The following is a 288358-nucleotide window of genomic DNA, read 5'->3' on the forward strand; positions in this document are numbered from 1 at the left end:
AAGCAATATTTAGGCTGTGGCTGTGCAGTTTGAATAAAGAATGTGTGCCCTGGTTGCCTTATTGGCCTTGTGTTGTATTCAGTGTGTCATTCAAAATGAAACTGAGGGGAGTGCTCTAGTGCTGCTCTGTGCTTGAACATTTTAAGCCCCTTTTAGACATAAAATAAAAAAATTAAAAATTCTCTGCGAATTATACTTTGTTTGAAAAGAGCTTTAATTGTTTATAAAGCAACAATTCTGTAACATTTTCTTCTACATGGCTCAAGTTTGAATTGAAGTTGAAGTTACATTTACAGGGAAGCCAAAGTGAAGATTACAAACGAGAATTTAAAGAGTTTAGTGTGCAAACCAATCATGAGAGTGGGAGCGAAGGATGGAGTCCTACACTTTTATCACGGAGGACATTTGAAGCAACAGATTGGACTCTGCAGAGAGACTTCTGAAAGCTACATGAGCTACTTTTGTAAAAATGGCTGACATTGGCCCAAAGCTGATATGCTGAGATCTCTCTCCCCACACTGATGCCAGCACAACACGACTGTTCAGCGTCATGTTGCAGTACACTGCATTTCGCCACTGTAGAGCTGCCACGATTAATGAAAATGAATTGATCTATCTATCTAAAAACGCCAAAATTTCACTTCACTTCACTCCACTTTTTAAATATGAATATTTGCTGTATCTTTATTCTTAAATGATAGTCAACTCAATATATTTGCATTTTTCGTTAGACTAAACAAGCAATTGAAATATGCAGACCTTGAGCACTTTTACATTTTCACTATTTGTACATTTTATTGGCAATTAATAAATTAACTATCAATTGAGAAAATAATAAATGATCATAATAAATATAATATTATTACAGCCCAACTACGTTGCTTAGTCTTGCATCCCAGATGCCAAACGTGAGGCGAGCATTGCTCTATCCTTATAGGCCACCTTCTGTCATGTGTGACAGTCAACATGAAACTTCTCCATAAGAGAGGCCCACTGTATGTTTGACAGTCAGAAAGCCAGAACTTAAACAGATGGATGAACCCAACAATGCAACAGATTTGCTGTCTGACAGGAGCTTTACTTGACAGGCTCAAGGGACGTGGTTGTCATTCCAAAACACAGATTTCATTTGAGGCAGCGAGACGACATTTGGACTAGAAAATAAAATAATACAAAACATATTTGTCAGCCCAAATATGAAACCTGGCCTTAGCGTCTGGCCTCTTGTGTTAACATTTTGTCGAGGGCCAAAAAGTGTATCCAGAAAGACAATCATTGCACAGATAAAGCCACATTATCAGAACGGAGATTATTGCATCTTGGCCATAAACTCAACAATGACAATAAACAAGTACATCCAAACATTTTGTTGACCATCAGGGATAAAAGTAGGTTAATCATACATTCGTCATGATACAGCTGTTCATCATACCGCCTTTACAATGAGAAAATCCCACCACTGTTGTGACAGCTCTAATGACCGTGGCAGTTTCCTACAGTATGATTGCTGCTTATGGACAGATGCGATGGTAACATAATCCTCTCTTTGTGCTTTGAGCCATTTGTCTACAGCTAGCTCTGTGCACCCGAGGTCAAAAGAGAGGGCACCTAGTGGTGTGGTGTAACAAACTACACTCATAAAGAAGGCACCCACAGTAGTAAAAAAAAAGTAGTTGGGGAGATAATCAATCAATAGCACATACACAAACAATTGTTTGCCAGGAATGTAACCTCAGCGCTGTGCTTCCTGTAATCTGTAGGAAGAGGACAGACTAAATGGGCTGTATGACTGTCGTGTAGGTCAATCTATGACTGACAGATGATATGTGTGGCACAAACACAAGAACGGAGGGCTATGATATGAAGCCATTGGAACCTGTAACTACTCAGTGGTCCCATAAAGCTAATGTACAGGCTCTGAGGCTGCATTCACACCAACAATAGCACTGCGTCAAAGATATGCAGCCTCATTCATTTGGGTGAGACTGATGCAATGGACCAGTAGTCCCACTGTTAGTGGAATACAGCACAAGTACCGTCCAGCTCTACTATTTAACTCACACTTGTCGAAATGCAGAATAAAATAACTGCCACCGTGATGACTTTCCACAGTAAAATGCTGCCACATTTACAATGTGACATTTTTGGGGCTAATAAGCCTTTAAACTGACAAATGTGTTATTCCAACTGAACCTCCTGGTTTATTCTTCATCTTCTCCTCAAGCAACATACTTGCAATTTTTTTTAACCCAGTGGTATTTTTGGTTGAATTTGGCCTAAGTTTAGAGAACTTAGGCCAAGTTTGACCATTCTTGGTCTGCAGCCAACTAGACGAGCAATTCAACCAACTCAAAACAGAAAACAGAGCCAGGAAGTCCTTTTAGAAAAAAACCCCACAAGATTTATACACCGTGCAGTTCAGCAGATAGCTCACCATCAGAGTAGATGAAAAAAAAAGCATCCTCAATCACATACAGAACAGTAAATGCAATATATGTAGTACTACACTTACAGTACATCACATTAAATGTGCTGCACACACAAAGCATTATTAGATATTTAGGAAGCGTTTGCTGTGTGGTGTATTTTCATTCTAAATTAGTGCATGTGAATCAGGTGGAGTAAATGACTTTTTGCTCATGCACTGTAGCTCTTATTTTCTTCAGGGTTTACATTTCATCTTTGAATCAATCATGGACACTCAGATCAAATGACCAAAAATCCAGCAACAACATTCAGTGTGTCTGGAAACAGTTTGGAGTACCCTGTAGCACTCGCACAAGTTTGTTTACAATCCCAGTGCAGCTACCAACAGTTAAACCTACAAATAAATTGCATTTGTCACAGCATGTGACAAATATTAACTAAATAGAATTTAACTCTTGAATTAAACAAACACAACTTAAACTGTAAAATAACCGAAAGGTCCACTCGTCCTAACAGTTGAAACACTTGCACGATGCCCTTCTTTGTGCCCTACATTACCATGACTCTTATTGGTTATCTGGGCTTTTACATGTAGACTATCTTCTCCTTTTCTTACCCTGAAGCTTCATGCATCATTAAAGACAATCTGAGTCAATGCCGGACGTTAATTTAATTTGTGCACAGTTTTGAGCAACGGAGTTGCATGTTGAGGGTCATTTTTGATGAATTTGTTGAATTTGAATGATTAGAATTTAACCGATCTACTACAGGTTAAAGCTACAATCTGGAAGATCTCAGTTTCGCTGTCTTTGGCGGGACCTATGGCGTTAAGAATACAAACGCTGCTTCAAGTGAGTTGAAGACACGGGTGTATTATGGGTGCTAGTCTGTTGCATTAGCTCCACCTACCCCGTCTGTTCAAAACAGCCACTGCTGTGTGATGGGAAACGAATCACTAACTGTGTGCTGCTTGTGATTTTACCCGGGAATGTCCCCACCAACACCCAGCACTAATCCAGTAATACTGCAAATGCGAGGGCTTTCATCAGTGGGCCACAGGCTCAGTCACCTTTGTGTTACCTCATTTGGTGATAGACAGTGACTTTAAAGACATTTATCAAAATTAAAATCTTTCATATTATCACCTTAACTTATCAACTATTTGTTGATTACTTGCAAGCTTCAAATGCCCGGTGGAGAGATAATGGATGTCTTGACAGACACAACTCGACACTCAGCTGTTCCAAATGTGCCTTAAAACTTTTGTTTAAAGTCTTCAGTTTTCACTATTGTGATGTAGAAGGTGACTTTTGTGTCTCTCACGCTGAACTTATAGTATGACCTGGTTATAAAAATATATATATATATATATATAAAATGTGACGATATAACAATTATAAAACATCTTAAAAATTTAGTTTTCTGTTATTTTAAAGAAATAAAATAAAAGTTTTCATTAAGATTCCTTTTTATATGTTTGCAGGCTTTCACAATTTAAATTGCATGTTCACCACACTCCCTGCTTCTGTGCTGATTTGCAATGCCCATCAGTTTGGACCACACTCATTTCACACGCTCTAAACCCTGTAACACGGTTTTACATGATTTCACTGCTAATAAAGTGCACTTAATAATAAAGTGCTCTTAAATATAGCAAAACTACAAGAAACACAAGAAAAATCAAGAAAGAAAGGAACACATCTACAGTGGTGTGAAAAAGTATTTGCCCCCTTACAGATTTCTTCTGTTTTTGCTTTTTTGTCACACTTACATGTTTCAGATCATCAAACAAATTTCAATATCAGACATAGATAACCTAAGTAAACACAAAAAGCAGTTTTTAAATGATGATTTCATTTATTAAGGGAAAAAAGCTATCCAAACCAACCTGGTCCTATGTGAAAAAGTAATTGCAGAGATCTTTCAGCCTACCTCATGTTGTCTATTTAAGTGATTTCTTGATTCTACAGCTCTGGCAGTAATCAGGCCTGGGTGTGGCAAGTGAAATTGAACTCAGCTTTCAAAAATGTGGTTAATCACAGTTAATTCATGATTTAACAAGGACGGGGCAATTACTTTTTCACATAGGGCCAGGTTGGTTTGGATAGCTTTTTTCCCTTAATAAATGAAATCATCATTTAAAAACTGCTTTTTATGTTTACTCAGGTTATCTATGTCTGATATTAAAATTTGTTTGATGATCTGAAACATGTAAGTGTGACAATAAAGCAAAAACAGAAGAAATCTGTAAGGGAGCAAATACTTTTTCACAGCACTGTATGTAGTAGCACCCTGTAAACACTGGAGGGTGCTGCCATACAGACTGAATATCCCCAGATGATAATATAAGTGGAATGTTTTATAGCCATAGTGTTCAAAACTACACATATCAGAGCTACAGCCTGGTGATGGCATGAATTCAAATGTTCTCATTTTCATCAGAATGTGCCCCTTGTTGACTGCTTCCTCCGTCAGCTGCAGTGGATCCCGGCAGTATATCTTAAATAATAACTTCAGCTGTATGAAAGGAGCTCCTGCATGAGGAGTACCATGAATGTGAGTTTGATAGCAAGTGAGTAGAGTAGCAACGCCATCGTTTGCATTTGGAATCGGCGTTAACTGTGTTGTGTTTCCTCAATACAATAGAAAGAAAGAAAGAAAGAAAGAAAGACTCTATGTTAACTGTACTTAGATGCATTATTGAATTGCATCTAACAAGATAATTAATATAAATTTGTATTAGACTTTCCCATACTTAAAATAAACTTGCTCCAACAAATCTTGTTCTTATAAACTATGATAAACATGGTTATTGACCCTCTCTGTCTAAGGCCTCTGTTCATCTGAAGGGGGCTTCATGCCCTAAAAATAGCCCAGCCCACTCATCCCCCTGTGTCAGGAGGGATCTGTCTCTCTCTCTCTCTCTCTCTCTCTCTCTCTCTCTCTCTCTCTCTGTCGGCTGGCCATTTTCACTCTCCTTCTTTTTCTCTCCATACATGTGTCACAACCGTCTGAACGCCATGCTTCATCTTCTCGCCCCTTTCATCCCGTCATCCAATCTCTTTCTCTCCTTAACCGCTTTTTCTCTGTCATATATCCTCTTCACACACACACACACACACACTTGTCACGTCTCCATGTTATCTGCGGGTGCTTCTCGTGCTCCTGACTCTCGTGGCCCTTGCTCGCTCCTTGACGATCACCGAGGGCAGGGCTTGCAAGGTGGTGACGGCCGTCTTGATCCAGTAGTCCACCTCTTTGAGGATCCGGTACACCCAAAGCTTCAGCTCAAACAGAACAGTCGGACTGTCCAACTGCAAATGAGAAGGGGAGAGATCACCTGGCTCTGGCTTCATTTCCACCCAGAATTTTCACCATCATCACGACACCTCTGACGACATCAGCACCTACCTCCAGTCCCTCCGTGCTGGGAGTCAGGACCGCCGTGCCGTCGACAGCTTTTAGGAGTTCTCCAGTGTTGATTAAGAGGAGCGACAGTCTGTCCCTCACCATCTTCCTCTGGGTCTCATAGTCGCCCTTCTTCCCGTCACCCAGCTCCTCTTCTTCTTTGGCGATGGCGCTCTCCAGCAAGCTGCGGCACTGTAGCAGGGCAGAGTGTAGACGCCACAGCTTGTCTCTGGTGTCCAGCTGGGAGGAAGGAGGAGGGACGGACACCAGGCGACCGTCAGCCACCATGACATCTGCTGTGAAACTCTCCCTCTTTCTCTTGAGGAAGAAAGAGAGAAAACAATGACGGTGAAAATTAAGAGCAGAAGCAATTTGGCTCTATATTGAAGATCATTGTCTATGAGGCAACAGGGATTTTGTCCTAATGTGAGAGGAATTCGTTCAGGCTCATTCACACTTCCTCTAAGAATGAAATATATCCAACAGAGGAAACAGTCTTCTTTTGAAAGGGTTTTTGTGTTCAGCCTGAGTCCAGCAGGGATTTAAGAAGGCCACAAGTAAAAGGTTAAAATGAGCTAATTAAAATAACACAAAAGCACCATAGAAGCAAGGAAGAAAGTACTTTTGTTGGTGCAATACGTGCAACACCATGCAATGAATGAATATAGCGAGATGTAACACGGCTTTCATTTCAAAGTCAACATGTCATTACAAAATCATTAACACATATATAGACATTAAAGGCAATAAAGGTAAAGGTAAACCTGACATCTCTCTCTTGAGTCTGTAAGATTATATGAAGCTAGCCTGGCTAACCACAAATTGTAGTTTTGACACTTAACAAAACATAAAATTTTGACGGGTGGGATTTTGCTAAACTAAAATAAGATAAGCTACGTGTCTACTGGCTGTAGATTTATATTCATCTTCTTGTCTAACTCACAGCAACAAAGCGAAAATGACTATTTCCCAAAATGTCTAATCCTTTAACATTCATATAAATAAATACTGTATCTGCCTTTGATAAACAATACATAAGATAGCATCTTTGTAATCTCAGAGCTCCTTTATTATGATGATGATGATGATGATAATGATGACAGGTCACTTCACAGGCATCATGGTAGCTGGTATCAGCTTTGAGTTGGCTGTGAATCCCAGAGGCCTCCTTGTGACATTATAGTGAGGCGCTAATGCTGAACCCTGCACGCCAGTTAGTGCCTGTGTGACAGAGTGGCCTAATGTGACCTGTGCTCTCTGAGAAGTTAGAGTTTACTGCTCAGACTGCAGAGGAAATGAGATTCAGGCAGTTATGGATACCTGGGAGACGATACTGAAGCCAGAGACAATATTCTCATAGACCATCTTGAATTATGATAACATGTTAAGCTCTGAGCATGATTTAATAGGCACCAAATGGATGGTGTAAATTAATGTTTTCCCACTTGATGAATCGTCAAGGGACAGCTGGCCTGGAAAAAATAATACTCTGCCTGCAAAATATTCAGTCTGCATTGGATTCATTTGAGACCTCTGTGCCAAAGACTAAACTAAATCATATTTCCTCCAGGCAGGGAGGCAAACAAACACAAGATACACACATGTACAAAAATGCCTGTATGACAAGCTAAGACATATCTAATCAGTTCATCGTGAGCTTGCTGGAATGAGGCCTTTCGGTTTGCTGCAGCAATACTTCCAGAGGAAACTATGCCCTCAGTGTCAGCGATAAGTTTGCACACTAAATGGCGTCAGACAGACCAATTTCGAAGAAGACTTGAGGGGTAGAGGAAGGAAGGGTCACATCCTGAGAGTGAAGTTGATAAAGTGATATACAAGGCAGCTCGCTCGCTCCAGGCAAAGCACATGAAAGCAAGGACAAGGCAGCCAACTGACAGGAAACCAAGATGCTTTAATAACCGGTAGCTCTCACACCTATAGGCAAAGAGACACGGGCGTGTGGGAAAGAGATGAAGGCTTCTAGCCCGAGTGATGATGAGTTTGTGCCAAAAAAACGCCCACCTCTGTCATTCCAACTGTGTCTACCCCCTCCGCTCTGCATTCTTACCCCCTGCTGTCCTAGGCATAATTTCTCTCTCTGTTTCTCGCACAAACACACACACACACACATATACCACATACCCCCTTCATCTTATCTTGCTTTTGCATGCATCAAATTCATCTTTCTTGATCTCTTTCTCTCTCTCTCTCTCACACACACACATATACACACACATATTAGGTACACATACTTCTTTCAAACACATTCACGTACACACAAAGTTAGAGTCATGCCTGCACAGAGGACACTCATAACACACACACAGACACACACAGAGAAAATCTATTAATTTTCCATTTAACCTTGGCCTATTTCTCACTCTCCTTTACCCACACACACACACACACACACTTTTCTTTCCTCTCAGTCTTCAGCTCTGGCCTCACACTGTGATCTGCTGGCAGGTTGTGGCCAGTGGAAACATTAAGCTCCTCTACTCACATACAGCTCCAGTAAGATGGAGCACTCATGGTGCAGCTGCTCGGCTATGGCAGTAGCCCGGGCCGCGGTGGTCCTGCTCAGATCCGGGCCGGTCATGCCTCTGGTCCGCCTGTCTGCCATTGGACCTCCGGGTGCCTCTGCCGCGAACACAGGCGCGCACTTGGAGCAGGAGAGCAACAGGCCGACCCCTAATATAGGTCCGTGTGCGCCTGCCTCATCCCGACAACACCTCACTTCACGGATCTCTCCAGCTCCCCTCGTACCTCTCTTAGGTTTCGGTAAAACGAGTTTCCCAGTTTGTCCGACCCTGCCTGCTCGCTGTTACTTATTTATATGACAGAGTTTGCGGGCCAAATCTCCGCCCTTTTTCCCCCCGGGGAACCTGATGCCGGGCAGGAGGAATTTAACGGGACGAGCGGGGGCGGAGAGTCCCAGGGAGTGGAGGAGGGAGAGCTCATCAACTTATTCATGAGGAGCTTATCTGATTTACTGGTCATGGCAAAAGGAAAGATGGTCTGCATCTGAGTTGGATGTTGGCTGGACTATGTCGAATCTGCTTCCGCATGTGTGTGTGTCCTAAACTATTCATGTAGGCCCACTGAAGTACTGAATTAAAGTACAGTACTTGCACTAAGGCACTCCTAGTTTACTTGAGTAGGCCCACAGTTCCTTTTATGCTACTTTATGTGATCAGTTTGTAAAATATACTTATTGTTAATTAAACAAAGATATGTATGCTTGTTCAAATTGCATCTTGACCAACTACAGCACTAAAGTAGGCTCCACTCAAGCTCTACATGTTAATGCATGCATCAGTAATGATGATCCAGTAATAGCTGACAATATAACACTTACAGGGGCCTCTCCAAAAGACTGGCTTTGATAGTAAGTAATATTGAACTAACTTTCATTTGTAATGGAGGTTTTTTTGTGGTACTGCTATTTTGTAAAACCACACAAGAACCAATAAAGTAGCTATTATGGTGATTTTACCTATATACTCTAGTGTTAATGTCGAGACAATACATGCACTGGCCTTTAATTTGGAATAAATGTATAAATAGCTGGATATTATGGACCCTCTCACAATAAATGCTTTTATGTGTCACAGCAGAAAAGCAGCAGGTCTAACCACTAACATTAATGATGGGTTTATTCCATTTAGACTACCAGGGAGCCATGACAGTAAACCCACACATGCACAATGCCAGAGGCACACATAAATGGAACTCAGCCGCTGTAAATGTTGGCTAGTACATTTATACCCGTGTTTGATAAGTCAGCATACCTCTCTGGACAAATGTCCTTTTGGATTTTGTCATTAAACTTATTTTAAACAATGTGCATGTGGTATGTGTGCTTACTTATGAATTCCACAAGGTGATACTAGAGATTAACAGCAGGAAAAAAAAACACACACACACAAAGACAAATACCAAATAAAAATGAAAAACTCAGTCTTTTCTGGAGGATTGATGTGGTGTCTATTACAATAAAGGCAGTTAACAGGTAGAACACCATAAAGTGACTAATGAATAATTAAAAAAACGTCATATTAACTTTAGGCTTTATTTTATTAACTTCAGTGGTTACGTGATGTCTGGATATTGGAAGACATGTTATTAAAAACACCTTGAAATTGAGGTTCTAAGGATTGAGGGTGTGATTTATGAATGTAATTTGGGGGCTATAGATTTTCAAATTAGCTTCACTACTCCACATACAGTATCTTGAAATGGATGCCTTTTTTTCCAGAATATTTTATTAGATTTATATTAATATTTATATTATGACCATATTTCAAAATCTGTTCACGACTTAATGCTGCTTTTCTAAAATAAGAAATGAAGCAAAACATTATTCAAAAACATTTACACACCGATGCAAAATCATATTCCACAATGCATCACAAAGATATCACATTTATAGATCATACTGCCATACAAACAAACAAATTCTGCAAACAATTTGTAAATGTGTGATGTGTTAAAAGAACATCCGCCAATGACGAAAACCCTCTTGTGACATTTAATCACCCCCCATACATGGGTGATTTACTGAAGTTTGTCTGCAGAGGCCTCAGGTTGGTGGATCAGTGTTAGTAGCTGCAGAGTTCAGGGTGTAATACCTCCCCCCTGCTGCAGGTGTCACTGTGGCGCCCCCGGGATGTAAACACCGAGCAGCGGCTACACGACGACAGCTAACCGAACTGAAACCTGGATGTGTCTTTTAAAGAGCAAGTGGGAATTGATTAAATATTTTCCCACTGTAACATTCTAGTAAACGTCCAATCGTTTACTATAAAACTATCCAGGAACACTGTTAGAGGTTTTAATTTTGAGACCAATCTAACCACCTAGCTAGCTTAGCTTCGGTTGATGCTAAAAGCATGAACTCCCTGGTTGTCTACGGAGTGTCCTCTGAGTCTGACAGCGACGGAGATGTGGAGGGTGCAGACAGCGGTGGAGCTGAGTAAGTATTCACTAAGAAGTAAACATCTATCACAAACCACAGACTGTCAGATAACTAAATAATGCAGCGCCAGCTAACATTAGCTGTCATGTCTCTCTGCATCTTTTTCTTCTAGCTCTGTAAAGGAGAAAGGTGATGAGGCTCCAGCTGTCAAAAAGACCCGCAACTTCCTGCTGGAGCCTGATTCAGCCTCCAGTGAATCAGACAGTGAATCAGAACCAGAGGAAGACCACCCAGAACCGTCTTCATCACCACCACATCCCCAGACACCAGCATCTTCCACAGCCTACCAGTCCCCCTCAGGCTCCCTCGCCCCCAACAGACTACCTCCTCCCTCTCTGTACAGCACCTGCTCTGACAGCAGTGTGTTTGCCAACCCTTTCAAGGCTCAGGCTGACCAGAAGCTCAGCGCCCTGCAGAAACACGTCCCCCTCACAATGCAGGCCAAACCCTCACAGATAGGCGGCAAAAAGATGTGCGTGTCATACAGAAAAGATGGAAGGTGCAGGTTTGGGATCAAATGCAAGTTTGCTCATGACAGCGACCTCCAGACTGATTGTCATCCACCTGTGATTGACGGGGCACCAGAGGCAGATCGAGTTGAGTCCCATGCAGGTGGCTTGCACGGTGGCGGATCCCAGAGCCTCCAGCAGGAGACGAAGGAGGAAGAGTCCGGAGGGCAGCAAGTGAAGAAGAGGAGGGTTGGACTGAGCAATACATTGATTCCTCCAAAACGAGCCATGAAGCAGTACGCCATGCACAGGGACAGAGAGCGGATCAACATGCAGTGATGGATGTTTTAAGAGCTATTACACTGTTCTGTCGTAAAGCAATAGTAGTGGGACGGACTATGTTCTCCCAGTGTGTGTTGTAGACATTGTTTGTTGTCTAATGTAGGATTAATGAACAACTCAGGCATACAGTTTAATCACATCTGGCAGACACTTCCGTCACATTTTTATTCCTACAATTTCTTCTTGCTCAAGAACATTTTGTCATGTGGACAGAAGGAGCAGAGGGTCCATCCACTAACCTTCCTATTAATGGTTGACTCCTCCACCGACTAAACCATACCCGCCCCAATTGAAGAGACGTTCACCGGTATCCCCCCCCCCAAAATGATGGTCTCAGACTGTCAGTGAATACACTTTGGATAAATGTTAAGACATTTATTTACATCATATAAATGAACAGTTATTTGTGTTTGCTCTACCACACATCGTAATTCACAAATCAAGAGGTGCAGATTTAGTATCGACATGTGCTCCAAGGTTTCTACATAGCTTTGCTTTTAAATTACATTACACTGTAAAAGATCATTTTTGAGTTTGACTAATTCCGTGACTGTGCTTGCTGTTATTTTAGGGGTTCATATGTGATTTACAATGTCCAAGGTCACCGTTTGGCTGCCTATAATGACCGAGGACTTTAGTGAGTAGTACATATATCATACGGGTTATTATTCAACAGCCAAACCTAACATCTGCACAGTTGTCTTTGAAACTAGTTTAATGACACTGCCAAAAATCACTAAAATATGCGTATTTTGTGACTTTTTCCAGGCTTGTGAAATATCTTTTTTTGTCTATATCTGTCCAGGTTTTGAAATGTTTTGTTTTGTCATATTTTAACTTTGTCAAATAAAGATTTTACAGTAGATCTGGACAATAAATGAAAAAAAAAAATAGCTGCCTATTCATTTAAACAGACTTTACTCACCCCAAACAAACTGGGGTCTGTTTTATAGCTCTCTAATCTGTGTTTTGTGTTAATTCATAATATAAATAGAGTTGATTTATTCCAGTGGGAACTTTGATGCCACACACTGGGCATTTAATGTGCTGTATATTACTAAGAGGTATGCTATATTATTGCATAACAGCAACAGCTTTGCAACAAAACCTCAGCATCAATAAACACTCACATGAAAGGCTAGTTATGTTTACAGGACTTATGTACAAAGGCAACAACTTACACATACAGACACATACATATCTTTCCCTGATACAGATATTCTAAAAAGCTACGAAGTATGACTATGTGTGAACAGTACGTAATATATCGGTGATCCTACATTTACCTCAAACATTGCAATACAGTATATCAGCTCACTGATGACTGGATCTGCCTCTATGTTCTGTTTTGAGTGCACTAGACTTGTTTTACATGAGGGCCTGCTGCACTTGTCTCTCAGTGCTGTCCGACAGATCTTCCCCTTGTCCTGTCTGCTCCCAGACCACGCCGTCCTCCCCAACAGCTTCTGACTGCTGAAGGCAGCCCACTGATGGAGAGGAAGATGATAGCACTGCATTGTCCAGAATAAAGCTGTCCCCATTGGTGGAGGCTGGATCCTGGGAGTTGGGCTGGGATGGGGACAGAAGAGGGGGGCTTGGGGCAGCTGTATGCAAGGTCTGGAGCTGCTGAGAAGTTGTTAAAATGGGGATCTGCTGAGACTGGCTGACTGGCTGGAAGGTCATTTGAAGGATTTGTGTCTGCCCCTGGCTCTGCTGCTGGGAGGAATATGACTGAAGAGACTGGAGCTGGGGTTGATGCTGGGTCACCACTGAGCTGGACTGGAGGGTCAGTTGTTGGATTTGGGGCTGCTGTGGCTGCTGAGCAGCCTGAACAAACTGGACGGGCATCTGGAGATGGAGGTGAGTCTGCTGCTCAGCCGGCGAAGGGGGGTCAATGGGAGACAAGGCGATTGTCACTGGCACCTGCATGGTATGGAGGCTCTGGTCTTGTCCCAGTAAAACCACCTGGTGACTCACTTGTTGGGCCACGTGACCGATCTGGGACACCTGAGCCACTTGCTGCCCGACGTGCCCTTCCTGGCTCAGCTGGTCCACCTGCCCATCCTGTCCTACTTGGCTCACCTCCAGGCTGGTGACCTCCATTTGCATGGGGTTTCCTGGCAGCTCCAGCAGGGAGGCAGGGGTCGTGATGAGGGCGCCAGCATTGGCTGCCAGCGCCTCAGCGATTAGCACCTCAGGGTGACTCTTGGCTTTATGGGCCACCACACAGTCCTTCTTTTCAAACTTCTTGCCGCAAATGGAGCACGAGAACTGATAGGTGGCATCAGCGTCGTGCTTCTTCATGTGCCAGTTGAGAGACGCCTTCTGACGACAAGTGAAGCCGCAGATTTCACACCTATTCAAGAGAAGATTTAAGAGAATGAATCCAAACAAAGAAAGCATGTGGGCCAAAACTGTAAACAGAGAAGTACTCACTGTAGTGGCTTCTCTCCGGTGTGAATCATGCGGTGTACGGCCAGGTTGTGGGAGCTCTTGAAGGCACGGGCACAGAACTCACAGATGTAGTCTCTCTGGTCTACGATCACAAAACAAATACAGTGTGTTCTCTCTATACTTTGATTATCAATCACAAGGGGAAAGATCTAGCACAATGCGTGTTTTACGTATGCGCTATACATGTACCTGTGTGGTGCTTTGCATGACGAAGGAGCTGCTTCTGTAGACGGAAAAGCCTTCCGCAAGACGGGTGGGGACAAACATACTTCTTCTTGAGCAAGTGCTGATATTTTATATGGTGCTGGTGTGCAAAACAAAGAAAATGCAGAACAGTATGTCAGCACTATTTCTATTTTTTTTCATTCTATTGAGGTTTTGCAGGAACCTACGTGAAGATCAACAATCCAATATTCCAACTATCAAAAATAATTGGCGGTTCGATCCCAGCCTGCATGCTGAAGTGTCTTTGGCCAAGACAGGAAACCACAAACTGCTCCCAAAGCAGAGCTCTGGAGTGTGAATGAACAGTCTCCTCCTATATAATTAGATTCCTCCTGTAAGAATGTGAATGTAGCTTTAAAGTGCTTCGAGAGGTCAAAAACACTGAGAAAGCGATATACAACTACAGCCCGTTTACCGTGTAATGCAGGACCCATCATTCTCTCCAGAACACGTCAGTTAACATTGATTATTCACTCCATGAAAAAACAAACAAAAAATGGCAGCTTAATGGATAGCAAAAAAATTATCAGTAGCTGTCCTAACCCTTTAGAATATATATGGGTGAAAAAAGGGTCTATATCAACATTTTAAATAGATTCCCCATTGACTGTATTTGAAAGTAACACACATAAACAATCAGAAGGATTGTGTGGTTGCTGAGACAAACCTGTAGGTAACGAGGATGAGCCAGGACTGTCCCACATCCTTCCATCTCACAGCGCACATACTGCACTGGGGGCTTCTTCCTGTGGGGGTGAGACACATGGGATTGAAATATCACAACACTGAAGCCAAATATTAAACAGGTCTCCATGTCTTCACTGAAGACAAACATTAATATATGTATATATGTGTGTATACAGACGCTTATTACACGGCTTTGTTGAATATTGGATTTGGATTGGCCAGTTTCGGGAAGCAATAAAATCATTTTAAAATCAATTGCATCATATTTCAATCAGTATTTTGTGCCAAATTGTTGATTTCTTCAGTATGAAGCTGTATAATGAGCAGGTTAATGTGCAGCGAGCCGGTCATTTTTGCAAAACAAACCTTTTCAGGATGATTCAAGACCTGCGAGTCCTGCATCACCCTGTTGGGGTTGGTTTCGCAACAAAAGCCGGCTCACCGCACATTACTCCTTACACACTGTTCACTGTGTCAATAGTGAATCACTATCATATCCCTAATTTCTGGATAACAAGGTCACACGATGATCTATAAAATGTATGTATCAACAATTACAATGCTGCCAGTGCAGACATCAAGTTCACCTTCTCTTTGGCAGCCGTGGGGTTTTGTCATCTTTTTTCCGCCGGCCTCTCCTAACACAGTAAAACAAAGAAAATGACATAATTGTGTAGGATTTGGAAATCATAGCCATATCCTATTATGTGGTGAATAACAAGCCATTCTGGACATGAGTTTGCTTTGTAACAACACACATTACCTTCAAAATGACGCTGTAATAATACACAGGTGAACAATTATTACACATGCAGAATTTAACTTTAGTAAGACAAGTGGAGCTCATTCGTTTAAAGTGAACCTGTCAGATAACTTACTTCCTGGGTCCATCCGGGTCCTCCACTATTTCTTCTTCTAGCTTTACTTCCTCTTCCACGCTCTCCAAGTTGTCTGAACCTTCTATCTTTATCTCAGCTACCTCTTTGTCTTTTTTAGGTGTCTTCTCTTTCTCTTTCTTCTCCTTCTGTCTCGGAGGAGCTCTGCGCTTTGGTTTGGGGACGTCCCTGAGAAAAAAAAAAAAAAAAGAGAGAGAAATATCCAGTTATTAAACAAGTAATATGGTGCCTATGTCTAATCATGTCAGACACAGACACACACACACACACACACCTTTCAGCCTTCGGGTCGTAGCTCTGGTCATTTAAGTCATCTCTAAAAGGAACATCTTCATCACTGCTGAGGCCCTCTTCCTCCTCAGCACCACTGAAAGCGAAACAACAAATCACTTGAAACAAAATGCCCCACTTTCTGCACAGGGTCAAGTGAATGCGCATGAGGTAAGTGTACCTCTGACTCTGTGGCTGGTAGCTGAGGTCGTTTGGGTCGTCCTGAAATGCAGCGTCTTCATCATCCAAGACTGGCTCTGCTACATCCTCACTTTCTTTCTCCTTCTTTTTACTGAGATAGAAGACACGTGAAACCCAGGCAGTCATCAAACTCACAGAAAAGGCTCTCACTTCATCACACACTTTTACATTGCACAGAAAAGCCATGGGCTCAGTGGGCCAATACATATCAAATGAAGATTATTGTTGTTATGCAGCCTACTGTTAAAGTTAAGACATGATTCTAAATGATGCTATATACCTGTCTCTGAGTTACTCTTTGTAACCCTTGAATGTGTCAAAGATAAAAAATCATCCATCTTTAAAAGATCAGTTCAAATCAGAAACTCATTTACTTCTGAGAGAGATCTGAGAATGTGTCTATTAAATTTATACTTAACCACATTTTATTACACTTTGTAACAGAATATATCTCTAGCACTTCATATCATGCTTTACCCAAAGCACCACTTACATTTCATACTTGTCTTTATTGTTCACCTCTCCTTCCACTGCTGCATGACAGACAAAGAAAGAGATCGTGAGTGAATCTTCAATTTTGAATAAATTACGTAAAATGGGAAAAAGGTCGTGCCTCTTTTATTGGAGTCTACTACGTTTTCTCTAAGCGAGTTACTGGAAGTAGAAGGGAAGGACTCAAAAGCAGCACTGATTCCATTAGTTCCATTTTAAATCCACCCTGCATCAACTAAATAACTGCACTAATGTCACTGGAGGTTTACTATAGAGTAAATAATATCCTGGACAACAGCAGCAAGCATGATGCTTTGGTGCCTCTGCCTGCAGTATGATTTGATTAGTGAATAACAGGCCCACATGCTGATCCATTGTAGCTCTCTGTCAACAGGTTGCTCACCAGCTGGATTCTCCATTCCAGGTTCGGTCTTACACACAGGCTTGGCAGAGCCGCGGACAGCCCTGCCAGACGGGGGCTTGGCACGAGTCTGGGCTGGGGGGCGTCTGGAGGGAAGAGCTGGAGTGGAGACACAACCACACACAAGCCAGCTCGGTTTGAAACACACACGTAATCCCTTTTGCTCACACACAGAATGAGATTTAACGCAAATGTAGATTTAGTGAAACATAACGTGACAAGCTCGCCTTACCTTGAGCATCTGTGGCAGGTTTGTTGGGGTCCTCTGAGCTGCAGAAAGAAGGAGAAAAAACACTTGGATTTGACATTTCCTCTATCTGCACAGTGACATGTCATCAGATCTCTAACACAACAAAGCATTTAGAGTTTTTTTTTTTTTTTTTAAATATTACTATTTTTTAAGGCCAGGTAAGTTTTACTCCACCCTCCCCATGCAGAGCTGCAGAAAGGGGACGAGCTATGCTGAAGGCGTGCTTTTGACAGGAATTGACCCCACCGACATAAACACACAAGTAAAAAGTCTAGACAGACTCTATGTGAACAAATGCCTGTGCATTTAGGGACGTACTCTGTGCCTTGAAGGCTGTCACCTGCGACCCCCCCTCCAGCCTCAGCCGAGCCCGCTGATTCAGAGTTTTTCTTCCGCCTCGAGTTGGAAACTTTCCTCCGCTTGGTCGCACCGGTGTCCGGGCTCGGTTCGTCTTCGTCGTCGTCGTCGCTCTTGGTGTCCTTCAGCCAGGCCGGTACAGCCCTCGTTGACCTGTCTCTTAAAACCCGTCCTGAGCTCTGCGGGCTCGACGCTGCTCCGTTAACGTCTGATAATGAAGCGGAGACGCCGGACCTCGGGCGGCCCGCTCCCCGCTCCCTGAGCCCCCTCCGCGGTGTAACGGCCGTACTGGGGGCCGGGGTCTGCTGTGCGGCCTTGTCCTCCTCCGGTTCCTCACCTTTATTTACACTCCCGGTTCGGTCTCCGGCCGGTTCCATCACCGTGAGGACGCTTCAGCCTACCTCAGATTCCGCTTTAAGTCAAGCAGGTTTACCGGGAATTTGAGAAAAAAGGACCACATGTGGTTAAAAGACGTTTTGACTCCAAGCGGCCTTTATCCAACAGAGGGGCATTTTCTGTGATTGCGATGGGTTCGCCGCAAATTAAATGCATATATTTATTGATTAGAAATTGAAAACTTTTCTTAATTATCTATTCAGCAATAAACCGATATAATTTTAAAGAAGCAGACACTATTTTCGCGTTCTTAAAGCTATAGTAAACCTACTTATTCGTCCGTGCCTGGAGCTCAACCATTTTGTGCGCTTTGTTGCGTCTCCTTTAAGCCAAATATAAACTGGGGTTACGTTCAGGAGCGGCTACGCATTTTAGCAGCTGTACAAATCATCCGGATTTTCTCTCTGCGCCTTTCCCTGATCGAGTCGGGCTAGCTGCATTGTTTATAAATCTGCAAAGACGGCAGCAGCCTTGCAAAATCAACGCGCTCACGGATGGCTGCAGCAGCATCATGGGAACTGTAGTTCAAGTTAGCTAAACAGAGCTTACACTTTGTTTTAAGGATATTTCTATCTATTTTATTGTGCTTTTATTGCTTTAGGATGAAAAATAGGACTATGAGATCATGTGTAGAATTTGCAGTTACATTCAATATGTATAGCCTACGATAATAATGTAATTTATTACATTATTTTACTTATGTGAAAATGTTCCATGCAGAATACTTTCACTGTCACACACATTAACACACAAAACCTGGCCAAATCGCTATTTTCTGTGCATTTTATTCCCTAGGCTGCAGTATTTTGTGTAAAAGACGATATTTTACTTAACACTCATACTGTATGTTAGTATCTTCATGCTTGTGTTGAATCCTTACTTTAACCTCTGGAAAGACTAGATGTGGTTTGTTTCCTGTAATATTCTGCATTGATGACTGTGAAGCTAACATGGCTGCCAGTAAAAACCTGCACTGTCTGGTCTGAGCTGTACAATTTCGCTGCAGGTTGTTCTAATGAGGTACATCCACCACCAGATGGCAATATTGTCCACATGTTTGGCGCCTTTCCGACTGCACAAAGTCTCTTAAAGTTGCTTTGAAATCGCTTTCCTGTCAGCCTGAATATAGGCTGATCATGAACACACTGCTGTGTGGACACATTAAGCACACAGGGGAATTAGCAGGATGGTCATAACCATAAAATGAGGTCTTAAACCATTGAATACCAGGGCCCAGCATACTGATCCCAATACCTAAATCTTTTATTATCAAAAGCAGATAGTGCGCTATCACATGCTATGATTAATGAGGTGAATGCAACTTTAGTATGTAAGAAACGTTAGTGATTCGCCAATCATTAAGCATTTTACTCCTCTGTGATGATTACTTAATCATGTGCATGTCAAAACAAGACAGACGCGAATGCTAAAACTAAACGTGTGGTCACTGCACGCATTCACACAACACCAGCAGAAAGGCAGAAGGCATACACTAAGAACAGGGTTCATGTGCTCAAAGCATGATCTGATTTGAGACAGATGAGTTTCTTGGTATGTATCCTACTGATGCTGCTATAAAAAAGATAATATTTAGTATTCATAGTATTGATGCTATAGGGATTAATAGTCAAGCAGGAACCTGTCACCACATCTTAATGCTAAATCAGTTGGCAGAAGGTGGTGTTACTGTATAAGAACTCAATGTACCTGTGAGCGCCCTCCTGCATGTATTGTACTGCTTAGGCGTCTGATGTTCTCAAAAGCCTCCCTGAACTCCTCGCCGGGGTACAACATGTTTCTAGAGTAAAGTTGACCCAGCACAGTTTATGAAACATTCTCCAAACCCTGTGCTCTCTCTCCTCTCTCCACCATGACACGTTGCCTAATAGTAGCTGATGCATGAGGTCGGGAATGGCTTTCCATTCACAGGGATCAAAGTCCCCTGACCTTTCAAGAAACTTCTGATCTGGTGAGCACTTTCTCCAGTTATGCGGTTTAATCTAAAACTAAAGCTAGCTGCTGTGGCTCAGACAATTTCAGTGTGTTCAAACAAAAAGAATCTGTAGACAGACAATGAATGACAGCATTGTGTGCTTTTGAAAATGCTTTATTTATCTACTTTGTCACTATAAATATAACAATACCGAACAAGCTCTTTTTTTTTTTTAAACAAACCTTCAGATAGAAAAATGTCTGCATAGGTCTACAAAGATATAGCAAAGGGCACATCTTGGCAATAAGGCACACACTATGAAGAGTTTAAATGGTAACACCTATGTTAAACTAGGCATGTGTAGCTCCACACCACGGACACGAGGAGCAGCAGGAGATTGTCCTCCTGCCGTAGTGTGGGTGAAATGCAGGCAATAGAAAGTAAAGCAGGTGCTCTGAGTGGGACGCAGAGCCAAAGGGTTTTCTGCTGTCTAACACATGAAGTTTGGATGGCTGTTAAAACGTGATTAGACCTTTAACTGTTTCACCAAAACTGACATGCGGAGTTGCAACATCAGCAGCTCAAAGTGCCGGTGGGTTGTTATACTGCAACGGACCAGCTTTAGTCTTTGCTGCTGAAACTGACAAAATGTATCTGAATCTGTATCTGCCTTTATGTTCCCACTCATAACACCAGTTCATCCAGTTCAAACAACAAACAAAATATTACACATAACAAAAACACAATAACCTTGAATTTTTTTTAAACTATTGGACACTTTGGCAAAAAAAAAAAAAAGAAGTTTTTTCTACTTTTTATCCCTAAACAAGGTGTAAATAAAGAAAAGAAATATGTTTTAGAATATATTATACCTTTTCTTCTCACTTCATACACAATACACGTAATGCATATATTAAATATATCCTGACGTATTGTCATCATACAAGAACATAATAAAAGCAGTTATCAGCAGTTTCTACGTCAAATCCAGTTTCAGAAGGAAGAGAAGTAGCAAAACGTAGATAATGGAGTGAGATTCAATTAAATATGTCTTGTTTGCAATCATTTTTTAAACCTCTTGGACCAAAACCTAAAATCCAGACTGTCCTTAAAGTCAGATTCATCATGTTGTTTCATGGGTAAAACGTGTCAAAAAAAAAAAAAATCTCTGGTGGATCTATGATATATGATGGAAAATGAGCAAATAAAAACCCCTTTAAACACAGAGAATAAAAACTACTACAAACTGGTCCACAAATACAAGCTAGCACACAAAAGTTGCGCATGCTCTCATATAAAGATGGCTGTTGTGGAGTTCATGATAAGCAGCTGCTTGCGTCTGTTATGTTTGTGTGTTGTGGTGTATAAAAATGCACGGCTACTTGCAGCCTTTATTTCAGCGTGAGGTATTGCTCCAGTTATTCCCAGTCCAACATTACACTTGTTTTCAACACACTACAGAGTTTAAAAAGTGCCTACGAAACATTCATCAGGGTTATTTTATGCTTCTGCTTTATCTGCGTGGAATAACTCTGTCACACATACAGACATCGAAAACCCACCCAGTTCAACACATGAATTCATAATATCTCTTCATCTGAAAGTTGCAATCTCTTGCCTTTTATAAATACGTTTAAGTGCACCTCGGTCAATTTGGAGGACGAGAAATAAAGAGGAGACGGACTTATGGAGTGTTACTGCAGGAGTGTTCAGGGAAGAGACTACAGGAGAGAGGTAGCCTTGTCACATCTGACTGCACAGACTGAAACCTTCGTGTGTCACCACAATACAATAACACCCAAATCTGCTTCATTGCAAATATGAATGTAGAAAACTGCAGTGCTCTGCACAGATGTGAGTCTTTGCTCCTTGTGCCAGCCACAGGGGCTTCACTTTGTTATGAAAGGCACAGTGGAAAGCATTGGGTAGCACATACAGTATGTAGATGTAAGGCACTGTAGTCAGGCACAGAGGGACTTTCTAATATCATGAGATTGGAGTGTATGTTGCCTTAAGCTTTTTGGTTAGCACTGGCATATATGCAGGAGCACTTCAAGAGACAGAGTGCTCCAGTCCATATAGAAAAAATGTCTCTCATTTCTGTCCATATTTGTTCACCTTTAAAGAGTCAAACACTTAAAAAACAATAATAAAAGTATACATAACTGAGAAAAAAATAACTAACATCTGTTCAGTCTTAGTCCCCTGTCAGCGCAGTTTCTGAGAATAGGAAACATCTCAATGTACATGATATCACTGTCTTTCAGGCTTTTATATAAATCATGTTGCCCATCATTGAAAAAAGCTTTCCAGTTTTTTTCTAGTATTTCTTCCCCGAGGAATCTGTCACAATAGTATTGTTTAGCTGGCAACTTTTCTTCAGACAAACCAAGATGTATGTTTCCAAAACTTAAAGAGGAGACAAATTTTAAAAAAAAAAGGTAATTATAGGCAAATGAACACAACACTTAGAACCTTCATTTAAAACAACCAAAACACAAAAAGAACTAAATAAACCAAAAAGTACCAAACAGGCATGTTTTAAGCATACACATTCGACCAGCATGGACGGACAGCATCACCTACAGCATGTAGAATTGGCTAAAATACTATATATTAATGGAAAAAAAATACTAAAAAACAACATTAGTTTATCCAAAAAACAGTTGTCTTCAGTGGCATCATCTCTTATCAGTAGTTCCTGTTGTACTTTTACTTTATTTCAATTAACTTTCTGTCTTTTTACCCCAAAGCTTTTACACTTTAGAAACAACTTTTAGACATAATGTAAAGATCTACCTTTTATGCCTCAGAGATAATATACCACCCGATAAAAAGAGAAACCTACAGAGAATAAAACCTTAAATATGAATCTTCTCTTCATAAATACTTGAATGTACCTTCAGTGTCTGTATTGCCGTGGCAACAAGGTGGCGTGGGTCAGCGAGAGCAAGACAGAGAAGAGATGGGACTGGTGTTATTGGGAGTGATGCTTGTTGTTGGGGGACATTTGTCACCACATACGGATGGGTTCCCTCAGTAAGTGGACTGTCCTCTGTGTGTGTTATAATTTTTTCATTCGAAAACGGTCATGCTGCTTGATTAAGCCTGTCAGGCGGCTGCCTCGAGTCCAGGATACACTGAGGCAAGTAGGTGGGAGAGATATGAGATTTCAGGTTGTCAGTGTTTCACTGTCTGTTTTCTAAATATTTGCTTAAAATCACATTCCTTTAGAGCTTTTGGATGTTCACAAGTTCAAGTGATATTTCTGTATGATGGGACTGACTGCACGCTGTTGAGATGTTGCTCTGGTCGTTCAGTCTCAGGCAGGGTAACGTTGTTGCTGTTTCTCGTGGTCTGATCCTCACAATCAATATGTCTGGTAGACATCGTGGATGGGCAGCTGGAAGGCCGTGGCAGGGAAGGCCTGTGGCACTGCGTAGCCTGTGTACCCCCCATATGCTGCAGCTGCCACCGCTGCATTCTTCTGCAGAGCTGCCAGAGCTGCTGTGTTGGCAGCGTAGTTTGTGATGGGGACGTATCCTGCTCCATAAAGGCCGCCGGCTGCTGGGATACGCTGTACGTTGTGGGCCATGGCATAGACAGGAGTGATTGGACGGCCCTGGAAAATGCAAATATAGATATGGATGTGACAACAAAACTGAACACAACTTCAGTAGCCATCAGACGAGTTTAAATGTTTTAAAGTTCAGAGTTTAACAATATTATTCTGACAGCTCATTTAGAGGGAAAGAGTGACAGAGTGAATGCTTCCAAAATATCTTTTATGACTGCCTAATGCAGTGTGTTCATGTACACAATAACTCGTTTAATCATCATAAACGTCTTTTACTCTGTATTATCACTGTGTTCTGCTGTTCTGTTGTCCTCTGATCTAAATTAAAATAAAGTGTTATATCAACAGACATTAAAAATATAACCCGATTTCTATGAAACTGACACGGAAGAAGAATTTGTAAGAAAAAAGACAATATCACTGGGTTGGATGCTTTTTATCTATTCAATTGTCCATTATGAGGACAATTAAGTTATTGGAGTGCAATGCTAACTTAATGGAGAAATTCGCTGTAAGATCCATACATACTGTATGATGACCATCAAACAAAAAGCCATAAGATTGATCATGTGTCTTGAAACAGCATCACTATGCACACCTGAAAAGGTGGAGGGGTAGAGACCGCAGGTAGGACAGTGGCAGCAGCAGTAGCAGTGGTGTGTTCAGGGTGTTGTATGGCCAGAGGGTTGATAAGGTGCTCCACCGTGTGCACCTTCCCCTCCTCCATCAGCTTGGCGGCAGGAGCCGCGCTGAACACTGGGTACTGCCCACCCAGAGTCGGCAATGCCACTGCACATAAAGAGACACCAAAATGAGAGCTGGGATAGCGGACTGGACTGTAGCAAGAGATGGTTAATATGTTTGCACTGAATAGGAAATAATAGCCGGAGAAAAGCACATACATGCATCCACACTCAAACAGCATCAGGCATATTTAGATCTGAAGGTAATCTATGGGAGGAGTTTTATATGCCAAAGCAGTGGAGGATAAAAAAAGACAAAGAAAGGTTGAAGAAAACAATTTAGGCAAAAAGGGAAAAAATAAAAAGTTACACAAGTTGGTGTTGGGGAGTGATTCGGATTATGATGGCGCTCAACTGTGGATTAACCTCAATGCTCCAACACATACACACACGCAATCACACGCACACACACACACACACACACACACACACACACACACACACACACACACACACACACATACATACACACACATACACACAGAGCGAACACAACGTCTGTCATTGTTTCAGATGGACAAAAGTCTTTTCAATCTGGTGGTGATCCTGTGATTCCACACAGACCGGGACTAAGACCGAGTTCCAGATTGGGGTCAAATCGCTACAGAAGGGGCATCAAGAAAGTCCACTTACAAAATGTCCAACTGATCACCAAATACATGACACCAATAGTAACGACAAATAGGTCCGTATTAGATTTATGGAAAAAAAAAAAAGAATAGGTTGGTTTGGTAAGTTTTGTCTTTAGTAATAAAGTTGAAAACTGAAGAATAATACCAGTGCATTTTTATTTTGCATTTCTATCACTGAAGTTTCTACTTCTCATTTCTGTACAGTATAAAAATATGAAAGTTATCGCTTAGATCCACCCACATAAACATGAAAGCTTTTTTTTACTGTTTTATGTCCTTGTGTGAGTTGGGTTTTGTCCCCACATTTGTATCACTGCTATTGCATTTCCTCCTGCTTACTATCTGCAAAGAAGGAAGAAAGACAAAAATGGAATTTTCCACCAGGAAGTAATCCTTTAAAAACAAACCATCTTGTAACTTTACTGTCACATTCTTCTTTGTTGGGACAGCAGCAAACTCCAGCCAACTTTTTAAACTGTAGATTTCATGCTTACAAAACAAATGAAGAGTAAATGTCAAAACTTGACAATGATTGATAATGAGAGTAGGGGCTGCGACCCTTCGTAACACTGGCATTATTCTTCGAGTGATCAGAGCAGAGTAGACACGATAGAAAATAGAAAATGATTTTTAGTTTGTTAATTTAGTTTTGCTTTTCAACTCTGTCCTTGACTGAAACTGTCATAACACTAACAAAACAGAAGCAGCTTACTTAGTGACTTCTTGAATCTTATTGAATTTTTCAAAAAATAACCTTATACTGGTAGTAGAAAGAGCAAAGAGACTGTGCGACGCATTTGCTTTCATTCATTTTTTTTCAGCCCTTACTTAAAGAAAATGATAACTGTTAACCTTTCAGTAAAGATTCAGAGTTGAGTGCATGTGTAAAAGAAGATTGTGGAAGCACGGGTCTCCACATAACTTTAACCTTGTTCAGATAAACGGCACTGTGTGAGAAAACATGGCTTCCTCATTCTGTTCAATGAAGTTACTGAACTGGCAAAAAAAAAAACTGGCAAAAAAAGTGTACTTGTGCCTCAACACAGTGCAATGTCCTCTGGCAAGACATGACATTGTGTTGACCTGTTCCAGGTAGATTAGCTCCTGGTGTTCTTCTAACACTGTGCTGTTTCATCTGAACACCCAGATTTTGAGAAAAAAATGATTTGGAGGAAAAAGGAAAGAATGAGGAACAAAAGATAGCAGTTACTTTCTGGTCATGCTACAAAGGACAGAGATCCAGTTTCATCATTCTTTACTGTAAAGCAAAAGGAAGTCCTTTGGCACCTGACCATCCAGCAACAACTATAATCTTGATTTACAACTGTTCCTCAAACCATGTCGAAGAGAGAGACAGAAAATGAGGAGCTGGAAGGTTTAATAAAGGTGTTTGAGATGGGCAAGGATATGGACGGATATATCTATCTCACTGACTTGTGCCAGGTTTGATGCCAACGGGGTTGACGGAGGCAGCGAGCTCCAGACTGGGCATCAGCTCATAGGGCTTTTCGGGCTGCTTGGTCTTGCCCTCATGGTAGCGGCTGTAGATGCCACGACCGGCAGAGTAACCCCCCAGGTATGACCCCCGTGGTCCAGGGGTACGGTTACCTGCAGCAGCGCGACCACGACCTCGCACAGTACCTGCTTAAAATACAATTAAAGTAATATGATGACAGGGGTTTTGGTTTGGGATTTGGTCAGCAGGGGCAACTTGTACTGAAAGTTGTGCAGGGCAAAGTGTAAAGGCAAAATTTGATAATGGGTTGAGAACTTATTTGAAAGTTCCTCTCATTATATCAGGACAGCAGTCATTTGGCTCTATTCTAAGGCAAAAATCCGCTCATGAAATTTCTTAACAATATCTGTTTGAGTTCAGAGTGGAGTGCTTTGGAGTGCTTTGGGTCAGGTTGGACTTTTTCCTGAGCACTGTTTTTAAATTAGATGCAGCCACGCAAGTTCATGGCACTTTGAAATGGTAGTCCTAGACGCTCTTGGCTTTGATGTGGTCTCTGCAGTAACTCAGCATGAAATGGGAGGTGACAGTATAGCGGGAAAAGAATGGTGTTAGAAAATGTATAGTTTGTCACATGGCAAGAAAGCTCATTTGTCATTGAAGGAATAAGTAGGAATAAGGATGTGAGAGATTACCATTGTTCTGTATCATTGGGGATCCTTTGGAGAGAAAACCAAAACACAATGATTGTTGAAAGACAAATAGATTTTCCTGCTACCACCCAAAGACCATATATAATCAATCATCAAAGGTAATGGGATTAGCAGTCATTGGTCTATCACCTTGTTTTGTCTTTGCCTTCGAACAACAAGTCTGTGATTTTAAGACTCAAACCCTCATCAAGTTAAAGATTTTAAAGCTTTTATCAAATGAAATTACAGTCATCAAAGATTAAATCATTATTATCTTAGTCATCATGACTGTTTTAAAAATCATAGCTCCCTACCAATGATGTGTGTTTGTTCCTACAATATCATCTATTGGATGTCATTGTGAGATCTTTAGCTGTGCATTGGCCCAAAGAGTTTCTGCTGCCATCAACATTTACAAAAATGGATGGCCTTCAGAAGAACACTGTGGCTTTTGCAGCTGATCATCACTGGTAGAAAAACAAAAAGAATGAATTCTAACCTTTGACAAAGTAGTCCCTGTTGGGTCCAATGAGAGTGTTGTAGGGATAACCATAGTAGGCCAATGTGTAGGGATCACACTGGTAAACGTAGTTCTGTTGAGTAGCCTCTGGAGTGGCAGAAGCCCCTTTGGAGGCCTTCTGGCGTGAGTACTGCTCTTTGTCAACTGGCTTGGCGAGTGTCACCTCGATGCAAGACCCTTCGACCTCTGTGCCGTTGAGGTGGTCCATGGCCAGGACAGCATCATCCCGGGAGGTAAAGTGAACAAAGGCATAGTCACGGATTTTCTTCACACGTTCAACGCATCCAGGATTCCACTGGCTGAACACCTGGTTGACAGAAAAATTGTTATGAATGGAAGGCAGTGGTGAATTTTTCAGTCAGGTAAGTTTTATACCCAACAAAAGCATGAGCAATAGTGAGACCTCAAAACTGAACCAGTCAGCCAGTCCCACCTGTCTGATCATCTCTTCACTGGTCTCCATCATAAGATTCCTGACGTAGAGGATCTTCACTGTCTCCATAACGTCTTCATCCACATCAATCTCAGGCTCAGCCCAGTCAACAGCAATCTGGTGGCCCCAAAGTTGAATGCGTCCAGGCATCAACTTCCTGCGAGCCATGGCAGCTGCACGGTGTGATTCATATTCTACAAAGGCAAAGCCTCGGTTCTTCATCTTGTCTGCAGCGCTGGCATAAACTATCACGTCTAGCACCCCTTCTGTCACCTTGGAGACCTCCTCTAGGATCTCCTCACGCTTTTTGGTCTTGGGGATCCCACCAATGAAAAGACGGCAGTTGTCCACGGAGGAACAAACCCCCAGAAGCCGCCCGGGCCGCACCTCATAGTTGTTGAGCTCACGCACAGCCCGCTTGGCCTCATGTTTCTCTGTGTACATCACAAATGCGTACCCTCGGTTCTTGCCATCAAAGTCCATCATCAGCCGCATCTCGTAGATTCGGCCAACAGACTCAAACACTGGGACCAGCTCATCCTCATAAACGTCCCGTGGGATCTTGCCCACAAAGATTTCACACCCCCGTGGTGGAGATGCACCATTCCAACCAGGAGGAGGGCCATATTTACGCTGACCATTTTCCTGGACCATACTATAGCCAGTGCGCTCCATCAGGGCCACCAGTGCAGCCTCATTGGGAGCACCGGCAACACCCTCAGGGATGTTGATCTGTCCATGAAGAGACTGGTGGGAGGAACCAGAGGATTTGGAGGGGGCAGTGTTATTGCTCATGGTCGAGGAGGAAGCAGGATCTTCGGCTGTCATTCTGACAAAACCATCCAATCAGATCTGGGGCCTGAGGAGAGCAAAGAGAGACAAAGTGTGTCAAAGTACAATTACAATTGTGTCAATCGAAACTGCTATCCAAGAGAGAACAGGAAACACAAGATGGGAGAAAAATAAGAAAAACAAGGTAAAACTCAAGAGAGTCGCCATTTAAAATGTGTCTGTACCAATAAAAACCCATAAGGTTGATCATCAATTTGCAGGCACAATCACACGCAAGATTACCTTCCCAACAAACTAACCGAGGCACATTTGTGACCTGGACAGAATAGTGTCAATTCAGAATCTATAAATCCCCTGGGCACCTCTCCCTATCAGTGGTTTTACAACCTTGTTTTGTTGACTTCTTCAGATCCCTTGCTGCCCTCTGACCCCTATCAGAGAGAATGAAGGGCTGTAAACCCTGAAACCTCCAGCTCAAGGTTCACTGAGTACGACTAGGTCACATGCTCGTTCTGTGTGTGTGTGTGTGTGTGTGTGTGTGTGTGTGTGTGTCAGAAATAAATTAGACAAGTTGGAGTTAAGCTATATGAGGAATTTTGTGTAAGATATGACCCCATTGACTCCATACTGTGACAAAAAAACTGTGCACACTAATCTGTCTTATATATAAACCTTTTGCACACACACACTCACCAAAAGAAGGTGTTGAACCTTGAACCTTTTTATCATGAGTGATATACAGTGTGTGGGTGCAGCTTTTCTTGTGTGTGTGTGTTTCTGTGGGTGCACCGCTTCATTAGGGGCTGCAGCCCTATAAAAGGAACAGAGAACAATCAGAAATCGGCTTCCAAGCATAAACCTCTTACTCTGTTATTTTCCAACACTGCCAGCATTCAGAACGGAAAAATCCACAGCATTTTAAATCCTCAAATCTCCATGCTCCATACAACACAGAGGCAACCAATCACAGATGACTACAAGGAAAACTACTTTTTGTCAGACTAAATGTCATGTAAGCAAATAGGCCAAATAAAAAACAGCATCTTGCTGAATAGGCAGACGGTGTGTGTGTGTGTGTGTGTGTGTGTGTGTTCACACACGCTTTTGTGCGTCACAAGCTTGCCTGGACTTTGATGGAGATAGGTGAGGCAGTCAACAAAGGTAAAACACTACTAAGCCAAGCAACCATGGTAACGCACACACTCATTTGACTTGACCCAATATCCCACTCTCCCACAGCCACACACACACACACACACACACACACACACACACACACACCTGTTCACTTTTTAGTTCGCCCAAGGCTGGAGGGCTTAGAATCACCTGAAAACTAGCTCACACCTCGTCCACAGAGAAACGAAAAAGACACAAATGCCAGCTTGATAGAATTAAAACAGGGATGCTATAATTATCAAAAAATACCATACAAACTGTATTTATGTTTAAACTAAAATTCAATTCAGTCTTTTATTAATGTGCATAGAAAACAATAAGGTCAAAGCTGGGGCAAAGACGAAACCTCAAAACTAAGAGTGAGGAACGACAGGATGTTTCCTCGTTCTATCTTTAGCCAGTTGTTGGTTGCTGCATGTTGACATAAGGTCAAGATGACATTAGATTCTATAAAAACGTTAATTTTGACAGAGTTATAGGAACATTAGTTATCAGTGACATATTCTGACTCTACTCAGCAAGGCCGCAGTTCCCTTTTCTATCACAAAAAATATAAAATAAAAAAACATCACTCCAGATTTTCCTAATAGTCTGCTACATCAAAGCAGCCTCGTTGTTGCTTATTTCTGTTGCTTTGCCTCTGCTTCCACAGCTCAACGTGCCCTCCCTCTGTTCCTTCTATTGTGTGAAGTGCTAACATGACTCCATCTCTTATCAGCCTTATCTTGCCAGACTGATGACAAAGGGAGGACAATATTCACTTTGGGAGTTCTGCTCACTGATAAAAAGCTGCTATGTGACACTGTGAGGTCGAACTCTGTATAACACATTGCAGTCAGTGTAAGACACTTTTTTTAAAAAAAAGAACAAAAAAACTCCTTTAACTACATGTTTTGTGTGTGTCAAAAATAAAATAAAATACCCCATGCTGAGTTTGGTCTCAGCATGGGGTAACTTACTTCCTGCTTTTCACCGCTTGGAGATATTCCTAACTTCCTCAGTGCTGACCACTGTTGTGCTGAGGTTTTCCTTTCGTAGGGGAGACTCAGGAAATCACAGCACTCAGTGTGTCAGGAGTGAAGCAAAACTCAGATGGTCTCTTATGAACTCTCTCTCTTTGCATAAATTAAGGAAATTAGTTGCAGCTAAAAAGCTGTGTTACTTAATATGTAGTTTTTTTGCCTTTGATTAATATACAGAGACAAAAAACATTAATTTGCTTAAAAATCTGCAATCGTGTGCAAAGCTTTGACCTTAGGTGTATGCAATCATGAGTAAATGTGTGTATGCAAGTGTGTGTGTGGGTGTAAGGGTGGGGTGGGGGGGCTGAGGCAGCAACAGGTAGATGATTAACCGTGACAAACACAAATCACAGCCTTTACTCACAGAGGGCATATGGATTTACAGATGACGTGTAAGTCATTAAGACAGTAGGACTGTAGAGACAAACCAGTTATGACAACCTGTGTGTGATTCAGGAACAGCTAGCAGCTATTAGGTAAATCTACACCGACTTTTGTAGCTCAGACACAGATTTCACCTGGTCAAAGGTTATGAACTCAGAGTATCACAGGAGGAAGAGCTGGCTGGCCTGCACACTGCAAAGGAAGCAAGGATTTTATTGGGTAACAGTGCCAACCTTAGGTTAGGTTAAAGTGTTCCAGTTATTGCAGTGCAGATTACCCATTATACTGCGTTTATGATTGATGGAAGCACCTGATTCTCTACTTATTAACAGCATGTTATTGGAGACTGAATTGTTTTATGAGCAGAGAAAAAAGCTTTTTTATAGGCTTCCTCTGGATTATACCATAAACACAGATTGACCACTGCTGGCAAATTCCATCTTTTCCCTCAAATAAGCAAATGAGGCATGTCATTATGAAAGAATGGTTCCTCACAATTAGAAAGAGGAAGAACATTTGATTCTTTATGTCTATGTCCTGACATCAACTCAACACTGCTGTCATGTGTTGTTCTCAGGCTGATTTTATTCAGAGGTCTGTAAACCAACAAATCTCACCATGACTCCCGATTTATTGCAGATTAGGGAGCAAAGAAAACCCAAGTGTGTGTTCAACAGTAAGGAACAATGTGTCTCTTAGTTTGCTGTTCGATCCTGAGTGACACTGATCCAGCGTACTGAAGAAAACAGGACTAAGGATGCCGCCATCTTAGCTGTATGCACACACACATGGACACGTGGAGGTGATTGACTCGCTGCATCTACCCAGCAGCCCCCAACAACAGGGTCACAAGGCAGCAGAAGAGGATCATTGAAACACCAACATTTACCAAAACACCAATCATGCTGTTTCAACACATAACATTTGAACAGCAAATACTATCAAAGCTTGCATTTAACTTTCAGACATAGTTATAGACGAAACCGCTGAATAATAAGCTTTACACAGTCACAAAAACGTGCTAATGAAGGATAAATTCTTCCTATAAAATCAAAAACAGCCAGAGAGAGAGAAGGAAGTGAAACTGAAACAAAGCAGAGTTCTTGAGAAGGCTATCACAGCAGAGGGATGTTGGTGGGAAAGGGAAGAGGAAGGAGAAGCGGAGAGTGGTCAGATGGGAGGATAGCTACCCCTGTTGCTTCACAGCGCTCCCCTGCTTGGCCGCCTGCTCTGGGAGTGTTAGTCCACCTCCATGAGAGACAGGTACAGCAGGGCACTGAGCACAGAGGCCAGCCTCCTCTGCACACACACACACACACACGCACACACACACACATCCACACACACACACACACACCCACACACACACACACACTGAGCCAAAGCTGCAAGCATGAGAGCTGATGAGGGTGGAGCTAAAACAGGTACTCTGTGTGAGTGTGTGTGTGTCTGTGGGTGAGTCCCACAGACAGACAGTTTTTTTTTGCTCCTGAAATACACAAACACTCATATAAATAGTGGTAGTGGAAAGTAATTAATTAGATTTACTCAAGTAGTGTATTAAGTACTTTAAAAAGTACTTATCAAATCTTTCTTTTCAGATCTTACATTTTAGAAATATAATAAGCTATTTGTTAAAGATTACACCAGAGTTTCCCAGCCTTTTTGGAAATTTCACACATTTCACACACATTAAATTCAGCACAATGGGTACTTCTGCTTTTGACTCTGTAAGTATATTTTGTTGATAACACTTTTAAATGAATGTGTTGGTACTTCAAGGATCTGAAACTTCTTCAGCCACTGATTAACACACACACCAGAGCCACTTTTGCACAAATCTTCACTCTGTAACTAAAAACACACTTGGCGATGTAGTGTGAGGAGAGGGGGCTGATGGGAAATGTAGCTTTTATGCGTATTATTGAGTTTTTTTTTTGCTTAGGAGGTGCAGAAATTGAAGGTGAATATTTAATTTCACCGTTGGCGGAAAAAATTCTCAAGAGAGATTCCTGAAGGTGACACCAACAGTGCTATAACTATTACCATTATAATAGTAGTAAAAAAAACACTTAATGAAGTTTTGCTGCTACCTTCACCCATTCACAAGAGAAATGTTGGGTTCAGAGACAACAGGATGTGGAGATTGAACCAACCCTGTAATCAGGAGATGAACCCCTCTACCCCCTGATCCACAGCTTCCCCTTTAAAACTTTAAAACGCATTGTCTTGCGTATAATTAGCACATTTTTCAAATAATTAAAATGATATTTTTATGTTTATAATGATATATTGAGGGGCACAATTCATGTCTTTCTCTGGGAGGGGAAAGCCCCCCCCCTTTCAGGGAATTATGGCAGGAGGGGGCTCGAACACTTCCTCGTGTTGTTGTCTTACTCTGAAAGGACATTTGGAAATTCTGACTGGGAGTTACCACTAAACTGATTAATGTCATGTCAGCACAAGACTACAACTGTGTGTAAGTGTGTGTAAGTGTGTGTAAGTGTGCGTGTGTCTGTGTGTAGTCGGGCATGTGTGCGTGTTTTTTGTACATAACAACGGTGAACGTGTTCCTAGCACAGCTTAACTAAAGCAAACAACACACACCTTCCTGGGCAGTCAAGAGAGCAGATAGAGGGACGACTGAGAGGAAAAACAGCCAGATGAGAGAACGTCACTCGCTTAGAGAGTTTCTGTCTAAAAACTCCTCTCAGTGCTTTAAAAGGACCAGGAAAAGAGGGAGTGAGGGGTAGAGAGAGCTGATGGGGTTAAAGGGAGAGAGAGATGAAAGTCACAGTGTGTGGTCAACAGTGTGCTGAGTTTCAGCTGCTATTGAAACCAGCCCCACTCCTTAACGACTGAGTAAACAGCAGAGAAGAAAGTCTGTTTAGCATAAAGACCGGAGAATGATGGAAACACAAAAAAGAAGAGATTAAATGATAGAGGGCATTATGTGAACTATGGCACCCTTCATTTATCTGCATAACCAGCTAATAATTATGAAACTGTCAAATCAGTTACCTTGACATTAGAAAGAGTGAAATGAATACAAATCATAGCAAAAAAAAAAAAGGTGTGTCTGTAAAGGTGTGTGTGTGTTAAAATATGCATGTGAGGGTGTGAGTGTGTGTATTTCCAGGGCATTTTGCGTAATCATTTGGCACGTGGGCAAAAGCTAAAAAAAAGTGCAGGTTGTTGGGGAGCAGGATCACAGATCGGTAAGCCAAGGGGGTCAATCTGAATCAAAGATTAACTGTCAGTCATTAGTGAGAGCCAATCAGGACTCAGACAGGCCTCAGAGGGGTCAGGTGTTCTGGTGACCGCACAGCTGGACCACCAGTCCGTCAGGTCAGCGGTTAACCGTTGAACCCCACAGGACGAGCCGTGAGATGGAGGAAAAACATTTATAGTCTGTCGCCTCTTAATCATTGTGCATGTTCACTAAATCATTTGTCAGGCAAACAAACATATAAACCTTCACACCACATACACCCACCACCTTAGGTTTAAGATTGATTTATGGATGACAGTGTAGTTATGGTTTTAAGTATAAATTTAACAGAATCACACTAACAAACAATGTGTTAATCCATAACTTCATTTCCCTTCACTGTCTGTGGCCCTCATTCTTTGATCTCATATAAATCTTTGAAAATGAGTCACAAATATATATTTCCATGTTCTAAAATCAGTAAATTTCTAAAACAGCTGGGCTCTCTGGTTTCTAGCAAACCTAACTAAAACAGGTGTTAATTGTGCATCAGTAAGGGACTGTTTTCAGCCTCAGTGCTGTGAGTATTTCTGGCAGCAGGACGGTTTCTGTACGACTTAAAATGAACAACAATGACCATGTTCATCATGTTCAAAGGGAAATGCTGCTTAGTGCAACAATGTGGCTCACTGATGTGTTTTTAATAGTTTTGGGACAACAATGGCACAGAGGAATGTATATTATACTAGGTTGAATCGATTCATTGGTATTTTTTGGTCTTTTTGGTCTCTGCCAGTGACACTGGATTTAAGCTGAAACACACTTGTTTAGAACTACATCATCAGTAATCAGTTTAGGGAGTGCCTATTAGACTGTGTTGGTTATCTCTTATAAGCTGGTTCTCTATTAAGGCCAGGGTCAGACACACACACACACACACACACACACACACACACACACACACACACTCACACACAGACATACATATACACTGGAATCTGCCACATGTACAAAAAACATGGATAAGCAGGATTGAAGTCAGCAACAAAGCGGTGGTGGTAATCAGTATCTTGGCCTGTATGACTGCCATCTACTATTACAAGTCATCCATATAAGTAAATGAGTAGCGTGTCACAAGACAAGAGGCCCTGTTGTTTATTTCTGCAGAGTGATACAACCTGCAGTAGGAGTAGTTAATCCCACACAAAGCAAAGTGCTTTTAGGAGTGTTAAAAAAAAGCTTACAGTTTAAGCTAGTTTACACAACTTACATGATTCATATCCTTGAAAATGTGAAGAAGGGATCATTATAAATTGGATCATGTTTGCTGATTATAACCTCAGTATATTCAGTATAAAGCAACACAAAGGAAATTTATTTCCAGCGTCGCTCTCATACGACAAGGTCCGCTGCAGTAAATGACCAGAACAAGTGAAACAATGACAGACAGAAGAGAAGTGAGAACTGCGGCTGACCCTTTAAGACACATGATGTCCTCACATCGTGGTGCATCCAGCGCAACTGTCAGCATGCTGACTGAAACAGGATGAAGCCTGAAGTCACACTGAGGGAAGCTGCGTTATCATGGTGTCCTAACATGTCTGTCTTCTGTCCCCTCGCATTGTTTTTGAGCAGTGGTTGTCTTTAAATGATGTGTCAGCCGACAGCTCTTCTGCTTCCATCTTTGCCATAGTAGTGGGGTAAAAAGGGGAGGGGGTTGCTTATTTTATAGAGCTTTTAGGGATTGTTTAGTCATTTGGCCAACAATTTTAGTGTTTAGGTTGCAGGTTGGAATTCCCACTAGAAAACTGCAAGTTTTCAGCTGCAACACGTGTAGCCTTTTCCATGTAATTCTCAAAATTGTTGCAGATTGATTTTCTGTTTTCCACTTATCCACTCCTTCAGTTTTGTCCCTGCCTCACTCTCTTTACTTTTCTTCCCTTTTTTCTCTCCTCCCATCCTTGTACCTGTCACCCTCATTCCTCTGGTTCACTCAAGCTCAAAGAAGAGCAGCAGGGAGGGGGAAGGAGAAACTAGGGAGGTGTAGAGAGAGGAGGGCAAGCTGAGAGGGATGAGAGGGAGAAAGGCGAGGAGGGGGAAGAAATGTAGGGAGAGACTGTGTGTGTGTGTGTGTGTGTGTGTGTGTGTGAGGAGTGAGCGATGCTAACGAATAGAGAGGAGGGGACCAAATCTTCAGGCCTCCCTCGGTGCTAGAAAGCCCTTTAAAGTGAAACTGGCCTGAAGAATTTCAGGTCAGACGGAGTGCGCAAGTGACCGCCCTCAGCCCACCCCAGCTTCACCACAGAGAGATGATTCCAGTTCATTTACTCTGAGAGCTCCCCTGCCTTCAGGACATTCATATTTGTCCACTCCAAACATCACGATTTTAATCAAATTCTATGATTTTAAGCAATATAACAAAGCAATATAACAATACAAACATTTTCTTTTCAGTTAAAATCAAGCATCAGCATTTATAATGATTATAAATTTATAACCAGGCACAGTCTCTGCACTAATTATGAACAGAAGGGCTTTGAATCAGTCTTACTATAACGCATGACAGGATAGAAAGGTCAACTGGAGCCAAATGTTGCCACATATGTCCCCTCACACAGCAACATAGTCATTACTAATCATCTGCTTTAGCTTTAGCGCTAGCTGAAAAGGGCTTTGCCTCCTTAGGCAAACACATTCCTCAGGCTAATCAGCTAGCCTGTTCAAGGCCATAGCAGACATTGTTTCAGACAATTACTACAGACGTTGACAGTGTCACACACTCGTGATAAAGGCTTTAGCCCCCTGTGTGTGTGTGTGTGTGTGTGTGTGTGTGTGTGTGTCCATGGGAGCATATGTCTGTGTGTGTATAAGGGGAAAACAGTCAGATTTAAGGCTCAACAAACAAAAGACCTGAATATTTGCATATGATTTTGTTTTCTCAACATCACACTTGTTCTTACTACACAGGCATACAAAAGAGCTAACCTTCATACACACTTTTATAATCAAACAACGGCCCTCCCTGTCGACAAACAGTTAGGAGAACGTGTGTCAGACTCCTACAATGACAAAAACGTGCAACTGAAACAACATTTGTACCAATACAATAATTTAGTATTAACTGGAACTCACAAAAAAAATCTCTTATAAAAAGAGTTAACTGAATCAGCAATATTTTTTTACTGCATGTTTTGGCCTGCATTCACCTTAAATGAATTAAATTTAGAACCAACTCTCTGGCCTCTCTGTCTCTTTCACACACACACACACACATACACACACACACACACACACACAATAAACAGCTCACCCACCCAGGGTAAAAGTCCACATATTATATGATGAAGAACCCGGAAGCCTATGGTTATTACCTCTGCGCCTCTCCGTTTAGTCACTGAAGCATTTTTATCCCCCACCCTTAACACACACACACACATGCATACACACATACAGTGACATGCCACTCCACTGGTTTCACTGGTTTCATTGTAAGGACATCTTAATCTCCCTGATTGGTTCAAGTGTCTTTGTTGTCTGTTCATTATCACTTTGACTCTGACGAAGCGGCAAAACAGGAAATCTTAAAAACTGCCATTCTAAGAAGAAGATAGATGACCTTAACATTTCTTAGTCTGCACTGCATCATAAACAATTCCAAGTTTTTGCTCACAAGCTGGAAAATCAGATTTTTCACAATGTTGAGGGGTCAATAATGACTCATAGCAGTGACAAAACAAAACAACAAGAGGTGAAGACAAGGTTTTAAAGAGCGTATAAATAAAGGCACAAAGACAGAGAGAAACACACTTGAGAGTCAATATTAACACTGTACCTGTTTCCCAAACTGAGGAGCGCAGATATCAAAGAGCAGGCCAAGAAGGTGCTGCCGGCGTGTTTCGGTGTTGGGAGTCACTTTGTACTATCACACTACTCAGAAACTCACTCTATTCACTGTCCTCTGATGCTGACAGGCAGCGGCAGTCAGAGAGTCTCCTTGGCTGCCTGTGTCTGGGTGCTTTAGTGTGGAGGTAGGCAAAGGTGGTTTAGTGTTTACTCTTTCTAAATGGCCAGAAGAGAGAGGTGGGGCCATTCAGTACAGGTAACCCCCCACCTTTTCTCTTCTCCTTCAATCTCTCTCTCTCTCTCTCTCAGCTGATAAGGAATAAGACAAAAGGGCAGGGATAAAATGGCAGAAGGTTTGACGAAAGGTGATGATTAACAATAAGAGAAAAGTAATGAGTGTGCAGATGCATTTACAAATACACTCTATACATGTGCTAACTTCTCAGTATTAAAGGTCCCATATTATGCAAAATGTACCTTTTAATGTCTTATCCACATAAATATGTGTCTACAGACTGCCAAACTGTGAGAAAAGACCATCCTCTCCCCTTTTGTCCTGCTCCATCTTTCAGTAAACTTGTATGAAAACGTCCTGTCCAGATTTGGCTCCCTTTGTGATGTTATAAGGGGATCTGTTGGCCACGTGACCTTTAGCAGGACATGTTACAGCCATGTTGATCTCTCATCTCTCTGTCGTAATCTCTCTAATAAAGACATAAAAATGGTGCTTTGAGCTGAATTCCAACATCAGTAATCTAACACATTCAAGATGTTGGTGCGAACATGCTGATGTCCAGCAAGGAATGTTTATCATGCTTACATTTTAGTTTAACATGTTAGCATGCTAGCACATGCTAATTAGCACTAAAATCAAATTATATCTGATATCGATGGGAACATCATTACTTTTGCAGGTATTTGGTCACCCAAGGGGTTGACAGATTTTTGATTTGATGTTGACACACTGTTGAAAAGTTGGAGGATCACCATCACCGAGACTTCAAGATGTTTCTACTAAATTTCATGGTAATCCATCCAGTAGCTGTTGAGATATTTCAGTCTGGTGGTTACACTGACCAACATTTGCTTATCTTGAACCCCAAATGGCATTTCATCCCAGATCAAATCATGACGATATCAGACCACCACTCAGCCTTGCTACCAATTTTTCCCAGCAGCCACTTGCAGTATTGCAACAAAAAATTCTACCTAAGGCCGAAAACTCATTTTCTCCACCGTAAAAGAGATGTCTGTCAAACTGCTATAAAGACACCTCCAGCTATAAACATGGTCAATTATTGCTCTCTGTGTTGTATATTTTTAAATCTTTGTAAAACTTTTCCAAAGTCACCAGTCATTCATTCACCGCAATGTGTTTTTGGTATATGCACCAGGCGAGCAATTCTCATTGGACTAAATAGGCACAATCTTTGCTTTCAGTGTCCAGTTCTTATGACACATCCATGGATCCAGGGCCGGCTCTAGGCATAGGCCATATAGGCGGTCGCCTAGAGCGCCAGCTGCTGGAGGGGCGCTGCCAGTAATAATTTGCATCCCCGAGTGGCGCCCCCCATCCGTCCGCCGCTGTTGAGACGTGCGGGCACCATTATGGCTAGAGCCGGCTCTGCATGGATCAAATCACAGTGAAGCTAATCATGAAAAAAGTTAACAAAAGGTTTGAGTTCATCAGAGTTAGCAACATGATCTGTCACTTCAGCTGTCTGCATTTACCTACTTGGACCACTTTCAGTCAGAGAATGACCATGTTTCATCAAAAGCAATATTAACTTTTATGTACAATTTCAGGCATATAAGAAAAAAAGAACTTGTAATAAAAATAACTCAAACAATGCCAAGAAAGAAGAAGGGATTACTGTAAAACCTGAGTCTTTTTAGGAAAAACCTGCTGAAGTTTTTCTGTGGTCTCTTTGGATCTCTCAGCTGGTTTAAAAGCCACACTGTCCTGGTAATTGTAGTATTTGGCTATCAACATGATAACCAAAGTTTTTCTTTTATTTAAATCTCATATTCAAACAGGCTCCAGAATTCCATTACACATTTCTGGTTTCGCCACAGCGTGCAAATGAACTTCTTGGGACCAAACCAGGTGTCTCACCTGACAAGCGCCAAAGGGGCTTAATTTTTTATGTATGAATTGAAAGTCACTTTGCCGGCGGCACACTGATAAACACATTGGAGATATTAAGAGAATGCAAACTGGACTAAAACTGTCACATTCCCGTCAGATTTGACAGAAACACAGACAGGGTCAGAGAGGATACAAAGGAGACCACGGTAAATGTGTGGAAGTGTACATAACCTTAAACAACCCTTAAAGAGAACGGGGCCTATACTCTTATCAGACGGGGTGCCGTTCAGCTCAAACACAAGTGTGTATTTGTGTGTGTGTTTGTATGTGTGCTATTGCCATTGTACAAGTGACACATTAACCAATGACTCTGTTAATGAAGGACATGTAATCACTGATTTTTACCTTTCAGGCCACACACACACACACACACAGAGTATATGTAGATAGGCAGTTCAAAGTTTACAGATGGAGAAATCTATTCTCTCTCCAACAGGGTGTAATAAGGTTGGAGTGAAGGCCGAAAGCAGCCATAAACCTATTTTAAAGGAGGCGCAGAGCATGACTCAGAGACTAAGATGACTTTATTACCAGCACACTGTATCTCACAAACACAATCTCTCACGCACCAATATATCAAGTGAAGACAAGTTTATTTGTATAGGCCAATATCACATACAATGTCTCTCTAGGTTCTCGACCCAGTTCAAAAAAACCATAGGACCAAGGACATAAAAATGAAAAACACTTGGTTTGTAATGCACTATAATATCATTGTAAGCAGCTATGAGGAGATTTTAAAAATCTACTTCTCCTATGAAGACTTATTTTGTCTTTCATAATGTCATTTATTTATACGCCAGCCTAAGCAGATAGACGCCCAAAGGAGGAGTTACTGTTATTGACAAAAACATCATTAAATACTTAAAATCAATGCAAAAATGCTAGATGGAGAATTAATAATTAATTAAAAGCACAATCCAACAATGGGATAATAATAATAACAGCAATACCTCTGTGGTAATGTCACAAGCCGTTCACTGAAAATAGCAGAACGCGATGTGGATGGCCGTCAGCTCAGAGTTCATAGAGACAGAGAGCGAGAGAGACATGCGGGAACTGGCCTGACAGGTCTGATATGAAGCCGTACACAAACAGCTTTACAACGGTCACTGAGACATATGGGGGGAAGTTAAAGTCTGCTGTCTCATTATAAACTAACCTGAGAGGAAGAGTTCACAGGTGAGTCAAACTCAGTAAAATAATTAATAACATAATAAATAAATTAAGCATGTTTTATTTGTTATATTATATTATATTATACACTGTTGCTCATAAAGTTGGAATAATTGTTCAATACCCCCAATTTTGTTAAAGCCTGAATCCACAGTTTGCAAAGGTTAATTGTGGTTTAAGTTTCACTGTGATATGCTTGGAAGAGTTTGATCAATAAAGTTGAGAAGATATACACTTTATTTATCAAGAATAAATCACATTGTCACAATCATTTCATGAGAAGAGGTAAAAAACATTTTATTCCAACTTTATGGGCAACAGTGTATTATATTATATTATATTATATACACTGTTCAAAATTTACCATTATCTAATATATTCTATTCGTCATCTTTAAAGACGGAACACATATATTTTTTCACACATAATTATGGGTTTATGTGAGGAAAATAGAAAAACTAGCCAAAATAGTGCTATAAAATGTTGATCCTTCAAAGGCTCTGGCATACACACACATATGCACACACACACACACACACACACACACACACACACACACACAAGCACATAAACACACACATTTACATGCTATATTGTGTCAGTTTCCACTGTTGTTACTGTTTAGTGGTACCGTGTTATATCGTTCGTCTTTACTGATTTTTAATGGAAACATAAACATTTCAGAAATCTGAATGTACTGAGTGTGTGTGACCCCCACAGGGCATGTGAGACAGCTGAAGAACAATCTGTTTGTTTGTCAAGAAAAAAATCACCCAGCAAACAGCAGAAAAACATTTTCATCCCAGTCAGAAACACTTCACATAGGAGCATTTGTGTTTTCTTTGTCTCTGTCTGTCTCCACCAACCTTTTAATATCCCCATTTACTCCTGTATCTTGGTCTTGGTCTATCTATATACAGTAAATTAACAAACTGAAATACTAATACTGTTAATACTTTCATTTTCTTTTTGTTAATGCTGCAAAGCTAGTAGCAAGAGGAAAATACTATAAATTATACTACATGAAATTTCAGAAACAATATCAACATTTTGAAAAAAATTGTCTTTTAATGCAAGTAATTGCAGGTTGTTGTTGCTCAAGGTTTTTGTCTTACAAGGTTTATAATGTTGCCAATTAAACTATAATACAAGCTGAAATAAAAAAACAGACGACCTCATTCATTTCCCCAAAATAAAAAAAGTTAAACTAAACAATAAAACTAGATTGGTTGGAATTTAAATCTATAAAAGTAAAAATGTTACATAAAAATGAAATAAGACTAAACTCAACTATTAATGCACTGCTCCACTCTGCCTGACACAACATACAGCATGTTTTGACTGACATCAAACAACCACTTGATGTATTTTATGTATTTTAGGGTCAGTATCATTTCCTGTGTCATTCAAACAACGCAAACATTCAAAGTTGAAGTGTAAAGACTCAAAAACTGATCTAAACAGTTTCTCCTAGTCAACCTCAGCTGACCCAACAGAGGGAGCAAACACCCACAGGGTGTCTCACGCACACACTTAAATGTACCTGAATACACACAATTCACAGGTCACAGAGCAAGTGTGTGTGTGTGCGTGTGCGAAGGTACAGACGAATTTAAAAGTGTCGTCCTGCTCAGACAGTAAGACTACACTTGTGCCACGAGGGAAAAGTTGAGCTCTGTTCTGTTGTAACACTTCCTCATTCAAAGGGTCACCTCATGTCCTGTAACCACAGTCAGCCAATCCCAGCGTCCCACTTATGATTAACAAAAATGACTAAGCACAAAAAGAGAGCCTATCTGCCTTCCCACACACACACACACACACACACAGGATCTGACATTAAAGTCGCACATTTTTTCTTCTTCCATCCTGATGAAAGAAGTTTCCCCTTTTGCCTAGAATTTGGTCAGCTGACACTCCAGTCATGTGGCCTGTCACCAGCCAATGACAGAGCAGGGGCATTGTGTGTTTAGGTGCTACAATCACTGCCAAGGTCAAGGAGAGGAGGATGGCGAGAGAGAGAGAGAGAGAGAGAGAGAAAACTAATCCACACTAGAAGGAGAAACAGAGTCACTCTTGTGACTTCTAACCACAATGAAGATGCTTATTATCTGACCAGTAACCATTGTAACATCAACATGGGTGACTGTTCTCGCTCCCAACACTGGGAAATAACACTAACTATCATGTGATAACATGTCATGTCGTTACAATAATAGAATAGAATAGAAGTGTGCACAGATCTGAGATGAGATATGTAAAGGAAAAGTCCAGAGTTTCCAGATTCGGGTCTTGTTTTGGTATTAGTAGACATTAACTTGTGGGAGTCTGTGTTTAGGGTAAGTGTCAGTGTTAGGGGGTTTGGTTTTTGTTCAAACAAACTAAATAGTCCAGAAAGTCTGACAGCTTTCAGAAAAATCCACTGTTAATTTCACACTTCAGCCACAATATGTAAATCACTTATTTGGTAAGTGAAAACAAAGGTGAACACTGAAGTTATGTATTGAAGTGTCCATTCACATTCAACTTCAAACCGCAGTAGATTTTAACTACTGTACTTACCTGAAGACATGAACACATGCAGTTTTACAAAGCAATGAGGTTTTGAAATGGTCATTTCAGGTGTGTTCAGCTTTGTTTTGCTTCTGAATGATCTGGTGAATTATTTGGTCTATCTGCCTACATAGGAGAATGTCAGATATGAACGTCTCTCTCAAGCTCCCGTTTGCATCCATTCAGAGCATCTATGAACACTTTTGTCTTGGTAGAGACGTGGTAGGACGAACACATTTCTAACAAACTCGTTCATTTTGAGCACACCCAGGCCTTAATCCACATTGTGCCACAACCTACAACAAGCCTAAATGCTCATATTATGTCCTTCCACTCTTACACAAAGTAATTACATGCAATGACGGTTATCTTATAAATGACTGTTGCCTAATAAAAGATTCTGACTAAATGGCAGAATGATAACTCAGAAGTACTAATTTAGGATTGGACTGTCAACTTCTTCATCAACGCCCATATACGTATGTACAGACATTTTATTATTTTATCTATTTCTCTTTTTCTGGAAGCATGAATTGTTTTGTGGCACACACGCACACACACACACACGCACAAACACACACACACACACACACACACACGCACACACAGATCAGAAAAGTGAGAAGGGAAAGTAAAACAGGCAGATAAGAGCTGAATGAAATTCTACATCAGCCAAATCCAGCTAACGCCCCTCTAAATACAGATCTGTAATCACACAATAGCTAAACTGCTAAACAGTTTCACTCACACCGAACAAAACACGGGTTTTATGACGAGAGAAAGAAAAACATCCTGAGAAACTAAAACGCTGTGTAATCAACCTGTTCACCTGTCTGTGCACCGAATGACGGAAGGGAGGAGAAGGGACTGTGAGAACAAGAGAGAGTGGAGATGTGTGAAGGATGAGAGAAAGGGGGATGATTCTGATTGTCCACACATGCATGCGTGTGTGTGTGTGTGTGTGTGTGTGTGTGTGTGTGTGTGTGTGTGTGTGTGTGTGTGGCCTGAGTGTGGCTACTTTGTGTCAGTTTTGTGAATGGGTTCACAGAGTCAGTCTCGGCCCATGGAACATTCCATTCTGGTGGGGCGGGTGTGTGTGTGTGTGTGTGCATGTGTGTGTGTGTGTGTGTTCACGTGTGTGAGGTTGTTGGATCTTATCATGAGATGCAGTGTAGTACCAGTGAGTTTCTTTCCACCAAGCCTTCTCACTACCACACACAAACACACACAACCCTCAACAACACTTACATTTGCTTAACTTCCCTGCCAGATCACCCACAAATCACACACACACACACACACACACACACACACACACACACACACACACACCTTGCCTCTTGGCCTGCTGTCCAGACAACTAGCCCATTGTGTGTAGCGACAGGTATGCAGAGAAGAGCCTGTTAGAGAAAAAAAACAGGCAATTGGATGCTCTGAGCTAAAGGATAGGGTCACATTTTTTCAAGGCTAATTTAAAACAATACCTGCATACCCATATAGTGGATAATTGCACATGCCATTGGCCTGGGGAACCCGGGTTCGACTCCCTCCCAGTCCCGGCTACCAAAAATGGGCGAGGGTTGCGTCAGGAAGGGCATCCGGTGTAAAAAACTAACGCCAAAATCTACAAGCGGTTCATCCGCTGTGGCGACCCCGGAAGGGAGCAGCCAGAAAAAGGACAACAACAACCTGCGTACCCATATGTACATTAAAACAGTTTTTAGTGACCGTTATTGCTTTTCTCCCCTTAAAGTAATTTCTCATCCATGTTCTGTTTAAAAATGCAAACACTGTGGATTTTGTCCCCCATCACTTACATTGGGATTACATTCAAGGCCCGTGTAGACATGAGGAGCAGTTACAGCAATCAGTAATGCTTTTAATGAGCATATGGGCAGGTAAGTATTGTTTAAAGACCGACTTGAAAAAGTGCAAACTCCATTTAGCTGAAGAAGGCAAGAGGAGGAGGAAGAAACTAGCAGTGAACTGAAGCATAATAACAGCATTAGCGTACGAGCAGGTTGAAGGACAGAGGAGGGACGGAGGGAGGCGGGCAGCATAGGAGGAGAGGATGGAGGGTTCAGCAGTGTCACCACACAGGAGGGGGGTGGAGGGGTTGCGCTGGGGTCAAAGGTTGAACGGGGGAAAGTGGGGGTGGAGAGGAGGAGGAGGGAGGAGGAGGAGGAGGAGGAGGAGGAGGAGGAGGAGGAGTGTTGATCCAGCCTTCACAGTGAGTGGATGTCACCTGTTTACACACTCAACAGCGTGCATCGTTCCTGCCACGTTCTCAAAGGAGAGACAGCTGCACAATGTCTCATCTCATCGGCTCACTCGTTAGTACAAAAATCACAGAAAACCTGGAAAACACGCGCTTGCATTTACCAAACGAGGACCTCTTGTGGTCTTATGCCGAATAATGACTGTTGTCTCTCAGGAGCAAAGGTTTGTTTGCAAAAAGCTGTGTGACGTTGCTTTTACCGATGCAAAATCTGTCAGGGTTGGTGGTTTAGCCAACGAATGACTTTGACACGAGAGATTGTATAATTTTAGACTTTGACAGTGGGGACTGTTGTTCGCGTCCCATTTCCTATCAGCAGCCAGTGTTGCATCTTTTTAACCATGGTCACGATCATTCTCTATCCGTAACAGCAAGTCATTGCTGGGCCTATGTTGCAGGCAACATAAAGGTGGCAGGTCGGACAACAATAATATGAATACTTAACTACATATGGATCATTTTTAACAGTTGTGAAGGACTTGATAACAAATTAAGAGCTGAGACTGTCCTCCGTGGAAAAACTGGCGCATCGGTCATGTTAGCAAATGACAAAAAAACACACATATTCAAGTGACAAAGCCCTCTAGTGGCCGTAGCAAATATGAAATCTTGTCTGCTGAGAGAAAAGGAGGAAATAATGTGATGTTGTAATAGAGCCACAAAGCCTGCAGAGGAAAGCAGTCAGGGTGGTTGGGCAGGTGATGGAAAGACTGGTTCCATCAACATTAACAAAGTAGAAATTTTAACCCAAACCATTACGTTTCTCTAAATGTAACCAAGCCACTTTGTGCCAAAACCTAACCAAACCATAAACTTCTAGAGCATAACTTGGATCTATTTCCAAATAAATCAATTACAGAGGGTGCTGACAGATAATGCTGATACGGGTGTCACATCAAAAACCGCTTATATGAGTCATTAAGTCAGCATGTCAAAATTAAAGAATTTGTTGATACAGAGTTTTCATAATCATTCAACCAAACCTGCCACGTCAGGAGTGAAAGGCAGGCTGACGGTTGTTACTTGACTTCATGAATAGGAGGTTTTTCCTCATTATCTTTTCTTGTGCAATACACTGATACAATTTCCTGCCATCTTACAGCTCATCTCTGTGCCTTATGTGTTTTTATCTGTGCTGTGCCTGTGGAAGAGCACCAACCCTAAAATGCCTTACAATCCAGACTATCTGCTGGTCCTCTTTGTGCTTTCTTTTCAGAACAAATTGAACATATTAAAACTATTTTTTACATCTCTACATTGAATGGGTCCCCTCTTTTTTTCTACCTGTGTGCGCTGCCCTAATTTTTACCTGCTTTAACGTCGCCCTCGCTTCGCAGCCGTTCAGTATTTGGGCCGATCAGAGGGGAGCTAAAGAGGGAGGCGGAGGAGGAGGGGAGATAGAGAGGAAGAATGTGGCCATTGTGCTTTCCAGGTATGTGTGTTTGTGACAAACAGAAAGAGAGAGGGAGAGAGGCGAGAGAGGGTGATCAGATCTTGTTACAGGTGTTTCATAAACAACACAATAGTGCTAACAGGTCCCTCTCTCTCTGTTTCTCTCTCTCTCTCTCTCTCTCTAGCGGCAGCATTAGTCTCTTTACTCTGCAGCTTTAGATTTCTGCCTCACTTTTGGCTTATGGCGTTGACACACTAGACTGAGCCCGAGCTTCCCCATCGTGCGCATGAGATGATCATGTGACAGTCATGTGACACGAGCGTATACTACCTGTGTATATAATTGATGCTGTTGAAGCTGTTTCTCTTCCTTATGCTTGAGGTTTGCTGAATAATACTTTTCCCCTTCAGCTTCCTGCTTTTAGAAATCAGTTTAATCTTCATTGGGTTCAAAAACAAAAGTGATCTTTTCTTTTTCTTCATGTTGCCTTCAGTTTCTCTGCTGTTGTCTGTCTTCCTGAAACTAGAGCGGGCCCAAACACAATACCACTAAGGTCACGCTAGAAAAAAAGTCTATGAATAAATTCCTGTCTTGGATAACTGTTTGTCACTTTTTGTTTGTGAAATGCAATACAGTGGTTTGAAAGATAAGTATCATTCTGAAAAAAGGTTTACCTCTTGAACCCTATTACACAATCAGATGAACGTACAGCCACTGTCTGACAGAAAGAGACAGACAGGACCATTTGAATAATACTTCTCATTTACAACCTAGTCTATTTTAGGTTTTGCTTTTGCATGCATGAGGCAGTTTGAAGAAACCATGTATCATCACTTCATCAGGTCTGACCAGCACTTCAACACACACACACACACACACACACACACCCTTCACACACCTTACACTTGTGGAAGTATTTACAGTATTCACAAGGAAGTCTGCCATTTGACGAGACAGAGAACACACACACACACACATATTCACAGAGGAGTGTGTCACAGGTGTCTCTCTGTACCTCGCTCTCCTCCATCTTTACAGGTGATTATCAGGTAGCAGAAAGTGAAAATATAACTTATGTCTTCACTGAACTACTCTACTCTCCCCTAAAATTAGGCCCTCTGCACATTAGATAGTCTACTAATTATTATCCGCTCATCTTTGTATGTTCATATTCTATTTCCTGTCTGGCTTGCCTTAGTTTTGACTAAATTTGACTTCTCTTGTGGAAAATCACAAATTCAGTTTTTAACAAAAATCACATCTCTAGGAGTGAACTAGATCTTCTCTATAGAAAACCCTTATCACTATATTATACATCTGTAGAGACACACATGAATATCTTTAAAACATTGGAGTTGGGGGACTTTCTGTAAACTACAGAAATTAGCCTTTTTCCACAGTTCACAATTTAATAATCTAATAATCAAACTAGAGTCTGAGTGTCAGAGACACAGACACAGAAATCACCTTGGCATGAACTTTTATACACACACATATAAAAACTATACTATATGAACTCACAGAATTAAATCTTTTTGTGCAACAGCAGGACACCCAAGGCTAACTGGCACCCTGCTCAACCAGTTTCTGAAACACACACACACACACACACACACACACACACACACACACACAAAACAACTCGACAAGACAGCAACTGATCACACACACACATCCCCACACAAATAAACATCGAGTCCCTGTCCCGTAACCTTGTAGTGAAGGTTATAGCAGTCAGCTGGGTCAGTGTGAACACTGGACCAGCTGAAGAAATGTCCTTCCAGATACCCACTGTGTGTGTGTGTGTGTGTGTGTGTGTGTGTGTGTGTGTGTGTGTGTGCGTGTGTGTGTGTGTGCGTGCGTGTGTGTGCGTGTGTGTGTGGATGAATGTGTGTTTTATTAGTCCTCCAGGTGAGAAAACACACCATGTTCCTTAATTAATAAGTTAATAATGCCTTACAGCTGAACTGTTAAGAAAGTTAAGATTACAATGAGTAACACACATAAAGGAAAGAGAGAGAGAGAGAGAGGAACATGATGAGTTTCTAGCCAACCTGTAGGATGATGGGACGTGTAGTCTCTGTGTCGCTTTAGGTTCTTCTGCCACTGTTCAAAAGCACCGATCCAGCTTGTCACTTTCTCATCTTCCCTTCCCTTCCTCTCCTCCTTTGCGCTGCCTGTCAGGTTCTCTCCGGCCTCTCGTTCACTGTCAAGGCGCCTCCTGTCTTCAATGACAGGTCCCCCAAAGCACAATCAGAAGAGATCTTAGGCACATCTAACAAAATGCACTGCACACAACGAGAGAGGACAAGTCAGAGTTTCTGTTCTCCTTTTGGTGTTTTTTTGGATTCTGACTCAGATCCTCTCTGTTTGTCCTCTCCTCTGCTCCAGTCACGACAGCGCTTGTAGACGCAACAGCAGGAGACAAGAGAAGGGGAGGGAGAGGGGGCTGCACAAGGTCTCGAAGTGGAGGAGAGAGGAGAGAGAGACAGGGAGCGCTGAAGGTGGCGGAGTTGAAGGAAAGAGCTAGAGAGAGAGAAAGAGGGAGGGAGGGAGAGATGGAGGGAGGAATGGCAGTGGTAATTAGTGAGTCTGTACCTGACTCTCACTGACATAAGCCCCACATTCCTCAGAAGCGAGGAGGGGGAGAGGCAAAGGAGGGAGGGAGAAGAAAAGAAAGGAAAAAGTTCTGAGCACACACACCAACACGCTAATGATCCCAGGAAACATATCAGAGAGTACCCTCACCACCCAGAAACAAACAAAAACCTGTCTTCCTTACAACACACCATAGCTGATGCGGAGCTCAAGTCAAGATTGCATGATGTTGAGTGAAGGTGCTGCTGCTGGAGCCCCTGCCGTTCGCCACCTAGACTCTCCAAACGCTTCCTCGCAAGTGTTCAGTCTTCTCTTTTCATTACAGGAAATCTCTCCCTGTCTTTCTCTTCGTCCGTCCCCCTCTCTCTGTCTTTCGATATGTGTATGGTGTACACACTGCCTGCTCCTGAAACTCACCAAACCAGAATCTGACTGCCCAAATCCCCAACACACCTCCCTCCCTCCCTCCCTCCCTCCCTCCTATCATTCCGGATGGGAAATGCTATCCTCCTGTGGCCCTGGCCAATCTGTGTGTGCGTGTGTGTGTGTGTGTTATGTGTGTATGTGTGTGTGTGTGTGTGTGTGTGTGTGTGTGTGCAAACAGCCAGACCTGAATCATGTCAGCCACAGCAACATTCTTACTCCACACCTCGTTCAAAAAAACCCTCACACCACATGATCGTTGACATCCACCACATGCTTATTACTGATGATCACACACAGGCCTTTGGCCAGCGTTTGCTCATTCATACAAATCTATGCACCGCTGATGTCACGATGACACGCTGTCTTTAAGTTACACTGTTCGCTCCGCTGACGTCCATAGACCCCACAGTAATGACAACTCTCAGTAATAACAACTCACTCACACAGATCTGATCTGAACAGAAATCTGAACTGAAAGTAAAATAATGTACACTGGTTTGACTGGTGTCTCTTATTCTCCTCCATATTTCTTTGTCTCCCCACCCACTCTTTATTCTTTTCAGACCCTACTTGTTTGATCATGTAGAGAAGTTTCAACACTCCAGACCTCCAGCATTCACCTCTCATTCAGCATACTGTGTGTGTGTGCGTGTGTGTGTGTGTGTGTGTGTGTGTGTTTGCCTACCTGAATTCCTTGCACTTCCTTCTTCCTGATCTCAGGTGCGTGGTGAGTGCGACGTCTTCGTGACAGCTAGTTGTCAAAGCGACAGAGAGCAAGAGAGAGAGAGAGGTGAACAGTAACATCCGTGGTCAGCCAACTAACAGAGCGAGGACAGAAGAGAGAAGTGAGGAAGCTGGATTTCTGTTTAGAGTAACAACACACACACTAACACACACACACATGCATACATTCAGATAAAGTCCCTGCACACACACTGTACACACAGTAGGGAACTTTCGAGTGTGTGTGTGTATGTGTGTGTGTAGGAAACTGAGATTGAGTCAGACGTGCTCACACAGAGAAATAACGTTTCAACACAGCGGCTGAACTCTGGCTGGGAGGAGGCCAGGGCCGTTGGACGTGTTGCTCAATACATTTCACTTTAATGCTTACTTAACAGAACTCGCAGGCCTTTTATAAAGTCTGCAAATACAGAAGCTCATATAATACTGAGTTAAGTTTGAATATCTGTGCTGTAACAGAGGGAGGCAGAGTCCACAGTTAACCTTTGACAATCCAAACATATCATGGAAAATATTTTTACAGGTAACTTTTCTCACTTTATTATCACATGTGGAAGCAGTAAAGTGGTTTACTGGTGTTCAGTCATTGAGATTTGACTGTTTGAAGGCAGATAGATAGGCAGATGTCTATTTACATTTTCAGGACAACAATACCCAGTGTTTTTCATTTTTTTTATCCCAATGAATATATACATATATGAATGATAATGAATATAAGTTACTCACTCTTACTGCTGAAGTATAAAAATCCACTTGAGGAGACTTGCTTAAATGAATCCAGGTTATCCATCCATCCTTTACAGAGAGATTCTTTAAAGTTGCAAGCTTATACAGTGCACCCTGTTGAAAGTCATCTGCACAAACTGCTAAACTACTACTAACAGTATAACTACTGACCAGAGATGAATGAAAGCATCTCTGACTCTGGCGCCCTTTGATAAACAGTTACCAGCAGGGTAAACGCTACAGGACTTACATGAACCCTGGCATGGTGCAGTGGTTTGATAAAACCACTGAACAGTAATGTAAGATGTACAGTAACTGTGTGGGCACATTTCAGAGTTTGTTTGGACAGAAAATCTTGGATATTTTATATCAGATTACATCGCACAGGTGTCAGAAGCACGCTGTCCACGGATTGCACGTAGTTTTAGTTGGTTTTGATCAATAAAAGTTGGAGCAAGACGAAATTTCATGTAGAAGTTGGCGAATGTGGAGATGATCTTTCCTCTTTTATAATACTGTCTCCACTTGAAACAACTTGCCGGGTTGTGGAAAAATGCCAGCAGGGATCATTCACAAACCAGTGAACTGAGATATCAGTTGCAGAGATAAAAGTAATTCTATTTGATAGGTGGGGCGTGATTGTTCAAAATGTTATGCTTGTTTTATTGGTTGGCGTTTCAATGCAAACCTCAGGACACAGTATGAGGTCGCCAGTAAAGATATACAGTTCTTAGGGAGGTACAATTGTTGATATTAGGACCCAGTTAAAGGATACTTCTAGTTTATTACAACTCAACGCCTTAATTATGTCTGTTGTTAAGGTCAGTGTTTCTATTGATTGTGACGACAAAGTAACTGCAGAAATTCCCATAGCCAGATTATCTAAACTGCTTTATTTCTTGGTAAACCAGAAAAACGAGTGTTCCTGCCGACTGCAGAGGAAAACTATGAGTGTGCACAACATTAAGTACGGTCGGTCAAAGTTTAGCCACAATGTCCCTCTGTAACCTGTGACGGATGGTTTCAACGGGCAGTTTTGGTAATAATTTTTCGGTTAGCCTTCGTTTTCACTCAGCTCATGTTTATTGCCCCGTCAGATTTCTTTTTAGCAATGTTGCCACTTTCCAAGATCCCACCAATTACTTATGTGAACACAAAGCCATTATATATCAATGATGAATGTTAAGAAATACACATATTCTCGTTCAATCAATGCTGCTCCTAATGCTGCAGCCAGCGGGTTGTTAGCTTAGTTTAGCATAAAGAGTGGAAACAGACAGAAACACGTAGGCAGTGACTTCATGCACTTTTCAGTTATTTTTGTGTCATATTCATATTTATCATATAGATAAAAGAGTGGTATGAATGTTCTCACCCATATCTCAGTAGAAAAAGCCAATGATGGATTTACCATAATATTAGACTATTCCTTTGATAGTTGCAGAAATGATGGTCAAAACTAATAAGGCTCCACCCGAATCATCCTTTAATGATAGCTTTCAGAAACTTTACACACACAAACCCTCACACACACACACACAGACTTGCAGACGTGCACATGCAGCCTTTTCACAGGGTGTAAACAAAAGCAAACTCTTCCCACAATAAGCAGCTCAGACCCTGCCCTGGTTGCTACACAATAGACAGAGAGACCTGAGACACAGCGAGCAGAGATTCCCAGGAAAAAAAACCCTCCGCTGGTACTCTGAACGGCCGACAATGACACACAAAGAGACGGGGCAGCGTATCTATTCACCTGCAACAAGTGGGCCCAATCAAGCCATCACACACACTGCAAGGAAAACTGAGAAAGGAGGAAAACTTGGATCATATTACTATTGTATCTGCTGGTGAACTGGATTTATGATGATGAAATTATATCAAGTGGCCTTGCTGTGGACCTTGTTGATTTTAATTTGCTCGACTGTGTCACCCCCCCCCTCTCTCTCTGTCTCTCTCCCTCTCTCTCTCTTTCTCTCTCCCTCTGTCTCTCTCCCTCTCTCTCTTTCTCCCCGTGCCTCTCTCTCTCTTGTTACACAAATAGATCACTTACAAATTTGGCTGTGATGTAGCGACAGCGTTTCTTGTCAAGTTCTGACCTTGTACTTTACACAAAAGCAGCATTCTCTACAAAGCCTCAATAGTTAAAGTGTGTGTGTGTGTGTGTGTGTGTGTGTGTGTGAGAGAGAGAGAGAGAGAGAGAGAGATGTGGGTCTCTTAGATTCTAATTGGGTCTTGGTGAGTGACAGTGATCAAATCCCACGATGATGAGCTCCACTAAAATGCTTATAAATTTATAAATATAAATTTCCATACTCAGTGTAGGAAAGTTCTCATTTTCATTCTGCACATCCAGAACAAATTATTCTTCATCAGTATCAGTCCGTGGAGTCCTAATAGATGATTGATTTCATAAGGTTATAGTTGCAAAAAGAGTGTTTCCAACTTTGTGACAAGCGATCGGGGAAGATGCTTTTCCTGTGTCAACGTGAGGCCCATAGAGCAATGACTGTTTGGTGTGGAAGAGCTCGACTGGCCTGCACAGAACCTCGACCTCAACCCCATCGGACACCTCTGGGATGAACTAGAACACTGACTGTGAGCCAGCCGTTATTTCCCAACCTCAGTTACTCTGTTGTGGCCTAGTGGGAGCACTTTTGGAAAGCTTTCCCAGCAGAGTAAAGGCTGTTAATGTCCGTGGTGTTGGAATGAGATGTTCAACAATTACAAATGGGTGTAATGTTTGGGTGTCTGCACACTTTTGGCCACAGAATGCAGGATACTTGACCCTTTTTTGCACAAGGTCAACTCAAGGTCACACACACACACATGTAAAAGAAAAGTGTAAATAGTGAGTGTGGTTGAAAAGCGTTGCTGTGAGTGTGTCTGTAAATTGATTAAAGAGAGAGAGGAGAAACTCCTTCCAGCACTGTACAGCTTCCCGTAAAGATTAGACCTTTATTGAGAAAATTCCAGGTCGGCTTAAGGCTGCACGACCCGCCGTCTCCAACCGGGCCGATTATTGAATATGCCGTTACACACACAAACACACCCACACACATGCACACAAACACAACACATACAGAGCGAGTGGAGCCCTGTTGTGAGGCGACATTGATGACGCGTGTTGGATGGGATAATCTCTCCAGCTGTACTCTCACCCGTGGAGAAGTGAGGCTCATTTGGCCCCAAAAAGCTCACTGAGGTTTTTCCACACACTGATGAACCCCCTCCTGCTTTTTCGAGCAAAGTCTGAAGCTTAACAAGAGCCAGTAAACTACAGAAAATAAATCATCTTTGTGCTATTCTTCACTGTGCATTCCTACTAATTTAGATACTCGGCTCATCTCTGCATGTGTGGGAGCCGAGCTTAGTCTGCTCCCTGTTCATGCCGCAGAAAGACCGATATGAAGAGTCAGGTTCATACATTCTTAATGGCCAAGCACTCAGATCAAATAGAGGCCAGAAAGTGGCTTTGAAACGTGTTACAAATTGAAGCAATACGTCTGTATCTCCGACATAAGCCAGTAAAATGTCTCCCTCTGTTGGTGTGATACCGACATTACAAACCTTTGATTTATGGTGTCACTTTAAAGTAGGATCCCCACTGAGTTTAAGAGTTTTTCTATCAGCCGGGCAAGTCCAACACTATTCATGTTTATTAGCCACTCTTTTTTCCTAAAGCTAGAAACAGCTTGACGTCTGAACATTGGCTAACCGGGTCCTTTAATGAATGGAAGAGCTGTGTTGGAGGAATGGATGTTTTCATGAGAAAGACATTCAGTGGCAAATACCTATCAGTGTCTGAAAAGAAGAGAAGAAAAAAGAAGATGGAAAGTAAAACACAGTCAGTGAATTCAATTGTTTCATATAAAATCTTAATTGTGGAGTATAGTGCACTACGTAAACAACAACAGAACATTATAGTGAAATAAAAACGGAAAAGAGGATCGAGATACTGCAGGTCCACGTGTCCCACTCCTGCATACTGTACTGGTAATTGCCAGACATGTTTAAACAAGACGGTGTTTTGTGGTAGATTTAGAGTTATAATGATTATGGATTAAAGGCTTTTGTCCAAGTGAAATGAGAAAGTTTTTAGCTGATTTATCCTTTTTGGTTGCGAAAAGCAGTCATCGTGACGAAGAGGAGGACGGACAACTAAGTTTAGACTTTGTTTTTAGACCTACATAAATTAGTTCAGTACATTTTAAAAACCAGTACCAACCATTAACATTGTTGTGGCATGCCAGATGACACTACCCTCATTACGTTTGGCAAGAGTTAAAGGTTAACTTAGTCAGAGCAAGTTTTCATGTGAAATTCTTGGCTACTATAATAAATTCTGTGTGAAGGCACTGTGGGAACCAATATTGTACTTTCAACATCACTTTTACGCATATTCCAAGAGGCGGTGTTGCACTTTGATCACCTGGTGAGCCGCACACTGGTGGAAGAAATATTCAGATGCTTCACTTAAGTAAAAATACCACAAAAATCCTGCATTCTATCCCTTATTTCAACTAAAAGTGTGTATTATCGGCATAATACCTAAACTATCAGAAGTAAAACTGCTTATCCTGCAGAAAGTGTTTTACTATTGTATTACTATTACTATATATGATGTTTGTGGGGTTTTTTTTACAGCTGCATTGATGTGTATGTAACATTTTAATGCTGTAGATGTTTAAGGTTGTATTCATTTCAACTACTGTATACACTGTTTAATCTACAGCAACGCATCATGGTCTGCAAGATCAATATATGTTTGTAGCGTTGCTGCCCTGTGAGAACCACTTATCGCTAAAAAGTCAGCTTTTCATGCCTGTTTTCAGCTCTGTCACGTCCTGCTGATCCAGAGTTTGCCCTAAATAAACATTTAATACTTCAGTTTATCTGAAAAATTCAAAAAATCATCAAATACGTGGTTTTTACTGAACAGGAATGGTGGGAAAAAATATAGTTAGAACATGTCTAGTAACCACAGATGTGGTGGAGTAAAATGCACTTCTACACAATTTCTACACAAGTACAAAACCTAATTTACTTAGTTAAATCCCAACACAGCTCTGCGCACAAGCATGTGTCTCTCAGGCATCATCACCTCTGGTGGGACACTTGGCTGCGATGTGAAACACTGTGGTGGCCAGTAGGGGACAGCCTCAGTCTGATCTGCCTGTCTGATGCCTCGCTCCTGAGGAGGCAGTGCAATCTGAATAAAGATCTCACCTGGTCCCACCTCGTCTGACACTGTACTGAACACACAATCCACCAACATATTCAAATAAACACGCACATAATGCAGCTTTTCTTTATAGTGATCAGTTTGGTTATTTCTACTTCTTTCCTCATAAATGGAACGTGAAAGAGGATCAAGAAAGGTACCGGTCTATTACAGCTAAGGTTTTAAAAGGAGGTCTTCCACTGACAATACCTGATGATAACCACTAAATGTTAAAAGTTGTCTTATATAGAGTGCATAATGTATTTTTACTGTATATCTGTCACAGGGAAGAAAGGCTCTTCATTATCATATTGTTGCCATGGTGTTTCAAACTCAGGGCCGGCCGGCATGCCACAGGACGCAACCACAGATGACAAAGAGGTGATGAGTGTGTGAAGTACTCTAATTCATTGGGGCACTTTATGATACCGAATGCAGAGCAGGAGGAGAGTTTTAGAGCAGAAAAAAGCAGTTTGTGGTTAATAGTTAGGCTTTGCTCAGGCGGCATTTCTTTGAGAAGATGAGCTGTTTCGCTCCTGAGAGGAGGATTCTGAATGACAAAGGTAAGACCAGCTATGCAATTTTAAACAGCCCATCATCGTCTATGCAGATTACACTAAGCTGCTGTAGCCTTTTCTCCCAGTCCTGCTCCTCTGAGGAGGACTTTCTCCTGCGGAGGGCAGGAAACTGCTTCACACTCATTAAATCACTGCTGTTTGATATTCATTAATTTATTCCATTTGCTCTGACATGGCATTATTGGACACGATGCACATTTCTGGTCAATTCCAACTTTGTGCTTAAACATTGATGAGTGCTGTAAAAGCCGATTACTCTCTCTCTCTGTGTTTCTCTCAATTAATCCAGTTTAATTAGAGGCTAGTGGTCCCTGCACTTCTGGATGTTAATCCTCATGTGCCAATTCTTATTTGTCAAGTCAAGTGATGTCACCCCAACACCCACATTGCTGGTTCAGACCACATCCTGCAGACATGTCTACTGTTACTGCATATTTCTGTGTGTGTGTGAGATGCAGCTGCACATAGATGAGTGAAGCAGGTCAGTGAGAGGTGGACCTTTGTCCAGGGTCGGACAGTGGCTCATTATTTATTCATGCTGATGTATCTGACCAACAGGCCTAATTGCACCAGGAGGAGCCCAATTACCCACCGCGGCCTACAGCTGCACTGTCTCACATTCACAGAAACTGGAGGGTGGATCACATGTCAGCCATGACTAACGCTATGTGTCTTATTTACATTTGCCCAGCTCAGGTTAAACTTCGTACTCTAACACTGTTTGTGTCTGTTTAGATGCTCGTTGGTCGAACAGAAGCTGGCAGGAGCATGAAAGAGAGAAAAGACACGAGACAGACTGAAGTGTTTACGGGAGCTCGACAAGTGTTTGGTTTGTTGCTGAGAGCATGGCAGACAAAGGTAAGATCTTTATGCTGCTGTTTTCTTGTTTGTATGTGTGTGTGTGTGTGTGTGTGTGAGTAACATGAGTAATGTGCGAACATACAGTACACACTCATTCACACACACTCTGTCCCCTTCACCTGCAGTGGGCTCCAGCGAGGTTGCGAATATGAGCTCTGTGACAGAGGAGATCCTCATCTCACATCAAGACCACGACCAAGAGACCAACAAGGAGCCCCGCTCGTTTCTACCTCCTCTTCCTCCTCTTCATTCATCTTCACCTTCACCGGGTGAGATACAGATCTGAATCTTATCTCATATTGAGGATATCTAATTAAATTCAAGTGTTCAGCCCCCATTCACCAGTACATTGTAAGGATTCATAAGTGGTTGTATACTAATCTAACATGCTGTGTGATGGTGAAAGCCAAGAGCTTTTACTGTGAAAGGAAAGACCAGGTTCTCAGATATACCTGTGTGGCCTCAGGTTTCAGTCGCCTATAGATGAGCTGTACGCACCAGGTGACGCCAGAAGAAAATACAAAGCAACACACCAATATCTAAACCTCCTACTGTTTTGGACGGAGCACCTACAGTATCAACAGACTGAGGGCATTCCCTGTAAATTATACATTTTCCTCCCTGATGTTTTTTCCGTGTTCATCTCACGTTGCTTTGATGTTCTGATGTCTCTTCCCTCGTCTCATGACATTTCCTTGTATCCTTTCCAGCTTGCAACAACAATCTACTTTAACATTTCCACAAATCTCAATTATCTCTCCTCCCTCCCTTATCCATCTCAATACATCATCACCCCCCCCACCCATCCCTCCCCGTCCTCTCCTCAGACACTCTTCCTGCAGTCTCAGATCAGGCCTACCTGCAAGCAGCAGCCATTTTCCAGCAGCTGCGAGCAGAGAAGCCAGTCACACAACAACACCTGCATTACCAGAAGAAGACAGACACACCACTACCAGAGAGCGGAGACAAAACCACACAGAGACAGGCCTACAAACTCGCCTTCAGCACACTCAAATGTATGATTACTGAAGTCACTCGTGTTGTTTTTTAGTAATCATTGTAATTTAGCTTAGATTTTAGTAAAGCAACACGCTCTGCCTAGAGAGGACGGACTGTTGTTAAACATAAAGTCAGGGGAAAATGAATTTGATCTACCCCACTGCAACCTCTGCAGCCCCTGCCCACCTCCTGTAAGGGAGCCTTATCTCTGTAATGAATAGCAGGGGAGCTGCAGCATGTGTCAACTCCAATATTCACTTTTGAATTGCAGCTTCAACTGCACACAGTAGATTAAATAGTATATAGTCATACATTTAATTTCTCTGTGTGACTGCAAATTACTTGAGCTAGAGGTACAGCAGATGTCTGCACGGGAGGTGATTAGACGGTGCATGCCATGAACACACACACACACACACACACATACTCGCACATGGCACATGTGCACACAGTTTTACACACAGTATTTGACTGCACATGTAGGGGGTGGCTGGTATCTAGCCATGCAGATAGTTTTGATTTTATTTGGCCATATTTGAAGATATTGCTCTCTGAGATGTCTGCCACCACCTCAGTGCACTGGGTTTGAATAGACTTGTGGTTCAGAGGAAAATGAGATTTAAAGCTGCAAGTAAGTATTTTCATATAAATGATGGGTCAAATATGGTTTATGTGAAAGGAGTCACATGCTTTGGTAATAATAATGATAATAATAATAATAATGAATAAAGCCACAGAAAACTTTAACTTCTTTTGGTTTTAGGTTTTCGGTTCCCTCTCACCACTCTATCAATATCATTTCCAGCAGCAGCAGGCAGCTGTTTTCAGCAAATAAATAAATAAATAAAGCTGTGATAAAGATAAAGCTGGTGCACACTACCAGCCCAGCAGCAAATGGTTTATAACCAGACAGTGACTACCTGATGAACACAGTGAAGCATTTGGCAGCTAAAGAGATTTATTTTTCTCAGCAATAAAAGCAAAGCAAATAGGGAGAGCAACTTTAGGAGATGATGAATTATCAGTGTTGTGTGTTGTGGCCAAAAAAGTCAAACAGTAGTGTTTTAAAAAAATCAGACGCAATGTTAATTCTGATTAATAAAGTGAATTGTAACAGTTTTTCATTCTGCTTTCTACTCAAAAAATAGTCCCAATGAAAATTGAGGGCAAAGTCTATGAATTATGTAGATTACCAAAAACACTTTTTTTAAAGACCAAAAATGTAAATGCAGCTTTTCCTTGATGCAATAACTAAAATATTCTGCTGTAGGCAGAAATCTCTCTAACGGATATCTTCAAATTAAGGCAAAAACTATGAGTAGGCATATGTTTTTGGAATCTAAGTGAACCAAGCCAAGATTTCTCTTCATTAGTTTGAATGTGTCTTATATGAAATACAACTAATATTTACATATGTCTTTTCTTTCCATTAACAACATGGTTTTTCTCCTAGACCAAGATTTACTAGAGGACATCATCCTGGACAGCTGCTTCCACACTTCTCAGCATATCGTGAGTCCTACCAGGTTTAACACGAGTGCTCTCCAACCCAAAACTGATTAAAAACACTTCAGCACTTACTCACTGACTGTTAAACTGTCTGGGAGTTATCTGTCTTCTAATAAAGCAGCTGCAGTCTCTCTGTCCATATGAATGTGCTCCATCAGAATATGGTAAAATGGTGTTGAGGGAGACGGGGATGCAGTTAAAGGCCATTTGTATTCAGATCCGTATGTAGTCTGGCTGGTTATAGGTGGCAAATGATGCATACAGGAGAAAGGCAGACGTACCCTCCAACTGAGAGACCGTAAACGACACTATAAAACACCGTGCGGTGACACATACATGCACAAAGGGACACGCCTGTGTGCGTGATTGCATGCGTGTGTGTGTGTGAAGGATGACTTTATTGAGGGATGGGTGAAACAGAGAATAGGCTGACAGGTCATTAGTAAGACTGCAACAGACATACTACACACACACACACACACACACACACTGAAACATAAGGCTAGGCTAGGAGTTGAGGGACAGTTTGTACATGGCCATAAAGGAGAGAAAGGGGAGTGTGAGAAAAGATGTGCTTTTCATTCTTAATTTTCTTTGAGCCATTCATAATCAATATTTTGATGTTATCATGGGATCACATGTACCGTGAAAGAGGTTGCTTGTAGTAAGCTCTAAAAAAAAACACAGCAACGCGAAACAGCAGGCAGACACTATTAGTTATTAGCTGGTGAATGCAGCGGAGCGTTGAGCAACAAAAGAGTCAGATATTCCCCTCTTCAGCTGGTAGAGACCAAAAATGGAGCAAATATCGGGCTTACATTCAGCAAGTGGATGGAAATACAGCTTCATATAAATGATAACATTGCTCCAGAACTGCTGGAGGTGTAAATGTTTGCTAATGAGTTCAACATATCAACTCAAAAGGTGATATGTGTTTACAGTTTGTTTCCACTGCCCTCAAGTGACAGGATATATGAATGCAGGTTTAAGATTAAAGGGGCAGTTACGATATAACTGAAGATATGTTAATGATCTATACAACAGTGATGATGATGAGGATGAGGATGAGGATGAGGATGATGGTGAAGAAGAATGTGGTCATGTTTTGCAGTCCAGCGACTTGTTGCCATTGGCGATAGTGATGCTGTTCGACTTCCAGGACCGAAGGTTTTTGTCGCGTGAACGTTCAACAAAGGAGCAGGAAGGGGAGGAGCCTCTCCAGGAAGTCAGGGCCCTGGAGAACAGTCTGCAGAGGTGTGCGTGTGTGTGTGTGAATGTCTTTATTATCTTTATTTATGTCCTCATTTAAGAGTTGTCAGATGTCAGATGTCAGATGCAACTTTGAAATTGTTTTATCTGCTGTATGTTAACAATTTCATTGAATGAAAGGAAGTTTAATCTGGAAATCAGAGAAATGAAAATGTGTGTTTTACGATGACTCCAGTTGTCGTATTGTGCGTGTGTGTGTGTTTCTTTATTACAGGTGTAAAACCAAGCTGGCAGCATCTCTAGCTCGCTGCAGAGTGAAACAGAGTCTGCAGAGCGTCTCTTGTTTTCTGTCTGATCCTGTCAGGACCAAACAGCACAGAGCAAAACGCCTGCCACTTTACGCATGGGTCAATACTCTCAAGACCAGGCACGCTCACACACACACACACACACTCAAACACACTCAGAGAAAGAGCCAGTCCAAGTCTTTTTGTGCTCTCTGTGTCTGCATTTAAGAACATATTGAGCTTATTAAATGACTGACTATTCTGTGGTCAATAACTCCCCTCTGTTCATCTTTGTGGCACACTCCAGACTCCACTTTCAGTCTATTTGTGTATAAGCCAGCAGGCTCTAAGACAGGGGTGTCCAAACTTTTTTCACTGAGGGCCACATATAGAAAAACATACAAAGGGTTGAGCTACTCACTAGAAGTGAGCTATATTGCTAACTTTAATCCACTAGAGGTGATGTATATCGCCTCACCTCTAGTGGATTAAAATTGGCAAAATCAATCAAATGTAGGTAAATTCTGCTTGATGACTGAATATGATTCAAGAAAAAAAACAGCCTTGTAGGCTCTTGTTCAGTGTGTTAAGGTGATCAGTGAGATCCACTAAAATGCCAACCAGAGAGGGTCACTGAGCTTATGAAGAGGTCCTTCTCTATTCAAAACTGGTCCATTTCTGATCTCAGGGAATAAAACCACTGCAGCACAGAGCCACGACTTGGCCAGCGCACATGAGAATGGTAGAGCCCCCCAGCACCAGCACCAGCTTCAGCATCAGAGAGGGAAGCTTGAAATAGTCTGTGCTTGAGCCCTGGTGCTCGAATTAACAGCCTTACCTCCACTTTCTTGCCCCTCGGCGGACACCGTAGAGGCCATTCCTTTGCGCTCGCCTGTCCCAGCTGGAGCCCCATCCGTCATACCTCCTCACAGCTCGTCCCATTTAAGTCCCATCATGCCAACTGCATCTGGCACAGCTTCAAAAACATCCTCACCCATCATGGTGCTCTTTAGACTGCTAACATCAAGCAGCTCCTCCGTAAAGCAAAAGTGATCGTCATTAGTTATTAGCTGTGCTCTCATCGCACACCACATCTGAAACTTTCTACACTCACTTGCTCTCTTACGTTTCCTTAATTCTGCCATTTTGGGTCACCTGCAGCTAATTTCTTCTTTGATTACTCATTTTGTACGGAAACTGCCTTGTTCAAGACAGTTACTTCCTCTAGTGGTGAGACTAAGAAGTGCAATACAGTCCAGCGCAAGTTCCATGTGTGGGCCGTATTACAATACATTTTTAGAATTTCCTGCGGGCCAATGAAAATTGGACCACGGGCCGCAGTTGGCCCGCGGGCCGTAGTTTGGACACCCCTGCTCTAAGACATACACCAAAGAGCACATGATGTCAGGATGAAGAGCAGTCTTGAACTTAACAGATTGTTAAACAATGAAAACGACTGGTACACTGTGAGCTTAAAGTGACTGGTTCTGATAGTGCCGGGGGGGTTGCAGCATGAAATTAATGGTCAGTGAAGTTCACAGGGGCATATCTGAGACAGGAAAGCTCAGCAATCTCGCAGCTTGAGGGTAAGAAGTGCTCCTGTGGCTGTCAATGTAAAGCTGAATCCTGCAGCAGTGTTCATCAAACAGTGGTGGAAGAAACACTTAATTTGGTCACTGATGCGTTTGAGTCACAATATTTGTTGTCAGTACTGCATGTGGGACCCCACAATGAACTATGAATCTAACAGAAAACATGTTATCTCCCCGCTCCTCTGTAGTGTTGAGGAAGTGTGTGAAGCCCTGCAAAGTGCTGGCTTGTGTGAAGTGGAGAACATGTCCGACCTCGGGGAGTCGACGTTCTGCAGAGACCCCTTCTGTCCAGACACGCTCGTCTTCTCCCAACAGCTTCATGCTCTGCTCCGACACAGCAGCCTCACAGCTACACATGTACTTAACACACAGGCACGTATGAATGTGTGTGTATAGTAAGGTGTTAGAGTTCAGGTGGATAGAGTCCAACTGAAGTAGACGTGAAGTTAAAACTACTTTAGAAAGACATGGTTTGCACATGATATCAGTGACTCTAAGAGACTGAGACTGAGCTCACCCCAGAGTGTTTTCAGTGGGTAAAAATAGATTTTAAACAATGAAGTGCACCAACAAAGTAAATCCAGATACTCATCATTCATCACAAAGAACCCCAGTCTCCTGGTTCATCTACTTATGGGGCATCAAGAACAATCTGTTTTCTGTATGTCCACTTTATTAGATTACTCTTCTTCATTAGGATAAGTGAGAGCAAAATTACCTTAAAGAGCACAACAAAGGCCCCAATACTCTCAGAGGAAGTTGCCAAATTAAATAAACAGGATTACTTCCATTGTTGATGAACAGTCCTTCGTAGACACATAATTAAAGCTTCACTTTACCGCTGTGAGATAGATTCAAAGTTTTGCTCTTTACTAAAGGGTCTTTGTAGTTGGATTTACTGTCGTGATGTGAAGTTCAAAGCTGAGTTAAAGAATTGAGTTCTCCGTCATTTTGAGTAGAAACAGTCTGCTGCTAATGCTGGAGGGTCCAGTTTTGTTACCAAAAAGTCCTCCACGCATGTGTAACTAACATTTGCGCTTGTGTGTGCACTCTCGTTGCAGGACAGGAGTGTGTGCGTAGCGGTGAGCGTGTTACGCCCCCTCCTGTTTGAAAGCGGTGACGTGATGACGGTGGGGTCTTTCTCAGCTCTGACTGTGGCTCACATAGCTGTCGTGACTGCTGCCCGCTCTGGCCGAGTGCTGGTGTGTGGTGCTGATCACACACCTTCACACTTAGAGGAGATACAAGAACTACTCACAGAAATGGACATCAAAAGTGAGTGATTGAAGGACTGAAGAGAGAAAAAGAAAAGCCAAAAAGATAAAAAAAAAAAAGTCTGTTGATTGACAAAGGATAAATGGATGTTATGCATGTTGGACATTTATCTCCACTTCAGTCTATATGAACACCTGCTGGACATGTGCATGAATTTCCTGATCTGAATTCATGTCCAATGTAGACGTGCGAGTCCTGTCAGAAGCGTTCTGTGGTCTGGATGAGTGGGACGCCGCCGTCCAGCGTTTAAAGGTCGTCATAGTGCTGCCTCAGTGTTCATCCTCCGCCCTCAACGACCCCGTGCCCACCATCCACAGTGAACACGGAGGTACGTCACATCAGGGACGAAGGAAAGGCGCAAATTACATGTTAGCTGAACAGAGGTTTTCTGTTGCTGACAAAGTGTGAGGCCCCCATTTCAAATAAAACTGAGTAGGCCTCCATCTCATGTGTGTCTTGTAGGTAATAACCTCCAGAGTTTATGACTTATATTTATGGAAACTTTGGACAAGTTTGGTGCCATTTTTTTTTACTGTGGCCACATCTGGGGGATTTAAAATGCCTAAATTAAATTAAATCAAATTAAGAAATGAAGTAAAATACAATAGAAATTGTATTTCTTCATTATGTGTACATTTATCGAGTCATAATTACAGTTTTGATTGGCTGTCTGCAGTCTTAGGGGATGGATTGTGCTGCAGGAATCTGTGCAAACAGACACAATTCTCTGCAGCTATCATCCTGTCCTTCTTTCAGTAAACCTGTTAGTGTCTGCTGTAAGCTAACGCAAGCTAACTAATGCCAATCAGCTGTCAACACTTACTGTGGATGGAGGTAGGAGATGGGAAAGTAACAGCTACTAAAGGAAACTGAGAGTGAGTGCAAAAAATAATACTAATAGAAGATCAAATATTTTAGAAATACTGATGGTAATATGAAGAGGTGGTGCCTTTTTATTCAATTTCCCAAATATGATAAAATAATAATTCATTCTGTTGCCAGACTGGGATCTGCTGCCAGACTTGTCTCACGGTTCTGTATCCCAGAGCAAAATACACATAATGGCCACTCAGCAGGCACGACTACTAGCACACGCTCTCTCCTGTGAGTACACACACACACACACACACACACACACACACATAGAGATACATAGGTTCTTCAGGCAATGAAAGACACTGAACATTTCAATAAATTGTTTTGATCACACACATAAACACACACCTGAGAAGTTGTCTGTGTTGTATTCTTATTGCGTTGTGTTTCTTCTGTGTACACTGTTGATAAGATGTCGGCACTCCGAGACCAGAATAGAGGATTATTGTTTGTACACTGTATTCTCTCTTCTGCTCCATCTGTCAGTCCCAAGGGTTCAGACGGTGGTCTACTGCACACGCTCAGTGTATCCTGAGGAAAATGAACAGCTGGTGAAAAGAGTGTTAGAGAAAGCACACACTCACCCCAAACTGCTGCCCTTCAGGTAAACGCACACACACACACACACACACACACACACACTCCTCTCTTTGTGCAAGTGATAGTTCTCTGTCTATTGAGTATTTAATTATGCAATCACACTTTTCATTACTTGTCCACAGGCTCAAACCTCAAATGTAAAGTGAAAACAGGAATTAGCCCTGTACTGTTTCTACCACAGGCCATACATGAAACAATAAGACGTTTTCAGTCGAGGAGCATTTAAAGGAGCCTAAAGGCATTTAGACCCTGTTTTCCCTCCGCTACCCAACCACCCTGTGACGGAGAGTGACAGGTGATTGGCAGCTCACAGCTAAGCTCGCCTGCTTTAAAGTTTACATCAATTGGATATTTACTTTGAAGCTGAGTAACTGTACACTCACTGTCACTGAGACGGTCAGATTATTGTATTCATGCTCATCCAACAAGGTGATAACTTAAACATAACACTGAAACCAACAGGATATCATTTTATAAAACCAACCTGCAACCTCTAATCTAAACCAGACTAAGAGAGCACAGCCACGGTAAGCAATCAGTCCAGTAGTTACTGAGATATTACAGCCTACTGTTGGTGCTAAAAGTCAGAGGATCACTAAAGCTTTTGAGGATTCATCGTCTGGGGGCCATGAATGTCTGTGCAAAAAATGTCATGGCAATCCAACAATGCTAGCTGCACTACTAACAGGGCTAAACATTTAATCTGTAAAGTATGTGGTTGTACAAATTGTAGTGAAAGCAGCTGTAGTTGTTTAGTAAGTCACATTTGCAGTCACGCTGAACATCAGCCATAGTGCACCATGCAGTAACTAAAACGTAAAATCAGAATGAAACCCTCCCTTTTTGTGTGTTGGCCTCAAATTAAGATTTGAGGGAGAAACTACAGAGGAGAAACGACTACTACAGTGGGCTAAATTCACAGGCTCATAGACAAACAGCTCAGCTCAGCAGCTGGTCATTCAACATCTGCATGCGTATCTAACTGGAGAGCCCAAACGTAGTGAGGGGTGAGCTTCATCACTGAGTGAGTGAGTAAATACGGTGTGTCTGGTGTAAATATGACAGGGTGTCTCATATCTGCATGCATACTGTATGTACAGATGTGAGTGAGTGAGTGAGTGAGTGAGTGGTTACAGTCAGCGGGCTGATGACAGTATAAAGGATCAGTGGTGGTTGCTGTGGGGACAGTAGTTAATCCTGCAGTCATGGTGAATGGGGTGGAGAAGATTTCAGAGTCTGTTTCACGCCTGCTGCTCCACACAGCTCTTTTTCTACCATCCATCCCCTCAAAGAAATCCAAATGTTATTCTATTTGGTCGCATAAGCTCTTTTATCAACTTACCAATGTGCAATGAGACGATCGGCAGCTGCTTCTCCTCTGTTTGCAGTAGTTGTTCAGTGAAAACACAGATCTACCGTGGCACCGTGCTGCCTGTGTTGTTTTCAGAAGAGTTGGCACTAGTTCGCTCCAAAGAACTGCACAATAGCAGCTAACACCCCACACATGCTTATCTTCCAAACTGCCACCAAGCTGCTCTGCCTGAAAGGCTGCTCTCCATCAAAAAAAAGTAGGAAGGAGAAGTGATTTCCTCCTTTCTTGAATTGAATATTAGGAGGAAGAATGGGATAGCGAGGAAGTAGCAGTGAAACAAACACAGTGAACTGCTCAGTTGTTTTTATGTGTGATTATATGTGTGTCATTGCCTCTTCATTTCCTGACATCTTTGGCTCCTGCAAGAGCATTTGACCTGGAGCCCCAAAAGGCCCCAAAAGCATTAATTCTGTGTATAAATACAGCTCATATTTGTAAGTTTAAAGAGGAAATTAACAGGAACCAAAAATATTGTTTTTGCCAATTTCTGGACTTTCACCTTCTCATCTTGCAGCAGTGAGGTAGAAGTGCACTGCAGGGTTTGTCAGTCCACCCTGACTGGTGGTAAAGTTGCTCTTTAACACCTCAGAACTTCACTGCACCTGAATGAAAATTATACACTAATAACTAATGAGCTTAAGCTCATTAAAATAGCCCCACAAGTACAAATTCTGGACTCGCCCCAGAAAGGAAAATGCACCGGACCTCAATTTTCACACACTTATTTAGTTTCCATCCAGCTGTGGAGGAATGGTCTCCCTGCTTCAAATGACAGCGAGCGTGCACAGTATCTTGTTTAAACAAAGAGCTTTTCATCGAGAATTTTAATGTGAATAATGTTTATATCAGCACATCATCTCCATATTTTAACAGTGTTTGGTCCGCTGAGATTTGTTAACCAACGTTTGCTAACATATCCAATGTTGTGGGAAGTCACACCAGATGTACAATATACAGGAACCAGCAGTGACAGCTGGCCGTGCAGGGGCCTGTAAACACGCTTGTCCCGGGGCTCTGAGCTGAGCTGTCTGTCTAGAGATACGCTGAGTACCTGCAGGACCGAGGTGTGCAGGTGTACTGTTGCACTGATGTTGACCTTGAGCTGCTGTATGTCCAAGCGCTGATTGTTGTGCTTCATGTAAAACCTGCTGGTTTGTAGATCAGTTTCAAAAACTTTTCAAAAAGTTACCTGAAAACGCTCAAAACAGTTTAAAAAAAACATTTTCTGCGGGCCTACGTGGCTGTCAAAATAATTTATGGTATATTTGTATAATTTCCTGAAAGTGCCAATCATTACTGTAACACTTTTCTGAATTAATGGGACGCTGATGAATTTGTGTTTAAATGCTATATGGCACCCTGTAATAACATTTCCATGCTCTCTCAGGGTGAATGGTCCAATTTTCCCAGATGAAACCCAGTCAGGAGACACAACAGAGTCCAAGTTCTTCAGGCTTGAAACAACTCAGTTCACCAACGGCTGCTTCGTAGCGCGGCTGTCCCGACAGGTGAGGGAGGACAAAGGGGAAAATGTGTGACACATGGAGATTGGAGAGTGACAGAAATGTAGAGAGCAAGGTTGTGCTTAGAGATGGAGGGGGAACAGAGATTTTGTGTGTGTGTGTGTGTGTGTGTGTGCACGTGTGTGTGTGCATTTGGGTGCTGTGTTTGTGTGAGCGCTTTGTGATTGCTTTGCAATGAGACCTTCCAGTAGTGCTGAGGCTGCACTCTTTTACTGTCTGTCTGCTGGGAGGTCAGTCAGCTCTGCTTGTCTGCGCGCGCACACACACACACACACACACCCACACACACACACACACACACACACACACACACACACACAGAGAATATCGCTCCCTGAAACACTGCAGCATTATTCCAATACTACATAAAAAAAAGAGACAAGTTAAAGATGAAATACGCCCCAAGCCGCTGAAACATTTCAGTACTTTACACCAAAGATGGATGAATAATTCCCAGTATCGTTCTTCCAGACCTCCCTCCACCCCTCCAGTCTCGTTGCATCACCCCGGTGCTCCATCTATTTGCCCCCACCTCTTTCTTCCCTCTTGCTCCACTCATAAAAAGAAGAAAAATACAACAGAAGGAAATGAGATGCTGCTCCTTTGATCCCCTGCAGCTCGAAAAAATGGTGCAGGGAGGGGACTGTGCCAGTGTGTGTATATGTGTGTGTGTGTGTCTGTTTTTATCAATGCACACACACACACACACACACACACACACACACACACACACACACACACACACAGACACTGTTTTTGCTCACCTGTCCAGTGGCAGTGCAGTAATTAGATAGTCACTCAGAGTGAGTCAGATTTCATCAGAGCTGCAGATTTAGCTACACAGACGACTCTGGGGTTGTAACCTGCTGCTCAGATGAACGACGCCACAGCAGTCAAAGTGTACTTGAGGACGGATTAAAGGGATCTGAAACAGACACATGACACCACAGAGAGACAGAAGGAGACAGAAGGAGAGAGGCAACAAGAAGTCTCCCTGAAATCTGTCTCTTAAAAACCAAAAGGGAGAAACAAGAATACAGACGTCTTCACGGGGAACAGATAGGAGCTTGAGTCCAGAAATCTGAAAGCCAGAACTTGTACATGTTATTTGGTCACAAACCAAAGTACTGGACAAATAAACATTTTCACCAGGTGATAGCGCTACAGGGGAGGTTCAGGCTTCACCGCTGTTAAATGTCTGCAACAAATTTAACAGCTATCTATGCGATAGATGTTGTGTCATTTCATTAAAACCACAAATGTCACCACCTAATGGTGGCGCTAGAGGAAAAGTCAGCAGATCACCAAAGTCAGCAGGATTCATCATCTAAATTTTCATGGCAATCCACCCAGCGAAGAAAAAAGTCACTGCAGTGAAATATTTAATCCGTTAAATTCATGTGACAGGCTGCCATCACTCATGCTTCTCTCCACTATACTGTAGTCTTCTCCATCTTATTACAAACTCTCATTTTAGCGGAATAATTAAAGTTTTGAGGCTTATAAATGACTCAAAGTGTATAACGCTGTCATAGCAAGAAAAATGACAAACAATGTAAAGGCAGATTAAACCCCTTCAGAGTGAATAAAAGATTGCCAGTGTTTCGCATGCTGAATGTCGTTCAACTTTCATTAGAAAGACAGTATATGAAGACAGAGACAGAGGGAGGAGGACGGGGGAGAGAAAGGCTTACAGGAGATTTAAAGGGATTTCTACTCTATTTAAATTTAACTGCAGATGAAGACAGTGTTTTATATCAGTATACATAGAGCAGAATGTGTGTGTGTGTGTGTTTTAGTGTTAATGGACCTGCTGGCTATATCTTGTCCTGAAGCGGTTCATCCTAATGCTCACACACCCTGTAAGACACATATAAAAACATACAGTAAAACATATAACGACTACTCTCCTCACTCCTTTTCTATTATTTTAGCGCCACTTTCATCCAGACTGAATTATTAATATAAGATAAATGTGGCCATGCGTCACTGTATTAGCCACAGCACACAACAGCATTTTTAGTCAGAGCAGCTAATGTTAGTCAGATGTATTAACTTCTATTTGATGGATTGGCATGATGTTTGGGTCAGACATTTATGGTCCCCAGAGGATGAAGCCCACTGCACTTGAATAAGTGTTGTTGTGTAGTTGAATAAAAGTTGAAATGTATTGATTTTAGTGAAATATCTTGACAACTATCGGATGGACTGCCGTGAACTTTGGTACAGACGTTCATGTTCCCCTCAGGTTGTAATCATTTATGACCAAATCATTCAAAGTTAGTGGCATTCCCATCAGCCCCAGCTGTACTCATGTATGAATAAAAGTGGTTGAAGTGTCCTCTGGATCTGAAAAGTGAAGCCAAGTCAAAGAGCACTAAACTTGCATTCTTTCTAATGGCCAGTAGGGGGTGAATCCACTGGCTCCAAAAAAAATGCATGGAAGTCTATGGGAAAATGAGCCTACCTCTTGAATTATTAGCTCAGTAAACATTTTCCCGATGTGTTTATGGTCTCAATTGCTAATTTAAAGTCTTCCTCTACACAGCATGATGTCCATTTAGTACATTTTGGTCCCAGGAAAATTGACAATGAAGCACAGTATGCTTTAGGGTGGGGACTATGTGACTAACCAATCAGAGACAAGGGAAAAAAATCCCGCATCACTTCTGGCTCCAAAATAAAGATGGTGACTTTGAAAATGCAAAATTTGTGGCATCAAAACGGCAGTCCACAAACCAGTGGGTGACGTTATGGTGCCTATGTCCACGTATTACATGGACTGTATTTGAATTTGGTGCTAATTAGCGAATATTAGCATAGTAACACGCTAACCTAAGATTGTGAACCTGGTGAACATGACACTTGCTAAACATCTTTAAAGGCATGTTTTCTCACACAGGGAGACTTATAGGTGCTAAGTGTCTTGTGACAATAACTGCCATGTTGCCTTTCAAATGATTTCCCACACTTTGCTCCACTGGGAAGTAAAAGCCATGAAACCCCCCGCGATCTCACCTCCACCTCACCTTCCTCTTCCTAATCTGCTGGTTCACTTTAAAGCTGTGACTCATTTCTACAGCGTCCTGTTTTGTTGTATAGATCTCCTTGATGCTATGATACCCCAGAGGCCTGTAGTTTTAATGTGTGGTATCACCACATCAAATCTTTAACTGCCCTTGCTTTTTCAGGCGGATCCCACTAAGGTAGAATCAGTCCAGGATGTGCTGGCAAGGGCAGCAGCAAAGGGTCTCCTGGGTGGAATAATTCCTGAACAATCAAAAACTGGTAAAAAGGGGAAAAGCAAGAAGAATCGCGTAGCTTCAGCCGGCAGCAAACCTTCATCCCCCTCAAGCCGAGAGAGGCAGACAGGAGGGGAGCTTGTGAACGGACGAGACTCAGTCGCACCTTCAGAAGACGAGGCGAAGAAAGGTGAATGCAGTGAGGAGGAGAAGGAGGATGAAGAGGAGGAAGATAAAGGGCAAAACAGAGGAAAGAAGAGGAAAGGGCACAAAGGAAAGGCCAAACGAAGATCAAAACACACCAAGCGGACAAACACGGTCTCAAATCATCACCCTAAAAGCCACAAGAAGAAACCAACAAAGAGAAAAGTCAACCAATCCCAACGCAAGAGGCGTAAACCGAGAAGAATACCTCGCCTGACGCTGACATTAATGTCCTCTGCAAAACCCTCCAGCCACTTGTCTCCAATCACAGCCCTTGCACACAAGCTGAGTGACAATGCAACGATTAAATCGCAGCAGACTGTCTTTAGCGCTCCCTCCCCTGTGCGTCCTGCTCCACCCATCACCCATGCCGCCTCCAAGCAGGTGCAGCGACACAACACAGAGGCTGAGAGAGCAGAGAAAAAACTGAAGGATGCAGCAGGAGCAGAAAGCCCCCTAAAGGCGAGGGGAAAGGTGGTCACACCTAAGAAAGATGTGGAGCCCCAGGACAAGTCCAAGCCTGCAGATTTGGTCTTGCCACCCATTTCCTCCCCGTCCTCCAGCTCTCTGAGCAGCAGGAGTCGTGGTTCTCTCTCTCAGCATCCATCCGGGGCCTCCCACTCTCAGCTCGCCCAAATATCTGCATCCTCCTCCTGCGTCTCTCTGCCGCGATTATAGAAACGTGCCGTGACACCAGAGTCAAGTGTGATCACAAAGGAGAAGACTTCCAAGTAAATGACAGTCAGCTGAATAATGTGAACCAGAATGTACTTAACTGTGATATTTATGTCATAAGATGGCAGCTTATTAAAGGAATTATGTTAGAGCATAGAAATAAAAATACCTGAAAATGAAACTAGCAGTTTCACTCATTTCTTGATTTCTGGTGCCAAAACACACACACACACACACACACACACTTCTGCTGCAGTGACTGGTCAATTAATTGATCAGCTAATCATAACGAACTATTTGTTGCCGAGTTATTGTGTCAAGTCAAACATGCTACATATGAACTTAAATGTAAAAATGAGAAAAATTGAGACCACTTTACATGTTTAACATTTGGGGACTGTGTGTAAATTATGAGGGTGAGCTGAAAAAAAGAGGGAAATGTTTTCTGAATTCATTGAGAGGGCAGTGGAGGGTTTTTAACGATGCTTTTTCACACCAGCTCCAAGTTTTATTTCATACTTCCCTTGTGAAACACGTGGAGACTTTTATTAATGGTTAAAAGGGAGTGCATTACCTTAAAATGTTTGCATTTTGAGCTACCATTGGAAGGAATGATGCTGTCAACTCACTTGTACTTTTATATTATTTTGAGATATTGGGAGGAACTTCAGAATTAAAATCCAAAGAATCCAAAGAAAATATTAATAACGCCTGGCAGGGTCTTTAAATGCCCCCTCACCACCCCAGTAACTGTAGTACAGTCCCCTATTCAGAAAGACTTCATCAACTGAAGATTTCATCTTAGTCTTTGGAGACTTTTGATGGACTTTTGACATTTTATAGACTAACAGAGGAAAGAAATAGAAAAATTCTGTCAAACATTTTTTTCCTGAACTTGTGCACACTGACTCTACAAAATGTAACTGATTAAAACCATCTGAAAAACACTGGTGGTATAAGAGGTGAGCTGCTACATCTCCGAACAATCAAATCGCACACTAAATCAATGAATAAAAAAAAAGGATAATCAATAATCAAACAAAGCTGCGGCCTTAATGCACATGCAGACACACAGAGCCCGGTGTTTTATTTTATAATGCTGTTTATTCTCACAATTGGTTACATTGATAAAGTGTACAAATCAGTGAGCAGCAAACGGAAGCCAACACATCCATCTGTGGGAAATGTGTGTGTTTGTTGTTGTTTATGTGTGTGAGCTTGACAGAGACGCTGAGAGTCCACTAACCTCCTCCTCCTCCTCCTCCTCCTCCTCCTCCTCCTCCTCCTCCTCCTCCTCCTCCTCCTCCTCCTCCTCCTCCTCCTCCTCCTCCTCCTCCTGACTCCCAGCTCTCAGTGCACTGTACAAGGTGAACATATATTTCCTTAATCTGCCTGTTTCTGCAAAGCGGAGCTTGTTGTAGCGTTGTGAGTTAACCAGGGACAGAGACAATGACACCGAGTCCAGAGACTTTACTCGCCCCAACTAATAAAATCAGTATATACCTTTATAAAATAGAATAAATAAAATAAAAAATATTTCTGTTCAGTACATACAGTCGCTCTTTCAACCATCCAAGGGCATGCAAGGCTTTTTACGACTTTCCATTTCTCAAGATCAAAAGAATGCATAGATAATTGCTCAGTTAAATTCAGTATCAACTTAATTGACAACTCTGAAAATTTCCAATCACCTCTCCTTTTTTCATTATTTGCTCTCGTATTTTTCTTATCTACAACAATGTATATCAGTATTTTACACTTTGGCCATTTGGTGAGTTCTCAAAAAAGGCATTTCATTACAAGAAAATAATAGAAAAACTACAGACATTCACAATGAAAAGATAGCTTATAACAATGATTAATGCCAAATGTTACGTTAAATTGATATTATGTACACACACGCTTTGTCATCTCATTCACATTTCAACATCCTTGTGACAAAAGAAGGTGATGTGGCTGAATCTGCTCATCAGAATCTCAATCACACTCCAGCTCCTTAACCTTTGACCTTTGGCTAAACCCCGACCCCCCTTTAATGTTACTGTTGCTACACCTGTTGAGCTTTAGTTTCTCACACGGCATATGGGCAGTTTGGGAACAACTCATAGTAATTTCTAAAAAATTACGGTTCTTTGACTTCACACAGAGGTAAAAACAAGCAGCTTCTCATTCTGCGACCAATGATTTTAGCGGCTGACTGTCACAAGCAGATTTTATCAGCTTGCAAAAAGATGCAACCCCCCAAACTATTGGCGTATCGCATATCGGTTTTCACACTCACTGTCTTAACTTAACATTCATCATTCATTAGACATTCGATGTCCGGTAGAGGGGATTAGCTAACGATCACTTATTGAGGTTCAGTATTGATCTGGTGCCCCACGTCCAAGAGAACCGCCAGCTGGAAAATGTTTTTATTTAAGTTGCATTAAAGGACTTCATGAGTTATTATCATACATCCAAGCTTGTCAGATATGTGATAATAAGGAGCTAACAGTGTTGAATTGAGATTTGTGTGAGGAGAGACTACAGAAAACAGACCAAAAGCAAATGATCTTGTGGCACTGATGAAAACAGTCGTACAGTAACGTGGGCGATGGAAAAACAGAGAAGGCGCATTCAAGTGAACAGAACCCTGGAGACAGATAGATAGCAGCCCAGGAAAGGCCCGTTAGTTTGAGTCAGCACGTCTCTCTGTCGGCTTTCCTCTGGAAAAACAGCCGAGGCTGCAGGTGACGCGTGTCTCTTTCTCTCCTGGACAAAATCATCACCCCCAATTCCCAGGTACAAAACACATTCCTCCAGTCTTGTTCTGTACATGATTCCTCTCGCCGTTCTTTTTGTTTCCAATCCCCTTTTATTAGTGGACATCAAGTCTCTGAGGACTGATTTTGAGGTGGGATTTAAAAGGAATAATCTGTCAAATTTCCTCCAGCATGTGTATCAAAGAGCAGCAGCAGCAGCAGCAGCAGCAGCAGCATGCTGATGTCTCCTGTGTTTGGAGCAGCAGTCGAGTACTGGAGAGAAGAGGAGGGAGGGGTAACAATCCGTCCGTATCCGCTTCTCCACCTCCTCCTCCATTATGGCTATCATCTGCCTTTTTCCGAGGGATGGCAAAAGAAAAAAGACATAGAAGTAAACAGGAAGTATATGAAGGATGTTTCGGGTGAAAGATCACCGCTCGTTTAAACCCTCCTGGCTGATTCTTGCACAGAAACAAAGAAATAAGAAGACGAAAAAAACAATGTGGCTTCGGATTTCTCACCCCTTCAGTCTCTTTGAGCAGCAGCAGTGTAGTGATATTGTCTAGAATGGTTCATTTTTATATAAAAAGTTCATGCAGGATCAGTTGAACAGGGAGGAGTGTGAGAGTGTGAGAGCGAGTAGACTGACGGCCAAGTCTCTTTAGTCTGTAGCCGCGTCCTTCTTTCATTCATTTCAAACTGATGGCTTTCATGATTCCTTCCTTCCTTTTACTTCATGTTTAAGTCTACTGAGGACAATGAGGCAGAGGAACCGGGGGGGGGGGGGGGGGGAGCCACTACAGACTACAGACTAAAAAGGACATCCAGGTGAATGACGGGGGTGTGGCCAGGTGTGCACGGTCATGCTGGCAGCACAGGCACAGACACAAATACATTTAGAGCATGGAGAGATCAGCGGATTGGGCAGCAACGAGCTCGCTCATCACACGTGCTGTGCTTGAAGGAGCACTTCCTACTTTCGTCAGTTTTTGCTCTTCTTCTCACTCCTTCTCTGTGCTGAGGGGGATGAGAGTTACTTCTATGTACATGTTCACCTTTAGGATCATCACTGTGGGCGTTCCTTCTTGTCTTTATTCATCTCAGTTATTTATTTATTCACTTTTTGAAGAAAACAATTTTGAGTTGCTGCTCAGGAGCTGACAAACTCTTGAGGTGAAATTCCAATTTTAGTCCTGAAGAGCGAAGGAATTTTGACAGGGTTTCCCGAACCCTGAGGCTTTGCTTTGTTTCCATGGTTACTGGGGTCTGTGGTGGCGACAGGTTTTGGCAGCGATGAAACTAGTTACCATGGTGATAGGGGGTTGTGGCAGGGAGTTGTCAGTGCTTGACCGTGGCTACTGTGGCAACTCAGTGACGGGTCTCTTCTGTTTGAGGGTATCGATTAGAGACAGGACGCCTCTCTTCACGCTGGTCGAGACCCGACGGGACACCGAGTCGCTCTGGGGTGACGAGCCGCAGGCCTTCTGGGAGGGGGGTCGAGCCACCAAACACTTCTGGTACCGCAGCTGAAGGAGAGAGAGGGAGAAAGACGGAAAGAGAGAGACATACTGTAAATAACGTAGAGTTACAGCTGCTGAGTATACAACTGTGGAGGTGTGTGTGTGCATGTGTGTGTGAGAGCTGGACTGCAGGCTGCTAGCTGTGATCAATAATAATGACTGATGGTTCTTGTCACTGTGAATCAGTTTTGGTGTGTGTGTGTGTGTGTGTGTGTGTGTGTGTGTGTGTCCATATATCCAAAGTTCTGTTGTGTGATCAATAGCTCAGCCAGCAGTCGACTAATCTTGTGACTCACACACAGCAGAGAGGTCAGAAGATGAGTAAAATCCACTAATAGGCTGCATTATAACAGAACCTCACAGAGGGCATTCTGGGTTGTACATTCTGGACATTATAATGGTATTATGGTTTTATTGCAGTGGTTACTAATTCAAGCAGTAAACAACAGGTAACGCAATCTAAAACACTTAACTTTAAACAGAAAATCTATGCTAGATAAAGTTGCTAGGACATCCAGAGACAACTGATGCTGAAAACCCACTTAATTTTAACTTCAGGCATCTCTTGGTTTGAATGCATGTTTTACACCAACAGTGCTTTGACAGAGGGCCCCGTTACAAACTGAATACAGCATATGGGTTGGACAGTAAAACACCCATCTGTCAAGACTGAAAGATCCCAACTAAACTGCAGACAAGGACATTCACTTTCAGGAGGAGAAGCTCTAAGTGTCTACGCCTGCCTGTCCTTTAAGTGTCGATAACCTTTGTTTAAAAATATCGCATTTGCATTTGATACATAGAGTTCAACATATTCATAAGGTTTTAAATGTTCTGAGGATTTTAAATAAAGGGTTTCGTAAGTTTTGCTAAGGAAAAGGATGTTGATTCTTCTTACCTGGATACAAAAAATTTTTTTTCTTCACACCATTAATAAACACAACATACCCATTTCTAATCCTCCTACAGTCTAGAGAACAAGGTGATCACTTGAATTAGTTTTCATGGTGATGTAGTAATTACATACACTTCATTTACTGCAATCTAAGTAACTCCAGACCACATTATTGTAATAAATGTTAACAGTATTATACCTGTGGGACAATCCTTTATTTCTAATGTAAGCTCATCAGAGTCGGCTCGGTGTGTCTGAGTCGTGTCGTCAGCTCTGTGTTCTTGCTCGGTGACTCACCATACACGCTGCCTGGACAGCCTCCGACACGTTCCCAGCGTTGGGCTCGCACCAGAAGACGTGACAGTCAAAACGATGGCCGCCAGCGTCCATGACGAAGGCAAACGTGTGCACGTCGCGCCCAACGCCCATGAAAGACAGGAAACGAACACGACACTCTACCAGCACTTCCTCTTCGTCCTGGAGTCAGAAACGTGCGAGTATGAGATTAGTCAAGACTAGTAGGGTACAAACATGTACAATTCTAATTGTAAACCACGTTATTGAACTTTACTTGCAGCACTTGTAGGCATTCATATAGTTACATAAGTTTATACAGGGGAGGTGCCGCGTAAAACTGCAGCCTCCTAATAAACTGGAGGAACTGGGCTTTAAGTGTCTTTATGTTACAGCTGAAATCCTTCACTTACTTCACTTAAATAAAAAAAGGAAATTTTCTGTCATCTGCATGGTTGAATGTTGTAAAGATTTAACGGGGGGTGAAGTTTTTGCGACGGTTAGCGGCAATTTTGTGTCATTGCTCCGTGGAGGCACCTACCTTTCTGGTTGACAGTGTCAAAAAAAGTATTTTCAGTCCAGCGCACAAGTGATGCGTTTTCTACCATTTTTGTAAAACTTTAAACTGTGGTGACTGAAGGAAATAAAGTTTCGACCTAAAGTTCAGTAAATCCCATAACGCCAAAACTATTTAGCCTGTTACCACCACTTTTTGTCTTGTGTGTGGACGTTTTTTTTCATATCCTATCAGATCTTAGAACCATGGGGAGTTGCAGGTAATAGCAGGTGTGTGTGTCTTTGCTTTTTTCACCTCCTCTTTGCTGATGGTGACAGTAGCATCTGCCACATTGAGGGCTACCGGAGTCCAATCCTCTTTGCTGGAGGAACCAATTAAACTTTCTATAGCTCCGTTCAGTATGTCCATGCCTGGAGCAGAGGATGTTAAAAACAAACATTCAAAATTAAAATCATACCTGAAGTTAGACTATCAACATCAACAACTTCCTTTGTGTTTGAGTGTCAGACTGACCTATTGGTCTGGCCACAGGCAGCATCCCAAGATAGAGCACCTGAAACTTCTGAACAAGCTCCGTCTTTGGTGTGGGGAACTCTGCTGGGGAGAATCCACACACACATTTAACAGCTGCTCATTAGAATGAATATTTAATTACATGTAAACAACCAACGGTGCACATTTATATTTCTGATATATCTAAATGTCACAATGTTTTAGATGCACTGTGACAGACTTGGCTATTGACTGAGCAATGTGAGGAATGTGATGTTAAGTAATTCTGGTTCTCGAGTTTGTTTAATTTAACAGAACGTGACAGCAGTATAATTCACAAACACACATTCTTCTTCTCCGTGCTGCTCTAGGCTTCGGTTCATGCACTGTAAACTCTACTAGCGGGAGAGTTAGTCTTCAGTTCTGCTTTTAAAAGATGACCTCAATATAAAGTTCTTTAATATACTATTTGTTTACTAGATGTTGTCATTTCATAACAGCAAGCTGCTCTGGACAGGCACAGTGGAGTATAATTGCACATCCTCCCACTGAATCTCCTGGTCCTCCTGTGAAGAGCTGATGTCAGTTTCTCGTATTTTAAGGAGAGAGAGACACTGCAGCTGTTTGATTTGATGAGCTGTCAGCAGCAGACTGAGCTGTTGCTGCGTCTTGTCTAATCACGTGTTTATATAAGTGACAGTGCAGCACTGGCGATCATTTTCCTCTCTGACGGTGTAACAGAGAGCTGACAGGAGAGAGAACAGTGACTGATGATGACAGAAATATCTGTGACAGTGACAGAAAATATCTTGCTGTTATCATGTTTATGACTGCATGAGAGAAGCCATTTAAGTCAAAAATACACACCAATTCCTTTTTTATTTTTAAAAAGAAACAATATCTTGTAAAAAAAAAAAAAAAAAAAAAACTTTTTAGCTGTTTACATTCACTATCTGTCAGACTATTCAAAAATGAGGAACTCCCTCCACGTCTCCTCTGTATATTTGACAACGTGAAGGTGAGGTGATCATGGAACATGGGCACATTTTGCTCGTGGACCATCAACCCCTAAATCTACAAATTGGAAAAAAAAAAAAAAAACTGTAAAAGGTACCCTGTCATGGTTTTAATGACTATCAGAGCTGAGGAGCAATGTTGTCACAAGTGAATCCCTGTTTTGATTGTATTGTGCTTTGTGTTGTGCAATGAGCACAAGGAACAAGAGAACTGCAAGCTTGTAAAAACAGCTATAAACAATGCAGGATTCAAAATGTAAAAAAAAAAACAACATCACCTATGTAAATATTTTATGAGGAAGGAGATGCATTCAACACATTTATCAAGGACACAAAATGTGTTAACACCACACAAAACATGGCTTTGTTTATAGGAAAACTCCAGTGACAGTGTGGATCTTTTGAAATACACAAAATTATTTATTAATCAAACTGCATTGATGCTTCACGTCGTACTTGTCAGACGATGCTGTGATGACAATTTCTTTTTTAAGACTTTCTGCTCTTACAAATGACCAGCTTGAAAGCAAGTAATTTCTAAAAGCAGAAATCTGCATATGAATGCAGATTCTGTAGGAAAGTGATACGATTTTAGCATTTTAATTGTTCTGGTTACTTTTTGTAGTTCGAGTTGTATTGACTAATCATGTTTGAGTGAGCTCTGATTGCATCCAGGTAAACAGTCCGTGTGGGGAGCAAAACAGGCCGGACACATTGGCTGTAATGCAATCTCAGAACCCATCGACTATCATCTGACAACGATTAATCTTTTTCTTTGTTTGTTTTTATCTGCATTGATATGGGTTTAACAATGACCCACACATGGAAGATGAAGTCTTGGCCTGGATATCCATTATCCATTATATGTATATCTACTGGCAACATTGGAAGCCCCAAACATTGGCCCTAGCCCCCAGAGGCTAAACTGTCATCAGACAAATGGGTCTGAGATTAAAAAGCATGCAGTGTGTGCAACAGAAGTGATAACTGCCATGCGTCTATTCATGCACGTCACTTATTACATTCGCTATCTCACACTCTGGGTGAGGCCCTCTGTGTATGAAGCCTACCTTGTAAAGGGAGATCTAGTCCTGCCTGCATCCTGTCATGGAGAGAGCCTCCTGCCATCGCTTTGGCATTCTTTCTCTCTGTCATTATCTGGAGGAGAGAGAGGGGAGCGAGAGCAGATACAGAAGTATGAGGAAATAGTGTGTAAAAACAGAGCAGAATCCATATACCGTGGCAGAGACACTGGGGAGGAGGGAGAAGAGACAAAGACAAAAATGTGTGAAAGTGAAAGAGGATGAGGAGGGGGGGAGATGAAAGAGTCGACACGAAAGAGCTCGGGAAAACCTGGAGCAGGTTCACCCCTGATGCTGTCACGCTGTCTACCCATTTCACCTGGGGAGCACACACACACAAACATACGCATACACACACATTAACCAGGTCAAAATCCTCTTTCCAAAGCAGGGTAAAAGCTTTTACCTGCAGTGCAACTCACAGAGAGAAACATATATTGTATGTGCAAACGCAGAACCAGGTGGAAGAAAACAAAAATCATTCACACACGCCTGGAACACCGCACATAAATTATACATGTCCTCAATCAGAGTTTGTCACAGTGATTCTGCATCTCAGCATCCCCTGCTGTGACCAACTCTCTGCCTTTCCTTATTCATCCTATTTTGTGTGAAAAGTCTGTATTGAACAGACTCGATGTTGCATAATTTAGGTTGACGGTAAGATGTGGGACACTTAGTATGAGCATAAAGGATGAGAAGAAGGACAAATAGCTCCCTCTCCACCTTTGTCTTCTAACAAATGACTTGTCAGGAACACACTTTGTTCTAGTCAATGGTCATAACAAGGTATCTGTGGATGACAGGGGCTATTAAAAAAACCCCTTTCAAAGCAGTACATTGAATTCAACCCCAAATTATGAGTTTGCATAAAGAAAGATCTTTTCTAAAATTGAGTTAAAGTTCTACAGCTATAAAGGTGTTCTTATTGGGACAAGGACAAAGGGAAGCCCATTAATTCCAAATGAATGAGAATAAAGTAAAGGCGATAAAAGACACGGTTTGAATGCAGTTCTTCCAACCTTGTTTGAATCTGTATTCATCTAAAAGTGGACATGCAGTGCAGAGAAAACTCTGATTACTGAATTTTGGGAGAAGAAAACTTTGCTTGGCCTGCAATTCAGATGAGTTTAATCTTGTTTTTGGACTTTTTGAGGACTGCAGAGATTAAAACATATGCCTGGATTGTGGAATAGTAAATACGATATAGGCACTCTTGAGGCTGGGCATTTTAATATGTTGAATGAATATATTCTTTCTTGGGTACCACAACTAGAGGTGCTTGTAAATGTTATGCATAAATGTCTTGTTTTTGCTTTGGAAGTGTTCTCTTTCCTATTATTCAAGGTGTTTCAGTTTAGTGTTTTTTGTAAAATTGAAATGTGATGATGACCATCAGCACTACGTTTTCTTGTCTCCCAGAGTTCCCTGTTGAGTGTTCGAGGGAACATTCGTCCAATAAGCGGGAGCTTCATCTATCTGTCTATCTGCCAAATCCAAACTTGGCCTTGTGTCTCTGGACCCTTCTCCAGCCCGTGCCACTTACCCGGGAGCAGATCTCATGCAGGCTGGTGGCGATGGCTTTGGCTGGCGTGTCACAGCGAAACACATGACATTTCAGGATCCTGGTGTTTTTATCTCGCGCCACATATGCAAAATCCCTGGGAGAAAGGAAAACACTGGGTCAATGAAGACACACAAACAGAAGAAAAATGGCAGGTGAAGATGAGAGGAGAGGTGTGTGTGTGTGTGTGTGTGTGTGATGCTTTGAGACTGACAGCTCTTGGAGAGATCAACTGCCCTTTATCAGTCGGATGAATTAAGGACACATACACACATTTTCACACACACACATGTACTGCGAGTCGATGAACCCCAGAGATCAATAGAGTAGGGTGATGCAAGAGGGAGTTGAATGAGTGACAGCAGGGAAAAACGTTCCCCCTGGGGCCCACTGGAGCCAAAAACAATTACAGTCCGATGAATAGACGGGATGAAAAGAAGAAGGAAAGGAGACGCAGGGAAAGAGAGAGAGAAAGAGAGGAATGAAGACGTAGAAGAACTGGAAATATAGATGCACCAAATTAAAACCAGTGCAGTGCACACATACACACACACACATGTTGATTTACGTCATGCAGAAAAAAACTAATCTAAATAACTTCCTTCAAACTGTGTTTCAATATGTCATGCAATAGGAAACACAGGCCTGAGGGTTAACAAGATTTCAGAGTCCAGCCCCCATGAGAGACTCTCCATGAAAGATTTGTGTGTGTGAGTGTGTGTGTGTGTGTGTGTGTGTGTGTCTGTGTGTGTGTGTGCACTTTAAAAAATGCTTGTAGACAGAGAAAGACAGAGGAGGTCACCTTCACTTCCTACATCTGTGAGTGTCTGCGCACAATGCTCCAGTACATCAAGAGCCACTTTGAACACGAGAAAAATGAGGCGCAGAGGAAATTAAACAATAAGGAATGACAGAGATGATGGAGAGATACTGTAGGAGGGTGGAGGGATTAAAGGAAGGAATGTGTTTACCTCTCTCTGTGTCCAAGGAAGCAAGGGAGGAAAGGAAGGACTGTTAGTAGAAGAAAAGAGGGGAAAAAAATCCACCAGCTGCCTACTGGGGGACATACTGATGGTAAACAGGCAATAATACACACACACTAATACACAGTTATATACTGTGTCATTTTCTTAGCTCTGACAGAACAACGTCCCAAAAACATGGCTTCAGGAGCAGTGTAGAAAGTGCATGTGTGTGTGCATGTGCGTTGAAGGGGTCTAAGCAGCAATGCAGACAATGTTTTTTGATAGAAACTGAAAATGTATGAAGGAAAAGGGAGAAATAGCAGAACAGAAGGATGTTCAGAATGGGCACAATTAGCTTTAATTGACTGCTGATGGTTTGTGTTTCCTAAAAGAAATAAAGGGGAATGAGATGGGAGTTTCTAAACGCCACATTAAAAAGAGAAGTTACTAAGAGGGAGAGTCAGAACAGTGCGGGGTATGATGAGAGAAATGTGAAATACTGGGAGAGGAAATTGGAAGTGAACTGCAACAATGTACATGATAAAGATAAAAGTGCAAAGATGAGGGCAGAATAAAACAGCGAGATGAGAAGAGAAGATAAAAGTAAGAGGGGGGGAGAGAGAAAGAGTGAGAGAGAAAGAAAGAGAAGGGGAGGCGGGGGGTGATATCTCATTTCGAATATAATCTTATCATCATGCCGACGCCCCTGAAAATGTCAAGGTTGCTTTGGGAATCTGTAATCTCTATGGCGATAATGAGTTTCATGGCACATGGTAAGGAGAGGGGGAGGCACTGGGGCACTGTTCCCATACTGACACAACCACTACAGTCTATCGCAGGGTTATAAGGGTGTGTGAGTGTGTGTGACAGAGAGGGAGAGCCACAGAGGGAAAACCCCTGCTCCAACTCGCCCATGAATAAATAAAAACAAAATGTAAAATGTGCAAAGATGTGCAACAAATCTCTGGATTCCTACAAACACATCTTTAGTATTTAGTATTCAAAGCTGTGGAATGAATTTAGGATGCACATTTCAAACGATGAAGAGAAATGTCTGATGCTTATTTCTGTCCTGAACTACTGCACATTTCTTTGTTTGGAGCTTCTCAGCATTGCAAACTAACTCTTTTCCTTTAGAACATCCTCTAGCCACCCACAAGCCAGCCACCACGCATGCACCCACGCTTGATTTTTTACACTCAGCCTGAGTCTCTGTATATCTGTGACAGGCACACCTCACACTGGCTGTAAAAATCAACCCACAAACTACCTGCTGAGCAGCATCCCCTACAGACAGAGGCCTGATCATTCGTGTCCGTGTCTGATCCTCTTTTTTTCCACTACTTAATAATAAAAGAAAGGAGCAGAAGTGATGGTTCCAAAAGTAAGCTAAAAGGTATACAAGTATACTCACAGTGGTTTGCTTTCCTATATTGGCTGGTAATCCTGGGTACGGGAGCGTCTTTAGACACTCATACCATCTATTCCTGGTGATACTGCAGGCGTGCACACTCTCCTCAACCTGTCCGCTCCACACCCAGTGAGCACTAACCATACCTCCCCCCCAGCAGCTTTATCCTCCTCTCTCCCTCTCTCCTGCCAAAACCCCCATCTCCTCCTCCTCCTCCTGCTCCCTCTAACCATCTCCTCTCCTCCCCCCTCCCTCTGCTGCAGCTGAGGTATTCCCACTGCTCTGACTTTCCTGCTATATATGTAGATGTCGATGGTAGAAATAAAAGCAAAGCACACATTATTTTATCTGACCTGGTCATCTTACTGTTTAAATATATTGTTACATACCACAGCATGCATGTGTGTGAATGTTTGTGTGAATTAAAGAAGAACAAGATGCCTGAGGCAACTGAATTCTGCAGTTCTGCATATGCCAAGAGCTTTTAGCCTCGTCTCTTTTCCTGAGTGCACTCATGCTTGTGTGTGTGTGTGTGTGCGCGTGCATACATGTGTGAGCACGTGCCAGCTCGAATTATACAGTAGCTACCGACCTCCCCAGTCCACATCACCCGGCTGTGCCTGATAACCTACATTCTGTTTCTTCTGGTGGAATCAGCAGCAGAGCAGAGCGCCCTTCACTGGTCGCCCCGCAGCATTACCACACTGTGTTTGTCAAAAGTTTCATTTTAACCTTCATGTATGCAGCAAACGGTTGTGAGGCACATTTGCTTTTACTCAAACGTACAAATTCAGGAATATCAAACCTCGGAGGCGCCCGGCACTGAGACAGCCCGCTGCTGTGTGCGAATTTGTGTTCCGTGAAGCCGACTGTGCTGAGCTCAGCTGAGGTGAAAACGAGGGACAGAGACTCAGGTGGAGATTTGTGGTGAAAGAGAATAAAGGCCATCCTCCCTCTCATCCTCTCCTTTGTACTGATGAATTAATCTTTCATTAGCATCCCTTCATCATCAATCATTAACTCATCTCTCCGGCCTGTCACCACACCACCCTTCTGATGCCCTCAATTGTTACCCTGACCTTTTACTGAGTGTGTGTGATGCACCATTGACTTCATTTACACTGGTGACTAATCAATCAATTAAAGGTCTTTAAACGTTTAAACCTAAACAACAAAAGCCTCAATGAGTCATGATCCAGATGACTGGTAAATAACACTGGAATCTCTCAGGATATTTTCACTGCAGAAATGCTAAAGATGATTTAAATTGCAGTATGCATTCTGATTAAAAACAAAAAAGGAAACCTACACACACAAAATGACATTCTTACACACTTATGATTAATCATGAAGACAAGTAAAAATAAGGATAAAAAAAATGGATGTGGTTGGCACGATGACTGACCTGCCATTGTCCCGGCCAACGCCCCAGACCCGGATACTTGCGATTGGCTGAGAGTGAAGCACACTGCGGTCCATGGGGTCGACTAGGTTCAGCATATTATTCTCCAGCACCAGGTACATGTCCTTCCCCTGAGCAAACACACACGCGCACACACACATACACACACAAATTCTTCAGATCCCCTCACAAAAACATGGCATCTTTATTTCCTGAAGCTCAAGGCATTGCAAAAAAGAGGTCCTTTATAAGGTCAAATGTTTTCTTTTACTTAGTTATTAAAGTGTATTTGCCTGTGTGTGCCTGTACGGTGTGGTGTGCATGTGTGTGTGCGCCTCTAAATAAATTATCAAACCTTAAAAAGAGGGCTTGGGAGATGAAAGGTTATTGAGAGAGGGATGAAGCTCTCTCTCTCTCTCTGTTCTGTCACTTCACATTAAACATAACCACCGCAGAGAGAGAGAAAGACTTCATAACAATGCTCCACTTTCCGCTCTTCATCCTCCCCTCCTCCCTCCATCTTTTGACATACATTTCAGAAGACTGTTGCCCCGGCTAACTTCTGTTGCTCTTTTCTTTGCTCCGCCCTTACCTTTTAAGTCTCCTTCCTGGCTTTCTACAAAATCTCCTCCTCTCCAAATCCTTTATTTCCAACTACTGTGAACTTGTCATCCTATTTCTTTTTACATCCAAACCAAAACACAGAAACATGCATACTGTATGACTACAGTTTCTTCTTCACCTCTCCCCAGATGCCAACTGTGTCTCGGATGTCATTCTTGCAGTAGGACAGCTGTCGGATGCAGTTGTTAACAGCAACGCTGCTCTTTCCAGGAGCCAAGTCCTCCTCAGCCATTTCCACCCATCCCAGGGAGCGCACGGCAAAACACTGGAAGACACACCAAGTGATGATGCTATCGCAGCACAATACTTAGAGTCATATCACGACTTTCTGTACACTGACCAGCTCCAATAAGGCTTAAAGGTCATTTTTTACACGACTTTAAATGGCAACTCCTTCGTGTTTGAAATGACAAACTTGGGGATTATGCGTGTACAGCCATTACAACAATTTGAACTCCTCCAAAATGAAAACAGAGATAAAAAGATGAGGACGCATGTTGGTAGACAAGAAGAGACCAAGAGAGAGGACAGGAGAGAGACCCATCTGTCTGTCCTCAGCAAGTATTCACTTGATTTCAGCGGTCCATTCAGAAAGAACTGCAGACCACTGAGAGCAATGATGAAAGAGGTCAGAGAGAAACAGAGGTGAGAGCCAGAAAATAAAGTGAGTCACTATCACACTAACCAGTGGCATCATAGTTTGTTGTGGCAGACTTGCTCACATGTGAATCAAATGTTCAAATCGAACACATTTAAGTATGCATGCATGAAAAGTGTCTTGTGTGAGAACAGTGCCATGGCAAACACAAAGTATAAGTACTTCACAGCAGGACAGACAGCAGCATGATGTCTTCAGTGTGGGGGTGTTTATAGCTGTTGACTTGCAGCTGAGTGGCGCTGATGAGTGTCTGGCTCACTCACTCACTCACTCACTCACTCACACACATGTGCAGACATGAATACACAGGGTAAGGGTTCCCACAATGGTGCTCTCCATGTTGACAGCAGTCTTATTAAAGTTGTGTTACAGATTCAGACCAGCAGGTGGTAGCAACAACAGGACACAAATAGTCTGTTGTGTCTTAAAAGTATGTTTCTTTGTAAGGATTAGTTGTTTTTTTAACAAATGCTTTATCGTCTGCTTTAGCAGTTATCTGGTCAGTGTTCTACACTTTGGCATAATAGAAACTGTTGCTGTATGGGATGTTTTTTGTATTTTACTTTCTTGGTAGGTATCCAATCTTGATACTGCCGTGGGCTATTTGCTTGAAGAGTGTGTGTGTGTGTGTGTGTGTGTGTGTGTTTGTGTGTGTGTGCTACCGGACCAGATGCACTGACTATGGGTCTGTGTTTGTGTCTGGTATTCATCACAGTGTCACTGTTGCTAAGGATTGTGAATTTCTGCCAGACAAACACACACAGAGGGGGAAACAGGCACCAGACAGCCAAATCAGCACCACGTCATCAAGCTGAATGTTGGCTTTCAACTCTAATCTGCAATGGTTTAGCCACACACACCTTGGTGTGTATTTTAGCCTTCCTGCAATCTGCTGCAGTTAGTGACAGGATGCAATCACACTGTACCAGATCAAACGAACAGTGAATCTTCTTTCTGTTGAATAAGTTGGATTCTAAATTCAAGATTCTAAATTAATTATTATACCTTGAGCTGACAATTACCGGTAAAGGTATCAGCAGAATGTTGGCTTTGAATGTTTAAGAGGTTATTAATGCACCAAAGTGCAGCAATGAACTGCACTTCCCTGTTTCACCACTTGGTGGCAGTATTGATTAAATCTCTCTTTACTCAGATGAGAGCACAGGAGGCCACAGGAACATAAACACCACCATGAATAAACAGGCTTTAAACATCAACAGACTCAAACATACACACAGCATCATTTCATGTCAAGAAGCCATGTGTGGTGGAAACCTTTGCTATATTCTACAGATTTTAAAAGTAACGTATCAGAATTTAACATTGTGCATGAGATTACTGATTCTGCCTGCCCCAATTACAGATAGATTAAAGATAGACATGCACCATGTAGACTTTGAGCTGAAGTCTAGTTTGGAAAAAGGCTCCTCACCTTTGCTTCTGGATCACTGTTGACACTGCTGGACTCCTCTTCTTCGACTGTTGGACGGTTCCTGGAAATAAAAGTTAAAAAAGGTAAAAAAAAAAATGCAGGATGTAGTTATATGTTTACCAGTGCAACCATTAGCTGCTTTACTAACAAGATTCCTGTCCTGCGTGTGAAGGCCACAGGCAGTCATTACACTAATAGAGAACATGGAGGCATTTCCTGTGTATAAGAACCAACTTCCTGCTTTGTCTGACCTCATTTAGCTCTAACACTGATTAAGCACAAGATTAGAGAAACTAACCAAACAAGCTTGCAGAGATTCATGCACAGAGGTAGATTTTGTGTCTGGTTGTGTGTGTCTGTACAGGTACTTTACCTTAGCTTGAGTGATGCATAGCGAAGTGTAGCACCCTCAAACTCCTTCAGACTGGGATCAGGGTTCACCGTTGCTGCCTGCAAGTCCTGGTACACAGAGGAGACATCAGAGTGTGCAAAATGACACCAAATTAAACCCCACATCTTTGGCGCAAAAGGCAACAAACTTAAAGCCCATTTTACCCATGTGACCTGCAATCCTGTCTGGTAAAATTGTCTGGGTTCAGACGTAGCTTTTGTTGTTCACAGGTCTCTTATATGAAGAAAACCTTTGATCCCACAGGACACAACAGCTCCAGACAGACAAAAGCCTTGTCGTCTCCAGTACTAAGTTTTATTTTTAGGCACTTTGTAGTTGCTATGTGAAAGTGATCTAGATGTATTTTGATCATTTAAGCAAGAGGATATCAAATTCACATTGCTCTTACAGCAGCATCAGTGTATTTTAAGTGTATTGTGTAGAAAATACTTTTAAGTATATTTTCTGACAGCATAGCTTACGACTACAGTCCTGTCTGGCGTCAATTTTCAGATTTTGGAGCTTCCTATTGTTAGATAAAGCTTCATAATCTATGAAGACCAACATACACGTGTAAAGACCACCATGCAGTACACATGGAGCTCTTGAAAGAATTACATGCTTGTCTGAGGAAAGCTGGTACTTTTGGTCTAATGGGCCGCTGAGCATCTAAAACAAAAGTCACATTGGCTCCTGTTCCAGTACAACACCAATATCTTTAACTGCTATAACATTCATGGGTTACAGGGCACATGGGAGAGGGGCTTAAGACACAAACCTTGCAGAAACTGTAAATATTTTGACCCCACACAGCTTATGCCAGCATGCATCCAAGTGTGGGCGGAATGGCCTTGCTGGATGGAGAAATGGCGAAGGTGTGTTATGTGTAATGGGGCATGCCGCGTCAAGGGAAGAAAGTTAACATGTAGTATGTACATACACTTGTGCGCGCAAACACTTTCAGATATGTGTCAGCAGGAAAGAAAGACAACAATATTTTCTGGACACAAGTAGAAAAAGGAACAACCTCTTGAGTGTGTTGCTGCAGCCAAATAAGTTTCACATTTCAGGCATGAGCAAATGCTGTGGTTGGTGCAGTTACATTTATGCTGAAGCATCAGCCACACATGCGTCCATTTAGGCAGTGAATTTCTCGCACATAATGCATAAATGCACACACTCAGCGAGTGGGTGAGGATAGTCCGAGAACAAGCTTCATTGGCGTTGGGTGCATTATACTTGCCTTCCACACTTCACTATCAATCTTTCCGCCAAAATCACTCCAGGGCTGTTTCTACACACAGCGTTAAAACATGTACACACATAGTGGTGGGACAAAGATTGGGGTTCAAAGGTGGGAGGAGAGCAAGGGAAGAAAGACAGAACAAGGCTGTTAGCTAACTAGCTCACTCCACACCAAGTGCCTGTTGCAATAAGGAGCGACCCAACAAAACATTTCTTAAATTAAAGGCCGTCAATCAAGACTTTAAAATGTTTTCTCAAATGTTTCTTGCTCCCATTGAACATTCACCTCCTTACTGAGAATCTACTGATTCTTGATTAGTAGAATATAACACACAGAGCACACTCAGATTTGGACAGTGACACTTGTTTCCAGTTCTACCACAGCCACCAACAACAGTCAAGACAAATCAAAAATCAAAAAACACTACAATAAAGTAAATAAGTAAAGTAAATATTAAGCTCTGAAAATAAATACCTAAGAGGACTTGGTGTGAAGGTATTAACATATTGCACTCTGACTGAACCATCTTTCCTTTAATCTCAGTCTTAGTTTTATTTCAAATGCACTGGAGACAAATCAAATGAAAACAAGCCACAGTCCAAATACCTGCAAACTGCACTGTATGTGATACAAGTAGACATACATATACAGCAGTATACACACACATACAGACATTATAGGTGTGTTTTTTCTGTCTGTGCCACACACACAAACACACACACATAATTTACGTTTAAGACTATTGAGCCAAAAGAGAAGAAGAAAGGTGTGTGTGAGGAAGGGAAGGGAATGTGGAAAAATGCTAAAGAGCTCTACCTTGTCCTCATCTTCATGATGTTGAGAGTGACACTCTTGATCAGGCATCCCCTGTAGAGATGTGGAGCGAGGCTGGTGGGAGACAGAGAGGGAGACAGAGGGAGACCAAGCATTAAAACAATGACTAAAATCTGCATAGTGAGGATTCAGCAGACATGATACTTCACCATGTTTGTCTGTCTGCCATTTTAGCTCGTGTGTCACAGGCGACCACTCGAGCAGTCTGCAGATCAGTCTCTGCCAGATAGATGTGCTAGATTGAGATTCTGGCACATCTATCTGTCAACATCAGTCCATTCTCACTGGATCAATATTTTATCTACACTGTGGCCCTCTCTATCAATCTCCTTTCCTCTCTCCGTTTCCCTCCATCATTCTGCATGATTGACTGATTGACTGACTGGAGTCCTTTCTCTGTCTCTTTACCCAGCTGTCTAGTTGCATATTTCTGCCAATCCTCCACTAATCTCAGTCTACAGAAACAGAAAAACAGGCATGCAATCAGATAAAAACACTGCCCGGTCTAAAATTACCATATGGAGGCATAGCATTAATGCTTACAACAGCATTCACAAACAGTAAGTACATTGAAACAAACAAAAAACCCTTTTTGTTGGATACATACAAAGTAGCAGCTGTTGACAAATCCACATGTGGTGAGAGTGGGCTCATGAGTGGAGAGAGGCTCCACTGAGCTGTCAGAGGTGGTGCTGCCTGAGCGAGTTGACGCCCTGAAGAAAATCTCTGCCTGGCACGACTACACGCACGAATGCAAGCACACACACACACACACACACACACACAGAAGCACAGTTATTAGAAACTGCTATTATCAATTCATCTTTATAGTTGTGTTCTGTTATTTACTCCTCACAGAGCCGAGTGGCTATTCAGGGATTAATTCGCTTGTTAAGACCAAAACTGAGCTTGAGCGTGATTTAGTGCAACACATAGGGTGCTGATATTTATTTTTTAATTTCTCTTATGCCCGTGTTCTGCTTTGTGCAACTTAATTTAAGGTCAAGATCACGGTCAAGGTCAACATTTTCATTTTTACAAGCATGGCATTTCTAATTGGTATAATGTTGATAATAATGAACAGCTATACAAACTCACTCTAAACTGACAATGAGGATTTTATTTTTGACTAAATTGTATTATAATATTAGTTATTATTTTTTTCACATTTGGCTATTGTTCAGCATATGTTTGTATTTTAATCTAGGTTTGAGTTCATTATTTTTATGTTAACTTATAATTGAGACTTCGTTATTTTTCCCATTGTTCCTCATTATCTCTTTACACTATGGATGGATGGTCTTCGGACTGTTTTCAAACCACAATTTAAGCCTGATCACTGCCATGAAGGCTAACAAACCATTTTCCATCACAGTTAAACAGAACAATTGGACATGTGACCGAAGTTAATTTGTAATTATTAAAAAACTAAAATGCACATGTGTAGGTTAGCTGTTTTGTCACTCACCTCATGGTCAGGAGTGGGTGAGGGGCTGAGTGAGCCCAGGGAGTGTTTACGTGGTGTGGAGGCTGTGTGGTCGCCCAGGGCCTGGGACTCTGTCTGTCCAGGGGGTGCTGGGCCGGTGGAAGGCCTCTCCCACTGAGTGGTGCCTGTAGGAATGTGCCAATAGTAGATACCGGCCATGTCTGTGATCTTCTTCCATCCTGGAGGCAGGTCAGGGTCTGTCTGGAACGACTGCTCACTCCAGATATCTGCCACAAAGATGGAAAAACACACATTTGGATGGTTTATTGATGTCAACAGGCAAAAAGTATAAATTCATTAAACTGACGGACCTCTTACATACTTAACTTACAAATGCAACACACCTGTCTGACTGCCCGCAAACAACAGAATACTGATTTTTCTTCCACATGATCAAATCGGCCTCTGTTAAGTCGAAGTTAACCTTCCCACGCTCGCATACTAAACGATATCAACAGCTGACTGGGATTACCAGCATCTGCTGCAGCTGTCATGTAACAGCCGTGCTTTCCACAGACAGCAAGTGAGTGAAACTTATTAAGCATTTGTGGCATTTGTGCAACACACCCATGCACAGACCTTAAACATTTCTAAATGATAAAGCAAATAATACATTCCAAATAAACATAAGAAAAACACACAAGCAGAAATAATCCTTTCACATTTAGAACAGTTAAACAGATGCTAGATACAGTCCATATTAACTTGCCTAAAGTAGAGTTTAAATATATTAGGACTTGTTTGACATGACACAAATTAGGATATAGTATTATTTTCTGGCCCCTAGTACTTGTATTAGCGTCTTCTCTGAAGTATCATACAAATCTGCTCGCCCATTTCCATGGGTGTAGGATCCATTACGGGGTTCTTTAATTTACTGAGTTTTTTTTAATTGGTCCAAACCCCTAAATACAAGATTTATAAGATAGATCTGGGTGGATTACCAGCTGTCCAGAATTATGCCACAAGCCAGATTGCCTCAAATATTCATGTAACAAAACAAAATTTAAAAAAAATCCGTCCACTACTAACGCGAGAAAGGCTGAGCACTCAGCTTAGATAGAGGCTTCTCTGGAGGACCACCAACACTGAAATCAAAACATCTGTGACAGAAATTGCAGGAGGCAACAAAACCAGAGCCAGGCAAAAATGAGGGACCACGTCATTTGTGTCATTTATGTTTCAAGATCAATATTTATCAGCCCGGTCATTGTCATCTCATCTGAAGGTACACACACACACACACAAACCCTCGGAGGAAAATACATCTTTACCTTAGACTACAGTTACAACTGACGTCTGTTTTTTGTCCCCTTTCCTCTGCTCATGCGCTCATGCGCACACGCACACACACACACACACACACACACACACACACACACACACACACACACACACACACACACACACACACACACACACACACACACACACACACACACACACACACACACACACACACACACACACACACACACACACACAGCTATTGATGGCATTTTTGTGTGTGTGAAGCTGATATATTGGCAGTGGTGGTAAAGATGAACCACAACTGCATTAGGTGGTGTAGCAACTCATAAAGGTGATATAAGCTGTGAGGGCCTGGTCAGCTGGTGCTGCTGTGTGTCTTTGTGTCTATATGTGTGTGTGTGTGACTGCACAAAGAGTTCTCAAATTGCTGACCATGCTGATGAAACACAGCCCATGGGCCTGTCGCCATGACGGCAGGCCATATGTCATCATGACAACTGGGTCGGTCCAGATTGAGAAGGAATTCAGATGCACACACACACACACACACACACACACACACACACACACACACACACACACACACAAGTTATTAAGACTTTGGTTTATTTAATGGAACAGAAATCAGCCACAAAGCTTCGCAAAATGTGCACATATGTTCTTGGCATAAGCAAACATCCACTGAGGTTTAAGATTGTGCTTTAAAGCAAGGAGCTGGGAAGAACTGCCTTCTGGGAGTTGCAGTCTTTCATGTGCAAAAAAAAAAAAATAGGTCAGAGCCAGTAAAACTACATCACAGAGAACCTGAGTGTCTCTTCTGTGAGCAAGAGGGAAGATGGTGACTCAGAGAACGGATGCCAGGATGAGATGAACAGACTATTGGATGTGGATTAAAGCATGCACGTATACAGAGAGGAAGGGTGAGAAAGAGAGAGGGAACGAGAGAGAGAGAGAGAGAGAGAGAGAGAGAGAGAGAGTGAGCACTGTTTTAGTGCTCAGGCTGGCTTGGCTCGAGTGGTATATCATGCCTCACAGTTAGCAGTGTCACCGTCTGCAAGCACTGTGGCAAGTGTGGAAGTGGAAGGAAAAGATTAAGCATACCAACACTGAGGCTAGCAACTGGCATGCACCTATGCAGCTCATGGAAATGTGCCACAGAGAAGCTACAAAGCAGTTAGCCTATGATAGCCTCGGTTAGCATGCAGCTCCATGCCAGAGCAGAGTTAGGCAGAGGGGGAGGGGAGAGCAGTGAGCTTGTGGAGCAAAACACACACATACACATGTTCTCTCTGGTAAGCACCACCATACATACACACTATCATGACCAGAGCGATGCACACATTCAGTCAGGACACACACACACACACACACACACACGCATTAATAGAGCATGCACAGACCACAGAGTCTTATGGCAGATATTCAGAGAACGATACCATCACAGGGAAAAACTTCATCCCTGTGTTGGAAGAGACAGGCACATATACCCATGCTTGCACTCTCACTCTCACACACACACACACACACACACACACACACACACACACACACACACACTTTGACAGCGTTCAAACTCTAACCCCGCACTGTAGTTTCCAGGCGAGTCCGACAGATGCACCTACCCTCGTAATTGACAATCACAATGGCCAGCATGTAGTCTTTCCCCAGCATCATAGTTAGCTAGCTGCCTCATACAGCAAAGCCCAGTGCTGTGACCAAAGAGAGAACCCCAGGCAGAGACAGAAAGAGACAGAGAGAGGAGAGAGAGGGGGAGACACTGCGATAGAGGGGGTGAGGTAAAAAAAGAGGAGAGAGAGAGAGGGACATGGAGACACGTTGAGGCGGAGAGGCAGGGAAAGCATGATGTGAAAAGAGAGGCAGAGAGAGAAAAGAGTGAATGAAGGGGGGTGCAAGCGAGAACAGGGAGAGATGGAGGTAGAGAGGCAGAGCGAAATAGAGGGAATGATAGATAGAACAACAGGGAGAGATGGAGGTTGTGTACCCCTTGCAGCTGAGCTATGTTTACTGTTGTTTTCTTTCCTTTCTCTATCAGAGCATCAGCAACATCAACAGCTGAAATGAGCCTCCCCTTTCTTCCCTGTCCTATTGCAAACATACACACAGGCACATGGAAGGAAAGTGGAAATCTTGCACACTTGTCCTTGTTTATCACTTTGTCGATCCTTTCCACCTTCCCTTTCGCCTATCTCGGTTGTCCTGGCAACCCCCAGATCATCTTTCATTCAGTATCATATCCAGAGGAGGTGCAAGGAGGAGGAGGAGGAGGAGGAGGAGGAGGAGGAGGAGGAAGAGGAGGAGGAGGATCGGAGAGGGAGGGAGACATACAGTAGGGCTGATAAAGAAGCAAAGAGGAGGACCCAGTTTGACTGATGGGTGGTAAGATTATGGATAAAGATGGAGAAAAAGAGAGAAAAAGTAGCGTGACTGACAAAAAAACGTATGTTGCTGTACTGCACTCATCCACATTCAACCCATGTTTCCTTGCAAGTGTTATAATGCGTGTTGCTGTGTGAGAATGTGAGGAACTTCTTTAAATGACCTTCCTCGACTCAGTGCGCGCACGCATGTGTGCGCACGCGTGCATGTGTGTGTGTGTGCGTGTGTGTTTTGGCTCCTCTGTGTGAAAGCAGTGTCATATTGGCTCTCTAACCCGCAACATCCACAGAGGAATTTGACACACACCTGGGAAAACAACACGGCTTTGTCAATATAAGAGAGAGAGGCCGACAACACTATAGATGACTATGTGTTAGATATCGATGAATTCAACATGAAAGACGCCCGCATGATGATTATCGACTCTTCAGCAAACCCTCGGAGGACAATACATCTTTACCTTAGACTACAGTTACAACTGACGTCTGTTTTTTGTCCCCTTTCCTCTGCTCACACACACACACACACAGATCTACTCTGAACATAAGGCCCTCCTGTGAGAGAATTATCACTTTGGAATGACATTTAAGATGATGACGAGCAAGAGGAAATCAAAACAACGCACAACAAACATCCAGGAGGACAGGCTGCTGGTATTTGCAGAGACATGAAACACACAGATGCTCAGAGCATTCAATTGAAAAAGGACAGTGAGTCATCAGAGACCTAAAAGAGAAGCATCCCGGGAGGGGAAAAAAAAATGCAGAAACGAGGCTCAACAGCTCAGAGCACTGCATCTTTCTCAGACTGACAGGATGGTTTACAGCTGAGCTCGTGTCAGAGGTCAGGGCTGCTGCTCTAGAAGGGATGTGTTTCATGCGTCTTACAACAAAGCACAGGGCAGAGGGTTTTCAGGGCCCAATTAAATTGAACGTCCAGGTTTTTACATAACGCTGACGAGGAAATACAAAGACTTTAACAGGCTTTCTGCAGAGATAGGCAGCAAGCGAGTTTAACAAAGTAGAGGCCCACGACAGAGGTGATGACTCGAAGGGATTTCTTCACTATGGTCACAAAATTCACCCCCAAGTTCTGCTACGTAAAACAGTATCAATCAAAACAACTTTGTTTAGATCCATCCTCCATGTCAGGAAATTAAACTAATCTCAATCTATCTGCGTGCGTGTGTGTTCTTTACTTCTCTTAATAACCCTTTACTTCACCCTTGGCGAGGGTACGGCTGAGGATGTGAGTGCAACTGTGAAGTTGTTTGGATGTGAAATGTTAACGACATCATTGTGAGAAAACATTTAGGGGATCTTGACCTGTTCGGGTTGGTGGCCTCTCTGCCTCAGATGTGTGTGGATAGTTGAAGACCCATTCATTCGATCAACACCATACTTGGTGCATCATACAAGCAGTACTTCAAGGGCAGCGCACTAGCTTATTCAAACTAGAAATCCAGACACTTGATTTACTTAAAACATATTTGGCTTATCGGAATAGATAGAACAGATTCCTAATTATTGGACCCTAACCAACAATACAGCTGAAACAATTAGGTGATTAAACAATGCAGCAGCTATTCTGAGGATTGCTTAACTGTTTCCAAGCAAACATGAAAAAACATTCTCTCTTTCCAGCAACTAATTGAAGATCTGCTTCTTTTCTTTGTTTTATGTCATTGTAAACTGAATGTACTTAGGCAGGCAAATTGAAGACATCTGGAAGATGTGATTTTATAAATCAAGAATTTAGGAAATTTGATAGAATAATGAAAGGAACCAATAGTCTTTACATTTATACAAATATAGGTATAGTTTTTTTCTTACTCTAATTACAGGAAGAATACCATACAAACTGACTTCAAACCCCGATCCTGAACAGCTAAGACTCTCAGTCAGTCTGCATGTTGCACCAGTACACCTGTTGGTCAAAGTGGGATAAAAACTAAAGCTTCTCTGATGGCACACACAGCTACAGGCCCTTATGGAAAGGCTCAGCTGTAATACTGGAGGTACACCATTCTCCATGTGTCTGTATATGTGTGTCCAAACTGCATGTCAGCTACAGATTTTGTATTAACTCATGACTAGTTTGCAAGCCCCGTTCTCTCACACACACACACACACACACACACACGCACACAAACACACGATCTAGCTTGCTAACCACCCAAGAGGTTGCAAGGGTACTTCCTGTCCCAGAGGGATTCTGGGAGATTTACTGGAGGTTGGAGTGTTTATTATTCTGTTCCAGCAATGTCTGAGTTCTGAAAACGCCCACACATACACATGTATATATATACACACACACACACACACACACACACACACACACACACACACACACACACACACACACACACACACACACACACACACACACACACACACACACACACACACACACACACACACACACACACACACACACACACACTCTTGGTCACCATAAATGGAAACATGTCATCAGCAGTGTGGTGAAACCACTACATAGCACGCAGGAGGAAAAAAAACAGACAAAACACCAGAGTATCTGACACACACTCACATGCCAAACATCAGCGAATGACATGGGTGGTAAAGTTTACTGTAATAAACTTTTTGCAGCATGTTTTGTGTTTGTTAACATGCGTACCTGTCTCCTCTGGAGAGTTGCTCTCCTGGGACAAAGTGGTCCAACTCAACTCCTCATCACTGGGGTTCAGATTCTGGATGCGGTTCAAAGCACAGTCTGTCTTTGCCCCAGTCCTTCTGTCCTTCTTCGTCTCTGGAGAGGAGGAGGAAGAGGAGGAGCACGAGGCAACAGAGAGAAGGGGTGTGTCCTCTGGGCTGGCTTGCTTGGGTGGAGAGGGAGGAGGCGGCACCGGGGAGTCCTTGCCTGATTTGAGGAGATTGAGGCTGGAGTGGAGGTTAGAGATGAGCTCCAGGCCTGAAGAAACTTTGTGATTCTTCACAGGAGACTCACTTTGTATCACCAGTAAAGGCTTCTTCTCCTCATCCTCCTGCTCCTCCACGACCACCTCATTTCCATCTTCCTCAGTCTTCATCTTTGACATAATTTCCTTCTCAGACAGAATGCTGATGTCATCGTTCTCCTCTGCCTCAATGTTCAAGTCAAAGCCCAAATCTGTTGTGTTACCGTTCAGTTTGAGCTCCACAGTCGTGTTAATGTTGCAGTCTATGTCTGATTCGGTTTTCTGCTCTGGCTCTGCCTCACCGTTAGTGTCTGGGTGCAGTTCAACATCTAGCTCAATGGCACCATCCTCCCGGTCATTATTGGTGAGAGTGTGACTGTCATGCTCCTCAGCTGTATTGACATTGAGGTCATCTGCTCGAATTTCTGAATTACACTCAGGGTCCATCAGTTCAGGGCAGGTTGTGTTTTTGTTGTGATCCTGACCGGCTTTACGAAGCTGGTTGACCCCATTCTTGGCTAGTTTGGGATTGTTGGGGGTTGAAGACTGTGATGGGGATGATGACGGTGATGATGAAGATGGCACAGCCTCTCCGAGGCCCATGGCAGCCTGGATACTGGTAAGTGCATACTTCTTGCGACACTTCGGAGGCGTGGCGGAGCCCTGTTTGATGACATCACTGCTGAGCAGCTGATTGTGGGAGGAGCGAAGGCTGAGTGAGGTGGGAGGCGTGGCGGCAGGGCCATTGTGATTGGTCACATCTACTGACATCATCATGGCACAAGACAGTTCACCTAGAAAAGGAAGAGAGGGGGAACACAAAGTGAATACATAAGTGCCAGCATTAGCTTTGAAGGAGGCCCAAAGCTCACTTTCTACAGCTAATTTGCATTGTAACAGATATTATTGCTATGTAATGCAAAAGAAGGCACTGTTAAAAGGAAAAAAATGTGCAAAATATACAGTGTGTATTATATTTAAATTCAATTGAAAAGAAACACTATAATAAAGGATAAACAATTATGAAACTTATAATAAGTTTGGTTTGCACCGTCATAGAAATCTTTAATCAGCAAACATCAATTCAAGTGTCATGAATGCATCAAAACATCCTTAAAGGTCTTATTATCTTCTGTAGTTTTCTTATTGTTAACAAACTCCCATGAACAGACCAAAATCGAGGATGAATTCATTAACATAGAAGTTTCCTCTGTGTCAGAGATCACGACTGTGGAGCCAGACAGCTCCACTACCTGAAATGTTTCTTCATAATGGTGAAAATGGGGTTTATTTTGAGTAGTGCTCCCACACAGTGCCATAAATACTTGTAGCACACCAAATCCACAGCAGAAAATAGTCCCCTATAAATGCCCTATTTACTCTGTTTGAGTACCTCTTTTAGGAAAATCACAGACAAGGTAGGGAAGCCAGAATATATTGAGAAGGAAAATGCAGGGTTGGTTTTGGCCTTTTCATGGAATGTGTTGACAAAAACACAAATATTGAGTATTGCCAGCTTTATCGGTTACATTCTTGAGAGATATTACTGTGGACTGCAGACATAAAACACTACTAGCTACTGCAGAGCAGGGATGGGGAACCGCTCAGCATGAACAGAGTATGGAGGTTTTCACTGCAACTGAAGGCGGAACACAAACACAGCATGTGTGTGAGTGTGTGTGTGTGTGTGTGTGTGTGTGTGTGTGTGTATGTTGTACCTGACAGAGGGTCAGTCATAGACTGGTGCTGGTCACGGTCCAGGGTTCAGTAGACTCAGCTGCAGATCTGAACACCAGCGAGGGGGAAAAAAAGTAAAATAATGATCAGGAGAAGAATGCAAAGAATCCTGAGTACTTCTTGGGTTACCCTCGGGGACCACATTCATCCATGAAGAACCAAACCACAGCTGGTTTCTATGGAGATATCTTAACACTGTAAAGCAGTGAGGGGACTAAAAAAAAAAAAATCAAAATTATAAAATGGAATCATATACACATCGACTGTACCTCATGATCAGACACAGAGTGTACAGGGCTACTTTTTCCAACCCCTTAGAGACCACGTTGAACATTGTTAGTAAATGGAAGTTATTCTTCTGATGTTTATCTGCTGTTAATGCAAACCCAGCACTTCCTTTACAGGGTCTTCCCTGTTTCACAATGAAGCTAGGGTGGTACCTCACAGGTGGAGGAAACATGGCACACAGAGAGGTGTTGCCTTCCTGGATATGATTTTATGTGTTTAGCAAGTTTGTGCACTTTTGCTTTTGATATGCAGGAAGAAAAACCCTACTTTCTATATCCGTGATGGCTTTTTCTGCGTTTTTACAGAAAGCTAATGATATTCACTGAGGTTAGCTAAGTGTATCCTAACATCATAACAAAGCTTAGTCTGTTTTTAGCCGAAGTAAAAGATACTCTAAATTTATCTTAATACCATACCACGTCTGAATACCATCCCATATTTGGAGACAACACCAACAGCAATGCTTGTAAATAATGAAAGCAGAATCAGGCCTGTATTTTCAGTTATGAAAGGAAGAGAAACAACTTCTAAAAGCTTGGAGGGTTTACAAGAGTCTATTTTAATGTTAAAAACATACCGCCTTAGAAAAAAAAAAAAAAAGTCCTTTTACAGTTGCTGCTTACCAGAGAACTAAGGATAGTGGGAAACTCCAGGATAGAGCGCGTCCATACTGGAAGTCAGTGGTTCTCTCTTCATGCAATCACGAGGGCTTCACTGAAGCAGCAGCGTCCTGAGGGAGAGACAAACATAAAACAGGATTAATGAGAGAGAGAAAGAGGGAAGGGTGAGTAGAGAGAGACAGAGGACTACAGGACACAAGCGGGACAAATAATAAAGACACATAAATTATTCACAACCTTGATCAAACATTAATACACAAGGTGTGTGTGTGTGTGTGAACATAAGGCTCATTTTCTATAGAGCTCATATTTCTTTCTTTGGTGCAGTCTTGCCAACCCTTCGCTGACTGGAACCATCATAAACTTGATGCCACAGGAGACTTGTAAACTCTCCCTATACTGCTTTCCATCAACCAACCAACCAACACACACACACACACACACACACACACACACACACACACACACACATTACAGCATAATGCAGTCAACTGTGGACAGTTCTCACCAACACACAACCTCTACGAGCAGTGGAGAGAAACATAATTAGCATAGTTAAAATGGACTATAAAACTCCACTTATCCCTGGCTAAGGGGCTGGAAAAACACCTGGAATCATTTGGGGGAATAAAGTTGTGACAAATGAAAGAAATGTTATTCCATCACATAGATGTTCGCTCAACTAACTAACTAGCTGACACTGAGCAATTCCAAATTATTACTAATTAACCAACCTCATTTAAAGATTTAATCAATTACATCCTTAGTTATAACCCTTTAAAAAAAAAAAATCACACAATACCCTGCCCCAGATATCAGCTGCAGGGGTAAACATTTTCAAGTTCATGATGATCAATAACAAACTGTCATCACGGTTCAGCAATCAGGTGAATCCTCAAATTACAATAGCAGCCTGTTATTGGCCCAGACACTGAAACTAGCTAATCAATGTGCTCCTTTAAATGCAGCTGTTTGGGGATTTTGTTTTTTATGGTTCAATTTACCCTCTCATTTGTCTGTGCAATGACCTCAACTAACTAATAAGTCTTCTTCCAACATTAGGACTTCACCACAAGTGTGGCTTCCTTTTGCCTCCCATCTCTGCTTCTCCTTTCATAACCCGATCTTCAACCTTGGACATATTTCATTCTTCTTTGAGTCTTAAACTGTTCCATGAACAGGCTGATCAGCACACACACATAACTAACATTTACAGACGTGTTTTCCACATTATTCTAAGAGCCTAATACACATGAAGGCCATAGAGCTTGCATCGGTTGTGGTGTGATTTGGAAAAAAGAGGTTAAAAGCTGCCATGGATTGAGAAAGGAGTTCTAATCACTGGATAGTATTGTCTGCGCAGAGAAAACCATGAAAACCCTTTTAGTTCTTAATCTGTCTTCCTGACTTTCTGGGGGAGAGTTAGTGATTTGCTGCCTGTCACCCTCGATAAGTAAAGCATGCTGTCATTAGCTTAGCTCAACAGTTTTGCATTTCCCAACAAGTTTATCAGTTTCCCAAATTATTTCATAACTAAACTGAGCACCTTCAATCCAAGCCTTGAAAGTCAATATTATCAGGTCAGAAATTCTAAGATATTTCCGAGCCCAAAGTAATATCAGGTCACGAGTCACTTGCAAAAACGTGCACTTCAGATACAAGAAAGAACAATGAATCTCCCCAGGCTTACATAACGTTTATATTTTTACAGGTTTATGTAACTACTAAAAGCCATGAATAGTGCATACTTCCATGAAATGCTGAATCACTTGACTGGTGCTGTTAAATCTATCAAACATACTGAATAACAGTTGATCTGCCACAACACCGGGCTTACACTGAGCCAATACTGTTTTCTGACATAACAGGCAAACAACATCTGGATTGCCTGGTAACACTAGGTGTGACACTGACTGTGATAAAAAAAAAAAAAAAAAGTAAAGCATCTGAAGAGCAGCTGAATATTTCTGACCTCAAACCAGCTGTGTGTGTTCTAATGACTTTTCTCTGATGTCGTTACAAAGGCACAGATTGGTATGACGGAGTCACTGAATGTATGCACAAATTACATCTAAATCTAAAAGAAAATATGACATAAAAATCGTATGAAAAGCATATAAAAACACAGCATATGAAAACTGACAGAGACAAGGAAATAAAGATAATTTGATGGAATTATAAAATAGCAATAAAAAAATTACAAGGCATGCTTGGTCCCATGACTCCTGCTGTAACAAGTCTGCATACCTGGGAACGTGTGTGTGTGTGTGAGAGAGATAAAGTATTTGTATGAAGGGGTGAATCACTTCCCAGGAAATGTTGCTGCAGTATACGTTGGATGAGATATCTGTAATAGAAGTGTACTACCCTGCAACTGTCTAAATCTTCCCCAGCATCAGCACAAGAGTCAGCGCAAACTTAACAGTATACTGCACACAGACCTCATTGGCCCAAAACATACAGATAAAGCTAATAAGGAGTGTTTGGGGGGGGCAGACATTAACAGCAGGCGACCGGTGAAGACAGTCACCTGACCTCACTTCAGCTGAGCATGAGCTTCACTTGCCTGGTAGATAATTACTAAAAAAGTCTGCTGATGTCTGTGGGTAGGACCCTGCACCCTGAGGTGCCATAAGGACGGGTCACGAGTGCTGCAAGATTTATCAAATCAATGTTCATTTACATTTAATATAAAATTTCAAACATAAAAACAGAAGAAAAAAAGAAATGAATACCAAAATCACTGTATTAAATACTAAATATAAATAATGCTGATGTGCTGCTGATAATGTCATGACAACTCAGTTGCCGGTTGCCATGGTAACACAACATGCTTTCTTTTGGGGTATTTTAGTTAAAAAAAAACACTGGCCATCAGATAAAGCGATATTATCTATTATTACTATCATTTAACTAAATAAAATAATATTAAATCTAAAATTAGTTAAAATTGTATAGGTACATATATACATGTTCTACTGGGCGCTGTCATGACAACTAATGTCCTTTGAATAGTTTCCGTGGTCTAAAAAAAGTTTGGGACTGTGTGGGGGTACATTTCCTATTATGTCAGTCTAGTGTAGATACTGATGTGGAAGATGCTCAAGTTAAAGCTTAAAAAACAGAGTTCTCTGCTAATTTAGCATTGCATTGTTAAAACACTCATACTCACGATGGACAGTTAATCAAAGTCTCTAAAGAACAACCATTGCCTTTAATGTTTTATTTTCTAACTTGAAGTCTTCAGCACCAAGGGATGCTGACTTGAGACAATTCAGACGGCTCTCAGCTCCATCTGGAGTCACGAATATCTTGTCAAGTTTTTTTTTTTTTTACATAGGCAGAAGTACTCCCCAAGACCTGTACATAGACTTTGATGTGTAAAAATCAGTGGAGAACCCCTTCAAAGTTACCACTTTAACCTCATGGTGATTCTCTCATTGCAGGCCCAGTGTGCTGGAGTCAAGCCAAAACAACGAAAATGTGTCACTGTCCAAACACTAACTACAGACTGCACCGAGCCAGCCATATCATTTCCTTTGCCTACATACAGATGTGAAATGCAAAATGTTAAGTTTTCACACTTGGGTGGAGCTGCAGTTCAGCAGCAAGTGTGCATTGAAACTGAAACTTTCAATCCCAACTACATCTGGATACGGCCTCAAATTGGATGTGATGACAGTGATTGTGCTGCCTGTTTGGGGCCTCAGCAGCCATGAAGGGCTCCCTGCAGTCCTCTGCTGAGCACGAGAGGGGGGTCTAGGCATAATTACAGGGCCCCTCTGTGGGCAGGGCACTGGCACTGACAACAAACACACAAACACTCATTCACAAAAACACATGAATAGTAAATATGAGGGTGAAGGCTCCACAAGGACTCTTGTAAACAGTTAAACACACAAGCAAAAGCTGGGACACAGACAGTCCGGCAGACACCATGTTAGAGACACACACTAAGAGAAACACACACACAGACAGACAAAAACACACCTTCGTCTGGGAGGTAATAAGATCTAGGATGTGTCACAACATGGCAGCGACCTTTGACTTCTGACCCGTTGGCCAACCCACCGAGTGTGTGCTGTTGTATGTGTGTGTGTGCAGTGTCACAGATATGATGGGGGGTCTGGCTCCAGCAAGAAAGAAGGGAGCAGCTGCACACGCTCCACCTCTCTCTCTCCGTTTCTTCTTTTTACGTGTGCGCTGTGTGTAACCACCGAAGTTTACCAGACTGTGGACTCAGCGAGGCAGAGGGAGAGATTGCTTTTAAATTCTTATGCCAAGTGGAGGCCTGCCAACAGTTCGATAGGCCTCTCATCCCTCCTTCCTGCCCTTCCCTCTACAAGGTTTTCTCGCCATTCCAGTTCCCCTGCTAATCCCACTTGACTTTTACCTCTTTCCTTTATCCCATTTTCTCGCCCATTTCCTCTACTCTTTCTCTCTTAGCCTCCACTACATTCATCTTCTACCTCTCACTCTCCCTTGCTTGCTCTTTTCTTTGTCTAGAGGAGAATTGCTGTCTTTTCTCATTAAAAGCAAAGAAGGTCTGTAAACTCTCATAAAACCACCCATTTCTCTCTACAACCCTGATTTACAGCCGCTCTTCTCCTCCTGTGTTCGTCTCCCCCTCTGCTTGTGAGAAACCCCATCTGTTACCAAAAAAGACTCACAAGAAAGCACAACAGTTAGAGGCCAGGCATTGGAAAAAACAAAATGGATGGATTCGTGTCAACAAGGCAAGGCCAGAGTAGAAAATGCAACTGGGTGTTTTTCTAGCTTTTGGAATCAGGACGTGAACATGTAAGCCAGCTGTACAATAGCAGGCAATCTTCCCAGACCTTTCTTGGCTTTATTTTCATTGGCTGCGGAGAAGGCCGGATCCAGCTGCAAACTACGTCCACTACAAGGCTGGGACGTTAGCAACACTGCTAACCAAATATATTACCATAACTGGATAGCTCTTCAAATTTCAGCAATCATGTCAAATGTAATCTTCTCTTCTGCATCGCCTACTAAATAATCTATATCAATGCACTTTTTTTCAGTATTCTCCTGCCAGAGTCCTGACCAAACTAAAAACAGGGCATAATCACAATTGATTTCTAAGCCCTTGTGATCGTGTACAAAACTCTAAATGGCTTAGGACCAGCCTGCACTGCAGACTTCCTGTTGTTTTATGTGCCTATTTGTTCACTCAGCTCCCCAACTGCAGGTTTGTTAGATGATTAGAACACCAGCTCCGATGAGTGGCACTGCAGCATTTTCAATTATGCTTTCAAACTGTGGATTTAAGTTCTAAAAATATATTAGAATGGAAATCTCAGCAACCATTTTTACTTTACTTTCTCTTTATGTTAGCTTTCAATTAGTTGTTCAACTGTTTCTGTATACCTCTATTTACCTCTGTTTCCTTACTATTTAAGAGAAATTACTGATGTAATTTGGTGCCTGTTTTTTACTCATCTGATATCTTATTTCTGTTTTCTTTCTCTTCTTTTTGTGAGGCACTCAAGCTACTTCCATTCAAAAGGTTCTTATACAGAGTTTATCGTGGTTTTTCTTAATCTGAACCACAGCTAAATGTTTTGCAGCTAATAGCAAAGTCCTGATGAATAAAAGTGGCTAAACACAGTGGAATAACGGAAAAACAGACACATTAATCAGCCTTACACAAAGCTAACAGACGGCTGCTGACTGGTTCAGTCTGGTGCACCACAGATTGGAGGATATATTTCTCCAAGCTCAGTGTGTAAGTGTGTGTGCGTGTGTGTGTGTGTGTGTCCACTATAACAAGGAAGAAGCAAGGAAGAAAACAATAGCCATCTACAGAATCTGCTTCCACAATAATAGCAGAAGGAGGCCCAGTGTGTGTGTGTGTGTGTGTGTGCGTGTGTGTGCGCGTGTGTGTGCGTGTGTATCCTTGTATTGTCAATAACGGGAAATAACAGAGACAAAGTAACACTTTGACTTAGACTACAGCCTAAACAAACAATCTTGTGTACAGACAAACACACAAACACACACACACACACACACACACACACGCTTGCTCGCAGAGAGAGAGCTCTGTGGTTTGAGGGTGCTCCCATGGCCATACATTGTCCTTGCAGCAGCAGTGTATAGCAAGTGTGAAGGACAGATAGAAATAGCTCCACTATAATTCCACTTGTATAGTATAGTACAGTATAGAGTTTTAAACTCCGACACCTACAGTCTCCCCATTTGTCTGTGTGAATTTATGAAACTCTCAATATTCTGTACACATGCAGCTGAAGGTATCATTTTCCACTGGCGTGGTTTCCCATGGATAGGAGAGCGAAGCGAAGATGACCACAGAAGAAAGAAAAGCAGTGAGGAATTTTCAGGGTGTGCCAAAGAATCTCTGGCATGTCTCTTTTTTAGGTGGGTGGGTCAGGGAGACTGGGGGCAAAAAAACCTCTAATTGGCCAACAAAAGGAATAGACAAAACACACACAAACACCTCCAGAATTAAGGTGAGTGATGACCTTTTTGTGAGAGCGTGTGTGCACACGTTCTATCCACTAAGGTCCGCAACAATAAGAGGATACATGAAATTCAAACAAAAAGGTGAGTGAGTGGCCTATACATATATAGTGCACATACTTGACAGAGAACACATATAAAGTTACTTATTTACATGCTCTGACAGAGGACGTCACAGAGTTAAAGGTAGAGCAGTTATGGCATGCACTGTTGAATTAACTCCAGCTAACAAAGCCAAAACACTACAGGGGGTGACAGGGGTTCAAAGGTTTTGTAACAGACCAGAAGTCCCACCCCGCACACATTCGCAGATTTTGAAACCCCCGTGACGTGAAAGAGAAACAACAGAGGCCAAGAGACGATTTCCTGGATTTGGGAAACTTGGGAATGAGTGTGCTGAAACCCCTCCCCCGTTCCCAGATATCCCCCCTCTTCCTCCCCACGTCACCCAGCCCCTCTTTCCTGTGGGTGAGGGGAGGTCGAGGGAGGGGAGAAAGAGTACACTGCGAACACACTGACACCAAGCAAAAACACACCAAGAGGAGTGAAGTCCCATTTCAGCCCTTAAAGCCTGCTCCCTTTGTGGGACACACATGAGCCAGCCGTGCAGCCAGTGCGACTTCGCCGTAATGAGACCACAGCTCTTTCCTGGATGATGTTGAAGGCAACGAGCAGAGCCAGGAGTAAAGTCAGAGAACAACAAGTAGAGCCACGTCTGTATTTTAACTAGTCACATGTCCTGCTTAAATAAATACTACTAAAAATCAGTATTATTATTAGCGTTTTTCTTCACTACACTTCATCTACAATCATCAAATGTATTGTTTACAGCCTCCTTTCAGTTACAGCACAGTTCAGCGAACCCTGCAGAGCAAACTCCTATTAAAGCCGATATGAGTTTTTCCTTTAAGCTCAGGTTCAAAATAATTTCGTCTGGTAAGATGGTCACTGCGTCAGATTAAGTGATAATAGAGTCCATTGACTTGGCCGGGAGACATGACATTACAGCTCTCTTTTGTCTTTTTCAGCAACAACAGAGGGCAGCCATGTATATCCAAAATCTTTTTCCCTTTCTCAGAGAGAACACACAGACAGACAAGCACGAGCACAAAAGGCCTGACGGATCCAAGGCAAGCAGAGGAAGCAGCGGAGAGACTGTGCATCCTATATATAGCTGAGATGTGACAGGACATCCGAGAGGACAGGGAAGTCTAGACACAAACGACACAGCTCTTACTCAGTGTGTGCGTGTGTGTCTGTCTGTGAGTTCAACATGGTCTTGTTATCTCACATTTCATTAGAAAGCCTCTGACAAGCTGCTCCACGATATTATAACAAGATTGTACTAATATCACAGCCAGGTCTGATCTGATTGGCCGTTTTAAAGTTGAGGCTACTTCAATGTCTCCCATAGTAGAAAACTGCCGTGGATTGAAGGAATTACTGCAACAACACCAGAAATCACAACTAAGAACATGTGCAGACGTTAGCCTTGGGAAAAAAACAACCAAACAAATTACTCACAAAGCCATTCACTCTGTTAAACATCCCAAAGATTCAAAAACATTCGTCTCAAAGCATTCACAGGTCAGTGCATAAATTAAAAGCAACAAACACGTCTCACTGTACATGCTTAGAAGCAAACACACCTGCAGTTATCTGTGCCTCCCTACCCTGGTGTCTATCCTCCAGGAGCCATTAGCCATGTCACAGAGGGGAGGGCAAGACAGTGAGAAGAAGAGACAGCCAGAAAATGAGAGGAGGGGAAACGGGTACCAGCGTAAGAACGAGAGATGTCAGGAAAGAAAAGGGATCAGAGAGAGAGCGTGACTCATCAGAAAAAGAATGTCCCATCTCTGCCAAAGGAACCACAGACACCACTGCAACGATCGCTCACTCTCCAATACTTTAAATCCCCTCCCTCGCTTGTCGTCTCTTGCTCTCACACAATGGCCGTCTCTTTCTTTCCCTTCCTACCAATTGGAAGTTATTGTTGTTGTTTCCCCCAACATTAGCAGAGCATTCTTCTCTGACAGGACATTGGTTTTGGACGGGGATGATACAGCAAGCTGGTGGACCAGCACTGCACCGCCACTGTTAGGAGCAAACACGCACAGGGCCAAGACTGCCTCTCTGCCCGTTTTGCCAAGTCAGTGCAAAGCCAAGAGGCAAATTCCAGCACTGTGTGGTTTATCAAAGTTACACTGTTCAATTACACAAAACCCTAATAAAACTTTTTTTTTATGCTACTGCAGTTTTATGAATCACGATAAAAGAATTAAGACAGGGTTGGCACTGCATCACGTCCTCACCACAGCTTATTATTATTAGTCCCACCACAGGATATGATGCAAATGCGAGGAACTCTTCTGGTCAGGAACCCGAATCACCACAATGACTGCGATCATGATTCAACAGTCCTATCACCTGTCATCCTGTGCGTTCATCAGACAGGAATGAGTTTCATATAGTTTGCAGACTCTGGCCCATGAAGGTTCATTGTTACAACAGAACTGAGAGTTGGAAAGTTGTTAGCCTGTAAACGCTTTAGCCAGGCTTGCTGCACTGTTTTATAGAGAAGGTGGGCCACCTCAGCGGGAAAAAAGACCACCTCCGCTAACACAAACACATCATCTACTAACTACAATGATCGCAAGACAAGATGTGTCGCAATCTGGGTGGTTTACCAACTCTGGTAACCATTTTCCTCGGGGAAAACTCTGGTTTACAGCAGGAGAAGTTGTCTTAGTGCTAATACATAACTATGCACTAACATTATTTCCATTATCCATTAATCAGTTTTTATAGTTAAATGTACATAATGCCAAATTTTTGGGGAAAATGTCAATTAGTCTACACTTTAGAGCTCAAGATAACATTGTTCAATCACTTGTATTGTCTGTCCATCAGTCTAAAACCTAAAGATCAGTTCACAATCATGGAAAATGGGAATGTAGAAAAACATCATGATGAAAGATCAGGAATTAGTGAATGTTTGGCATTTTTACTTGAAAATCAAATGAAATGATTAATCACTTACCAAAATAGTTACATATTTTCAGTCATTGATTAAAGGACTAATAGTTTAAGCTCTAAATATGCTGCATGAGCAGGACTCAAAGGTTAACTCACTCTGGTACAAACCTATCGCGACACATTGCCTACAATAACAGTGGTGCCACAATACAGCCCATTTAGCGTTTAGATGTATTGCAAATAGTCACCTAGAATACATCACATTACCTGTGGAAAAAATGAAATCAAAAAATGCATGAATCCATTGTGTACCGACTTCAAATAAACAAACATGTAGAAAACGCCTTTAGTCGGAGCCTCTCTCACAGAGGTAAACATGTGCAGCCATTTAAATGTTAAACAGCCATAAAGTGACAGAAAGGCACAACAGCTGAGTTTAAATGGACACAGTAAAGCAACCTGCATTCTGCATTAGTGCCAGAGTATTAATAATGACCATATTGCAGTGTATCGTTGCATTAATTATTTGTCTCACCTTGACTGGACTGTGGAGTAAGCACTAATATTTCCCTTTTTTATTGAGCTTTTTTCTTTCATTTATAAAAAAAAAAAAGGCTTCAATAGCTCTTTTAATGTCAGTCATATATCAGGAGCTTTAACAACCGCATGTTCGATTTGCTGATGATTGCAATTTTTGATTGAAATCAACGTCACCAGTGAGCAGCTAAATGCATCACTGTCAAACACCTCTTACGATACCTTTGAGAGAAGTGAACCAGAGGCAGTCACAAAATCTCAGCAGTAACAAAGGAAAGCCAACGGAAGAAGTAGGAAGCATGAACGTTGAGGCCTTTTTTAGACAACAAAAGAACACCAAAAGTAGCAACACACGTCACCCAAATATAAACAGCGTGTCATACATGGGTTCATACAAACCTAGTCCAACTTTTTCAGTGGCATAAGCAAAACAGTATATTGACTAGTCAGTAACAGCATTACAGCACTTACATCTGGGATGTCTTGAATAATATACAATTAATACTGATCATTACTGATTAATCTGGTGATAATTTATTTAATTAATCGTTAAAAGCAGATTAATCAATAATTAAAAGCAGAGAAAAGCACCAAAACCTCACATTTAAGGAGATAGAACCAGGATTTTTTAAAAGACATTTCTGCTTGAAAAGTAAATCAAACGATTATTGGATTTTCAAAATAGTTTGTCTGTTGATCGACTAATCGTTTGAGCTCTACTTGGCATGCCCTTGTAGTCCACGGCCTCTCGCTCCAACATATCCCTCATACATTAGGGTGCCCTGTTAAGAGCTGTGCATCTGCTTATCTACTAAAGTATTCCTGGTGAATGCAGCAAGGATGGAAGATAAGAGATGTGAAGTGCAAACTACCAAATCGGAGTCAATCCTTGTTTTGAGACAGCGCAGCAGAAGCCCTTGAACTCGCTGCAGTGGGCCAATTTACAGAGGCACCTGGGGTTCTGGCCTTTACAGCCCCTTTCATCACATTCTGGCTTTCATAGTGTGTTTGAAAGTCAGAGAGAGTAAGGGAGGAAGGTCAGAGAGAGAGGCAGAAAACCCTTATGCAGCTGAACTGGGAGTGATGGGGGTAAACGTGTGAAAGTGCAGCGATGTGGAAAAGACAACATCAGAAACAGAAACATATCAACAAAAGAGTGGGGAACGCGCGCGTGCGTGTGTGTTTGTTTGTGTGTGTGTGTGTGTGTGTGTGTGTGTGTGTGTGTGTGTGTGTGTGTGTGTGTGTGTGTGTGTGTGTGTGTGTGTGTGTGTGTGTGTGTGTGTGTGTGTGTGTGTGTGTGTGTGTGTGTGTGTGTGTGTGTGTGCACCTAGTGTGTGACTGTGAGCGTGAATGTAAAAAACGTGTGTGTCCTCGCCTGCTTCCACAGGTAATTTGTAGGCAGAATAACATGCATACTGACGATCCAATCAAAAGGAAGACTTGACAGCAAGAAGACAGCCAATCAGTGAAGGCTGCCAAGAGCTGACACATTACATGGCAGCGAGCACACACACACACAAGAAAGAAAGAAAACAAAAGGCGGACAGTAAAACTGAGTGAACATGTGGGTGAAAAACTGTCAAAAGGGGAGAGAAAGAGTGGGGCAGACAGATAGACAGAGGGACAGATGGAAAGACAGAAAGGGGGCCCTATCATTCAGTTTCACACCCTACAGGATGAACAGGGCCTCTGTGCTCCTTCTCTGTTCAAACACACCTCACGGCTGTCTGCTCCCTGCAACAACAATGCATACACACACACACACACACTCACACACACACACACACACAGCAGCCTGCCTGACAGTGGGCACAATAACCCTATTGAGAGGCATCGATAGGGGGCTGAAAGAGAAAGTGAAGAGAATGAGATTGAGAAAAAGATTGACAACACACACACACACACACATTCTCACACACATACACACACACATACACACACACACACACAGCCTCCCGACCACCACCACACATTAATACACAAAAACAAACTGCAGTCTGGTTATCTTGCCAACATGACAGGCTGGGATGAATCTACTTTCTGCTGTCCTTAATTCATCATTCATCTGTCCAATCTGGTCCAAAGCTACACACACACACAGATATGCACATGCCTGCGCGCACACACACACACACACACCAGTTTGGTCAAGGGCGGACCAGTGGTATTGTTTCAAAGGGGAAGCAGGATGGTGATAACAGATCTCCGTACTCTTTATCTGATTACTCACACACACAGTCAGTTTCACACAAGCATGTACATTCATGCACACTTTCACCATCCTTTTCCATCAGCTGTTGTGCATGACCTCGACCACACACAGACTAACAGGTTGGTGCTGCAAGGCAAGTCCCAACACCACACACACACACACACACACACACACACACACATTTATAGTCTGACCAAGATAATTACATCCAATCTGCAAAGCACTTTGGGGTTAGCTGAGATATCGTGGGGTATTTGTGGGTGTCTGACAAGCTCAAAGCTTCACAAGGTGACAGCTTACATTACTGAATTGCTATTTCTGTCCCTATGCATGTGCACTATGTTCACGGTGGTTAAATGCATGCGTGTCTCCTTTATTTTTCCTCTCATAGAGGTGACAGAAGCTACCTCAGCAGAAGAGGGGCCATCTTGAAACTGCTAAAGCTAAACAAACACGCACACACAAACACAGCAGAACAGTCTGCAGTGCTTGGCCCAAAACTCGGCCCATAAATGTCCAAGTCACTTTTTCCATACTCAGCAACTCCTGGTGTTGTATAGAAATGCTACATACGGAAAGAGGGAAAGAGTAATGAAGTGAAAAAAAGAGAGCAGAAAACAGCAGCGGCTGAATATAAACCAACCTAACAGCCCAAGAGCCCTAAGCAATTAGTAATGACATCATACCTACACACACACACACACACACACACACACACACTCTCTGCAGACCAGGACCTGGTCTGGATGAGGAGCAAGCCAGCAAGGCAAGGAGGCTGGAAGGATAGGAGGGAGGGAGGGAGGGAGGCAAAGCTGGAAAGCAGTGACGAAGAGGGAGAGAGGATGACAGTGCACCATTTCAACTCCGGTGGTACAGTCAGTGACACGTTCATTCTTGCGGATTGCACTAATAAACTCAACAAACCAATGCCGCAGCATGAAATCTTATAAAAATCACCACAACCGCCGCCTGAAATAGCGAGTACTTAACCATCTATTCTGTTTACACCAAATAGGGAAATAGAAGGTTTTCAGATTCAGAACATTACATTATCGCAGGTCTCTTTCATTGTGTTTTTTGCCAAGTATGCTTTATGAAGAGACCTCGTAAACACACGCACATATATCAGTGGAAATGTGATGCAAAGTAAATGCATGAGAGTCAGTAACACCGGGAGAGACGGGGAGGGAGACAGCGAGGGATGGAAACCTCAGTGGTGCAGACAGCAGATAGGTCCTTTGGTAATTCATGTTATTGTCAACAACTTCAGCGTTCGTTCTGCCTCCACAGAAACACATACATTATACTACATTAACTCTTTCTTTAACACACTTCTTTAACTCTTGATACAGAAAAACAAACCCAGTCCTCATGAGAGTAAATCAGAAACTCACTTGAAGTAAATAGTTTTGAAATGTCAACAGTAATTCTTCTGTTCCGTTTTTGCACATCTAAACACTATCTCTGCCTTCCCAACCTCCAAGACAAATAAAACAGGAAAGTTATGCACATTGTTCTCTAGATTCCTTAAATCACACAGGCCATTTTGTCGGGGCTCCATGTTTTTACAAAACAAACAGATGTACTATCTAAAAGGCCTGGCAGAAACTACCAGAGTAAGGCTGCAAACGATTAGCTAGCCGTGTCCAGCCAGCACCACGCACCAACACGAGCCTCAGCCTCGCCCCCAGGGGCCTGCAGCCCCGGACTATTGCAAGTAATGTGAGCAAGTCAAGAGAATACCCTCCTTTATGCTTGTTTGTTTCACAATGAGCCTCTTTCTTACTTAAATCGTAGCTTGGCACAAGGACCTACACGGGACAAGACACACGACGCAGCCTGGAGTCAGGAGTCAGGAGTCAGGAGCTGGAGCATCTCTGAGCGGGAACCAAAGGATAAACAGCTTCTGATCCTAAAACCATTGGTCAAACCTATTAGTCAGAAAATCAATGGACGATAATTATGATAAATGATTGTTTAAGTAATTGATAAAACGAAAGAGCCAAACATTAATGTATACAGCTTCTCAAATTCTGAGGATTTTTGATGCTTTTTACTGTTTCACATGGCTGAAAATTGAAGCATCTTTGGGTTTATCTGTTAGTCAGACAAAACAACCACTTTTACTGTTATACACTAAATAATCAATACAAAAAAGTCATTAGTTGCAGCCCTACATGCATCGCCTACTTGTTCAGATTGGTAGGTGTGTATAAAGTATTTAGTGAGCACAAACAGCTCAGCTAAAGTTTTAACTCAGTGGTGGAGATGCAGTTGAAGGTCAGTCCATGTTTATCTGTGTAGAAATGCAGACATTGTGACAGCTTAAAGCTCAGTAATAAGTACCAAACTACTTAGCTGCAGTACATGAAGGTGTTTCAGGGTGTGAGGCATAAACAAACGCTTTCCTTTTTTCCTCTGGTGGCTGGTTAACTTGTGATGATAAATGGCTGATTGGTGGTCAGTTTAGCCACTCACCTGCTAGTAAGCGCTCTGTATACTGACAGCACAAGTTTACGGCTCGTTAAGTGTCACAAATGTTATTTTTTTACGGCTCAGTTTTTACCCACATTTAAGCCTTCATTAAATCCCAAACTCAGCGGTCTGTGGTTGCAGATACGTTAGCTAACGTTAACGGCTGGCTGTTCGCAACAACGTTCCACTAACGGCTGCTGTTCGTAAACGTTCCATTCCATGACACCAACGTTCGATACGGTCACTATGGTCACCACTCACAGAGAAATGTCTCACGATAAACTCAAAGAAACACACGCCGGTTGCCGTAATTTAAATTAAAAAAAAGAAGCCCCCCCATCTGCCGCCGCAGCCTCCCAGTCTCCTCTCCCCCACCCTCCCGACTTGTTCGCAGCACAGCGGGGCCCTCACATGCCAAAGCAACGCGTCGCCCGAGAAGAAATACGGAAAGTTACTCACGTATCCGCTCAATAATTCGCGGCAGTGAGGAGCACCGCTTCGGCCGCAGCTCCCCGTGTTCAGGAGGTGGCTCTCAGCACACCACATCACTCACCTCCTCTCCGGTGTGTTCACGTCCTCCTTGCTGCGCTCCTGTCTCTGTTTTTCTCCTCCCCTCCGTTTTCTCTCGGCTTGTTTCTTTTCTCCTCCCTCCCAGATGCCGCTGTTCTCCGACAGGGGGAACCGGGAGACGCTGCTCCGGAAGCAAACGCTCCTCTGTGATTTTTTTTTTTTTTTTTCTCAAAACTCCTTTTACTCCCAATAAAGTCATGACTTTAGCCTACAGAGGTGCTGCAAATTACTGCTATAATTTAAAGATATATCATTATACTTGAGAGCATCAGCAAACATTAAAGATTTTTTTTAATGTTGTTTTCCTTTAAAAATGATGATGATAAATGGGAAAGATATGGCCCACAAATAGACCATAGGTTAGGAAGCAATAAGCAATAACATTAACCAAAATAACAATAAGATACAATAAAATTATATATTGATAATGATAGATATTCATGCAAAATCATTGGGCTGTTTTATAATATTCCGGATCAAAGTGACACAGTTGAAACAGGTATATTTGAAATATACACTTCTAGATTCAGTTGTATTTAATTCAATCAAGCATAATGTGGAAATAATATAAACATAATATGAACAAACAACTGTAAATATGACATTATGTGATATATATATGAATATGTAACGTGAATACACATGAGATAACAGAATACAGCAAAGTTACAGTGTCGGTAGTATACCACAGTATACTGCTGTGGGATGGAGTGTAGCGATAATAAGACATTATGTAGACACATAGTATGTATGCTGTTACACAGGAGAGTAATGCAATGATCTGCCATTACTATTTTAAGGTTCATTTATTTGTCATTCTACAACACAGGGTTGCACAACAGAATGCAACAAAACAAGCTGTAGTCTCATTTAGCTGCATTGGGTAACTCAATTATTTGAAAAGCCATAACATCAAACATTTCCACCATCAGTATAATAATGTCATTATTGCACATTTTCAAACTAAAAATGCTGCTGTAAATAACAAAATATCAGTGTAGAGATAAACATTATTATCAGTTTGTAATGGTTGTTATGATCCAGTTTTCTATGGTTGTCATGGCAACCAGCATGTAATGTATTGACCTGCTCCATTGTCAGGGTTAGGGTTACGATTACAGCTAATAAAGCAACATTTTTATTTGATTTCTACAGTGATAGCTACAAAGTGAACAAAACAAAGCAACACTGAATGCATTCGGTGTTGCTGCTGTTGAACCTTACTGACAAGGAACAACTGAAAGAGCATTCAGTCTGAAATGAGTAATGTTGGGTATTGTTTGGGGAAATTAAGAAGAAAACGGTGGCCTATAAAGGAATTACTGTGCAGATCAATATCTCCCTTGCATAAAGAGGAACCAACTTAGTAAACTTTACACTTTTGGCCTAACTTGATCCTGGCTATATTCAGTCCTCAATAGACTACAAAGTTGAAGTTGGTTTTGTAGTATTCATGCACTTATTCTTCCTAAAAAAAAATTAATTTGTGGAGTTGTATTACATCTCATCAGGCTATAGTCCCAGAACACTTAAATGGTGTATAATATTTTATCATTGGCCATTCTGGAGGTGCATATAATATAGGTAATTGGATTACCTTTGAGCCACTTTCAAGTCTTTGCAAGATGATTTCTGTAGCATCCCGATATGAATTGGAAGCAAATGGTGCCTGGAAGGTATGAAAGCGATTAATCAAACTGTAAGCCAGGCCTTTGCTTTGAAAAAATAATAGGTAACATGTAAATAATTTGTAGCAAATGGTCTAAGAGTCCAGTGTGTGTTCTCAAAGAGGTCTAGCTGGGTGTGTGTACAAGGTGGGGCATTAAGAAGACATCAGCAGTAACCATGTGCATAAACAACACAACACAGATTACTTTTACACTCAAAACACACAGAGAAATATCTTGATAACAATTGTACATAAATATGATTCATACAGATATCAGTGGTTCTTAAGATAAATCTTAAACGACCTCCTGACTTTTCCTTTGGTGCTATCAGCTGGTCAAAATGTCCATTTATCAGTTACTTCAGTTTATAACACGGATACCTCATTATGACTCCCTTACGATTATTACCTTAACATGCTGTACATGCTAATGTGGTTTTACATTACATCCCCATGGGGACAGTAACATTCACGAAGAGGGTGTTGGGCTTAGTCCTCCTTCATTTCTGATGCAAACAGTTTCCCACTGATTAGAATAAAGACACTGCAGCGATCCACTGCCATTTACGCCCTGTTCTTTCCAAGAACGTTCATTTTTCAAGATTTTTTATTCACATTTTTACCTGAAATACATAAGGTAACATAAGCATTCTGCAGACACAATACTGATGTTAATATCACAAATATGTGTGTGCAGATTAGTTTTCATATACTGATACAGTATGGAAGATTAGAGTCTAATAGAATGATGACACCTGGTGGTTAAATATATTTATTGCATTGTTTGTTACGCCTGTGTGGTCGTACTGCATTTCAGAGGATGACAGTAACACTATTCCCCACATACATGGGTTGCACTTTTAGTTCCTGTCATATAGTGTAATAGCCAAGACCTTTGCGCAAGATAAATTTAAACCACATACATAGGTTTATATGAAAATATAGGCGACAAGTAACAATGACCAACAACATATAATGTTTGTATATAAGTGAAACTAACTTGTTTCACTTATATACAAACATAACTAAATAACTAAATAATAATAACTAAATAACTAAATAACTTTTTAGACTTGCTTAATACAAATGAAATAGGTGGTTGTGTCAAGTTCATGCATGTCTATATATGGTATATACAGTGTGCTTAGATTTAGTTTCGACAGTAATGATCATGAATATATGTTAAAAAAACAATTATTCAATCAATAAAAATTTTCAGGTACAGTGGATGCTTTAGTGTCATTGTTTCAGTCATTGTTTTCTGACACCATTTAACTGTTCATCAGCGTGATGGCATGTGGAAAGAAACACCTGAAGGCTATACATGATGATGGCACACACTTATGATTATAATGTTTTACTTGGCAATGAATTCATCCCCATAAAGATACTTTATAAGTCACTTTATCCTGTTATTTAGCCACTGATATAAACAGGGTGGCCAGAATAATAGAAACCCTGCCAGTATAACACAGTACAGGCACGACCACATGCTCCAAAATGACCGTACAGTTGAATCTACATCTCTCTAAAACAGTGTCAACACAAACTGGACATTATAACCTTCATGGAGGCAGGATTTATTGCAGGGCTGCTATACAGTAGTGTACCTAATAAAGTGGCACCTGAGTGTACATGTGCACACAAACAGAGATGCAGTTTCCTCCAGGGTGCTGTAATACCTCCAGGGTGCTGTAACACCTCCGGTCCTCCAGGGGGCGCTCTGCTAACGTCATCCCCCCGCTGTTGACCAATCATCGGTGTCCACCAGTTTGAACAAGAAGCGGGTCCAGCGGATTCGTGGACGATCAACGAGATGCAAAAAAGATAATAGATGAGGATATCAATCATGTCCATGGATTAAAACAGCTATGCTTATGCTTATGTGATGTTTTCATGGGTTTCGTCGACCGCTAAGTTGTAGTGGCGTTGATGTAGCCAGCAGTTAGCAGTTAGCAGTTAGCAGAGGCTGTCTGAACTTGGACTTACCGTCGGTCTCATCTTTCTTAGTAACGTTACAGTTTATGTCCGGTTTGGCTTATTATCGCGGTTATAGCTGTAATTTCAAGCATGAAGCCATTAAAGCCGTCATTTCTGAAGACATACGGTAAGCAGAAGAGGAAGCTGTCCGCCTGGATCTCCCCTGATAACCGAAAACAGGCCTTCGACAGCACAACCTCTACGGACGGGGACTCCTCCGTGTTTGAACCCGTGAAACCAGCGAGGACCAGGTAGGAAGAGTCCCCCCAGCCTGCCTGTTAATACCTTATTATTCATCTCCCACACTCCTGTCCTACAGTGGATTTGACCTTTTCATTAGGCTTTACGGGTTTTTTTAGGCAATTAGAGTAAAACCTATCATTAAGTGTGTGAAGAGTCATTCAGTGCATGAAAAGGGATCTAACAGCATGAATGCTTCCGTACAGGGATGTCTTTGACCTCGCTCAGTTGATACCATTTCAGCCAGAGAGGACTTTCTTCCAGTTAGAGCCATGTCATCAGATTTATACAATGTCAGGTGATAACAAATCTGCAGAACAGACATGTACTGTGATGGACATGCTGAAGCATTGACAAGTTCCTCAACTGTAAAATGTCCACATCAGTCCATATCTGTGACATTGTCCTGTGCTAAACAAACCTTAAGGATTCTTATCAAGATGTGTGTTTATGTTTAATGATTTTTGTATTTTCTAAAGCCAAAAATTAATATTTTGATCACTGTCTGCGTCATAAAACTACATCAAGTGCCTGGCTGGTATATTTCCATGGTGGCAAACATGTAAAAATGTCTGCAATGGGCTGAAGAAGTGATGCAGTTTGTAGACACGGAGAAAGACACAACAAACTATGTCACCCTGTGGACTAAGTTGAACCAATGAAATAACCAAGACCAGTTATTGTTTAAAGCCTCTCCTGACCAGCTTGCTCTCATGTTCGATATAATTTCCTCACTGCAACTAATGTGTTCATCTGTTTTTCACGTCGCGGAGGAGGAGGAGTAATGCTGCTAACCACAGAGATGTGCGTCCTGCTAAGAAAAAGGCCATGCTATGTCTGATTGAGAAGAGCCTTGATGAGGAGAACATCCCCTCTCCCTCCGCCCCTCAGCCTGCTCAGCGGAGCAAGACAACCAGGTCTGTGAACTAACATGAGGCTGGCACTTTTGAGTGATGGCATTATTTCATTAATATGCATGTTGTAATGAATAAACTGATATTTTATGACAATTAACCAATTATAGATTCATAATATTACAATTACTTGTGAAAAATTCTTTAAATTTGCATTACTAATCCGATGCCAAAAGGTTTTAGAATATTTTTTCTATCCATCCTAGTCTATCTGTGAGGCTCTTTGCATCATTTAATATCTTAAAGTTTTTATTCCATGACCTACTTGCTCATGCTCCATATCCTTCCTTGCTCATCACATTTTAACATTTTCTTTATTAATAGAAAGAAGAAAATGAGTGTTTCCAGTGGTACAGCTGTCCGTCCTGCCAAGAGAAAAGCCAAATTATGTGTGACAGAGTCCAGCAGCGATGAGGAGAACATCTGCAGGCCCTGTCCTCCCTGTCCTGCTCAGCAGAGCAAGACAAACAGGTCTGTGCACAAAAAAGCATGAGCACATTACGAAAACACAAAGGACAGTCAGCGTGTTGTTTTGTGGGTCTGTTTTTTAGTGTTCCTATGACAGTGTCTGCAAACAGACATCTGAGAATACTGGCAATAACAGGGGAGAGCCGACCATTCTTACAATATCCACCATTCGCTGTTAGTGCTGCTTTTTGAGATCTCAGATCTGTGGCTGTTTTGAAAATCAAAATAATGACAAATACCCATCAGCGCTCCCCAGAGCCTAAAAGATTGTCTTTAAATCATTTTTTTCATTTAGTCTGACTAACAATCCACAAACACAGGTTTTTAATTTTATGATATCAAACAGAGAAAAGCATCAAATCTTCATATTTCATATTAGTGTTTTTGAATTATTTGAACAAGAGGTGTCAGTCATAGATTAATCTTCTGGCGATTTGCCTTTTGATATACAGTATTGTCAAATTGTTACACACTACTCAGATTTTAACTTTGTTCCCACAGTTGAGCCTCTCAGGCAGCCCTTCCTCTTGGCCTAGAATCAAACCATAACTCTATAAGTGTTTGATTTGTGGAGAATATTTTGTGAAATGGAATAACAGAATATGGTCGTATATCAAGATACATCCACTGAAAGCTGATGTCCACCATAATCTCCACCATAAAACCATTGGCTTTCTTCCTCCTCTCCTTTTTCTTAGTGTTCATCCTCCCTCTGCGGGCCGTTTTGTCACCCGCCGCAGACGTGCTGTGGTCAAGCCCAAACTCCCTATAGCAACATTCAGTATGCTCAACTCTTCAGATGACTTTACTTCTGGAGCCTTTGGTTCCACAAGGATTCTTCAGCCTTCTACGAGGAGGAGGAGGGTCCCGCCAGTCTTATCAAGTGCGGAGAACTCTGTGAATGCTGCAGGGACTGCCAGCTTTGCCACTAACCCCTTCAGAGAGATATCCCTCAATGAGTCGGCGGATCGCAGCCTCGTCCCCTGCCCCAGGAAACCCATCTTTTGCTCTACGCCCTCAGCAGACCCCTTCATGAAACGGCAACGCCATAAACCCGAATCCATCAATGATCAATCTCCCACCCCTCTGTCCATGTTGTCAACCGTCAGCTGTATAGGTGTCTTAAGCACATTCCAAGAAGACGTGGATTCACCCGGCCAGTCCGTCTCCCCGCCTCATTCTGAGGTGAAGCTGCACTCCAGCCTTGTTGAGAAAGAACCTTCTGGGGATTTATTTTTGGAGCCCGAGAGCACCAACAAAACAAGTAGCTGTAGTGAGGAGGCCAAAAGCCACAGCGAGGGCATAAAAAACAAGACTGCCGGGCAATTATCAAGTCTAAATCTGCTCTCTACAGATGACAGTGAAAGGAGCAGTCACTTTGTGTCAGCAGCAGGAGTGGAGCTGCAGTGGCTGATAGAGGTTCTGAAGGAGAACTGTTTGACCGAGCGCTGCACAGTGCAGCTGGAAAGGCTGCACAGCCTCACTGCGACTCAGCTCAGCAGCCAAACAACCTACTCATCCTGTTTGGAACTTTCAGACGCTGTCGACAGCCGGCAAACAAATGAAGATCCACTGTCTGCAGACAGCGTTCAAAATATTGACCCTCCACAGTCTTCAGAACCATTATTTAATCTGCGTTTATCTGTGACTAACAACGCTAGTGCTTATTTACAGTCAATAAATGGATCTGAGTCTCCTGAACATGTAGCTTCACAAACCAACAGTCAAAGCATTAACAATTCACTATCCGTTCACTGTAAGCAGCCGGTACTTTATGTTGACTCTACCCACCACATTGACAGCAGCGTTGAGTTTATCATGGGAACACAATTACCAGGCACCAGCCCTGGCGAGGAGACTGTCGCAGTGAAGGAAAAATGTCTGGCTAAGAAATGCACAGTTCAGCTCAAAAAATGCGCTGTGCCACAACTTGCTTATCAGCAACTCAAAGGGTTCACGCTGCAGAAAAAGGCAGCTTTGGTCTGTGATGAGAAGTCTGCTAATCCAGATGAAAACAAGTCTGAAAATGGCCATTCAAATAATTTCAGTGACCCAGAAGATCTTGCATGCTCAGGAGAAGTGATGGCGTCAGTTAGACAGTCAGTAAACAGCAGCAGTCCAGCAGCTCAGGAACGATCTGATGACCCAGATACAGAAGAAAAGGCAGCGGTGCTCAAAAACATGCTCAAAAAGAAATGTCTAACTGACAAACTCATTGTTGAGGTAAAGAGAATAACTTTATCACAATTGAGAGAAATTCTGCAGCTCAAAAACACAAAAGTGAAATCACCCACAGATATGTCAGACTCAGCCAGTGATGACAAGACAGAGAATGACTACCAGTCTGAGAGTGACACTAATCACTGTAATGAGGACACTTCTGCCATGACAGCCAATACGACAAAAAGAGGCTCTACTAGTTTTGAAGACAAGATTGCTTCAGACAAAGAAGAAGTCTTAAAGAACATTTGCAGCATTCCCCACAAAAGAAAAAAGACGTCTTTGGCTCCCAGGGAGAAGAAAAGGAGGAGCACGTCCGCAGACCGACCTGGGACGACCAGGAAGGCATGTGTGAGCGGTCTGAGTGTGAGTCGGTGGAAAAACAAAGGCAGCGCCAGCACACACGTGTTCACAGGCAGGACTGCACAGACGGGCGGTAACAAGGCCGTGGACTGCAGCATCAACGAGCTCCTGTCCACACAACACAAGCAGCCAAGGGTGAGAACGACATACACACAAACAGAGCACAGTACGGCTGAAACATTATGTCCGTTTGCTGAAGGTCTATTGACAGTTTGGAGTACTTATTCCTCTTGAAAAATCACGTGATTGGTCAAATGTTTATTGTTAATTGAGACAATCTTGATGTCTGTCCACTTTGTCAGGGACAATCAGTGATTAACGGTGCTCCAATCAGGGTTTTTGGGGCTGATTGCTGGAAGTGGTATTGGCCGATATGATGACTGATCACAGGGTCTATTTGAAGCCTTCTATTTATCGTGTAACATTATTTCTTATTTAACTATTACGAACAGGATTGCATACATAAGTGTATGCAGCCCACTCTTGGTCATTGGGAGCAGTTTTGAGCTTTACAAATATAGATTTTCTGCACAAAAACAAAATCTAAAATGAAAATAAAAGCTAAATGTGCAAAACACACCAAGTTAGAATAATGAATTATTTATTATATATATACACATATACTGAGGCAACGAAAAATTCCAACAGACAGAATAGACACAGGGCCTTTATTAATTTATTCCAACTTTAGTGACCATAAAAAACTGCAACATGAAAAGACTAGAGCCCAAATTTTGCCACTCTTTTTTTTTTCCACTACCATTCAGCTTAACTTTTGTTTTTGTAAAGTTTTACATCAAAATAAATACTTAGAAGTAGAATAGAATAGAAGTTATCAGCCAGTGTCCGGCCCGCCCAGCTGATCTTTGTTTTTAGCCTCGGGGGGGACTAATGCACATGGTGTCCAAAGTCAAACTACGATGTCCATGCTGTGTGTAGGAGCTGCTGGGAACTACCATGAATTTGTCCACCCCAGTGAAAGCGAGTCGGCTCAACCTGTCGTCTCTGTTGGCTGATTTCACACCTAACACGCACACCTGGAGCCGACTCAAAGCAGCCTTGTCTGTTCATCGCAAGGGCATGGGTAAGAACCACACACACACACACACACACACACATTCACACACACACCACTAAGTTGTAATGCGTTCTAGACTATCAACATGTTTTAATTTTTCATTTTAAATCTGTGTCCTCATGATGTTCGATGCCCATCGTCCCTTGTTTATGTTTTTTGAAATTTTTATTTTACTTGTCTCTTCCTCGTTCCCTCTCTTTAGTACTACTCACTCCGAAGAGTTTATGCCTGTCAGTGTCGGGCTGTCACGGTGGAGCAGAGCTGGCGGATATCAGCCAGGATCTCTTTGCCACCCCCTTTCGGACTCCGTTCTCCAAACGCCTCCAATCACAGCTGCTGAGCCGCGACTCACCGGTACAGCACACATACACATACACATACACATACACATACACATACACATACACATACACATATTCATCCACATCACAATAACACACATGAATGGGTTATTACACTTGATGGGAATCTCCTGTCTGTATGTGTCTCACCTTCTCCCTGCTGTCTTGTGTTACAGGTTAATTGTGAGGATGGAGATCTGTCGGATGCAGAGAAGGTGTATGCTGAGTGCGGCCAGCAGCGCCCTCTGCCCTGGGAGGCGCGTGTACTCCCTGAACGTATGAAACAGTGCGTGAAGATAGGGGAGGGGACCTTCGGTGAGGTCTTCTCCACCACCAATGCTTCGGGAGACACTGTTGCACTCAAAGTATGTCTGTTTGTTTTATATATCTGTGCATTAGTTTATGTGTTTGGTATTGTATTGCCTAAGATCTTAAGATATAAACCATATTCATCCTAAGTGTACCGTTGTTTGTGACAGAGTATTCTGAACTCAAGGCTTACTTACTAACATTTTCAACTGCTTTTGACTATATTCTATTGCCTTCTCCTCTGAATTAAACTTGCTCATCATATTATATAAAGATCTTATATGAGATCTACAACATTAATATAGCATTAAACTACTCTGGGCTGTGTAAAGATACACTGGATTAATGGCATCCTGAGCAGAGAATCAAGTCGCACTCACTGTGTGCGTTGGAATTGGAGCTTCTCTGTCCTTTGTTTTGGTCTTTGGGACTGCCGTGTGTGCATGTTAGTGAATCTGAGCCGAGAGACCCAGCCACTGGAGGAGAGGGGAGAGGGGAAGGGTGACGCACTATTTTATTTTGGTCTGGAGATGCTGAGATCCCATGTAGAGACTTAAGGTATGAAATTTCAGTTACATGATAACAAGTGGCTAAAGCTAACTTGTTACGACACCTAAGCATATGTCATCTGAGGAAGCTCCTGTGGAAAATAGCCAGCGAATGTGCCTTGAGTTCAAAATATTTTACCACATATTTGTGTTTCCTCAGTCAAGAGTGAACTTGCATGCTTAGGAATTGTGTGATAGTTTGGAAATAGCAAATAGATAAAGATTTGTTATAAATGTTCAATGCAAGGCAGTAAACTGCATGTGTGTGATCTGCAGTTTAAACAGTGGCTCTTGTCCTGACAGATCATTCCAGTAGAGGGCAGTGAGAAGGTGAACGGAGAGGACCAGAAGACCTTTGGAGAGATTCTACATGAGATTATTATCTCAAAGTAAGAAGTACATGTCGTATATCACACTGCTCTATTTGCTGGGATGCATTAACATAGTCTGTTACCATCATATGTGCATTAAAGAAGTTGTAACACCTAAGGTGTAAACCACATGTGAATAGCTCAGCAGGCTGCCCTGACTAAACGGCATTGTGTGTTTTTCTTCCAGGGAGCTGAGCAGCCTGAAGGAGAAGCAGCAGAATCAGACTCATGGATTTATTGGACTCAAAGAGTAAGAACTCCCTCTTGTCTCTGTCTAGTAGCATCTGTTAGTAGCCTTGAGTGTAAATGTGACTTGACTCGTTTCCTCGCAGTCTTCACTGCGTTCAAGGCTGCTACCCTCCAGATTTCCTAAATGCTTGGGACGCCTTCGACCAGCAGAAAGGCTCTGAGAATGACAGACCAGGTCAGTGAGAGAAAAGCCAGTTCACATTTTGTTGAACGTTCACATTAAATATCCATTGATGCAGAGAATTCATGTTTTTTTTTTTTTTTTAAAGATGGTCTACCTTTAACAAGGGGTAGAAATCTATCTATCTAGGACCAGGCTGTGTGTTTTTCTTCTTTTTCATCACATGTCTCCTTTTTGCTTAGATTTCTTTGAAAAGGATCAGTTATTCATAATCCTGGAGTTTGAGTTTGGAGGCACAGACATAGAGAACAGCAATGGAACGGTAAGCACGCCGCAATCAGAGTGACGGTCGCTCAGTACCTTCTCTCTGTGCCATACAGGGTTTTATGGTGATGTTGAGTATTCACCGATCATGTCAAAACATCTGTGTCCCTGACAAAGGTGAAGCTATTACTCTGAGATGGAGCTTCAGCCCACTTGAGTTGCATCTTCACAAGCAGTTTTCTTCAAATTCTTTTGAGTAAACTGCAGTCCAGTGTGCCTGCTCCTTAACTTTTATGACTCTGAAGTCTAAATTCTTGCCAGTTTTAATATTGTAGCCAGAGCTTCTCTGTACTCTCTTCTCAGACAGACGTCCCACTGCTTTTGCACACTAACTGTAAAAACATGCTCAAACATTAATGAAAAGACTACATACATAAAAATAGTAGTCCCTTGAAATGAGAATAAGGTCTAACGTGATGTCAGTTAGACCTTTAATATGTATGCTGGAGATAATCCTGAAAGAACATTGAAGAAGAAGCTGAACATCCAAATGAAATGCTTAGCTTTTGCAAACAGTGTTTTTAATTGGAAAATCAGGCGACTGTATTTTTTAAAATCATTTAGCCTGTGCTGTAAAACGTCTGTTCGTGGTGTGAGAGAGCAAATGCATTCCTTTAATTCAAGCCTTTATTTTGTTTTCAAGCTGGCATCTTTGGTGGTGGCGAAGAGCATCCTTCATCAGGTTACCGCTGCCTTGGCTGTTGCTGAGCAGGAGTTGCATTTTGAACACAGGTAGAGTCTGTGATTGTCTGTGTGCACCAGGCCCTGAGCACGCAGAGCAGAACAATACAACATGTATATAATCAGCAGATACTCACATTTGAGAATCAGAAAGTGTCACTGTTTTTGCTTAAAAAAAAAAAAAACTAAACGAAAATTGTTTCTGAATAATTTTTTGTGAATCAACTAATTGCTTTGCATCTGATAGTTTCAGCCCATAATGGCCATCACTGGATTCCTGTGTCTTTAGTGGATCCATAGATCCAATGTGCTTCAAGTATTTCATACGTAAACTGTGGCATGAGTTCATGTGATCACATCTTTTGTATCATTACTGAATGAATACATACAAACAGCCTCCAAAACATCAGACACATTAAATTTGATGCCTGAACAGCTTGAACTCCAACTGCCACATAAGGTGGGAAATGTGATATTCATTCATCAAACCTTTGGCGTGAGCCGACTCGGTGACATGGTCGGTGTGCATGTGGTGTCAGTGTGTTGAACGATTTGTCGGTGTCCTGTTTCAGCAACTTTATCTCCCCGTGCTCTTTACTGCAGGGACCTCCACTGGGGCAACGTGCTGGTCAAAGCAACCAAGCAGAAGACGGGGAGCTTCCTCTTGAACGGAGAAGCCCACTCTGTGGAAACCAAAGGGGTGCTGGTCCGCATCATTGACTACTCTCTATCCAGACTAGAAATTGGTAGATATATATATATATTTTTGATCTTCCACTTGTCACATTTTGGCCATCTTTAGTCCTGTTAAAGTCATGAACAGTAATACAAGCATATTAAAATCTTATTCTCTCTCAGATGATCTCACAGTGTCCTGTGATATCTCGGAGGACGAGCAGCTTTTCATGGGCCAGGGGGACTACCAGTTTGATATCTACAGGCTGATGAGACAGGAGAATGGGTCAGTGCGTTTGTGTGTCAGTGGAGTTTCTCTGTGCTCTAAAGGCGACACATGAGGCTACTTAACAAGGCACAGCTTAAAAATACCATATCTTATTATACATAAATAATAGAATAATATGTAGGATAACAGAGGCAGCATTGGACGTGTTATTGATTTGACTTTGACTTGGGTGAATCAATATGTCATCTAGAAATACAAGTCAGCTGAATGGTCAGAAATCCCAAACACCAAGGCTTTTCTTATCACACATACCACTAATAACAAAAATACATACATTTAAATACATATAAAAGGTGGTATAGATCTTCAACATTATTTGTCGTCTTGTGAACAGTCCTGCTCATTTACAGTATTAAACTAGCATCTCATGGTTGTTGTATTACTGAATAATTAACGCCATGCTTCTCGTTTTATCCGTCTCAGAAACAACTGGAGTAACTACCACCCTCACACCAACGTGCTGTGGCTCCACTACCTGTGCTCCAAGCTGCTTTCTATGAGGTACCGCGGCTCTGGAGGGAGGGGTGCCAAGGACATGCGAGAGGCGCTCACTCGTTTCTATGACAACATCCTCCAGTACAGCTCTGCCACTGAGGTGCTGCAAAACTGCCCCATGTTTCAGTAGTATGTGAGCTGTGAACACACGAGGTGTGAGGAAGCTCACACACAGACTGGTTTTTTAATATGAAGGTGGTTCAGTGTATCTGTGTCCTCTTCAGTCAGCCTCCTCTAGTCAGCAGTCTGCCTGCCATCACTGATGACCTCTGACCTGTAAAGACAGTTATTGATCCACTTGTAACACGACGGCAGAGATGAAGGTCACTTAATGCATAGTGTAAACAGAACTGTCATTTGACAAAGGTTATTAAAATTAACATTTGAAAATGATGTATTCATGTGTCTTAAATTTTGTTAATGGAGGTTATTTGTGCCCGTATTTTTATAACTGATTAGATCCAGTTGTCATTTTTCTCCAAAAATTATTTATCAATACATTTTTATCTGATATTTAACATCACTGAAAAGTAGTATTGTGATCACAAATGTTGTCTACATTAGTGCTAAAGTGACTAGTTGATTTATTGAGTTACTTGATTGACAGGAATTTAATTTCCAACAATTTTAATGATCGTTTCATTCATTTATCGATCAAAAATGCCAAATTCTCTTCGGTTTCAGCCTCTCAGACGTGAGCATTGGCTGCTTTTCTGTGTTGTACAGTAAACTGAACACCTTCAGGGTTTTCCTGCTATTGTTGACCAAGCAATTGGAAGACGTGACCTCGGGCTCGAGGAAACGGTGATGGGCATTGTTGTCTGACATTTACCGACAGATTACTGTGATGAAAATAATTGTCGGTTGCAGCCCTAATCAGGATATCAGCCACAAAGTCTGTCTGTGGAAGTGTGAGACTCCAGATTATCTGTAGAATCAGATCTGAATCACAATGCGTTGCTCTTTTGTAAAACAACTTTAAAACATGAAACATTTTTGCATTAACGTGATGAAAGAGTCTGATGTACCAACTATGGAACAAAAATTCCTAATTGGTTATTTTATTAGTAAACTTTTTCTCAATCAAATTTCAAGAAAACTCACAATACTACATAAAGTGATTTTACCCACCTGTAACAGGTGGCCCATTATGAGCAGGTGCCACCTATAATTTCTCACCCATGATATTCTGTAATTTCTATGAATTTTGAGATTATGGTTCACCGGTACACAAAGAAGAAGCACTTACAAAAACAAAATATTTTATTCAAATTGTTCATTAAGATTATCATACATTTTTGCATTGAAACAAGCTTCATTTTGGTATGGTGAGTCATGGGTGTCCGTATTGACGAGGATCTTGATTGAATACGTCGAATGCTTCCATACGCAAAGAGACACTTGGTTGTTGATTTTAAGAAATGTACATTTGCTTGGAATAAACGTGTGATGAGATTAGAGCAAAGTTTCAAAGGTTGCATTTAAAAAAGGAAGACTGCTTTTAAAAAAACAGATATGGAGACATTCCAAACTATACAAACAAGATCCGGCAGGCCTATGTTCTGAGAAGAGGTCAGGCATGTGTTTGAGAAGCACTTTTTGGTTGAGCTTTGAGGCAATGTTTGAGATGGCCTTGCTGGTGATGAGCCCATATGTCTTTTGATGTGTCATGTCATATCTGTCTGTCTGGGTGGGTGGTTTGACTTAAGTCACTTTCAGGGACACACGCCAGACTTAAAATTGGGGACTGTGCCTGTGCAACTGGGGACAAAAGTCGTGGCCCTCATTGGTAAAACTTTTGGGTCAATAGTTAGGGTAAGTCTTGAGGAAATTAGCGCAAGTCTCTGTAGATGCCCCAAAAGTGACTTAAGTAAATGTGTGTGTGTGTGTGTGTGTGTGTGTGTGTGTGTGGGAAGCAAACGGATGTATATAAGAAGCAATGAACTGTATATGAGGAAATGTGCTTGCAGCTGCTGTGTGTGTGTGTGTGTGTGTGTGTGTGTGTGTGTGTGTTTTTGTGCTCAGAAGGAGAAGTATTTGGTGAACCACTCCTGTTTTAGCCCCTCTGTCCCCCTCTGCTCCAGATATGGGCCCCTACGAAACAGAACAAACATATAAACTCACTTTTTAAAATCCTAATTAATACACCATAATGTTAAGGTTAGGAGTATTTTGTTTATTTTGAGACTAGACAAAAACTGAGGGGGGGAACACAGAGCTATTCTACGGAGACGCTGACCTACAGGGAGAAGAGCCTAAAGACAACAAGAAAGCTTGCAATAATAACTCAGATGCATTTATTTCAAGTTATTGAGACTGACATAGAACTAGCTGTAGTACCTTTTCAACTAATAAGCTTTCCTGTTCCCGTGTTTTTAGATTTGTAACATCACATTAAAATGTCGATTACCTGATTGATTGGGCCTGAAGGTGTGCATGTGGCTCCTGGCAGGAGGGCGACACATAGCGGATGCCCGTCTGCGGTGAGGGGCAGACGGGGAGCGGGGCGGTGGGCGCTGGGGTGGGAGGGATGCACGACGTCCGGGATCTGGTGGAGCGAGCCACGGTGGGGGAAGACTGTTGGCTGAGGGAGAGGGAGGTGTGCTTGTGCGGGAGAGAGGAGGTGGAGTAGTGGGGGGAGGTCTGAGGGTGGGAGGTGGACTGATGGGGGAGGGTTGAGGAGGAGTGCTGATGGACGGAGGAGGAGGAGGAAGACGATGAGGAGGAGTGGGGCAGGAAGATGCTCCTGTCGTAAGTACCGGCACTGGGGATGCTGGTGACACGAGGAGGAGACTCCACACGCTTCCTCTGTTGGTAAAAACCAGCACAGTTTATGTTGGTGTAACACTCAAAATGGAGTTCGTTCATTAATCGAGTTTTGTCCATTTCATATGAATGAAAATCCACACAATTAAATGATTGTTTTCAACTTAGATTGAGGCTGTGCTCCAAATGTAGTGTGTCCTCAGACCGCTATTAAACAATTCAAGAATCACCATTATATTTGTATATTGTAAGTCAATCCCACATACAGCGTCCTGATTCTGTATTAATCCACAGTGGAAAATAGTCCCCCAACAAATGCACTATTTACCTCTGTCTGAGAATCATTTTCTAAAATCTACAGTGCCCAGCTGTTTTAGGATCAGCCTTAATCTTTAATGCTCTCAGGGCTACAATAGATGTAGCAAAGGCCTGGAGGGGTGTCACAGTGGAAGAAGAAACAACTTGTAAGCTCACCTGAAACAAGGTGAAGCTGTTCTAAAACATGCATTAAGTGACTACTGTGTGGATGTACACCACAAATTCGTAGCCTACAACCATGACCATGCTGGCAGACTGGAGGTGGTGTTCTGTTGGAAAGTTGTTGAGGATGACTATTTGAGAAAACTGCCGGGTGAATTCGATTTTATGTGGAGCACACTGGCTGTTAATTCTGCCCAGCGTAGCAAGTAGGAGTGAGGGTTGGACTGGAAAGTCTAAATTTAAGTGAAACTCTGCAGAAAATACTTTATATCATAAATAATAATCGCCCACTCTGTCCTGTAAAATGTTTGTACTTACCTGCTTTATGGAGAACAGCAGCTGTAGACAGCTTGAATTCATCAGTCACAATATTAACAAGAAACTTCTGAAAACACTCCTGCAGCATAATCAACCATATGCCATCGTACGCTACCATAGGCTTCGGTTAAAAAAAAACTTTTTTATACCAAAAACACCTAAAATCTGGTGTGTATCCAGCCATATTTAGGTGTTTGAAACATGTTGAGCTTACAGTGACCAGAGAGGTGGGCTACGCTGGAGTGGCTTGTTAGGTTTTGATACCTTCTTCCACTCTCAAACCTCAGCACCATTATAACCATCATGAATCCAAGCAGATGGCAGCATCCACTCGCTGTCAGGAAATAAATTACAAAGTATTTATCATCCCCCTTTCAAATCTACAGAAGGGAGGTGTTTGATATTGAAAAGATCTTGGGTGGAGATCATTTCAAATGCAGTCAGGAAAACAGCACGCATGCTTCTATACTGTGTTTAGATTTCTCGGCCCAGATGGTCTGTGATCATTTATCCGTGACTGACACCAAAGTAATGTACCCAAGTTAATTAGAGGCCAAGGTGCTTTTAGTTTTCGACGTGAAAGTCTTTCTCAGTGTAGCTCATGTAAAATCTGCAGATTATATCTTCAGTAAACTTACAAGTTTCTTTTGCATCACTTAACATCACCATTAAACTTGTTTGTATGTATCATTTTTGTTCATCCACACGAGGCTGAATCTTTACTGGCCAAATGTAATTAAAAGCAGTGTGATGGACACATTAGGCGGCGCGTCTTCTCGACAGACTGGTGATCTGTCGGGTGAGGAGTTGACTCCAGCCCAGCGAGCACTTCTGGCTGGAAGGAGGCTCGTTTTGATGAATACATTACGTGCCTGAGCAGAACAGACGAACTCACCCTCATGGTTGGCGTGACGCTCCCGGGGCGGGACTTGCTGTCACGAAGCCTGAGGGTGCTGTTGTCCCCGGCAACAGGAGGGTGGAGCTGCAGCTGATGCCTCTCTTCCTGGAGGGAAGGAGGACGAGGAAGGACTTTCATTGCCCTTATTCACAGTTGGTGTTGTGGCTGTTGTATTAGCGTTGTGTCTGGAGGGTGTACTCGTTTTCTGAGCTGCCTCATGCCACACAGATGGTAGACACAGCACTCTGGCAGAGGACACTTTAAAAATGTAGTTTTCATTTCTATTAATGAAGGCACCATTCCGATGTGATTTCATTTGAGTGATTAAAGCCAGTTTTACATTCACTCTTGGTCACAACACTGATAATTGTTGCCAAGAATTTCTCAGATTCCACCTGTGAGCCCATTTTGCACCATGAAGCCGAATATTGCTGGAGCTCTTAAGCAGTTTTTCTTTATTTACATTACAGAGGCTTGTACTGGCATATTAGCAGGGTTCATTATCTTTGTCTGATCTCAACTCAAGGTCTACCTACTTGCTAGTTCTGAAGCTGCTGACCTAATCACGTGGCTCTACACTTCTACACTTGCTACACTGCTTCTTTGGCAATAGTTGAGATACAGGGAAAACAAAAACACGAGGGAGAGAGGAGCTCAGCGACTAATTTCCAGAGGGGAATCAAACCAAGGACATTGCAGTTACATGGTACGCGTCCTGACCACTACGTTACCGGGACACCCCTAAATCCACATGTATGAGAAGTCCTAGAAGTGCTCAGAGTGATGGAAAGTTTCCTCGGCAGCAACTCTTTCTTCCAAGAATGAACTGTCAAGAATGAAACAGCATGAATAATTGGCTCATTTAGCAAGAAACCTTTGATTAGAATACGTTTTAAACATAATTTAGAGTATCACCACTGTGGCTGCTTTGGCTCCAACCAGCTATAAAAGCTGGTATGTGTGATCATCAAATAAATGGCTCCTGTTTTAAGTAAAACCTCGTGCGAGCCTGGTTGTGACACCAGAATGAAAAGCATACTGTTAATGTACTGTTGTTGCTGTTAAACAGCTAAGCTGGGGGAGTATTAGATGCTTCAGAAATACAATACACAACTGCACAAACAAGTTTCTGTTAGCTGCCCACATATAGTGTCATAGAGGGGACAGTCCATGAAGGAAAGGCTGGTGTTATTCTATATTTTTATGTATTGTCAACAAATCCAATTAAAATTAGTGCTGTAATCTCCCTTCCAAATACCCACCATCTGTCTGTGGTGATCAGTACCAAGCCCATTAGTTCCTACTGAATATGTGACTCTTGAAAGCCAGGTCACAAATATATAGTTTATATAGAGACTTTTAAGAAAATAGTTCATAATTTACTAAAATAGCTGGGCACTGTAGTTTTTAGCAAAAATAAGTCAAACAGGAATAAATAGTACATTTGTTGGGGACTATTTTTAGCCAAAAATTTGGCTCTGGTGGGGTTTTTTTTGGCAGCAGGACTGTGTTTGAGGGATTGGCTCAAAATAAAATACAGAGCTGATGTTCATCATGGCACAGAGGAATAAGCTATATCAGAGTTCACAGACGATACTTTTTAGTGGCAAAAATGCATCGTTGATTTTGAGATTTGTTGACAATAACGACAACATATAATATCACCAGACTAATCATTTAAATTTAATTTAAACTTGTGAGGAGATCTGAAGCAGTAAGAAACGATTGTTAGAGTCTGCAGAGTGTGTGTTTTTGTGCTCTCACCACTAGTCGTTTAATGAGCTGGTCTCTCTCCGACAGTCTCTCCTGAAGCCTCCCCAGCTGCAGGTCGTCACATCGAGGCTCCCTCCTCCTGCACCGCTCCTCCCGCTCGCGTAGCCTGTAGTTAAATCATAAACACAAACACACACTTTTCTCCCGCACCCGCTCTGACGTCCTGCCCCCTATTTCAAATGTCTGTGACCTCTACTCACTCGTTCTCCAAGGCCACTATGCGAGCCTGCAGGTGCGTCTGGGCGCTGCTGTACTCAGACACCAAACTCTGCATCTCCCTCTTGTGCTCCCTCCTGATCTCCTCCACCTCCTCTCTCCTCTTATCCTCCTCCCGTTCCTTCTTCTTCTCCTCGTCCAACTCCTCTTCTTTGACGTCCTCCTCTTTCTTCTCCTCCCAGTGCTTCTGTGACTCCTCCAGTTTCTCCATCTCCACCCTCAGTTTCTCCACTTCCTCCTTCAGACGTTGTGCTTCTTCTTCCAACTGGGCGTCTCTCCTCTTCTGCAGCTCTGCACTCTCCTCCTCTTTCTCTTTCACCTCAGCGTTAGCATTCTCCCAAACTAACCTGGAAAGGCAAAGTAGATATAAGATGCTTTAATACAATAAAACAATTATGATAAACAGCAAACAGTAGTGGCGGTGGTGTCACCTTGGTCATGAGGAAACAGTGACTTTCACTATTTTGTGACATTTAAATGAAACAAAATTACAGATTAATCATTAATGAAAATAATCAGTTAACGGCAGCACTGAGTGATATCAGTAATGTTCACAATGACCCACTTCTTACTTCTTTACCTTTCCTTTAATTGCTTCTTAAGTGTTGTATTTTCTCTCTGCAGCTCCAGCATGGCACAGCGGCTCTCATCCAGCTGTCGCTCAAACACCTGATTCTGGTTCTGCTGCTTCAGATCCTTCACACACACACACACACACACACACACACACACACACACACACACACACACACACACACACACACACACACACACACACACACACACACACACACAAGCATGCATACAATACTTTCACATTCTCAATATCTGCATTCAGTCTAAGATCCAGAACTCTGCTTTTAAAGTGGTCCAAGCAGCTGTAGATGGTAATGCACGTTGTGTGTTGACTTCATCCCAGAGCCACGGCGGATTTTATTCATGTGAATGATAATGATCTCAGTTACGAAATGGCTGTGATCTGCTGGTGTGTGCACGTGTGTACTGCGTATTTGTTTGCGTGTGTGTGCATCAAAAAGAGATTATGTAAGTGAAAGATGGGCCATAACACAGACAAAAACAGACCGAGAGGCGAGTGTTTGTGTGTCTCTTTGTGCACACTCATCCCAGTGGGACTAATGCGTGTGTGTGTGTGTGTCTGTGTGTCTGTGTGTGTGTGTGTGTGTGTGTGTGTTACCTGTTGCAGAGCCATCATTTGTGTGTGTGCCTGTAGTTGAGCTTGGAGGTCTTCTATCTGCTGCATGTGTCTCTGGGTCATCTGTCTGCTCCACTCTGTGTGCTGCTGGGTCAACTCTGCACGCTGCTTATCTGATATCACACACACACACACGCACACACACACACACACGCACAACCACATACAGAAAACAAAATCAATTTGGCCCACTGTTACAGGTACCCTTCTGCTGTTGCCATGGTGAAGTGTATCCATGGCAATAGCAACTTCACTTTTGAATTTATAATCTCAATGTGTATATCGCTCTGTGTGTGCATGTGTGCAGGTGTGTGTTGTTCATTTGTCCATGCAGCTGTGTTATATAGAGAGTGTTACTGTCCGCATGTGCTTATGCTGATGCTCTAGCCTGAATGTGTTTATGAGAGTGTGTGATACCGAGCTCCAGGTGGTGCAAAGTCTGTAGTCTGTTCCTCTCAGACAGCACGTCTTCTTTCGCCCGTCGCTCCAACGCCTGCAGAGCCATTGTGTGACTGTGTCTTTCCTCAGCTGAAGTCTGGGATTGAGGTTCCTTCAACACATTAACGCACATTTTGTCCTTTTACAACAACCCCACAGACCTGTCGTTACACTAGAGCCTGGTGTGTGTACATGGTGCATGGATAAATGCACACCCTCACTGAACAACGCTACATTGCCTCTTCACTGCAGCGCTATCATCAAAGCTGCTTAATAATTCATCACAGAGCAAACAGAGAGTACACATGATTGTTGAAAATGTGTGTGCATGCAGGCATGTGCTTATACCTGCAGCAGATCCCTCAGTTTCTTGTTTATCTCCTTGGTGTCTTGGACCTCTTTCCTCAGCCTGTCAATTTCGGGGTTGCCAGGGCAATCATCTCCCATCTCCGCCATCTTTTTCTCCGCCTGGCATTGGGCGACAAATCGGGGGAGCAAAGGCCTTTAAAACTGTGTTTGCTGACAAAGTAATCCTGAGATGATGAATTTGCAGCAAGCATTGAATTAAATTGAGCTGTTGCTTTTGTTTAAGAATTTGCAGACTCAGACAGCTTTCTTAAATAAATAAAACACCAACTTCATTGTGTACACAGTAACAGCTTATGGAACTAATTAAAGGGGTGCTCCAGCAATTTAGGATTGCAATTGCTGAGAAATTGTTAAATTGGTGCAACTGAGGACTTTTAGTCTCTAGAACGGCTTCAAAAACACTGGATCCGACATGATGCAGCCCGATAAAGTATTTTGTTTGAGCCTTCCTGCCTGGTATCGTCCCCAAGCCAAAGCTGAGACATCCAGGTGGCATCATCAGGGTTATTTTCTCAAACTTGTGAAAGCTCCCTCAGGGCCACAACTGTTTGCAAAGGCTGAAAAATACTTAACTTGACTAGTAAACTGATCTCAATATGTGGGGTTCAGTCACCTTAAAAGACATAAAGACATAACCTTATAATCCAAAGGAAACCAGACACAATAAATACCATTTGTGCATCAGCTGAGGGTGGACAATCATCTGATCCTCAATATGTTGTTTTGAGGATGAACAGAAGAAAACTAACTGGCAACTTTTTCAAGCAAAAATGCCAAATATGTACTTGTTCCAGCTTCTCAAATATGAGAATTAGCTGCTTTTCTCTGTCCAATATGGTAGTAAACTCAAAATCTTTGGGTTTTGTGATGATGGTTGATCAAAATAAGCAAAAATAAGACATCATCTTGCCCTCTCATAAATTTTAAAGGGTATATTTCACTAATTTCTGACATTATTTGATGATGAAATAATTGTTAATTACAGTCTACACCTAACCAACAACAGTAGCCTCATCACATTTCTGTTCAATCTTACTGCTAACTGAACATATACTTTGCCTGTGTGACTCAGAGCCTAATTAGATTAGTTCCAGACTTCACTTTCACCTCCCACATTTCCATCTCTCTTTTCGGAAAAAAAAAATATGAATGCTAAACTAAAGGGAGCTTCAGTCTGAATATCTTTCTAGGTTATAAGCGTTTAGTGAAAATCAGCGCGACTGAGGGTGACTGAGAAAAAAGATCGCAGATGGTTACAGGCGGTTTGTGAGGGACGCTCACCTCTGACTGCTCCTCGGCCAGTTGACTCTGCAGCTCAGATATCTGGGTCTGCAGCTCCTGCTCTTTGCTCTGCCATCTCTGTTCGCTCTCTGCAACAGCGGCATTCATCTCTATCCTGAACTCTGCCCTGAGACGATCCTCACACTCTGCCCTGCAGGCATGCATCAGAGCAAGAAGTGAGGCAGAGTTAACCTACATGCAAAACTACTCTTTATTTCTTCTTGCTGCGTTCTCCTGTGTAATCACTTCATTGTGTCTTGTGCTTCTAGCTTTGAGATGACTATTATTCTAAGGTTTATGCTTAGTAGACACTGTAGTAACCAGATTTCTCACTTTTCTTAATAACTTTATGTCCTATGAATCCATGTAAGCACAAATCAGATTTCGTCTGTCATATTCAAAGATTAGGAATTCCCTGGTTGTGTTTCTGGAGCAGAAACCTGCATACCTTTAGCTACCAGGGTTTTGTGAGTGACTCCCAGAGAAGGAAAGTAATGTCATGTTCACTAGTATTCTTGTTAAAAGAAAGCGTTACTGTTATTCTATTCGACAATAAACCTGTGTAGGAGGGTAAATAAAGGTTTTAAATATAAGTAATTGGCTGTTGTCAGTGTGGGTCTACAGTAATCATAGTCACTATATAATGAAAAGGAAGATGTTAGATATGTAGAATCATTATATGAGACAGGACAGACTAATTAGTTCTGACAAGCATTTCATCTAATGTTTATTCGTATCTAATTTGTAGTTCTGTTAAAACACATTACACGTCAGCAAAGCTAACTCAAATGAATCTGCACTGAACAGAAGAGAGCAAAGGATGCTGTAGGTCAGCTCTTCTTTGATCGTCCCCAGTGATCTTTTAACAGGGGGTGATCACAAGCAGCTTCAAGACTTTGTTATGTAAACCCAAGCAGTTCTGGCAGGTTGGTGTTTATTCTGCTACCTGATCCGGTCCTCGGTGTGCCGCTGGCCCTGATCTAGCAGACTCCTCTCCGTGTTCAGCCGGCTCTGCTCCAGGACCTTCTCCTCCAGCCGGTGTTTGTCAGCTCTCAGGGATGCTATCTCTCTCTGCTGTCTGTCCCGCTGCCTCTCTGCCTCCTCCTGTATCCGCGCCAGCCGAGTCCGAGTCTGATGAAGCTCTTCCTCCAGACGAGAGCACTGCGGCCCACACGGGCTTGCACCTTCTGGCGCCGCCTTTTCTTTCTTGTCTTGGTGTTGGATCACTGACTCCAGCCTACAGATCTGGGAGCACAAAATGCTTTCATATATCTCAGGTGTTACAACTGATATGAAAATAGCTTTATCTCATATTTTAAAACATACACACTCAACTAGGGGAATTTGACCTCTGACCTCATTGGTAGCATCTCTCAGATTTGTCCTCAGCTCCTCTCTTTCCTTCTCCAGCCCGTTGCGTAGCTCCTCGCCGGTTCGCCTCTCTTCTTCCAAATGTGCACACACCTTCCAAGGAAATTCAGCCTCATCAGAGCCCATTATTACATTAGCAACTTATCTTCTTTTTAGCACTTTAACCCAACCATACTAACATCTCCTTACTACTAAGCCTAATTAATAATTAGTCACAATGAAGTGCACATTACAAGAAAGCTCAAAGGGCAGGCAATTATGTGATAAAATCTCAAAAAATGTTTCATTAAACATGCTGTTTTAGACCAGTCGTTCCCAACCAGGGGTGGGGACCCCTCAAGGAGTCTCGAGGTGATTAACAGAATAGCGAATCTGATAAAAAACATTCATGCTGCAATGAATTGCAGTTTTTTCTTTTGATCTTAGCTTTTTTCTTATAAATTACTATACTCTAAAAAATTTAAATAAAACAAGATAAAAGTCTATGAGTCTATGGCATGATACACTACTACTACTGATACACAGTCATTTTAATGGTCACAACTGTTGGGGCACAGTCTGTGTAAAGGAGCATCCAACACTAAATAAAAAATGACCTTGATATTGCAGTAGCCTGATTTTTTTAAACTTCACATAAACAAGAATAACATTTATCTGTTTTATCATGATTTCTGTGCATGTAGAACACGTGTTCATCAGACTCAGAGAAAGTATTCCTGCTGCGGCTGTGTGACAGGATGAAAGGAACAATTCTCATAGAAGCTTGTTCTTGTATCCAGGATAATTAATTCCAAAGTCTGACTGAAGAAACTAAAATAATCAAGCCTATATGAGCTGGCTGCCGCAGCTGAACAGCAGGCTATTTTTAAAATTCAGATAATTGCATGTTATGGAAAAACAGTGTCTTTTGTCAGATCAAATGTTCCGACAAAGAAAGAAATGTCCTAGCTTTAGTCTAAAGATGTGGTAGTGGAAAAATAGGTCGCCCAGACAAATGCTGACCTCTTGGTTGGTCTTCTTCTCCGCGCTCAGAGCTTCTTGGACGCTGTGAAGTTCAGCTGCGTGCCTCCTCATCACCTCCTCTATTGCCTTCCGCACCTGCTCCTTCAACCGTTTCCTGTCCTCCTCAGCCTTCTCCACCAATCTCTTCTTCTCCTCCTCCAGCTTCTGCTGCACATTGGCCCTCTCCGCCTCGACCTGCTCGATGCTCTTGTCCAACTGTGAACGAATGCGAACTCTCTCCACATCCAGCTCCTTCCGCAGCCGGTCCACCTCTTCCTCCTTTTCTCTTCTCAGACGCTCTCTGATCTCTTCCACTTCTCTGTGCAGCGCTTCCTTCTCCTCCTCTCTGTCTCTGCGCAGTCTGTTTCTGTCCTTCTCGAACTGTTCCTTTTCTTTTTCTCTTTCCCTCTGTAGGTTTTCTCTCTCCTTTTCTATCTCCCTCTGCAGTTTATCCCTCTCGTCATCTGCATGTTTTTGGATGCGACGCAGCTCCTCTGTCTGGGCTCTCACCATCTCAGAGCGCAAACTGGACAGGGCCTCGGCATGCTATGAAAACACACAACATGCACTCAATTGCCATTATAGGCTTCATAAAAGTCGACTTCATGACAAGGGTTGTATTGGATTGAATCAGACTGTACAAGTGTACCTAATAAAGTGGACACTGAGTGCAAAATGTATTCAGTTACACGTGTGTGCCTCTGTGCCTTGATACCTGGCGTATCTGTCGTGCATGGTCGCTGTTACGGCCACTGCTCTGTAGCTCCAGCTCTCTGTTCCTGCTCTGCAGACGGCTCACCTGGCTCCTAAGCTCCTCCACCTCAGTGCACACACACACCTCACAGCCTCCGCGGCTCTGCAGCTCCTCTGACACACACGCACACAGAGAACACACATGCCAAATAAACACCAACAAAAGCACCCAAATGAACAAAAACCTCACTCAAACACGCACAAGTGTGTGTTGATTGATTGTGCATAATAGAAGCAAAATGGACTTATAGCGGAACAATACCAAATGAGGAGGGGCGCGAAATAAAAATCATTCTCATGCAATAAATAACATTCAGGGTTTTTTTGCTGACTGGGTATGATGACACTTTGATGAAACTGTTTGCTTTTGTGGAGGATGACTAATGTGCATTTGTTGCATTCTCTGTATATATTATGACTGCATGAGGCAAAAACTTAACACTGATTAACGCTGAGTCAGAATGAATAATGGAAATGCACCGAGCTCAGCTGATTTTCACCGATGTGAGCTCTGTGCAGCAGACAGGTGAGAAGACAGGTGGACAGGCAGACCGCGAGAGGCAGACTGAACGACTACCTGCTCTGCTCTGCAGCTCGTCTTCCTGCAGCAGCAGCCTCTCCTTGGCAACCGCGAGTTCCTCTTCCGCCCGTTTAGCCACGCCCTCGGCCTCAGCCACGCGCCTCCGATCCAGCTCCAGCTCCTCCTCCAGGTCCTGGAGCGACACATGAAGGCCGGGAGGGAGTTTGGGCGTGAGGACAAGTAAGGAGGGCGATGCAGAAGAGTATTGTGGGTTGACAGAGAGCACGGGGGAATAGAAAAGGAAAAAAAGACAGGTGAGAGAGAGAGAGAAGCACGTTTGACACAGATAAGAAGGAGAGAGAGAACACAAGTCAGAGAGACAGTGAGGGTTATAGAAAAAAAATGGGATGAAATGTGGTGAGTCAGGGAGCTATCTTGCCCAGCTGCGAGCCTTTAATGGTCTTCTGTGAGGGCTTATGTCAGCTCTGTGCCAGCTCTCATAGGCCTCCTTAATGCTCATCCACGAGGTGGTAATGGTGGTGGTGCAGCGAATCTATCCTGCTCAAACTACTCATTAGCAGATAGTTGGCAGTGGGAATAGCACTCAGGGAGGGCAGCCTGTGGTTAGACAAGCAAGATCCCCCACCCCTCTCTCTCTTCTCTCTCCCTCCTTTCCCATCAACATGATCATTAACTGGGTGCATCAGAGACAGGAAGCTGCAAAATTTCAATTTTCCTTTCACCTCCCTTTTCACAGCACTGGATTCTAGTTTCAGTATGAGCGAAAGGGTTGTGGGTGAGTACGTGCGTGTACCTGTATTCGCTCTTGCAGTTTCACTGTGCTTCTCTTGCTCTCCGCCATCCTCTCCAGGTGACTTTCCACCTCTGCCTCGGCCCTCTTCACTCTTTCTCGCAGAGCGCTGTGCATGCCTTTCTTCTCCTCTTCCTCCCTCTCTTCCCACCTCTGCCGCTCCTCCCTCCAATCTGCCTCCATCTTCTTCCTCATTTCTTCTTTCTCCTCGTTAAGCTCATTCATCTGCCGCTCCCAGCACTCCCTCTCCTCTTTCACTGCTCGCCTCTTTTCGTCCTCGGCTCGATCCCTCTCCTCCTTCAGTGCCTTCACCTCCTCTAAGAGTGCTTTTACTCTTTCCAGATCCTCCCGCTCCTCTGTCTCTCTCTCCTGCTCCTCCTTCTTTTTCTCCTCATCCTCTCTCTGTCTCTGCTCCTCTTTGCTCTGTCTATCCTCGTCAGCCGCTTTCTGTTGCTCCTCACACTTGGCATCCAGCTCCTGGATCTGCTCCTCGGCCTTCTCCAGCTCTTTGCTCAGCCGCAGGTTCTCCTCCTGGGCATCGCTGATCTGGGCCTTGGCCTCCTGGAGCTCTTCCTCTGCAGCTTGGAGCCTCTCCTCAAACTCTTTTCTCAGCTCCGCCTCAGTTTCGCGCTCCCTGTCCTCCACCTGGATGCGGAAGCACTCAAAGTCTGCCCGCACCTGGAGGCACAGAGGATAACAAGTTTCATATTATACATATGGTCAGTGATTAAACATCCTTAGTAGTGAGTTGTAAGGAGATGTTATTACTTCCAACAACTCTCTGAAAGCCTTTCAGACACTTTGCTACATGCTAACATGTTCAAACATTTGTGCTATTGTGCCATTTTATCTCAAAGATATTTGGTTGTGTTGAGAATTGTGCAGACCACTGGAGTAAACTGCGTGGACACAAAACATTTGTAAAAGACAAGACTGTGTCTATAAAGGCCAATTAACTAGCGTAATCTGACATTCATAGACTACTCAGAAGGTGGCAAAACATTTTTTTTATCTAAATATATTATTGTGTTGCCGTGATGTAAATATATTCAAATGTAATAGCTGCAGCCTGCAGTTGCAATATGTTATGTAATAATATTGATTCAGACAGAGCTTTGGCTTAACTGTTGACTTGAGCTATGTTTGCTCCTATAGGACTTAAACAGATCTGCTAATAAGAAACAATATTTTCTGTGGACGCAGCACGAGCTGTGTTCCTCTCCACAGTCTAGTTTAATGCTTGCTTGTAATATTTGCACAAGTGTCACTCCTTTGCTCCACCTGTGACGATGCATTACTGATGTTAACAGTGTATTCATCCTGTTCTAAGATTGTACTTAAACCAGTGGTCTAAAAACAGAGGTTGAGGTAAAGTTGTTAAACGGCTTCCATGTAGGGATGTATTTGCTGGGGGGTGTTAAACGTGGTCCTAAACTGGGGGCAAAAAATATCCAATGGCTAAAACAGGAAAACATGGCAGGCAACAAACAAACCAGACAGTCGAGCGTGACCACACATTTCAAAATAAAACTTTAAGGCCCATATGAATGTTTTATCTAGTGAATTGTTAAGATCCTATTTCCAAAGAGCTCACAAGAAAATAATGTGGGTATTTATGATTCATGTTGATGTTTTATTGCGGTGCATCTAAATTAGGCATGAAGTCTTAAAGGAAGACTGGGTAAAGTAACAGGCTATCTGAACGGGGTTGACTGTTGGAGGTCACATGAGGGGCGGGTTTGATTTGCTGCTCCCGCTGGGAGTTTACACATTAAATCACAGCAACACAACATGCCCTTGAATGAGGTCAGTTTATCTCATGATCAGGAGGGTAAGAGTGCACCGCCCGCGCCCCCTTCAACACACACACACACACACACACACACACACACACACACCTGGGCTCCAACTCTCTGTTGCTCATCCAGAGAGTCCTGCAGCTCGAGGAGACGTGTCCTCAGCGCTGACCCCTCCCCTTCATGACACGTCTCCATCAGGATGCGGTGCAGCTCCTCGTGATGGGCATGGCTCAAGGCCTGCAGGGCCGCCTCCTGCTCCTCATTCTTCATATTCAGAGAGTAAATCACCTGGAGAGCATCAACAAAGGGCAAAAAAAAGGTTGGTTTAAAATGCATTTGTTCATCATCTCTGTTAGGAGTAGGTCATGTTTTTTTCTCTTCACGGCTAAACATGAACTCACCACCACCACTCCACTCGACTGACATTTCATTATGGTCATATCTCATACTGACAATGTGCCCTCTACAGTCTAATTCCAACAGAAATTGTACATCACTGATTTTTTTTCTATTTATCTTTTACTCTTCATTGTGTTTTATATTCTTGGTTTGGCTCTCCGTGTCTCAGGAGAGCATAATTCCTTACCTTTGTTTTTCTGCAGTAGCTGAAAAGTTGGATTTTAGGGTTTTCTGTCCCTAAGGTCAAGAAAAAGTGCTTTCATGTAGCCTTCCCCCTATTTTTGGAACTAACTGCAGAATAATTTAAAGCAGAAACAGCCAGTCATTGTTGAGTTTGAGCTGACATTGAAAGATTTCATTGCAGAGTAATAGATTTTTGCACTTTGATAAAACAAGATTACAATTGGCCTATAAGCCTCGTTATTTGATTTGTAAGCACATTTTGAGTATAAAACTTTAATAATACTTTTTATTTTTATTTTGCCTTTTTCTTTTACATGACCGAAAGGACTTAAATCTACATATTATCGTTTGGTGAAATCCTCAGTTTCATTTTAGCTGACCTCGTTACAATTCAGATCCTAATGGATTCAGATGATCCACTCTGTGGGGTTGTGTCCTCTACATTTATTTAACAGGAGTACATCACAAACAGGATGAAAACTGACACCAATACTGGTTGGCAAACACAGACATTATGGAGCCAACATTTTGAGCTGGCAGCTTTATGATAACAAATATTAAACTGACACTGACTGACATGGAATCACAGTAATCCCCAAACACAAATAATGGAGGTTACACAGCAACACTGACTGACAAACTGTGTATCTCCTGTAAACAAAGTCTGAGTTCATATAGTCCAGGCGCTGCAGCTTCGTGCAGTGATTCTCCTGCCTGACAGCATGTGTGAAGCGTCTTCCCGATATAGACTGTGACTAACATCTGAAATATGGTCTGTTTCTCCCCACTATTCACTTTACCCTCTATGCCATGTCTACAGTGTCATCATCTGCTCCTACTGACCCTGATGTCTCACTTACCCACTTGCAGAGGTGTGTATGTGTGTGTTTGTGCATAAGCATGTGCATGGGTGTATGCAAGGAACACATAGGCTCATATTTTACCCAGACGCCTCCCTGTCTACAGCACACAGCTGGCACAGCACTGCCGGACATTCCGTGTGTGTGTGTGTGTGTGTGTGTGTGTGTGTGTGTGTGTGTGTGTGTACATGTCACCACCTCTCTCTTGTACACACACTTATATGGTTTCAACATTGTCAATCTGCAATCATTTATGATGTATTTCTTATCATTTAGCTACAGATATCGTTGGGGGATGCGACACCTTCTCGAATCCTAATCCCAAACCCTCGTCCCTCTCTTTGCCCTCGGCACTCGGACAGTACGTGACGCCGGCTATCCAATCATGTCATAGTGCATGAACTTTGGCTCATAAACTATAACTCATGACTCAAAGGAATGAAAGGGACTCTGAATCGAGGGCAGGCTCTGTGGGGAATGTGTGTGTGTGTGTGCGCTGTTCTTGGCTGTCCTCAATGTCCAGTTTGAAAGTGAGATCAAAGAGGGAAGGAGGAAAATATAGCAGGAGAGAGGAAGAGAGAGGCCAATTTTGTGAGGGTTCTCCTCAAACTTGTTTAGATTTAAATTATATATACTAATATTACACCCATATGTGATTGTTGAACATCTTTTTTCAAATCCATGGGCATCAGTATTGCTGTTATAACAGACTCCACTCTTCTGGAAACGCTTTCCACAAGACTTGGTAAGCTGGCTGCAGACATGTGCTCCTATTCAGCTTGGGATGTTCAAACTCTGAAAAACATTTCTGTATGGCCCTGGTTTCGTGCGAGGGGATGAAAGGTCCTTCCCAAAACTGTTGCCACAGGATGAAACACAGTCAAGACATGAAGCATGCACACATTTTCAGCTTTATGGTGTAAACCTGATGGGTTTGTACATAACCTACAAGAAGGAAATTGAAAAAATATATATCTTCTACATAATTCAGATTTTTCCTTTAAGACTTGCTCTTTTTAAAATGTTGGATGGTTTTTATCTCTTCAGATTTTTAAAAAACATTGAAATGACACAATCTGAGAAGATAAAATTACCACTTCAAAGTCCTGACACGCTCTCCCAGCTCGTCATCGCTTCATCTCAACCACTGATCTATGATTTATGTGAAACAGTGAACGTCTTGGGACACAAGACAAATCTCAGAAGAATATTTTGATATTGAAATAAAATAAAATCCAGTCGAATCTCCATGTCATTATTTCTGTAGTCCCGCTATATAGCAAATGAAATATTTTCTATCTTTATCTAAAAGCAATCCTGTGTTTTCCCTGGTAAACTTAAAGGGAGACTTTGTAACATTTGAAAGAACAAATCACACGTTAATAACACATTCCTGCTCACTGACAAATGAAAAGCTGAAACTTTAAACTCTTTTCCAACAGCCTTATTTGGTTTGGCTATGACCAGTAGCTTATGGTGGCTAATGTTAGCTTAAGTTGGCAAATTTTACATGGACATTGTTGTGTAACTGACACGAATGAGTCAGTTTATTGACTTTATGACTCTTCTTTACTTGTCTTTCTTTAATATGTTTTATTATCTCGTATTTGGCGCCCGGGGCCACAGTGGCAACGGTTCATTGACGATACGTGGGCTAGCTTCAAGGTTAGCATAAACAACATGGCTGAAGTGAGCCTTTGATGAACATCGTCCTACTAATTAGCCGTCAACTCTTTATTTATCAGTATTGGACGTGCTAGCTAAAGCCGTAATGTTGTTTGAAGCCCACGTTCAGACTTGTGAATCTTAAAGTAGTTAAATAAGCTTTTTGGGAGTGGATTCTTAAAACGCTTGGCGTGGCAGCTTGGTCAGAGAGGGACGAGAGCCTCTTGCTACTGTAAATCCTGTCTCGAGATCCCCGTATTGATCCTGCCAGTCGATAATGTTATTCATGTAGCCTCACAAGCCTTATTGACAATAACTTATAGCCAGCAAAGCATGAAATTAATATTCTGTCTACAGTGTAAAGGAGAGCCGGGACGAGGCTGTTGAAACAGGAGTGAGATGTAGAGTGAATGGTTGGTGCACAGAGGAGAGGTTAGGCAAAGAGACAAGCAAGCGTGCACACACTTTCTCTTACATCAGCCCCCTCTCCTACACACACACACACACACGCACACACACATATCAAAGAGGGTACCGGGTGTGCTGGATTACAAAGCAGGGAACATTGTGACAGTGTAAGCTAGATAAGTACAGGAAATCACATAGACAGAATTAGAGCTGTCAATCAAAAGTGTGAGTGTATATGTGCACACAAACACACACTTTAATATGCTACTGTTGATCTCTGTGAGTCACGTAAAGAGACTCCTCTCCTCTCTGTATTCATGTGGGTGTGTGCTTGTCTGTTCACGCACAAGCTTATGTGAACATCCACAGCAGCTGGCCTGGTCAGCTCTCCTTTCTTCCCATTGGCTTGTTCCGCCATGTAAACACACTCCGACGTGCTACTGGTTTATATTAAGCAGCACCCATTCAACCGGGGCAGACCACTCTCCCTGGCAGAGCGAGGGAGGGTGGTCGATGGAGATGGAGGGGGAAGGGAGCTGTGTAAGTCAAGCATAAGTGTGGATGGGTGAGTGGAGGGCCGACGTGAGGAGGTGTGTTAAGTACAAGTGCATGTCTGTGTGTGTGTGTGTGTGTGTGTGTGTGTGTGTGTGTGTGTGTGCCAGCCCCCATGTTCACAGAGAGCACGGGTTATTAAATATATAAGGTTACCACAGCTGACCCATTTCCTGCATCCTCTCCACTCTGCACCCTGCCCCAAAACACTCAAATAAACCATGTGCCACATGCCCAGCATCCCCAAGCTCAGAGAAAATGCTTACACCAAATATCGGATTTGATGATTCTTATATTTCATCAGCGCTCTGGGTTTTGGATTTATTTACTGTGGTCATCAAAGAGCTAAAGCAGGCTGACAGGCCTTGCATAAAGTTTCAAGAGAGAGAAACAAGTCCAGGCTTCCTTTTCATTGGGTTGCAAGGAGCAGAGGGGTATAAGAAGTGGGACTGGGCTGGCAAATTTCCCTAACAAGCACAGACACAAGTGCTGACCCCTCATCTGTGTCATCTTTGTTGGTGCGTGCCTGCGAGTCTGAAGAAGAAGCTCTCTGAACAACACACGCAAATACAACTGCAGCATTTATTGCACTGCACACATGTGCTCCTGGACACACACACACACACACACACACACACACACACCTACAGGCTACGCAGAGGTGAACCCATGAGGGATGATGGGAAGTGCACAGTCATCAGTAATTGTCATAGCTCAACAAGCGATGGGTCATGCCCTGCTTCTGTAAGCATTATTGTGCACCGGAGAGAGGGAGAATCCCCATATAGCACTGCTTACTGTATGAAACGCCAGAGCAGACACAGCTACTGCTGCTGCTGCAGCTGTCAAGCATCCCCAAACACTGATCAGTGTGCATGCACATGGAGGAGCATACACAGCAGGAGATGTTGGTGATACTGAGGGAATCATTCTTATCATGATAAAAAAAGGTTATTGATTACCAAATTGATTAATTTTAACTTCAAATATCATTCCTTTGCTGGTCACAGCTTCTTCTAAGTGGGGTTCTGCTGCTTTTATCTGTTTCACATCACTGTTATCTGACACCTTTGGACACCTGATTTGTCTCTTGGACACACAGAAATATGATTTTGTGCCATCTTTGCAATAATATATATTTATTTATTTTTATTATTTATTTTTTTTAAACCGTCTTAACTGTAAATCGATGCAGGGCGACGACAATCCATAGATTAACCGATAATTACATCACTCTTAATTGTGTCCCCATTAGATTGGGCTCTCAGATTCTTGAAGCTCCGCAGCCTTCACCTAAAGCTCTCAGTGATCTCTAATGTCTGATTACTGTGTCAGTCACGAAGACGAATGAACCCCCGATCCAAGTTCCCCAATCATTATCACAAGAGATCACGATGATTTGTAACACAGATCTCATCTATAACGTTGTTTAAAAATGTATGAGTTTACAGTGTCGATAAGCCTGCGGCAACATTATATTCCTACTCTGTAGCCTACTTCTTATCTCTTATTGTTGTGCATAATTCTATATTTCTATAAATCATTTTCATTATACAACAATATTCTCTATAAATATATATTTCCATTCTAGCTGTGGAGTGTGTTGGTGCCCCTCTAATAAGCCATCTATCACAGGATGATTGCAGGTCGCCTCCTCAGTATGTAATTATGTGGCAGCCATCAGATCGTCCAATCAGCCTGACACATGCAGTGACAGCGCGTCCGTCCGTCCGTCCGTCCGTCAGTCCGTCCGCCGGCGCGCCTGTCTCGGTGTCCCCGGCGGGTCTTACCTTGGTGAGCTGAGCGATCTTCTTGCACATCTTGCTGTGCATCTGGTAGTCGTACAGCTCCTGCTCGATGTTCGGGAACTCTGCCGCAGTCCCGTTAACGGCGGAGCCCGGCCCGGGGGGCTGTGCAGCCTTACCGGCGCCTGAAGCCATAATGAACCCCCCCAAGGGAACTTTCCAGACCGGAGGATAGTCAGAAATGATCCTGCCGCCTCTCAGAAGAAAAATCCCACCAAAATCGCGTCAACTTTTCACTCGTGCATCTCATGCCTGTGTCGGTAGACCCCCTCCCGTGGACAGCAGCTCGAGCGATACGCTGGGAAACATTTTGGTAGTGGATCGGCGGGGCTCTCCTCCTGCGTTCCGGTTGTCGCCCCCCTCTCCCGCTATCCGCCCGGTGATCGCGGAGGTCACACGCTGGAAGTCCATCGGGGACGCGCTCGCGCCAGCCGACCCTTCCCTGCTGTCAACAGATATATCTTTTTATAATAAGAGGCAGCGCTCGAGGATGAAGGCGTACGGTCCAACCACCTGTCTCGCGGCAGGGGCGGAGAGGGGCGTGTGTATCCTATGGAGCATTACCGGAGACAGCTGGAGAGGCGCACTGCTGCAGTGCTGCCCCGCCCCTACCGGAGCTGCTGTATCAATGCCGATCACCGTTTGGAGGAGGAAGAGGAGGAAGAGGAGGAGGAGGATGGGGGGATCTTTGGGGTCTATAGTCTTGTGATTTTACTCCATCAGTCAGATACGTAACAGATCATTGACACTATAAGGACTCCAGACACTGTTTTTTATTGGAAAAGTACATCTTGGCTCATCAGTATTACTTCTACCTCCACCTCTACCAGCACTGACCAGTTTGCCATAGTCAAAAAATATTGTTTTTCTTCTAAATAAGTCTGTAGTACCTGCTTTACCCGTGCTAGTCCCCAGTGAAGCTCCAAAAACACTTTATCCTACACTTCCCACAAGGCACTCTTTTCATTAGACCCTCACTCTCTGGTAAATGTCTTTCATGCCCTCGTATGCGTCTGTGTTGGAGACAAATCGGAGGTCTTTCACCAGCTGAATATTATCACTCCGTGATGGGTAAACTGACCTGTATTTGTAAAATTGGTGGAGTGCCCCTTTAACGGTCACAGCCATATGGTTGGATTAACCTGTAAGGAGGTCCCTGCCTACATCATTCACCCACCACTCCTGTTCTCTGCCCTCTCACCTCCAAGTTCACACAGCAGACGATGCTGTGGGCTGCAGATCCCGGACATCTGTGCCACATTAATACTTGAACCCAGATCTTCTGTGTGGTAACTTTATTAAACACAGTTTTATTCAGGATTACGCACCATTTGGGGCTTGTGTCCAACAATTTACAAAACTTTTTTTCTATACCCACAGCCATGTCCACCTCCCGCAGCAGTTGGCCAATTAATGCTGAGCCATGAACGCGGGCAGGATTTGAACTACTCCCAAGTTCTCCTTTTTCATTCTTCCATCAGTTTTAATATATCCAATCGAGTGCAACAACACTGCTCAGCACATTTTGACTCACTATATCTTATTGAAAACATGTTTTACTTACGACATCTCAACTGTTCGGTAGAGGCCAATATTTCAAGAAAGGTGGGGTCTGTTCATAAAAAAACATTGATTTTTGTTATTAGTGCCCCAAGGAAATAAAATATATAAAGAATACATTTTTTCATTTTTTTTTCTTGGTGAGGAGGTTAAAAGGTTAATACCCCTCCTTTTAGTGTGGTCATTTGGAACGGCTATAAGCAGTTTTTTGTTTAGACTAGACTTCCTCTGACGGAGCATCATCGTACCACCTAGTTTGTTTGAAGCATACTGAGACCTTAAGTCCCCACAGGACTAGATAACAATGCAGGACCAGCCTTAGTGTTTGTCATTAATCAAATGACCTGGTGCTACAGGGGACCCTAGGCTTTGCCCATTTTGTAATCACAGCGAGATACCACCACACATATCACTTTAAAAGTCTAAATAGATACTTATGTGTGTTTAATGGAGCAAGTCAGACCATAAATATTTGACTGTGAGTTTGTAAATGAGTGCAAGGTAATGAGAAGTGATAGTTTGATGATTGAACGTTTAAGCAGTTTGTGTATCTCTTTGGAAAGCATCCGGATGTCTGAAGATGACCCTGAGTTAGTGCCTGTGAATTTATAGACACACTAGAGGCTGTTTTTTCACTTCTTTTTAGCTCATGACATAGTAGGTGTATAGACTAATGGGGAGACTTTTAGCTCCTGCATCCTCCAGCATTAATATTTAATATGATAATACTCCTCTCAGATAATCCTACGCCCACATGCACGTCGATCTAAAGCAGAAGCCAGAGAGAGTACACTCTACATTAGATTGATTTCCAGCCATAGATGGCTGTGGAAATGCTTGTTCGTGCCCTTCCCATGGGTGAGCTGTCTGCTGTGACCCCTTCACAGCTGCCCGGCAGCTGTAGCCTTGGACATCTCACCAATAGTGAGGTGCCCACTAGTAGCTTTATATGGTTCAAATACAGGACATGAAATAATAGCAGATCAATGATTGCTGGGTTATTTCATCCAGTCAAAATTAAGCCACACAGCTACCTGCTTATTTTAAATTACAACCTATGAAAAATAACCCAGAGCCCAGTATATGGGATGTAAGTGTTGTAAACTAAATGTTTATATGTGGTCTAACACATTCTCTGCAGTCAGTGCCTCAATGTAGAAAAAGATAGGATTTTTTCCCCCTCAGTTTGTCCTCATAGGCATCACTAACGCATCAGCAGTGTACGAGCATTTGAGTCATTCTTCTCAATAAAAATATTTGAAATCATATTTTAGGTCAAACAATGAATGTCAGAATGCTAAAAAAAAAGTTACTCTGAACCTTTAAAAAATATTATTTGATTTTTCAGCTTACAAGAAGACAAGAAGATTTTTTTTTGTATTGGTTAATCTAACACTTATGAACCCAGTGAATCATATAATCATTAAATCTGTAAAATATCAGAAAAAAATAATATAAGAATGTCCATTAAGTGTCGTGGTGTTGTGCGATCAAGAGTCCAAACCTTATGTGTAACCATTTTACAATCAAAACAGAGAAAGGCAGCAAATCTTCAACTGAGAAGCAATTAGAAGTTAATATTTGGCATTATTTGCTTATTAAAAAAATAAAATAAAACGACAAATCAAATCTAAAGATAGCTGCCGCTTAATTTTCTAATTAAATGATTAACCAATTATCATGTTTCATGTCTAACAGGCCTTCACCATTGAGCCTACCGGTGGAGCCGCCTGCTAGCCGGAACTCAGGGCTCAGTAGTTCCTACGTACAACAATACGTCATGACGTACCATTCAGGACAACAGTTCTCGCGAGAACAGACACCACTTGAATTTGAAAACAGGCGGCAGTGCTGCGAGAGGAAAACAGAAGAAAAGGTACATTTTAAAACCCCACAAGTTTAATTCTTCAATATAATATAATGTCTACATTAATAATTCGGTAAAAGATGATGTAAAGTGTCTCTAGGGAACTTAATCCCATACGATTTAGATAAACTATGTTGTTTTCCTGCTCGTCTTTCAGTGGGAGTTGGACTGAGGAGGGTCGACGTTAGCTAATGAGGCACCAGAGACCAACGGGCTGCTTCCGTGAGCTTTTAGTAAACACGGTGCAGACAAGAAAGCTTATTCTGTCTTATCCTCTCTTTCAGTTTGGTCTCCTGTTAAGGAAAGATGACCGCGGACAACGAAATAGACATTAAAGATGCGTTTCAGCGCGCTCAGAAGGGCCACAACAACAAGGCAAAGCTGGTGGCAAGCCTGAGGAGCCGCTACGACAAGGTGAGATCAGTGCGGAGGAAAGTGAAGCTGTCGTGTCCTCTCTACAGGGGCTAGTTTATGCTGTTGGACAGACCACACACACACACACACACACACACACACACACACACACACACACACACACACACACACACACGTGGTATAAACCCACGCGTGTAGTGTGTTTTCTAATCACTCTTCACAAAGGAACACAAAGGCAATATGAAAAGACACCAACAGGATTGAAAAGAAGTCAAAATGGGATGAAACAGAAGAATAAGACAGCCACAATGCAAGAGAAGATTTGACTAAACTGCCCTAAATATAACTGAATAAAGTTCAAGCCATAATTTGAAAGAACTTGTTGGAGTAGACCTTAAGTTTTTTTATACAAATATGTGGTGCATAGAAACTGAAAGCTGTTGTTTTTTTTTGCCTTGATCCTGAAGACAGTTAGAAACCTGAGAGGTCTGGATGGATTTTTACTTTACCGTCACTGATTATTCCTGAAACTGATGATGTGCTTTCACATATTTTCTTATCTTAAACCCAAACCATCATATCTCCTGGTTTCCTGTTTCCCTCCGTCAGCTTGAGGACAAGACGCTGTTCCACGATGAGTTTGTCCACTACCTGAAGTACGCCATGATTGTCTACAAGCGTGAACCTACAGTTGAAAATGTCATTGAGTTTGTCGCGAGGTTCGTCGCAAGTTTCCAGTCTCCGTCTAAAACGGGAGAGGGGGAGGAGCAGCAGGAGAAAGAAGAAGAGGAGGAGGAGGAGGAGGAAGAAGAAGAGGATGATGATCACCCATTTCTGAGTTTCATCTTCAACTTCCTGCTGGAGGTATAAACATTATGACATGACAAGTTCAATTCTGCTTGTTCAATATGTGCTAAATAATTACAAGAGGTCAGCTTTGTGTTAGATGTCTTTCAGAAAGCCCTTTTTAAGAAAGTGACCCAAATACTTTTCCTGCTTTAATGACAAAAACCCACTCCTCTTCCTGTATTGTTTGTTTGCCTCTCCCTCCCCAATTCTTTATCTGGCATCTCTTTTTCCACTTCTTCTCACCAAACTGTTGCCATTTTTTTTTTCTGCCTTCCTTTCTTCCCAGTCTCATAAAGCCAATAGCCATGCGGTGCGTTTCCGTGTGTGCCAGCTGATCAACAAGTTGCTGGGCAGCATGGCAGAGAATGCCCAGATAGACGACGACCTCTTTGATCACATCCACCAAGCCATGCTGGTGCGTGTCACTGACAAGTTCCCCAATGTGAGGATTCAGGCTGCTTTGGCCATGACGCGCCTGCAGCAGCCAAAGGATCCTGACTGTCCGACCATCAACGGTTTGTTTGACCAACTACACTCAAGAAAATGCAGAAATATAAAACATAAATATATTTTAAAGTTGTCGGTAACCTTTTGTTACAATACTTCCGTTTGTATAGAACAATATGTATAATATATTTCTGTTTGTCATTGGCCCTCTAATTTTTAAATGCTTGATTTCTTTCCACTGTTCAGCGTACATGTTGATTCTGGAGAATGATACAAACGCTGAGGTGCGACGTGCTGTTCTTTCCTGCATCGCAATGTCCCCTTGCACCCTCCCCAAAGTACTCAAACGCACTCGGGACATCAAAGAGAATGTCCGCAAGCTGGCCTACCAGGTGACCCCAGATACAGTTGAATAAAAATGATATAAATGCACAAAGTTGTTGTTTGCCTCAACTCCAAAATAACTTTCTGTCTTTGTTCTCTGTTTAAGGTTCTGGCCGACAAGGTTCACATTAAAGCTTTGACCATCGCACAGAGAGTCAGTCTGCTGCAGCAGGGCCTCCGTGACACCTCTGGTAGGGTGGGGGGGGATCTCTGTGTCTGTGACGTTGCATTTACACTGACTTTTACACAGATTTTTCCATCAAGTATATGTGCTTGCAGTAAGCAAGAAATAATCCATAAAAGCTGCAACAAATAAATATGTTTAGTATCGATTCATTAATCAGTCATTTTCTTGATTAGTTGTTTGGTCTCTGAAATGTCAAAAAGTCCACAACAGTTTCTAGGACTTAAGGTGGTGTCTTTAAAATTCAGGGTTTGTCCGTCTAGCAGTCCAAAACTCACCTATACAATGTTATAAAATAGAGAAGGGCAAATTCTCAAATTATTTTTTACCAGAAAAGTGAAAAATGACTGAATGATATAAGAAATAGTTGCTGTTTGTTTAGTCGATCAATCTACTGTTTCAGCTCCGATCCAATGTGTCTATTTAATATGTTCGACTGGCTTTGTGTGTTGTAGAAGCGGTGAAGGAGGTAGTCTGCTCCCGTCTGCTGCCGGCCTGGCTGCTGCGGTTGGACGGTAATGTCGTAGACCTGCTGCACAGGCTGGATGTAGAGAACTGTGCCCAAACAGCTCTGGACACTCTGAAGGCCATCTTTAAAGGCACGACCATCGAGGAACTGCTGCAGGCTGCCGCGGTTCAGCTCGACAACAGGTACACGTCACAACTCCGTCTCTCTGGCTCTCACACGTGAGATGATTAATAAAAGGTCTGAGAGTGGAGATTTTGTGTGTTTTCAACAGGAAGCTGATCCCCGTGGACACTCTGACCTGCGAGAATGTGCTTTACTGGAGAGCTCTGTGCGAGTTCATCAAGGCTAAAGGAGACGATGCTGATGAAATACTGGAGCAAGTGCTACCAGACGCTGCCACTTATGCCGACTACCTCTATGGGTGAGAGAAGAGACGGTTTGCTGGCTTACATTTGTAGTTTTCTTGCTGTCAGCTGTATATTTCACCCCCATAGCAGAGTCAATTCTGAGCCAGACAATTGATCATTCATTCTGTACACAACCTCTGACTGACCATCTCTCTCAGCTTTTCAGTCTGACAAACGAATAACTCTGTTAAATGCCACGATCTTATGAACAAATTTGAGAGTCACAACTCTCTCGTTCTTCGGCTCAGTGGGTGTGTGCTTTGTATTGTGTAAGTGCGGCTGCACTTTTTTTTTTTTTGTGCCGTTCTCGTGCGAAGAGCTCACTAGCCTTAGCGGTAGATCTGCCGAGCCTCGTGGAAGACTGTGCTCATGCGCAATGAGTTCGAGGGCAGAGTGAGCGCAGGTAGACAGACAAATAGGGAGGCATGCAGCTAATCATTTCAGACCGAATGACGACACTGATGGCTTTCAGACTTTTAGCAGAATTTCATCCAATATAACAAAAACCATTTCTAAAATAAGTTGCATATCCTGCCTTTAACTTCAGATAAAGTTTTGAATATATTTTAGCAGAACATGAGGAGTGAGGATTTCACTCCCTGTCGTTCACAGTTAGGGAGGGATCAAATAATGTATGTAATGTACAGTATGAACAGCAGGAATAATTACAGCAGCTTCAGTGTTCATATGAGCACCTGACTGTTTTAAGATGAGCTTTTGCTTTAACATAATTACTTTGTGATGTTGTGAGGGGATTTAACACAGTTGCCATCGTGACCATGTTGTTTCTCAGATACCTGAAGGCAGGTCCGGTGTTCTCAGAGGAGCTCTTCCTGTATGTGACTGTGTGGCTAACTCACTGCTTCTGTTCAACCTAACCCGGCTAGTTCTCTTAAAGTGTAGCATTTGTATAGAAAAAGACTTTCAGCAAGTGCAACACTTTGTGCTGATGCTCGGTGCTCTTGTAAGTCAGATGTTTTTTTATTTACATGATCAAAGCCAGATGCTTCAAAAGCCGCCGGGATTCAAGTTAACATGGCTCAGGGGCCCAACAGATTATATACTATGAAATTTGGCTGCACAGCTTCACACTCAAAATACTAAATTGCTCTTATTACACAGTAACACCTTTTGAATTTGTTGTATCTGTGCGCCATGTGCTGTCTTATGTTTTATTCTCATAGATCTAGAGACGGGTCCTCGCGATTGAGATTTAAAAAACGCTTTGAAGCCTTCTTTCATCTTCAAGTTAACAAACTGCACGTTACATACTGAATATGTTTTAGATGTGTTGCTCATAGTTTTATATGGACTTCACAATATTATTAGAGCGTTATGCTGCTTTACCTCCTGCCTGATGCATGTGATGCTTTAGTGTGAAATGCTCTGCAATTAAATTTGCTTTAACTGAGTGGCGCGCTTTTTATCTGCTCACAGAAAAAGTATTCATTTGTTTTGAGTAAGTCACCAGTTTAAAGTTTGTTTAAATCGCTCCGTGGCGAGCTGGTACGGCTGTGTGTAGCTGTGGCTTGTAGGTGGTGCTGATGCAGTGTGCTCCTACAGTGTGGCAGTTTTTCATCTAATATGATTGTTATGTGATTCTGGTACCTGCTGTCACAGAGTGTGTAGCTGCATTATCTAATCTGACTGCGCTCTAAGAGCTGTTACCTCTGACTGTTGTAGGTATCTGAAGGCTGTGCCTCTGCTGTCGGAGGAGCAGAGGGCTGACTTTAACCAGCTGGAGCTGGTCATGACCAAGGAGTTCATCTCCCAACAGCTCATACATCTCATCGGATGTCTGGACACCAACGAGGAGGGCGGCAGGTGAGACGAAGAGCAGAGTTGTATCGGTAAAATGATAAACAGATGGTCGAATAAACGCAGTGCAAGGGGAAAGATCCGGTAACGACTTCATCTTAAAAGCGAGTGGGGAAAGTATTGAAGAGAAAGAGGGAGGGATGGGTAGACTGTAGGTTTGGATGCACGACCTGTAACACGGAGGACACTAACAAGAGTAGCTAAATGTTGAAAGTATGTCAGACCGTTTAATTTATCGATTGCTGTCGGGCTGAGAAATTCAACAAATATGATCAAAACTGTCTCCAAATTAGGTTGCATACCCTGCCTTTAAGTGAGGAGAGGAGATATATTACTAGTTGTCATTTATGCAGCCACGAAGAGCAGGTGGTGAGACTTGTGAGAGGCATGGTTGGGATTGTATGAGATTTTGGGGAAAGCACTGGTAGGTAGTAGAAATCATTTTGAGAGAGGAAAAAAGTCTTAGAACTAAAGTCAGGAAACTACTGTTTGATTAATGCTCACTGATTAATTGTTTTGTTGGTAAATTGTCTGAAAATAGTTTAAATCGCCAATCATACTTTTCCCCAGCCCAATGCGATGCCCTTAGATCTCATTTTGTTCCAACAAAACTTTAAAACCGAAAGACATTCAGTGCATTATCATACTTGACTGATGAAAAGCAGCAAATGTTCACACTGAAGAAACTGGAATTAGTGAATAGTCTGTGTCTTTGTTTGGAAGAAAGACTGACACAGAACTTTAAAATGGAGTAGAGCTTGTTTCAGCAGGAGTTTTGTCCAAAGTGCCTCGCTGTTAATGTTGTGTGCTGGGATGAATGGATGAACACGTTAATGGAGCCTCTGCAGTATGTTTTGTCTTAATCTCTATGCAGCTGTGTTTATCTCTGTTTCTGTGATGAACTGGCTGTGAAAACAAGGCTCCCTCTGGGATAATTAAGTCTAAATCGAAATGTTTCAGATTTAACTTGTTTAAGTGAAGGACTTCATTGACTGTGAACTGGTTGGTTTGTTAAATCTCCTGTGAAATGTTGCTGATTGTTGCAGCTATTTGTTTAAACATGAGATTAAGAGAATGTATGTTCATTTAGTTTGCTAAGAGATCTCCAGAGTCTCATTTTGTTTTGCTTGGCAAACGTCTTAATTTTGTCCAGTTCTGCTAAATGTTATCAGCTTTTTTTTCTTTATTCAGACTTATTATGGTGAATGTTTTTGTAGGAAGCGCGTGTTGGCAGTCCTGCAGGAGATGTTGGCTCTTCCACAGACTCCCTCCTCCCTTGTCTCCTTTCTCACTGAGAAACTCCTCGCCCTCATTCCTGATGACCACAGACGCATACAGACCGTAAGTCACATTTGTACTTTTCCACTGCTGCAAATTCAGTGTTCATTAAATCCAGGCTGTGCAATCTCGTCCGCACACAAGAGGAAATGCATACATCAGTGCTTCATAAATTCAGTTGACAGACCAATTAGGCCGAAATGAAAATATAAAAGTTGGGGGAGTGATTGTGCTGATGGAAGGATGAATTAAACTGTCCGCTGAAACTAAAGCTCTTTTGTTCGAGATGTTACAAAATGAAGCAGATTTTCCATTCGAGGGCGCTGTCATTACCACGGAGATTGATGTCTAAAATGAGCCGGCTTTGTGTTACACAGGTGGCAGAAATCATCTCCGACCTGAGGGAGCCAATCATGGAGGCCTCTCGGCCAGTGGATGAGAACGAGAGCCGTCGGCAGCAGGTCCAGGTGGGGAACACTCGTGGTTTTTGGACGGATGAAGCCACATATTGGCACATTACTACTTTTCATTTGCTCGAAAAGTTAAAATCATTCCATGGCCAAAGAGGTTGATTGCCTCAAGGAGATTTCCAGGTTTACCATGTTATGAATTATTTAAATAAATTTACCTATTTATGGTTTATTGTATGATTGAGATAACTAACAAACTATCTGATTATCTTATCATCTGTTTTTCTTTGCTCTGTTTACATTCCCTGTCTGTCTATTTCTATTTGTACAGATGGTTTGTATTTGGAGGCAAAGCATGTTTAACTGGTAGGCTGGAAGGTGCACATCATGTATGACTATCTAGTCTTTTTCCTGGTCCATCCATGTCTAGTAGTTTCCCCTCTTATTTATCTAAACTAATTGAACCTCAGTGAAAGAGGGATTGCTCACAGCTTCTGGCTTCAGACATGATCGTCAATCCATCTTTCCATCTTTCAACAAGCGCTAAAAGTATCTAATATCTATATCAGCTCCCGATCCTAGTTCAGGTGTTATGTGCTCCTGTTCTCTCTCTCACTTTTTCAGTCAATAAAATGGCCTCTAGAGGGTTGTAACCTGTCTCAGAGCCTCAGCTGTTGTTGTTTTTCCTGTAAGCGGAGGTGCAGTCGCCCGTCTAAACAACCCAGGATCCCCTGGAGTGGATATCAGCAAAGGAATGACTATTGTGTTTATGTCCCCCACCTCTCTTTCGTTCCCTCCTCCCCTCCAGCTGGCAGAGGTGAAGGTGCGCATCTTGGAGGCCAAGCAAACCCTGGAGGACTGTATCGCCGCACAGGAGTTCAGCCGTGCTGCAGAGCTGAAGGACTCCATAACAGAGCTCGAGAACCGCAGGAACCAGATCATCCAGGAAATCTCAGAGATCAACCAGCCGGTTGACAAAGAGATCCGCACTGAGAAGGTACGCAACCACACATTATGCACGGTGTCTGTGTCTTTACATGTCCATTTAGTTTAATTTTACCCTGCAGAGTTAAGGGAGTAAAACGTCTCACTGTGTTTGTTTGCTGTTTTTTCAGACTGACCCGGAGACTCTTCTGAGGTGTCTGACAATGTGTGCCGAGCTGCTGAAGCAGATGAGCATCAAAACACGAATTGGTCCAACAATAAGCGCCTTAATATCCTCACTGGTATAAACACACTGTGCACACGCCATCATATAGGCCACTAATGTTACTGTAGATGTACAGGTCACACTAGATCCTTCACAGACCAGGAGTCCTTCAGGTGAACACGGCGTGTAGAACTGTTTCACATCTCTTTTCTTTAAATGTCAATGTTCCCCCATCTGATTTGGCAGCAAAATATGATGCGTTAAATCATCAGCCCTAAAGCAGATCCTGATCCGACTCATGGACATGGAATAATAATAATTAGAATAATAATGACCTCACTGACAGGTCGGTGTCAAAGTGAATGGTGTCTTAAAGTTTTGGAAATATATCCAGACATATATAGTGGTGGTGCTTGCAGACTTGTTTATCTCAAAAGACTGGACTATGGGTCTTGGTGGTGGTCTGCACTCTCCAAGAGGTCGTCTGGTTAAGTGGAATATGATGCAGATTAACGCTTTGGAACCCTTAGTACAAACTCTTGTTTTTGTCATCTCATGTTGAGAAACATTTGTGGAGGTTTGAAGCAAAGAAAAAAAATCAGTAACGCTTGTCTGATGTCGCTATTTTCCTCCCCCTCTGTCAGGTCCTGCCCAGTATAGCAAATGCTCACCCTGCTGTCCGTAATATGGCCGTGGTGTGCTTGGGAACATGCACCCTGCACAGCAAGGAGCTGGCCAAAACCCACATAGTCCTGCTGCTACAGGTAAGGCTGTACACACGTGTTTCATCTGCCTACATGTCAAAACATGCTACATGTTAAACAGTCAGTTCTGCTAAATTACACGAAAAACGTTTTCATATTGAATCCCTCTGTTGTGCTCGTGTGTGTGTGTGTGTGTGTGTGTGTGTGTGTGTCAGATTGCCCAGCTGGATGAGGTAAAGATTCGGATCAGTGCCCTGCGGGCCATCATCGACCTGCTGTTGCTTTTCGGCTTCCAGCTGCTCTCTGAAACAGCTGCCACTCAGACAGCCCCCCCCTCGCAATCACCTGACAGACAGGAGGAGGACGTACCAGCGACTGAGGAGAAGGGAGACGCACCAGAGGACACGGCACAGAGCGCACTCATGATGCTTTCAGAGTTCCTGGACAGTGAGGTGAGGTTAAGGCTAAACAGAAGTACGTGGCTAGTTTTCCTGGATGAGGACGGCGGAAGTTTTCATTGAGTTATCTGTGCATGTTCCACATTTCAGGTGTCTGACCTGCGTACAGAAACAGCGGAGGGCCTGGCCAAACTAATTTACACTGGACGGATCTCCAGTGCCAAGATGCTCTCCCGCCTGGTGTTACTGTGGTACAATCCTGTCACTGAGGACGACACCCGACTACGGCACTGCCTCGGCGTCTTCTTCCAGCTCTACGCCCGCGAGAGCAGGTCACACATGCACGAATACACAAGCAAACAATGAGCTACCTGGTTAGTTATATAATAATATAATATATAATTTAAATGGAGTGTATCTTTTTGTGCATTAGGGTCCACCAGGAGGTTGTGGAGGAGAGTTTCCTGCCGACGGTTCGAACCCTGATGAATGCCCCGGCCACCTCTCCACTGGCTGAGGTGGATATTAACAATGTGGTTGAGCTGCTTGTTGAGCTGACCCGACCAAGTGCACTTATCAAGCCCTCAACAAACACCGAGGTAAGAAACATCCACTGTGAGCTCTCAAAACCCTCAGTGATCAATCTGGCTTGTCTCCATTGAGAAATTCCTTTTTTAGTGTTTGTGTTTTTATGGCCTCTCTGAGCTTTTCATCATATTGCTTCCTTCCCACAAATGCATATTAATTTCTTCAACGCAGGCGAAGCTTCAGTTCACTGTTTAAGTAAATTATTTCTAAAAGGCTCAAATTGATAACAGCTCAATGTGGCAAAAAACGATATGAATTTGAGTGCACACGTCTTGCGTACGTCTGTAGGAGGTGTGTGTCCATGACTACTTGGCGGTGCGTATGTGTGGGGAGATGCTGAAGGACCCCACAGCGCCTGAGGTGCGTCTCTATGCCAAGACTCTGAGCAACCTGGAGCTCAGCAGAGACGAGACTGTCAGGAAGGACCTGCAGACGCTGCTGCAGCAGCTTGTACAGGTAAATACAGATACAAGAAGATCAAAGAGGTGCAGCGATATTTAACCCACACACAGGTGTCGCAGACCTTTTTAAATGTTTTGGAAATGTCCCTATACAGCATGATCCTTGAATTTAACTCAAGAGATCCCTGACAGTGATGGCTACTAAACATCCTGGTGCAGTCATGTGACCCAGTGTCCCAGTGTTTGTGTTCCCAGGACACCATTTCAAAAATGGTGGTCTGCCTGATTAACACCTGTGACACAACTAGCTGATTTTAAAAAGCTGTTATTAAAAAGTACGTTTCAAACAATTTAACAATTCTAATACTGTCCTAGATTACAATTAACCTGTCCTGAACGTATTTTATGAAAAAGTTGATATGAAACAACTTTGAAAAATAATGCTGTGACATATATTTAACATTTTAGATCTTGGACAGTAGGGGTAGTATCTCAAAAATAAGTTTAGAAATGTTTTCCTTGTGGTCCGTTTAGTCTTTTTTTTTTATATCTGTAGTACTTAAAGGAGAAAAGGGTCCGGGTTCTTATGGCTGAAGAGTCTCACCATGCTGGCAGCGCTGTGAAGTCATACTGAAGCATAGTGACCAAATTTCATGGCAATCCATCCATTTCACTTAAAATCACAACTTGGTTCACATGTGGCGCTAGAGGAAAAGTCAGCAGGATTCATGAGTGGTGGTTATTAATGTCTGTACAAAATGTCATGGCTTTACATTGAACCATTGATGAGACATTTGAGTCTGGACCAGTGTAGCTAATGTGGCTCATTGACACACAGCGACTTGCACGGTTTCACGCATCTATGAATCTGCCTCTTCAAAGGCCTAATGTTCCATCTCTCCTCCTTCTGTTCAGGTGGTGAAAGATCGTGTCTGTCTCCGTGCTCTGGAGAAGATGATTTGTCAGCTGGTGGTCTCTAAAGAGCAGGCCGAGCTCCTCGACGCCAGCGCGCTACAACCACTGGATGTCAATGCAGACGGTACACATGCAGTCACAGTGACACCTGACATCCTGCTGAGCATCCCAAACAAATGTTACCTCTCCTGTGCCTGTGTCTAACTAGATTTACTCTGCCCATGTTTATGTCAGCTCCTCCTGTAAAAGGATTGTGCCTCATTACCAGAATGTTGCTAAAGCGATTAAAAACGCCTCACTCCATCCTGTTGGGTGTATGTCAAGGCGAGAATACAGCTAGCAGAGGGAGGAACTGCACAAATATGAATTTTAGTCTGCTATGTTTCCACAGAGACTGCCATTTCAGATGATCCTAAATCTGCCAAGAGAGCCAAAAGAGGTAATGCAGGTTCTGTATACTCGTCTGTAACTGCAGTTGTTCATGATGACGCTGTATATTTAGAGCTCTTCTCGTTTGTGTGCACAGGTCAGAGGAAAGTCTGCGCAGCAAAAGGGGGCAGAAAGCTGAGCAGGAGGGCGGAGTCATCAGAGGAGAGGTATGTAATGGTTTCCCTTCAGATGTGTATGTAGGTCTGAGTGTGTGACTTTATACCACCACCGCTGTGTTTTCTCATTCATTTTGCTCTCTTTTCTTCCCTTTTTTGTTTTGGCTCCAGCGATGGAGAAAATGTTCCAGAGTCGGTTCCTGCGGTGCGTCCCTCACGGAGGGCCAAGACTGCAGCTCTAGAGAGGACGAAGCTGGACCTCAACACCCTCATCAACCAAGAGGCCAATGTGTCGTAGAAGTTGGGCTATTCTTAAGTACTCCAGTCTAATATAATTCACAAATACTCCTTTTAATGTGGAGCCATTTACTGTTCTTATGTAGTAAAACTGACCTCAGTGAATGTGACATCTGAGCCCAACCTAATGGGATTGCCTCTTAATATGTACTCATCTTTCCTCTTTAGCTTTACTTGTTCAAGTCCTGTCATTTTAATCATTAAAGTGAAATGTATCAAAGTTTGTCCTCCTTTCATTATCATCGCAAAACTAGATCAGTAGCCATTTTCCGTGGATGAAAGCTGAAAATCCAGCATTTCACAATAAAGCAATTTCTTCTTAAAAATCCATAAGAACCTTTATGTGCCTTTTATAGCTGTGGAAACTGCATGGGTTGCTTTTTTACATTTCACTGTCTACTATAAATGATGTCGCTCTGATTATTTCAAAAGACTCTTTATTGTTCCAATCACAGACAACTTTGTTGCATCTGTAATGGACAGTATAAAAACACATGATAAAGAAAATATACAACAGATGTTGAGCACCAGGTTCTTCAGCTGAGAAGACTGAGCCATCCCACCTCCATCGTGTTGAAATGGCAACCATAGTGACACATAAGGGTAGTCAGACACACGATACACACTACAAGTTTTGACCTACAGCCAGACATCTTGGATCTTCAGAGGGCACCAAAACACGATATTGATCCAAGATTAGTGTTTACAGATCATTTGTCTGGCCTTATCTATCACACGGCTGATAAGCAAAAGAGCATTAGGCCTAGCTGAGCCCCAGTGGAGGTAGGCGTCTCTTGCTGCATCTTGGAGAAAAACAAACTAAGGAAACCTTAAAAGCAACACACTTCCGGCCTGCATTAAAACAGTAAATAATGCTAGCACATTTATGATGAAAACAATTAAGGACCTGTTACTGTTACAGGTGGGAAAAAAACAAAGTTTGTGTAGCGATATATTTTAAGATCACATTACATGGCTATGGAAACCACTGAAGTAACATCCCAGGCCATTGGTTCTTGCTTACATCCATTCGTCTGTCAGCAATAAAATAATTACTACATACTGATAAATCATCTGGGTTTGTATTGCACCAAATATATTCTCTAGTTTTACAGTAGGGTTTGGTAGTGGGTCGTGGGATGTGCAAAATATGGGGGAGAAATCTGTGTAGTGGGATTAATAATCTCAGATGGGATAGTGCAAGAAGTAGATCTGACACCGACATACAGTAAATGCTTTGGGTGAAAACAAGAAGACAAACACGATTACTGAATTAAAACGACAGAGATCCTACAAACCAACAAATGAATCTACTTTCAAGAACTGCATAATGCCATATTCTTCATCACTTCACATAAACCTCTACCTTGTGGGGCTGATTATGTTGTTATTTAGAACATACATGTATGTTTGTGCTAGTAGCGGTTTGATGCTAAGACTTGTTGGACAAATACTTTAAAAGAAATAATGACAAAATATTTGGTTTAGGCTGACGGCCAATTACTGTAGTTCAATACACAATCTTGTAGTTGGGGCCTATATGCAGATAGTGAGTGGGGGTAAAGATGGGGCTTGGTTGATACCAAAGATTCCTTCATTCGAACCACATTTTTGGCTGCCGGCCAAAGTGACGCATTGAAGAAAAATATTGCAAAAAACAAGGCTCAGACTAAGAAAATATCATTAAATTTCAATTAAATTTTCTCAAATCTAAAACACAAAAAATATATTAAATTAGAAATTTGGAATTTCAACAGTGCCAAAGTTAGAGCGACTAAATAAAAATTAATTTGGGGGATTTTACAACTGTACATTTTTATGGTTAAGACAATGATTAAGTATTAAAACTGCCACTGTTTCATTGTCTGAGAGAAGTGGTGGCCTTGATAATGAGGTATGTTTCGCGGGAGATGGCACTGTCCTTATGCAGTCAAGCTTTGTCTTTCCTTCCAATACAGCGACTCTGAAAGGGATCACTGCATAAGCACTTATCCTATTAACACGGTTTGACATAATGATTTGCTTTACTACACATGTTCAGAAAGACAAAGGCAAGTTGACAATAAAAAAAAAAGAAAGAAAAAAAAAATCAAACATTCTGTACATACATATCCATGGATGAAAATAGTGCAACATCAAGCTTTTGTTAAGTTAGACTGCTACATAATTGCTGAGTGTAAGACTGAACCATAGCGGGATGGTCAGTCCACATGGTCAGCTCAATGTCCAAAGGCACCACGTTAAACCACAGTCCCTTTCCCAGGTAGGAGAAGACCTCGCGCTTCATTTAGCTTTCTGTCAGAAAAGAAAGAGCACAAGTGATTTTGCGGTAATTTGAAATTAAAGATAAATGCAAGTTGATGTCTTTAGTGATATTTAATAAAAGAGGCGTGGTAGTTACCCAACACAAAGTCAGACCATCTCGGCCCCGTCAGGCCCCTCATTCGCGATTGTCTCAACATTTTTGCTGGTCGTGGTTGCGGTGGTTCAGTAGACACAACCCCAGGACGTTTGTGTTTGCCTTTCTGCCTCCCCATTGGAATCTTATCCTGCTCCTGAGCTGATTTAGGTGCAGAACCTGTTCGCTCCCTTGAGGCAGTTCTACTCGCGCTCCTTTTCCTTTGAGTTTTCACAGCTTTAACAACTCCTACCAGTTCCCTCTCCCTTCCTGCAAAAAGGTTTGCAGAAGGTGATCCGTCATCCAGTGTCACAGTACAGGAGTCCCACTCTTCCTCAGTTGATTCATTGTCTGGGGAGTTGATCTTCCTCAGAAACACCCGGCATTCCTTCAGTGTCTCAGGACTCCAGGCTTTCGAGCAGAGGTTCTGCTCTTTGGGTACATCCTCAGAATCCTGAGTTTGGTCAACAGAACTGGTGGCAGAACTGCTCTCCAAACAGTCAGACAACTGATCCTTTGCTGATCTACGTAATGCTCTACGTTTTGGTTGTAGTCCAGTCACTAGTCCATTTGAACAACTTGCAGCTACTTTAATGCTTTTCTTATTCCTCTGTCTCTTTTGCCACCTCTCCCTTTTTTTTCCAGTTACGAACCTTGTCCTTGCTCTTGATAGAGTGGCCTGGTATTTACCAAGTGCTTTGCTTCTCCTCCATTGGGCTCCTTGACAGAGCCCGCCTGATTGAAACCTGGGAGTGAAAAGTTGTCGCCTAATATTATGTGTTGTAAGAGGTGCCTTATTCTTCTTCATCAACCTTCTTTGAGCCTGTTGATGTTGCAGAGGACTTTTTGGCACCGTTTTGGCAAATTTCTTCATGTGTTTGCGGAGTCTCTCTGCCTGAGGACTGTGGCTAACACTTTTTTCATTGGCAGAACGAGGGAAGTGCATAAGTTCGTAAGGATTACGGGAGCTTGCCTTCTTGACAATAGCCAGAGACTGTGTCTCTGTCGTCTGCATAAACCAGGAGCAGAGCTGCTGCATACTACAGGACCTTGGTTTGTTAGGAGGACAGTCGAACAGCGCTCGAACCACAGAGGAATGTTTTGACTTCCTGGTAAATGAATTGTTGCCTTTAGTGTCTGGTTTAGAATTAAAGGCAATTTCTTTTTCTTGGTTCTCCACAGTGTCTGAGACCCAGGTGTCAGAGATGAGCCGTATTCGCCTGGCAAGCTCCTGGTTCATAGTATTTTTCTCAGCAGATGCTGCCCACCACCTTAGAGTCTCTTTTGGGGTAAAGATCGAGTCTACAGACAACCCTGCCACTCTGGTCAGGTCCTGAGAGATGTTCTTCCTCTGTTGTCCGCTGAACCGTCTTTTCTCCCTTGAAGTTTCTACACTACTCTGTTGTTCCCCCAGTCTCCTTTCATTGCTGGCCTTGTTCAGCAGAAGTTGTTTGGAGCGCCGCAGTAGAGCATTACTGTGGCTGTATGATCTCGAGGTGGAAGTGGCAACAGAGTGCAGAAAGTGGATTGAGGGCTTTCTAACTCTCATTGAGTGACGCAGTGCTACAGGCTGATTTGGCTGTTTGTCTTTTCTTCCCTCCATTAAATCAATCTCGTCCTCTGTTTGACTGCTTTTGCTTGTTGGCTGACGACTGATTGTCCAGGGCTCTTTGGCAGGTTTGAATTCCGGTAGAAGTACTTTCTTACGAATTAGCATTTCAGGAGAGTGTCGAGTATCCTTATTTATCTGAATTTTACGTTGCCGAGGTGACACTGTGGTTACTGTGACTGAGATTCCAGAGATTTTAACTTTTGCAGGTCTACCTGGTTTCCTTGAGGGTAAAGAATCATCCCGCTTCTGACATTTGATGCTACTGCTAGATTGAGGGGCAGCCTCTTTCACAGGGCAGACAAATTTTAATTCCTCTGTTGAGACTGTTTTGATACTTCCTGAGCTTGTCTTGGAGTTGTGCATTAAAATGCCCAAGTCACTTTTAAGGCCCACTGCTTGCCATGCATCATTGAATTCTGTTTGCAGCTGGTCAAAGCCCTCAGACACCGTTCGTTTGTTTCTCCTTGAACGGCCATACACTACTGTTATTTTGAGGTTCTTGTTTACATTCTCCTCAACTTCAGATGATAAAACAGATTTTCCATTTGCAGTTTTTGCCCCAATTACTGAATCCACAGCCTTCTGCTTGCGTGGTCGACCAATTGGCCTCTTCACTTTTTGCTCCAGCTGTGGTCCCAGCTTCTTTGGTCGACCTGGACGCCTTTTTGGAGGAGTGGTTTCATGGAAAGATAGTAAATCCCCCGGGGATCTCTGGCTCTCAGTCCCAGCTACACACTTAGTGGGAGTACCTTCGCCTGACCTTCTGGAACCTATTTTAGGTGATGAGGAAGCTGACTTGGCTGGTGAAGAAGCAGACTTGGCTGGTGAACAAGAGGACTTGGCTGGTGAAGAAGCAGACTTGGCTGGTGAACAAGAGGACTTGGCTGGTGAACACGAGGACTTGGCTGGTGAACACGAGGACTTGGCTGGTGAAGAAGCAGACTTGGCTGGTGAAGAAGCAGACTTGGCTGGTGAACAAGAGGACTTGGCTGGTGAACAAGAGGACTTGGCTAATGAGGAGGCAGACTTGAGCGGTGAAGAAGCAGACTTGGGTAATGAGGAGGCAGACTTGGATGGTGAACCAGCAGATCTAGCAAGTGAGGTAGAAGACTTTAGTGGTGACGAAATAGACTTCACTCGTGAAGTAGCTGTCTCACTGCTCTGGCTGTTGTGTTTCTGAAGTGTCCCTGACCATGAAGACTCTTCACATGGGTCAAACGACTCATCTGCTTGTCCACTAGAACCAGAGCCTGCTGATTTCAGACTATATTTGACTCCTTCTTTATCCTTCATTGGTGATACAAACATGAGTTTAATTGGACTAGTGTACTGGACTTGCGAGTTGGGGGGGCTCTCAAAACAGGTAGCTGACTTAATGGCGACATCCATATTTGATGTGTTTTTGGGAGTTCTTGAAGCCATCTGTGAGTACTGCAGTCTTTTTGGATATGATCGTAGCCTTACAAAAGGTTTGTCAGCACAGTCACTGGCATCTGCTGTATTGTCTGAGCTGTGTTCTGTAGGACTCATGTCTTTGGCAGCCACAGCGTGTGGAAACATCCGGTCCATGGAAAGACCTTGTGACTCTTTGTTAGACAGTCCACATTGTTCAAGCTCCCATGTGGGCTCTGGTGAGGACAAAGGCGGTTTACTTCTTGATTCCAGCTGGGTGTCCTCAGCATCTGAAACTTTGGATGAGGCATCCAGGTTGTTAGATGTCAAACCATTGTCCTTTCGTGCTTTCTGGTTAAAGATACTTTCAGAGAAACATGCAACAAAGAACATCTTCCTGGGCTCTGTAACATAGGAAGAGAACCGGTGTGGAGGAACTATATTTCTTCTAGATCTCCTTGCTTCCTGCTGTGATTGACATTTCTGCTTCTGTCTTACAGGATTACGACAATCTTTACCTGGTCTACTGTCACTGTCAGAGCTTTGAGCTGATGGATCTTCTTCATGGTTAATACGACTTCCAGCACTGCTACACTTATCATCTTGTTCACAGCGCCTGCCACGTTTTTTTGCTGAGGTTGCAGTCACTGCCATCACCTGTGGTTGTACACTGTCACCCTGCCGGCCTTGTTTGCCATACTTGTTCTGCAGCTCAGGGGTGGGGATCTGAGTGCCAGAGAGAGTACTATCTTTATCCTCACTGAATATTTCCCTTTCTTTCTCCTCGGCTTTAATGATCTGAACTTCCTCTGTTACTGTAACTGTCTTTATCTCCTCTTTCACTCCATCCCTGTCACTTTCTGCATGGAGAATAATCAATGTTCCCTCATTAACTCTATGATTCCCTACAGGTTCAACACCTACCTCAATTTCTTTTTTAGACTCCTTTTTCATTGGGTTTGAATCACATGAAGTGTGTGATGTAGCTACAGCAACATTTCCATCTTTCAATCTTGCCCTCTTTGCTAGTGGCACTTTTCTCCTACTGTAGGATTGATCAAACATGGCAAGCTCTCGTTTAATTTGTAATGTATGCCTTCTGGTTGAGGCATTGTCAGCGGGTGTTGCCAAGGCAGCGAGGACTTCTTGACGACGACGCGAGCGGGTGTTTGGTGACTTGGGCTCTTTGCTATCATGACGATTGAACAGTTCACTGAGATTGTAGTCACTAGCACTGCCTGTGTGTAGCACTGTGGTGATGATTTCTGTCAGATGGGCATGAAACTGCCTGTTCTGACTGGTTGAGGGACACTGGAGTTGCTCCTTTTCAGAGACATTAACAGTGGTAGAAACCAGATGTGGGGGGTCCTTCTCTATTGGTTTGATTGTCTCCAGTTTCTCACTGAAGCGATTCATGACGTCTTGCAGTGAAGTCCCACTTGGGTTCTGCTCAGCCTGACTAATTCTTGGGGTCTGATGCTCTTGCTCCTCTTCTGTAGCTGTATCCACATCTGCCTCCTGTTGGCTTGCATTCATTATACCATCTTTAATCATTAGGTCAACTTCCTCCTCTTGCCTATGGTGAACGAGGGAGGGTGGCTTTTCATCCGTTTTCTTATTGACGTCTGAGGGGATGGGGGACAACGGGGGAGGAGAAGGACTCTGCTCTCGCTTCAGGATAGGGCAAGGAGGATCCCCATCTCCAGCCCCTCTTTCTGTTGTGTTCCCAACCTGCATCAGAGAGGCATGGTTTAAATAACAGGGACAAGAGTGGGGGTTGTGTTGGTTACAGCAGATCGATGAGGAAGGACATAAACTAGAGGAGGGAGTGCACAGTGAAGGGGATTTGGATAACGAAGAAGAGGATGCAAATGAACACACTACGTTGTTGATATGACCTACAGCCAGGCTTTGGCAGGAAATGCAATGCAGCCTCTTGGGGCAAAGAACAGTGTAGGTTTCCATCCTGGACCTCTGCAAACAGCAGTAGTTTGAGCCCCGAGGAGCTTCACCTTTACAGTCTGTTAAAGGGCAGCGATGGATGCTACAATTGGACTTGCAGTCTCCTGGATGAAGTATTGTGTTGTCATGACCATGATAATCACAATCAGTTAAAGGGTAGAACGGGCTGCTGTTATGGGCTTTACATTCACTAAATGAAACTGTATTAGGGTTAACCTTATCCTGTGGGTTTACACCACAGTGACAGCAGTGAGATTCAGTTTGACCTACAGGTCTGTGATTGCGGAACAACAGCAAGTTTTCCTGGTGTGCAAGCTTCAGGATCTGGTAGAGTAAGGAACGGTGTGATGGGCAGAGTGGGCTGAGAACAGAATCCAATGCAGATCTCGGACGACACTTTGTCCCTCGCTGTCCCAGATCTCCCACTTCTGTAAGTGATGGCAGCAGGGAGCTAGAGGCAGAAATAAAAAGATTTTGAGGCTTTACTCATAGCCGAGCCGTTTCAAATGACAAACAAATAAGTTTTCACATGGCAAATGACCATGTTTTAAGCAAAGCTACTATTAACGTCATATTAGGCTAATTGCATTATGGTCTGGTATAGGACTTACATTTCATCCATATGCGAATATTATGTAATCCTGAGGCCTGTTAAATTTTCTTACTTTAGATCATGGCAGACATGCCATGACATGCACACTTTTATCATGTTATTAGCCAATTAAAACAAAATCTTTATTATAACTGTACTATAATTCTTTGTAGCCCACAGCATATATCAATTACATTGTCTACATTCCTAACATTATTGGAATAACATTGCTTTACTTCATAATATGCACTTTCTAAAAAATTTAAAAGATATGATAGCACACACTTCAAATCCACATTTCACAAAACACTAACATGTGAATTTGGATTGCCTGTTGCTGCACAGACAGCCACTTTTATGTAAGTGCACTGTGAACTGCGGTGGAAAGTTTTCTGGAAGGGCAGAGCAAGTTCATTGCTATTTTCTAGCCAGGTTTGCCATTATTAAGTCAAGCCAGCTTTTGTCAAACCAGTATGAAAAAGCAGTTTCTTGAAAACAGTAACAATGCAAAAGCAAGTGTCTTTGTAAACTGTTAACAATCTGCAAGTCCATAAAATAAAGTGAAAATGTTAATCAAAGTATGACAGCCAGCCGATTGGAGAACTGTTTTATTGATGAGTTGCTGAAGGCAAATGATAACACTCTGCTTAAAGCAGAAGGAACGATTGTAGAAACGCTTAAAACAAAATGTGTTTTTTAACAGCACTTTCACCAACAAACCAACAGCTCAAAAAATGTCTAATGTTCAAATCAACTAACAGTTAAATCAGGTCCCATAAGTGACTTATTTCACCATAAAAACAAGTCATTGATTTAAATAACATTAAAATTTCTTAAGTGTTTGATAATATAATATTTTCAACAATTTAAGTACTGTATGTGCCCAAACCTTTACAGCCTGATGCACAATAAAATTGCTTTCTTTAGTGTAAGTGTTGAGTTTGTTATAACCAAATTAGTTTTTAAAATCACTTAAATAAATTTCATTTTAACATAAGTACGAAACAACCACAATAGTCAGGGGTGTCATTTCAGGACTAAATAAATTATGTAGGCTAACATTTATAAAACGTTCATGCAGTTGTAGCAATACACATTTCACATTGCATCAAAGTGCCCCATTAAAAATCAAGAACTACAACAATCAAACTACTAAAATCACAGTTCTGAAGCACAATCAATAAATAAGTATGCAGCGACAACACAAAACAGGTTTCTACAATTAAAATGCTTCGTTAAAACCATAGTGCAATAATGGATTTATGCATAAATAGCAGATTTACATTAAGTCGTTTCAAAGATTTGACAGTAGTTCAGTCAAAAAAAAAGAAAAAAAAAAGCCTTCAACTCAGTTTGAAAACAAGCCTAGGCATGTTCCCAGAATATACTGCAGTACATATACAATGAAATAATTAAGTTTTTCTATTTCTCAAGGGGTGTTTTAGGCTTGTTTACAAACTGGCCCTTTGATATAAATAGCAGACAATTCCCAGAGTAGAGACATCATGCTGCACCATGCTGTAGCCCCAGACACAGGCACTGTGTACTGTTATGAGCAGAGACATTCAGGAGTAGAGACATCAATATTTGTATAGTTGCCAAAGTTACAAAGGTTGGAAGGTTAAACAATCTGACCAAAAAAGCTTTGAAGAAAATTAATAGCTTAGCCTTACACTCTAAACTTACAATTAACAAATACAAAGATAACCAACAGCTTCTTGGTGGAGGCTAACAACATGGCATATCTCCTGTAAATGCCACAGGGCAGAATTAAAACCATTTTAAATTTAAAAAATTCTTTCACGCTCCACCACTCCACACCAAACGGCTGACTAACTGTGTAATAATTTATTTCAAGAAATTTAAGTGTTGTTGAACGCAATAAATGTACACTTGGGTTTTGTTCCTTAAGAGAAGAACGGCTCCTAAGTGTTCCTAAGCTAATAAGAGCTCATACCCCAGCAGATTGGCTATCATAACACAGGGGCCTTGATGTGAAACCTGACACTGGGCTATAGGCAGATACAGTTCAGAGGTATATGTGGCAATGAGGTTAGAGAGAAAGAGAGAGAGAGACAGGCAGGCAGGCAGGCAGGCAGGCTGACATCACAGCAAAACAAATCGAAGCAGCTTTGTGTAGGTGACCCTGAACTGCTGCTTTGGTAGTAGCACTGGCAATGGAAATAGGCCCATCACAGAGACAGACACGAGTGTAGACGCAACATTTAGCATTTCCCCTGACAAAGACAAAGAAGCCTGTGAGCCTTGCACTGAATCCAGTCATTGTCACACTGCCAACTTTTCAGCAAAAACTACTGTAACCTCCGGCAGCGTACACAATCAACCATCAATAATATCTAGCCCTCTCCGTACACTAAATTCTAGTTAAAATGAGCTTCTTTGTTGCAGCTAGGCTTCTTTGTGCCAAGGAAAAGGTCGAGTACAGTTAAAAGCAGCAGTCATGTATGAGGTTTACAGTAATACAGCTACAGTAGCAGAATTAGTAAATATCTGTGATAATAAAAGAACATCTGTCACAAACAGTACACATACACAATAACATACATTTCCCAAGCTTATCAGTGCACATTTTAAAACATGCTGCACAGTTGCATTCCAACTACACTCAATACAATGTTCAGACTAGCTTGCACAAATAGAGAGGAAAACGATGTGGACACAAGATGGCTTTCTTAAGCTAATCTCTTCAGCAAAAACTCATAATGTAGATGTAGCCACCACAGCAGTTTTTACTGTACAGTCTCCCTGTTTGTAGAGGTGTCTACCAGTAGCATTGAGTTTCTAATCTGTTTTAATGGCTCTAAGTCACTTTAGCCTAGGTAAAATACCCAGAGAGAGATAGAAAGCTGCAAACGACAATCATCAACGCTCCATTAACAAGGAGCTTTAAGAATTGAATCAAACCTGAATAACCTAACAGCTAGCAAACATGAGAGTCACACTTCTTTTCTTAGCTCTACAAGGTCAGAAACTGCCTCTCATACTTGATCCTGGGCAATCTGGTGGACAACAATCAATGTCAGTTTTTCTCCAAATCATATGAACATGAAAACAAAGTTAAGAACTTCCTAAAGCTCTTGATGACAGTAATTACCAGTGTTATTTTATTACCTTATTAACAACAAATCCCCTAACAAGACCAAAACCGACTGAGTCATCCTTAAAAGCATGTTTTTTTTTTCAGCCACAGACTGATTCATCTTACATCTCTGTGCCACAGAACTACAACGTCATCTAGAAATTACTGTTTATATAATCTAATAAATACCGGATCCATTGAAAAAGCAGTGGACTAAAGCAGCAAAGTTTCAGTCATGGCAGATGAAAGTTTTAAGTTTAGGAGAGTTCTGTACATTTAGTGCAGACACTGCACATGTGCCACTTTTTCATCACAAAAACTATTTAAAAACTCATGGCCACTCGATATATCAGGTTGTGGCCAGACAGACAGAACATATTAGTAGGATAACAATAATTTAGTTTTGGTCTCTCTATGGAATGTGTTGATAATAGTAAACAGGTCATATGCAAGCCATGTCCTTAAAGATCTTTTCGCTTGAGTGATAAAAACTGAAGCTACGAGGAGTTTGTTGAGTTAAGCAGTTCTGTGAACAAAAGCTGCACTGAGCACCACTGCTGTACCTCGTCGCCTCTTTAATCAAAGCCCAGGACTAAGTTAGAGAGATACAGCCAAAAGTATGACTATCATATAACAGACATGTAGTTAAAAGACCTGAATATCTATATCCATACATTTTGTAAAGGCATGTGTTGTGTTTTAACAAGTGTCTCCAGAGAACATTTATCTTGTAGGAGGTGATGAGTTCAAGTGTTGAGGAGTTCTAGAGGCGTTTCATGGTCTAGACCCTCTTTGCGTCAGCAGCTGAGGCAAGAGTCCCTGAGTTAGTGGAACCGGTCATGGTACCGCTACCAGAACCAGACGAGTTGGAACTGGATGAACAAAAGTTGGCAGATTTCTTCTTAGGCGGGTTCTTCAATGTTCCAGTACGCTCCTTCACTTTGTACTCTAGTGTGCTATGGGGCACCCCGTAAACCCCCTGGGCCTTGGACACACTCATGCGACCGCCCATCACCATAGCAATGGCCTCTTCCAGCAGGTCATGGTCGTACTGGCGGTATCTCCCACGTTTCTTTCTTGGTTGCTTGTCTTTATCCCGACCGCCTGACCCCTCTTCTGAATCATCCAGCGAGGACCCGCGCGGTCCCAGGCGATGAGGTGACTGGTTGGCAATGCCCGGACAGCCATGTGGTAAAAACGGAGGTCTGAGTTTGAAGAGAGATGAAGGCCTTACAGTAGTTGTTGATGAACTGGCAGTACCATCTGTTGATGAGGTACGTTGATGTAGGTTTTCGGCCATGCTGCAATTCTCAGCTGGAATCGACCTGTTATGGTCAGACATGGAACGGACCTGAGGAATACGCAGGGGGGTAAGTGGCTCCAGACTGGGAGTGGGGCTTGGTGGGGGCTGAAGAGCATCCCTGAGCTGAGGAAAAGAGTGGGGAAGGGTTTTCTGTACACCGCTCGGCTGATAAAAGGTGAGAGAGGATGAAGGGACACTCAAGTCTCCATACTCCTCTGCAGCTCCTCCAATTTCTGCCCGCTCTGCCCATGCAGCCACCTTCTGCAGAACAAGACGAGCTTCACCACCCAACATTGATGACATTACATTGTACGATGTCACTTCATCCCTGAAATCTTTGCTTCCTGGTGCAAGCTGACGTAGCATCCCCAGCTTTCCCTCAGCCCAGCCTTCCAGACCTTGTCTCAGGGTGTGAAGGGGTATTCCATAAAGCAACGCGGCCCGCTGCTCCTGCAGCCTCCCTGAACGTATATCCTTCAAGGCCTTGGACAGCAACCCCTCAGACAGCTCCAAGCTCCTCTCAATGTACTCCTCCTTCTGCCTGCGCTGCCTCCTAGGGATGGGAGGACCAAACAGCAGGGTCAGGTTGGAGGTGATGGAGGGGGTTTGATTTTGGCATAGGGGACAGGGGGTTGCAGAGCGAGGGGTCCACTCCTTTATGCCTTGTGTTGGTAACATCACTGTGACTTATGTTTCAAGTCTGTCTGTCTGTTTCTGGGCCCTCACACACACTGCTGCTGTGTGTCTCTCGCACACAAATTCTTTGTGTGTTGGCAAAGCCTCTTCACGTCCAGGTGGGACAGTCTGTGAATGGCTGGAGTTACTTTGGTCACCCATAACGCTTGTATGCACACAATGCTTGAAGGTCGAATAATCAAGCTCATCATAACTGGATCAATAAAAATGAGGTAAAATTGTTGTGAGGTACTGCAACGTCCTCCTCAGTGTACAATCCTGAGCTGTTGGCACATGTTATAATACGGTGCGATTGCTGTGACGTTACCGATCAAGAGATAAAAGAGTCAACCCCTTAGAACCAAAACACCAAACACAAGCTAGCTCTTCATAACGACGAACAATGAACTGACCCAAAGCACTGCCAAACAAAGCAGTATGCATATCATTCAAACCAGAGGTGGTAATTAATTGACTTGAAAAAGCGCGAGTGAAAATGACAGTAACACAACACAGTGCTGATGCTAACCTTCCAATCTTAGCCGTGCTATTCACCTTAAAGAAAATTCAGTGGACAACAGTGCTGAAACATGCAATGTTTTAGTCATAGTGGGTTTGAACAAAAATGCCTAGGTCATGTAAATGTCCTGTACTGAAGAAGAACCCCCAGTTTTACCCAATAGTAATGATAAGGCTTCCTTGTGCATTTTGCAACAAGGCCAAATACCACTAAAAGACACAGGCAATCCAAGAATAGAAAACTCTTACCCTGAGGCTTTGTGATTAGATGAGGATGTTGATGAAGTTGCTGAGCAGGCAGAGTTCCTGTTTGAGAGGTCGAGCACGCCATCTGTTACAAGAATTCATTTAAACTGGTTAGGATTTGAGTTACAGTGCTGTACCTTCAACAAGTGTCAATGTTACGGTCTTAAAACTTTGGAAGCTGCAAATGTGTATTTGTTGACTTTGATGCTTTTCCTACCTGGTTCACGTTCACTCTCTTTCACCTCCTGGGTTCGACTCACTGTGAGGTCCAGCGGGGCATCTGATGTCTCTGATGACAATGTGGATGAGGTCCTTGTTGTAACACCATTTGTACTGGTGTGGAGTAGGCACTTGGACGCATACTCCATGGCAAACCGATGTATCATTTTCTTCATCAGCTCCTGGGCAACCAGAGGGATGTTGGAATCACAGCCAAGGGGCACATCTAATGAAACGGGAACAGATGCAGATTGAAGTTTTAAAAAAACAAAAAACGGGTGGAATTGGCTGGTAACCAAACAAGCGTGATGTCCATTATTCCTGTAGGGCAAGAAAACAAAGTATCTATTGTGATAAAAAAAAACCTCTCCTGCTTCAAACACGTCAGCAGCAAAGAAACAAATGTTTCCTAAATGTCCTAAATAACAAGTGACTTGGGCAACAAGTAAACTATTGATAGTTTGGGAACATCCACCTTTCTAAAAATCTACTTTTTGTGTACTTCCCGGTAAGGGTAGGCATTATAATGATTTATAATGCTGACAGGCAACTTTTCCCTACCGTTTATTTTATTGTAACTGCACCTTGTATTAAGCCAATACTAGATTTTTGTAAAACGTTTGCAACAATGTGATGGTGTACATTGCTGGACTAGCCAAAATAAACATTCTTGTTTGGCCATTTCATACCATAAAAATTTCTCAAGTGGTGTACCAGAAATCTTTATTATTATAGTAATACTGTGATATAAAATTAGATGTTTCGTGATTGACATCACCCACTCTTGCCTCCAACTTTGTAAGCTATGAGGCTGAGTAAACACTGGCTTGAACTAAGTCGAGTCACTGAGTCACTTACTTTTACATCATTGTAACTCATACGAACCTTGGAAACAGGCCAATGGTAAGCAGATCAATGGTAATCACGGGTTGTTTTTGGGGAACACTTAGGACGACCACAACCACATTTTAGGAGCTCTTGTGCTAAAATATAATTGGTTACTTTAGAGACATTGTCCCTTGATAAACTGGTGAGAACAAGATCTGGATTATCCAGAGGAACATGACATTGGAGGGGAAAGGATAAATCACATTTAATGTTTACACAAATGAAACTCAACTCATCTCCACTGTATTAGTGTGGGAGCAACAACATCAGAAGGATTCCTCAAACGTCCGCACTTAAAACCAAAACTATTTGCATAGCAATTCCTCCATTATCTGCAAAAATGGGATTTGACAATTTAGCTATGGATACACTCATGAATATCAACGGACAGCTAATGACAGCACACAAAAGTGTTAGTGGCAAGCCAGAATACCAAAGTAATCTTGAGCCAAAGCAGATTAGTCTTGTTTTTATAATCAGCATTATTGCTCTTAACACAAATTATTCTATTTAGATAGCAAATTAATAACTGTGAGGCGAAAGCTGATAGCTGTGCACCTGCGACATGAGCTTTAGTGAAGCATGAGTTGACATGTTTGTGCCAAATTCCACAAACGGAAAGATACCCGACTCACCTTTCCTGTGAAACACAGCTTGGAGGAACCTATGCGCTGACTGGCTGCTCTCAGATATGGTTGGAGCCTGACAGGGAGAGTAATCAGAGGGGGAGGAGAGGGGCGACATGGCTGCAGGTACTTGATCCTACAAGAAGAAAAACAGAAAAGTTACTTTACGGACTGTTTTTACTACTATGAATTTAATATACACTATAATATTCTATATTCTACATCAGACAATACAACTATTACAACTTCCAAGCACTAAGGATAACTTAGCTACAGGCAAAATGCAAACACTTATAGTGGATTATCTTGACTGGGACAATTCTTACACTGAGTTTGTCCAGGGGAAGGTTGCAGAGTGAACACTGAGAGCAACTTGTTTCTGGGGACCAGTCATCCACCTCTTCGGGCTCACAGTCTGAAAGACACAATATAACACAACCAGGCATTAATAAATGAGGGTACATCAAGAATCAAACAGCCTCCTACTGAGCTCAGAATACAGGATTTGACTTGAGGCAGTCGTGGTTTCCAAACTGCATCAACAACAAATGTCTATAATCTTTTGATTTATACTGTCACATTTTTCAACCCCAACATAATATTTGGTGGAAGATGACAGATACGTCTCAGTCTACAATTTACTAGCAGGCAACATTTAATGGAAAGCGCATTTAAGAAAATCCTAAAGACTGATGTATTGGATCATTAGCTGACTGTCAGAACCAGCAACACGTGCAAATGTTTTTTTGCGACTATTTTTCTTAATATCTCAGGTTGTAGTAAACAATTGTGAGCAAATGTTGCAAATCAAAGAACAGGACTGGGGCTATGACAATATTGGATTGGTTTGAGTGTTATATCTATTAATGATTTCTCTATTGAATTTCCAGAATATATATATGTGTGTGTATACACATGTATCTTATATTCATCAAAAAAATTACCAAATCATAACTCCTTAAGTTCGACAATCAGAGAAGACAAGCAGATAAATAAGTGTGACTTAAGAATACTATCATCTGATCATGTTGCTGTCTAGCTTCACTCAAACTCCAAATGGCACTACTGACTGCACTGAAATGGCAGATAGTGCCAAGCAAGCTGTGTCATTTGGCTGCTAGTTCAAGTGCTAGTGGCCTGTGATAGCATTATGCCAGCTAATGGATAAAGTAGAGATAGCGCGAGCGGTGTATATCCCTGTTAGAAGTAACAAATACATTTGCACTGATCCATCCTACATTTTTAAGCTGCCTTGACAGGATTCAAATTAGTTGATTTAATTTGATTCATTTTAGATTTTATATCATGTAATTTGCATTATTTATTGCTGAATTGAGGGAATTTTGACTGAGAAATCTTAAAAGAGGCAAACAAAATCTGTACTCAAGTCACAAGACATACTATGACAGCTGCTAGGGACAAAATTACCCCAAATAATATTTACTGCCATAAAATGGATAGTGATGCATCTGTCTCCACAGATATATTTTTCAGCAGACCTTGCATTGTGCGTCTTTGCTCTAGAGTCTCTTTCATTCATCTAAATCCAGCGTTTTCAATGTTACACTGACTTACTGCCTAAAAAAATACCCATGTTGAATTTGTTAACATTAACCAGGAGCAATTAGGGGCCAGTACACCATGTACTTGCAGTGTTTGAGTTCATTGCTCCCCTGCCATGCTCCCTTCTTAAATGAGGGGCAAGGTTTTTCAGATATTTTACGACATAGCTGCATGTTTCATATGCTACAAATGCTGATGTTGAAAATTTCTCCTTTGTTCTTTTTATTCCTTTGAGTCTAAACTACTTCCATTTTACACAAGTGCCTGTGTTGATACCAAGGGCTCATATGGACTGTGAGCTCAATATCTGTATAAAATGGCTTTGTTTCCATTCAGAGAGGTACACAATATCAATAATTCTACACACACATATATATAAAGATGAAATGGATCACTTTAAATTTTTGTGGAAATTAGCAGCTGTATATAGGAATATAATGTTTTGTAGTTGAGAGTCAAATTCAAACATAAGATGGGTAATATTGTATAACTATCAAACAGGAAAAACCTGGAGTGTGACACACAACACTAAAAACATGTTTACAATAACTCAGTCCCACATATACCATCTGGCTGCCATAAATGAATCAAATGTGTAACAATCCATGGCTGAAAATAATTATTTACTCCTGTCAACTTCAGTATCAAGTGACAAAATAATAAAAAATAATGCAATCAGTCAACTTTTTTGATATTCAAATATATATTTGTGACATTTTTTAAGATTTCGATGCTACAAACAGCACTAAGAAGTCAGTCAGCATTATGGTATTCGTTTTTGGTGAAAATAAATAAATAAATACGCCAAGGATTATCTACGCGATTAAGGTCTTTTTTAATGTACATAAAACACAAAAAAAACCCACCATCAAATAATTTGAGGTCGTTTAGCAGCATTGGGCCATAGATTCCCTCCAGAATGCTTTCAAACCCTGCAAGGCAAGATAAACAGAAATCATCCTTTAGGACCGCTGTGAACATGACATGCACGCATAAAAGGCTCGACATATGGCTGATCTCAATGCTTGTGCCAAACTAGTTTGCTGACAACAACAGACAGGTGAGTGCAATGCTACAGCACCCAACACCGTGAGACCGAGTCCTTGAAATCCCTTAGATAACATTTCAAACAAATGTGGTATCTGAATGGCAGCAGCATTTTTGGTTAAATTACTGAGAGTATTTTCAGTTTGGTGCCACTGTGATTGAACGATATAAACAAGAAGAAATTGTGCTAACTTCGGATGGGCTAGCATAAGGTTACCGGCTCATGTAGCATATTAAATAACAGTGTTCAAAAAATAGCAAAGGCTAGGAGGAAAACCGTTACCCGAGACTACAGAAATGTACGCTTTTCTCATATTGCACTGACATTAGGTAACGTAACAATCCCATCCCCCTAACATCAACAGCGTCAATATTAGCATAGCTTGTTAGCATGGCATTAGCATAGCCAACATATATACATCAATAAACAAATCTAGCAAACATTGCAAATATCGGCTAGCTACCAATGATATGATACGCCTTAATATTTCATGTACGGTATCTTCTGAGTCATATAACAATAATCGCAACAGCTAATACCGGCGAGTAGCAAGCTAGCTCACAGGGACAAAGAAAAGGAGCCAACGGAAGGGCTAGCCAGCTGGTAAGTATTAGCCTGACAGTTTAACCTAACCGCTAAAGCTGCCCACCTACGGTGCCAGGCTACCGGCTAACGCTAGCTATCAGTTAGCATTAGCATTAGCACTAGCCAGCACTCTAACGTAGCTCGGGCTAGCGATCCCTCTGCTGCCGGGCAAAATCTCTTTGAAGCTCGTTGATTTTTAATTTTTTTTCTACAAAATATAAAACTGCACATGGATCATACCGACGCAGTGTATCAATTTGTGTCGCCAAGAATCAAGTTCCCGCCGAAACCCTTTCCTTTCTGCCGTGCATTTGGAGCACTGCACGGTCGCCATTCTGCGTCCTTCCCCCCTCTCTCTCCCTCTGTCTGAACGACAGGAAGCGGCTGCAGGCTGTGGACGGTTTACCGCTGCAGCACAGCGCTGTCGCACCCTCGGCCCGCCGCTAGGGGGGACAGAGGCTGCAGAGACAGGGGGCATCTTTGCCCCGAATGTGGCCACACAGAAAACCTAGCACTTCCTGCATATCGGTCATCAAACACATACTGTATTGTTAGGTGTGAGCTACAGATACCGAAATGACAGCGACCATACTGTTAGATGAACTCAGACTTTTATAGACTCTCATACAGTCTATGGATGCTACTGAAACAATAATAGAAACAAGGCATCAGTTTTTCCAACAAGATATCATAAGCACTCCCTCTGCTTTGTCAGGGTGGTTCACATTTGTTGTTGGAGATTTGTTGGGAAACAGTCAGGCTGTTGCAACAGAAGTGTTTTTTTTTCTTTTCTTTTTTACCAGCAAAGTCAAAGAGATTATCCTATCTATCCTAATGCTTCACAGGTTTGAGAGAGACTTAATTTATCCCACACTGGGGAAATGTACTTGTTAAAGCAACAGAGGAGACAGAAAAGGTGCAGAAATAAAGTGTCAGTAGCAGAATTAGTGCAAAAACAAGGTATATTACAAAATATAAAAATAAATGCAAATATAAGAATTTGAGAGAAAAATCTAAACATGTATAGAATATATATGTGTGTATTGCACAGGATATTGTGAGTGTCGCACAGTAGTAAGAAAACAGAAATAAGTGGTGATAAAGTGTAAGTAGTGACTGTGATATTTCCATGAGATGAATTTATCCTACTATTCATTATAAAGTCAAGACAGACATTGATTTAAGCTGAACATTTATTCATACATTTACAATGGTCTTGCTCACATACAAAGCAACTGTGGAGAAAACTGTCTCTGTACAGATTGCATATGCCATCTATTTTACTTTGGAAAATGTTTTGTTTGGTTTCACTTGATATGACCAAAATTTGAGTGAGAGTGTTTCTCGATGACCTTGCTGAGAGCCATTGCCACTGGGCCACAAAATGATCAGTTTCATGGTTTTCGCTGTAGTTACAAACAGATTGACAGAATCGTTCATTGAGCCTCCTCAACTTGTCCAGCCTATTTTGTGGGTGCAGTCATTTCATAAACCTAACTAAAGTTTTGCTTCCTGTAACATGGTGGCATCCCTCTGAGTGTTAAATTAGCACTGATATGATAAGAGACAAATTAGACTATAAATAATTCATCAGGTTTACCCAGCCTCATATGTCCCCTGGGCTGTGCAGAATAATAGTTTATATGCAGATTTAGCAAACCAATAATAAACAGTTTTGTGCGGCCTTCTGGGGCACTGATGCAAAATAAAACTAAACTTGACAATTATCACACTGTCTACCTAAATCTAAATCTTCTCAGCAGATACCGATTGAGACTGAAATGGACTGCCAGCTCCTCGTCAATGCTACCACATGAGGGCAGCAGAGAACTTCAGGTTTTTCAACGCTGGTACCATGAGCATGAAGATGTTTGGATGAACACAGGGTCACACATGAGGTAACTTGATTTCAGTGTCATTCATCCTATTCTCCTAAACCTTGTGAATACAGTTGAATTTAATTACATCCAGTCAAAGGGGCAGCCAAACCCCAGACCTTTAGGGACCCCAAACGGCCCACTTTCATTGTGTTTTGATTTGTCTGTAAAATTGTAATTAATTGCAGATTTGCTGGGATTATGCACCAACAAATCACATTATCCTCTTAGATAATACACTTCATCATGGGCCATGCATCATCCTTTGTTGAAAAGTGGCCAAAACATAGCTTTGTAAAAATCTGTTTTCTTTAACAATATTAATACGTCAGTTTTCATACATATTGCCAAATAAAGTTGAGTTTGATCAAATTGCAGAAATTGATACACAGCAAAGTGGCGGCCAGGTAATCCACCATAGGATTACTGGTTGGTCTCTGGGGCTCTTGGCAAAATATAAATAGGATGCCATGTGTATCCTCTGTATAATGCACTGAGAGGGCCAGAGCAGGGTTTCGACAGGGGCCCCCATTTCATTTGTGCCCCAGGGCCCCGTGGCAGGTTAATCTGTCTACTCATCCAGTAATGCAGAACATCAGAAAGGTATGAGAACAACCAACAGAAAAGGGGTTCATGGAGAGTGTGTCAGTGATTGAGTGAGGGACAGAGGCAGATTAGAGATCATATGAAATAGAGTTATAAAGAGCTGCGGAGGGCTGTAAAGCAGACAGAGTGATGTGATTGAATGTTGAGTTTCGAGGAGGCAGCAAGTGTCACAGGCCCAGGTGGAATTCGTTGTCACGGTGACTTAAAGCATGGTTGCCGTGGAGATGGTGATGAAAGACAGCGGTCTGGTGAACGGCACTTCTGGGCCAGAGCGTGACCAACAGCATACAGCCCAGTGCGCCCTGGGGACAGAGATGATTACGTGCAGGGTCACCACAATGCTGTGTGTGTGTGTGTGTGTGTGTGTGTGTGTGTGTGTGTGTGTGTGTGTGTGTGTGTGTGTGTGTGTGTGTGTGTGTGTGTGTGTGTGTGTGTGTGTACTTTGTATTTATGTACGTTGAGTGTATTTTTGAGTGCATGTGTGTTTGAGTAGAGTAAGAAAGCAGTCCAGTATAACGGCATTTGTATGTATTTAGTGATCATGGAATGAGCGGCAGCTTAGCACCAAGGTGGTGGTCCCTCTGCAGCAGCCCAGAGGAACTTTTAACACCTCAGCCACCAACATATCTCATTACTGCAACACCACACAGTCCTAACTGCAGTCAGGGCCACTCAGAGGTGTGTGTGTGTGTGTGTGTGTGTGTGTGTGTGTGTGTAAACATGACTGTGTTGGAGCACACCTGGAACTTGTTATGTAGTTCAGAGGAGCACAGTAGCTCCACATTTTAATTTCCCTCAGTTTCACTGCCTCAACAAGTCCAAACACAACAGCCAGAAATAGTCTGCATTGACAAACTACCAGGTATTAAATAAAGCCACAGGATGAAGAAATCAAGAGAACTCAAAAATAAGGGAAGCACGTCCTCAAAAATAACCAAGGCACGGTGAGGACCAAGTCATCCATCTTATTGAGTCTAAATATTTTGTTTCCGGCTCTACCCCCTCACATATCACCTCTTCAGTTTCTCTCTGTTCCCTGAGGAGGGCAGTGAGGACGATGCTTGTTTAGAGGTTTTCAGTCAATTAAAACTACAGGTGCATTCCATGAGCCCATAGGTTTTTTTTAAGATGATTAGAGCCAGCTCTCCATATGCCATAAAAGAAACACCCCACATATTTAATATAAACAGGATTTAGCTGTTATTAGAACAATTTTATTGTTCACACTAACAATTAAAGCGACTCGGCATGCCTGCTCAGTATGAACTTACTCTCCATGCCCTGCGTGCCCTCGAACTGACTGTGGCGCATGTTTCCTGTTGATTTTTTTTTTTTTCCCTCGTTTCATCTCGTCCTAAATTCAAGACGTCTTGCTGAGTTTACTACATGGTGAGTAAATGGGAAGAAACCTCACTCTTTTGCATACTTATGTATGTGGCATTGCATTTTTTTCTCCCCTAAAGTCTCAGATAGATTTTTTTTTAATTGCCCCCTGGTGTGCACCATCCAGGGGGGATCATGTTTAATTAGACGGGGCTGGATAAAATAGAAAAACACCTCAACAAGGCGTTATGTTTAAAAACTGGGCTTACAGCTGCGGCCTGGCTGTTCTTAAGGTGGTGAGTTGTGACAGTTGATGGATTGAGTATGCTATTTGTGCTAATATTTGGATCCAATGTGTTTAATCATTTGCTCATCGAATGAATCAAAATGAGCCTTTTACTGGGGTGAAACCACAGTCACACCAGATTGGGAGAGTCCTGGGTCTCATTGAGTTTTTGGCAGCAACCTCCTGTATAATCTCTGACATGGTACAGACGCCCACCACACTTTGAGCGGGGCCCTTCAAATGGGATTTCCAAAAATCACTTATTAAACCCACTTTGAGAGGCTTGGCATTGTTTTTATGAAAACATATGAAGTGGAGAGGAATACGAACGCAGAGAAAATAAATATGGAAATGATTACCTGGGTGTTTTTTGAGCGTGTGCACTTGAGTGTCTGAGCATGTACAGTGTGTATGCATGAGTGTGTGAGGTTGGAGTCCTGGGGATCAGTATTATGGTTGGAGCATGGCCATTGTGATTACTACAGAGGTGCAGTATTCTCGTCCCTACAGAATCCAGTGTGAACCCTCTCTTCAGCTTCCCATGTCCAAAGACTACACTCGCTGTTGTGCAAGCAAATGCATAAAGACATCTGTTTAGAATTCCTGGCTTTAAAGGGGAGAGGGTGCTCGCGGTAATATTTATCTGCGGTAGAGCCTAACAGATATATCCTACATTTTAGAAGCTGTGCTCTGCATTAGAGTGATAAGCTGCAAAATTGGAGGAATAGACTGGGAAGGTAAAGAGGAAGGAAGGGCAGTAAAGTGAGAAAAGGGGAGTCTAATCTGAGCGGGGGTGTGTGTGGACGCACATGCAGAGAGCAGGAGAGCTACACTGCTGTGCGGGGAGACACCAAGCCGCTGCCGATTTGAAGAAGTCTTTCACTGCTTCTGCTCTGTCCAGCTGGTTCCAACTGACCCCCCTCACTCTCCCGCTCTGTCTGAGCTGTCTGTCTTTTGTGCATCTGGGCAGGTCTTTGGGTAGAGATGTGGGAGATGTGTGTTGTTATGCAGGTAAAAGGTAAAAAGGGGCTCGAGGGGCTTATGCTGCACAGGAGCACTACGGAGGATTATCATTAATTCTGCACACAATAATGCACTTGACTCTGAAGACAAATGCTCACACACACACACACAAACACACTAACATTTATCATTAAGGGAGAGTGAAGGTGCACTGTGGAGGGGGGTTAGAAGGTGGAGAGTCATTTTAAGTGGAGGTGCATGGGGCTGGACCTTGCCCCGGGGAGGAATGGGGGAGGGAGGTGAGGGAAGGACGAGAGGAAATAGCCAAACTAAAAACACGTGCAAGGTCAAATGTACTCCTTCATTTAGCATTTAATGCACGAAAAACGAAAGAAGCATGTTGCTTTGAGACTTTTCTGTCTCTGTCTTTACTTGGCTGTATTCTATGTATTAAAGTAGTCTATTTGTTCCAATATGTGGCCCAGACAGCTTTGTCCTAGAGGTGGAGGAACACACTCTTTCTCTTTTGTTATCAGTTTGTCATCAGCTCAGAGCTGTACATGTCACTTTTAACCAAGGCTTGACTTTTGACCAGCATGTGGTGGAGTCACTTCTGTTTTTTCCCACTCAGGCCCATTGTTTCTCAAACCAAGAAGCTGATATGTATCCATGCATTGATTTTGTTTCCCTTGGATTACTGTAACTCTGTTCAATTGCCTTAGCAATGACATCTAATGCCTGTAAAATGTCAAGGAAATGGTCTTTCTTACCATCCACCTTGATTAGTTTACACTGCCTCCCCATCAAAGTCACTTTATAATCCTTGTGATGACTTTCAGAGCTCTGGATGGTCAGCCACCGTCCACATTAGTGACTAAAGAAGATTGTGCCTTTAATATCATGGTTCAAATGGAGGATGATGAACAGAGTAACACCTACAAGATAACATGATAAATCTAATTTTGGACTGATGAGGATCCATCTGAGATCGTGATGATGTTTGTTCTAAGCAGCTACAATAAACATTTTATAATAACAATGTATCAGATGACACTGTGAAAACAATATAAAAGGGATCGATCGTATTGATGAGCCTAGAATAAATTATCACCTGAATCTGCGGCTCCACTTGGCTTTATAGAGCTTGTTTCAGCTCGTTGTATTAGCTATTATCATTTTGGTTCGCTTTCTTTCTTAACATATTATACAAAATGAGTGTGAGACTCCCTGATTTATTTGTTGATTTCTCTATCTCGGTCTTTATTTTGTACATCCACACACACTAAGCACATTTACCCACACCCTGATCTTCAAAAAACTGGAAAAGAAAACTCAAATACTTTCACTTGTACTGTCAGAGTACACAGAACATGAAGCAAATATAACGTAAATTATTGCCCTCTGAGTTTGTATCTGACTTCTTTGATGTGTTTTCAGGGAGCATCAGCTTGGCTTAGGCCAGATAGTGAATTCTCTACAGTCATTGACAGAACCAAAGAGAGACGTCTGAGAAGCCCCTACGCTTATTTCCAAGAAAAACTAAGACCATGTTTCAATGTGGAAGAAGATGAGAAAGAACAGAAAAACACCACCTCCCTTATAATTCTTATATTCAGGCATGTGTGATATTTATCTATTGATAGAGAAATGAAATAGTGGCTTGATATTTGAAACTGCCATTGCTCACAGAACACTCATAAATCCAGACAGCTGTCTTCCTGCATGTGTGTGTGTGTTTCTGCTGTATGTAGTGCAATTATGAATCTTCTACAGGATTCATTCTGCTAAGAACTGTGACTTGCTGATAAGAGGCAAACACCAGTGGGTCTCTTTCTCTCTGTCAGTCTCTCTCTGTCAATATTCAATCCAATAGACTTTATTGGCATGACATTTAACATGTGTTGCCAAAGCACAAACCCAAAGACAGGCAGATTACTCCCATCCACAGTTTGAGCTCTGGGAGGCGCTATGGAGCCCCACTTTTGTAAAAAACTGTATTTCTTCTGCCCTCACTGTGCATGTAGGACAGTAGCACAGCTGTGAAGCGACCTAAACACACCTCCAATCAAAGTTAGTCAGATATAAATATCAGTCAGGTCAAATGTATTATAACAAGACTAAGAGTGTCTCTGCTGAGACACAGCAGTGGTTTGCACTAAATAGTAATGTTGACACCATGCTAACAACTGCTAACCAGCATAAACAAAGTACAGCTGACGCTGATGGTGGTGCCATTAGTTTTGCAGGTATTTGGCCATAAACCAAAGTATTGGTCAAATTTTAAAAATGCCGTGATGACGGTACTATACGAAAAGTTCAGGGTTCACCAAAGCTATTATAATTTAGCCCAAGTTGGGCATGAATATCTGTGCCAAATTGAAGTATTTTTGGTTTTTTTAATAATACAAATACCAGCCACGTCAGAGGACCACAAAGTTATTAGGATACATCGATGGGGATGATCGATACGCAGACATACCAGCCAGTCTAAATGCTCAGTGTGTAAGACTTTAAAATCTTGTATTAGCAGCACATTAACATAGACAGCTAACATAATGGTTAGCCCAGTAAACAGTAAACTAATAAAAACTTTAAAAAATGAATAAATAAATAAAGTAAACAAACAAAAAAAAGAAATGAAACAGCTATAATAAAAAGATGATAACGCTCCAACCAAAGTATTAAGGTTTAGATAAAAGATGTCTGGGTCTATGAATTAAACTGTAACTTCTGTGGAAGTCTGTCAGTAACGTTGCTACTAGCAACAGATATATTCAACTACATTATCGTACTGCAGAACAGCATTCGTCACCTTCTGAGGACACCAGTGGTAAAACTCCTACCATGTGGTTGTGCTGTTCTTGTGTGTGCATTACAGTGTTGTTGTTCAGAGAGGTGAGCGAGTGTGCGCTGCCTTCAGTATCTCCCAAGGCCCAGATGGTACTGTCAAGAAGCCCACATTGCAATGCTAAGCCACGTACCTTGTGAGCTGAAGCAGCACTCACCTCTGGCCTCACACAAATGTACCAAAAATGTCCACATGATACCACAGAGACGACACACACACACACACACACACACACACACACACACGCACACACACACAGACCTTCTTTTAACTGGAATGAATGTCAATCACTATGTCTGTTAATGTCAAGTACATAGGCGTCACCAGTGATATACAGCCGGACTGCAAGAGAAAGGAGGGTTGAGACCGAGATAGAGAAGATGAGGGTGGAGGAAAAAAGGCAGTTTAACAGCTGTCTTCATACATCATCTACCCCTCTGATAACTTCTCTAACCTCGTGCACACTTTTAAACACACAAATACCACAAGCAATAAATATACTGTCTGCTAGATAGCTACAATATGTGACTTTGCATGAGTATTTGTGCAGTCATGCGTGTATATGTGTGCGTGTGCTAGAGTGAGCTGACTCTGTCCTATGTAATGTGTGTCTGTATAGTATGGTTATGTGTGTTCATGGTCTTTCTCCAGGGTGCCACTCTTTAAAAACAAAGAGATGAGTTTCCACACAGCCTTGCCTCCTTGCTACACTTTCAAAGATGCCCGTCTGTCTTTGGTGTCTTCGGTGGAAACTTACCCGTGCTCCTGTCCCTCAATTATGCTCCTTTCTGCTAAATATATTAGAAAGGACCCCCACCACCCACACCCACCATTTCTCTCTGTCTCAGTAATAGAACAAGGTTTATAAGTCTCGGCAGGCCCAGCTAATCTAACCCACATGCCAATAGCGCTGTGCCCATTCTCTCCCCTGCTCTAATGAAGCTAACACAGACTCTGAAATCTACGCTAGCGTGTGTATGTGTGTGTATGTGTGTGTATATGTGTATGTGGGAACACCAGACCTGGCAAAAGAAACTCCACCTCAGTCTGGGCCAACAATGAGACACCACAGGGAGGGAAAGTCGAAAAGTAGAGTTTCTCACTTTAAATCAGTTATGATTTGCACAAATGCACACACACACACACACACACGAACATAAGTTCATCCACACGCAGATGTTTCGGCTAATTGATTGCGAGTGTGTGCTGTGTAGACTCATTGCTCGTGATTGACTCTAAGTGCGTGGTGTGTTTGTGGCTGACACTAATAGACCACACAGCAGTGCTTCCCTCTTTCCCCACCCACACAGGCATAATTTAATCAAGAATTGAATCTAATGCAACTGTGGTGCAACACGGCTTTATATGGTCATGTGAAAAATGATTTGACTTTGCTATCAGATGAGGCTCGGGCTTTTCTTCGCGTGTGTGTGCGAATGTGTGCATACACTCTGCCACACCATGTGCCCACAGCCCAGCCGAGAACACAGGCCGCGTAGTCATGCTAGAAACGTGTGTCAGTGAGTGCATGAGTGAGTGTGGTGACTGATGGAGTGTGTGTAAGAGTGACTAATATTGGCCATGTCATCTCACACATTCATGATACCCGGTGCCACCATGAGATCCAGGAAGGAGATCCAGGAAGGACTACAGGAAACTAGGACGGGATGTCTTTGTGTAGATATGTGTGTGTGAATTTAACAGCGAGAATTTTTATAAATTTGACTGGAGGAAGTGAGGGAAAGGGAGGGGACCTCTGTGGAGATTATTCTGGCAGTTTGTCCAAATGTGTAGAATATCTGTGTGTGTTGCATGTGTGTATGTATGTACAGCATGTGTGTGACAACTGCTGCATGTGTTCTTACCACAGTCCGTGAGACATCCTGTAAGGCTTGGCAACACAGCAGGAGGCGGCATACCCTTCGGACGCCACTGCATGTGTATGCGTGAGTACATATACGCGAATGTGTGTATGTGCGCACTTGTGTGTGCTGACAGGATTTACTATTTGTCAGTCCATCCTGTCATCACCTCATAACTCCTGAACCGGCTGGGATCGTGAAAAGACACAACCAAGAAAAAGTTTGGTCTTATGTTCATGTAAGAAACACACAAGTTTGCTTTGGGTTTTTTTATAATATAATGCTGAGACACGAAAAAATATCATATCATCCTGCCTAAATGGAATACACTAGAATTATCTAATAGCTAGTCTGGTTAGGTTAGGTGACAAAATAATTTAAAATGCTCCATTCATGCAATTTCAGCAGAACGGGAAGAACAGGAAAACCTCCTGTTCCAATTCAGGAGTGCATTATTCATGCATTACTCCAAGATTAGCTTCTTTTGTCATGCTACGTATTTGGAGAGGTTCATAGTGAAACCAGATACAAACAAACAACGTGTAGTTCCTGTTAAATGAGACTGACTGATTCTCTTAGAGTTAAATTGGATTTTATGTTGATGATTGTAAACATCAGCAGTGTTGGCTTTGCTGGAAGTTTTTTTTTTCAAGAAGTGAAGATGTCACAAATTGTCAGAACTGTCAGAAATTCTCCATATCTATGACTCAGAGTGAATATTTTCTCCCACTCGGGTGCTCATAATTGTGGTCTGAACAATATGATGTCTCCTCGAGGTTCATTAGTAACTGTCTATATGGAGCTTTCAGTCATATCACATAATCCTTCTCAGCAGATTGCTTTTGTCCTGTTGTCATGGAGCTGCTAAAGTTCAAATTTCTCAACGCTTTAAGGGCTTACTGTATATTCTGTGCTGTCTTAAAAGATGATGCCAAAAGTTGATTCTTGGCTTTGGAAATGGCAGTGACGAAACAATATTCAACAAGTTCAAAGGTTAATGAAAAGTGTAACAGACTGAACATGAAGCAAGCCCCATTCCCTCTCCCAATCAACGGTTCTGGTTTTTTAGAGAACCAAAAAAGGCATAAAACGACCATTAACTTTCTCCAAACAACTTGTGCAGCACAATCCAAGTGTCTTGAAGCCAAATGATTGCAATGCGAGTCCAACTGGCCACAATTACTCCAATATGTAATATTAATGTGGGCAGTGGAGGAGGCTGTGTAGAGTTTCCACTGACATCAGAGTGAGTATGTAGAGTGACAGTTAGTAGATAATGAATTCTCATTTCAGTCTAACTGTTGAAGAGATTTGGTATTAAATTGCAAGTGATAGTCTTACTGCAAGAATCGATTTGTAGAAAGCTTTCAGCAGGTGAGAGATTTTTTTGTTGCTAAATATATAAGACACAGGAATGAGGATGATCATGATGCATGCATGGATGTGGGAAAGACGGAGGGAGAAAAAGAGTATGCATGTATTTGAATGCAGACAGCAAAACTATGAATGCAGTGTTAAACACATTCAGAATTAATATGCTGGTATGTTGGTCAAAGCTTTGTAAGACGTCCTCCCCAGTGTGACCTACAAACGTCAGTCATCTAGAGGGAGGACAGTTTTGGCTGTGTGTGCTTGTATATGTCAGTGCATTTGCTTATGCGCATGCCCGGGAATTGTGTGTATGCAGGCTTTACCGATCAGAGTGACTTTCGCGTCTCCTTCTCTGTCTGTTCGCGCAGTCATGATGTGACTACAGCATAAGACTGACAATGGAGAGAGAGACAGAGTGAGGGAGAGGCAGAGAGACAGGAGTGTCTGGGGCCTGTCAGTGAAATGGACGTATGGACAGACTGAATGTCTGACAGTGAGTCAGAGGCATTCGAGGGCTGTGATTGGCTGATTCCCTCAGGGAGGTGATGTAGTATTCTGTGGTCATTTTGAGCCTAAGCTGCTGTTGATCTCCTGAATGTCACCTACTGAATACATTACACAAGGAAAGACTTTTATCGATTTACTTTGGCCATCTTCATCACCTCATTTGCTCTACGGCAGCTTTAAGGTAGAAAGCAATCGATTATTTTATATGAAAAATGAATCACATGACTACTTATATGTTGCTCATAGTGATGACTCTGCAATTCTCTTCAGTTTAGTGTATTTCAACCGCAATGTTTTTGGTTTTCCAGTCGGCAACTCATCTGTATTGTTTTGGGCTGCAGCAGACAGCTGTTGACAGTGTATGAAAAAAAAGGCTACAAACTCAACTGCATGCTTCCTGTCCATCATCAAACATAGGATAGACATCAGTATTGACTGACACTGACCATCACAGTGGAACATTTAGCAGCTAAAGAGCCAGATATTTCCATCAGGAGTTCGTAGAGACCAAAAGCTGAAAGGAAATTGAACAGAAAAATGAGGCAGGAGATACATCACCAAATGAATGTTAATGTTACTCTGTGTCTCCTGGATGTGCAAATGAAAACTGTCTGCTAACAAATTCACCATATTAAATTTAAAGGTGATGATATGTCAGTGTTTTTTTATTGCTGTTATTCATAATTTAATGCAGGTTTAAAGGCAGGGTCTGCAACTTATACTTAGCAGCACTTTTTCTTACATTGGTGGGAATTCTCATAACAACCATGATAGCAATCAATAAATGAAACTGTTCAACAAGAAAGATGTCTGTGGCTGTCACAGGACTGTAATAAACTCGTCCACTTACCTGCCGACCTGTGTGCACTCTGCCCCTGAAATCATTGCGAATGGCCGCAGACTTTCACAAGGCTAAAGCTAGCAAGCTAGTTGCACGAGAATGGCACAGAAAGCGAGGCCAAAATTTAAATTATGACTCACTGAGAGACTATGGTGAGTTACCAGCAGGAAGCACACACCCACTGAGCCGGGGAGCGAGACAGAGCCACTGCTGACCACAACTGCTGTTTAGTGAGCTAACAGCACAAAGCACAGCCTCTGAGCCCAGTGAGCAGTAACTATGACCTGAAGGTAATGTTACGTTTGTAATGATTGTTTTGCTCGTCTTTACATGATTGTGGCATTTAACAGAGAGTTGTTTATTTGTTAGACTGAAAAACAAAGAGAGGCTGTCAGTCAGCGGTTGCCTACAGAACGAAGACCGGCGGCGGCAATTGGTTGTCTCATTACTGTCGTGGACTTGCAGTAACGTTAGTCAGGCAGCTCATGTTCATATGTTGAGTGGCTTTGGAGGACAGCCTGAAGGGAGGGGGTGGGATATTTTCTGTTGGAAAATCTAGCTACTCTTGCTAATTTCTCCAATGTTATCGACTCTGCTCTCAAGATCATTTACACGGCATTTTGTGTTGTTGGAAAAAATAGCCATTTCCTTTCATTCACTTCTTCTGTGCCTTTCATGTCTTTCAAGTTTTATGCATGATAGGAGCCAAAAAACTTTTCAGACGAAGAAGAATTAGATGCAAAGCTATCATGGACCCAGAAGATTATTTCCATTCTTTCCTATCGCCCATCATCCCATCCCATCTCATCCCTTCTCCTCTGCACAACACTGACATCAAATGCCGTCCAGAGGCTCACAGACGGAGGGCGTCTTTGTCCTAAAGGGGAAGCGATAACTGGAGAACCTCAATATGTTCAGATGGTGGAATCGATAGAGCTTGGAGGGCTGATTCTAACATATGGTTCTACTGATGTCCATCTGGAACTCGTCTGAATATTATCTGCATACTTTGGACTTAAAATAGAAACAAGGAGAGATTCTGAGTGGAAGGTGAAAAAACACCCAAAAACTTTTTCAGTGTTGACATTCTGTGTTGATATATGGTCCAAAATCATGTCTGCAACCTTACACATTCACAAAGATTCCCTATTGAAAACATCCACTATTTCTGTGCGTTTGTTGCTTGGGTGTCTATATGTATATACCTTTGTGTATTGAAGTGCATGCTGGCTGCGAGTTTATTGATTTGCAAGGGTGAATGCGTGTTGAAATTCAAGGTGGGCTTTTCGTCTCGTCCGTTCCCCTCGGCTGACAGAGCTCCCTGTAGATCTGCATGCACTCTAAACACCCCCTGTTCACTAATTCATTAGTTTCACTCTCACACAACTATCAAACACCATCATCTGGCTTGGAAGTAGCTGCTGAAACAAGTCTGCAATTTCACCTTCGGGGAGGAAATGCACAATGCAGCTTACTAAATGTCATACAGATGCAGAAAGTGTAGAGCTGCCACTTTTTTCTCTGCTGAACCAAAAACTACTGGTGCACTAATGGGGTGTCTGAAAGGTCACGTCTGGACTATTGTTGTTCATGTAATAGATAGTTCTTTACAACTGCATTTATATTAGTCATGTTTTGTGTGTATTGTATTTGCTTGAACTAAATGATATCAAGTGATTAGAATATATCACAAGAAAGCGCTCTCTCAGCACGGGGTACCAGTAGCGTAATCACCCATTGTGCAGTGTAAAGTGACCCTCTGAATGCTGGCCTCCTTGTGAACGGTGACCTTCGGCCAGGTTCAAGAGTCACCACAGCTACATAGCAGGCCTGTCATCTCATCCACAGGGTTTGCCTGGTTAACCACTGCCCAAGAAGCAGGATGTTTGTGTGTGTGAGAGAGTGTGTGTGTGTCTGTGCTTGTTCAAAGTGTATGACTGTAACAGAAGAGCTTTCTAAGTGTGACCCACATAAAAAGGTCTCAATGAGCCTCAGGACTCCCAACTTACATGCTTTACAAGCGCGCACACACACGCACACATACACACACACACACACACACAAATACACACAATGGCTGATGGTTCCCATGGTGACTGTGTTCCAGTGAGTGGGATTTTCCAGGCGGTGTCCGGAACAGTGGACACTCCAGAGTTTGTCCTGGAAGTTCACTTTGATCTAAGTGGGTAGATCAACCCACAGGGAGGACAATTCCTGACCCTTTACACACACACACACACACACACACACACACACACTCCAAGCTCCGCCTCTAACCTTTGCCATCACAGCTATGTGTACTAAAGCAGCATTATTTGATGTTTCTTGCTCTCATGGAGGAACAAGCTGTTAACAGAATACTGACATATTGTTGCCTTGATGGCAAACATGTTGTCGAAAAGTCAAATAGTCACACACAGAGACAGAGGAACATTATCATTCATTTTGAGTTTCCGTTCTCCAGATGAATCTAAGTCCAGCACTCAGTCTACTTTTTCAGTCTGCTTTGGTCTCCACCAGCTTCTCAGGAAGATATCTGACAATTTTGCTGCTAAATACTTTACCATGTTAAATAGCTATTAACTTTCTGTCTGTCGTTTGCAGCTGGGCAGATAGCATACAGTGTTTTCACTGAAAAGAGCATTTCATCTATTGTTAATATAGAAATATTGTTTAGTGCAGCTTTAACCTACAATTCTGCACAAAGCAGCCGTGTGAAGAAGAAGAAATGGGAACCGGTCAAAATGTAATCACTTTACAAAAATGTCCTCACCCACAAGGTGTAAAATTCAAATTGGTCCTTACAAAGATAGAACAGTCATACAGAAAGCAGTGCTGGTTGCAGTTGTCTTTATGATGTCTATTGAAACAGGGTGGATGAGACACCAGTTATAAACCGTCTGTCTTTCAGGATGACTCACACACCAGATTTTACAGCACTGGCACAGCTTTATATGTGTGTGTTTGAAAGTGCAAGTGTGTGTGACTGCAGGGGTAATGAAAGTTAGTATGTTTCTACCTCGTCCCACTGACACATTTATTATCTGCCTGAAATCTGTGCTGAAAACCCAGACACGCAAGTCCAACTGAAGTTCTCACCACACAAAGATTTGAGAATGGGAAGAAGAGGGATCGTAGAGCACGCACACACACACATAGACACACACACAGATGCACAGGCCATTATCAAAAACCAAACCAGGTAAAAAAGCTCACTTTTGACCTTGGAACTGGTTGTTTCATCTTAAAGACAGGACCCCCTTGGGAAAACATACTGGAGTGATGTATGATGTAACATGTGACAGCTGTGGCAAAACCCATCAGTGAAACAACCAAAGACTGAATGAATACAGGAAACAGACAACATCAGTTGTCTGCAAACACCAGACCAAAACCAGTCGCAGCATCGACTTAAGAGAGGTCAAAATCATCGACCTGGAGTCACTGGACCACTGAACTGAAATTATTGAATCCATATTGCTCCCATCTGCTGGGCCAACGTCTTGCATGGCAGCTCTGTCGCCATTTCTGTGACTACTGAGTAAATCCATCTGTTGACGGAGATAATGAAATGTGGTTGAAAACTCATAAACACACTAGTAAGTGGACCTTATGTAAAAATTACCTTTTTTCAAAAAAAAAGTTTGATAACTCAATACTGTTCATTATTCTCAACGACACTGTACTTGCATGGTGCTTTATATATGATATTCTTAGGATAGATAAGTAAAAATGAGTTTTACCAACTTGCCAAGCCTCAGTATTAATGATCTGCATAGATAGAACTTCACTATTAACACATCAAATGACTTTTTAAATATTTGTTTTTCATCATTTCTGGGGTAACACTAATTTGGTCCTGTTTGTGGTTTGCTTTAGGCCACAAAAGTGCCTTGGGAATTTGAGTTAAATGTTAATACGGGAACCTTCCTCATGCTCTCAGTCATTGTTTATATTTTCAGTACTAAACCAAAACCACAATCTTTCCTTAACCTCAACCAAGTGCTTTCACTGCCTAAAAAAATGTAACGAAACAGTAATCATGCTTAAGTTGCTACGAGTGGATAGTGTGTCGCACAAGTGGAAACAGCACTAGATTTCTTTAAAAACGTGCTTTTGGAAATTAGTATATAAACATGATTTTGAGCAGACAGGGTTTCACATGGCCAGAAAATATGTGCTTTGATTGTCATTTCAAATTATTTTATTAAATCATTCAATTGTAAGTTTTACTTAAAGTAATATCAGCTGGCAATCAACTGACCTGCCAAATAACCTTATGTTCCTGCCTGAAGCTACACTGTGAGTTTCATATGGAGCTATAACATATCAGCAGAACACATGAAATCAGAATAATGAAAACAATTATTATCATGACTATTATTATTATTTTGAGGCAAGTTGCCTTCATTCTGTCAGTCAGATAAAATCTTTTCCTGCTTCTTTTCGTCAACTTTTCTAAATAAGTGAATTATTGATCTAACGGATTTCCACTAAATTTATCACACATAATTCATCTGTCCTTTTCATTTTTGCCAGTTGGAAAAATTTTACTTTATTTGTGTGTGGTTAGAGAAGGGGTGTGTTCAAATTACAGTATTGGACTGGCACTGATCTCTTGTGTGTCATAACCTCACTTTCTGTGTGAGGGGAAATTTCCTGTAACATTATCCTGGAATACACGCTTGATGTCTGGGAAATGTTTCCAGAATGTCACAATTTTGGCTTTCTGTCAGACACACAGATTCAACATCTGAAACTAAAAATGTCAACTGATCAAAATGACAGAGCTGAAAGTATGAGTGAGAGGTCATGTCTATCTTTGTCTGTTGGTCTGCCTCACCCTCTTCCTCTGTCTTTCTCTTGTTGTAAGAGAACTCAGATTCCTCTCAGTCTCCAAGTGGTAATTTCCTCTCTATTGATTGACGTGTCCTCTTAAAGTTATGACAAAAGAGCCAGTTAACACACATTCAACTGAGGGGATCAGGTGACACACACACACACACACACACACACACACAAAGGTCAGTGCAGAGGCTATGGAGGGCTTCCCCCTGCATGTTAGAAAGTGGAAGAGTAAATGACGTTGCTGGGCATGAGCCTTCCTGTGCAAAAAAAATGTGCACAGATGGGTAAAATTTCATTGTCCTGTTTACTATGGCACAGAATAAGGGACAAACTAAAGACTACTGAGACGTCTGCGGAGGCTATATCCTTCCTGAAGCCAGCTCCTGATCTGGTCAATGATAAGCCTGCCCTGGTAACTGAGAGTCCGGCGGTGGTGAAAGAGAGGCCAACTATTCATTCGACCAAGGTGGTAACTCATATGTCTAACCTAGCAACCAACTGGATCGGCTACTGGCCTAGCTGGTCATTAGCTTCCAAGGCTTACAACGTGTTGTTACCTGATCTGTATATCCTGCTCAGTTGGTACGACACATGTGCAACAGGCGCATGAGAAGGAGGCGAGATGGCTCACTCGTTGGCCACTTACATCTTAAACTTTGTGTTTATGGGGATAAGCTATATGTTTAATTCAGTATGTTACTGATTAAGATTTTTATTTTTAAAAAAAAACAAGGTTTAATGTCTTCTGAATACAGTCTGTATGATGAGGTATATGACAAGATCGTGCCAATCAAAACAGAAGTTTTGTGTTAAACTGCTAAACACTTAGAAGGTCCTGAGTGTTGGAGGCCAAAAGCATATTTCTCCACAGGCAACAATCCCAAACGTCAAACTGATTTATGATCAAATTTCTACATACAGTGTATATGTCCATGTATGTCTCACACATATATAAATACTATACATACAATACTCATATCATACACCTCATCAGACTGATGATGACTGATGATGATTGGAGTAGTTAGTGGGCAAGTCACCACCGATCGTGCAGGATGTAAAGATCAGGTAACAACACGTTGCTAGCCTTGGAATCTAATGACCAGCCAAGCCAGTGGCTGATGTATTAGACACAATACACTTGTGTGTATAAGACACACAAGTAACCACCTTGGTCGAATGAATGCGCCAGCCGCTCACTCACCAGTGGTGACATTACACACTTGCTTCAGTGAGCAGTGACCAGAGAAGCAGATAATATGATGTTTCACAAATGTTTCCACAAGTTGCAAGAATGTTGCTTATTCCATCACATTCATTTGCTCATTGAGAACATTGCTTTTTCAAAGTACCTGTCTAAGGGTCAGGTTATGCTTGAATAGAGCTAGATTGTGCAATGTCTGTATATAGTCTGTATAACAGTGTCTCCTAGAAGTCATTCATAGTGTTGCTATTCACATGAAAGGAGATAGAAATGTTGTCTCAAGAATGAAAGAAGGAAGCTTGGGAGAGAAGTTCAATCCCTGGCTCCTGTCTTACCTCCACAGAACTGGCCAATCACTATGTGAAGTGGGTGCCTGTCAAACTGTAAGTTTGGAAACTTATAGGGAACCTATCCAACTATCTGACAAGCTGTTCCAAAGAAGCATAATGGCACCTTATGCAGTGGATTTCTTAAAATCCCTGAAAATAAAACCAAAAGTATCTGCAAAGCTGGAAAATACGTGGAGATTTTTGAGTTGAACTGGCCTGTCAAGCTTCCAACATGGTCATTTCATATTCATTTTCTTGTGGTCTTCATAAAAATTCCAAACAAGCAAAAGATACAATAAGCAAAAGATAAACAATATGACTTCACGTTGTATTGAGTCGTCCTTTTTGCCCTTTTCCCCTGTTAATTTGCATTTACAGTTCAATTTTGTGTTTCCATTTTGTATAAAAGCATGAAAATGGCCTTTAGTCATGCAAACATGAGCCTGAGTACCCATGAGCATTTTCTATTTAATTAGGCTACAAGTTGTTGCTCAACATTTCCGTGCATTTTCAACAAGGGCTGCCTCAACTGGTGAGCTGATCCGCTCTGTGGAGAACTGGGCAAATGACCAAACTCTCTACTTTGATATTGTTATCTTTGCTGTCACTACTGATGTATCTCAAACTGGTACTCAAAGACAGTATTCACTCTGTGCAGTCCACATGGGAACATGAGAATGTTTTACTTTAGACACTTCGGTCTCATAAAATGATTTTCATATTAGCGAATATCCCTCACAGTCCCTTAGAGTAGAAGGAATTTGTGCACATAAATCATCCGACAATTTGATATGCTCATGTAATTACAGTTGTTCAGTCTTCTGATCATGTTGTGGTCGTGTTCTCGTAATTTTCTGTCCAACCTGTGGATGTTATGGATGTAATAGGAGACAGAGCCCCTAAGGCTTCTTATCAGGGCCATCAACAGGTGGGCTTTTTCTTTATAGACACACACATAAGCACACGCACATCACACACGCATCCAAATGCACACATATATGTATATATATATATACCGAAACTTGTGCACAAACGCCTGCAGGTTAATACCCGAGAGCTAAGAACTCCAATTCCAGCCCCCACCCCCAACAGAGACACACATACACATTCACTCTCACATACCTTGGAGTAAAGCGACCGTAGCCGAGCACTTGCAGCTCAGCCCCCGCCCTTCTCCCCGAGTTTAATCTGATTTCACATTCAGAAATACAGGAACACACACATGCCACACACACTACATATACTCCAAGCACACACAGACACACATATAGCGAAAAGGGGGGAGTCGTGTCGAGTTTCTGCACTGAAGCCTTGTGTAAACACCTGCCAGTAATCTACCAGCTGAGATGAATCCAGACGAAACAGAACCTGTTCTTACAGTTCCTCTTACAGTCTGTTTCAGTCTGCTTCACATCTCAGCGTGAACTCTGCGAGGCCACACTCGACTCCGCAGCGCTCTGATAGGAGCCTGGCAGCTTGGTTGTGATTCTGCATACGAGTGTGAGCCTTCATCGTTCCAGATGATTGTTACATGATTGCTGTTCTTCTTCTATGCTGTTACCCGACCCCCAAAAGAACTCGTGGGGAGGATCCAGTAGCAGTACCGCACAGGATGCTGGGTGGGGATTTTCTGCAGTGGCTACCACAAAAGACCGGAGGCCGTGATTATGATAAAAGCCTATTTCATGCTCTCCGTGGCCTGATTCCAAGCCACTGGTTCACCAAAAGTATCTCAGGGATCATAGATGCTGGGGCCAGCTTGTGGGTCAACAAACCAAGGTGCATGTTCTTAAGACTTTGCTGCTTCATGGCAGTCATCCTTGTCTATCCACACCTTATCCACTGTTTTGTTTCCTTTCATTCTTGTCCTTTCATGTACTTTTCATCTTCTACTCTCTCTTAAGAGCAAAAATTTCCCCAGAAGTAATCAGCAAAGATACCTGCAGAGAGCGGATGTATAAAGAGAACTGGATACAGCTGTGGAGGCAGGGACCGCTTCTTTCCTATGAAAGCTGCACAGTGGTGCATAGAGCAAAGAAAGTTTGACTTCACAGGTATAAGATTACCTTGATCTTCTGCACATGGACATCCATACCCCTGTATTATGGGACGCAGCCAACCTGGCGAACTTCTGGTTGGCTAACTTGACTGGGGATAAATGTTATTGGACTGCAGGGTAATTGTCTGTGGGAAAAATCTCTCGGACCCAATGAAATGATGTGACAGGTTTCATTGTTATAATTACACAGTTTGGCCACTATGCCAAATTTGCCTCAAATGCAGGCGCTCTTCCCGAGAGCATGGTCCAGAAGCAGTTAAGTCAGATCTCTTTTCAACCACTTCTTAAGTTTTTCCAGTGATCAAACAATGTAAATATGGTTTCTGTCCCTTCTTCAGGAGTCTTCACTAGCTTTTGTGTAATCCATTCCTTGGTGTGCTGGGACAGGTATCCTGTCCTGATCCTCCACGGTCAACCACACTGAAGATCTGCTGCCTGAATCTGCTCTGATTGTTCCTCTTCAGTGACCCAGATGTAAACTTAAATCAAATTGCAAGAATTATGAAAATTATGAAAAAAAATTGTGAGAACTAAACATGGAAGTATACAGTTTAATTTTCATTGAGGATCAAATACATTTTCAGAGCCACTGAATTCAGTTTCATAATATTACATTTGATTTTAAGTTTATTGGAAGTCAGTTCCAAACTAATATCAAATTATGTTATTCAGATTCAGTTTCGCAATACAATTATTTAAGGTGACCAATTCAAATATAAATGATTCAAATTCAGCTTCTTGTGACACATATTTCTAACCCTACTACACCGGTGATTAGCTGTCAGTAATGCTGACAGCAGGCAGCAGAGACATTTTTCATGGATCAAATCTGTCAAATGTAGAATAAGAGCAATCATATGTGAGAAGAACAAGCCCTAATCTAGGATTCCCTTGAAATCGGTGACAATAGGAAGTCTAATTGGCCGCTGATTCTCCTCACTCTGTACAAGATTGCTTTTGATGATAGCCATGACCGCGGCCAGAGCACAGCAGTCAGTGCTGGTTAGTGAAGGTACTGTCTTCCAGCTCTGCACCCTGTGAGAAAAATCCTGTTTTCCTCTCTCTTTTGAGTGGAAAGCAATTTTGCATTCTTTCCTCAGGCGAGAGGATAGAAGGGAAAGCCGCAAAGGGGAAAAGATACTCTAATGATAGTATCAGAGCACAATAATGATAGATGCAGGTTTCAGGCCTAATCCACAGGGATGCATATGCCGGGCATGATGGGATTGATAGAGCTATTAAGGTATGCTTTGCTGCTATCGCTCCTGCGCTGCTGCCGATGAGGCTGCTGATTGACGGCCCGTTGTGGACCAGCGTGGTGAGGTCAGGTTTCTGGGATGAGATTCATTTGCCTTCATTTGCATATCAATCTACCAAACTGGAGAGTGGGATTATGTGGGAATTGTCATTTCATTGCTATTCAGAGTGTCGTGTGAGTGTATTGCTGGTTATATGTCCTCTACATGAAGAATGTTAATTTCTGCTGTCAAGTAGAGGCTGTGGGTGTGTGTGTGTGGGAGAGACAGAAACAGAGAATATCTTCTTCCTAACTGATATGATGTTTGACATTTCATTTACTGCTCCTGACCAGTGAGGTTAATAATGCTACCAAAAGCAATCAGGGCTAACTGCACATACACAAAATATGCACAGATACAGTATGTGCACAGGTACACACACACACACACACACACACACACACACACACGTTCACCCTAATGCATTCCAATCATGTCAGCCGAGTTAAGTGGCCATAAATAAGATGTCATTTTAAACCGGGATTTTAAAACTGTCTCAAAATCTCATCTCCCCATCAGCTTGAGTACAGACAGACACACGCACACGCACACGCACACACACACACACCTTCTCTACACTGACGACATATAGTGGCTCTACTGTTTCTGTGTCTGATGGTTTGAATCCCACCACTACAGATACCACAGCTAACATGAACATGCCTCAGTGACCACTAGGGTTGCTCTGAACCAGGATTTTCAGATTGAGGGTTGTCTTATATATATCAAATTGTGTTTAATGTCGTGGTTGTGGTTCATTGGTTTCTGCTTTTCCGTATCACTGATCACTGTTTTCTTTAATACACTTTACCTGCAGCCACACCGCCTCTCTATAACAACCTTCATTAGTCTCATGTTTTAGCTGTAAGACCCACACTTTATTTCCTTTGTGCATCATCTGTGATGCACCACACAGCACCACACTGCCATTCTTGCTGGCAGCACCGTCAGTCGGAGAGTCAATCACACTGGATGCCAATAGAGGAGGCGTTACCAGCTCCTGGTTTTTAAGTACTTTTAGTCAGAGCAGCAAGTAGACATGATTGTGCTGCCTTCTGTTTTCATCACCTTTCTCTGTTTCTAGCACAGCCCAGCAAACATTGTTCTGTGTCGTCATGTCCCTGGCCCAAAATGGTTTGGGTAATATTGTTGCTATGAAACATGTCTTTTGGTTTTTTCTTTTTTAACACAACAACATTGATTGACAATTTATTTAGTTGTGGAATGGTTGTGACCACACATCCACCTCAGGTACAAAGACTGGTATTAGTCGACATCGATTTTTTAAATATAAAAAAAGAACACATTTCTCACATATATGTGTATAATTTTTGTAAATCATATTTCTGTCTATTTATTTAAGCCTGTGGTATCCTAGCTGTCCTTGATACACATTGTGTATATAAGTTTTAGCAGAATAGCTAAATAGGCACGTTAGTGGTAGCGACATATTATGAAGGCAAGGTAACATCAGCACAACTCCCATTTTGGTCCTACTTCTGAATCGTAACTTGGTGTCTTGATTGCACATTCAAACAGTGGCCATTTAATGTCTCAGTGTTTGTGGTTATGTCATTTTGAGACAAGACTTGGTTTGTAAAGTTTACATCCTACCATGCCGTTGGGCGCTGCTTTGCATATAATGGCGAAGCTCAAAAGAATCAAAATCTGTTTCTTTCTCTCTGTTACACACACACACACACAGACACACAAACACACACACACACACACACACACACACACACACACACACTGGTAGATCAGCTCAGCGTGTGTGGTATATGTGACCTTGTGAGCAACACACAGGGCCAGTAAAAACGGGAGGATTTCTTGTTGTTATAGTGTAATAAGGGTGATGATCAACAGGTGGAGATAATGGAGCTCAGTCTCATCGAGCCAAGGTAATCACACACACACACACACACACAAGCCTCTATTCTTCTTTAGACCAGAGCACATGGATTAATAAATGACAATGTGTCTTACAATGACTTATGTCTTTATCAGCATCCAAAAAATGCACTTTATCTTTGAATGAATGTATGAGTGAAAAATGAGAAAGTAAAGTAGAAAATGGTGGTTGGAGCTTAAAGAACAAGAGATGTTTGGGGGCTTGGGACCCTTATGGTTTGGGAGAAGAATGAGAGAATGATGGGAGTTCAGACTGAAGAGGTTGCAGGTGGGGTGTGTAGCCTGTGTGTGTGCTTAGTCCTGCTTGTGTACCAGATTGTGCTGGTTTCTGTGTGTGTGTGTGTGTGTGTGTGCGTGCGTGTGTGGGGGCCCAGTGTTTGGCCTGTGAGTGTAGCCTCCCTCCCGACAGGCATTACATTTCAACCACAGATAGAAAACTGGCTTTGGATCATCTGGACCTGAAGGAGAGAGCGATAGACAAAGCGATATCTGGGGTGGTTGGAGAGAAAAATTAGTAGTGATCAAAACCATATTCATTATTTCAGATGGGAAAATGGGAAACGAGATTGGAGAGGGAGAAAGAATGATCGTATGTTTTCCATAAATAGAGTGAGTGTTCCATTGAGTTTTAATGTTTTTTATTTACTAAGAAAGCAGCGTGGGAGACATGAGAGAGAAACTTCAGCCAGAGAAATAAACGGCTCATCTTCTGCACGCACTTTCATACGCTTTTATAAACATTATAGAATGATAACTATGTTAAAGTCTTACTTTGCTTGTGTGGAGATATTCAGAATTTGAAGACTTTATTGAGAACAGCATTGCACATTTGTAAATATTTAAACTACAAAACTTAAAATCACTGTTGTGACATTAGTGTGAGAGGCATTCACATGAAGAGGATTCAGTATTACAGTTGAGTTTTGAATATGCCAATTTGTCAAAGGTGTCTGTACTTCATTTTCTGGCTCCAATGGAGAGTCAGTCTAATTTCTGTTGGAGGTTCAGTAGGCTACTTATTCTGTTAGGCCACATAAACAGACTCGGCTGATCAGCTCATCTAGGGAATCGGAGTCTTGCCTATTTTTTCCACAGCATGCACGCGGTTCGCAGCAGAAACACGGTGAAACTAATACGTTTTGACACCAAAACAGCAAGATTACAAGCTTTTGATAGTTTCACGGCTCATATCTGCAGAATATGTCACATGCGTTGAAAAAATAAATGCATATGTTTTTTAAATTAACACTTCCTGTTTCCATTTCCTTTCAAATTAAAAGCCCTGTAGCCCCTGTATTTATGACCATTATCAAAGGCAAACTCCAAGTATTAAAATTAAAGTTTTGATCTGATGAAAGCGAGTACAGTTCATCCTGTCTGCACCAAATTCAATGGCAATATAAAATTGCTGTTACTCAAAACTACAAATCTCTACTGGCATTGCCATCCACAGCGCCATATTGTTAGCTTGGATACAAACATTTCTGACCTTTCTGACAATCAAGGGAACAAAAATGGTTTAAAGGGCAGAAAGAAAAGTCTTTGTCATAAACATGAAGCAAACTTGTGTAGAGCATATTTAAGACTCATAAACAGCTTTGTTCAGATGAACTGACTTGGTTGCTTACACGTGAAGTTTTGTTTGAAGTGTTGGGGGGCACATTGACTTTTTCGATTGATGGAGGCCTGTTTTATCCGCTGAGGCAGAGCAACAGATACCCGTGTAATCAAATCTGCTACGGTAGGGACGCATTTGAGAGCCAAACCCTCTACAAGCCAAATTTATACAAATGGGCCTCTTTTGTTCACAGGATACAATACAGCTGCTCAATTTACTGCTGCACTCCGAATGGATGCAGAGGCACACATGCACCAAGGTGAAAGTGAGTGAGCGCACACACACACACGCACGCATGCACAGACACACACACACACACACACACACTAACACACAACACAGTGTTTCTCTTTGTTTTTTTTTTAAATTTTCATTCTCTCCTTCATTTTTCATTACACACACGCACACACAGCCTGGACAAATTTTATCTAACTTGTGCTGATCAAACCTCTCGGTGATAGTAGAGATAGCAAGGGTGGAGGAGGTAAATCAATGGCTGTGTAGAGAGGCCGTGTTCCCTATTAAAGAAAAGGCTGACGCATGCATTGGGCTTCGTCTGCTAACTGACAGCTGTAAAGATGAACAATGAGACTATCCTGCTTCATAACCTGGAAAGAGAGACCTTTTCTGGAGCCTGTGATTGTGGTTGTTACCTCATTCGTTCTTACTGCCACCAAGCTTGTGTGTGTGTTTTTTATAGGAGCTTGCCCTTAGAGGTGAATATAACCCAGAGCTCTTTATTAGGGCAGTAAATGGATGGTGTTTTACAGGGACTTCATTGAGGAGGCGCAAGAGACAGACTGATGCTTGCACCATCAGAGAAAAGGGTCGCAGGTGCTCATATGCACATAAACACGACCTTAAATCAAGCACAAGCACATAAAACTGGAGCAAAGGTTAAATGAATCCATATTTTTGCCTGTTGAATTGCAGCCTTTGCTCAAAAGTTGAGTGGCACTCAATTCTGAACCAGGCAGGGAGCCCTTTTCTGTGCAACTGCATTGTCTTGCTCAAAGCGCTTTGTGAAGCCATGAAGTCAGGCCTACAGCTGCTATCTACAAGTGTCCTACCCTTTCCTTCCTTTCTCCTCTCCCTCTCCTTGTCACCAGTTATCACTGTCAAAGTCCAGCTGCAGTGTTTACGCTGGGAGCTGCCACAGAGATGTGTCACCACGATGTGATGCTTCACACGCTTCGTGACAAAACCGCCGGCCGTTATTCACACATGTGGCATCAATAAGTGTTTTACACACACACACACAGACACACACACACCATATGCACTCATATGCACTTATCATCTACTACCTCTGGACACCTTATTTCTCCCTCAGGTTCATTTTTACTTGACAAGACGCCACAGAAATCAATTCAAGTTTTCCATTTTCTTGCTTTCCAGGAACAGTTTTGACAGGCTAAAGGAAAAAGCAACACAGTTTTACAGCTACACTAGATTGCTTCTGTCTGTTCATAGTTAGTGAAAACTTTGCTGTTTGCTAATGGCTGTTTGGCAAGCTTGCTAATAGCTTCTTGTAGTTGCAGCTTTGTCATAAGCTGTCGCCTGTGGCATTTCCACAAGCGTACTTTTTGTGCTATTTCTAGCAGCTGCAGCAATTTGAAGAAAGAGAGAGAATGAGTGTGACCAGAAAGGACAGTGCAGGCAGCGAATAATGAAACTCGCCATTAGCGCCAGTGTTAACATTCAGATGTTGTTTTTAATGAAGCAGTCATAACCTTTATTACTTTTTGACAACAGATATGACGCTCACACTTTCATATCTTCTCACATATTGTTTCCATTTTTGAGAGACAAACATGGTCATTTAAGTGGAGTTAATATTTGGTTCAACTAGTAGCAGAACCAAACCTGTCAAACTGGACAAATGAAAATAATGAAAGCGAGGTGAGTGTCTTTTCCCATGTAATTGTCAGAGCAGCTGCTAACGTCAGCTTCTTGGCTTCTTATTATATCTTTTTTTACAGCTATAACGTTGCCTGTGAGCATTTTTTGATGGATTGAGTTTTCTTTTTATGCCAGGCAAACATTTGACAAAAAAAAAAACAAAAAACGGTGAAATGTTCCAGTGACAAGATTTGTTTTACATTACACACTTAGCTGCAGCTTTCAGTGACGACAGGCTGAGATGGAGGTGATGGAAAGTGGGCTTCTTAATATCCTCTTCCCTTCAACTCGCTGCCAGATTTGAACTTCAGTCTGTGTTCATCTTCCAGATGTTGTACAGCTCAGAGAAAAGCTAAACACCTCACGGCACTGTTAAGGCATTGCTTAGATAAAGTTCAGTGTTTTTGCATTAGATTTAAACAAGTGAATCAGGAAATGTGTCTGTTGTTTTCTGAAAAATCTGATTTTGAAATGAGTAAAAGAAAAATTTGTGTCGGAAATTTCATTCACAGTGCAAATAGACCTGCAGATTAAACAAGAACTTTGTACACTTTCTACAACCAGGGGACCTTGTTTACTGAAAATTACAATCATTATTCTCTGTGTTGCAGCTTCTTGTGTTGCAGGCCGATTTAGTTTAAACTGAACTGTATCTTTTATGAAATAGTGGTATTTATTTATTGAAAATCTGACAATGATGAGCCCTATCATTAGTGTATTTATGCCACCAACAGAAGCTTTCTGCCTGTGTCAGTTAGCGTCTTTTTTTAGTCGTGATCGGCAGAAAAGGCACATATTTACTCACTGGCTTCGAAAATGAGAGAAATAGCCTGCAGTGACAGAAATGCACGCTCATGCACGCAAACATGCACATAATCAAACTTTGAAAGTGACTGAATGAATTGAGGTAATACTTGAGATGAATTGATGTGGTTGAGCCTGATGGGGATTTCATATGTGTGTGTATAAACTCAGATAATGATCCAGCTGTTAAACTGTTACAATGACCAGATTTGCACACACACACACGTACTAACACACACACACACACACAGTCTGCCAAAAGTTAAGCTATAACAGAGACAATATGTGCAATAAGGCACCATTAAATAAAGAATGCAGCTTTAAAAGAACATTAAAAGAATACCTTGTCTGTTATATTTCAGTCCCACCATGTCATGTGTCAGACTGACGTGTGTGTCTGTGTATTTGTGCATGATGTATGAGTGGTTGTTGGGTGTATGACCTTTGTGCTGTGTTTGTTTTCTGATAACGTCACACCCTCTTTAAAGCAAGAACACTAAAATAATATCAGAAATGTGTGTGTGTGTATGTGTGTTTGGCCAATATTCACAGTCGCAACTCATTCCAGCCTCATGTCTCTGAACTTGTTGGGTGTTCTCATTGTATGTGTGTGTATGTGTGTGTGTGTGTGCACATTTTTTCATCTGTTTCACTGTGTGCACACCCTTGCTTATATTTCAGCAGGCTCTCTCTCTCTGTGTGTGTGTGTGTGTGTGTGTGTGTGTGTATATGGTACATGTACATTCTCAGTATGTGGCTCTGTGCCCACAGCTGCTTGACGCTGGAAGTCTGGTGTTATTTCTCTGCCTGCAGGCCTGTATCTAGTTAGTTGAGAGCAGCGCGTCAAAGCAAACATCAACCTCAAACCAAATAACAACAACACCAGCCACCACGCCACCACAAGTCCTCTGTCTCCAGCCACACACACTTCACACACCCCTTTAAAATACCAGATTGATCAAAGACAGACATGAAAAAGAGCTTGTGAGTGTTTAAGGGTGATTAAGGGCACTGGTGGGCTACATATGCAATCCAGTTTACTAAAAATTACACACACACACACACACACACATATACTTATACACTGTTGCCCATAAAGTTGGAATAATTGTTCAATACCCCCAATTTTGTTAAAGCCTGAATACACAGTTTGCAAAGGTTAATTGTGGTTTACGTTTCACTGTGATATGCTTGGAAGAGTTTGATCAATAAAGTTGAGAAGATATACACTTTATTTATCAAGAATAAATCACATTGTCACAATCATTTCATGAGAAGAGGTAAAAAACGTTTTCTTCCAACTTTATGGGCAACAGTGTATATACCACTAATTTACAACAACAAATACATGTTAAGAGAAATGTCAATAATAAAAGAAAAAGCAAATAATAACCTTAACCCAAGCTGCAAATATGTTTCCACTCTAACATAAACGACATAAACAACAATAGTATATAAATGTAATTTCCTGGAGACGGGTTTGGCATATGTGTCTGTTGAGTCAACCCTGTGGCTGCATGAATTTTCAGGAATGTAGGAAACAAGGTTGCAGAAGGCTGTGACCTCCTCACACACACTCACACACACCCTCTCAAAAAGAAAATCCTGTGAGGCATCAAACAAGTCTTCTGATATCACTTCCTTTCTCAAATAAAGTTTAATTCGTTTATTAAGCTTCAGCGCACGCCAAGTTGCAATTATCACTACACTGTGCAACCGTAACTCTGGAATACCCCTGCTCTTATTTTCCAGGCTCATTTGCTGGCAAACGGCTCGTCCAAAACAGGCTCATCAGTGAGTCATGAGCAAGGGAAGACTCCCGTCACCCCCAGCCAGCCAGCAGTCACAAAAATCACCCAGAGGGGAAGGAGAAAATCTGATCCTATATTCTTTACACTGTTAATTATTGATGCAGTGCTTTGGACTGGTTATGGATGGTCTAATAATGAATGAAGCTGTGCAATCATCTCACATACACACTCTCTCTCCTGGCCCAAGTTGTATGAAGTGTCTCACTGGTTGTCATCATCCGGCCAGCCCTAATCCCTGATGTCTGCCGTCAACAAGTTGACCACTGACCTGGGCGACGGCTTGTGTGTGGGTGCCAGGTGGCCTGTTGTCATGCAACACACAATGGCTGCAGGTCAGCGTGTGTATTTGTGAGGGTGAGCATGAGGGTTGAATCATATTCACTTTTCCCAGGGTGGTTTCCAGCATCTCCAGCCCCTCCTCACCCTCTTGTCTCTCACAACACCCTCACCTCTCCTCCCTCCTGCCTGCAGTGACTCACTGTGGTCTGTGGACCTGGGCTGGATCGTGGGACTGGATGGATAGTGGTGGGTGGGGGTGACGGGGTGTGGCGTGGGGGTCAGCGGGTGGGTAGCGGGTGTTTCCTCTCATATTCTGGATGGCTACACATGGATAAGTGTGCGTTTAGCGACCTCTGGAAGGCTTTTGCTAGGTGTGGACATTATGACAGGATTCAGCTGTAATGACAGTTTTAGTCCACACTACGCACAGACACAATCACACACGTGTACACACACACACACACACACACACACACACACACACAGAGACAAACAGCTGCTGGAACACTTAGCGGTGAAGCCATATTTGCAGAAATCACAGTGACAAGCGGTATTAACCCTAAATGTCAGCGTCAATTTTACTAAGAGAGGTGCAGCACGTTATGTAGCCTGGGCCAACATTTGGCTTGGCTGGAACCCACAGGGAAGGAAACCCTACTCTCCTTTTTAAATGCACTACATTTAATCATGTTTTAAATTTCATTTTATCGTGCATTTTAGGAAGCTTGGTTCCACAGTTTAGAGTCTGTGTTTTTTACCGTTAACGCATAATGTCATAATGTGACTGTACTGTGTCTGATTGGCGGAATAATCCACCTTTATGAGCCATGTCTTGTGATACAGTTGTCATCTGGTTTGATTTACATGTACACACATGTTAGCGTGGTCAGTTCGTTCTCAGATCATGTCCACGCAAAGGCAGCTAAATTTAAGAATGCAACTTTGTTGCCCATTTGGCCTGTTGGTTGTAAAATGCGCTTACATTCTGGCCCAAAATATGTTGTTTGTCGCCTAGAACGGCACATAGAAGAGTTTTCTGACTTATCAGCAGGACGACAGTGGTCTGTGTCTTCTAAAACTGTTTTTAATGTCTCACAATGCTATAGTAAAGTTTAGTGTAGTATAATATAGTATAGTTTGGGTTAAAATTACACTAAAGTTAGAGGGCTTATGACAATTTCAACAGCTTCTCTTTACTGCACCAAATGTTTTCTGGTTATTTCTATTGATGAATTGAAGCTTACATTTCTCTGACTTTCATTTCTTTCTTTTATGTTTCCTTACAACATAGAGAATATATGCTTTCATGGCCGAGTGATGTGTTTGTCAGAAATGATTATACTGCGTCCTCGTGCACATTCATGCAGTCTGTCGTATCATGTTGACATGTACAAACAGAGCAGTTTTTGCATGTTACAGATTTTTTTATGCATGTGCACATTGACCTAGTTAGCTTGCAAGTGGGATCAAATTAGGGTAGCGGTCCAAGGCAATGTCACAAGAGCGGATATTCGATTTCTTTTCAAAACCTCCTTTTGAGCCAGCTAAACGCCTGAGAGAGAGAGAGAGACAAAATGACAGCTGACATGTTGACACTTGCACCTCCGAGATCTGTGCCAGTAGGCCAGTAGCAGCAGTTAGCCCCACTCGGCAGTACCATTCTTCCTTCCTCGCCTCCTGAGGCTCCTGAGACCACCAGAGAGTCCATGTCTGAAAATTCGCTTCACTTGCTCCTGCCTGGTTCATACTAATGAAGACACTTTCTGAAGTAAATCTTACTCTCTGGTTTTCTTAATAGCTGTACACTTCTCACATTATTTGAAATTAAAGCATTGGGGTCAGACTCATTAAAAACTCAGTCAAATCAGTTAGACAGCACTGTCCAGGGTGGCGCATCACGAAAAGACGAGATAATGGTGCAGCAGCGAAGTAGTCTGCCCAACCCCCCACAACTGTGCATCACCTGCACCCTGAAAACCGCTACAACACCCCTGAGAACCTTTTATAAAAGTTAATGCTATTCAAAGAGGTTTACTGATTACTGACAAGCTGATAATATGATTGTAAAAAAACAATTTCAGACTAATGCGCAGACAAAATTTAAAGGGAAAAAAAAGATAAAGCCAATAAAATAGATTAAAAGGATTCTCTTTAAAAGAGATAAAAGACATCCGCAAATAAAATAGATAATAGAGAATAAAACATTTTAAAACACATCAGACTAAAATAAACCAGCCATAAAACATTTAAATTGAAAGTCAAGCTCAAGGGTAAGTTTTAAGTTTCCTTTTAAAGATATCAATATATGCAGCTGCTCTCAGATTCTTGGGCAAACTGCTCTAAAAGCTCGGAGCATTAAGATTAAAATAACTTTTGTCTGTTTGTCAGTTATCTGACAATAGGGACAAACAAAATATGTAAACAAGAACAATTTAACTGGGTGTATTGAGAAACAGTAAGTGCTGATTGAAACAGAAGGACGCAACAGAACAGAGGTTTAACCAACTGAAATAAAATCTGTTTTGACTGTTATGTTAAGACATTTTAGTGTAAAGACCGTTTTAAAAAATGACCTGAAAACACAAGTGTTGACATATGTAACTGGCATTTTCAGCTGTACTCATATTAGTGTGGATATGGCCTCAGGTTGGTATCACACTGAGTCAATTAACACTTACAAAACACCACTTAGCACCACCACACTAGCCACAGGGCTACGACACACACGACATCAATCACATCACATCACCAGCCGCATCTTACAGCAAGTGAGTATTTTCAACTCCACGTTCCTGAAACAAGTCCTCAGACGACACAGTAACATGTGTGTGTGTGAAAATACAGCACTGAACAATTTATCTCTCTGTTCATACAGTATTCATTTTGTACAGAAACATGCACTTGCAGGTTAGCGTCAATCCACACACTCATTTTCCCACCCACACTTGTCACGTCGCACCAGTTTCTTTGTGAGTTTTTTTAAGTTCAGATATACAACAGGAGCATATTTGAACTAACTTGAATTCAATCAATCAAACCTTTATTTTTTTAAACTATTTTTAGAAGACATGCAGCCCAAAGTGAGTTACTGTACAATGAACAAATGAACAGACTAATTAAAACTGCTACAAGTAATGATATAAAAGACAACATTTAAAATGATGTACCTCATTGAAACAAGCTCAAAATCAATTTATGACTAAAAGTCATAACAATAGACATCAACTTGTATTCTTAAAAGCTACTTCTTCCTTCTTTATTGTCCTGTGCTATATAGTCTAAATAATTCTTATTCTTATCATGAAGTAGGGCCACTAAAGAAATATCACCTGTTATACTAATAAAGTTGTTTTACAAATAAAGCTGAAGTATTTTAAGAAAATAATATCAGGCTATTACTCCATTCTCAAAATAACAACTTGGTTCTTAAAACACTACATTATTTTTTCTCAAAGCAGTGAATTCCATTTTTTTGTACAAGTGGGAATGTGTCCTGTTGTATAAAGTGAAGATCAGCGGCTTGTGATCGCCTCACGCCCAGTAAATGAGTAGACTCTCAGTACAGTGGAAACCACTTATAGTAACGTCCCATCTGCCGGGGGCCAATTGATCACTATATGCGGATAATTAACAAAACTGATGTTTTTGTCTTTATTTCTGATGGAGATATCATCTACTTGACAATTGTATGTTTATCACATAAATATTAAGTAATGAAATGGGCAGCTTCCTATTTCTTACAAAACCACCCATTTTCAATCCATCAATCCTCAATGATGAGGGCAGCTATAACAACAGGTCATTTCCCCATGCACATTGGTTTTCTGTCTCCATCTCCAGCAACCGTGACTTGTTGTTTGAGTCGACGACACAAGGTAGCCCGAGGAACACCATGTTTCACCGCTGCGTCTCGTTGGCCATAAGACTTTGTTTGTGACTGAGAGAAAACTACCCTTTTAAAACTTGTGCATCATCATTTCAATGTGGCAAAGTATCATGGGAGAAAAGTAAAAACATAAAATTATGTATAAAAACCATACGTAAAAAATGTTTTTCTATATGTTAAACAGCATGTGTACAGGAATAATTCTTTCCCAAGCTTTCATCCATGAAAGTGGTTGCTCACTATTAACCATGGTCATTATGATCAATTCCTACTGTGTAACAAACAGCTTTGAGGACTGACAGAGTTGGAAGAAGACTTTTTTCCCCAATGAATCTGACAAACAGCAGCCGCTATGTAATTGTTGCTAATTAGATCATTTCTCCTCACCTTACAGTGACCCCAACCTTTTTTTTATCTCTGCTATGCCCAACCATAAGCTATCCCGAGCCCAAACCCCAACCATGGAGATGGTGGCACTAAGGAGAGCATAATTTTAAGATCAGATAAAAACCATCAGAGAGGGAAAGCGACTTTAACACAAGACTGGGATCAGCAGGCCTTGCTGCTATTCACTTTGTCATGGTAGCTGGTCAGGACATGTTGGTTTATGTAATAATGTGAAAAGTAATCCTCCTTGTCTCAGCGGCTGTTCAAAATGTGTGCTAATACAGTATTTCTTGGGGAGTTAGAGCAGTGGAGCAGAGCAAAAGAGAAGATGTGTTTCATTTTTGCACTGTGGACCAGCTGAACTGCGGAGAGGTGGCCTGCCACAGTGAACTGACAACCTGCAACACACATTTGCTTGTAGTGTGTCGACTTTGTGTTTGACATGTGTTCTCCAGCGCCCAAGGTCAAATAAGCCGTGTATACGCCGTGTATGTGTGTTCATTGTTTTTGTGTCAGACGAGCTGTTAGCGGCGACAAGGCTGCAGTGGGGAAATTGGTACACTAATGACATGTGACAAGGGTACACAGAGTTGACCCAGTCTCAAACTTTCTCTCCTTTTTCTCTCTTTTTCCCGTCATTTTCTCTGTCTGTCTCTGAGCTTAGTTGACAGCAGTTGTGTGGAAGGAAAACCCTCCGGTGTTGTTTTTCCATGTCACTGTGAAGCACTGTCATCCAGCCTCGGCCGCTCTTGCCAATAGTCACCGGCCGTGATTCCTTCAACATGCTTGTGGTTAGCAGAGATTCTGTACAATACTCCAGCAATGTGAATGTAATGATCTGCTGGAGCCACAGATTTTGAAACGAGCTGTGCGGCTGTCACTCTGATTTGAAATAAGCTAATTAGCTCTATGTTCTAAGCAGAGGACTCTTAAGTAAGGATTAGGAGGAAAGGGCAGGAGGGGTGTGTGTGTGTGTGTGTGTGTGTGTGTGTGTAGAGGGGTGTACCATGTGTAGAAGAGCTGAGTGGGTGAAAAGCCTGAAAAAGTAAGAGGCTGTGAACCGAAGAGAGAAGGGGAAGAGGGTCAAACAGAGGGTGACATGTTTGCGAGTGTCTTGGTGGGGAGAAAGGGCATGATAATTAGCCAGTTAATCATCTGGTTTGAATCACTGACAGAGAGCCCCAAAAGCCTTCAGGTTAGACACATCTGTGTGTGTGTGTGTGTGTGGGTGTGTGTGTGTGTGGGTGTGTGTCCAGGTATGCTGAGTACCACTGCACAGTTGGTGACCCCATAAAGTCCTGCCTTCAGGAGAACAGCTCTCCACAGCCATAACTCAGCATCTCAACCAACCTTCACACAGATCCTGACAGAGCGCTGATCTACGCTACAACAGCAGACAGGAGATTCATGCCCGTCCATGTCCTACAAAGCAGCGACCCACAAACTCCATAAAACTTCTTCCAGAGTGCTGCTGAGCAATGTCACTGGAGAGTTTTGAGTTCACTGTCATTTCAGCAGCATTAACAGTAGAAGTTTCACCTTACAGCCCGTACTCCAAAGCGTACCGATATCATGTTGCAGAAGCTTTAGTACAATCAACATCTTAACTGTTGAAACTACTAGTCTGTTCCCGGTTGTGTCCGCTGTTATTACGATGTGCTTCATGCTTATGACTTTGTTTAACCAACAAAATGTTCACTGCATAATCACCAGTTTTACTATGACGGACCTTGTGACATTTCCGTATCCCTTTCAACACAACAAAAGTCTGACATGAATGCCGTCAGATTAGCGTGAAGGCTGCATCAATGCAAAGTTAAATAATATGCACACAGTGAGAAAATAAGTTTATATAAGTTTTTTTCATGTCACTTCATCTCTTTTGCGCAAAGCCAAAAACATGATATTTTCAAACTATTTGTGACTGAGGTAAAGGTTGAAAACCTCTTGTACAATGAGAGTAATAATCTGGCCAACATCTCTCTCCATATTTTCAGTGTTTATTCATGCCAGCTGCATGGATGAATTAATGAATATCCACCAAAATGCTTAACATAAAGCATATGAGCTAACAACAATTAAACGAGAGTCCCAACTTAATGTGCTTTCATTCCGTGCTTGTGCATTGCTTTATGTTAGAAAACAGGCGGCAACAGCATTCTTTCTCTAATGTATGTTAAATGATGCAACTAATGAGAAAAGCAGTGTTGGTGAATTTGCTATGAGAAGAATGTGACCGCCCGTCATAGATTAAGTTTTCAAGAGCAAAATGGGTTTTAACATCCATCACTGATGCAGGCTGTGAACAGTAAAACAGTCTATTTCTGAAGGATAAAAAGGCTTTAACAGACGGATGAAGCCTACAATGTTGCATATTACATGTCTGAAAAGGGCTTTAAGCTAAATGTTGCACTTAAACACAACTTAAACAATTACAGCTGACAGAAACCATGTGTTTGGAATGCAGTAGCTTAACGGTGCTATACACACAACAACAAGAGCAGGTGATGGTTGGCCTCAGATGCCCAGCAGCAACAATGTCAGGTGTGTCAGGTTCCTTAGATGGAGGTCAATCATTTTGGTATCCATCATTCACCCTCCCACGCTCCACCTCTTGGTCCCTTCAGTAACAGTAGCTCTAGTATTAGCAGCTGTAATGGTCTGTCCAACATGCGCCTCTGTCTTTCACATCTGGAGCTGCCTCAGGACGTGCGCTGAAGTTGAGTGGTGTTGTCAGACCTCTTTGACTGGTCATCAGCGTGCTCCTGAGTGTTTGCATGTGCGTATGCATGCGTGTGTTTGTGTGTGCACTCCCTCACCTTGCTGCGAGCAAGACATTACAGTGAGAGTTGAGGGGGCCCGCTGTGAGGTCACAGGCTCACACACTCACACGGCTCCTCCTCAGGGCACCTCAAGGCAGGTCAGCAGCAGCGTTTCCCTGTTTTGGCGACTGCGAGCAAACGGGAGGGTCAGACTTGGAGAGGCATTGCAAAGGGTTGACGTAGGTCTTTGAGGGGAGGAAGGCTGAAGAAGAAGATTGGAGATGAAGGCGAGCTGGAAGCCACAGACACAGGTATGAAGGGAGGAACAGTTTGGCAGAGCGAAACAGAAGTTTTCGAGAGAGTAAACGAGAGTTTGTTTAAGATGGATGTCTTGTTTATTTGATCCCAGTGGGAACACCTGTGGCTTGAGCAAGACACACAGACGAACTGAGAATAAACGAAACTGGGTTGTGAATCAGTGTCTCACATGCTCCTTCTAAAGTGATTTTCTCACTCTCAAAACAGGGGTGAAACTATATATATATATACCATATATATATCAAGAGTTTTTGAAATGCAGGGTTCATTCAACTGGATGCACTAGTATTAGCTTAGCTAAGATAGCAGTGGGTAGCTTAGAAAAAGCTCAGCCTGCAAGCTAGTTAAGTCAGTCAACTCCACTGAAACACTGACATGGCAAACTGTCCCTACTGCAACACAGCGCATCCTTTCAATCACAGCAGCGTACTTAAGCCATCAGCGCTCTGCTCGGTCTCTTGCTGCACGCCTGCTGCCACACCCCTCACCTGAGAGCTATGATGTAAACAAACCCCGACCTCCATCCCAGCATGCAACGGTAAAGCTCTGAGTCTACATTGTCCTAAAGGGGGAATCATGTCCCTGCTGTGCTGACACTGATGCTTTGTTATGGGGAGGGACAGGGTTTGTAGAATTCTCTACATTCACATATATTCCACTTGAATTGGCTTGCTGATACAACTTTGTGAGTGCCATTCCTCTAAAATGTATATGATGAAAGGTGATGACAGACACTGTGATAATAGGGGAAAATTATATGCAATAAACTCGGAAATAATATAACGGATAACAATGATAGACAGACAGAAAATGACACCCACCGTCGCCCAAGGAGGGAGTGGGGAAGGGGGAATTTATAGTTGAGACTGTGGGAGAAGAGATGATTTTATGTAATTATACTGACAGCAGATTACTGCTGACCCAGGTGACTCAGTTGCACACACAGCTGCTTTTATCAGTGTTTCCTTGTGTTGCCAAGTGCAAACCAGCAGATGTCTTCAAGGAGGGACAATAATAGGATTCACCACGTCTTGCCCATCTCTTCTGCTTCTGCCTTTGAGTGTGGCCACGCGAAACAGGTATGAACCCTTTTGCTTTTTCACATTTTGGGACAAAAAAATTTCTCGAACTTGTACGTTTCTAGCATACTCCTCCTCTGCGCCAACAAATCTAAGATAACAGCAAGCCTCTTTCATATTTCTTCAGTTCAGAATCTGTTCCTCCTCTCTCTCCTCTAGATCTGTTTTCTCCATCACCCAGTGTCCTGTAGGAATCTGACAAGGATATTATTAATGCGATAAAGACTTTTTGCTTCCTCCTCCTCTGGCCTGTAATAAAAAACGCTGTGTAAACACAGCAGAGTGGTCCAGATCAGACACTATGCAGATCCCTGTCTTGTTCCCTGATTAACATCTCTGGCTCGTACTGTGTGGTGGAAACCAAAGGCCCAGCAGTGTTTTATTCATTGCAAAGAAATGCACGGATGAATGATTAGCACAAAGGCTCTTTGGAGTGGATTTCTGAAAAATGTATGCCTGCAACCATGCACACACACACTTACAACACACATGCACCTGAGGACACTGGCATAGACAAGTGAATTAATGCTAGATACACAAAAATATGAACTGCACATGCCGTCAAATACAGACACGGTCACCTTTTTGTGGGTCTGTGACAACAGCAGAGGTCTTCTGTGTAGCACTCTGTGTGATGTTCTTCCAGTGAGACATACCTTCACAGTCTGCATCAAAGCTTGTCTATTTACTCCTTTGGGTTAGAGAAAGTCAACGGACCTGATAATAATGTTTAAAATTATTGTGGTTTATTTTCCATTTTTCTATTCAATATTCACTGTTTTGCCAGGATTCCCTTCCTGCAGCTGGCAAAATGATGTCTTTCCAAGCTAAGTTTTCAAAGATGTGACTGATAGTATTTTAGCCGATTAAGGAATGGGATTACTGTGTGTGTGTGTGTGTGTGTGTGTGTGTGTGTGTGTGTGTGTGTGTGTGTGTGTGTGTGTGTGTGTGTGTGTGTGTGTGTGTGTGTGTGTGTGTGTGTGTGTGTGTGTGTGTGTGTGTGTGTGTGTGTGTGTGTGTGTGTGTGTGTGTGTGTCTACACAGTAGAGGTTCTTTGCTATGAAGCCCCAACATTCCTAAGTGACACCGTTCCCACAACTTTGCCCAAAAAACCAAGCGTCATATCCTTTTTGCCCTTCTAAGGACAACTCACCACTCTTCGATGAACGGGTGCAGACGTGTAAATGTAGAACTTAAAACAATAAAGATGAATTTTATGGGACAAAGAAACCTTTGAGGCAACCGAAGTTCATTTTTCCCACCTGAAAGTTTGCTGGGAGTATGTTTGGATCAAGTCAAAGTCTATGTGTTCAGTTTTTTCTTTTTAACTTTATGAGTTTGCCATGTACCTTTTGATCCAAAGAGCACCTGACCATATGAATAATGAAAATAAATTGGACTGCTTTATGAATCATTTTAGGGTGAAACACAACAGAAGGGAGGAATTCATATTAGTATGTGCTTTATTCGTATGTCCCAAGACAATTTAAGCATTTCTTAAAGTTGCAGTTGGAAACACTGAGAAGAGAGTGGACTTTGCATGTGTACAACTCCCAGGTCCACCCCCCTCCCTCGTGCCTCAGTTCGGCTTCCAAAGCCCATCCCCACAGAGGAGGCTCTTGCGTCTCTCAAGCTAGTAACCAAACAGCATACACAATGATACAAACAAAACGTAAGCTATGCTCTACACAGCTAGAAATAATATGTTTTACAGTGACTGCTGCCTGGCTATACTTGTACGTCTCTTTATTAGCCCTCTCTGTGTGCCCATCCATGAAGTCCATAAAAGGAGAAAGTGAACGAGTCAAACATGATACTTTCACCCCGTCCTGTATGAAACCAAAGATCAGCATTAACTTTAATTAATTAATCAATTAAAGTTATTTTAACTTAACCCAAACCATGAGTTTTTCCTAAACTTAACCAAGTAGTTTTGGTACCTTAACCTAACCAAACTGCGACCATTTCACAGTGGAGTGTAAACCTTCAGTTACATTGTCTGCATGGATGGTTGCATGGACATGAGCTGACATGAAATCCTGAAAAGGAAATGTTTGGACCTTTTATCTTTGTGTGTTTTCTCCTTGCCCTGTCTTTACTTATTAACACGCTACATCCCCCTTTTTTCCATTAACTAACCAACTAAATCGTAAAAATGCGTACACTGGGTTATGTTCCAGACTATTTCTTGGCTCTGAGCAGGGGACAATCCAGGAAGTCACAGTGCCTGGCCAAGAAAGTGAACTATAGGGCTGCATGTTGGTGGATTTTGTTACCTCAGTATACAGAGACAGGCTGTTTCCCTCTATGTGCAGTCTTTGTGCTAAGCTCAGCTAACTGGCTGTTTCTAAAATGTCAAATGTTTTGCTCTAAAGGATCACAATACTTCCTCCATCACTGCATGACTTGATGTCAATACATACATACAGGAAAGGTGTGATTTTGCTGTGTTTAATGGATGTTCAGTGTGTATACACATATATGCACCTGCTCAGAAAATAACCCTTTGCCTCCATTCGTTTTGATCTTCATGACTGTCTGTAGTGCTGCTCATAGAAAATCATTGTTTTAACATTCTCAGTGAATTTCTTTTGTTTTGAATTGCTTTCGACGGGCTGTTGTACATCACTGTGATTTCACATCTTATGTAATGAGAAAACATAATTTAACGACAGCAATAAGTTCTAACAAATAAAACACTTAACTATCTTATGCCGCAAGAATGCTGTTTTTTTAATTTGTGGTTCAGGCAGAAATAACTCAAATGTGTAATTTTAGAAATTTATTCCTATGCAGGCTAAACAGTGAAAATAAACAATGTTCATGCTGAGAGGCTTTTAAAGCTTCGCTGAGGTTGTTAATCTAAAGTAACGATTAAGTTGTTTTCCCCTAAAATCAAACTGTATCACAGTGTGATGCTTTACCTCCCTGAAAATAATACTTTTTGCTTCTCAGAATAATCATCAGTCGTTTCCCGACTTTATTGTAAAGGCAGCTGTTCTTGTGTGTGCGTGCGTGTTGCAGTGGCAGCAGATGATAACTTTGTATAACGATACCCTTGTGTCCCTCAATACATGTGCACACACATACACACCCTCACTCTCACACACACTCCCAGGCATATTTTTTCCACCCTATGTAACTGTCCAAGTGGTAGAAGGTGCCAATAGCCTTAAAACCACAGGAAAATTGCATTTCAGATTCATAAATTCAATAGTAATATGAATAACAGCAGATTGGAGACAGGGAATGGGCTGTTTTCCCAACGACGGCAAAAACCAAACTAAATGTAAAGATAATGACTTTTTCCACTGTCTAACTGCGCCTCAAATTGCATCTCAACTTACCAGACAAATAGGCAGTTAAAATAAAGTTGCACTTGAACCTTACATGGTCATTTCATTTTTAATGGGTTGCTCCCAAGTGTGTCTTCAAATTATTCAGCGGTCAGTAAATGTGAGTGGTGAGGAAATATACACAGAGCGAGCTGTTTGTGGCCGGCTTATTGCCCTCAGTTTTGAGGCAGAACAGTGACTTTGCGTTTGCAGCGTCTGCTCCGTGTTCTTGTCTGAGAAAGTGCACTTGAGCGCACATTTCCTTGCACACACGTACACACACACACACACGGACAACGCTTGAGACAAGCAGTAAGTTACTTGGCGGTGGTGGTTTTTCTCATAACATCGTTTCATTGCTGGCATTTTTCTGTGGTTCTAAATCTGGGTCCATGTTTGTTGATGCAGAGGGTGGAATGGAAGTGTGTGTGTGTGTGTGTGATAAATGGGAGTCATCATAGGCCAGCTTTAGTCATAACATCTGTATTTATTTGAACAAACTAATGCTTTGATTTAGAGGGACTTTTATGGCTATTATTCCCTTTGTACGTCTTTCTCTTCCTCCCTGCTCACAGTCTCTCCACATCTCTGTCGCTCTCTCAGCTCACTGCTTTTCAGGTGTCTGCGTTGAGGGAATAGAACAGGGAGAAACCAACACATGGCTCCCGACTTCACTCGGTCAATACTGAGCATTAAAATGTAAATTTAGACTTGAAGGAATTGTTTGACATTTTGACATATACAGAGCACAGCCAGGCCAGCTGTTTCCCGCCTGCTTCCAGTCTTTATGCTAAGCTAAACTAATCAGCTCCTGGATGTAGCTTCATACAGGAGAGTGTGCTATCAATTCTCTCATCTATGTCATTTCTGGCATTAAAAGTAAATAACACAATTTTCCAAAAAGTCAAATTATTCCTCGAACTTTACTTCTACGTTTTTAGTATGCCTGTATGATAGCAATTAATAAATGTTTCCTTGCCGAACACCTTTCTTCAGCTTAAAGAATTGAGAGCAGTATCCATTAACTCTAACTCTTGATATCGGGTCTTTATTTAGAGTGTTAATCCATCTAATAAATGTCTAATTAAATCCCATTCGTTCCATAGTGTAATTTAAATACGTCCAATCCACCCTGTCAAACGCCTTCTCCGTGTCAAGGCTGAGGAGCATTGAAGGGTGCACAGAGTCTCTTGCTACTGATTGTAAATTTAGGGCTCTTCTAATATTATTTGCACCTTGACGACCTGGTATAAACCCAGTCTGGTCAGGATTGATTAGTTTCCCTAGATATTTCTGCATTCTTTTCGCCAGAATGAAGCTAAGAATCTTCACATCAGTCCCAAGCAGACTAATTGGCCTATGGGCACCACACTCCAGTGGATCCTTCCCCTCCTTGTGTATCACTGTTATTATGGCCTCTGACCAGCTCCTGGGTGGGTCACTGTCATGTAATGCATAGTTAAACACCTTACAAAGTTTAGGCACAAGTTCTTTACTAAAGATCTTGTAGAATTCACCAGGCAGGCCATCTGTGCCTGGAGATTTGTTATTTTTCAACGATCTGAGGGTTTCTTCTATTCCGCTTTGTAAAATTGGGGTTGTCAACTCTTCCGCCTCTGTTTCTAATAACTTTACTAAGTTGAGGTCTTCAAATATTCCCTCAATTTCCGTTGCGTTTGGTGTTTCCTCTGGTGCATCGTAAAGATTTTGGTAAAAAGTTTGAAACGCCTCTGCCACTTCTACAGGATGCGAGACCTCAGCTAAAGATGATGGATGTCTTATTTTAGGAACAATACGATTTGACTGCTCTCTTCTTAGCTGAAAGGCAAGCAGCTGGCTCACTCGGTTCCCCATCTTATAATATCTTTGGTTTGTGTATCTGAGCGCTTCCTCGGCCTTGCGTGTAAGTCATCCATAGCAGTTCTACAATGCTGTAGTTGTTTCAGTATGTTTTTGTCTCCAGTTGCTCTATGCTCATGTTCTAATCTTTTTATATCACTTTCCAGTTGTTTCTCCTTTTCACGTCTCTGTTTATTTAATGTAACCGCTATTCCAATACATTTCCCTCTCAGCACAGCCTTACCACCATCCCAAAAGGTGGAGGGAGATACTGATCCATTATCATTTATCGCAAAGTATTCTTCTATAGTTTGTTTTAGTTGTTCTTGGATATTTAGGTCTGTTAGCAATAAGATATTTAACCTCCAATATTTAAAATGCCTTTTGAAACCTAAATTCAATTTCATTCTTACTGGGCCATGATCAGATAGAGTAACTGGTTCTATGACACATTCTTCAATTTTATGAAGGCTCTGCTTTGAGATGCAAATCAGATCAATTCTGGAGTATGTCCCGTGGACCGCAGACAGAAAAGTGAAATCTGTCGTAGGATTTTTGGCTCTCCAGCCATCAACTAGCCCCAACTCGTCTAACATGTGTTTTACTGTTTTAGATTTCTTACTAGGAGGTCCATAATCTGCTGGTAATTTGTCCAATTTCACATTTAAAACACAATTAAAGTCTCCCCCTAAAATTATGGTATCTTTAGCCTCCCTTGCCAATATGGATGCTGTCCTTAAAATAACACAGGTCATCTTCATTCGGGGCATAAACATTCATGATGGTCAGGTCTATTCCACCTATTGTTCCTATTACTGCTATATGCCTGCCCTTATAGTCCTTTATTTCCTTCTGTATTGCAAGTCCAGTGGACCGACTAATCAGGATAGCCACTCCCCTCTTTCTACTATTTGGACAAAATGCATAGAACACCTGCTCAACCCAATCCCTTCTCAGTTTCTTGTGTTCAACCTCATCTAAGTGAGTTTCCTGTAGTAACCCTATTGAACAATTGAATTTTTTCAACTGAGTTAGAATCTTTTTCCTCTTTATGGGATGATTAATACCTTTAACATTATAACTAATAATCTCTAAATCAGACATGAAATGTACTTCTTTGTTTTTTTCCTTCCCCTAATTTCCCCTTTGTTCAAAATAAATAGCTCTACTTCAAAAATTACCTCATGAACTTGTGTGGACTCAGCAAACATGTCAGGGATGTAAGAACTTTGAACAAACATACTTAAATGAACCAAATAAACACATTTGACTTCCAAAAGCCCGGCTGGCTGTAGATATGTGTTTACCAGCCCCTGTTGTATTCTAGGCAGAGAGATGTGACCTTTAACTCTCTCTGGGGGATATGCACAAAGTGCCAACCAAACCACAGACCAAAGAAAAAAACAAATTCCCTGGTGAGGTTTAAGTCCCATCTTGGGTCTTATCATAAAGAAAAGAAAATAGATTTTATCACTCCCTCCAACCCTTATTTAAACCTCACATATAGTTATCACTTATATTCAGCGTGATTAGCCGTTTCACGTAATATATGATGGGATAAATAAAATTATTCTCTGTCAACGGGTAGACGTAGCATAAGTTTCAAAAGTCTGTTACCAGAGCACTACTATCATCTTCTCATTCCTGCAAAAAGGACCTCAGATCAGCATCCTTCAGAGACGCGGCTCCTCTTCCTCCCTCTCCTTCGAAAGCTCCCGTTCCATCTTCTCTCTCTCTCTCACCTGCACCGCAATGCCCAACTTCTCCAAAGTCGGCAGAGCCTCGACCAGTGTTGGGAAAGTTTTCACTCCAGTCTCCAAGTTAACTCTGCACAGGGAAGCGACATCTGGCCTGGATCCCCTTCTCCTTCAGCTGCTTTATGACTCCACGCACCCTCGCCCTTTTCCTCTGTACCTCCGGAGAGTAATCTTGATCAAAGTATATGACTTTACCTTGAAACTTGACTTGTTTCTGCGCCCAAGCTTGCTGTAGCACCGCTTCTTTCACTGTGTAGTCCAGAAATCTCACAATAATGGAGCGCGGAGGTGCGTTGTCGTCTGGTTTTAGCCCCAAAGACCTGTGCGCCCTCTCAATCTGTATATTGATGTCCGGCCCTAGCTGCAGTGTGGCTCTAATAAGTTGTTTAACAAAACCAGTCATGTCGTCTTTCTCACTTTCTTCAGGTACTTGATAGATTCTCAAATTGTTGCGGCGCATTCGGTTCTGCAGATCGTCACATAGGTTTGTGAGGGCCGCCTCGCGTCTCACCAGGTGTGAGCTCTCCGTTCGAGTTTCTCCATCCACTTTTTTAGATCTGTTACCGACATTTCCAGTCTAGATAACGAAGCTTTGGTGTCGGTACACGACTCTTGATTTTCTTTCCTTAATTCCCTCAGCTCTCGAAGTATCTCCCCTACGTTCATTGTGCCCTCGTTTCCGCTCGCCAGGACAGGCGTAACGTTAAATGGCGGTCCTTTTTTTCCTTTTGCCTCTTCTTGGACTTTTTGCTGCTTTCCAGCGTTTCTCGTATCTCTGGACGTGCTCATATCTTCCCTTAGTAGTTAACTTATCCCATTTACTTTCAGAATATTATTTATTCTTACCAACGGCCAAACATCACCGAGTTTAGAGGGAGCCAACACTCCGTGCGTGTGTCTCAGAACATGGTGTCACCGGAAGTCCCCAGCTGTAGAAGTTTTGACACAGACAATCGTGTGACCTCTGAGGAGTCCTCCGAAGTCGGGGTGGATGGATGGAGCAACAAAACTCACAGACTTGGGAAATCCCTGTTTATGTTCATTTTGTAGCGAAAGTCAGAGTCGTTTCATGTCACCGTAAACACGAACATTCGCTAATCTTAAAAAAAAAAAGTCATTTTTATGCCTGAACCTAACCAAACATCATCCATTGCTGCATAAGATCATTTATTTTTGATGAAGTGATTTAGAGGTCACTCACAAATCAAGTTGTGTTGCTAACAGGGGCTTGACATCAGAAAGCTTTAAGCACGTGACTCTGGAGGGCAATTATAAGCCATGTTGTTTGTTTAATTTGGGTAACTCATTATTAATGAATGCGATCAAACAAGGGATCCATTCACTTCTTTGTCTTCATCTCTGACTGTTTAGTTTTTACAATGACCAGCAAATAATAATGAACTTATTCTATCTGAAAATGAAATAGTCTTATCTGTCACATGTGCGTGTTTTTTTGTTCTGGTAACTGAATGTATGCATTACAAATTCTACCCCTCAATCCCTCCATGTACACACACACATTTACACAAAATACACACAGGACTCCCATAAGTTCATAGGGCAGTCCCCCATATCTAATCCCAGGCCTTTAGTGAGACAAAGGACTCTGTTCTCTCTACAGCGACCATGCTAATCTGCCCTCCAAACTACAAAGGCACTCCAGCAGACTGCTCCCTGCTTCTACAGGGATTATCATTCACTTATTGAACCGGCTCTTATGGGTTTGGAAGAGAGAAAGAGAGATGCAGTTGCATACAGTTTGAGGGAGCAAAAGGCACGAACCCACTTGAGTTTATTTTCTTTCACTGAACTAAAAGCGTGATTGAAATGTTAATATAGGAGAGCAGCAGTCCCATATTCTCCACTCAGATAAATTTCTCCATCTGTAGAGAGAGAAAGAGAGAGAGACGGGGATTGTAAAAGAAAGAAAGAATTGGGAAAGAGCAGCAAAGAAAGAACCTGAAAAAAAAAAGAGACAGAGAGGCTGGAATGTGGGAGCAGCCAGTAAAAGCGCTCCATGTAATCGCCAGCGTAATCCTTGTAAAATAACCCAGCAAAGGTGCTGTGTGCATGTGTGTGTGTGTTTTCTGTGCATGTGCCTAATCAAAGTTTACAAAATGAAAGACTCCTCTTCTACATATTTATTTATCAGGCCGGTTTGATTCTTAATATTTCATTTGAAGCTCTTCTCTGTTTGTTATTTGAGTTTCGAGTTGATTAGCAAGCCATTCTGATGTGTATGTGTAATGCTTCTTGTTATGGGATTTTGCAATCCCCCCACAAGCCCCTTGACTCACCCATCTCTCCCCCCCCCACGTCTCTTTCTTCAACTGTTGGATTTAATTCCAGTCATGTCTTCATTCTCGTACAAAGCATGCCAAAACTGATCATTTACATGGCGATACTGTGCCTCGCTGCAGCAGAAGGAGGACAGTCAAGGGTAAAATCTCACAGTGCAACATTAATAGGATGAGGTTAATCTCCATAAACTTTAGTGGATTAGTACCCAAGTCTTGTTCGAGGATCAGGCCTTACATGAGATTTACAGTGTTGCATAAACATCAAAATTTTAACCTTGATCATTGTTCCTCCTGCTTCCTCTCTGTCTCATTGACCTTTACACAGAGCATGACTGGCGACGACGCAAGCACCACAGTACATTCATAAACTCTTAAACGCACAGACACTCGTCCATCACATAGACCCCACTAACACAGATCTCCCACTCTCACATATGTGAACACAAATAAACATCCTGATTGGGGCATTAATCATGCATGAACGCCCCCATGCATGCACACACCACGGCCACACACCACGCCCCTTGGTTGTTTAGCAAATTAATTAGGCCAATGTTCAATAGGCTCTTAGCTTTAATGAATAGAGCTATAGAAAAGACAGAGTGACAGCAGCAGAGGGCCGAGAGGGACGAGCGGCCTGAGAAAAATCAGCAGAGTGGTTATCGTTCACTCTGGCTGGACCTCAGAGGTTAATGACCTTTCTTGGCAGACCAGCACATACTGTAGACTGAATATTTCTCTGATAATCCAGTGAATATTACTCGTTCACTTGGGAAAAGTCTCATTTGAATAAACACTGCTGGGGAAGTGCTGTTGTTACAGAACGAATGGGAATATAAATCTGTTCTTATTAACTTACCAATGACAGTTCTTTCCATACTACAAAATAATGATGTGGCATTTTAATTCTGCTGCTAGTGTCCCTCTGGCAGTCTATCCAGGCGGCTAACACCACAACCGAGCCTACAGCTGTGGCTTCTGCAAGCTGAATGATAGCAAACACTTTTCGTCAATAAGGGTGGAAACCACTGGTAAATAATGAGTTGTATTTTAAATGATTATAATATCATTCTCTGGTCAATCCTCATCTGAAAAGTACCTAGTAGGCCTAGCTAAAGCTCAAATAACTGTAGTGAAGGAGAATGCACAACATTTCCCTCTGAAATGTAGTGGAGTGGAGTCACAAAGTGGTGTAACATTGAAATACTGATGTTAAGTACCTGAAAATTGTACTTAAGTGCAGTATTTGGCGTTGGTAATGAGCAGGGAGGGCAGCATTGTCAATGTGAGAGATCTATTTGTTTATTAAAACCGTTTCATCAGCATAGTCGGTCCTTCTGGCTCATAAAAGACTGAATCGGCTTTTAGGAATAAAGTTTTTAGGTTGTCATACCATTGCCTTTGCCGAAACAACCCTCCTGGCTCCAGTTAAGAACACTTTTAACTTCAGGCATGGTCGGATGACACGTTACTTGAGCTATAGTATATTTAAACCATACACTAGCTGTATAACACCACCATACTGTACTATAGCACTGTAAAAGTGTATTGATAGCACACACCTCCATTTGAGGTGAATATCTTTTGAGTTTTTGGCACCGTTGTTAATGCAGATGTTACGGACAGTATGATGTGTGATTCTGAAGCTATGTTGGGAAACCCTTTCTTTGGACACATCGGGGTAGTGGCAAAATCAGTGGAAATTTTCTCTGAAATGTGGATAAAGTGTGCTGGCTGACTGCGTCTCACTGCCTTAGTATTCCTTTTGTTTCTGCAGTTGGCCCGTTCTGCCACTGACCTGTTTGTAACCTCTCTGTCTCCGACTCTTATTCACTATGAAGAGCATTGATGAGTGTGCTGCTGATTCACTGTGGACGCCCTACACCACAGTGACGTAGGTTGCTGTAACATCACACACACAACTCCCACCTACACACACACGCAGAGACAGACTCAACAATAGATACAGCCCAATCACCGCTGTGTATTCTCCTTCATCACCTTTGTCTCATCCATCTGACATCACAGGTCAGCGACTGTCTCCTGCATGCAGAAAAAGAATCACGCAAAAATTATAACTCCATTAACATTCAGGGATGTTACGTCTCTTTCCATGTATCACCTAATCCACGTGTAATTCATCCCTGATGAACACAACCTCCTGATCCGCTCAAAATTCATTTGGTTTTACTTTGTGTTTTGGCTTCGGCCCTCGCTGATAAATTTTGTTTCTTGGTCCATAATTCTAATTTCCTGGAAAGAAAAGGCCCTAATATTCAGTTTTTAGAAAATATTGCTGAGTACTTGGCTCGTGTGTGTGTGAGAGAGAGAAAAGCTAAGGAAGCATCTGACAGGACCTGAATGTATGTGTGTGTGTGCTAATGTCCATTTTGCATGTGTGTGCACACTTTAATGCTCTCTGTGTATATTTGCCGTGCAATATTGCCTTTACTGTAGAGAGTGTGTGTGTGTGTGTGTGTGTAATGTCAGGCTGATATGTGGTTTACATTAGTTCTGTTTGATGTCTCCATCAGAGGCCTCTCTCCTCCTACTTCAACACTACTGTTTGATCTGCACCAATCTGGTCCTGATCACTCTGCCTTTGTTTACTTTCAAAGACACTTTTCATTTTTTGTTGTTTCTCTAACCCCTGCTCACCCACTCTCCCTGTCACTCTCGCTGTGTGTGTGTGTGTGTGTGTGTGTGTGTGTGTGTGTGTGTGTGTGTGTGTGTGTGTGTGTGTGTGCAGGTTTGAATGTCTTTTGTTCTCCGAGCAGATGTGTGTTAGAATAAATTGCAGAAAAGTCAAGGGTGTTTTACATCTGTACGGCTGTCTTGTGCTCAGGGTTTTTATTAATTTTTTCAGGAATTTCCTTTTTTATTATATTTGAGCTAAAACATATCTGGACATGTTCGTGAGGTCTTGATTAAAGATTGTGATTATGATTTGAAGGAAAACACTCGAGCCTGAGTTTGAGCCCAAGAGTGGACACATGCTTTAATCTCTCTCTTAATTCAAATGTTAGGAGGTCAAGAGTCTCAGTCCCACTGCTTTGATTCAGTCTACAAAGGTCTGTGCTAATGTCTGTCCATGCTCATCTTTGAGTTCAAGTTTGTTCATACGTGGAGTTTTTGACAACTAGAAGAGCTATAGAGCAATGTTTTTACGTGTGGGTCTTGTTTGTATCAAGCATGAGGACACACATGCACACGTTTGATTTTGTGCCAAAGTTCACCAATTTTGAACTCCACACAATGTGAATTTGCCTCCGCAAGAAAATCCACGGATCGCATATATATTTCATATAAATGAACAGATTTAAGTCTAAAATGTTATAAATGGTCATGTGGCCAAACCCTAGGAGATCTCAGAGGAGACTCTAGACACTGTCAGCGATTACATCTACCATCAGGACTCTGGACACCTGCAGATCCCCCACAAAGACCCGGCGTGGATGGATGTGGGTCGACCTTGCCATATTTCTTATGCTTTTTTGAAGCACATCTCTTTATCTCCCTTAAACGTCTACACTCACTTCCTCATCTGCCCCTCCTTCTGAGACCCATTAATACTGAAAGCTGCAGACATGTAGTGAAATTCCTTTTCCTGACACAGAGTAACTCAACACTCCTAATCATTTATCTTCCAGTAACGCATTTCTTACTCTGTCCAACTCTGCTGGATGCCTCACATGTCTCACATCAACAGGCAGATATGGACAGAAAGATATTACAAAGGGTGGGAATTAATGGTGCAACAGAGGGAAAATATATAAAGTGGATGAGAGAACGAAGACGACCTGCAGAGAAACAGCGCTTGACTGAGAAAACTGTGTGAGCCTCTGACAGTGTTTACATAGTTATAATCATGTTATGGGGCTCATACATGAAGAGTGCGGATGACACGAACATGTACACATTACCGACTCTTTCCTGTTCTCCTCATTACATGTGTCGGTGTCATGGCAACCAGGAGAACTAATTGTTGTTTACATGAGCGGACAGCTTCTGTCATGACCTCAGGTTGGGGTCAGTGATGAATCTGTTGCCACGGTGATGCACGCACACATGTGAGCGCACACGTTTTAATTCAACAGATTTTTTTCCCACTATTCAAACTGTTGGACTCTTGTGTGATGAAAATATTCATTTACAGAGTGAAATTCCTTCCATCTGTGACAGTATCTATGTGGTACAGATTAAGCAATCAGTGCGTAATTAAGTAATTCTTCTGAGTCAGACTTTACACTCTTAGACGCTTAAATCATCACTGTCAATCTTCTTACCACATTTCTGTAATGAAAACCACACAGTGGAGGACTGATTAGATTGGATATAATTAGGTCATAGGAATTTGAGATAATGAAAGTCAGTGTTGCTCCACTGTTGTCCCGTGTGCTCAGGGTCCTGTGGGACCGAAGCAGGCCTGTTAAACTTTATTAGAGTGAACAGGCTTCCTGAGTCCACAGCACACTGGGCCTGGGAGAAAAACCCACAAACAGAGCCCATAAACACAACAACAGCCTATTGTCTGTGTGAGTGGAGGAATGAATGAGTGACAGGATGGATGGATGGATGGATGGATGGATGAATGAATGGTCTGTTCTCTGCTCTACTTGTGGGTAGAGATGAGAGTTATTGTGGTGATGAGCAGATTGTTTTAATCCGAAAGGGTGACATTTAAAGGTAAAGGTTGATAATATATAAAGTTTAATCTTTCCTGTTTTCAGCTGCAAATGTTTCAGACTCACAGTCTCACTTCATGACAGTTGCTAAGTAACTTCAGATTAAACGCCGGCAGACTACTAGTATGTTGATGGTGACTGTATTATAGTAAACACACAATTAACATGGATCATTAATTGGATCTCAAGAAAGGCCACCACAAGTGATAACACACAAAACAGACACATTTAATCCACATCTAATTGACTGTGATCCTTGACACTTAAGTGTCAGACCAAAAAGATCCACTCTGCTCATGATTCACTTTGATTATATATAAAACTACAAGTTTATCCCAGAGTCCTTATTACAATCAGTCTAAACCTACTAATCTCCTGTAGCTCTTCAGTCACTCACTGCAGGATCCATGTAGCTCCCTAGCAACTAAAATGACTTCCTGACAAAATGAATCTTCAGAGTTTCCACAACTAGCTTCAGCAATGAATTAAAAAAAAAAAAAACAAGATCAAAAACAAGTGTAATTTCCCACCACTCCCCAGATCCAATAAACTGACCCAGTTAAAGAGACTGCATGGATTCTCAAGTATTTATGCGAGCCTCTTCATGGTAGAATTATCTTACACAGACAGCTGCTGTTAAGAAACTGGAAGTGCTGGAAAGCCAAAGTTAAGACTGAATCATCAGAGAGAGTTGTATGTTGTAGTTAACCACCCTGGCCCTGGATCTGGCTCATAGTGTCTGTGGGCTGTAACAACATCGCTGTGTGATCACTGTCCTGATTAGCTGCTTCATCTATCACCGAGTGTTTAGACGGGACCAACGGCTCTGCTGATGGACATGAGGTCACTCCCCTGTGCAGGTGCTGCGGGGGTGGGAACATGTACAACACACACACACACACAATGTAATTATTACTACACATTACTATTGCATGAGTACTCTTACATAAAGTTGTAATCAGTGAAATGTTTATTTTTGGCCATATTATAAATGATAAACAGTCACTGTACTGCCAATACTGTGATGTCTTTTCCCTCTGAGTTTCTGTAGGTGTTCCCGTTGACTTTGTCTCATCAGTCAGGGTGGCTCTCAGTGTCCAGCGTGCAATATTTGTTTCTCATGTGGCTCTTCAGACGCATCACACCCTCCCGTCATGTAATACACTGCACTCCTCCGATTGATTGAATCATGTCATGGGTCCATATCATTTAAATATTGTGGTTTGCCAGCTTGTTTTCATTTAAGAGGGGTACACTGGAATAGAGAAACCATTCACCAGTCACCATTGTTTAGAATATCTCTGTGGATGACTTCCATTGCTGTGCAAGATGAAAACAAAACCTTGTGTCCAGTTTACACTTCAGTCTTTTTTTTTCCAAACAGTTTTTTTTTTCTGCCACTACACTTCTCAACACTTCTCTCAAGATTTTTCCAAACAGTGAGGAGGTATTGTGAAACAGCCAAGGTAAAAGTTTTCAGCTGTTACATTTGTTTTACATGAAAATGTTAAAGATTATTGTTTCAGGGGACTTTTGGACCATCTCAGTGTCTGTGTATCTGTTTATTGCAGTGAGCTGTGAAGAATGAGCAGCAGCAGGTGGAGATCTGTGTATCTGCAGCCTCTTGGAGCTGATGACTCTCCAGAGCTTCAGACTGACGGCTACACTCACTCTTCCTGATCTGGGAATAATCATTTCCTGTGATTTGGGAATATTGTGTCATAGACATTGCACTCTGTCTTTGTTAATTAATCACGGACATGAAAGTCATTTTCTCTTGATACGTGCGAGATTGTTTTGTCTCGTCTCTCTGTCTCTTTCTCTGCTTTCTGTCTTTCTGTCTCTACGTGTTTCTCTCTCTTAATTGTTTCCAGAGTGTTTGTTTGGAAATTTGTTGAGTTCTCCATCACACGCAACCAGGATCTCAGCCAAGGCATTCCCCTCTACACACACACACACTCACACACACACACACACACACACACACACACACACACACACTCACACTCTTCCACAGAGAAAATACCACATCACCTTCTTCAATTCCACCCCTGTGATGTCTCCACTGTGTCACTGTGAAGTGTGTGTGTGTGTAGGTGTGTGTGTGTGTATGCATGCTGCTGCACGCACTAGTCTGTTTGTATTAGGAATGTATATGAATGGGATATTGAGAATTCAGAATGTGTATAATTAGATAGGATTTTCTCTTGCAACGCACACACACACACACACACACACACACACACACACACACACACACACACACACACACACAAACACTCCAGTCACTGATGTTTGTGTTTGCGTTGTCATGGCGATGCCACTTGGTCTTCGTGTCTCGGCAACAGCAGTGAGAAAGGTGAGAGCGCCACCCTTCCCTTTCATCTTCTCACGCCGCTCTGCTTTGGCCATTTCTCTTTTTAATCCCTTTCCCCAACTTTATATCCTCCATTTTCATTCCGTACCTCCCTTTCTTACCTTTTTTCTCCATTTCTCTGACTGTCATTGATAATCTCAAGAGACACCTTCCTCCCTCCCATCCTCCCATAACCACACAGAGGAAAAATATTAGGATTTCTTTGATTTGCATTCCTTACCAACTGTGCGCTTCCTTCCCTTCTCTCGTCTTGTTTCACTGAGGCAATAGGTCAATAGGTCACATTATATACTCTCAGCGGGAACTCAATTTCCCATCATCCACTTCACGCTGAGCTGAACCTGTCCTCACGCTGTGGTGGGATAAAAGCTCCAGAGAAAGAGATGAGATCTGACAGATGTGAAAAGAGACATAAAAAGATAGTGGCTGAGACATATGGATGTGGTGAGAGATATGAGGTGGGATGCAGGGAGGGGAGATGGAGGGAGAGAGAGGGAGAAAGAGGTTGGAGGGCAGGGAGGGACTGTAAGGTGCTTTCCCAAATCAAGTCTTGAATTCATTGTTTGAAAAACATATGGTCCGAATTTGTTTTGAGGCGAAAGAAGAACAAGCTCACACAGTAGTGCCTCTCTCTCCCTCTCTCTCTCTCTCTCTCTCACACACACACACACACCACTTATAGCAGTCTATGACGTCACATCTCGCTTCTAATGGGAACGGACAAAACACAGCAGAAAATCCAAACCAGTGATGTAAATGAAAATGGCAATTTTTTTTGACACTGTGACACTGTGTGTGTGTGTGTGTATGTGTGTGTGTGAGTGTGTGAGAGTGAATGAGTGAGTGTGTGTGTGTGTGTGTGTGTGTGTGTGAGTGTGCAAATCCAGCATGAGAAAAAGCTTCATAAACACACAGAATAAGTTGCAACAAAGCAAGCATCAACTCTATTAAAGGCTTTTTAAAACCATAAATCTGTGACCAAAACAAAACAGTGGCAGTGTTTCCAATTAATCAACCGATCAGCTGTTTCCTTTAATGAGGTTGTCAGGTGAAGCCCTCTGATAGGTGGAGACATGGGTGTTTAGGAAAGCTAATTGGTTAATGGTGCTTTTCCCAAATCTTTCATCACCCCTCATTCCCCATCTGGTTTCAATCAAGAAATGAACTGCTGCCTCAACTTCTCGCCTCTTTATGTCTGTTTCTCTCTCTCTCTCTCTCTCTTTCTTTGTTTTACTCTTCTATCTCAGCTTTGCTGTATTTGTCATCTTCTGGTTTGGCTAGCCGACTGAAAAGGGAAAACCCAGAAGTTGTGGCATTCATGATGAGAAAATTTTATCCATTGAGGTTTCATTACAAAACACAAAAACACACACTCCCTTTCTTTGTCATATATTGTACCCGAGTGTTATTTATTCATGGGAGCAGCAGCATTATTGTTCTTAAAGGCTTTTTTGCATACATCTTACTAAAACTAGTATTTTAAACTGTCCATCTAGCTGTCAAACTCATCATTAGTGCTGATAATCAGTTTATTTCGTGTTATTTTGGATTACCAAACTGTACTCAGAGTTGTCCTCTCACTTCATAGCTATAGCTTCGGTTGTCCACTATGATGCACAACATGCGTTAAATGAACCAATTCCATCCAAACCAAATACATTTTAATTTCTGATGGCTTACATCTACCATCAGCTACTATTGGGCTGATATCATATTGACTATATATAAACTAAAAGGAAGGAAACAAACATCTCCACTAACTCTGCTGATTACTATCAGCAGAGTACTATCTCAAGCAAATCACTGTCATGGGTAGCTAAACTAACTGATTCAATGCTTCTAAACTTGTAACAGGATCAATGTTATCCTGGAAATCTCAGTAATTACATTGAACTCAATTTTATCTTAACATTTATGTCCCAACTCAATGACACTCAAAACAAACACTAGCATGTCACCCAGCCTGTTACAATATGAAAAGTACAAACTTAATTTATAATTAGGTAGTATGTATTAATTGATGAGTGAAGATTTATGAATGTCTTTTTTTTGTTGCAGATGCCGTCTACTGCTGTGGTGAAAAGAAACGATGATGGTGAGCAACTGTCATGGGCATTCACCTGACTGATGGACTGATGGACTGATGTACTGATTTACTGATGTATGTGACAGAGCAGATAATCAGTCTACAGATAACCTGATGCAACAGAAAATCATCAGGTATATTTTTACTTATATTAAGGGGAAATATTAACAACCCTGTTTTTTCTTGTTTGTAATAGCCAGCATTTAATTATGTGCTGCCGTTTCTCAATCGTAAATAAATCTCAGTTCAGGTTGGCTTCTGGTTACCATAGTAACAATGCTCGTGCTTTGTCGTCCAACATTTTTGGTCCTGTGACACTTTTTTAAGTATAACATAACTTTTATCTATCTATCTATCTATCTATCTATCTATCTATCTATCTATCTATCTATCTATCTATCTATCTATCTATCTATCTATCTATCTATCTATCTATCTATCTATCTATCTATCTATCTATCTATCTATCTATCTATCTATCTGACATTGGATCATGTCAGTCGAAGTATATCTATTGTGCAAACAGTGCTGAGAAAATGCTGTTTAAGTTATCAGTGAAACCTCAATGGATTTCTGCATTTTATTCATTCAAGGCAGTCTCAGCTCTGGAGCTGCCACAAGACTAAAGGTAAAGCTCAAGGAACCTTCTGTAATACTGCGGGTGATATTTGGAAATCGCATCAAGCTTAAGCCCGAGGATGACTCACTGTAAGAGCACGACTCAAAATCCCTCAAGGCGCAACAAGCAAAGGAGGGGAGATGAAAATTTGGGGAGATTTTTCCTGAGTGTTTTAAGACTGTGGATGAACAGACAGAGATGGGGTTTTCTCAAGGGTCCTTAACCTGTTATCAAAGTTAATTGTATCATATCAAAACATGGTCTCACCCTGGAAAGCAATTTCCTCCAGAGACAGTAGAAGGGGAAATTTTGTAAAAATTTGATCTGCGTACCTTAAATGGCTTGTAATCCATCTTGTTTATCAATACTTTAGTGAAATTCTCAAAAAGAAAAGGCTTTAGTTTGTCTGTATGTGGGTGTGGGTGTTTGTATATAACCATACGTGATTCCCATTAAGAGCATGTGTGCGACGCAGCCTCCGAGCTGTGAATATTCATAGGCAGCTATAAGTAGTTATGAATGTGTTGAAAGTGATTTTCAATGGCCACATTATGAATCATGCCCAGCAAAGGAGTTCATTCAGAAGCATCTGTTGCCCAATGCTGTCGATGCCAAGTGTGTGTGTGTGTGTGTGTGTGTGTGTGTGTGTGTGTGTGTGTTCTTCTATATATTGTGTTCATTGTGCCAAAGCATGGGGAGCGTTCTGTGTAAGTAGATGCGTGCCAAAAGGGGCCCGCAACCCTGTAGGAGACCCTTATCTGTACACTGTGTGTGTGTGTGCGTGCATGCGTGCACGTGCATATGAAACTTTCTGCATTGCAGAGGTTCGAAGCAAATGTCACTTTTTGATTTAGTGAAACTGTCGGTTCTCTATTCCCATGAAGTGTGTGTATGTGTGTGTGTGCGCGTGTGTGTGTGTGTGTGTGTTTCCATGCATCAAAAGAAGAGGATATAAAAGGTGAATGTCAGTCTTTGATGTAAAGCTTCCCACTGTTAAACTTCAGCTTCAATCAACATCTTAACTGCAACACACACACACACATATACCAGCGCAGCCACTGTTTCACATTAAAGACTTCACAATCAGAATTTAAAAAGAGTCGCAGCAGAGGAGACAAAGGAAAATAGAAAAAAGAGACTAATTTAGATCGATGATAGTACAACGATAGTCATCCCGCTTACCTGTTTATCTCACAACAGGTGTCTGCATGTGTGTGTGTGTTGTTGTTTGTGTGCACTTATATGTTTGTTTATGTCTTGGGCTTGTTGCAGGGGTGTTTGTGTTACTTGAGTGTGTGCGTGCATGTGATCATTTACATGATCACACAGTGAATTTGGCAACAGACCACCAATCTACCATCTGCTACTAACAGAGCATGCAGAGTGAGTGCGCGCACACACACACACACACGCCTGTCAATCTATTCTGTTTTGTATGTGTGGTGCTTTGATACGCCACGCTGACTTGTTGGATTAATTGTGTGATTTATTCAGTTGGTTCCTGATTTGGGGTGAGGCAGCCATTTCCAAAGGGTGGAAACCATCATTAAATCTGACATCACCCCACCACACACACACACACACACACACACACTTACTCTCTCTAAAACACATACACACTCAGACAATGCAGCTGTTGCATAGCATAACACTGAAAATGAGGGGTTTTGTGCATTTCCTGTGTCTTGAAACTTTGATTATTGCTTTATGATGTGTGCAGAGAATTATGTGTGTTCGTGTGTGTGTGTGTGTCCTCTTAGCGAAGGTGTCATAATAGCCCCCTGCTGTTCAGACCTCAATTAACCCCCTGCAACTGCACAGCAGAGAGACGGAGCAGGGAGGAGGGCAGAGGGAGGGAAAGATAAAAGAAGTGATTGGATGAAGGTGGCAGAGGAGTGATAGAGAGACTGAGAAAAGTAGATTTTGTGACTGGTAAATTTCTCTCTCTCCAAGGAGTTGTATTTTTCCTGTCTGCTCTTTCATCTATCCATCTACCCCCTCGCCCCCCTGTCAGTCTGAGAGGCGCCTGGGGGCAGATGGAGAAACTGAATTCAGGAGTGGGACTTGGACAATGGCGGGTTGAGCCAGCTTTACAAACCCCGAACGTCGAGTGGACGGCCTGTGAAAGACGCTGGCCTCGAGGCTTGCTAAAATACTAACCATTCACACACATGTACACATAGAGAGAGAGAAGGAGAGAGGGCAAAGGAGCCCTTTCTTCTTTATATTGATAATAATAATAGCTATCAAAGTGAGGCCATTTCACAAAAAGTAGCTCAGGACGATCTGAGAAAATCTGGCCCATAGCCTGTGGCTTGTCAGCGAATGTGACCCTGTGGATGGCAGTGACACGGATGGAGTTAGTGAGGAAAGTGACTGCGGGTGACCGTAAGCAAGAATCAACGCATTCAGTGCCAGTGAAATCTGCCAGAGTGTCCACTGGCGGATGTGACAGCCTCATCCTATTTCAACTTTGCTCGGAGTGTTTGTTCGATCTGTCCTCTCTCATAAAGTTGATAGCAGCAGAGTAATGAACATTTATCCCATTAACTTCCCTGGCATCACTTTCCTGCCCTCAGCAGTCACGCCAATAAAACATACTTGAGCTGAGGACAGCAAATACAAGAGGAGACGGGGACGCACACGGACACACATGTATGTGGTGGCAACCGCACATGCTCAGCTGCACATATCGACACATGAATCTACACAAACTTAAAATCAATGTACAGGCATGTCGCTTACAAACACATACAAGTATCTGTGAATTAAATGGGCTAAATGTACAAATCCGCACACACACATGCACTAACGCGTTCACACACACACACACACACTGACACCAAGGGGAGACGAGGGTCAGACAGGACTGATTGTCTCTTCCAGTCGCTCCAGAGAGCATATTGATTTTTCCCACACTCCTCTTTCTACACACCTCCCTCTCACTCTCTCGCCTCCTCTATTTCTCTCTCTCTCTCTCTCTCTCTCCAAAGGACCCTTCATATTTTTCTTTCCCTCCTTTCTGTGCCCTTTCCTCAAACCTCACTTTTTCTTCCAAAACTCCTCTCTGTCACTCCTCCCACTTTCTCTCTCTCTCTCCCTCCCTCCATCCATCCATCCCACTCTCTACTCCCTCTCTGCTTTCTGGTGTTTTCCTCTTGCTGTAGACTCCCCTCCGTACTGGATGGGGCTGACCCTCACTCTCAGAAACTGACTTTGATTTCTGTACAACTCTCTGAGAGTGAAACACGTCTCCACGGTGTTGTGGATACACACTCTACCTCTGAGGGGCATTTCTGTGCTGCACGTCAAAGGTGCTTCAAGCCTCACATGATTTACTTGCATGCCTTACGCTCCTTATACACCACTCTCACAGGATGCTGGACTCCACGCATTATTCCTCACATCTGACACAAAACAGCCCTCTCCTGTAGAGCCCCATCTGCAACAAGAATCCTGCATTTGTCATGGAATCATATACTGTGTCAGTATTTAAAGCCCATTTCTTCAGCACAGCTTATAACCCCCTATAACTCATTCACTCACCTCTCTGTACTCGCTGCAGTACGGCTCAGTACTCTCATACCAAACCGGGGCTTTATTTCATTGTGTTTGTGACTCTTTCTGTCTCCAGCTTTTATAGTTCTGTGTTTTGTTCTTCGGCAGTTGGGGGGAAAAAAAAAGGCACAAACGACTCTTCAGACGAATTCCCGGATTATGCACAGCGTGATAAACAGATGATATATCTCTGGCACTGACGCTGTTGCTAAAGTGTGTGTGTGTGTGTGTGTGAATATGAGAGTGTGTCAGGATGCTGTGTTTTATGGCGCAAGTTATTAACTCCATGTGGCTTTTCTCTGATTCAGCGTGCGAGAAAAACAATGAAGGAAAGGGGAGTAAAGAAGCGAAGCTAAAGAATGAATGTTCATTGTTCTGTATTCTTTTCTCTGATTTAACTCAGCGAAGAAGAGAAGAGAGGAAAAGACAGAATATCCATTGTTCTTTATCTGTAACGCATCCTGTCTGCTCCTACCTGCTCACTGTCACCTAGACTACATCTTCCCCAATTTGGCGAGACAAGGGATATATGGGATATATTCTATTTCCCTCCTAATCTCAATTTGAGTTCAGCACTGGGTTCAGACAGATGTTTAATCTGTTGTCACAACAATACTCCTCAACAAGCCAGCTCCGACCAACGCACAATTAGTTGCACACACATGTTTATCTTGTACTTACAGGCTATTTTAGGATAATGGCGGTTGAGTTGTTTTGGTTCACGTCCATGGAAAAGCCACAGTCAGAGTAGTTGTGCTTAAACACACAAACACTGGAGGAGAATTGTGTAAAAGGATTAGAATGGCTGAGACTCTATTGTTGCGCCATGAGGGAAATATGCAAGACTGTCATGTCTGGTTGGATACCGTCTTCTATCATTGCAAGACACACATTCAAATAAACTTGAACATAGACACACAGGTACAAACAGTATAACCTAATTGTTCCACAAAAAAATAAAAGTTTAACACATTTTATGGCCCCTCATGCCGTGTTTTCTGCTGCAAGGAGGTGCTCATAGTTTACAATAAATGTGTTCTTGTTGCAAGCCCAATGTAAAAATGTACCAGTTATCGAAAGCAAGGAGAAAATAAAGTAAATGCAAATTGATCTCATTTCAAGGGTGATTGTATCTCAGGCAGTAGAGCAGGTTGGACTTTTTAGTAGAGTTTTTAACCACTAATAGTACTGTGTCCCTGTTTTGTTTCTGTGTATTAGCATGTGGGTGACACAATACGCAATCCTGCTAACAGTTTCACACTATCATACTGATCTACAGGTGGCAATGCACAAAACACAACACAAGAATGCTTGCAAGGAGAAAATGTCAACAAAGAAGGATTTAAAATACTTGGAAAAAATCTGTTTTGTAACTGCTTTATGAGGGAGAAATACAATAAAATAACATGTGTTATCTTCAATTAATGTGAACAGAAGCTTTGTTTGTTTAAAAGAATAAAAGTAAAAAAAACCCCACAGGGCTCCTTTTAAAAGGTTGTGGTTTGATCCTCAACCCTCCAGATGTTGACGAGTCCTTGAGCAAAAAAGTGCTCCCTATGTGTATGTGTGTGTGTGTGTAAGGAAAATGTATGCAATCCATCAAAATAACTAAAACAATTGAGAAAGACATGTTTCAACTACAAAAAGCTTGCAGTGTAAATTTTACCTTCAAATGCCTCACTGTTTGTTAATTGTCAAATAATTACTGAGAAATATCTGCTTTTTTTTGAAAGGTGACAAAAGAATAATTATAATAATAACTAATAAGCTCCGTCTCACTTTTGGACCACTTCTGTCTCTTTGTTTTTGTTTCAGATGACGTGTAATGATGAATTATTCCCCCACACACACAATAAGCAACGCACACACCTAACATGTGAAACCAGACACACCTTCCTCCAGCAGCAGAGGAATGGAGAGTTTCCAACACACCAGTCCCTTCATGAGATCCTATTTACCTTCTCAGCATCTCCCCGGGCCTTGGCAGCTGGGTGTGTGAGACAGACAACAGCCTCTCAGTCCCATCACAACAAAAGGTAACCAGCCACCTACACACCTCAGGGCCTCAATCCAGTTTCCATACTCTTCATGGACGGATCACATCAGCACAAACCTGACAGCAGGGAGTGAATGGAATCCAAGACAGGGGGAGAAGTTTTTGTTTTTTTAATGTCGCTGTTTGTGTGTTTTGGTGTGGCACTGTGTGTGTTTATTCCTCTATCTGTGTGTGTGTGTGTGTGTGTGTGTGTGTGTGTGTGTGTTTCTCAGTGCAGCTGTGTAACCAGCCCCCTTGTTGACAGTGCCAGTCCAAACACAAACATCATTGGTTTTTAATAATGTGATTATCAGACAACACACACACACACACACAAACAACATAGATCTGATGAAGACAAACCCACAGCACAGATTTGATTAATGTGGCTAATTAATACATAGATGTAATAAACTGTTTGAAATTCTGTCCGTCTCTCTGTGTGTGTCTGTCTGCTGCACTGTGTGAACTTGTGTCTGTGCATAAATGAATATTTGCAGTGTGTGTGTGTGTGTGTGTGTGTGTGTGTGTGTGTGTGTGTGTGTGTGTGTGTGTGTGTGTGTGTACAGTAGGACGAGCTCTGAGCAGCATGTGTCTCAGTAGCAGCTGTCCAGAGGCCAGGTGGCTAAACTGACCTCTGCACGCGCGCTCACTCACACACACACACACACACACACACACACACACACACACACACTCACACACACTGACGCCCACACCTTCAGCTTTACTGCATGGCCATAAACCAAAGATAACACAAACAGCTCCTAAATCAACAGGCCAGATTGAGCAGTACCAACATCACAGCCGTCAGACAGATTCACTTCTCATTAGCAGGTCTGCAGTCCTCCTCACCTGCCAAATCCAGCATCAGTCACTATTTTATGTCGTTGGGGTTATGAAGACAAAAGAATGAGGCTCTGAAATATGACTTTGTAATTACTGCATGCCTCCAGTTGTTTTGTTTAGGAGCTTCCATATTTTGTGACTGTGTGGTGAGCAGAAATGCTTTGTCTGTCTTTTCAGTGTGAATGTCTTTTCTGAAGCCTATATTTATATGTGGTATTATTGTGTGCACTCAATCCAGTGTGGGATGGGACATGTCAATGCTATGACATAAATGAAATTTAAAAAAACACTCCAGCCATTCTTTATCTTTACAATGAACAAAGACTACTCGGTCTAAAATTAGAAGGACATTGGATTTGCTGGTGCTCACCTGCCCACTGGTTCCAAATACCTGTCGTTGTTATTGTTTCTGAGCCCTACAGGTGATCTTTATTTATGATAATTTGTTTAATGTCTTAAACACAAAGGATCATTCAGCACAAACTGTGAGCTGGACAGGTACTAACCACTGAAGTGAGTGAGGGCCATGGCTAAAGAGTAAATAACGCTTATTTGTCTAAATAAAAATGACATATTTATATCTGTTGCTATGGTGAAGTGTGTTGCCTTGTGCTCAAAGATGTTCTGTTAACCTCTGAGAAATGTAAATCGAGTTAGTCAAGTCGCACCCGTCTTCACTGACAACGCTAATGTCTTCTAACTTCCTGAGCTGTGAAAATAAAAGATCTTTGTTCACGTTGCCTGGAGGGTTGAGGACAATTTCAGCTCATAAAAACAACATGTAACAACTTTGAAAGCACGCTTTACTTTGAATACACATAACAGAGATTTCAGCTTTGCTTTTAATACCCAGAGTTTCATCTTCAGCGCACTGTTCCGCCTTCTAAATAGAAAAACAGTGGTTCTGCTGGCACAGACGACAATACATGGGCTCACAGGTAAAATGACCTTTTCACATGCACGCATCCTCTCCGCCATATGGAGCGCTCTACATCTGACAATGTCGCCACTGCGCCTTTATTCTCCTCTCAGACATGCAGGAGGTAATTTTGCAACACGTCAAGGCCTGAAATACAAACACTGGGGTCAAATGTGCCTTTAAAGCCCTGTTGTTACTGTCTGTAACCTGCGGATTCTGTTTGATGAAGTTTAAAAGGACAAAACACTTTTTATGGCTTTTTATTTTTCTATTTACCCAAAATTGTCATTGTTTTTCTTGATATTGTGATCAGCTCTTTACTTTCTCTCTACTCCGCTGTTGCTCAAACTGAGGTCGATCCCTTTTTCCCTGTTAAAGGCTGTGTGTGTGTGTGTGTGTGTGTGTGTGTGTGTTTTTGCCCTCTCCTTATCTGAAGGAGCTGGGATGCTTTGTCAATTAACAGTTAAATATTCTGGACAAAGAAGAGAAAATATTACTTGCAAATCTATCATTCAGTCTGCATTGTCCTCTGCAAGATTTAACCAATCCTGTAGCTTGACCTGGGTTTCAGGTGTAATCTGAGGCAATTGCTCTCCTGTGTGTGTGCGTGTGTGTGTCAGAGGAAGGCAGGTCAGGTTAGGCTGTGTCTTAACAGGCCGTGTGCCCTGGAGCCTCGTTGTATTGCAGGAGATAGGGGTCATCCTAAATCCCCTCTTCTCCTCTTTGCTTCCTTTCTTCTGTCTCTCTTCCCTCTCTTAAGCTATGATACACCACCATCAGTGACCTCTGCCTTCCTCCTCCTCCTCCTCCTCCTCCTCCACATGTCTGCTGTCATACATCCGTTGCCTACCCTTTTTTCAGCAATATTACAATTCTCTCTTTCCTCTCTGTTATCCACCATCCCCCAAAAAGAAAAAAATCTGATTAGTTGTTTCCTTAAGTACACTGTCTGAGTAGACTGTGTGTGCGTGTGATAGTGGGAGTGTATGTTTGTGTGAGGGGTGGAATGGGGGGGGGGGGCTGTATAAAAGACACACACAGACACACAGGCAGACACAATACACATCAGCATTACAATCGCTCACAGCTGTTTGTATTCTGTCTTCGGAGCAATGGAGAGGGATCAAGAGAAAGAAAAACACCACAGATTTGTCAACTTTTTGAGATAATGTACGTCACCGATCCCTGATTAAGACTCAATATAGTATTTCTGCATTGTGACCCATTATATTCCAATAAGGACTGGAAATAGAAGTGAGTATTACACAAAAACAACTGTACAATTTTCAAGACAGGCCCAGAAATCAGGTGTGCCAAGAAGGTCAAAAGCCAACACTTACAGTAAAAATGGCCATAAATTTAAACTGTGGCTTATTTCATAACATTAGGAGGATGTTCTGTAATCTGGAGGTGACAACATCAAGTGCATGATCCTCCTTGAATTTCAGCCTCAACTGTTTCCTCAACTGGTCTGAAGCCTCAGCTCAGCTTCAGATCAGATGCCTCAGAGGAGACTTGAGGGTTCAAAGGTCTAGTTTATACGATTAGGTCGGATCGATGAGTGCAAATAGTTCTTTATCTGTGATTACATGTATTCCCAAACAATTCCATAATCTCATTATCGGAGATGATATCAAAAACTATGCACGATTAAGATAGCTGCTCCCTCCTTTATAAATGTGTGAATAAATTATCCACTACGGTATGTAGTTTTACAAATTATGGCAAGTAAAAGCAATAATGAAACATCAGACACAAATAGTCCAATCAACTTTATCTATACTGCTGTTGTCGGTTTGAAACAATGACTGAAATAGTGATACCGATTATATTGTAAACAACAGTAGTGGAAGGAGCAAATGGATCTTTCACTTACATAAAAGTAGGCGTAGAAATACTTTGTCACAAGTAAAAGTACAAAATCATTAGCATCAATACCTGCTTACAAGATAAATGCAACGTATGTTATATTCTTAAATCATAGTTATTGATGCAGTCATATGTATATTACTGTAATATTGCAGCTGGTAAATGTGTCTTACATCGTCATGTATTTGTTGATTACATTTTCTGCAAAGTAAGTAATCAAATAATTGAAATTAGTAAAAAAAAATGTACAAAGTAAATGTAGAACTATTATTAATTAGTTTCCTTCACTTGTCTGTAGTGAATAACAGTTAAAGCTTTAAGAGTGAACAGTTGTATTCAACAGCTGTTAACTTCATTCACCTTTTTCCCACTACTGACTGACACCTCTCAGTACCTGATTAGTGCTGGAGGAGCAGGAGCACATAGACTGCACATATTAAATATGTGTGCTTCGTACTTTGTTTTGCTACATTGAACATTAATTGCACTCAATCCAAACAAGATGCAGCAAGAGTTTTTGACAGTTTGAGTGCTTGAAAACGGAGTTTCAGTGTCTCCCGTTTACTGGAAGAAACTCTGGTGAAAGAAACTCATAATTCCTAATTAAAGAGTCTGATGGCTGCTGTAGCATTTGATAATTGCAACTGAAAGCTCGTCCTATTTATATTGATTAAAGATAAGTTAATCACATCCAGTGCAGTTTCTCTGAAAGTGAAAATTGTAGAGGGCTCATCCTGTGATCCAGCAACAACAAGTGTGTGTGTGTGTGTGTGTGTGTGTGTGTGTGTGTGTGTGTGTGTGTGTGTGTCCATCATGGGAGAGGTGTCCTTTTCCCGCCTCTTTTAAAAATGACCCTGAAGTCCTACCTGCAAAAAGAGAAAAAGAGAGAACAGTGTGCCTTAAATGCAGCACTTTAACAATGCACAAATTTAACAATCAGGTGGGTTTTCCCCATTTTGTATACATTAGATTTCACAGAGAAGCTCTGTCGCCTTCCTGAGGCCAGATAAGTAAGGCGTCAGGTGACCGGGACACTGCAGTGAGAATGAAAGTCCCCTTCGAGGTCAAACTGTTGCCTGTCGTTTGACTGACGGCCAGTTGGGAACCTGCTGCTACCTCGAAGGAAAACGCAGTGTGTGTGTTTGTGTGTGTGTGTGTGTGTGTGTGTGTGTGTGTGTGTGTGTGTGTGTGTGTGTGTGTGTGTGTGTGTGTGTGACACAGAGAGAGAGAGAGAGAGAGAGAGTTGCCCGGACAGACGCAGTAGCAGACGTGCCCGCTCCAGTCTCTCTCTCTCTCTCTCTCTCTCTCTCTCCCTCTCTCTCCCTATCACACACTCTCTGGAGCAGCGCCTTGACGCACCACGCAGAGTTGGATTATAGTATTGCGCGCTGGTCTTTCACGGGGTTTTTTCCTCCCTCACATTGCCTACACCCTTGCCACTGACCGGCAATTGATACATGATCGGAATCAATATCTCTCCACCACCGTGACCTCTGCTGAGCTTTGGGGAAGACCGATCACTGCCGCTGCCTCCTCTCCGGACGCGTGTTGTGAATTAATAACCAAGGCAGCCTCACCTGGAGTGTGTGTGCGCGCGTGTGTGTATGTGTGTGTGTGCACTTAAGTGTGTGTGAGAGTGTGCCTCTCTGGATCAGATCAAGGATCGAGGTGTTTCACTGGCTTGGTTCCGCACATATACACGCGCAGACACCGCACGCACCGGGGGGATTTGGGCACCGCATGCCGGGGACATGTGGAAGTTTGCGCCGCTGTAGCGCAGCCAGAGAGCCGGTCCACCGCCGCGTCGACCTCCCCTCTCCCTGCTCAGGGGGGGACTAAATTCCCGGTTCACAGCCACCACATATCGAAACCCCTGTAAGAAGACGCAAATGTAAATTCAGAACGAGAAATTTCAGAAACGCACGTCTGAAAAGGAGGACAACGAAGAGGAGGACGGCATCCCGTTGTGTGCAGAGTTTGGTGAGCTCTTTCGTGGATTTCAGGGCTTTTATTTCCTAACGCCCTTGTATTTTTTCAGTATTTTGTGGGTCTCATATTGGCCCCCACTTGCCGCAGTGATGGTGGGAGCTCTGAGCCCCGATGGCCCTGGCCGCTCCCCGGCGACTGCGCTGGGGCTGCTCGTGGCTGTTCTGGTCCTGGTCCTGTCCAGCGGGGCGGACGGCCAGCCCTGCCCGGCCCAGTGCTCCTGCACCGGGACCACAGTGGACTGTCACGGCCAAGGGCTCCGCAGTGTGCCCAGGAACATACCCCGCAACGCGGAGAGACTGTAAGTACCGAGTGTAGGACACGCTGAAACAGCGCAGCTTTGCTTTAATCTGATCTTAACATTTCCCCACAATTTGGACACGCAGGTAAAAATCACCAGGATATGATCAACTCCTTTGTGTGTAAGTGATGCCGAATAACAAATATGCACTGATCTTATCCTTCTGTTGGCATTTTAACGGTGTATTTAACAAAGCTGAGCCTCTCCTGGAGAGGTTTCAAGAGTTTACGGCAATCTTATCACACTTTCTGGTATTTTAAACCGCAAATGATATCCCCACCAATATTTAAATGATCATTTTATGTCCCTATATTTTTGATCAATACTCTTGTTGTTTCATTTGTTTATTCCTTCCCTTTAAACTGCGTGCTCGCAGCGCATCAGGAGGATCGTTCCTTTTGGGGACAACATCTTAATAGCGCAGAGTTTTTTTTTTCATTTGAACAAACAGGACAAAAACTACACCTACAGATCTGGAAATGTTGTTCAATCCAGCCGATGGGAAAGTCGGTCTGTCACGCAAACTGTGTGAAAACAGCCCGCTTCTTGTTGCTGGTGTTTAATGTGAGGATCGGTCAGTGCTGATCGCGGAGCTGAAGTTAGGGGCACTGCTGTGGTTGTGTTTGTGGTTTCGCACTGTTGCATTAGCACAGCCTCCGTAGACCACATCGGTTTGTCTGAAGACCAGCAAGTTAATCAAAAACGGATTTGGACAAGTGGGCTTTGAGTTAAACAGACTGTGTTTTATTAGTCAGAGACCCCTTCTTGATGAAATTAAATTTTGCCACAGATCCTCTCAATTTCACTGACGCTCAAATGACAATTCAGCATTGGCACCAAGTTTAAAAAAAAAACAAAAAAAAAACCCTCACCTGCTCTGTCATTGTTTTATTGCCATATCATATCTCATGTACTGACAGACCCTTCTGTGCCCATTTCTCTGTCCAGGGATCTGAATGCAAACAACCTCACTAAAATCACCAAGGCGGATTTTGCAGGACTGAGGCATCTGCGAGTGTTGTAAGTCTGTTTTAATCTATCATATTTTCTCTTTTTCCTTTCCACTCCTCTTTTGCAGATGCAAAGGGGTGGGAGGAAAAAAAACAACAAAAAATACGTCTCATGCATAGCTCTGACAAGAGACACCTGGCAATCCCAACAACTTTCCCACAAAAACACACAGATTTAACTGTTTCCAGCCCTGTTCAGCATCAGACTCATCCAGAGCGGAGCTGCCGCATGCAGCACTGCGTCTGGTCGTTTGGTGGTTTCACTGAGTCCGTGTGTGTGTTTAAACAGACCAGCAGTGGCACCTGTTAATGCTGTCGTGTTAATCTGCCAGTGGAAGTGTCAGGAGGGGCTTATTTTAACCACCGGGCAGAGAGGGAAAGAGATAGCGGTCATTAGGTGTAACTGCGGAGGGAGGAATGCAGCTGCAAGGGAGGGAGGAAGGAAAGGAAGGCAAGGAGTCAAGTAAGAACAGGTTTCTTACCTGGGATGAGTCCAGGTTAAGAGTCGGACAGGGATAGCCTGCTTATTGTGTGTGTGTGTGTGTGTGTGTGTGTGTGTGTGTGTGTGCTATTCAGCTGCTGAAAGTGAATGGCAGAGGATACACATTGTTGGAATTCCTCCAGAGATTATGTCCTTAATTGAGTGTGTGTGTGTTAATATTTGTGTCTTAATGCATGTGTTTGCATGTGTGTGTGTGTGTGTGTGTGTGCTTCAGTCTTCGAGCTTGCTAGCTGCTTCCTGTGTGTTCATGTCAACCAGCCTGCAGTCACACATAATGTCAACCGTCTGAGTTTCAATTAGATTTTAGCAAACAATTGGTTGGTTCATCAGTCGAGCAAAAGTATGAATATAAAACATCCTCACATGTGCTTCTCTTTGTCATACCTGATAGTCTGCGATGTGTCTTTGGGTTTTGGCTTGTTGGACAGCCCAAACAAGCACTTTGAGGACATCGCTTAAAGCACTGAGAACATTTGAGAGGCATTTTTTAGCATTTATAGACAAATAATAGAGATGCAAATCAGCAATGATCAAAATAACTATTACATGTGGCCCCAAATTCAACTTTCAAACCAGTTCTATCTGTTCATCATGAGTATGCACCATACAGCCTGGAAAAATGTGTGTGAGTGTGTGTGTGTGTGTGTGTGTGTGACTGCTTGGCTTGGTCAGCACAGTGCTCCTGAGGGAGTTGTGCTAGTGTAAGTGAATGAGTAGTCACAGCTATGTGGTTAGATAGAGAGTAAATTGGATGATAGATGAGTCGCTGTCGAACTGATGGGCCAGTTTTAAAGTCAATTCTGGGTCTCTATCGACCCACTGCTGATTGTCTTCTCTCTCTCTCTCTCTCTTACTGTTTCAACATGCTATCACTTTCCATCTCCGCCAATCTGTTTTTCTTCTGTTTTTCTCACACCCACTGCCATCTATCTTCTCCATCTCTCCCTCCCTCTCCTCTCCAGTGTCAATCTCTTTTGCCTCTCTCATGCCCTATCTCACCCTCCTTCACCTCCTCTTCCTCTTCCCTCTCTTTATCCGTGGCCTCATCCAGCCATCTTTCTCCTTTTCTTTGGCCTCTCGTGGTGTCATCGCATAATTCTCTCTGTCAGCTTTCGCACTCTATGTGTCTCTCTATCACTCTCTTTGTCCTCCTCGTCTCTTTTTTTCCCATCTAGTTTTTATTGTCTCACTCTGTCCTGGTGTTTCTCTTTCAGGCAGCTCATGGAGAACAAAATCACCACTATCGAGAGAGGAGCCTTCCAGGACCTGAAGGAGCTGGAGAGACTGTGAGTAGCATTTTTTTTAAAAACTTGAAATAGGCACCATTTTATGCCTTACCACATTTTCTGTACAAACGCATTGTTCTGGATCCTCAAAAATGTATGCATGCCAAGCAGACACACATTGTCATGTGTACAGGCGACAAATGAAAAGAAAAAACAAATATAAAGAAGAGCTCTACGAGTGTGTGGAGCTCTTCTGGAGGGATGAAGTCATTGACACATGGTACCATAGCAGGTTTCATTGGATGTCACACTGTATGAGCTGTGGTCAATAAAATCATGGTCTGCGTCTGCGTCTGAGGGTACGATATCCATTTTGAAGGATGGCAGATTGTGCTATGACTACGTGGTGAATTGTAACTGTGCGTAGCGCCGTAGACGCCAGTGTACTCTACCTCATTTCATGTCCTTTTTTGATTGGTTGGTTTGCCGATGTGCAGATCGTAGCAGTAGGCACACTGTGTGAGTTTGGTCCTGAATTTTGGACGCTACCAGAGTTTTGATGTGGGATGTGTTTGGTCATCAAAGCTGTAAGTCAGCTGTCAGTGGACCTTCCTCACGGTGCAATCTGGGCTCGGGACAACCAGAAAATCCACAGAAAATTGAACATAAACACATCAGTCTCTTGAATTGGTTCAATTGGCCATAGCTTAAGATTCAAATCGTGTTTATACTCATCAAACTCTTCAGAGATCCATTCGGATGTCATAATTAAACATTTAACCTGATTGTCACAATGTGTGGCAGCCAATGTCTCAGTTCAAGAGGTAAATTTAGAAAATGAGTCACAGGGCAGTGACTGAGGAACAATCAAGGGTTGTTATGGCGCTAGCCTGGAATCACTGGTATTCAGCATCCAACCCTAAGGCAGTTATGGCATAATTAAGTCTTGGTAGTGTGTGTGAGAGAGCAAGACAGAAGGGGGATGTGGACCCCTGACTGCTGATATGTCCATTGTGTCGACTGTCAACTTTGCTTGATGTGTGAGCTGTTCATAATATGTGTGTGTCTGTGTGTTACGTGGCCGGACTGGCGGGCAATGACACACTGGAATGCAGCAGACTGTGACAGAGTCTTAGAGGTTTAGAGACAAGCTTTTAATTAAAGATCCATAAAAACCCTTGCTGCTTACACAAGCATTTACAAAAACACAGACATACCTGTATACACACAGAGATATCCACCTGTACACATACACAGACGTACAAAAAGTACAAAATCAAATGAAGGTGGTTAATCTTCTTGATAGCTGTTTTGGATAAATTCTTCAGGATGAAAAGGATGAAATATCATGATTCTCTGGCTGCTCTTGTCTCGGGCGTGTCGTGCCTGGTTTTTCTCCCCTCTCTGCTGCACTATGGCTTCTCTTTGTTGACAGAGAGAGAAGCTCTGTGGACCACTATAAGAAATATGAGAGTGTTTCTCATGCAGCCAACGCTGGGTTTTGTCCAGCTAAGCATATCTGGGAATTCCTGCCCAGAGCTGCAGACAAAGAGGGCAATATTTAACTACGAATGGTCCAGCTTTAACAGTAAACTTCGATAGTTATTACCCTCTGTACAAAGAGATCATACATCCTTGCAAATACACTCTGTCACGCATACTTATGAGGAAAATAGGCTTCAACACACACTTGCACATACAATGTAGACAGTACGCAGCAATAGCAGATAAAGTCTTACACATCTACTGTCAAACCGCGCATACTGTGTAACAAACACCTTCGACAGTGGCTTACTTTCTGACACAACATGGCTGTATTCTGTTGTCCTCGTGAGGGTTTTCAACTGTAATTCAGCGTCTCTGGCGTGGCATGTTCACAAACACAAAGATGGAGTCAGTTATCAATGCCCCCCTGCAGCCGCCGAACAAAGGCACGTCTCCGGAGTCTGGAGTCTGGGGGCTCATTTCAAAGGCCTCCGTCCTCTGGGGGGCTGGAGGGGGCCTGCTGGGCACCACTGCCCAGAGGAGAGGGCCCTAAGCTGGGCTGACGGATCCACAGTGACTGCCCCCCACAGGGGTGGAAAACGGTTCCCCTTCTCACCATTTTTTGCGACAGGCCCTGCAGGGCTGGGCAGGGTGGGGTCAGGTGTGGGGCAGTAGCTGGGGGGTACGAGGGAGGGGTAGGTGGTTGAAGGAGGTATGGAGGAGATAGGCACATCACAACACACGTGCACTTACACAAACACATGCATGGGTATGGATACACTCGTACATGCGCATTAACTTACTGCTCTGTCAGTACTGGTTTTATCTCGATCCCTCCTTTCACCCACTCACACCTTCTCTTTCTTTCATTCTTTAACCTCTCCTCATGTTTTTCTTCCATACCCACCCATCTCGTTCTCTCTCTCTCTATTGTCCTGTGCATATAGGAATGTCATGCATTCTCCACTCTCACCCTGTGGATGAAGAATAGGAAAAAGAGGAGTTCCTGATCCTCTTATCCTCCTCTCACATTTGGCTGGTTTACAGCCCTTATCCAATTCAAAGTCTGTGAGATTGAAGGCGATAACAGCCACAGATATGCAGAGAGAAACAAAACAGTAATTACAGTCATTGAAGCCATGATTTCAGGGAGCAGCAGTAAGATAAAGGCTTAGATAATTAGGCTGTAATTGAATGATCACAATGTCAAAGATCATTTTAACAGCGATGAATAATTGTGAAACTGATTACAGGTAGTGAGATGTGTCTATCAACAGTGATGACAAACTAGATGATTAAACCTCAAACTAATTGATCTTGTTGGAGACAATCTGACTAACTAATTGTTACTAATCCCACATAGCGGGATTTCATAGAAGAGCAATAGATTAGTGCTAAATGATTAGCTCTAAAACCCGTGAGTGATAACATTGTTCTTGCCGATCATTTCAGGCCGAAGTTTCAAATGTTTTTTTTTCCTTTTTTATCGAGCAGCAGAGCTTGAAATTATCTGTGCTGTGAAGACACAGGAAAAGCCATTTTCAGTATTGCAGGTCTGTCTGAAAAGTAATTTGTGATATTTTCCAGGGTTCTTGCCTGTCTGTGCTCTCTGTAGCGGCCAACATTTGTTATGTTTGTTGGTAAACACCAGTTAGCAGTAAAAATCCTCAAAGTTCAGGGAAAAGCTCCTCAAACCTGCTGAATGTGAAAGATTTTTGGTGATAGTGAAGGAATTCACAGGTCAGGTAAAAGGCGGCATTTCTGCATTTTAGGGCAGATGTGTTATCTGTCATTAGTGTTTAAATAACACATCAGATAAGTGTGTGTTAATCTTTGCTGGATGATGGTTCGCTTTAGTTGCACTGGCTGTGAACCAGTGCTGGAGTAGATGCACACGCACACTTGTATTATGGCAGCAGTGGCATCCGTGAAGAAATAATTGGTTTCTGTGGTGGTTTGTTATTTCCTTTCTAGCCAGATTGTGCAAGCCTGTGGAGTATATTACAAAGCAAGTTCAACATTGCGTTAGCTGGCTCGACACACCCTAAAACCCCAATGAGAGATAATGGGTATCATGATGGTGGTTATCAACTATCTTTGTTAACCCAGGTTTTTCCTCTTCAGGCTCTGTGGGTGTTCCCATGAAAGGGGGCATTTGGCAAGTCATTTGAGTCAATTTCCGCACAAAAGAATCTTCTTCAATCAAGAGGAACATTGTAATGGAGAGCTATGAATATATAAAAAATATTTTTAAAAACTGCTATAGCAAATAAGGCAAAATAGGAATGCTAGCATAAAACTGCTAATCATTTAAGTTTGTATGTTTATATATTTGGTTTGTTTCTAATGTGGCAACTGCACATTGGCGACCTCTTAAATTTGATACAGTATATTTAAACATTACACTCTAGAAGTGGATTAAGGTCTGATGCTGTCCAACAATGTCACTTTAGTTTTTTGGCCAAATCAAAGTCAAATGACTTTTATTGGCTTAATATTGATAAGTGATAAATACCAATAGAGTAATCCATTTCTTAATTGGTTTCGTTTGTATTAGCTGCAATACCAGCAGTGTAAAATGGTGTGTAGCTGCTGTCGTCACCCTTTTAGTTTATGGACGATGTACTGTGAAAAATGGAAGCTGGGAAAAAAAAATTATTTTCTGCATCACTAACTGACTGCATGTACGTTCCTGTGATAGCAAGATGCAGATACAGTTTGCCATACTGTAATTGCACGGCTTAATTTGACAGCATTACTAATTAACAGCTCAACAAGTTTGCATATATAACATATTCACTTGGCTGAAAACCTATATCTAATCTCATCAGGAAAATAATTAGTGAAAGGATGGCACTTTTTACAGCAGATTTAAATCCAAAACTCTGAACATAACCTTCTCCAGGGCAGGATAGGTGCGCAGCATGGCGATCTAGACAAGTTAAAAGAGAGATTGAAAACTCTGGCTTTAGGCTCAACATACCGTGCTAACCCATCAATCTCCCTTCGTAGTAAACCCCTCTGTAGCGCTGCACATCAACAAGGCTGTGAGGCATCAGGACTGTGTGTGTGTGTGTGTGTGCGTGTGTGTTTACTGTGTGGTTTGTGGCTCTCTAGCATCTGTTTATGACTGCAGGGATTATCACCACGCTGCAGTGTGACATAAGCTTGTTGGAGTGACTCTCACACCTCAGACGGGCTACTCAGTCTTCATTCACTTTCAGCTAGACTTTGACTAATGAAACACAACTGTGGAAGAACTCTAAGGGTGTTTATGTGCATGCATACACAGATATGTTCTCTCAGGTCCAGAAACAAACCACTAAATCCCCACCAATGACTAGACTATGTGAGTCAGAACTAGATGGATCTTAGAGGTGTTCAACACATATACAAACAAATCTTTAACGCTGAATCATGAAGCTAAACTGGCCACATAAATTCACCATTGTCAACGATGGAATCAGTAGCTTTTAGCAGCGGAGCTCCCCTCACTGGTGACTGAGAGCACCTTGGTCAGGTAACCACTGATATACAGTATGTTACTGTGTTAAAAGTCTACTGAAAGACCATGTAAGCCACAGAAATAATCGTGATTTGATTATTTGATTTGATAACTCGCAAACAAGTGGTTGATGAGATGATTAACCATTCTCACATAGGTCTACTTCTAGAAAAAGTGACAGATTAGTTAACCTCTTAAGACCCGAGCTCTTGTTTGATATGCATTTTTTATTTCTCCTTGCTATTTGGGCTTATTGGACCCTGATAAGTATAAAACCTAAGCATCATCTTTTTACATGGTGTAGTTTTAGAGAACAATTATGTCCACATATGTGGACAATCGGTCTTAATTTCCAGAAAACTCAATAAAGTCACCTTTGTGCAAAACTCTTTATTTCCACCCTTAACATAGCAGTTTTTTTTTCCTGACTGCTTTTGCATGTATTTATAACACATACAAAACATATTTTGAACATGTTTTGAAAATCACGGTGCAAAAAATGATATGAAATATCAACAATTTTGCCCACATACATGTCCATACGGCCCCAGCCAAGCAGAATTAACTACTATGGTAATATAACCCAAAATGTGATGTCCACGCATGTGTACGCCAGGTCTTTAGAAGTTAAAGTCTTGCGGTCGATGGAGTGACTTAGTTGAGCTTGAAGCTTCTTCAGTGGCTCCTCCTGTCCTTGAGCAAGACACTGTATCCCACATTGCTCCCAATGGTCGGCTAGCACTTCGGATGATAACCTACTGCCATTGGTGTGTGTGAATGAGTGAATGAGAGGCAAAAATGTTTAGATAAAAGCTCTATATGAATGCAGTCCATTCAGCATGTGAGCTGTATCATCTGCAGATGAAGTTTTAACATGGATGCTCACTATTCCCCCAAGAAGATTAAATAACACGTGCAATGTACAAACACGTGTAATCCATGTCCTTTGTGTTGCATGTACAAAACTAAAATCAATCAAAGCATAGTATAGCTTTATTATGTTACATTTATGACCCTAAAATGAGCAAGATGTGATGGTTGCAGTGTTGACTTGATTGTTGAAGACAGTTACTAAGTTGTGAGCAAAATAGTTAAGTGCATTTAAAAGCATCTTAAAGAAGCCACACTAGTTCTCATCCCTTAGTGTCTTTACTTCATTTTCTCAGTCTCCTAGTCTGACAGCATTGCATCTATTTTAAGAGAATGAGCTCATACCCCTTCTCTGTCCTCCTTCCTCCTCCCCACCCTCCAGCACCAGTCCATGCACTCACCCAGGGGAGGTCTAGTCCACTAACGGGTGCTCATGGCTGGGCAGGACCTGCAGGAGGAGTGGGCCTCTCCGCGGGACCACGTGGGGCTCTTAGCCGCCAGAGCCGGCGCTAACGGAAGAGAAGTGAATAATTTAGAAACATCGTTTCTGCGGGGTGTTAAATATTTAAATGGCCTCTGATGTAACTGTGTAGTGTGAATGTGCGTGCATGTGCGCAAGCACGTTCATATATTTGTGCACTTGTGGGTGGAAGATGGACGCTGAGGGGGTGACGTTATTTAAGGAGAGTCCTCAGCGGGTTAGTGTTATGAGGAAGAAGTCATTGAGAGACTTTAAGAGAGAAGTTTTGAATGGAGTTGCTGACATTTTGGAGTGTTTTGTTCGAGTGAAGTCTGTGGCATTTCTAGGATTATTATTATGTGTGTAAATCATGCACACTGTGACTTGTTAGTTGGGCCTTTTGCACTTTCCTTATTAGTTTGAAGTCACTCTGTCTTCATTCTGCCTCCATCCCTCATTTTCCTCTTCCCTCTCTTCATTCTCCTCCAGTAACAGTCAAGACAGCATCCGTCACTGGGCCCGTCAATGTGTATTTGTGTGTGTGTGTGTGTGTTCATGTTCGTGTGTCAGGGTTAAACTGTTTCAGCAGCCTGTCTCTCATTGTGTCACTCAGCTGCCTCACTCTCCTCTGACTCACATCAATGCACAACCACACACACACCAACACACACTGGCACACAAACCTCTTCACTCCACTCAACCAGGGTTAAATGATCGCACCCAGATTATTAAACTCACCCGAGTTCTCTCAACTCCTCTGTGTGTGTGTGTGTGTGTGTGTGTGTGTGATGATGGGTTGTTGTGAGTTCTTCCCCTGTGAGGGCCTTGTTTACTCAGTGGGGTCCTTTTCACACATTCGGTAGTCCGGCCAGACTGCCTGTTTGTTTTTCCCACATCATCTCCTCTCCTCCTCCTTTGTGGTAAAAAAAAGTCCCCTCCTCCCCTTCATCTGAACCCCTTCTCTCCTCTTCCTCCCCCTGCCTTCCCTTCATCCTTCTCGAGTTCACTGTTTGTCTGGCAGCCATGTTGTACCCCTTAAATCAAGGGGTAACCCAGGGTCTGTTTTTCTGCGTATCCGTCCATGAACATGCGTGTGTTTTTTTAAAAACAGTGTCTCCATTAATCTCCTTATTCTTTCATACTTCCTTTAACTTTACTGAATTGCGTTACAATCAAAATAACTAAGATAATTTGATATGATGATCAGGAAACACAAATCTCACTTTGAAAATCTAATTATACACACATGTAACCGCTTCACCCACACTGTCTGGAAGGGGCTAGGTAGAGTTTATTCCCTAATTTATGCTGTGTTTTTCCAGGCGCCTGAATCGGAATAATCTGGCCGTCTTCCCCGAGCTGCTTTTCCTGGGAACGACAAAGCTATACAGACTGTAAGTCCTGTTTTTATTTCTCATTTTCTCTCCATCACTCACAATTGCTGTGCTTTGTTAATGGAAATATTGTTCATTTTGTCATGTGCTTTGTTCAGATCATTCAGATGAATTGTTGGTGTATCCAATGTGTGTGTTTGTGTTTGTGTATATCACCACAAGTTTGTACAGGTCACTGACATGGTGAAATATGTTACAGACATTGTGAAACAAAGAAAGAAACAAAATCTGTTTTTGTCTGTGTGACGCAGCCGCGATGTTGCACTTGGATGAAGGAGTGAGAGAACAGATTTTACATGGCCCTCTCCATAGAAGCCAGTTCAGTAGCTAATGGAGATTAGCACTCCGACAGCTGCTGCCCACTGGGAGTGTGTGTGTGTGTGTGTGTGTGTGTGTGTGTGTGTGTGTGTGTGTGTGTGGATGGGGAGGAGAAAGAACAAGGCAGACCAAGAGGTATAAGCAGCAAATCACAGAAACAGGTTTCCCTTCTGAAGTTACATTTTGTGATTCACAGGCTGAAAATAGTTTCAGTTACAGAACATAAAAGTTCCAGTTTGCATTCAAACCAGTGAACTGCTGTTTGTCGTTGTCAAGCACCTTCCACTCTTCACTCACAGCCTGATCCGTCTGTACTGTAAACCGAGCTGTGGATTTCCAGTACTGCAGGGCTGGGCTAAAATGCTGCTGAAACTGTGGGAACTAACTTCCCGTCATGGTCATCTGTGGTCTCGGGGAATAATTATGGTTGCATATATTTATACGTGTGGCTGAATATATTTATCTAAAACAATATTGAAATGCTCAGATGATTCAGAGAGTGTGTGAAAGTTGTTTATGTTCTGCGGCTGCTACGGTGGTTGGCTGGGCTTGACCTGTCGTGTCTAAGGGTGTGTGTCTGCATGTGCGTCTGTGTCTCTGTGAGTGTGTGTGTGTGAGCTTTTCAAGGCCAAGAGTTGGCATATTGCTCAGCGTGTGGGCCGAGGTAAAAATACAGCTCGGATACACTGCTCTCTGCTCAGCTGTCGCAGGCAAGCAGCCTTTTTCCCTGTGTGTGTGTGTGTGTGTGTGTGTGTGTGTGTTTAAGCCGCAGCTCTCCAGGTGTCTGTGTTTAGCAGAGGGTCTCTTGTTGGTTGATCTCTTCACTGAGCAATCACATTTCATTCAACATACTAGCGTTCATGATGTTGTATTATAATTGTTTTATACACAGTGAGATATAGAATGATAGGAAATCCACAGTGGACAGAGAAACAAACATAAGTCAGAGAAGCAACAGAAAATTGCTAAATGACAATGAAAAAAGAAATTGCCAAGCTGGCCAAACCAATAATATTTAGGGCTGTTTGGTCAATATTAAATCTTATGTCTACTTCCACTGTACACCCCCTACAGTGTACTTTTATTTTTAGAAAACACAACAAGAAGCCCTTGAGAACCTCTGAAGTGGAGCTTTGTTAAGTTTTGAATAGAGGTCAGAAGATATGTAGACCGACTTCGGTTCTTGCGACATTACAGCTATAAATGAACACTTGCTCAACCTGCTATTATGAAATTTATGTTTTCACTTTTTTGGGGCTTGGAAAATCTGTGTATGTGCGTATTTACTGGATGTGTTTAACCTTTGCTCAGCACCGTGGTTTAAGGCTCTGCTGTGTGAGATATATCATATATTTCAGAGGAAATGTTATTTCTGCTTGAATTATGTTTACCTTCAATATTTGTTTTCAAAAAGTGACATACTTTTTCTGCAAGTTCAAGACTCTGACACTGGAGGCCTGGGTTTGAATGCTGCATGACGTGCTGTGTTTAGTGGAGCAAAAATAAATTAGGGAATAATAATGGTATTCATTATCAAAAAAGTCAACACCTTTCCAATGCATTTTGACCAAATACTATAATTTGATTTAGTTTAGATTAGTTCAAAGTGATTAGATATTATATGCTTAATATCATGAAAATGAGAGCAAGACATTACACACAAATACAACAATGTGAAGAATAATGCGAATAAGTCTAAAAGTGTGTCCAAAATTAATGTAAACATTAATGCTGAGTGACTCACTCAGTGATGACTCATAGGTGTCTGAAAGTGTCTGAAACCACGATATACTGCTCACTATAGAATTAATTATTTATAGACTATTAGATCGAGAGTAGTGAATCAGACAGAAGTCAAGACACGGCTGATTAGAGGATCATACTCCTGACAAACCAACACAACAAGCACTAGGGCTGAACGATACGGGAAAATAATCTGAATGCAATTATTTAGGCCAATATTGCAATTGCGATCCAGTATACGTTTTTTTTTTTTTTAAAGTTAAACTTTTATTATTCGCTATACACAAACAATAAATCATTCTATTGTGTCTGTCTGTCTGTGTCAACATACATTTCTGTAAGCCAGGCGTACGTGTTATGATGAAGTGATCCATGAATTGATGTGAATAGCATATCTTTATTTAGCTGCAATCACAGTGGAATACTGATAACTGTAATATAATCATGATGACAACTTTTTAATAAAGTCTGACAAAAGAAAACAAAGAACTGAAGAGCAACAGGCCTGGTGTGAACATTAATGTATGAATGTGAATCTTACTGATCTGCAGTCAGTTACAGCAACAAATTACATGAAATAAATTGTAGAAATATGAAAAAAGAACAAAGCCCAATGGCATGTCAGTATACTGATTTAACTTAACGAACCCCATGCCTGCAATAAATCTTACCCTCATGAAGGTTATAACATTCAGTTTTTGTTGAAAACTGCTTTGGAGAGGTGTAGATTCAACCTTATGATCATTTTGGATGATTTAACTCCAGGAGGATCGTACATGCCTTTTAGGAGCATGTAATTGTGGTGGTGATATGATGTGAAGCTGGATTTGGTGTCTGCTAGTGTTCACTGATTTCCCTCTTCCTTCCTCTCCACTTTCTTCTCTTCCTTGTTGCCAGTGGTGATCATGATTCATAAAACTGTGTAGAATAAATTCGCTTAACTAAGATAAAAAGTTGTATAAAGTAAAAGGTACATAAAACACACATGGAATGAGCATATACACAAAACAAATCTACAGAACTAAATCTACAATTAAATGATGCTCCATTGAATTTTAATTTTAGATTTGACCAGTAAAATCAGAAATTCCAGATGATCAATTCAATTCTTGCATTTCTATTACGATGCTTCTTTAGACAAAATTCTTCAATTCAATATAATTGTTTTCCATCTCTATGCCGATGACGCTCAGATTTAATCGTCAAATGATTGTGGCCCTTTAAACTCACTCTGCGTAGGTCAAGCAAACAACTGGATGTGATGGGGTTTTTTTTCCTCATAAAACATTTGCTTAATGAGCTTATTTTTCTTGAAAGTTTGAAAACTGCAAAGCTTTTTTCTCACCTGTGTGAATGTGGATGTGTGTGTGTGTGTGTGTTTAAAGCGTAGCACTAAGCTTCTATGCTGGATGGAAATGGAACAAACTTTCTGATGATCTTAAATTAACTTTCACTTAAGCCTTAAATCAGTATCATGTTTTCTCTGCTGCATTTATTTGTTACTAAATTGTCTTTGTATTATAGCTTGTTTTTATTGATGGATTTTAATTTATTCAATCATATTTCATTTTCAATTTCATTTCCTTATAGTTATTTTCTTCATGTTTTTCATGTCTTGCGTGAGCATTCCATTGCCTTCGTATTTTGCAAAAGGTGAACACATTGTGTGGCATTTCCTTTCCGAACCGCTGTCCTCACATTTCCTTGTCAGCTCTCTCTTTCTCTCTCTCTTTCTCTCTCTCTCTCTCTCTCTCTCTCTCTCTCTCTCTCTCTCTCTCTAATGAAAGAGGAGTTGATAAAGGGATGGGGTGATGGGAGGATAAGAGAATGGGTCAGTGCTTCCACAGCTGAAAAGTCTGGTTATGCTTGAGTATGAGGCTAGATTGAAGGGACAGTGTTTGTGTGTATTTACACAGTTGTCTGTGTGTGAGTGTGTATGTGTGTGTGTGTGTGTGTGTGTGTTATGTTGCTGCTCGGTCTCTTCTGGCAAATGTCTCTCAGCAACACATTTCAAGCTTAATTTAATCGCTATGCGTTTTGGTGTTTTGTGTAACTTGAGTTGTGTTTTGCTTAAAAGTTTCCTGCGTTAATTTGCTTGAGAAAAGGTGAAAGATGGAGAGAGAGAGAGAGAGAGAGAGGCGAGAAATTGAATGAAAGTTAGTTTCGGACCTTCGTTGTCATTCCACTGAGAAGGAGAGTCAACATGTACAAGTTCATTAAGAGGAGGAAAACGAGTGAACTTCAGGTCTCGCACACACACATTAAACCTGAGTTAAAGTGGCACGGGGTTTTGAATCAATGAACTGATGAGGCTACGTTTTGGGTGTGTGTGTGTTTATGTGTGTGTAATAGTCCCTAATCCTCTGCTAAACGTTGCCCTGATGAGGCTTTACCAGGCAGCATTGTTGCTTAGCAGCCTCGAAGGTTGTGGCTTTGTCTTCTGTGAGAGCTTAACCCTGCTGCACACACACACACACACACACACACACTCTCTCTCTAACACACACTCATACATACGTACCACCTCGGCCGAGACGACAGGCTCAGCACAATGCGTCACAAGGGCGCAGGCGTCTTTCAGAGAAACGTGGGCTTTCCCAGCACGTCAACGGTTAACTAACACAGGGGGAGGAGAAAGGAAAAGGAAGAGAGAGGTCAAAGGTAGAGAAAATGAAATTTTCTCTGAGTAAATAATGCTTTTTAATTAAGACTGAGAGCGTTGGGCGTTTTAGTTGCCACAGTGACGATGACCTCTGGGTCCCACAGAGGTCAAAGGTGAAGAATGTTCCAGTCAGGAGATCTAAGCAGGAGGTGATTTATAGAAGCAAAGAGGGGAAGATCACCTCCCTCTCATTAGCAAGAATCATGACAGATTAAACTTGTAACAGCTGTTTATCCTGCAGGGATATTTGCTGGGAGATCAGACAGTTGTTGAACTGAATTTAGAGCAACTTTATAATGAGACCAATGTATTTTCTGTGGCCTTCATCAGGGTCGTCACTTGCATAAAGGCCATTTTGACCCTTTCGTGATGTTCATGGGGTGAAAAACAGGACAAAAACTGAACTCCTGCTTCTGGTTATTCCAGCCTATGTGGAAGGGGATTATTTGGGTTTGGGATGCTGCCTTTAAAAAGATCAGTATCTGCTGGTAGTAAGGTTAGTTGCTGTAATGTGGAGGAGAAGATGTTTGGCCACGGACTTTGTGTACATAGGATATGCAAATATCTGCCATTATGTCGGTCCAAGGAAATGAAGTTAAGCCTTTGCAGCCTGGGGCATAGATGGGCCTCTCTCTCTCTCTCTCTCCCTTCCCCTCTCCCTGTCTGTTCCTCTCTCTGTCTTTCTTTCTATCTAACAAACATAGACACACACACTGGCACAAACACACCGCTTTACCATTCAGCAATATTTCCTGCCCCCTCCTGTTTCTCTGAATGCACTTTAACAGATATAAAAACTCTCACACACACATCCACCCCAATGCACACACACACACACACACACAGAAAATAGTTCTTTTCAGATCTTTTCAGCATATACAAAGACATACTGTCCAAGAAATGTTTTCATTAGGACTCTTGGATCACACAGATCATATCCAGCCCAACAGAAAAGTGTTTTTTAGTTGTCTTACTCATGACCTGAGTTTGTGTGTTTTCAGATATTTCCATGTCATCTGTGTACACATTATGAATCAGCTTGAGTGTGAACCAACAGTTACAACAGTGTGGCGAGGTGTTGAGTGTCAGTGACTCACTCGCTTGCCATCATATGAATCACATGACTGCCTATCTGAATTGCTCAAGGCCACTCATTCCTAAGAAGTGATTTGGCCATTCAGATCCCGACACAATGCTGTAATTCATTCTGAAGTGATTCGGGGAGGGCCTGCCAAAGCCAAACTGGCATTATTCAGAGGGCACTAGTACAAAAGATTATGTTATACAGACAGAATGTAAAGATATGAAACGCCCCGCTTGACTTCAACCACGGCTAGAGCTAACTTGTTTCTGAATGGAGCCCAGGAAGTGTGTGTGTGTGTGTGTGTGTGTGTGTGTTTGTATGTGCGTTTGTGGATTTTGTCAGCTGCTATGTGCATTTTTTTCATTATGAATTTTATTTCTTTTTCTATTTTGACTGGAAACAGTTATACATAGAAAAGCAGAACACTACACATCTGGAACAGTGGAAGAAAGCATCTTTGACTCCACATTATAAATACATCATTGAATACACAAGTAGTTTCCAGTTTATTGGGCCTACGTCACTAAAACTAATGCAGTCTAGCATAGCAGCCCTGTAATAAATCCTACCCTCATGAAGGTTCAGATGTTTGTTTAAACTGTTTTACAGAGATCTTTATTCACCTGTATGATCCTTTTAGAGGTCGTAATTTCCATTAAACTCCATCTAATAAAAAGTCAGAAGTCATTGCAGAGGCCACCATCATTCTGTAGAAAAGACATCATATCAGAGCTGTGAATTTTAATCAAGGGAAACTCATAAACATGAATATATTATATGCTAACACACATCAGTCTTTGCTGTCCTTTTATTCTTTCCTCCAAGTCATGTATTCCTCTGCTCCTTCGTTTGTGGTGCTAACTCACTCTGGAAACTAATAAACTGAATTTACTAGATATAAAATTTTGAAAGAAACTTCTGAGACTTTGCATAATAAGATATCTCTTGTTTAATCTCCACACAAATGTCCCTCTTATGTTGCTCAGATTAATATGCTGAATGCAGCTCAATTAATCACCTGTCGCCCAGGGTGTGTGAGTGTCAAAGTTCAGAGCTCCTGAGGTGAAAGGTCAGGGAGCGTCAGTGTCAACCGATGAGATATCCAGGATAATGGACATGCCAGCAGTGCCCTCAGATTACAGAATGAGTGAGAGTTACACCTGGAAAAAGAGAAGAAGAGAAGAGGGGTGGATACAGACAGAATGAATGGGTGGTATTTAAAGGAAAGATTAGAGATGTGTTTGCTCTCTTAAATGGTGTGGAAAAAAAGGCAGGGAGGAATTTACTGAGGTGTAGACAGAAGTGTTTTAGCTATTGTGAGCTAGCTGTGAAAGGAAAAAAAATAGCAAAGCAGTGTTAGAAAGTGAGGGACAGAGAAAGTAAAGAAAGGAGGACAGCTAGAGGGGAGAGTCATGTGGAAAGGAGAGGAGAGAGGTATGTCAGTACTTACTGTAGATGGCATGTAGCCTGAAGCCTGGAGCCAGCATGTCTGTCAGAAAGAAGTGCCCAGGTGTGTGTGTGTGTGTGTGTATGTGTGTTTGTGCGTAACCTGAGTTTGGATTATTGGGAGGGGGGTTACATACCTATCTAACGCCAGGAAGAGCTTACCTGGAAGCAGGTAGTTACGATAGCAGAGTGTATGTGAATCTATGTGTGTGTGCGTGTGAGGTCTTTGAGATCATCAAAGCGTTTCCTCGCCTTGCTTGTGTGTGATTAACGGTCACCGTGTGCGGTAATACCTCCCAACAAAACAGCTAAATCATCCTGCATCCTCTCCACTTCCCTCACTTCTTTTTAAGTCGACTTCCTCTCCCCTTCTCATTCACTTTAGCCTCGGTGCTTAACTTAATAATACAATGTTAACGCTGGTGTTACGCAGCTGAGAACCAGCAGGATGTCGCCCTCCTTCTCCCTCTGCGGCACACTGTCTCTCCAGGGTATGTGCAGGTATGGATCCAGGCCCTGTATTGATGGATGAGTCGGCCTGGCCGGTGAATTATGGGATGGATTATGGAGTAATCACGACAATTCATCATGCAACGCTCCTCCACTCACCCCAATCACAGCTACTCAGAAATGCTGACCCCTGCTTTCTGTGTGAATCCACGTAGCCAAGTGTGTGTGTGTGTGTGTGTTCTGCATTAGATGGTGAGAGCAGCCATTACAAACTCATATTGTTCATACCATTATTCAAATGTCATTTTGAATAAACTTGACTGTGATTATTATTTATTAACATACAAATTTGTGTGGTTTGATCAGATTTGACTGACACTGGTATGCTAACGTAAAAGAAAAAACCCAACTGCCAACTGGCAAACTTCAAATGTATGTCTGGTTGCTTTCTGGGGAAAATACGCAAGACATCTCGATTTTGTTGAACCCCGTCTTGGGTTTGAAAATTTAGCTCACTATAAACATCATATAGCTTCAACAAAGAGCTGAAACATGGTGATGCTGACCATATTATGCTGTCAGTCTGTGGAATAAAGCAATTTTAACAACACTGAAGGCTACAGAAGGGGAAAACTGTATTTTAAGGGGTTACTGATGCTGATCCACAGAGAAAACTCACTCCGGCTACCAAGTGTCAGCTCTTTCAGAAACCAGAACAAAAACTAGAAACTTTGAGCGCACACAGAGTCTCGCCAGTCAAATGGAAAACAGAAAGGTTTCAGTTTATGTCAATCAGTCAGCAGACCTAACATGGCTGTCTTTCTCTGCCCTGGGTGCCTCCCTCCCTCCCCTCTAATCCTCCATCTTGGCTCTGTGTCAAGCTGCCTTGTCCAGTTGCACAATATCCCTCCTCCGGGGCAGGCAACTGCATCCCCTCTCTGGCTCCATTAGTGCCACTCCACTGGCATAGCCGGCATTCTCCAGTGGGACCGTCATCACTGGCCACTCTATTGGCACCCCTGTCACTCTCCAACCACCACAAAAGAAAACCTCTCGGCTCTCCCTCTCTGCCTCTCCTGCTCGCTTGGTCTTTTTTTGTGCCCCCATTTTCTTCCCCTCCTTGTCTCTCTCTCCCCGCTCCTCTATTATCTTCCCTTTCCCTCTCCAGCACCTTTCTCTTAAGTCTTTTCCCTCTCATACTCTTTCTTGCACCTATGCCCCCCCCCTCCACTCCCCCACACATCTCTCTCCCCCAAGCCTAACACATTGGTTTGGAGAGGCTTATGCAAGACCCTCATCTAGGGTAATGATGCAGTATAAACCAAGAGAGGAAACTGGGAGCTGACCAGTGATCCCTCCCAGAGATGTTCCTCACAAGTTTAGAGCCTCTCACATTATTTCACCAAAAGCTGAGTGTGTTTGAATTGACCACAGCGACCCAGGCTCATTAAAAGGCACTATGTTTACATAATGTGAGGACTCGGGCCAGAAACGGACCCACAACACATCAGTCGCTGTCACTTTAAGTGAATTTAAAACCAACTTGTAGAACGTCATAGACATAGATTTAAAATTAATAGGCATTAATACATGAAATAAATGTTATTGTCAGAGTCAGAGGAGATGAAACATAGTGGATTTCTGAAGAGTCAGAGATCGAAAAAGAGAGAAAGTGTGACACTGTAGCTCTGTAGCTGCAGGCTAGTGATAGATCAGCAGGTTTGTAATCACAGGTTGGTATCCGACGTGTGTGTGTGTGGGTGCGTGTGTGTGTGTGTGTGTGTGTGTGTGTGTGGGTGCGTGTGTGTGTGTGTGTGTGTGTGCGCCCCTGCTAGTGTCTAATAACAGGTTCCAACCCTGATGTGTCATTATCCAATTACAGTTTTCTCTCATCTCTACGGTAACGCCATGCCCCCCTGTAATTGGACGGTTGCTCTTAAGAACTCTGACCTCTCAACAAGTGTCAGGCAGGAGAACACACACTCGTGGGCACACACACTCAAGCACACACTCACACTCACCCACACGTAGACACACACAGGATGCCAGGAAGATTGGGTAATGCAGGATAAAACAGATGCTATGTGAAAGAGTGATCGGCTAAACTATGCAAAGACAAGTTAGGACTCTGATCATATCATATCGCTCCTTCCTCCTCACACTTCATCTGTCTATCTGTCTGTTTCTCTGTCTAGTAATAACAATCATTGGGACTCATGTGCTTCCTCTCATGGTCTTTCCTCTTTTTTTCCTTCCTTCAGTCTTGCTCTCTTGCAAGTGTGCTGCCTCTAAATGGGCCCAAATGGGCAGAGTCGACAGAGAGCTTTTGTGGTTTCTCCTGAAGCTCTTCTCTTTCTGTCACTCTCCGTCTCTTGCTTCACTTTTTTCACAAAAACAAAACACTGCATTTTTCCCCCCACTGGCCCTCGTAAATATTTCACATGTTTAGGAGACTTCATACCCTCCTTTCTATTTGTTTGAGTGTGTGTGTGTGTGGATTTTGCCTCCTTGCTAAACTTGATAGAGTTCAGTTCGATGGTAATACAAAGACAGATTCTCATCGTTCAGAGAAATTCAATTATGGACTATTGGCAGACATGTGGGAACAGGGAAAAAGGCGACCTGAGGGAGGAACAACAGGAGACACAGAGGATAAAGTGTGTGTGTGTGTGTGTGTGTGTGTGCAGGTTTCTTCCTGTTCCTGGGTCAGAGGTCAGATATTAGAAGTCAGTGTTGCCTGCTTCCTGACAGCTCATTGGCAGACCAATGATGGAGTTCAGAAAAAGGAATTTTAACTATTTGTTTTCTCAGCATTTGGGCGAGACCATGTTTTTAATTATTCAAGCTGTTTTGTTAACTGATTGAGCTTTTTCTGGCCTACAAAGGACGTTTGTCCTACATCTGTCTCCTTTTCTGGGTCTCATCTCAGCCACAGAGTTCTTCCAGTAAAGCCCCGTCTTTCTACTTAGTGTTTTTTCTTTTCATGCTATTGGATTGCGAATTGTGACTTTTATGATTGTTGTTGTGGTGCATTTTTATGTGTCTTCATTCAACAATCTGACCGCCTTTTGCATTTCAACCACAATAACAGCTGCAGCAAAATTGATAATGACACTTTCTTCATTTTACTTCAGTTTACTGCTTTAGTCCCCCATGAAATTCCCCTCATTTCATTTTTTTTCTCTTATCATCATCTACTTCTGTTTGTAGCTATCTCCACTTTTCAGTTATGTTTTAAATGTGTGTGTTTGTGTGTGGAACCGCTGATAATAGATGTTTCTGCAGTGAGTGAGGCAGAAAATAAAGTTTAGTTTATTATTTTGGGAGGGGCTGGGCTCATCCAGGTTGTTACAGACAGAAGGCAGTAAAGAAAGTTAGACAACAGCCTAAGCACCTGGACAGTTTACTTCTGAACACTTACACTCACACACACACACACACACACACATAACTATAATAAGGAAATGAGCAACCCAAGGCTATGATGTCAGCCTGTTTTACAGCTCTCATAATTACATACAGCGCTCTGGGTGGGTGGGTTTTTGTCAGTATGTGTGTGTGCATGTATGTGTGTTCAGCAGTGCACATAAGATTCCTGTCAGAGTTGCCTTAGTGACCCGCTAGGTAACAGTTGGTGTTTCCCAGACATGTTAGCGGATGCGGAGGATATCGTCTGCTCTTATTGAATCCGTTTTACACAGCACTGGAGCTGTGGATTTTTGGAAGAAAAGAACGTGGAGTTTCCCTTCTGAGTAAAACTTGTATTTCCATTGTTTCCCACGTGTGTTCCCATTTTTTCAGTCAGTCAATCAGACGCAGGGAAACTGGAGACAAGCTGCCTGTTCACCTGTCCATAATGCCTTTTATTCACCAAGAAAGTTTCTACCCTGCGAGAGCTTTTCAGTGTTTTGGCATAAACAATGTTATTCAATTTAGCAAAATACTTAATTTCTCAAGTGCATCTGTGTTGGATTTGTATTCACATAAACAGATGTACAAAATTTCTCATTGATAAAAAAAAAGAGATAATAAGAAAATTTTATGAGAAAAGACTTACAATAAAAACTTAACTGACTGGCACTGGTTTCATACTGGTTTTAGAATAGATCACAACTATCCACATTGGCCCAAAGTGAACCAGCAGTGGTTCAGAGTCAACTTTTCTTTGAATGAGCTTGAGGCTCAGTTAAGATGGTTTAGGTGCAGTATAATGTCTGTCCTGTCTGTATCTAAGTGTGTGTGTGTGTGTGTGTGTGTGTGTGTGCATATGTCACGAACATTCAGCAGCTGGAATACAGAAAGAGGGAGGAAAAGCGAAGAGGCTGGGAGGGAGTGATGGGATGGAGGGGGAGAGAAGGGGGGGAGGAGGGGAAAGGGTTATTAACCACAACACATTACCGCCTGACAACCTGCATGTTCAGACAAAACCCACAAGTAATAGTAGCAGTGTAGCGTGTGCGTTTGTGTGTGTGTGTGTGCAGCATGCCGGTCCCACACAGGCTTGTAGGGGTTCGTAAGTTCATTGTTGGACGCATGACAAGCCTCATTTAAACTGAATCTATAAGCATGTGTGTGTGCTTATTGCTGCTGGTATAAGACAAAAGAGGAGAAATACTGTGAATCTGCATTTCTGAAATTATGACTCTAATCTCCTGCTTCATTTCTCTCAATCAGCTCTCTCAGGAGATGGCAGCCTTTGGGTTGGCTTGGTTGACTTTTATAGCGTTTCGACTGGGCTCCTTTTGTCTGTGTGTCTTCACTTCTGTGACTCCTCTTACCTTCAAACTCTCATTTTCTTGTTTAAAGTCATTTTTTGTATCGCAAACTTCTCAGCATATCTTACGGATCCACAGTGGTGGAGACTAAGTAAAAAGATTTACTCAAGTATTGTACTCAAGTACAAATGTATGTCCATTTTATGCTACTGTAAATTTCTACTGCATTACATTTCAGTAGGAAATATTGTACTTTTTTTTTTTTTTTTTACCTCCATCAGCTTTATTTGACAGCTAAAGTTCTTCTCTAAACTTCTCAAATGGTTTCTTTTAAGTAACTGTTCAAGGCTCAAAGAAATCAAATTATTTCATGAAAAACAAAGATTAGAGAGCAGAAGGAAAAATAGATGCCAAACTGATCTTGAATCTGAGGTTTTGCTGCTTTATTTGTCATATATCGATGTTTGGGTTTATGATTTTTGGTTGAACAAGAAACAGTATTTTTTTCTTTTTTTATGTTTCATAGACAAAGCAATTAATCAGTGAACTGAATAAATAATAGGCAGATTATTTACAGCCCCAACATATAGCATTTAAAACCAGCACCACCTTGACCATCTACAACAGTAAAATGCTACTTCTACAATGCATCAGTCATTGGGGATATTTGACTTCAGGAAAAGTACCTTTACTTTTGATACTTTTAGTACATAAATCAAACAATACTTTGTGCTTTTACTAAATTTGGATGCAATACGTTTACTTGTAATGTGGTATTTTTATGTTGTAGTATTGGTGCTTGTACTCAAGTAAAGGATCTGAGGACTTTTTCCACCCCTGCAGATCCTTACCTACTTCATTTTTTAAGTCTTTCACATGAATGCCTTGTGCAGTCTTTTTTCGTGTCTTTGTGCGTTACTCCCTCTCTCCACCCGCAGCTCCTCTTCATCTCTATGAGTTGATGGGGCAGAAACAGACAAAGACAGGTGATATCTGATGGGCTGATGGTGATGACTGTTGCTAGTCAAGCAGAATGGATGGATCTAATTGAACAGTGCGTCTGGTGTATGCGCGGGTGTTCGTACGTGTGTGTGTGTGTATGTGTGCGTGGGACAGTTCTGCAAATGGCAGGCGTTTCCATGGTAGCAATTAAGCGCTGGGAGGTTTCAGGTCAAGGTTAATTAGCATGCAAAGATGAAAGAGAGTCAGACGAGAGGGGCTGAACGTTTGATCGCTGTTTGTCCTCCATGACCACTTGTGCATGTGTGTTCATGCATTTGTGTGTTTGTGTGTGCGCGTGTGTGTGTGTGTGCTTCAAACATTGAATTCTCTTCATCATACACAATATATATCATTGTCAGAAACACCAGATACAGGCTACAGTCAAAGTACAAAGATCTCCATTATAGGTGAACAGTTTCCTTCAGATACATTACAATTTTCTGTAGAAAGCTTAAATGGTCTTTATGAAGACAAAAATCTTTGTTTGTGATGTGTTTTAGGCGCCAGTGAAGATCATTTCATGTTTATGTTGATTCAATGTAATGATTAACTGAATGTCCTTCACTTCTGTTGAGCTTTTGAGGTAGAGATGACAATCAAAAACTTCTTTTGAGTGCAGATTTTGTTTGCAAAGCCTGCGGCATATATATTTATTTTTTAATTTTTTAATTTTTTCCAAACATAAATGCTAAATATTCTGGATTTTCACCTTTTACATAGTGAGGATTTACTGATATCTTTTCACTTGTGTCACAATAAACTTTACTATCTTTGGTTTTGTACTGTTGGTTGGACAAAACAAGAAGTTTTAAGACAACAGTTTGTGCTTCGGGACATTTTATAGACTAAACGACTGATGGTGAAAATTATGAGAAGAATCAGTAAAGAAAATAATAGTTATAGTTTGAGTTTGAGTTATAGTGGACTGATCACTAGTATGTGGATGACACAACAGATATCATAACTACACTGAACTTACATGAGATATTAGCATATTTGCTCAGAAACAATACAACAGTCCTTATAAAAAAAGACCATCCAGTTAAATAATCAACTCTAACAGGCTCAACACAAATCAAAGATTATGAGCTTCGGAGCTGTAGGGTGTTTCTATTCTTTTGTCCACCCCAGTGATCACCTGAGTGTTGCAGGTACTTCTCTTCTGCTCAGTCACTTTGTCTTTGTCTTTTATTTTTCTTTTGCGTCCACCACTCTGCTCTCTCCCTCTGAACAGCTCAATACTCACCACAGAAGCTTTCAGCTCTTACTCACAGCTCAATGATCCCGACGTATGTGCGCTCTGCATGTTTGTGTGTGTGCGTGTGTATGTTCATGGTGATTGATATGTATTAATGATGTAAGGCGAACAGCCATTAAAAGCTGGGAAAGTGTAAGCACTGCCTTGAGCTGTGACTATTAGTTTGAAAGTTTCCGGTGTTGGCAAAACACAAGGGACTGCTGTGGCAGATGCAAGGGAGTGTGTGTGTGTGTGTGTGTGTGTGTGTGTGTGTGTGTGTGTGTGTGTGTGTGTGTGTGTGTGTGTGTGGACCTCCAGTAGCAGGTGGTAAGTTTATTTCACCCTTCTGGCCCAAACCCACGGTCACAGGGGATTTTAGAGCAATCTAAAGCTCAGCTGTTCTCGCGCCGTAACTACGCTTGTGTGTGTGTGTTTGTGAGAATGCTTATAAGCTCTGGGACAGATTGTCTTTTGACATGAGCAAGAGGGTTTCAAAGAAAGAGATTTCCTCCTCTGTAATGAAATGAACTGATACATAGTCACACTGTAAATCTCTCTTCTTAGAAGCCCGTATCGTCTTCCCAGTTTCTTCGGCAAACGGACTGAACCACAGTGATCTTCTCCAAGCAGGGGCTTGAACACTTTCCCAGGTCTTTGCTTTAGTTAAGCTCAAGTGTTGCTTAACCTTTTTCCAATTCAAAACCCAAATAAGATCGTTCTGCACCCTCACCTTCTGACCGAAGCTCATTAAAGCTAATTGCTAATCTGGTCATGTGGAACCTCAGCAGCAACCAGCAAACAATCTGCGGTCTTGACACACAGTAGCCAGGGCCTCAGGTTTCTAACTCGGTGCTCCAGATGGGCAGGTTTGCTCAGCTCAACGTAAATAAGGGCCCGACAGCTTGGGAAGGACAAAGACGGCCATTACTGAAGTGGCTGTAGGCAAAAGAAAGGATGAGGGGGGAAAAGAGAAAGCAGAGATTGTTTGTTATTAAATTCTTTCTCCCTGAGGTCTCGGAGGCTTTTAGTGGCTGCTGGAACCACTCTCCTGCAACACCCCGTCTAATTGGTTAACGACAATTGATGCCATAACATGCCCCCTTTCTCACCGTGCCAACGCCATCCTTCATCCCTCTCTTCATGTTGCTTTCTCCTCTCGCCATTTCTCAAACAACTTGACCCCTTTGTTCTTCAGACTCACCCATTACTCCCCCTTCATCTCGCTTTTACTTTAAGTGGGTATTGATTGAAGGCAAGAAAATGATAGTGAACAAATTTTTCCTGACTCCTCTCTGTGGTCACTTCGCTGTTGAATAGGCTAAAATGTGTGCGTGTGTGTGACCGCTGATATTCTTCTGTCAGCATTCCCTGCATAGGTGTTTTTTATTTTTATGATACATCAAAAGACATGAGACATAGACTTAAATACTTGTAGCTGAAGCAGAATGTGAAGAAATTAAACACAAAACACAACAGAATAGTTAATGACCTTGATGCAGTTCTGTATAGTATAAGTGAAGGAGTGGACAGTTACATATAATTGAATTCATAAAGTCCAAAATAATTTGCAGTGGTTTCATGGTGGCATTTCATAAATATCACACCTCTAATATCAACAACTCCAGCATTCAAATTGGGCTGCAATTTCCGATTATTTCTAAATGGATCGATTAAATGCCTAAAAGTCCTGTCACAATGTCGTAGAGGAGGGAAGGGTGACATCTACAATTTGCTTGTTTATTCCCACCAGACACACACACACACACACACACACACACACACCATATATTAATATACCAGATATTATATTTCCTCTTAAATTAAGCCAAAGCTATTAATTGATTTATTGTTTCAGTACTACACAAACACACACAAAAACTCATCCACTTACTACAAATCACACTGTGCAGTATAATAGAGGACTGGCTTGGAAAGTCACTACACTGAATTAACACAACATGATAACAGAAGCTTCTTAAAGAAAAAAAACAAGTTTCACTCTGATCAATCACTCAACTCAAACCAAAGCCAGCTGTTTCTCATAATTTGCAAAACTGAAATGGTGTCTGGAAAAGTAAAAAAAAAAAAAAAATCTAATCTTCGCACACAGTATGCATTTGAAAAATGAAGATATGAAGCATACATGATGTGTAAAAGTTTCCAGAACTGCTGTTGTGGTCCTTTAACTTTCTGGCTGTCTGTCGACTCTGATCCTGTCTGTCTGTCTGTCTGTCTGTCTGTCTGCCTGTCTGGCCTTTAGTTACCTAAGAACCCCGGACCAAAAATAACAACACACTGTCAGACCTCTCGTTGCTACCTTCTCACATGGCCCATAAACTTAACAGCTCTCCACGCCGCCTGTGCTCTTCCTGTACACAGACACAAAGTGCAAGCCAAGTCGGGAGCACTCCGGCGGTGGTCTGTTTGCCGATCTGCTTGTAACGCTCTTTAATTTGCTCATCATAATTGTGATTCACTCACAAGTGACTGAACTGGGCTCATCCCCCACTTTGCCCGTGCAAGTGAACGTCTCGTTTTGTCAAAAGCTCAGTGAACCTTGATCAAAATGCTGATTTAAGACTACTGATGGTGCTTGTCTCCCCCTTCTCCCCCTCCCAATTTCTGACCCCTCCTCCTCCCCTGGGGGACAGCAGCATTGACCCATATGTGGTATGAAGCATCAGAAGTACATCTGAACCCCCCAAACCCAGTGTGCACCCCCAACACACACACACACACACACACACACACACACATATTTCCCTGCATATATACTCTCTCCTCAAGGACAAAGCCTAACAGCAGGCTCCACACGTTTCCATCCTGTAGAATTTATTGAGGCAGACATACATTCATTCACTCACTCAATTGCACACACACACACACACACGCACACACACACACACACACATGCACACACACACACTCAAAGACAAAAGACAGAAAAGGGAGTAATGGGCTTAGTGCAGCAGAGCTTCATGTGTGTCATAATCTTGTCATGATACTGTCCTAATCCTCTAATCCACTACCCTTCTGGAAAGATGAAATTGGGATTACACTTCTATCTGTCTCCATTACACAAGCATCTTCTCTTTCAGTCAGTGTGTGTGTGTGTGTGTGTGTGTGTGTGTGTGTGTGTGTGTGTGTGCACGCTGTTAGGTATTGCAGCATTCCCTGGAATGTCAGCTATCGTCATGCTCTCAGTTTTTTCTATCCGTTGATCCCAGGGCTCTGGTTTTCCTACTGCTGCTATGAATGTGTGTGTGTTTGTGGCTGAGCATATATGTGTGTGTTTACGTGTGCGTGTTTGTGCACATATACATATACTTGTTTTTTATTTTATACTATATTTGACGTGATTCAGGGGAAAAAAATTTTTTCACAATGAAGAGAATGTTCCGACTCCTGAGACAATTGTGACATTTAGGGGAGAGCCAATAATGCGAATACAGACACACACTCGGCTCTCAAGCACACATTCACACACCCACCGCACCTCAGTGGAGCAGATGGCCGCTGTGTGTGTTTGTTTGCGCTCAGATGATCATTCGTATGCACAGTGAATATTAACATACTAACAAGTTGCCTGTGCATATGTGTGTGAGTGTGTCAATCCTTGATTACCACTGTGGTCGTGGGACAGAAGCTGAATCTGTGCCCATGTGCGTGTGTGTGCATGCGTGTGTGCGTGTGTGTGTGTGTGTGTGTGTGTGGTGTGTGTTAATAACATAGGCTTCACTGACCATGGCTGGGGCATGAAGAGGCAACCGGCTTTCACTTAAAAGCAGTGGCATCTTTACAACTCCTTCTCCCTCAGGGCGAGAGAGGAAAACGGGGACGACAGAAAGAGACATAGAGAGAGAAAAGTTAAAAAAGATGAAGAGAAGTTTAAGAAATGTCCAAAAATGGAGGAAAGCTCGGGTGGCGATAGACGGAGAGAGGACATAGGGATGGAATAAGGAGGGGGGAATAAAGAGGAGAAAGATTCAGTGGAGTGGTTTAAAAGAGAGGCAGTAAAGTGATGGTGTAAGAAGATGAGGGGCCATCAGGAGAGCAAATAAAAAAGAAAAAAAGAGGTTAAGGACCTGAAGAGTGATGGAGACAGAAAGAAAGAACCATAGTACACTACTATGGTAGCATAAAAAGGCTGATCTGACTCTACATGCTTGGGGCAGAGATGGTCTTAAAAGACGTTGAAATGAACAAAGCTCTGTGCGAGTGTTTGTGTGTGCATGTTTGTGTACTTGCCCTCAAGCTTTTGGCCACTAATGGGCAGCAAAGTCTTTGTTCCTGGGCAACATGGTTTTTGAGTAGCGGTGCATACAGACACACACACTCATGCACACACGTACGATTATTCAGCCTTTGTAAACAACAGTCTTGCCTGTATTGCTACCCTTCGTGACTTTTTGAGCTCGTGTTTTGTGCATCGTCTCATGTGTTTGTGTGTATTTTGATTTGGTATAACAGCCTCTGGTGGTTGATTGCGATTGCTCAGAGTCAGTTTCTTGCAGGTCATTGGCTAACAGTTGCCCAGGGAGACAACTCAGCGGGCCGCGATTGGAGAATGATCCTAACACGGTCTGACAGCCTTGTTAGTGCAACCTGATTGGTCAATTAGTAACATCACTTACTCTGAAATCCCCGGAGAGAGAGAGAGACAGATAGAAAGCAGAGGTGATATCAGTTTATTTTAGCTTCCCTGAGTTGATTGAATTCAATCAAATGCATTAGAAGAACTTTTCAAAAGAAGTACTTTGCTGCTTTGTGTGTGTGTGTCTCACAGTGAATTAAGTGTTTATTGGAAGAAGAAGGGAGGCCAACAGAGATGGGGGGCAGGGGGCAGTGGGGGAGAAGATATGAGGGAGGGGAGTTGGGGTAGGTCTGCTGTGGAGACAGATCCAATCTCTCCATAAATTATGAATGTGTTCCGGAGGAAAGCATTCAATAAGCAAATGCCACATGGTACTGAG

General features: G+C 42.2%; 11 protein-coding genes and 1 long non-coding RNA gene across 29 annotated transcripts in view; 6 read left to right on the forward strand and 6 right to left on the reverse strand.

Moving 5' to 3' along the window:
- Window positions 1–5137: 5137 nt before the first annotated feature.
- On the reverse strand, window positions 5138–8573 carry cntf (ciliary neurotrophic factor). The gene is made up of 3 exons (XM_070828382.1): window positions 8339–8573; window positions 5839–6153; window positions 5138–5741 (listed from the first exon to the last, which is right to left on the reverse strand). The coding sequence occupies exons 1-3, from the start codon at window positions 8456–8458 to the stop codon at window positions 5568–5570; spliced, it is 609 nt and encodes a 202-aa protein (XP_070684483.1). The 5' UTR covers window positions 8459–8573; the 3' UTR covers window positions 5138–5567.
- Window positions 8574–10526: 1953 nt separating this feature from the next.
- LOC139199077 (uncharacterized) lies at window positions 10527–11922 on the forward strand. The gene is made up of 2 exons (XM_070828091.1): window positions 10527–10810; window positions 10926–11922. The coding sequence occupies exons 1-2, from the start codon at window positions 10728–10730 to the stop codon at window positions 11599–11601; spliced, it is 759 nt and encodes a 252-aa protein (XP_070684192.1). The 5' UTR covers window positions 10527–10727; the 3' UTR covers window positions 11602–11922.
- A 42-nt stretch (window positions 11923–11964) lies between these two features.
- On the reverse strand, window positions 11965–19008 carry zfp91 (ZFP91 zinc finger protein, atypical E3 ubiquitin ligase). Of its 2 annotated transcripts, XM_070828090.1 has the most exons (13): window positions 18525–19008; window positions 17819–18269; window positions 17483–17520; window positions 17233–17349; window positions 16831–16870; window positions 16318–16428; window positions 16141–16233; window positions 15849–16034; window positions 15558–15608; window positions 14951–15029; window positions 14248–14362; window positions 14041–14140; window positions 11965–13960 (listed from the first exon to the last, which is right to left on the reverse strand). In XM_070828090.1, the coding sequence occupies exons 2-13, from the start codon at window positions 18232–18234 to the stop codon at window positions 12973–12975; spliced, it is 2334 nt and encodes a 777-aa protein (XP_070684191.1). In that variant the 5' UTR covers window positions 18235–18269; window positions 18525–19008; the 3' UTR covers window positions 11965–12972. The 2 variants fall into 2 exon arrangements, with proteins under 2 accessions (XP_070684191.1, XP_070684190.1); XM_070828089.1 differs by having other exon boundaries at window positions 17819–18538.
- Window positions 19009–20327: 1319 nt separating this feature from the next.
- On the reverse strand, window positions 20328–52095 carry rbm47 (RNA binding motif protein 47). 9 transcript variants are annotated; one of them, XM_070855012.1, is made up of 8 exons: window positions 51923–52095; window positions 50268–50438; window positions 28237–29095; window positions 27783–28110; window positions 27287–27310; window positions 26573–26782; window positions 24362–24552; window positions 20328–23808 (listed from the first exon to the last, which is right to left on the reverse strand). In XM_070855012.1, the coding sequence occupies exons 3-8, from the start codon at window positions 29062–29064 to the stop codon at window positions 23557–23559; spliced, it is 1833 nt and encodes a 610-aa protein (XP_070711113.1). In that variant the 5' UTR covers window positions 29065–29095; window positions 50268–50438; window positions 51923–52095; the 3' UTR covers window positions 20328–23556. The 9 variants fall into 9 exon arrangements, with proteins under 9 accessions (XP_070711113.1, XP_070711144.1, XP_070711105.1 ...); XM_070855043.1 differs by lacking the exons at window positions 50268–50438; window positions 51923–52095 and adding an exon at window positions 38654–38850 and having other exon boundaries at window positions 26573–26779; XM_070855004.1 differs by lacking the exons at window positions 50268–50438; window positions 51923–52095 and adding an exon at window positions 38654–38850.
- Window positions 52096–59342: 7247 nt separating this feature from the next.
- Window positions 59343–74736, forward strand: LOC139199311 (putative methyltransferase NSUN7). Its single transcript, XM_070828359.1, has 13 exons — window positions 59343–59367; window positions 59496–59639; window positions 60213–60386; window positions 61823–61881; window positions 62990–63132; window positions 63362–63514; window positions 65155–65338; window positions 66028–66241; window positions 66426–66569; window positions 67244–67345; window positions 67604–67721; window positions 70477–70597; window positions 73804–74736. Exons 1-13 carry the CDS (start codon window positions 59355–59357, stop codon window positions 74734–74736), a joined length of 2502 nt encoding a protein of 833 aa, XP_070684460.1. The 5' UTR covers window positions 59343–59354.
- A 1329-nt stretch (window positions 74737–76065) lies between these two features.
- apbb2b (amyloid beta (A4) precursor protein-binding, family B, member 2b) lies at window positions 76066–119789 on the reverse strand. Of its 6 annotated transcripts, XR_011587157.1 has the most exons (19): window positions 119683–119764; window positions 104523–104629; window positions 103593–103659; window positions 101595–102668; window positions 95289–95533; window positions 94428–94559; window positions 93803–93874; window positions 92984–93034; window positions 91723–91808; window positions 91350–91410; window positions 89378–89524; window positions 88639–88766; window positions 84840–84954; window positions 83282–83369; window positions 81217–81300; window positions 80998–81113; window positions 80190–80369; window positions 77999–79003; window positions 76066–77830 (listed from the first exon to the last, which is right to left on the reverse strand). XR_011587157.1 is itself a non-coding variant. In XM_070856419.1 (18 exons), the coding sequence occupies exons 3-18, from the start codon at window positions 103609–103611 to the stop codon at window positions 78833–78835; spliced, it is 2769 nt and encodes a 922-aa protein (XP_070712520.1). In that variant the 5' UTR covers window positions 103612–103659; window positions 104523–104629; window positions 119777–119789; the 3' UTR covers window positions 76066–78832. The 6 variants fall into 6 exon arrangements, 5 of the variants coding, with proteins under 5 accessions (XP_070712520.1, XP_070712523.1, XP_070712519.1 ...); XM_070856419.1 differs by lacking the exon at window positions 119683–119764 and adding an exon at window positions 119777–119789 and having other exon boundaries at window positions 76066–79003; XM_070856422.1 differs by having other exon boundaries at window positions 76066–79003; window positions 81217–81297.
- Window positions 119790–123578: 3789 nt separating this feature from the next.
- LOC139199442 (uncharacterized) lies at window positions 123579–124969 on the forward strand. Its single transcript, XR_011584126.1, has 3 exons — window positions 123579–123693; window positions 124456–124599; window positions 124921–124969. It is a non-coding gene; the product is annotated as an uncharacterized lncRNA (long non-coding RNA).
- A 1859-nt stretch (window positions 124970–126828) lies between these two features.
- haspin (histone H3 associated protein kinase) lies at window positions 126829–133512 on the forward strand. Its single transcript, XM_070828095.1, has 12 exons — window positions 126829–127782; window positions 128587–128731; window positions 128928–129079; window positions 129243–129431; window positions 130227–130312; window positions 130482–130544; window positions 130627–130718; window positions 130907–130986; window positions 131632–131720; window positions 132273–132415; window positions 132528–132630; window positions 133057–133512. Exons 1-12 carry the CDS (start codon window positions 126883–126885, stop codon window positions 133256–133258), a joined length of 2244 nt encoding a protein of 747 aa, XP_070684196.1. The 5' UTR covers window positions 126829–126882; the 3' UTR covers window positions 133259–133512.
- Window positions 133513–134411: 899 nt separating this feature from the next.
- fam184b (family with sequence similarity 184 member B) lies at window positions 134412–155448 on the reverse strand. Its single transcript, XM_070828344.1, has 18 exons — window positions 154994–155448; window positions 149236–149424; window positions 147341–148015; window positions 146584–146719; window positions 145969–146120; window positions 145254–145799; window positions 144237–144344; window positions 143827–144125; window positions 142881–143031; window positions 141579–141698; window positions 141210–141342; window positions 140775–140905; window positions 140160–140275; window positions 139564–139926; window positions 139355–139469; window positions 137588–137695; window positions 135539–135936; window positions 134412–135222 (listed from the first exon to the last, which is right to left on the reverse strand). Exons 1-18 carry the CDS (start codon window positions 155141–155143, stop codon window positions 135150–135152), a joined length of 3963 nt encoding a protein of 1320 aa, XP_070684445.1. The 5' UTR covers window positions 155144–155448; the 3' UTR covers window positions 134412–135149.
- A 2945-nt stretch (window positions 155449–158393) lies between these two features.
- On the forward strand, window positions 158394–170292 carry ncapg (non-SMC condensin I complex, subunit G). The gene is made up of 22 exons (XM_070827505.1): window positions 158394–158444; window positions 158720–158849; window positions 159420–159674; window positions 159946–160174; window positions 160353–160498; window positions 160597–160681; window positions 161130–161325; window positions 161415–161564; window positions 163234–163374; window positions 164586–164709; window positions 165024–165113; window positions 165865–166053; window positions 166172–166282; window positions 166851–166970; window positions 167126–167362; window positions 167459–167640; window positions 167742–167907; window positions 168185–168352; window positions 169213–169336; window positions 169604–169651; window positions 169739–169808; window positions 169929–170292. Exons 2-22 carry the CDS (start codon window positions 158742–158744, stop codon window positions 170053–170055), a joined length of 3066 nt encoding a protein of 1021 aa, XP_070683606.1. The 5' UTR covers window positions 158394–158444; window positions 158720–158741; the 3' UTR covers window positions 170056–170292.
- Window positions 170293–170480: 188 nt separating this feature from the next.
- lcorl (ligand dependent nuclear receptor corepressor-like) lies at window positions 170481–189126 on the reverse strand. Of its 4 annotated transcripts, XM_070856446.1 has the most exons (9): window positions 189023–189126; window positions 188016–188081; window positions 185913–186001; window positions 185596–185722; window positions 184071–184298; window positions 183857–183938; window positions 177689–177869; window positions 172456–177187; window positions 170481–172349 (listed from the first exon to the last, which is right to left on the reverse strand). In XM_070856446.1, the coding sequence occupies exons 1-9, from the start codon at window positions 189114–189116 to the stop codon at window positions 172342–172344; spliced, it is 5607 nt and encodes a 1868-aa protein (XP_070712547.1). In that variant the 5' UTR covers window positions 189117–189126; the 3' UTR covers window positions 170481–172341. The 4 variants fall into 4 exon arrangements, with proteins under 4 accessions (XP_070712547.1, XP_070712546.1, XP_070712543.1 ...); XM_070856445.1 differs by having other exon boundaries at window positions 170481–172345; window positions 172456–177869; XM_070856442.1 differs by having other exon boundaries at window positions 172456–177869.
- A 68875-nt stretch (window positions 189127–258001) lies between these two features.
- The window catches only part of slit2 (slit homolog 2 (Drosophila)), an 83428-nt gene continuing 53071 nt past the window's right edge, over window positions 258002–288358 (forward strand). The window contains exons 1-4 of the mRNA XM_070856370.1: window positions 258002–258276; window positions 259225–259296; window positions 261003–261074; window positions 268657–268728. Of these exons, the coding sequence (XP_070712471.1) occupies window positions 258068–258276; window positions 259225–259296; window positions 261003–261074; window positions 268657–268728 (425 nt within the window). The 5' untranslated portion in view covers window positions 258002–258067. The remainder of the gene's footprint in view (window positions 258277–259224; window positions 259297–261002; window positions 261075–268656; window positions 268729–288358) is intronic.

Source organism: Pempheris klunzingeri, chromosome 3 (assembly GCF_042242105.1).
Source record: "Pempheris klunzingeri isolate RE-2024b chromosome 3, fPemKlu1.hap1, whole genome shotgun sequence".
NCBI lineage: Eukaryota > Metazoa > Chordata > Actinopteri > Acropomatiformes > Pempheridae > Pempheris > Pempheris klunzingeri.

Coding starts and splice junctions, on each gene's coding strand:
- zfp91 (XM_070828090.1), bottom strand. CDS start 18,234: ATGGAACCGGCCGGAGACCGAACCGGGAGTGTAAATAAAGGTGAGGAA. Junction 14,141..14,247: donor TCATGCAAAGCACCACACAG/GTACATGTATAG, acceptor TTGTGATCGTAG/ACCAGAGAGACTACATCTGT. Junction 13,961..14,040: donor ACCGGAGAGAAGCCACTACA/GTGAGTACTTCT, acceptor TCTCTTGAATAG/GTGTGAAATCTGCGGCTTCA.
- rbm47 (XM_070855012.1), bottom strand. CDS start 29,064: ATGACAGCCGAAGATCCTGCTTCCTCCTCGACCATGAGCAATAACACT. Junction 27,311..27,782: donor CAGGGACTACTTTGTCAAAG/GTTAGAATTCAT, acceptor TTCTCTCCAAAG/GATCCCCAATGATACAGAAC. Junction 23,809..24,361: donor CTACCCCTCCACCTTTTCAG/GTGTGCATAGTG, acceptor TGCATTTTCCAG/GGCCGTCCAATCACTCCTGT.
- haspin (XM_070828095.1), top strand. CDS start 126,883: ATGGGAACACAATTACCAGGCACCAGCCCTGGCGAGGAGACTGTCGCA. Junction 130,545..130,626: donor GGATTTATTGGACTCAAAGA/GTAAGAACTCCC, acceptor GTTTCCTCGCAG/TCTTCACTGCGTTCAAGGCT. Junction 131,721..132,272: donor GAGTTGCATTTTGAACACAG/GTAGAGTCTGTG, acceptor TCTTTACTGCAG/GGACCTCCACTGGGGCAACG.
- cntf (XM_070828382.1), bottom strand. CDS start 8,458: ATGGCAGACAGGCGGACCAGAGGCATGACCGGCCCGGATCTGAGCAGG. Junction 6,154..8,338: donor CCATCTTACTGGAGCTGTAT/GTGAGTAGAGGA, acceptor TTCTTCCTCAAG/AGAAAGAGGGAGAGTTTCAC. Junction 5,742..5,838: donor CCAGCACGGAGGGACTGGAG/GTAGGTGCTGAT, acceptor TCTCATTTGCAG/TTGGACAGTCCGACTGTTCT.
- apbb2b (XM_070856419.1), bottom strand. Junction 95,534..101,594: donor CAACTCTCCAGAGGAGACAG/GTACGCATGTTA, acceptor TCTTTGTGGCAG/ATATCTGGAGTGAGCAGTCG. Junction 91,809..92,983: donor TTGATAGTGAAGTGTGGAAG/GCAAGTATAATG, acceptor TCTGTGTACCAG/GACTTGCAGGCAGCAACGGT.
- fam184b (XM_070828344.1), bottom strand. CDS start 155,143: ATGGCTTCAGGCGCCGGTAAGGCTGCACAGCCCCCCGGGCCGGGCTCC. Junction 140,276..140,774: donor AAATGATGGCTCTGCAACAG/GTAACACACACA, acceptor GTGTGTGTGAAG/GATCTGAAGCAGCAGAACCA. Junction 135,937..137,587: donor GCGTCACGCCAACCATGAGG/GTGAGTTCGTCT, acceptor TTTTACCAACAG/AGGAAGCGTGTGGAGTCTCC.
- LOC139199311 (XM_070828359.1), top strand. Junction 63,133..63,361: donor CTGGAGAACAGTCTGCAGAG/GTGTGCGTGTGT, acceptor TCTTTATTACAG/GTGTAAAACCAAGCTGGCAG. Junction 70,598..73,803: donor TAGCGCGGCTGTCCCGACAG/GTGAGGGAGGAC, acceptor TTGCTTTTTCAG/GCGGATCCCACTAAGGTAGA.
- lcorl (XM_070856445.1), bottom strand. CDS start 189,116: ATGGCGACCGTGCAGTGCTCCAAATGCACGGCAGAAAGGAAAGGGTTT. Junction 186,002..188,015: donor CGACCTCAAATTATTTGATG/GTGGGTTTTTTT, acceptor TGTGTCTTTCAG/ACTGTGAGCCCGAAGAGGTG. Junction 183,939..184,070: donor AGAGAGTGAACGTGAACCAG/GTAGGAAAAGCA, acceptor TTCTTGTAACAG/ATGGCGTGCTCGACCTCTCA.
- ncapg (XM_070827505.1), top strand. CDS start 158,742: ATGACCGCGGACAACGAAATAGACATTAAAGATGCGTTTCAGCGCGCT. Junction 160,499..160,596: donor TCCGCAAGCTGGCCTACCAG/GTGACCCCAGAT, acceptor TCTCTGTTTAAG/GTTCTGGCCGACAAGGTTCA. Junction 167,641..167,741: donor CTCTACGCCCGCGAGAGCAG/GTCACACATGCA, acceptor TTTGTGCATTAG/GGTCCACCAGGAGGTTGTGG.
- LOC139199077 (XM_070828091.1), top strand. CDS start 10,728: ATGAACTCCCTGGTTGTCTACGGAGTGTCCTCTGAGTCTGACAGCGAC. Junction 10,811..10,925: donor GCAGACAGCGGTGGAGCTGA/GTAAGTATTCAC, acceptor TTTTTCTTCTAG/CTCTGTAAAGGAGAAAGGTG.